A 216,930-nucleotide genomic window follows, 5' to 3' on the forward strand; every position below is an offset into this window, starting at 1 on the left:
CATTGCATTTTAATTTATATAAATGGCTTTGGGATGTGGTGGATCTCCTTTACCAACCTTGACACCTGGGAGCTGCAGCCTGGGCTGTGGCCAGTTGCTCACCCTGGGGTCTTCTCTGGAGAAATGTCCTTGGTAGACAGGGGTCCTTACCCAGAGAGGCCCGGGACCCCTCATCCCCAGGGGTTACAAAAGCCACCACCTTTGTCCCAAGGCAGGATGTCTCTCACAAGGTTTGCTCTCTGTGGATGAGGCAAGATAGGTGTGTACGAGCCCCATCTTTGCACCCCTTCTTTCCTCGCAGGCTGCCCCCAAGAGCACCCCTCACTGAACCACGGTCCCCACATCCCTGCCTCAGTCTCTGTCACCAGGAACCTCACCTAAGCCAGTCTCATATTTTCTGACTTTTCCACTAGGTTCTCCCTCTATGTTTTAAATTTATTATTATTTTTTTAGTCGTGGTCACATATCTTAAAGTTTGTCCCTTTCACCATTTTTTAGTATCAAGTTCAGTGACGTGAATTACTTTCATAATAATATTTTGCCTCCATCACTACGTTCCATTACTAAATTGTTTTCATTGCCCCACATGGAAGCTCTTTATCCATTAAGCAATAATTTTCTGTTCTCTCCCTCTCCCCACCCAGCCCTTGTTGACTTCTAATCTACTGTCTGTCTCTATGAAATTTGCTTGTTCTAGGACTTTTGTGTATGTGGAATCTTACAATATTTGTCCTGCTGTGTCTGGCTTATTTCCCTCAACCTGACGTCTTCAAGTTTCATCCATGTTGGAACATGCATCAGAACTTCATATCTTGTTATAGCTGAATAATACTCCGTTGTGTGGTCATACCACCATATTTGGATTTTGTTCATCCATTCATCCATCAATGGATGCTTGGGTTGCTTCCACCTTTTGGGTGTTGTGAATAATTCTAGGTATCTGTTTGAGCCCCTGTTTTCAATTCTGTTGAGTATATATATGCCTGGGAATGAGATGGCTGGGTCATATGGGAATTCTATGTCTGACTTTTTGAGGGACCACGAAACTGTCGTCCACAGTGGCTGCACCATTTTACATTCCACCAGCAGTGCAGGAGAGCCCCATCTCTCCAGGCCCTCACCAGCATTGGCTATTTTCCACGATGTAACAGTAGCCATCCTCGTGAGTGTGCATCAGTTCTGTGTCTCTAAGTTCCATCTAAAATGCCACCCTGCACCCAGTTCCTTGCTTCTCTCCGATTGGACTCCTCCCTGGTGGGAGGGGGCGGTGGGAGGAAGCGCCACCATTCTTCACTGTCCCCTCCCTCTGGGATGGACGCTCAGGCCACCGCCAGTATCACTCGGTCAACATCCTCAGGCAGGTCCCCTGGGGACCCGTGTGGCACTTTCCCTGAGGTAGACACTGTGCTGGTTTGAATCTGTTATGTATTCCACAAAAGCTATGTTCTTTTAATCAAGTCTTGTGGGGGAAGATCTATTATGGGTGGGACTTTTTTTTTTTTTTAATTAAATTCAGTTTTATTGAAATACATTCACACACCATACAATCATCCGTGATATACAATCCACTGTCCACAGTATGATAACATAGTTATGCGTTCATCACCACAGTCTATCTCTGAACATTTTCCTTACATCAGAAAGAACCAGAACAAGAATAAAAAATAAAAGTGAAAAAAGAACACCCAAATCATCCCCCCATCCCACCCCATTTGTCCTTTAGTTTTTATCCCCATTCCTCCACTCATCCATACACTAGCTAAAGGGGGTGTGATCCACAAGGTCTTCACAATCACACTTTCACCCCTTGTAATCTACATTATTATATAATTGTCTTCAGGAGTCCAGACTGCTGGGTTGGAGTTTGGTAGTTTCAGATATTTACTTCCAGCTATTCCAATACATTAAAGCCTAATGTTATTAGAGGTGTTATCTATATAGTGCATAAGAATGTCCACCAGAGTGACCTCTCGACTCCATTTGGAATCTCTCAGCCACTGAAACTGTTTCATCTCATTTTGCATCCCCCTTTTGGTCAAGAAGATACTCTCAGTCCCACGATGCTGGGTCCACATTCATCCCCGGGAGTCGTACTCTGCGTTGCCAGGGAGATTTACACCCCTGGGAGTCGGGTCCCACGTAGGGGGGAGGGCAGCAAGTTCACCTGTCGAGATGGCTCAGTTAGAGAGAGAGAGGGCCACATCTGAGCAACAAAGAGGCACTCGGGGAGACTCTCAGGCACCATTACATACAAGTTTAGACTCTCCTTTGTGGTAATGAGCTTCATAAGGGCAAGTCCCATGCTAGAGGGCTCAGCACATCAAACCGCCAGTCCCAATGTTTGTGACAACATATGCTAGGGGATCAGCATCTCAAAGTTTACAGATAGGCCTTACAATTCAGGGATAGAGTTAACTGCTGTAAGAGCTTGCAATCTAGGGACTATTACAATTATTGTGTCCACGTTAGGCTATGTTCTAAGATTCAATTCTGAGTTTTCACATTGTAGTTAGTCCATATTGGTGAGGCATCATCCCTCTCACCATGTTTTCTCCAACACTTTTACTCCTATATATATATTTTCCTACAATTTTAGAGAGTTATATTCACATACCATACATTTATCCACAGTGTAGAATCAGTTGTTCATGGTATCATCATAAAGTTGTACATTTATCACCACAATCAGCATTTGAACATACTGATTACTACAAGAAAAATTGTTTTTTTTTTTTTTTTTTAGCAATAAGAAAAAATGATAAAAAGAAAAATAACATGTCATACAATACAATATACTACTAAGGACAGCAAATAACACCACTACCAAGAATCCCATATTACTCCCCTATATCCCCTTCTCGTATACATTTAGCATTGGCGTATTGCCTTTGTTACATTTAATGGAGGTATATTACAATGTTACTGTTGACCGTAGACTCCAGTTTGCTTTGATTATGTTTTTTCCTGAATACCATCCCTTTTTCAAATTTCTACATGGTTGACATTCATTTGCTTTCCCACATGCAAAAACATTTTTATATTTGTATATTTAGTAACAGTCATTGGCCACTCCAGTTTTTGCCACGTTATACAGTCCCAGTCTCTATCATCTATCTTTACCTCTGGTGTCATACATTCTCCTATCCCACCTCTTTCAGCTTTACTCACAGACATCTTTGTTCAGTGTACTTACAATACCGTGCTACCATCACACAGTATTATCCTGTCTATTTCTGGATCTATGCAATCAATCCTAAACATTCTGTAGTCCTTCAGCATCAAATGGCTGATCTCTGCCCTCTTTCTATCTCCTGGTCGCCTGTGTTGTCAGCTTTTAACTCCCAAAGTTTCTTCATTAATGTCTGTTCATATTAGTGAGACCATACAGAATCTGTCCTTTTGTTTCTGGCTAACTTCACTCAACATAATGTCCTCAAGGTTCGTCCACATTATTACATGATCCATGTCTTTGTTCTGTCTTACAGCTGCGTAATATTCCATCATGTGTATATACCACAGTTTGTTTATCCACTTGTCCTTTGATGGACATTTGGGCTGTTTCCATCTCTTGGCAATTGTGAATAATGCTGCAATAAACACTGGTTTACAAATGTCTGTCTGTGTCTTAAGTTTCAGTTCCTCTGAGTATATACCCAGCAATGGAATAGCTGGGTCATATGCTAAATCTATATTTAGCTTCCTGAGGAACCTCCATACTGTCTTCCAGAGTGGTTGCACCATTCTACATTCCCACCAACAATGAATAAGTGTGCCTCTTTCTCCACATCCTCTCCAGCACTTGTCATTTTCTGTTTTTTGGATAATGGCCATTCTGGTAGGTGTGAGATGATATCTCATTGTGGTTTTGATTTGCATTTCCTTAATAGCCGGTGAAGTTGAGCATTTTTTCATATGCTTTTGAGCCATTTGTATTTCCTCTTCAGAAAAATGTCTGTTCATGTCTTTTGCCCATTTTTTAATTGGATTGTTTGTCTTTCTGTTATTGAGATGCAGGATTCCTTTATATATTCAGGATATTAAACCCTTATCTGATATGTGGTTTGCAAATATCATCTCCCATTGTGCAGGTTGCCTTTTGACTTTTCTGACAAAGTCCTTTGATGTACAAAAGTGTTTAATTTTGAGGAGATCCCATTTGTCTATTTGTTCTTTGGTTGCTCGTGCCTTGGGTGTGAGGTCTAAGAAACCACCTCCTTTCACAAGATCTTTAAGATATTGCCCTACATTTTCTTCTAAGAGTTTTATGGTCTTGGTGCTAATGTTTAGGTCTTTGATCCACTTTGAGTTAATTTTGGTATAAGGTGTGAGATGGACATCCTCTTTCATTCTTTTGGAAATGGATATCCAGTTCTCCAAACACCATTTATTGAACAGGGTGCTCTTTCCCGGTTGCTTCGGCTTCACTGCCTTATCAAAGATCAGTTGTCCATAGATGTGAGGGTCTACTTCTGAACACTCAATTGGATTCCATTGATCAGTATATCTGTCCTTATGCCAGTACCATGCTGTTTTGAGCACTGTAGCTTTGTAATATGCTTCAAAGTCAGGTAGTGTGAGACCTCCCACTTCACTCCTCTTTCTCAAGACGTTTTTGGCTATTTGGGGCACCTTACCCTTCCAAATAAATTTAGTTATTGGTTTTTCTATTTCTGTAAAGTAAGTTGTTGGGATTTGAATTGGTATTGCATTGAATCTGTAAATCAGTTTAGGTAAAATTGCCATCTTAACTATATTTAGTCTTCCAATCCATGAACATGGTATGTTCTTCCATTTTTTCAGGTCTTGTTCAATTTCTTTTAACAGTTTCTTATAGTTTTCTATGTAAAGGTCTTTTGTGTCCTTGGTTAAGTTTATTCCTAAATACTTGATTCTTTTGGTTGCTATTGTAAATAGGATTTTTTTCTTGATTTCCTCCTCTTGTTGCACATTACTTGTGTATAGGAGCACTACAGATTTTTGCGTGTTGATCTTGTAGCCTGCTACTTTGCTGTATTCATTGACTAGTTATAGTAGCTTTGCTGTAGATTTTTCTGGATTTCCTACATATAGAATCATGTCATCTGCAAATAGTGAAAGTTTTACTTCTTCCTCTCCAATTTGGATGCCTTTTATTTCTTTTTCTTGCCTAATTGCTCTAGCTAGAACTTCCAGCACAATGTTGAATAGCAATGGTGATAGTGGGCATCCCTGTCTTGTTCCTGATCTTAGAGGAAAAGCTTTCAGTCTCTCCCCATTGAGTGTGATGTTAGCTGTGGGTTTTTCATATATTGCGTTTATCATATTGAAAAAGTTCCCTTCTATTCCTATCCTTTGAAGTGTTTTCATCAGGAAAGGATGTTGAATTTTGTCAAATGCCTTTTCTGCATCAATCGAGACGATCATGTGGTTCTTCTGCTTTGATTTATTGATGTGGTGTATTACATTAATTGATTTTCTTGTGTTGAACCAGCCTTGCATACCTGGAATAAATCCCACCTGGTTGTGGTGTATAATTCTTTTAATGTGCTGCTGGATTCGATTTGCGAGTATTTTGTTGAGGATTTTTGCGTCTATATTCATTAAAGAAATTGGTCTATAATTTTCTTTTTTTGTAGTATCTTTGCCTGGTTTTGGTATTAGGGTGATGATGGCTTCATAGAAAGAGTTAGGTAGCTTTCCCTCTTCTTCAATTTTTTTGAAGAGATTGAGCAGGATTGGTACTAATTCGTTCTTGAATGCTTGGTAGAATTCACATGGGAAACCATCTGGTCCTGGGCTTTTCCTTTTTGGGAGCTTTTTGATGACTGACTCAATCTCTTTACTTGTGATTGGTTTGTTGAGGTCATCTATTTCTTCTTGAGTTAATGTTGGTTGTTTATGCTTTTCTAGGAAGTTGTCCATTTCATCTAAGTTGTCTAGTTTATTAGCATATAGTTGCTCATAGTATCTTCTCATTATCTCCTTAATTTCTGCAGGGTCGGTAGTTATATTTCCTTTCCCATTTCTGATTGCATTTATGTGCATCTGCTCTCTCTTTTTTTTTGTTAGCCTAGCCAGTGGTCCATCGATTTTATTGATTTTCTCAAAGAACCAACTTCTGGTTTTGTTGATTCTCTCTATTGTTTTCCTGTTCTCAATTGCATTTATTTCTGCTCTAATCTTTGTTATTTCTTCCCTTCTGCTTGCTTTGGGGTTAGTTTGCTGTTCTTTCTCTAATTCCTCCAGGTGAGCAGTTAACTCTTATGGGTGGGACCTTTTGATTAGATTATTTCCACAGAGATGTGACCCTGCCCATTCAAAGTGGGTCTTGATTAGTTTCCCGGCATCGTTTATGAGAGGATAAAAGGCAGGGACATTTTGCAGAGTGCTTGGAGACGCTTGGAAAGAAAATGCGCAGAGATATTTTGGAGAACCAGGAGAGAAGCTAAGAGATGAAATCCAGAGTTTGCCCCAGAGAAGCTAAAAGAGGATCCCCAGACACTGAGAGAGAAAAGCCCTGGGAGAACAAGCAAGGGCACACAGGAGCTGAGAGAGAGCAGCTAAGACAGAAACCCAGAGACATTTTGGAGAAAGCAATGGAAATGAGAAGCTAACCATGGGAAAGAAGGTTCAGCAGAGCAAGCCATGTGCTGTCCCATATGACAGAGGAACCCCAGGTGCCATCAACCTTTCAGAGAGGGTATTATCCTGTTGATGCCTTAATTGGGACATTTTCATGGCCTTAGAACTGTAAATTTGTGAACTAACAAACCCCATTGTAAAAGCCAATCCATTTCTGGTATTTTGCATTCTGGCAGCTTTAGCAAACTGGAACAAACACCCAGGGTGAAACTGTGGGCATAGGGGGAGCAAATATGGGGTTGTTCTCCAGGAAAATGGCACCTGTCGACACCCGAATAAAAGGGTATGGGTTGCTGTTTCTCCAAGCCCACGCCAGCCCTTGGCTCTCCCTTTCCCTGTGACCTTTCTAAGGCGTGAGTCTGCTCAAGCCCTTCCTGGATTTACACTCCCTTTAGATGTATCCCAGCCTCTCTAGGGGTAAGCCCAGCTCCTTGGCACGCCCAGGACCTCAGGCCTCCTTCTAACTGGGTCTTGGCTGGTCTCCCTGGCTCAGCTCCTGCCCCTCCTCCTTGGCCCTCTTGTCATGACCCTGCCACCACCGACTGGGGAGATGGCTCATTGTCCCCTGGTGGCATCCTGCTCTTTGGCCTTTGTTTTGACCATCCCCCTGCCTTTCCTCCTGCATGCTGACCAGCCACTGAATCTGAATGTCACCTCCTCCAGGAAGCCTCCCCAGCTGTCGCCTCCTCTCTCTCAGCAGGCACGACTCATCCATGGGTGCCCCATCTCAATTTCTGCTCTGTGGTGATGTGGCCGTATTGTAGGTGTTTGTGTTTGGGGTCTACCTCCTTTGAAAAACTGTGATTTGGGGGCTGGGGAGGGTGTCATCTCTGTGCACGGGGAGTGATTTAGAATGAATGGAGGACAAGACTCATCAGGCCCTGCCTTGGTTTCCCAGGGTTGCTATGACAAATCTGGCACAGTGGGTTGGCCAAGCAGCACGCATTTTCTGGCTCATGGTTTGGGAGGCTGGAAGTCCACCATCAAGGGCTCTCAGGCTTTCTCCCGGAGTCTGTGACCTTTTGGTGCTGGCTTGCCACCATCCGTGGGGCTCCTTGGCTTGCACCTCTGCCTCTGTCACATGAGCTCCTCCTGTGGGCTTTTCTCTGACTGCATCCAAATTTCCTCTCTTTCTAAGGACATCATACAGATCACGTCATATGGATTAAGATCCATCTTGACTTGGTTTGGCCCCATCTTCAGTGATAATACCTTCAAAAGGCCCTGTTTACAAATTAATTCACACCCACGGGAACGTGGACTGAGATTGAACCTGTCTTTTGTGGGGGGCGTGACTCAGTCCCCGCTAGCATCAGGAAGTGTTTGAAGAATGAATGGTGGACCAGGCTCCTTGGGTCCTTCCAGCCCATGGTCTTCTATTTGGGGAAGAGGCCTTGTTCCCTCTTTCTCCTGCCCCCTGACGCTCCCTGCCCTGGGTTCCTTTTTGGGGCAATAGCAGGTGTCTGCAAGAGGGGTAGTGAGGGAACAGTGTCCTGAGGGGGCTGTCTCCACGGTGGCATTGGGGCCTTTACAGGGGACGATCTGGAAAGCCCCACGGTGGGCTCTGCAGCTGGAAGTCTCCAAACCTCCTCCCCCCTTGCTTTGCACCTTCCGGCAGTCTGTTAGAGAGACGGCTCACTCTTCCTTCCATTTCTCTGCTGCCCCAGATGTGGGCCCCCCCTTCTTGCTCCTGACTCTCAGGCAAGTCCTTTCTCTTGGAGGCCTCGGTTTCCTCATCTGTTAGATGGGTGCAAATGGCCCTGCCCTGCCAGGTGGCTGGAAGAATCCAGAAGGTGCTCTGTAAGGCCTGTCTTGCACCTGCTCTTGGACCAGCCACCTGGCGACCCCTGCCTGTCCCCAGGGCAGGTGCTTATGGCGGAACGATGTAGTGGGTTAACAGCGTGGGCTGGGTTCCACTACCAGCTCTGTGACCTTCAACAATTCACTGCGTCTTTCTGTGTCTTGGTTGCATCATCTGCAAACGGAGGATAATCAGAGTATCTGAGAGGATCGTGGAGGGTGAATATATGCAAAGTAAAGAGCCTGTAGATGCCGGCATATGGTATGTGGTCAGTAGACTTTGACCGTCATCATCACCATCGTCATGTATTTCCCCGAGTGACCCAGGGCACTTGGGGGGAGTCGTGTTGGGTTCAGGTCCGGTGTTCTTTGCCCTTCTGCACCCAGTATACTGAGGAACTGGCCTGCTCCAGGTCTGTCTTTACTTCCACGGAAAGGGATTCCTGTTCCTGCATTTACAGCAGCAAGGGCAAAAAATGATTTTTTGCGGTCATAGAAGCTGCCCATTTCCTGCGATATAAAATGTATGGGTTTATGCAGGTTGTCCCAGAACAGACCGGGCAGCTATTTTACAAACCCAGCAAGCTCCATGGTGCGGCTTTTTAATTTTTTTTTACCCTGGTTTCTGACTGACTTTTCTAGGGCGCTGCCACTGGAGTCACACCTAACACGATTTATAGCGTCGTGTGCCATAAGTTACGGACAGAGCTGCCGTATACTTCGCGGGTACATGCTCTGGAAAGATGCATGGCAGAATTTCGGTGCGGGAGCTTCAACTCTGAATTCTTGCAGGACCCCCCCCCCCCCCCACCGTGAGAGCCCAGGAGGCCAGGGTGCGTGCAACACATGGTGGTTATGCAGGGAGGGAGAGCAGGGACGGGGGTTTAACTCTGATGGGGAGACCCAGAGGGCTTTGTATCATGTCTCAGGTCAGGATAATGGGAAACTGATGCTGAGATGGGAGGTTGTGGGGAGCAGGGCAGGGTAGAGGGATGTGATGCTCTGGAGCTGGGATGATCCTACAGAGATGTCCCTTGTCGTGGCAAGGGGACCGGCCCTTTGTACCTGCACACTGGAGCTGTCATCATTGCTTGTGGGCTGTTCCCTTCCCCAGGGGGCTGTGGCATAACCTTGAGCCAGGGCAGCTTCTGCACTCCTGGGCATGTCGGGGACCGGGGCGGGCAGCCACCACAGCAGCCACTGCACATGGGCAAGCTGACCTTTCCAGTCTGCAGGTCAGACAGCGTCCTGTCCATCCTGCAGAAGCCTTCCTTGCCCTCCTCTCCCTCTGGGCCAGGCAACTGGGCTCCTCGAGCCACAGGCAGCCTGCAGATAAGAGAATTTCAAGAGCTGAATCAGTTGCCAACATTTGCAAATCGGGAGGCTTCCCATAAAAGCTGAGATTTGCAGCTTCTCTTGAAAACGAAGGCGTGCATCCCTCTGGGAAGAGTAGGGACCAGTGTCCCTTCCCACGGGGCTCAGGCCACCTGCCCCCTCTGTCGGCTTCTCTCGAAGGGGGGCTCTGAGTTTCTGACTCCCCAGGGGCTGCGGAGTAGACTGAACTCTTTATATTATAGCTCACTTGCTCGTTCCATTCACATTTTTGGTGTTCTGGCTGTGCGTTGGTTGCCTGGGGCCCCTGCCCTCGTGGGGCTGAGACTCTAGTGGGGGGAGGGTGGAGAGTGGGTGCTGGGCAGCACGGGGAGGTGGCAGGTCATGCGGTGCATGTAGATGATGTGGTCTGGGGCAGTCTTGGGGGGAGGCAGAGTCTCGGGCAGAGACGTGCTTGGACCAAAAAATGGTCACTTGGTGAAAATCCAGGGAGAGGGTCTTGTCCTGTACAGGACAGAGATCGATGGGGCCCCCGAGGAAGCCAAGCCCGCCAGTGATCCATGCCGGGTTGTCCCCGACAGCCCACGTGGATGTGGGTTTCCGCAACCCTGCACAGGCACCCCTCTTCTGGCTTCCTGCAGAATGTCAGCTCGGGGATATATGTGGCCCTGGACCTTTCTGATTGGCTTCTGTGTAGCAGAAAATGTCAGGCCAGAGAACAGAGGTAACTAGTATTGTACAAATTCAGCCTCCTGGGTTGAGGTTTGCATCTTTTCCTCCTGTCCTCCTTCCTCCCCCATCCCCCTTCCTCCTCCCCCTCCTGCCTCCTCCTCCACTCCCCCCTCCCCCTTCTCCCTCCTCCTCCCCTTCTCACTCCTCCTCCCCTTCTCCCTCCTCCTCCCCTTCTCACTCCTCCTCCCCACTCTCCCTCCTCCTCCCCCACTCCCCGTTCTCCCCCTCTCCCTCCTCCTCCCCCTTTCCCTCCTCTCCCCTCTCCCTCCTTCTACCCTCCACCCACCTCCTTCCCCATCCCCTCCTCTTCCCCTCTCTCCCTCCTTTTCCCCCCTCCTTTCCCTCACCCCTGTTTTTGCTCTACCCCTTCTGCTATCCCCTCATTTTCCTTCCCCTCCTCCCCTTCCGATCACCCTCCTCCCCTTCTCTTCCCCTTCTTCCAGCCCTGGTAGGAACCACCCCCAGGAGTGGAGACCCACAGCTGGTTCCTGACCTCCAGCACCTGGTTCTGCCTCTGACAGGGGCGACTTCTGCTAGAACGACGAGAGCGCCTCGCAGAAGTCTCCCTGCCAGCACGACTGTTCTAATTAGTCATATTTTGAAAGCAGATCTGCTTAATTGCAAGCAGTCCTAAATATTGGTATGTAAATACAATCATTAATAAGTGCACGTGTAGAGAGACTTCTCCCACCGAGTGCCACAGCACCTGTTTCCTGCTGACCATCTCTTCGGTGGCTTAGGCAGGACAGCCGGGCCACGCTGGCCCCCGTGGTTGCAAAGAGCAGAGGCGGGGATGGGGCAATTTTGGGAACCGATGGAGTGATTCCAATGAGGCGAGTTCTTACTGGCAGGAAAACAATGTAATGGGTCTTCTGTGACCATCCAGTTAATATACACTTAGTAAAGACATTTATGGCTTGAACCCTCCATCCATCAACCTGCCTCCCAGCCCGCGGTGGGGTGGAGGTGGGGTGTCGATCATACTTCGGTGATTTAGAGATGCAGCCTTGGTGGAAATGCCGGTCACCTGCAAGACACTCTGGGGCCCCGTCCCATCCCTGCTTTCGTGGCACGGTGGAGAACACAACACTGGGCTTAGCCTAGGCCTGGAGTCCAGTTTACGAATTGCACTCACCGGCATCATGGCCCTAAACTGTGCCTCAGTTTCCCCATTTACGGGAATGCAGGTGACCACATCTCCCCAGCACGGTGTGGGCTGGTTCACAGATGTGTATTGAGCACCTGCTGGGTGCCAGGATGTTCTTGTGGGAAATGCCAGTGTGCCCGGTGCCTGTTTTGCAGACATGGTGGAAGGTGGAGCGGAGAGGTTGGCAGGGGCCATGGGAGGGGGCAGTGGCGTTAGGATTTTATTCCAGTCGCTGTGGGAAAGCATTGGGTCATGTTGAGCATGGACAATACAATCTGATTTATCGTACTGAAAGTCCTCTCTGGCTGCGGTGGGAGAACACGCTGTGGGGAGGTGAGATGGGGGCTGTGCATCGGCCGGTGAGAGATAACGGGGAGTAGCGTGGGGGTGAACAGAGCTCAGGCACATCCCCCAGGGCGAGAGGGTGATGTCGTGGAATCAAGGAGGATGCCAAGAGTGTGTCTTGAGTAAGGGGAGTGGCTGGCGGTGGCAGCTGCTACAGTGGGAAAGGCAGTTGGGGGACGGGGTTTATAATTGGGGATGGGGGACAGTGGTTCTATTTTGTCCGTGCTAAATTTGGGATGCCTGTTAAACTTCCAGGAGCTCATGGCGGGTGTGTGGGGGTGTGCTAACTGGGAACCTGGCATTCATTCATTCATCAAACAAACATCCATGGACCCACTTTGTGCCAGTTATGGGGGAGGGTAATGGAAAGGAAAGGCACAGAACCTGCCACCCTCCGTGGTCCAGTGGGTGGATAGGCATGTGCAGATAGAGGAAAGGGCTTCGGGAGCCGAGTGTTGTTTCAAACACTGAGCATTTCTGGAATGATGCTGTGATTTTTGGGGGTATGTCCACTACAGGCAGAATCAAACACTGCTTTATTTATTAAGGCAAATATTTAAGTTTTTCCATCTGCATACCAGTTGGGGATTTCAGACATCTTTTGTCTGGATTCCTGCTTGGTATCCATCCTTAGGGAAAGGGATGGGGATGGAGCGGGGAGTGTGAGATGCCTCGTTTTCCCTACTGGTGATGCTTCTCACCAGCTGGAGTTCCCTGATTCTGTCTTCTCTGGGTTCTAGATTTTTGACCCAATTGTTCAGGGACTCTGGGTTCAGAGAACTTCTAAGACTCAAGCATGCACCCTGCTCCTCTTTGCCTGTCCTTCTTGGACCAGATGGGTGGAGCAGGGACCTTTGGGTCCAGGGTGAGCCCAGGGAACACAGACACTGCAAGGATGTTGTCCCTGAGTCTCTCTGAGCTTTCCCCTGGCTCTCCAAGGCCGGGAGCAGGGCAGGTGGGAAGGGGGGGCAGGGTTAGGATTCAGCTGACGCCAGCCTGGGTTCAGCCTCTTTCACAGGCGAGTCTGAGTGCTGAACTGAGTTCAGGGGCTGTGTGGGACAGAGCACGATTAGGTGACCAACGTGTGAGACCCGTAGGGTCATGCTTCAGATGGTCTGAGAAACTGTTGCATCCTTGGGAACTGCCTGCCGTTCTGAAATTGTATGTCTTTTGGAGAATGTTCGTCTGTCTCTATATCTGTTTGTCTTTGTCTCACATATACACGCACCCAATGAGAAGGTTCTTATGGACAACTTATATGTAAATATCATGTATATGAGAATAAACATTTGGGGACATTTGTCCCTTGTCCCCAGCTGTTGTGAGATGTGCATCCAGGAGGGTTTGGCATCATGCTTCTTAGGCTTATTAAGAGCTGCCACTCTTTGAACCCTTTTTATGTGCCAGGCAGGGTGCTAAGCATTTTATATACACCATCTCATTTAACCCTCCCAGCAACACTGAGAGGCCGGCATTGAGCATCCCTGTTTTACGGATCGGAAGACTGGGCACAGAGAGGTTAGGGAACTTGCCTGAGAACACACAGCAAGTTGGCTGAGGTCTCCTGCAAAGCCCAGGGTTTAGCGCGCAGCCTGCCCTCTTGTGGAGGAGCAGGGAAGTAGCCTTGGGCCCTTGCCGCAGGGAGCCACACCCTCTCCTTCCCACCTGGCCCTGGCCTGCTCAGGGAGGCTTTCCCTGCCACCCTGCACCCCAGGGGTCCCCACCTCCGGTCTGTGCCTTGCTTTGCTCCATTGCATTTACCATCTGACAGGCCTTACGTTTTATCCTTCAGATTTTTGTTTCTGGTCCATTTTTTTGTCTCCCCACCAATGGCCTCGGCTCCCCAGCACCTGGCACAGCGTGCTACCCCATGAGCATTGGGGAGGGGGTGGTGAAATACCCTGAAGGCTGGTTTGTGAAGAGAGCCCCAGCCCTGCCCTGAGTGACAGAAGGTGCCAAGAGGCATTGCTGCAAGGAGCTCTGGCTCTGGACTGCCCAGGTTCAAACCCACCCCAGACTAACGGCACCAGGGCTGGAGGCAGATATTGTCTTCTCAGCCTCAGTTCCTCACCCTCAAAATGGGGATAAGTGGTGGGACTGACACCAGGATTATAAACCACTTAGAGCAGTGGCTGACTCATGAAAGCATTCTGCGCACTTAGATCGTTGTAATTGTATAATTGTATAGAATGTATGATTACGGGTGATGGGATTATATCGTATGTGCTATATGTTATATTATAATAGTTCTCTATTATTTTGCTTTTTTCTAGAAGTAACTTCAGCTAAGGGTCCGCGTGTTAAGACAGAGTCTCACAACCTTGGTAACTTCGACATTTGGGGCTGGATTACTGTCTGTCGTGGGGGGGCTGTCCTGTGACAGGGAGATGTTTAGCAGCATCCCTGGCCTCTACCCATTAGATGCCCGCAGTTCCTCCTCCCCAGGACAGCTAAAACTGTCTCCAGACATTGCCCAGTGTCCCCTTGGGAGGGGGTAGGAATTGCCTCTGATTGAGAACCACTGGTATGAGTTTGAAGCTAGTTGGAAGACCAGGCACCCCGTTATTTTTGGAGCAAGTCAATCATTAAAACACTGAAAATCTTTTTAAAATTTTTTAATTTTTATTTTGTTGTGGTGGTGTGTATATTACACAGAATTTCCCATTTTAGCCATTTTTAAGTACACATCAGTGGCATTAATTATTTTCGCAATGTTGTGCTACCATCACCACCTTCCATTACTAAATTGTTTTCATCACCCAAACGAGAAACTCTTTACCCATTAAGCAATAATTTCTTATTCCCTCCCACCACCACCCCCCAGCCCCTAGTAACCTCCATTCTACTTTCTGTCTCTATGAATTTGCTTATTCTAGATGTTTCATCTAAGTGGAATCTTACAATAGCTGTTCTTTTGTGTATCTGGCTTATTTCACTCAGCCTCATGTCTTCAAGGTTCATCCATGCTGTAGCATGTGCCAGAACATCATTCCTTTTTAGGGCTGAATAATATTCCATTGCACTTATATACCACAGTTTGTTGATCCATTTGTCTGTTGATGGAGTTCTTGGGTTTTTTCCACCCGAAAAGCTTTTCAATCCCCAAGAAAAGTCTGTTTTTACTACTCGGGTCCTTGTGCCCCCTGCACTTCAGTAAAACTTTCTCCAACCTCACTGGATGCTTTGGGCCTTACATTAACCGCAGACTGAACTAACTGCTTGGTGCTACTGTTTGAACTCAGGCACCCATCCTGCCTTTCCTGTAAGGCCTGGGCTTTGGGACAAACCCTTTGGGAGAACTGCTGGGTTCCCAGGACACACGGGCTGCTCCCTCCCTGCCAGGAGCCGTGGCCACACTCCCGGTGCTCCAAGAAGGAGAGACCTCTCCAGCCACCTCTGGAATCAGGGGCCATGTCTCCTGCCCCCTCACCAGGCAGATCTGTCCTTGGGACCCCTGGCGGCAGCACTGAGCCCACCGTCCTCTCTGCCTCTGGGGGAGAGCATCAGTGACCGTCCCTTCCCTTGGGCTGGGGGTGCTGGGGTGGGGGGAGAGGACTCAAGACACAGAGTTCAAGTTGCCTTTGCTTTCCTCCCACATTCAAAGCTGGGTTCTTTGGGAAAGCCCAGAAAATTAGTCTTCCCATCACTGTCATCAATTACCATGACAGTGCAAGCGTAATTAACGGCCCTGAATTATATATTTCAACGTGGGTAAGAGGAGACGTTTAGGTTGTCTATATGTATATATGTTACAGCGCACACAGGGAACCCTGATGTAAACTAGGGACTGTAGTTAATAGTGCAATTGTAATAATATTGTTTCATCAGTTGTAACAAAGGTATCACAGCTGTGCAAGGTATTCATAATGAGGGATAGGGGTGTGTATGGGAACTTGGTATTTTTTGCATGATTTTTCTGTAAACCTGCAACTTCTCTAATTAAAGAAAGAAAGAAATTTAGTCTTTAATGAAAACCAAAGGGGCTTCTAGAACCTTCCTCCTCTCACCTACTTCTGATGTGGAGGTTCAGTACAGCCTTCCAGATGTTTCTGGCTTTTAGACAAGACGTCTCCTCCCTGTGGGCCCCAGCTCTCCTACCTGTTCTGGATGATTGCGAGAGGCAGGGTGAGGGCTGTACGGATGCGGGACTTGATTAGGGCATTTGGGTTGCCAGAAGAAGGCTGTGTGATTGCATAGGGGCTGTCTGGGGTTGTGCACGGAGTTCCTAACTCAGATTCGGCTGCCCTGTACATGGGCTCTGAGGGTTCCGTCCGCGGCCTGGGGAAAATTCCAGCAGCCCCTGGGCCTCAGTTTCCCCCTCTGTAACGAGTGGGCAGGTGGGGCTTTTCCAGGATCCCCGAGCAGAACCCTTGAGACTTGCCAACTGGCGGGGCTCTGTCCTGTGATGTATAACCTACTACAAGTTAACCGTACTTTGGAGTTGGCAGGAGATGAAAGGGGAGAAAAAGGAGGAGGACTTGTCAGTGGAGCGGTTTCATCTGAAATATTTACGACCAGACTTTGTGCTTTGACTCAAACTCTAAAGCCTCTTCACTGAATTGTGGTTTGACTTTGTCTTTGCTCCCTGCCAAGAGTGTGCTTCAGTGAAAATCCCACCTTTCTATCCCTTTTTTTTTCTTTGTAGCAGCTGTACCAATTTCTTGCTAACACCTTTTTTTCAGAGTGATTTGGAATCCCCCCTCCTTTCAGACATGTCTTTTTTTTTTTAATATTTTTTTAAAATTAGGGAAGTTGTAGGTTTACAGAAAAATCATGCAGAGAATACAGAGTTCCCAACCACATCCTCTCACACACCAAGTTTTCCGTATTATTAACACTTTGCATTAGTGTGGTATCTGTTACAATTGATGAAGCCATAGTATTATAATTGTACTATTAATTATAGTTACTGGTTTACATTAGGGTTCACTGTTTGTGTTGTAAAGTCCTAAGGTTTTTTTTTTTTTTAATTTATTCTACTAACATTTGTACAACCTAGAATTTCCCCCTTTTAAACACATGCAAATATATAATTCAGTGGTGTTAATTACATTCACAGTGTTAGTTAAGCATTAATTCCCCTTTTCCTACTCTAACCCCACTATTGGTAACCCATGTTCTACCTTCTGTCTCTCTAAATTTGCTTATTCTAATTATTTCGTATCAGTGAGATCATACAGTATTTGTCCTTTTGTCCCTGGCTTATTTCGCTAGACATGATGTCTTCAGAGTTCATTCATGTTGTCACATGGATCAGAACTCCTTTCCTTTTTACAGCTGAATAATAGTCTGGATATAGCACGTTTTTTTAATCAGTTCATTAACTGATGGACACTCAGGTGGCTTCTGCCCTTTGGCACTTGCAAATAATGTTGCAATGAACATCCATGTTTCCGGCACATCTTGAAGGTCTTACTTGGGGGACACTGCCCCCTTCTCAAGCCGCTGTGAGTAGAGCAGGGAGAAGGGGTCCACGGAGGGAGCCAGCAAGGGGAGGCGGCTCCCCTGAATGCTGCCAGTTGGAGCTCCTCTGCCCATGTCCACGCTGGCCCATGAGCATCTCCTGTCCGTGGCCTTGGGGACCCCAGTTGCATCTGTGGGGCACAGCCCAGCCTACGTGGAGCAGGCTCCTGGTCATCCGTGCAAGTGCACGATTAAACCAATGCCATCATTTATTCCAGTATGAATCGAGATCTCAAAACGACTGGGAAAAACAAAAACAAGATCAAAGAGCAGCCCCAGGAGACTGGGTGGGCTGTTTTTTATTTAAGCAATAAAAAGAAATTTGACCAGTTTTTAAGAGAAAAATTCAGTGTTGTTAATTATGTTCACGATATTGAATTACCATCAACATTATCCATTACCAAACCTTTCCATCACCCCAAATAGGACCTCTGTACCCATTAAGCAAGAACACCCCATTCCCCACCCCTATTACCCCTGGTAACTGCAAATTTACTTTCTGTCTCCTTGATATTTCATATGAGTGGATCATATAGTATTTCACTCAGCCTCATGCTTTCAGGGTTCCTCCATGTTGTTGCATGCAGCAGGACTGCATTCCTTTTTATGGCTGAATAGTATTCCATTGTATGGATAGACCACATTTTGTTTATCTGTTGGTCTGTTGATGGGCACTGAGGTTGCTTCCACTTTCTGCAATTGTGAGTAACACCGTTACGAACATTGGTGTACAAGTATCTGTTGGAGTCCCTGCTTTTGGTTCTTTGGGACATCTGCCTAGGAGTGGGATTGGCTGGTCACATGGTAATTCTCTCTGGTGGGACCTTCTGCTCCCAGAAACCCTGCTCTGTCATCAGGCAATAAAGTTGAGTTGTGGACTGTAATTATATTTGGGGGATGCTAATCCGATCATCGGATTGCCTGCTGGTGGGGAAGCTTCCAAATTCCCCGGTTGGGCGTGGGTTGCTCCTTCTGTAAGTGGAGACGCAGCTTCCATTGGATTGGCTATGTTCCATGCCCTGCCAGCCAGAGCCCAGGCGTCATCCTCTGCGTCTTCATGGGGGCTGTGTGTTGGAAGATCCATTCGAAAAGGTCTCCCCGTAACAGGTCCATTCAACTTGACCGTCACTGCACTCAGAAAAGCTAGAGTGTTGGGTTGCCTTTTAGTTGAATAAATCCTGGCCTTTTAGTCCCCGCCTAATTTAGCTTGAGCCGTGCAGTGAGCTCTGGGAGCCTGCATTTCTCCCACACAACAGTAATCTCCCCGGAAAACGAGGCTATTGATACTTTAAAAATAGAGTTGCTTAAGAGTATCATTACATTTATCACCCTTGTGTGCACTTATACTTTGCATTTTAGAAACCAACCGCGAGCTGTTTCTTATCTAGTATGTTGATGGGTGCAATTTTCATGATAATTGAGTTGAATTTAGTTTTTTCCACGGCGCCAATTTAGTTTTTTCCACGGCGCCATTGAGATGGTTTGTAAAAAGGGGTTGCCGAAGCTTCATTTAACCAGCTCTTCCGATCCTTTCCCTGGTATCACTGTGTCACCCCAGTAGTCACCATCCAAGCTGAGATGGGATGGAGACTGTTCCGGTTTGCCAAAGCTGCCATTACGCAAAATACCAGAAATGGATTGGCTTTTATAAAGGGAATTTATTAGATTACAAATTTACAGTTCTAAGGCCATAAATGTATCCAAACTAATGCATCAGCAAGAGGATAACTTCACTGAAGAAAGGCTGATGGCATCTGGAAAGCCTCTGTCAGCTGGGAAGGCACCTGGCTGGTGTCTGCTGGTCCTTTGCTCCTGGGTTCTGGTTTCAAAATGGCTTTCTCCAAAACGTCTCTGGGATTCTGTCTCTCTTAGCTTCTCTCTCTCAGCTCCTGTGCATCCTTGTTTGTTCTCCCAGGGCGTTTCTCTCTAAGCATCTGGGGATCCTCTCTTAGCTTCTCCGGGGCACACTCTGGGCTTCATCTCTTAGCTCTGCATCTCCCAAGTCCTTCTGTCTGCATCTCCGAGTGTCCGGATCTGTGTGGGCTCTCAGCTCTCTTAAGGACTCCAGTGATCCAATCGAGACCCACCTTGAGTGGGTGGGAAGTATTCACACTTCCATGGAAATAATCTAATCAAAAAGTCTCGCCCACAGTTGGGTGGGTCACATCTCCATGGAAACAACCTAATCAAAAGGTCCCACCACAAAAAGTCTGCATCCAGAAGACTGGATTAAAAGAACATGGCCTTACCTGGGGTATGTAACAGTTTCAAACTGGCACATTGATGCATTTTACCATTGTCTTAGAGTGAGGGGACAACTTCTGGGAGGAATCACTGGCAAATGGGTTCCCACTCTGGGCATCACTTGTGTTCTCTGTACAGCCTGACACCCTGGGTTCACAACCTGCCTCTACTACTTATGATGTTAACTTCTGTTACCTATGTACAGAAATCTTTCAAACCTCAGTGTGCACCTCTGTAAAATGGAGGTAATACCTGCCTCATAGGGTTGTTTGGGGTTTATATGAGTTAATATATGCAAGGCACTTAAAATAGCATCTGGTACACTGTAAGCCATGGCTTTCATTTTTGCTGCCACAGCTGTCATCAGTTGAGCTGTGAGCTACATGAGGTCTGACACCATGTTTCATTGGGCTTTGGGGTCTGAGCCCTTAGTGCTGAGGAGGTGCCTCTATTGAATCTCTGGAGTTGGGGGTGCAGGTGGAATTGTGTCTCAACCCTGCTGGGCTGGCTAGGCAAGCTCAGCCCCCTTGCTTCTGGACTCTTCTTCTGTACATTTACTGTCTCATCGTAATGTTGTTGACATGACGAGAAAGGCCTTCTCCCTCGGGAGGGGCCGTTGCAGGGTGCAGTCCTTATCAGGACCTTTTCCCACCTTGGCCAGGCTCCAGCTCTGAGCTGGCATATTTTGCTTTTTTGGATACTGGTATTCAAACTCTGTATTTCCCCTCATCTTGGCTGTCTGTGATACTCGGCTTCTCTTTATCTTGCTGGCCGGGGAGTCAGCACAAACACATCATTGTCGATATCACACATTAAAAGATTTCTAGGTGCTGTCAGCAAACACCATTCATTCATTCATTCATTCAGAAATATCTCTTGAGCAGCTACTGTGTGTTCCAGGCACTGTTCCAGTTCTCTAAGCATACAGAAAAAATTCCCTCCTCATGGGCTAAAATATCGATGGGGAGAAATAGACAGAATGGCAGTAAATGTCGACAGTATTCCATGGATTAGAGAGGAAAATATGCTGAGGAGAAAATAAATAAAGCAGGGACAGGGAGAGCTGGGGGCAGGTGGGGAGGTGTTATAATTTTAGACAGAGGGGATAGGGCGGGCCTTACTGAGCAGGTGATCTATGAGCCAAGGCCTAAAGGAAGTGAGGGAGGGAACCGTGGGGAAGAGCGAGCCAGGCCCAGGGCTCAGCCAGCGCAAAGGCCCTGAGGCAGGAGTGTGCCTGGCATGTTCGAGGAGCAGTGGGGAGGCTGGCGTGGCTGGAGCAGGGTGAACGAGGGTAAGGGGGGCGGGAGGTGAGGATGGAGGTCAGGGTAGGGGGAGTTCGTGCCAGGCCCTGTAGGACTCTGGCTTTTATTCCAGGGAAGTGCAAGGCGAAACACAATCTGAGCAGAAAAGGGATGGGATTTTACCTAGCTTTTTTTTTTCTTTTTTTAATTATTTTTAGTTTTATTGTAGTAAAATATATATAACATAAAACTTCACCCTGATTTAAGTGTACCATTCAGTGGCATTAATTACTTTCACAGTGTTGTGCTACCTTCGCCACTATATTGCCAAAACTTTCCGTCACCCCCAAATAGAAACTCTGCACCCATTAAGCAATAACTCCCCATTCCCTCTCCCCCCAGTCCCTGGTAACCTGTACTCTACTATCTGTCTCTATGAATTTGCAGATTGTAGGTATTTCATATGAGTGGAATCATACAATATTTGTCTTTTTGTGTCTGGCTTCTTTATCATAGCATCATGTCTTTAGGTGAATCCATGTTGTAGCATACATCCGAATCTCATTCCTTTTCATGGCTGAATAATATTCCATTGTATGGGTATGCCACATTTTGTTTATGCATTCATCTGCTGATGAACACTTGGGTTCTTTTCAATTTTTGGTCATTGTGACTAAAGCTACTGTGAACCCTGTCCTAGGGTTTTCCCAGCCCCCTCTGGATGCTGCTTGGAGAATGGACAGAGGACGTTAAGGGTAGAGGTAGGGAGGCCTGAGAGGATGCCATTGAAATGCAGTAATACAGGTGAGCGTTGACGGTGTCTGGACCAAGGCGGGTGGCAGTAGAGGTGGGGAGCATGGGTTGGATTCTGTCCAAACTTTGAAAGTGCTGCCTACAGCATTTGCGACAACTGCCCATTAAATACCACCCACAGCATTGCAATTGATATTGCTGTCATTTGCACCCGGTTCCCACCTTTATTTTGTCCTCTCTCCTCTGCCAGTGGGTGCTTTTTCTGTATTTGGATGAGCTTCTGTTATCTTGCTTTGCCAGTCCCTTGGCTACCCCCTGAACTCATAGCATCTCCCCATGGTTGGTCCAAACCGGAGAAGCCGGCATGTCGTCTTTGAGTCAGCAGACCTTTGCCTGTTTGCCGTGTCCCGCAAAAGCTTGTGACAGACCGAAGAAAGGTCAAGAAGGAAATGTCAAACCCGTACCCTCATCGCAGCCACATGGAGCCATGCAGTAAAACAGTAACCATGGCAGCGACGAAAACGATGCTACTCGGCATCAAAAATAAAAATCTCAGCACCTCAGAGTCTGCTTTGGTTTGCTAAAGCTGCCAGAATGCAATATACCAGAAAGGGGTTGGCTTTTTCAATGGGCATTTATTAGGTTGCAAATTTACAGTCCTAAGGCAATGAAAATGTCCAAATTAAGGCATCAAAAGGTAGATACCTTCTCTGAGGAAAGGGCTGCTGGCGTCTGGAACGCCTCTGTCAGCTGGGAAGGCACGTGGCTGGCATCTGCTGGTCCTTTGCTCCTGGGTTGTGTTGCCTTCAGCTTCTGATTCCAGTGACTTTCTCTCTAAGTGTCTGTAGGTTCTCACTTAGCTTCTCCGGGGCATACTCTGGGCTTCATCTCTTAGCTTAGCATCTCCAAATATCGTTCTGTCTGCATCTCCGAGTGTCTGGGTCTCTTTCCCTGAGCTCTCTTAAGGACTCCAGTAAACTAATTAAGACCCACCATGAATGGGCGGGGTCACAGCTCCATGAAAGTAATCGAATCAAAAAGTCCCACCCACAATAGGTCTGCCCCCACAAGAGTGGATTGAAAGAGCATAACTGATTCAAACCAGCACACAGTCCCAGGAGGCCATGGAGCTGGAAGGGGGAGTTATTGTGCAGAGGGAGAAACCAAGCCCCAGAGGTTAACTTTCAGCCTGCAGGTGTACGGCTTGTCAGAGGCAACACTGGTATGGATACTCAGGGGTCTTTAATACTGCCATGTTCCTGGGATAAGAATGACAAACTCTGTTTGTGGTGCTTTCTTCGTTGTCTGGTTCTGTGCGAGTGCCCTTCCTCATTCCATCCTGATGACCGCCCTGTGACCTGGGTACTCCCATGCCAGTTTTGAGAAGCGGAAAATGAAACCCAGAGAGATGGAGTAACTTGTGTACAGTCACACAGCAAGAGCTGAATCCAAACCCAAGGCTGGCTGCCTCTCCATCACTATTCCATGTCAGTTCCTGAAGTCGTTTGAAATCAGTGAAAATGAGCTGATGAAAATGTCTGAGGAATATGAATAAAATAAACTGTCTATTGAAATTATTATGCAGCCATAAGGAAATTTCCTTCCTTTTTCCAACCGGGTACTGCAGTCACACCCTTTGGGATGTGGAGTTTGAGACCCAATAAAGAGTTTCAGTGAGGAGTGGGGGACACCCCCTGCCCCATGGTGTGAGGCAGGAGGCGAACCTTTAGTGAGGGGGAGAGAAGTCAGGAACAAAGACTCTGGGTCCAGCTTTGCGCTGACCAGCTGTGTGACCTTGGGCAAGTTACTCAATCTCTCTGTGCTTCAGCTGTCTCATCTGTAAATGGAGATAATAAAAGTACCCACCTCCTAGGTTAAATAAGGTATGTAAGTAAAATGCTTAGAACAGTGGTTGGTATGTCCTAAGAACTCAATAAATGTTAGGCATTTGACTACCAGAGTCAAGAAGGGTTTGGGGGAAGCTGGCCATCGTGTGTGGTGTGTAGCTGTTGGGAAAGGCCTACTGGAGAAAGGGATGGGCAGGACCCCAGCAGAAGAAGCAGCAGCCCTTCCATGGGGCGGCGGCGGGAGTGGGGCAGTCTGTGAGCAGGTTTTGGGGGGGTGGTCATGTGAGCTGGTTTAGAAAACAGAGGGAGCTGGTTTGCTTGGGGTTTTGGCATGGGTGGGGGAGTAGAGGGGGTGGGTGGGGGAGGGGGAGGCTGGGAGACTTGAGCGCTTGGAACCTTGAATGTCAATCAAGAAATTCCACCTGAGTTCAGCAGACAGATATAGGATGGGAATGTCTTTAAGGAAGTAAATGGGGGCAAAACCCAGGCTTCCTCCTGAATCAAAGCAGACTGTAAATTCCCAGTGGCCCTGGAACAGACAGTGCCCCACCCCCTCCCGGACAACTTAGAAAGAGAACATATTTCCAAGCCCAGAGGTTTCCTTCCAGGGGCTGAAATCTCCTGCAGCCTGAGACTTTGCAGCCCTCCAAAGGCGGATGGAGAATGGGGGAATTCCTTCCAACCCTGATGATTCCAGGGAGGGATGGCTCCCCAGTCTTGAACATGATGTGGGATAGGGGTTTCAGGAGGCCAGCCCCTTGAGGAACCTCTGAGCAGTTTGGGGCGGTGAGGGATGGGGAATAGTACAGGCCTGCAGAGTGGAGAGTGGCCAGACAGCTGTCAACAGCCCAGCGAAAACCCGGGAGCCCTGTCCAGCTCTGGAAGATGCTTCCGGGAGATTCCGGTGGAAAGCTCACTTTATCAAATTTGCACTTGACATGGAACTGGGAAGGCTGCTAATGTGAGAGAATCCAGACTGTAAGTGATTTTGACACCCCAAAGTGCTGGGTGAAAGCTAATATAGTGAAAATTATTAGAGATGAATATCTGGCCCAGCGTTAGGTTAAAAAAAGAAAAAGAAAGCAGAAAAGCCAAGTGCCCAGGGTCAGGATGTAGAGATTTGACAGCAATGGGTTCAAAGATGAGGCAAGCTCTTTATCTGCCAGGGGATTGACAGGCCTGCCTGAGAGCTCCCAGGGGGGCTGGGGCGTGCTGCCTTTGGCTGTCACTGCCGAGAATGTGGGAGGCTCAGAGGAGGGGCTGGGCCGGTAAATGAAGCAGCAGGAGGAGTGGAAGGGGATGAAAGCAAAGGGGTCCTTGCACATCTTTGGTGTGTATGTGTGTGTGTGTGTGTGTGTGTGCGCGCGCGCACGTGCACACGTGGAGGTGCCTGGGAGGTGTAGGGTACCTTCCAAAACCAACCTGGGCAGGCACATCTCATCGGTTAGTTTTGGTGGATTGTGGATTAAAAGGTGGTTGTGGGTGAGTCCAAATCGACTTCCCTCCAAACCTCATTAGCAGGTTCTAAGGAAAGCAGGTGTCGGACCAAATGTTGCGTCGTGTGTAGACAGCAGGTCTGGTTGTACAGCCAGTTAGGTAAGCTCAAGGAGGGCCTTTTGGTTGTTTGAAAACTCCTTCCATGCAAGGTGCACTTAGGCAAAAGGCTCAGTGTCCCGGGGCTCAGGAGAGCAAGAACCCTTGGACTTGCGTTGGGAATCAGGACACAGCCGGGGACCACCCACGTGGACACAGGCCACTGGGTTCACCAACGGTGTATCCCCTGTTCTTACAAGAGGCAGGGAGGCTTCCTGTAACATTCTGCTCTTACTACCACCACTTAACCAATCGGAACCCATGTGCAAAGCAGTTATGCTAATTAACGACCCACCCATTCACCTATCAAAACGTAGGTCGGAGCATGCATTATGCTAATCAGCACACATTATGCTAATTAGCAGAGCCTCCAGTGTTGACTGGAGATAAAAAAGAGAGCTGAAGTGCATGCAGTTGCTCTGTTGATTGATGCCTGCTGCCCGCTTGGGGGGATTTGGGGACTCCTGACTTAGGGTACCTCTCAAGTAACATGCTGTCGAGGTTAGGGATTTTAAAGTAAATTACGGGCATTGTAACAAGAGACATTTGAATACTACCATCACAGTTTTTGCCATACTTGTATTTCCTTTACCCTCCTATTTATTTTCCTACAAGTAGTTTTTTAAACAGATGTACATTTATTTGACAGGAATATGTTTATTTAGACAGGAATTGGCATTGTAAGCGGAAAACCCACATCTCTTGCCACAGTGGGACAGACGCAGCCTTCAGCATCAGTTTTGGAAGTCCAGATCAGCCATGATGCAGCTGTCTTAGTTTGGGATCCCCAGAAGTGTGCGGAGAAATGTGCGTTGCATGAAAAACTGAACTTCGTGGCGGGTGGTAGACGGACTGCAAAAATGGCCTCAATTCTCTCTCCTTCCCTGTATCCATGGAGTTGACATTGTGATTTTTCAGTTCCGTCCATCAGCTGTGCTGGATTTCCTTGCCCTTGAAATCTGGGCTGCCTGAGCTTTGGCCCATGGAATTTGGTGGGAGTGAGCCTTGGTCTCCAGAATTTTTACGCTCTTCCTTAGGACCCTGACGTGACCATGAGAATGAGCCTGAGTAGCCTGCTGGAGGATGAGGGGCCACGTAGAAGAGAGTCCAGTTATCTCACCTTGGCCATCCTGGGACAGCCAGCCCCCGCTGCAGAGCTGCCAGCTGACCACGGACGCATGGGCCTGCCAAGCCCAGCCCTGGGTGGTAGACCCACCCAGCCACCCCATAGACCCGTGGAAAATAACAAATGGTGGTGATTTTATGCCGCTGAGTTTGGGGTAATTTGTTTCACAGCGTTTTTGAGGCAATAGCTAACTGATACACTGTGTTTCCCATGGGTGTGGACTCTGTATGTCCCCACTAAGTAAGGGTCTAAGTTTTCTCAGTGGTGTCTTTGGGCTTTAATGTTTGGGAGTTGGTGGTGTGTTTAGATGTTTGCTGGGTGGAATCGATGGTTGAGAGGTCCAGAAAAGAGCAAAGCCCTCTGCTCATCTGTGGATAATCCTTATTCCCATTATGGGCAAGATTTGTTTCCATGCCTTAATCACCAATACCTGGAGAGATAATCACCGCTCCCTGAGTCTCAGAGGAAAACATTGTGCATGTGTATTACTATAAAGGTTTAAATCATGATGGAGACCATGTAGTGTGGTAAAAAGACTACCGAAAAGTCTGTGAAGGAATTATCTGTGCGAGTCGCTCACAAGTGCAATTGGAGGCCTGGGTCTAACGTTGCCGCAATCAATAGATTCACCGCCCGCTCCAATGGGTTCCATTATTCTGAGCCCATTGGAGTCCTCATTCAGCAACTCAGCACAGCTTTATTTGGCACCACTGTATGCCAAACCCAAGACCCAATGGAGGAAGGGCAGTGTGATGGTTTGGAGCTGTTATGTACCCCAGAAAAGGCCATGTTCTTTTAACCCATTTTTGTGGGTGCAGACCTGTTGTGGGTGGGACCTTTTGGTTAGGTTGTTTCAATTGAGACGTGACCTGCCTGATTCAAAGTGGTCTTAATCTGATGACTGGAGTCCATTACAAGAGGATCAAACACATATGAAAGTTAGGAGAAAGAAATGAAACTAAGAGAAGCTCACGGAAAAAGCCCCAGAGAATGTGAGACAAGACACAGCCACAGAAGCTGAGAGAGGAGGCCGCCAGAGCCAGAAACTGAAGCAATGAAACCCAGGACAGAAGGACCAGCAGATGTCACCATGTGCCTGGCCACGTGACAGAGGAGCCCAGATATCCAGTGGCCTCTGTTCATAAAGAAGGTATCATCCTGTTGATGCCTTAATGTGGCCATCTTCACGGCCTTGGAATTGTAAACTTGTAAGTGGTTAAATCCCCATTGTTAAAAGCCAGTCCATTTCTGGTATACTGCATTCCGGCAACTTTACCAAACCCAAACAGGCAGGCAGATTGCGTTTACAAAAATTGGCATTTGATGGTGCCTTTTCAGCTGTTTGTGCACGTTTGCAGGGGAGTGCCTTCCAAGTGTTAAAAAAGACAGACATCTTCGTGTTCAATGATCGGTTGCTGTTTCAGAAAGCAGCAGTGTGTGGGGGCGTCAGCCAGTGCTGGGGTCGGGTGGGCTGGGTTAGCTCGTGGCCCTGGTGACATAGGGAGGCCCAGCCTCAACCTGGCTCATGGCCGGGTTCCCAGTGCCTGGAACAGTGTCTGGCACAGAGCAGGTGCTCCCCAAATACTGGTTAAGCAAATGAGAGGGTGTGATTATCCTGTTTGATCTTCATCACTGGGTGCGGCCGGCTACAGGGCAGACACCACCTGCATGTCCACTTGGCAGAGGAGGCCACTCTGGCCTGGAGGGGGGCGGGATGTCCAGGGCCACACATCCAGGATGTAGAAGCAGCAGAATGGCAGCCCAGAGCTCTTAATGACGTCCCACTCTGCCAGACTGCCTCCGCCAGAAGTATAGACCTTGCCCAGAGAACCACAGCAAATCCAGAATCTTCTACAAGGGAGACCCCCCAGGACGACATGTACCCGTTCATCCTAAGACGGTGCCAAGAAAGCCCCTTGAGGCAGCACATTGGTCCACGCTGGTCAGATCTGTTATGAGAGCTTCTCCTGGGTCTTGAAGGGGCCTTCGGACGTCTGAAGATGAGGCTGCCCAGCTGTCAGCCCCCAGCACATTCCCGGCATCTGTGTGACTTCAGCGTCTATCAGGAGCGCAGAGGCGTCTGTGAGAGACGGGGGGGTGGGTGGGCCCGAGGCCAGCAGCACCTCCTTCCAGCCATCTGGAGCCAAGAACCACCCACAGGAGGCAGCTGTCCCTTCAGAGAGGTTTTTGGGAAGCCTCTCCAGAGAGGCTCTGAGTCAGCCTTGGTCAGGACCATGGACAGTGGCCTGCAGACCTCGGTGGGCCCTGGTCGTGGGCTGGTGCAGCAGCCTTTGGGGACACACTGCTTGCTAGGGTGCTTTCCTCCCCAAAGCCCAGACCCCACAGGAGATCGCGGGTCCCCTGCCCAAGGATGCTCCCTTCTTCCCTCCCTCCCTCCCTCCCTCCTTTCTTTGTTTCTTCCTTCTTCCCCCCCTCTCTTCCTCCCTCTCTCCCCCCTTCCCTCCCTCCCTTCTCTCTCTCCCCCTCCCTCCCTCCCTTCCTTCCTTTCTTCCTCCTTTATCCCTCCCTCCTGCCCTCCCTCCCTCCATTTGTCTAGTCCGGTGGCAAAATACCACATTTTCTAAATGAGCTGTTTTATTTAAGGATATCAGACAGAAGAGAGAACCAGACCCTGGGAGCAAGGTGCAAGGGGTTATCACAAAGTGAACGCACTCATGTAACCCACTCAGGTCAAAAAGGAGCCTGTGACCTGCCCTGTCTCCCAGCTTCTGGTGGTGTTGGTGGGGGACACCACGCCTGTGTATTCATACGTAGATTCAAGTCGTAATCGAGATAGCACGACGTGGAAAGACCACCAAGCGCGGAGCCAAGAGACCCACCTGTGCCTGATATTGGCTGTGTGACTCTGGGCAAGTTACTTAACCTCTCTGGGCTTGAGGGATTCACCGTATGTTCAGTTGCCTCTCAGTGGTGTGGTGTGGATCTAGGAAGCATTGCTGTTTGGAGACCTTCCTGATTACTAGGCCATTGCCTGTGTTTTGTTAAGTTGGAAGTTACATAACTCCCCCAAATCACAACTGCTAAGAACTTGGACCAGGACAGGAACCCCTGAATCTCTTGACTTATTTTCTTCCACAAGTATTTGTTGGGTGCTAAGCGTCAGGCTTGGCCCTAGGCCTGGAGCTCTTGTGGTATCAGGGAACTGTCTCTTGGCCTTGAGTGGGATGTTTCGTTTTGGACAATGGGATTCCACAGCTGCTCCTTAAAAATCTCAGAGGTAGTTATAGATTGGGTGTGTGTGTGAGAGAGAGAGAGGATCCTGCCAGCAAGGGGAGTCAGCCTCAGAGGGGCTGCCCTTCTTCTAGAGGAGCCCCATTGGCTGAAGGCAGCTGTCACCCTCTGTCCCAGCAGCCAGAGCCTTGGGGACTGCAATAGAATGTGCTGGGATCTGAGTCCTGAATCTGCTCCCAGTTTTAGCAGCTGCTCATTGTCAAGACTCATCCTGATGCCTTCCCCAAGCACTCACTGGCCTGGAGACCAGCCCCAGAGGGAGAGGCTGTGCCTTCTAGGGTTTTCCATGGTGGCTCCGGGAATAGAGTCCAAGCCAAGCAGCTGTCAGCATCATTATGAAAAAACATCAGGCCTGTCACTCTTGCTTCCGCACACTGAGAAATAATAGAAACGATAAAGCCTTTGACTTACACATTTAGCTAAAAGCTGCTTTCATTTACCAGTGTTCATCCTCTTTCCAAGGGCCAGGACTTCAAAATTTTCCGGACTCAAATGTCTGCAAGAGTCATGAAGCAAAATATTTCGTGTTCCAATACATTTTGAGAATTTTGGATCGAGCAGGTTTCTTTCCTGTGGGACTTATCAGCGCCTTTGGCGGGCTGATGGATGTGGTGAGTGTCCACAACGAGGTTGGGGTGTGCAGTTGTGTTCTGCTTTCTTCTGACCATCAAGTTCTTAGTTTGAAAGTCTTTTCACACCACGTGGTGCACTCATGCAATATGGAACACAAATTAGGAAACGCTGCTGACGTTTTCTTAGGGGAAGGAAGGTTTCTATTAAGTCTTTCTAGAACTGCTTGAGTCACTGACTCAGGGTGCCCCTTGAGTCTGCTATTCCAGAATTTCATGATCATAAAGTTCAGTCCTATACAAGGCACTCTGGGATTTATAGAAATATTTGGTCCTTGCCTCTGTCTGCTTTGACCTTGTGAGGCTGGGCCTGTGCTTGGGTCCAGGAAAGGCTGGATATCAAATAGATCATGAGGGTTGCCTCAGTCACCTGCATTTTATTCTCACCTCCTCACCGTGGCAGTGAGACCTACCCTGACAGGCCCCGAACCCCCTGTCCAGCTGACCTGTCTTTCTAAGTTCATGTCTCTCCCGAAGTGCCTGCATCTCCCTTACCCATCGGGCTCCTTCAGGCTTCTAAGCATGCAGCTCCCTCTATCCCCCCTGTTTTGAATGCCCTCCCTCTGCTCCCCTCCCTACCCTGGACAGCCTCAGGCTAAAGGCTCTGCGCGGCCGTCACCCACCCGGCTTATTAGCTCAGTGTTGCCACTGGAGGTCATGACTGGGGTAGCCTTGGAGGGTAAAGCTCGGAGAGATTCTCCTCAGTAACCAGTTGGTGCTGCATGAGGGTGGTGGGGTGGTGGTGTGGTTATTGACGGAACCTTCTGGAACCTTCTAGATTTGCCTTCTGGCCTTTGCTGCACCCCAAGGGTGGGGAGCTTTGGAGAACGCTGCCATGTGTTGCCAAGAGCGAGGGCTGGAACCTCATGGACAGGAGGACCGGGACGTTGAGGAGCTTGTCACGTGAACCCGAGGCTCTGATGCCTGGATAGAGAAGGAGCGTGAAGGGGACCCGGGGACAGTGAATGGGTGGCACACGGTTTGCCAAATATGTGCGTTCCCCTCTGCACCCATTTCTGAGAACTTAGCCAGGCAGTGGTGGTGCACCAGCCTGCTCCTGGGGCTAGGAGACTGGTTTTGGTTAGTCAGAACTGCTGTGACAATTGCCAAGGACTAGTTAGTTGGCTTGAAAAACAGGAATTCATTGTCTCATGACTCTGGAGGCTAGAAATCCAAAATCAAGGTGTTGGCATGGCCATGCTTCCTCCAAAGTCTGTAGGTTCTTGCAGATCCCTGTCTCAAGCTCTGCCTCCATCACAGGCTGTCTTCTCTGTCTCTGCATCCAAATCTTCTCTAGTCATGTTGGGTTAGAACCCACCTCCTCCAAGTTGGCCTCATCTTCACAAATCATATCTACAAGGACTCTGTTTCCAAATAAGATCACCTTTATTGGTGACACTCCAATTCATTCCATACCAAAAAATGAGGTTCAGAGAGGCCAGGCAAGTCCCCCAAGGCCACACAGCTGCTCCTGGCCCCGTGGGTGTGGCCGAGCCACTGCCAGCAACCTCCGAGCCAAACCGTCCCACAGGTGGGCAGTGGGATTTGGAGAGACGTCTGCAACTTTAAATTAGTGGAAATTTAAATTAGTGGAATCTTTAAATTAGAGGAAATCCATAAGTTGTGCCGATGCTCTTCCTTTGAGAAATTAATTTTGGCCACCTGTCTCTGCCCCAGCATGGGAGATTTGTGGGTAGCAGTGTTATCCAGAAGACCCTGTGTCCTCAGATGAAAACATAAATGAGGAAAGGGTCAGTGGGTTGGTTCGTGTCCCCACGACTGGCTCACCAAGGGCTCTTTGTAGCCCAGCCTCCCCCCTCCTGTGACAGAACTGGAGATGAGTTGGTGGGGGACACTTTACCCCCCAATCCTTTAAGAGGCTGCTGTGCCTCACTGAGACGTGTCCCTAGAGACAAGGCCACTCTTGGGGTTGGTGGGGGGGAGGGAGCGGAGTTTGGGGCTCCTTGAGAAACCCTGGGCCTCAGCCTGAGGGTGCTGGCCTGTGAGCCCCACTGGGTGGTGGGTGGCTTGTGGGGGGAGAGTATCCAACTGAACTGGACTCAGCATGGGGGTCTGTCCTTGAGGAAGACTGGCGTACACACTGGGAAACTGAGGCAGGAGCTCAGTCTTGCTCAGAGCATAAGACAAGCAGGCTCCAGATGGCAACTTAGAGTCCCCCAAATAATGAGGATATGTGTTGCCTTGATCAGCAAGCATTGAAGGAGCGCCAGCCACCTGCCAGGCCCTGCTCTTGGCAGCAGGGTGCAGCAGAGAAAGACACAGCCCTTCTAGTGAGAAGCACAGACAGTGATCAGCTAATGGGGGGCTGAGCTAGGTTGCCACTGAGGGCAGTTGAGTGCTGTGAAGATCTAAGCAGGGCACAGGTTACATTGGGGGACTGGTGTTGTTTTAAGGTACACTGGTCCCAAGGACCCTCTCTGAGGAGGTGATGTGTGAGCAGAGATGAAGGAAGTGAGGGGTGAGCCTGCGGTGTTGGAGGACGAGCAGCCCCGGCAGAGGGGACAGTGGGTGCCAGGGCCCCGGGGCAGGGGTGGGCCTGGGGCGCAGAGCAAACTGCAAGGCTACGAGGCTGATGGAGTCCAGGTCCAACATGTCAGGGCCTGTGCCCGGACTTGGGATTTCCCTGCACATGAGGCAAGGAGCTGTGAGCGTGCAGATGACAGAATAAGGGAATGAGGAAAATGAACCTACGGGGAGGTGCTGGGGTGACCGGCCGCCTTCAACCCCAACGTGGTGGTGACACTGGATTGCATGCTCATCCCAGTTGGGTTTTCTGCTGGTGAAAGTGCTCCAAGGCCCGTATGACCAGGCAATCCCACTTCCAGGTGTACACCCCAAAGAACCAAAAGCAGGGACTTGGACAGATACTTCAGCACCAGTGTTCTAGTTTGCTAATGCTGCAGAATGGAAAACACCAGAGATGGATAGGCTTTTATAAAACGGGGGTTTATTTCACTACACAGTTACAGTCTTAAGGCCACAAAGCGTCCAAGGCAACACCTCAGCAACCGGGCACCTTCACCGGAGGATGGCCAATGGCGTCTGGAAAACCTCTGTTAGCTGGGAAGGTAGCTGGCGTCTGCTCCAAAGCTCTGGCCTCAAAACGGTTTTCTCCCAGGACGTTCCTCTCTAGCAAGCTTGCTCCTCTTCAAAACATCACTCCCAGCTGCACTCAGTTTCCTCCCCCTGAGTCAGCTCATTTATATAGCTCCACCGATCAAGGCCCACCCGAATGGGTGGGGCCACGCCTCCATGGGAACATCTCATCAAAATTATCACCGACAGCTGGGTGGGGCACACTCCAAGCACCAAGCATATCCAACCAGCACCAAAACTTCTGCCCCACACAAGACCACAAAGATAATGGCATTTGGGGACACAATACACTCAAACCGGCACAACCAGTGTTCTCAGCAGCATTGTTTACAATAGCCAAAAGGCTGAAGCAACCTAAGGGTCCATCTGCAGATGACTGAATCAACAAAATGCGGTACATCCACAATATGGAATAGTACTCAGCCCTGAAAAAGGAACAAGGTCCTGATTCATGTTACCACATGGATGAACCTTGAAGATGTCATGTTGAGTGAAATAAGCCAGACAACAAAAGGACAGCTGTCGTCTGATCTTGCTTATGTGAAATACCTAGAAGAAGCAAATTCAGAGAGTCAGAAAGTAGATTAGTGGTTACCAAGGACTGGAGGGAAGGAGACTTAAGTTATTGCTTAATGGATGTTGAGTTTCTGTTTGGGGTGATAAAAAAGTTTTGGTAGTGGATGGTGGTGATGGTAGCACAACACTGTGAAAGAAATAATACGACTGAATGGTACGCTTAATCTAATGGCTAAAACGGGAAAGTTTATGTTGTATATATGTTGCCGCAATAAAAATTAAAAAAAAAAAAAAAAGAAGATGAAGAAAAGCTCTCCAAGGCCATGTGGCAGAATTCAATGGAAAAAGGACAGGATTTCAACCTGGAGGGTCCTTGGTTGGGCCCCAAATTCCTCCATGTCCTCTTCTGTAGAATGGGTTTGGGCCTTCCCTGAAGGCATTCCTTGGGAAGTGGCTCAGATTCCACTGGCAAAGCCCCTTCCATGGGGCCCGGTGGGAAGGAGGTGCATCGTGACTCTAGCTGGGCTTTTCGGAGCTCCTGGAGCTGGAAAGGGCTGAGACAGGGAAGAGGGGCCTGAGCAGGCCCCAAACCCTTTCTCCACATTTCCTCCCAGCTTCTGCAAGGGGGAGGCCCTGAGCTGTGCCTCAGTTGCTCCCATCGTGGAGTGGGGGAGACCGTGGCCTGATTCAAATCCTGGACCCTGCTCTGGGCCTTGAACATGTCGCTGGGCCTTTCCAGGCCTCCGTGGACTCTTCTGGAAAATGGGGTGTGTGAGCAGAGGCCACACATTGGGGTGCAGAGTGGGTGGGGATGGGAAGCCTGGGAGGAGGGTTCACCCAGGCCTTTGGGGGGCTGTTCACACTGGTGGGTCTCCTCTCCTTTCTCCACTGAGCTTTCCTCAGGAGGCGCTGACGTGACCTGGGTTTCCCTCCCTGACAAAGGGGGGCGAAGGTGGGACCCCCGCCTAGGGTCTGTGGGAAGGTGAAGGGGGGTGATACACGTAAAGCATGTGGTAGTTTCTTCTGGAAAAGAAAACACTATTGGGGTGACAGAGCTGGGGGTGTGAGGGCAGGTTTGGGGTGCCGTCAGGACCAGCTGGGACCACTGGTTTCTCCACTGGTGGAAACAGGACAGAGGGCCCAGGCTGTGGGAACAGCCCTGGAGCAGACTTGGTGGCCGGTTTCATTTAGAAAACTCTGGAAGGTCCAGAGCGACCTCCAAACCCACACTATGGGGCCGTGTTCTCCTCCCCACTGGGCTGCAACTGGATGAAGAACGCAGCCCGGTGGGCCCAGGTGCCCTTGGCATGGGCAGTGGAGGCTCTTGGTGAGGATTTGGAGAAGCCGCTCACAGCTGGCCAAGCCCTGAATTTGCAGCACCACCCCTGGGAGTTTGTTTCTGTCCTTGGCATCTCGCCCTCGGCCTTCTCTGCAGCGGGAGCAGAGGAAAGGCCGGCCAGGGCCCCGGTTCTCCTTCATGGTCACCTCACCCACAGCAGGGGAATGGCAGAGCCATGACTGAAATCACCGTTTTTCTGACCACAGAACCCCTGCTCTTTCTGCCAGTACATACTGTCTCTCAGATGGGCCAGTTACAGAGGAGCAAAGAACAGCCTGAACCCAGAATTTAAAAACATCACCCAAGTGATCCTAGCAGGTGCCATCATCCTCCTCCCTCCTGCCTTCCTCTCTTTCTCCTTCTCTCTCCCTGCCTCCTCTCTCCTCCCTTCTTCCTTCCCTCCCCTTCCCCTTTCTCCTTCCCTCCCTCTCTCTCCATCTCCCTCCCCTTCATCCCTCCCTCCTTCCCTCCCCCTTTCCCTCCCTCCTTTTCCTTCTCCCTTCCTACTTTCTTCCCTCCCTTCCCTTCTCTCTCCCTCCCCTTCCCCCTCCTTCCCTTCCTTCCTCCTCTCCCCCCTTCCCCTTCCTTCTTTCCACCCCTTGCTTCCTCTCCCTCCCTTTTCTGTTGTTCTCTCTCCCTTTCCATCACTCACTCCCCTTCTCTATCTTCCCCTCCCTCTCTCTCTCTTTCTCCGCCCCCCCATCACCCCTTCTCTCACTTTCTCTCTCACTGAGCCTTCTCATACCCCCAAGAAACAAACACTTTATATTAAGCCAGCAGTGGTAAAGACTTAAGAAACTTCACAAACACAAGCAGAGCCTGCTTGGGCATTTTGTTCCCACCACAAGGCTCTTTTCCCTGCACCTGCCTCGGCCGCTGGGATCCCAGGGTAATGTGAAGATTCTCAGGCTGTCACCGGCCCTGAAGCATGCCCCAGCCTCTATGGACTTCTCAGAATGGTGCTCTGGGGCCATGTCCTCTCTTCTCGCTGTCACAGACCCCAGCTAGTTCAGCCCCCCGTGACCCCTGCTACAACAGAATTCCCCGACAACAGGGATTTGGGGGAGACCATAAAAAAACAGTGCCAGGACCCCAGGGAGATTCTTCCTCAGGGGACTTCATCCAGGGATTTTATTATTGGGGGGTGGGGTGGGGTGCCACACCCACGAGCAAGGTTGTTTCCCGATGAATCCCACATCTGAGCCCAAGGGTACAGATTCCCACAGCACCCCCAGGTTCAGCACCAGCATGGTGGACAGCTCCCAGGGATCTGCCACCAGCTAGGGAAGAGAGCCGGGTTCTCACCCCGCTCAGCCTTGGGAAGGGATCTGTAGGCTGGGGGAGCAGGCGAGATGCCCCCCAGGCCCAGAACCTCTCCACTGCTGCCTTCTGACTGTGACCTCCTTTTCCAGCTCCCCTGGGTTTTGCCTCCCACAGAACAACCTTGGTTCGGGGGGAAGAGAGGGCAGATCTTCTCCAAAAAGTAACACACAATATGCATTCCCACACAACCAGCCTACCTCTTGGGACCTCCAGAGCCCCCTCCCCACACATTTATCACACCCCCTCCTACTTCCACCTTTCCCCAGAGCCTCTGCAATAATCACCCTCTCCTTGCTGACTGCGGGCCAACCCAAATCACATTTCAGAATAAACGCCATGTGCAACGATCAGGGGGAGGAGGGAGAGAGATTTATTAGCTCTCACAGGGTGAGAAACCGCGAGGACCGGAATAATAGGATACATTTCTCATTTAGTGGTACACGCCGGAAAAGAATTAAGGAACACTAGTATTTTCTGTCTTTAATCAAGCCCAACGAGAGTCGCGAGGTACAGGGCGGAGAAGGGAAAGATGGATTTTACGTTTGTGGTTTGGGTATGAAAGCACCCACTGGGCAATCTCCCTCGTTTCTCCCCATCCCTGCAAGCATGACTTGCAGTGGCTTAATTTTTTTTTTTTTTTCAAATCCTAGCCAGACCGACTCCTGGCAGCAATGATTTTGGGGGTGCAATGGTGATCCCTCTTGTCCAATTGCAAGTGTCTATTAGTGTTGGTGGTGTTGGGACAAGATAGCAGAGAGGAGGAAATCAATTTAGAGAAAATTCACAGTGTGCCATAGGAAGGGAGAAGAGACGGATTGCCTGGAGGGAAGATGAGGTCCGTGGGATGCTTCTTGGAAAGGCTTCAGTTATGTGAGCTGCTTAAATTGTGGTCTCAGCATCACTTTTCAGGGGAGCTCCTTCCTGGAGCTCGGGATGGGTGAGCAGGGCCTGAGGTGGCGTGAGACAAACGGGGTGGGGTCCAGGCCCTGACCGCCTGGACCTCTATGGGGGAAATAGGACACAGGACAGCGGTGTCTGAGTGATTGTCCTTGTAGATTCTGCTCTGCATAAGCAGGCAGGGAGCAGGGATGTGGGATGCCTGCTGGTGCATGAGGAGGGGCTATGGGAACCACAAGTCAGGGAAAGTAGAAGGTCTGGGTAGAGCAGGACTGGGAGGGCTACAGGTTCTGGGAGAACGAATTGGGCTCTCCCATGGGGGCAAGGAAAGGAACTGCAACTGGAGGGAATAGCACAAGCAAAGGCACAGAGGCTGATGGTGTGTGGTATGTAGAGGGAGTGGTACTCTGCCTGTGTGACTGGGCACAGGGCCTCTGGGGTCAGAAAGGGCAGCGGATGGGGCTGGAAGGGAAGGTGAGCTCAATCAAAAAGGGCTGGGCGGGCCATAGAGCTTTGGTTTTATCCTGCTGGGTCTCGGAGATGTCTCCCTGCCATCTGCTTTTAGATGTGCCAGCCTGCTTTTAGAAAGATCACACACTAGCATGCATACACGCACACACACACACACCCTGACACACACAGACACCCAGACACAGAAACACATAGACACACACAAACATATACAGATATATACACAGACACACATAAACACACACACACAGGCACACAGACACATACACATCTGTGCCAAAGTTTTGAAGCACAAGATTAGATAAACCTAGTATTGAGCTAGAGGAAGCTTGCATTAAAATAAAAAAATTCCATTGCAGTCCCAGAAGTGGCATTCCGAGAGCATCTGTTTCACCTTGCTAGGAATGATGACAGCAGACACTTACATGGCAACGCCCCGTGCTAGTTCCTGCCCTGCACACTGCACACTGCCTTATTTCACCCTCACAGTCGCCCTGGGCAGGGTGCCTCGGTACTAGAATTACCTCCATTTTACAGGGCGGGCACAGAGAGGCTAAGTACCTGGCCCAAGGCCACACAGCTTAGAAATGGCAGAGCTGGGACTTGAACCCAAGTTAGCCCTGTTGGCTTTGTTTCTCAAGGAGAAGGTGAGGGTTGGAATAATGAATGAATAATGAATGAAAGGCTGTAAGGAAAATCGGGCCGACAGGGAAGGGGGGAAAGGAGCTGGCTTGGAGAGGCAGAGCCTGGGCCAGTAATTCAGGTCAGGATAGACGTGGCAGGAGCTGTGGCTGGCCTCGTGGCAGGCAAATGTGATGTTCCTGCTTGTGCTAATACCTCCATGCTGGGCAGGAGCTGTTCCTGCATCCTGGTTCACACTTGAGGAACTGGTGGCCCCCCAGACCCCTCTTATGGCAGAACAAATGAAGGGACGGTGAGGCCTTGGCACTTGGTAGGGGCCTGGTCCCTGGAGGTGCTCCTTCCCTCCATACCGACCTTTTTGGATGTAGGAGTTAAGGCCAGCAGGTTGGGGTGGAAGTAGCCAGGACAGTCACATGGCTGTGGGATCTGTGGCCAAGGGGACTGGAAAGCCAAGTTCTTGAACAAGCAGCTCTAGGAGGCTGAAAACTGCCTGGGCTGTTGCAGAGGCAAGAGGGTGTGGTGGGCAGGAGCTTGGGCTCTGGGGCTGGGTTCAAATCTCTTCCCCACTGCTGTGTGACCTTGAGCGGATTACATAACCTCTCTGGGCCTCAATTCCCCCATTTTGCGGGGTTGGAGTGCTAGCGCTAAGTGAGCTATACATGCTCAGATTGGCATCTGGGATGTGGCAAGGGCTTGATAAGTGTCAGGAGGTGTTAGTGTCTCTGCCAAGCCCATGGGCTGCCAGGGACCTAAGCTGCCAGTGAGCCACTAAGGTTTTGAAAAATGCCCACTGGTTTGGAGAAGGAACAACCCTGGAAGGCAGCGTTTCTCCAAGTGTGTCTGCCTTGCAACATTCACCTGCAAATCATCTGAGCTAGTTTGTTGGAATGCAGCTTCCCAGGCTCCACCCCAGACTTGCAGACCTGGGGTCTCTAAGGGCATCTGGCCATGGAATCTGCATTTCGAGCAAGCAGTCACGGTAAGTCAGGTGACATTAAAGCTTGAGCACTTCCTCCCTCTCCATTGGTAAAAAAGGCCTGTCCTTTTTATAAACTCTCTGACTGAACCAAGCCCCCTGGGTGGTCTTACGTCTTCATCACCCCCAGCCCTCAGAGCCTGGCAGGGCAGCCTTCTCTGTAGTATAATTAGATTCAGAAGTTCAGCTCGAAGTGTCTAGGGCCTCTGAGCCAGGCTGAATTTGATGTTGGTTAATGAAGTCCTTCTTGGCGTGTCGGGGCTTCAAGGACTTGGATGTGTCTCAGTTTGATAGTGAAGGCCTCAAGTTTGGGCTCCAGGTCTGGCTGGAAGTCAATGGAGGAGAAGCACAAAGCTGAGCCTCCCTCCCCACCCTGCCCCATGGTTCTGCAGAGGGTCCCCCACCGCCGCCAGCCAAGAGGAGCTGGGCTTGTCTTCTGCTGGAGGTGATGGTGGGGACAGTGGGTGCATCTCGTGGTGGAAAGTGGCAGGGGGAGGCTGGCTGGCACAGCAGCCCTGAGGTTCCTTGCATGATAGAGCCTGGTGTCTTAGTTGGCCACGGCTGTTGGGAATTTATCATCTCGCGGTATTGGAGGGTAGAAGGTGTAGGCAAGGCCGTGCCTTCTGCAAAGCCTGTAGTCTTCTGGTGCAACAATCCTTTGTCACATGGTGATTGACTTCCGTGTCCAAATTTCCTCTCCTTGTAAAAACCCCAGTCAAGCTGGATCAAGACCCAGCCTGATTCATTTTGGCGCATCTTAATAGCATCTTTGAAGATCTGGTTTCTAAATGAAGCCACACCCACAAGTCCAGGGTTAGGACTTGAACAGAGGTCTTTGTAGGGGGATGGGATTCAACCTACCTCACCTGGGACTCCAGGTGTGCTCAGTGGGGCAGCAAGGAAGGGTTGGGAGAGCTGGGAGTTTCCTGTGTGGATTTGCGACTGTTGCCTGCTTGGGAACACGGCATGTCTTGTGGCTAAGGGGAGGGGTCTCCCTGTCTGGGGTGATCTGAGCCCAGCTGCTCCATCACCTGCATCCTGGGCATTTGCATCTGGACGCCCACATGTGGCTGAGAGTGAAGCCATTGCCCCCCAAAGCCTTCTCCATCGGGGGCCCTCTCTCCATCCCCCCACTGGCCCAAGCTGGACATGTTGGTGTTGTCGTGACCCCTCGCTCTCCCTCACCCCTTGTGCTGGTTTGGACGTATTATGCCCCCCAAATGCCATGTTCTTTGATGCAATCTTGTGGGGGCAAACGTATTAATGTTGATTAGATTGGAACCTATTGATTGAGGTTTCCATGGAGATGTGATTCAGTCAACCGTGGGCTAGACCTTTGACTGGATAATTTCCATGAAGGTGTTACCCCACCCATTCAGGGTAGGTCTTAATTAAATCACTGGAACCATATAAAAGAGCTCAGAGCTGCAGCTGAGAGACATTTTGAAGACAGCCATTGAAAGCTGACATTTTGGAGAATGCCATTTTGAAACAACCTGGGAGCAAGCAGACACCAGCCACGTGCCTTCCCAGCTAACAGAGGTTTCCAGACACCATTGGCCATCCTCCAGTGCAGGTACCCTTTGTTGATGCCTTACCGTGGACACTTTATGGCCTTAAGACTGTAACTTTGTAACCAAATAAACCCCCTTTATAAAAGCCAATCCATTTCTGGTATTTTACAAAACGGCAGCATTAGCAAACCAGATCACCCCTCATCTGCTTAGAACAGGGCTCTGGGTCCTTATCACCTCCCATGCCCTGTCCAGTAGCTGATATTCCCTGCTTTTCTTTCTCTCACCTGAATTATTGCAACAGCCTCCTTGCTCACCTGTCTCCTGGCATCCCACCTCCACTCCCTCTCTGGGGAAAGCCCCCCAGAGCAGCTGCCATTGGATGATGATGGACCCCCATTTCTCAGATGCCTGGTATGGGGCAGAACCTTTGTTCACTGGTGGCTCAGGGGCTCCCCTTGGGGTGGACTGCCCGGGTCGGGGTGTCTTTGGTTGTCCCAGAATTGGGGGGCTACTGGCATTCATGGAGGGGGGCGCAGCAATGCTGGACATACAGCAGTATGTGGGACAGACCCCCTTCTAAGCACCGACTTCTCCAGGAGCACAGCCTGTCTCTGGATCGTGGGAAGTTGTACTTTGTTTTGTTTTGAATGTGACCAGGAGCTGTTCGTGATTTCAGAAAATCACATCACATTTGCCAACACTGTGTGTGCTTTTTGTTTGTGTGTGTGTGGTGAAATATACATAACACAAACTTTCCCGTTTTAATCATTTTTAAGTATACAATTCAGTGACATTAATCACTTTCACAGTGTTGAACCATCATCACTACTGTCTATTTCCCAAAAGTTTTCATCACCCCAAACAGAAATTCTGCACCCATTAAGCAATAACTCCCCATTCTCCCTCCCTTCCCCAGCTCTGGTAACCTCGTCTAACTTTCTGTCTCTATGAATTTGCTTATTCTAGATATAAGCAAATGTCATATGAGTGGAATCATACAGTATCTGTCCTTTTATGTCTGGCTTATTTCACTCAACATGATGTCTTCAGGGTTCATCTATGTTATTGCATGTATCAGGACTTCATTCCTTTTTATGGCTGAATAATATTCCATTATATGTAGATACCACATTCTGTGCATTCATCCATCAGTGGACTTTTGGGTTGCTTCCAACTTTTGGCAATTGTGAACAATGCTGCTGTGAACATTGGTGTGCAAATACCTGTTTCAGTCCCTGTTTTCAATTCTTTGGTGTATATACCTGGAAGTGGGATTGCTGGTTCATATGGTAATTCTGTGTTCAACTTTTAAGGAATCCATGTTTGGCTTTGGAGTTGCCAACATCTGCTTGTATCTGAGTGCATTTGTAGCCTTCTGCACATGGAGATCGCACATGTAGATGCAGACAGCGCTTCTCCTTGCCTTATGCCCAGGCACTGACTTTCTGAAACCTGTATTATTTTATTGCTTCCTACTTCATATTGCAGTTAGGGGATTAATTGTTTTTTAACAATTACTCAATGGGTGTGCTTTATCAGCTATGATTTCCATTTCTGGATAATGAAGAGGGGAGTGTGTCAAAGCCTTTGCTCTGACAGATGGGTTGGTCTGATGGATCTGAGGCCCCTGCATGAGAGGAGGAAAAGGAGACCCAGAGGGTCTGAGAAAACTAGCCAGGCCACAGCTAGCAGGATGGAAAAGCTCAGGTCGGAGGGACTGCCTCCCAGCCACACCGTCCCCCTGGCTCTCCCAGTTCACGCCCTCCCCCTGCTCACGCCCTCCCCCAGCTCACACCCTCCCCCAGCTCACGCCCTCCCCCAGCTCACACCCTTCCCCTGCCTCCTCCAACTCAGCCCTCCCCCAGCTCACGCCCTCCCCCCGCTCACACCCTCCCCCACTCATGCCCTCCCCCAACTCACTCCCTCCCCTGCTTATGCCCTCCCCACCTCACACCCTCCCCCCGCTCACACCCTCCCCCGCTCATGCCCTCCCCACCTCACACCCTCCCCCATCTCACACCCTCCCCACCTCACACCCTTCGCCTGCCTCCCCCAACTCAGCCCTCCCCCAGCTCACGCCTTCCCCCGCTCACGCCCTCCCCCTGCAGGGTAGCTCACTCATGCCATCCCTGGCTCTCCCCCTCCCCCAGCTTTAGCTGCAGCTGCAGCCTCATCCTCTGGACCAGCCCTCTCCAGGCACACTCTCTGTTCAGGAGGGAGGGTGGGAGTGCAGCTGCCCCACCTTGCTCTGGACCTCACTGTCCATTCCTCCCCAGTGACCTTGGCCCCGCGGTGGGAAACGGCCTCCGGCAGGCTGGTAATGAGAAACATAACTCACAAGTGCCATCCCAGTTCTTGTGCAAGGAGGACAGGCAGTGGGGAGAGGCGAGGCCTGGAGGCTCTGCAGCACCCCTCCCATCTGCAGGCTGGGCAGCAAAGGGGGGCAGCAGGGCTGCAGATAGGCTGGGATTCAGGGGAGCAGACGCATCACCTCCAGACAAGTCACCAGGCGATCAGATCCGCCTGCTCTCATGGCCCCATGGTGGCCAGTGCTGGGAGAGAGGTGGCCGCCAAGGCGGGTCCCGGCATTGGGTACCCTGCCCGCTGCATGCATGCCCCACAGGGCCCCTGAGGAGGGCTGGTGAGGTCAAAGCACGCATGGCTGTCAGGGCGAGGGTGGAGGCCGTAGTTCCCACGGCTACTGCTCTCCATCTCCCCTATCTGATGATGACAAGTGGGGTGCCAGCCGCGTCTTTGGTGAGGAGTGCTAGAAGGCAGCCCTGCCGTCACGGGTGGGCTGGCAGGGGCGTCCCTGTAGTTTTCTTGTCTTGTGTCTTCCAAGCAGATGGCACGTGTGCCTGCCCAAGGCTGGGCAAGTTGCTTTTTTTACCAGGGTGAACAAAAAGCCTTGGATGTGGATCCCAAAAACTCAACAGTCCTCATGCAGCAGGGGAGAGACAGGTGTAAGAGGGGCAGAAGGTGTACTGGGGCTCAGTAGATTGCTAACAGGGCTGCTGCTGCCATGTCGGGATGCATTAATAGAGGTAAGGTGTGCAGAATAAAGGAGGGTGGTCCCACCCTGCAGGAGGCTGGCCAGAGCACATCTGGATGTTGTGAGCAGGTGTGTAGGGTCCATGAGGGTTATGTTACCTTTGCATAGAAATTCGAGGTTTATAGAAAATATTTACATCCATGAGTCACCTTTGATGGGGATAGCAAATAGGCATTTTCCCATTTTGTAGAGAATAATAATTATATATATAAAGAGAAAAAGGGACAACATGTACACATGGGTGTTTTTTATAGGCCAGGCACTTTTCTGTGTATTTAAACATACTCAAATTTCAAAGCAACTCCGTGACATAAGTACTCCTCTTAGTCTCATTTGACATAAAAAGAAACAGAGGCACAGAGAGGTTGAGTCACTGGCCTGAGGTCACACAGGCAGAGGCCTCCTGAGTCAGTGGCCAAGCTGGCTCAAGTGAGGCCGACCCCAAGGCTCCTGCCCTTCCTTTCCTGCACACTGCCTTTTGGGGAGTGGCTGGCTAAACCAGGCCTGGAGTTGTCCCATGAGGGTGAGGAGGAGCCAGAGAGGCTGGCTTGACTCCATCAGGAGGGGAGCAGCCCACAGCTGGCCGCCCCTGGCTCCTGTCACTGCCCCCAAGGCTCTGCAGGGAATCCTGGGCATGGCGCCAGGGGATCTGTGGCCCTTAGGGCAGAGCTGGGATCTTCTGAGGGTTTTCGGGGAGTTTGGGTCAGTGTTGGATGAGCTTCCCACATTGGGGAAAGGGACAATCCCAGGGGCAGCCTCAGTCCTCCCAGCAGCCCTACAGTGGGGGAAGGAAGCCCCAGTAGAGTGTGGGGGTCTGTCCTTGCGGGAGACTGTCATACACACTGGGAAACTGAGGCAGAAGCTCAGTTGTTTAAGAGTGTGTTCTTTAATTTCCACCTATTTGTGAGTTTTTCAGTTTGTCCTCTTCTATTGATTTCTAGCGTCATTCCATTGTGGTTAGAGAAAATACATAGTAAGACTCCAATACTTTTGAATTTATTGAGATTGTTTTGTGATATAATGTATGGTCTATTCTGGGGAATAATCCATGTGCGCTTGAGAAGGATGTGTATTCTGCTGTTGGATTCAGCAGTCTGTATATTTCTCTTAAGTGTTCTTTGTTCATAGTATTGTTTAGATTTTCTGTTTCTTTATTGATCTTCTGTCTAGATGTTCTGCCATTATCAAAAGTGGTGTATTGAAGTCTTCTACTATTAATGTAGAACTATCTATTTCTCCCTTCAAATCTGTTAATATTTGCTTCATGTATTTGGGGGCTCTACTGTTAGATGTGTGGATCTTGTTTAATTTACCACTCTTATCATTACATAGTGTTCTTCTGTGTCTGTTGTAACGGTTTTGACTTAAAGTCTATTTTATTTGACATTAATATAGCTATCCCAGCTCTCTTTTGTATATTATTGGCATGGGATATTTTTTTCTATCTTCTCATTTTCATCTTACTTGTGTCTTTGAATTTAAGGTGAGTCTGTTGTAGACAGCATATAGTTGAGTCATGCTTTTATGAGAAAAATCTATTCTGCTAATCTCTACCTTTTTACTGGAGAGTTTAATCCACTTGCATTTAAAGTCACTAATGATAATGTAGGACTTTCTTCTGTTTTGCTATTTGGCCTTTGTAACTCTTATACCTTTTTGTCCTTCAGGTCTTCCATTATTGCCTACTCTCATATTTATTTGATTTATGGTGGTGGACCATTTTGAGACGCCTCTCATTTCTTTCTGTTTACATGTTTCATGTATTTTGCTTGTGGTTACCACGGGGCTTAAATTTAACATCCTAAACCTATACCGATCACATTTGACTTGATACCAACTTAAATTCAAGAATATGTGCATTTACTGTTTTTATGCCCCTCTGTCTTCCCATCTTTTTGTTGTACTTGTTGCAAATTATATCTTTTTACATTGTATGTCCCAAACCATAGACTTCCTATTTTTTATGCATTTGCATTTTGGAACCTGTAACGAGTAGAAAGTGGACTATTGAAAAATATAGTACCATGGTACTGGTGTTTACAAGTACCGATACAGTTACCTTTACCATAGGTCTTTATTTCTCTCTGCTGCTTCAGTCGATTGACTCGTGTCTTTTCCTTTCACTCTTAAGGACTCACTTTCACATTGCTTATAGGTCATTTGTTTTGGTTTGTTAAAGCTGCTGGAATGCAATATACCAGAAATGGATTGGCTCTTACAATGAGGGTTTATTAGTTCACAAGTTACAGTTCTAAGGCTGTGAAAGTGTCCCAATTCAGACATCAACAGGACGATACCTTCTCTGACCTCCCTCAGATTTTGTCATCAAATGTCTTAATCTCACTCTTATTTTTGAAATAGGGTCTTACTGGATATAAAATTCTTGGTTGGAAATTATTTTCTTTCAGCACTTTAAATATGTCATCCCACTGCCTTCTTGCCCCCGTGGCTTCTGAAGAGAAATTGGCACTTTCCTTATTGGGACTCCCTTGTGCATGACACGTTGCTTTTCTCTTGCAGCTTTCAGAATTCTTTCTTTGTTTTTGGCCTTTGACAGTTTGATTATAATGTGTCTGAGTGTGGTTCTAGTTGAGTTAATCCTGTTTAGGATTTGTTTGGCTTCTTGAAGGAATGTATATATTTATATCTTTCAGCCATTGTTTCTTTAAATATTCTTTCTGCCCCTTTCTCTCTTTTCTTCTCCTCTGGCACTCCCATAATGCCTGTATTGGTATGCTTGATGGTGTCCCACAGGGCTCTTAGGCTCTGTTCACTTTTCTTTATTCTTTTGTCTTTCTGTTTCTCAGCCTGACTAATTTCAATTGTCTTATCTTTGAGTTACTGATTCTCTCTTCTGCCAGCTCCGATATGCTGTTCAACCCCTCTAGGGAATTTTTTATTCTAGAAAATGTGGTCTTTAACTCCAGTATTTCTGTTTGGTTCCTTTTTATAATTTCTGTCTCTTTATTGAGAGTCTCATTTTGTTCATTTATCATTTTCCTGATATTCTTTAGTTATTTTTCTGTGTTTTCCTGTAGCAGATTATGGCTCTCCCACACCCCTGCCCAAACCCCTGTGTTCTAGTTTGCTAATGCTGCCAGAATGCAAAACACCAGAAATGGATTGGCTTTTATAAAAGGGGGTTTATTTTGTTACACAGTTACAGTCCTAAGGTCATGAAGTGTCCAAGGTAACACATCAGCAGTCGGGTACCTTCACTGGAGGATGGCCAATGGTGTCCAGAAAACCTCCGTTAGCTGGGAAGGCACATGGCTGGCGTCTGCTCCAAAGTTCTGGTTTCAAAATGGCTTTCTGCCAGGACATTCCTCTCTAGGCTGCAGTTACTCAAAGATGTCACTCTCAGTTGCTCTTGGGGCGTTTGTCCTCTCTTAGCTTCTCCGGAGCAAAAGTCTGCTTGCAATGGCCATCTTCAAACTGTCTCTCATCTGCAGCTCCTCTCTCAGCTCCTGTGCTTTCTTCAGAGTGTCCCTCTTGGCTGTAGCAAGCTCACTCCTTCTGTCTCAGCTTATATACTGCTCCAGTAATCAAGGCACATGCTGAATATGTGGGGCCACGCCTTCATGGAAATTATCTTCAGAGTTATCACCTACAGTTGGTGGGGCACATCTCCATGGAAACACTCAAAGAATTCCAATCTAATCAGCACTAAAATGTCTGCCCCATAAGTTGCATCAAAGAATATGGCTTTTTCTGGGGGACATAATACATTCAAACTGGCACACCCTGTAACCAGGTCTTCTAGAATGATTGTTCTCATACTCTCTATGATAAAAGACCGCTTTTCATTTTCTCCAATCCATCACGGATTGATGCTTTTGTGAAATACAGAAGCACGTATCAGATATCATGCAATGGTGAATTGCTGCAAAGGTTTCTGAATGCTGACTCTGAGTATCTGTACGTCTCCCACCGTGGGCTTGAGCCGTGTGGACTGCCACACTTTGGGGTAGCTCTGCAGAAGGAAAGAGGGCTGGGTCAAATCCCCCTCCCCCAACATGACCCTTTCCTGGGGCTCACTGAGCTTATTAGCATTTTAACAACTCTGAGAAGTCCTGTGGGAAAAGAAAGGCATTCAGTCTTGTTTTATTTTCCAATATGTGTCTAACACATGTTTGGGGGCCTAATAAATATTTGTTTCATGAGTGACTAGAAGTGTTTCTGCCACATACGGCCTGCCAAGTAAATATATGCATGTTGAATCCTGTTTATGATGAACCTTTCATTTTCACACTGCCCATATGTTCCAAGAATAGAAAAATGGGCCCAAATCATAACAGAATCATATCTAGTGATGACTTTTCATGTCATTCATTTCTATGGAAAATGCTTCCAGTAAAATCCCATTCTTTCTTTGTATATTGAGCAAGAGCGTTTAATGTTCTCTGATGTAAAGTTACATTAGATCCCCAGGATAAAAAGATATCGTGAGGACTGTAAAACTAATTGAATAACTCTGATGAGATATTTCCATGGAGGTGTGGCCCCACCCATTCAGGGTGGGCCTTGATCAGTGGAGCCATATAAATGAGCTGACCGACAGAGGGCTCTCAGTGCATCTGTGAGTGACGTTTTGAAGAGGAGCTACAGACAAGAGGGACACTTTGAAGAAAGCACAGGAGCTGCAGATGAGAGACAGTTTGAAGATGGCTGTTAAAAGCAGACTCTTGCTCCAGAGAAGCTGAGAGAGTACAAATATTTCAAGTGCAACTAAGAGTGACTTTTTGAGGAACTGCTGCCTAGAGAGGAACATCCTGGGAGAAAGCCATTTGAAACCAGAACTTTGGAGCAGACTCCAGCCACGTGCCTTCCCAGCTAACAGAGGTTTTCCAGGCACCATTGGCCATCCTCCAGTGAAGGTACCTGATTGCTGATGTGTTACCTTGGACACTTTCTGGCCTTAAGACTGTAAGTGTGTAACCAAATAAACCCCTTTTATAAAAGCCAAAAAAAAAAAAAACAAAAAACAAAAAACAAAACTAATTGACCATAAAAAATCCACTTCATTAGGGGATAAAAGGTATTTTAGTGTCCTATTGAATAATGCAAATCCTGGTGGCCAGAAAACGTGTTAACTTCTGTATATGTCAAGGTGTTAGCCAAAGGCCCTAAGACGGAGTGTGGGGTGACATAACACTTTTTTGTGTATAAGAATTTGACCTTTGGTTAACTTTCTAGCTCAGTTTCCCTGGGAACCAGATAAAGGCAGAGTGCTAACTCTTTCGCTGGATATACTGCTTATGGTCAGATAACTGTGGTTTGTCAGTTGCACCTGTATGGGAAGTGTTCTGGTTTGCTAATGCTGCCATTATGCAAAATACCAGAGATGGATTGACTTTTATAAAGGCGGTTTATTTGGTTACAAAGCTACAGTCTTAAGGCCATAAAGGTGTCCAAGCTAAGGCGTCAACAACTGGGTACTTTCACAGAAGAATGGCCAATGGCATCTGAAACACCTCTGTTGTCTGGGAAGGCACGTGGCTGGCGTCTTCTTCCTTTGCTACCAGGTTGTATTTCAAAATGGCTTTCTCCCAGGACGTTCCTCTCTAGGCTTCTGGGGATGTTCTCTAAGTTTCTCCCAGGAAACTGGAGTAGCAAAAGTCTACTTTCTTTTTTGTTTTATTTTTTTAAATTTATTTTTTATTTTTAATTCAGTTTTATTGAGATATATTCACATGCCATACAATCATCCAAAGTGTACAATCAGTTGTTCACAGTACCATCATATAGTTGTGTGTTCATCACCCCAATCTATTTCTTGAACATTTTCCTTGTACCAGAAAAAAGTGAAAATAAGAATAAAAAATAAAAGTAAAAAAGAACACCCAAATCACCCCCCCACCCTATTTTTCACCTGGTTTTTCCCTGTTTTTTTGTATCCATCCATACATTGGATAAAGGGAGTGTGATCCACAAGGCTTTCACAATCACACAGTCACCCCTTGTAAGCTACATTGTTAAACAGTCATCTTCAAGAGTCAAGGCTACTGGGTTGGAGTTTGATAGTTTCAGGTATTTACTTCTAGCTATTCCAATACATTAAAACCTAAAAAGGGTTATCTGTATAGGGCATAAGAATGTCCACCACAGTGACCCCTCGACTCCATTTGGAATCTCTCTGCCACTGAAGCTTATTTCATTTCCTTTCACACCCCCCTTTTGGTCAAGAAGATGTTCTCCGTCCCACGATGCCAGGTCTACATTCCTCTCCGGGAGTCATATTCCACGTTGCCAGGGAGATTCACTCCCCTGGGTCTCTGATCCCACGTAGGGGGGAGGGCAGTGATTTCACCTTTCAAGTTGGCTTAGCCAGAGAGAGAGGGCCACATCTGAGCAACAAAGAGGCATTCGGGAGGAGGCTCTTAGGCACAAATATAGGGAAGCCTAGCCTCTCCTTTGCAGCAACCGTCTTCCCAAGGGTAAAACTTATGGTAGAGGGCTCAACCCATCAAACCACCAGTCCCCTATGTCTGTGGTCATGTTAGCAACCATGGAGGTGGGATAGGCGAATACCCCTGCATTCTCCACAGGCTCCTCAAGGGGGCACTAGATATTTTTTTCCCTTTTTTTTTTTAACTTTTTTTTCTTTTTTAAATCAACTGTATGAAAAAAAAAATACGATAAAAGAACATTTCAAAGAGACCATAACAAGGGAGTAAGAAAAAGACAACTAACCTAAGATAACTGCTTTACTTCCAACATGTTCCTACTTTACCCCAAGAAAGTTACCTAATATAACAACATTTCTGTGAACTTGTTCCTACTATATCCATCAGAAATTAACAGACCATAGTCATTCCTGGGCATCCCCAGAACGTCAAATAGCTTATCTGTTCTTCTTGGATTATTGTTCCCCCTTCCTTAATTGCTCTCTATTGCTAGTTCCCCTACATTCTACATTATAAGCCATTTGTTTTACATTTTTCAAAGTTCACATTAGTGGTAGCATATAATATTTCTCTTTTTGTGCCTGGCTTATTTCGCTCAGCATTATGTCTTCAAGGTTCATCCATGTTGTCATATGTTTCACGAGATCGTTCCTTCTTACTGCCGCGTAGTATTCCATCGTGTGTATATACCACATTTTATTTATCCACTCATCTGTTGAAGGACATTTGGGTTGTTTCCATCTCTTGGCAATTGTGAATAATGCTGCTATGAACATTGGCGTGCAGATATCTGTTCGTGTCACTGCTTTCCGACCTTCCGGGTATATACCGAGAAGTGCAATCGCTGGATCGAATGGTAACTCTATATCTAGTTTTCTAAGGAACTGCCAGACTGACTTCCAGAGTGGCTGAACCATTATACAGTCCCACCAACAATGAATAAGAGTTCCAATTTCTCCACATCCCCTCCAGCATTTGTCATTTCCTGTTTGTTTAATGGCAGCCACTCTAATCGGTGTTAGATGGTATCTCATTGTGGTCTTAATTTGCATCTCTCTAATAGCTAGTGAAGCTGAACATTTTTTCATGTGTTTCTTGGCCATTTGTATTTCCTCTTCAGAGAACTGTCTTTTCATATCTTTTGCCCATTTTATAATTGGGCTGACAGTACTATTGTCATTGAGTTGTAGGATTTCTTTATATATGCAAGATATCAGTCTTTTGTCAGATACATGGTTTCCAAAAATTTTTTCCCATTGAGTTGGCTGCCTCTTTACCTTTTTGAGAAATTCCTTTGAGGTGCAGAAACTTCTAAGCTTGAGGAGTTCCCATTTATCTATTTTTTCTTTTGTTGCTTGTGCTTTAGGTGTAAAGTCTAGGAAGTGGCCGCCTAATACAAGGTCTTGAAGATGTTTTCCTACATTATCTTCTAGGAGTTTTATGGTACTTTCTTTTATATTGAGATCTTTGGTCCATTTTGAGTTAATTTTTGTGTAGGGGGTGAAGTAGGGGTCCTCTTTCATTCTTTTGGATATGGATATCCAACTCTACCAGCCGCATTTGTTGAAAAGACCCTTATGACTCAGTTCAGTGACTTTGGGGGCCTTATCAAAGATCAGTCGGCCATAGATCTGAGGGTCTATCTCTGAATTCTCAATTCGATTCCATTGATCTATATGTCTATCTTTGTGCCAGTACCATGCTGTTTTGGCAACTGTGGCTTTATAATAAGCTTCAAAGTCAGGGAGTGTAAGTCCTCCCACTTCGTTTTTCTTTTTTAGAGTGTCTTTAGCAATTCGAGGCATCTTCCCTTTCCAAATAAATTTGATAACTAGCTTTTCCAAGTCTGCAAAGTAGGTTGTTGGGATTTTGATTGGGATTGCATTGAATCTGTAGATGAGTTTGGGTAGAATTGACATCTTAATGACGTTTAGCCTTCCTATCCATGAACATGGAATATTTTTCCATCTTTTAAGGTCCCCTTCTATTTCTTTTAGTAGAGTCATGTAGTTTTCTTTGTATAGGTCTTTTACATCTTTGGTTAAGTTTATTCCTAGGTACTTGATTTTTTTAGTTGCTATTGAAAATGGTATCTTTTTCTTGAGTGTCTCTTCAGTTTGTTCATTTCTAGCATATAGAAACATTACTGACTTATGTGCATTAATCTTGTATCCCGCTACTTTGCTAAATTTGTTTATTAGCTCTAGTAGCTGTATCGTCGATTTCTCAGGGTTTTCCAGATATAAGATCATATCATCTGCAAACAATGACAGTTTTACTTCTTCTTTTCCAATTTGGATGCCTTTTATTTCTTTGTCTTGCCGGATTGCCCTGGCTAGCACTTCCAGCACAATGTTGAACAACAGTGGTGACAGCGGGCATCGTTGTGTTGTTCCTGATCTTAGAGGGAAGGCTTTCAGTCTCTCACCATTGAGTACTATGCTGGCTGTGGGTTTTTCATATATGCTCTTTATCATATTGAGGAAATTTCCTTCAATTCCTACCTTTTGAAGTGTTTTTATCAAAAAGGGATGTTGGATTTTGTCAAATGCTTTTTCAGCATCTATTGAGATGATCATTTGATTTTTCCCTTTTGAATTTTTAATGTGTTGTAATACATTGATTGATTTTCTTATGTTGAACCATCCTTGCATGCCTGGAATGAACCCCACTTAGTCATGGTGTATGATTTTTTTAATGTGTCTTTGGATTCAATTTGCAGGTATTTTGTTGAGGATTTTTGCATGTATATTCATTAGGGAGATTGGCCGGTAGTTTTCTTTTTTTGTAGCATCTTTGCCTGGTTTTGGTATTAGATTGATGTTAGCTTCATAAAATGAGTTAGGTAGTGTTCCATTTTCTTCAATGTTTTGAAAGAGTTTGAGTAAGATTGGTGTCAGTTCTTTCTGGAAAGTTTGGTAGAATTCCCCTGTGAAGCCATCTGGCCCTGGACATTTATTTGTCGGAAGATTTTTGATGACTGATTGGATCTCTTTGCTTGTGATGGGTTGATTGAGGTCTTCTATTTCTTCTCTTGTCAGTCTAGGTTATTCATATGTTTCCAGGAAATTGTCCATTTCCTCCATATTATCCAGTTTGTTGCCATACAGTTGTTCATAGTATCGTCTTATAATTTTTTTAATTTCTTCAGGATCTGCAGTTATGTCACCTTTTTCATTAATTATTTTGTTTATATGGGTCTTCTCTCTTTTTGATTTTGTCAGTCTAGCTAGGGGCTTGTCAATCTTGTTGATCTTCTCAAAGAACCAACTTTTGGTGATATTTATCCTCTCTATTGTTTTTTTGTTCTCTATGTCATTTATTTCTGCTTTAATCCTTGTTATTTCTTTTCTTGTACTTGGTTTAGGATTGGTTTGCTGTTCATTTTCTAGCTTCTTCAGCTGATCCATTAGTTCTTTGATTTTGGCTCTTTCTTCCTTTTTAATATATGCGTTTAGTGCTATAAATTTACCCCTCAGTACCGCTTTTGCTGCATCCCATAGGTTTTGGTATGTTGTGTTCTCATTTTCATTCGTCTCTATATATTTAGCAATTTCTCTTGCTATTTCTTCTTTAACCCACTGATTGTTTAGGAGTATGTTGTTTAACCTCCAGGTATTTGTGAATTTTCTAAGTCTCTGATGGTTATTTACTTCTAATTGTATTCCATTGTGGTCAGAGAATGTGCTTTGAATAATTTCAATCTTTTTAAATTTATTGAGGCTTGTTTTATGTCCCAGCATATGATCTATGCTGGAGAAAGTTCCGTGAGCACTAGAAAAGTATGTGTATCCTGGTGATTTGGGATGTAATGTCCTGTAGATGTCTGTTAAATCTAATTCATTTATCAGATTGTTTAGGTTTTCGATTTCCTTATTGGTCTTCTGTCTGGTTGATCTATCTATAGGAGAGAGTGATGTGTTGAAGTCTCCCACAATTATTGTGGAAACATCAATTGCTTCCTTTAGTTTTGCCAGTGTTTCTCTCATGTATTTTGTGGCACCTTGATTGGGTGCATAGACATTTATGATTGTTATTTCTTCTTGTTGAATTGCCCCTTTTATTAGTATGCAGTGGCCTTCTTTGTCTCTCAAAACATCCCTGCATTTAAAGTCTATTTTATCTGAGATTAATATTGCTACACATGCTTTCTTTTGGCTGTAGCTTGCATGAAATATTTTTTTTCCATCCTTTCACTTTCAATTTCTTTGTGTCCCTGTGTCTTAAGATGAGTCTCTTGTATGCAACATATTGATGGTTCATTTTTTTTGATCCATTCTGCGAATCTATATCTTTTAATTGGGGAGTTTAATCCATTTACATTCAACGTTATAACCGTGAAGGCATTTCTTGAATCAGCCATCTTATCCTTTGGTTTATGTTTGTCATATATATTTTTTCCCCTCTCTCTATTAATATCCTTTGTTGTACCCATACCGAATCTCTTTAGTACTGAACCTTTCTCCAAGTCTCTCTGTCCTTTCTTTGTTTCTCTGTCTGTAGGGCTCCCTTGAGTATCTCCAGTAGGGCAGGTCTCTTGTTAGCAAATTCTCTCAGCATTTGTTTGTCTGTGAAAAATTTAAGCTCTCCCTCAAATTTGAAGGAGAGCTTTGCTGGATAAAGAATTCTTGGTTGGAAATTTTTCTCTCTCAGAATTTTAAATATATCATGCCACTGCCTTCTCGCTTCCATGGTGGCTGCTGAGTAGTCACTACTTAGTCTTATGCTGTTTCCTTTGTATGTGGTGAATTGCTTTTCTCTTGCTGCTTCCAGAACTTGCTCCTTCTCTTCCGTGTTTGACAGTGTGATCAGAATATGTCTCGGGGTGGGTTTATTTGGATTTATTCTATTTGGAGTTCGCTGAGCATTTATGATTTGTGTATTTATGTTGTTTAGAAGATTTGGGAAGTTTTCCCCAAAATTTCTTTGAATACTCTTCCTAGACCTTTACTCTTTTCTTCCCCTTCTGGAACACCAATGAGTCTTATATTCGGACGTTTTATATTATCTATCATATCCATGAGGTCCATTTCGATTTTTTCAATTTTTTTCCCCATTCTTTCTTTTATGCTTTCATTTTCCATTCTGTCATCTTCCAGGTCACTGATTCGTTGTTCAACTTCCTCTAGTCTTGTACTATGAGTGTCCAGAATCTTTTTAATTTGGTCAACAGTTTCTTTAATTTCCATAAGATCATCCATTTTTTTATTTAGTCTTGCAATGTCTTCTTTATGCTCTTCTAGGGTCTTCTTGATTTCCTTTGTCTCCCGTACTATGGTCTCATTGTTCATCTTTAGTTCTTTGAGTAGCTGCTCTAGGTGCTGTGTCTCTTCTGATCTTTTGATTTGGGTGCTTGGGCTTGGGTTATCCATATTGTCTGGTTTTTTCATATGCTTTATAATTTTCTGTTGTTTTTGGCCTCGTGGCATTTGCTGAACTTGATAGGGTTCTGTTAGGATTTGTAGACCAATTGAAGTCCTTATCTCTAATTTATCATATCTACAGCTTCGTGGAGTACACTTTCTCTAACTAACCAGCAGGTGGCGTCCACGAGCCACCTGTTCTCCACAAGCCAGTTCTCCCCTGCTTTGCCTTTGTGGTGAGTGGGGGAGTGAGTCTTGTGGGGTCCAATTGGTGTACCAAGCTTGCGTGTGTAGTTGGTGTTGCCTGCCCTGTATATGGGGCGTGTTTCTGGGCAGTCAGGGATTGGGGGTGGCTCTAACAATCAAATCTCCCTGGTGATCCTGGAGTTTTAAAGCTGCTGCAATAGTCTAATCCTTCAGTTCAGTCCTGCCACAGTTTGTCTCTGCCACTGACCCACAAGTCCTTGGTATTGGCATATGGCTCCTGAGACTCGCAAGTGGGTCCCTCTTCCAGGCCATGCACCCCCTGGTCCTCTGTTGAGGGATGACTGTGCTATGTCACAGGTGAGTGCCGTCCCCCCAGGGCGGTTCTGGGCTGCTGGGCTGTGTAGGGAGACTCCTAGTCTGCTGAAATGATGGCTGAATGGGGCTTTGTTAATTCACACTGCTCCACCTTCCCAACTCTGGGACAATCAGCTGAGGTTGCAGGGAAGGCTAATGTCCACGCCCAGTTTTGTGGTGTGTGCCTGTTATTTGAAGCTCTTCCGTCACACTGGGTTGTCTGGGGCAACTCTGGGCTATGGGGCTGGCAATGGGCAGGAGTGTTTCCTGTCCACCAGGATGATGGCTGTGAGCGGACACCCCCCTTTTCTTGGGAAGTTGTGGTGTTTAGTGAATTTTCTCAGCCACTGGATTATTGCCTTTTGTCTCAGAGGTCTCTTAGTTCTGCTCTTGTCTTGACCTGCCCAAACTGCAAGTCTTTGAAGCTTTCTGTATTGGGCTTCTTAGAGTAATTGTTTTAGAAAAAGAAAAAAGGATTAAAAAAAAAAAAAAGGGCCCTCCTCAGAGATCTAATGGGTTATTGAAATGCTAAGAGAGAAAGCAATTAGTGCCATTAAGGAAAGGTTCACAGGGCAGAGAGATCAGCTTTTCTTTGGGATTTGCATATGAACCTCAGGGCCTGAGCTCTGCCCTTCCCCTTTTTATGTTCACCAGAACTCCAAAAATTCTCCGCTTTTATTTTGGAGTTTCTCGTGCTGTTCTTTTCTATGTCTGTCTCTCTGCTGGGCTGGCTGCTCTCACATTCTCTGGTGTCTGGTCTCAGTGTATCTATGGTTGGAGTTTGGATCAGTAGAATGAGTTTCCGATAAGAGGTGCCACTGCAGTTCTCCCTTCTCCTTCCCGGAGCTGACAGCCCCTCCTCCCACGGGACTGAGCCTGGCAGGGAGGGGTGCGGGTCCCCTGGCCAGAAAAACTTACAGATTTTGCTGATCTCAGCAGTTCCACGTTTTCATGAGTGTTGTATGAAGTATGCCCAAAGTCAGATTGCTCTGTGGTGTCCAGTCCACGCAGTTCCTGGCTTTCTACCTACTTTCCTGGAGGAGTAACTAAAACATACAGCTCACCAGTCCGCCATCTTGCTCCGCCTCCCCAAAAGTCTACTTTCAATGGCCATCTTCAAAATGTCTCTCTTGGCTGCAGCAGTGAGCTCCTGTCTGAGCTCTTACTGGGCTCAAGTGATTTAATCAAGACCCGCCCTAAATGGGCAGGGCCCACATCTCCACGGAAATAATGCAATCAAACATCTCACCCACAGTTGATTGAGTCACATCTCCATGGAAATAATTAAAGGGGTCAAAGCCAATCAACTCTAATATATCTGCCCCCATAAGACTGCATCAAAGAACGTCTCTGGAAGGGACTATAAATACCTGATGGGGACTTCCCTGGATGTAGGTGTACTCTTGCAGAGGATGTAGTTTTTCAAGGGTCTGGATGCTTTGCCGAAGGAATTATTGGTAGATGTCTTGGCTCTTGTGTGGCATGAGGCTCTTTTCTTTCTTTCCATTCTTTAAGTTTTTAGTTTGAAATAAATTCAAACTTACAGGATAGTTGCAGAAATAATACAAAACTCATACAGAGAATTCCAGTGTACCCCATCAGATCCCCAGGTCCACCAGTTTTTTTTTTTATTAGAGCAGTTGTAGGTTTTCAGAATAATCATGCAGAAACTTCATAGTCCCCATAAACCCTCCTACAAACAGTTTTCCTTATTAATATTTTGCATTTGTGTGGTACGTTTCTTACAATGTTATATAATTACAGTATTAACTATACTCTATAGTTTATATTAGGGTTTGTTCTCGGTGATGTACAGTTCTGTGGTTTTTAAAAATTTTTATTCTGGCAACATATATATACACTCAAATTTCCCATTTTTCTTTTTGCCGCTTTCAAATATACAATTTACTGGCATTAATTTACTTTCACAATGTTGTGCTACCATCACCACCATCCATTACCAAAACTCTTTCATCACCCCAAATGGAATGTGTACCCATTAAGCATTAACTCTCCATTCACTATCCCACCCCAGTCCCTGGTAACTATTATTCTAGTTTCTGACTAAATTTGCATATTCTAGTTATTTCATGTCACTGAGATTGTGCAATATCTGTCCTTTTGTGTCTGGCTTATTTCACCCAAAATGATGTCTTCAGGTTTCATCTATTTGTCGCAGGTATCAGGACTTCATTCCTTTTTATGGCTGAATAATAGTCCATCTTACGTTTTGATACATTTTGTTTATCTATTTATCAGTTGATGGACACTTGGGTTCCTTCATCTTTTGGCAATTGTGAATAATGCTGCTGTGAACATTGGTGTGCAAATATCTGTTCAAGTCTCTGCTTTAATTTCTTTTGGGTATATACCTAGATGTGGGGTTGCTGGATCATATGGTAATTCTATTCTTAATTTACTGAGGAACTTCCAAACTGTCTTCTGTAGTGGCAACACCATTTAACATTCCACCAACAATGTGCAAGAGTTCCTACTCCACATTTTCTCTAAACCTGTTATTTTCCTATTTAAAAAATATATATATATGTATAGTAGCCATTCTAGTGGGTGTGAAATGGTATCTCATTGAGGTTTTGATTTCCATTTTCCTGATGGCTAATGATGTTGAGCATCTTTTCATGTGCTTATTGGCCATTTATATATATATTTTTGCAGAAGTGTCTATTCAAGACTTCTGCCCATTTTTAAATTGGGTTGTTTGTCTTTTTGTTGTAGAGTTGTAGGGTTTTGGCATATATTCTGGATATTAAACCCTTATCAGATATGTGGTTTCCAGATATTTCCTACCATTCAGCAGGTTGTCTTTTTACTTTCTGGAGAAAGTCCTTTGATACACAGAACCTTATAATTTTGATGAGGTCCCATTTATCTGTTTTTTCTTTTGTTGCTTGTGTATTGGGTGTAAAGTCCAAGAAACCATTGCCCAACGTAAGGTCATGAAGATGCTTCCCTACATTTTCTTCTAGGAGTTTTATAGTTTTGGTTCTTATATTTAGATCTTTGATCCCTTTTGAGTTAATCTCTGTATATGGAATGAGGTAGGGGTCTACCTTCATTCTTTTGCTTAGGGGTATCCAATTCTCCCAGCATCACTTGCTGAAGAGACTGTTCCCCCATTGAGTACACTTGGTGCCCCTGTCAAAAATCCATTGGCCATAGACCGCGTCCCAATCAAGATGGCAGAGTGAGTCACTCTACATATCTGTCTCCCCACAGAAGCTTTGAACAACCAGCAAGGACTAGCAGAAACATCTCAAAGGTCCAGGAAACAGTTAAAGGGCTACAGTAACAGGGAGAGTGCTGAAAAGAAAATGGCGACTTTAGAATGGTAGAATCATGGCGCACGGACTGGTCCTTCCCCTGACCTTCGCCAGTTCAGGGAGGTTAAGTCGCTTGCCCAAGGTTACCCAGTGTCTATGCAGCCCGACGAGGACTCGGCTCACGTCATCTGACTCCACAGTTAAGCTCTAAATGCCTGTACAGGTCTTGGAGGGAGCAGGGTCACCCTTGTGCACATACTGGGAGCATGTATGGCCCAATCTGTCTTGTCTCCTGAGGGTTTAAACCACAGCACTCAATGTAGGAGAATGTGCCCTGCTTGTAAAAGGTAGTTCACAGAGCTCTACTACAGAATGATGTGCAGAATAAGTTTGAAAGCATTTCAAATTAAAGTTTAAAAATCAATTGGTCATAGATATGAGGGTTTATTTCTGAACTTTCAGTTTGATTCCGTTGGTCTGTATGTCTGTCCTTGTGCCAGTAACAGGCTGTTTTGAGTACTGTAGTTTTGTAATAAGTTAAAAATTGGGAAGTTTGAGTCCCCCAACTTTGTTTCAGAGCCACCTACTTTTAACATAGTGACACATCTGCCACATCATTCTGCCTTTGTACGTATTTATGCATGCATATATGTATGTATGTATCTATCTCTCTGTCTGTTTTCTAAACATTTGAGAATAGGTTGTATTCATCATGCTCCTTTGAACACTTAAGACTGCGGTGTCCATTTCCTAAGGACAAGGATAGTCACTTATATCTTCACCTTAAGTGCAGTAATCAAGTTAAGGAAATTTAACATTGCTATAAAGCTTAGAGACCATATTCTTATTTTTAAATTTGTCCCAGTAGGGTCCTTTTGGGTCTTTATTCCTCTAATATTAGATCCAGCCCAGGATCGTGTATTGCATTTGTCTTTGTCTCTTTAGTCACTCCTTTTTTTTTTTTTTTTTTTTTTCCCAAATTCTGGAAACATACATACAGGGTGAACTTTCCAATGTCAGCCCCTCCCACACATATGCTTTAGGGGGATTCATCACATCCACCATGGATCATGAGACTTTTAAGCCGGGGTGGCTCCCACACCTGCCTGATGTGTTTGTCCTCGCATCTGAGTGTCACCTAGAGAGGAATGATGGGGGGTGGGGGTGGGGGTTTGCAAAGAAGATAGTTCCAGATGGTGGCCTAAGGGTCTCGTGAGCTTGAATGTTGAGTTGAGAACACAGTCTAGTGGGCATTGCAGACATCTGATTAAATGTTTGCCTCATACAATTTTGGCGAGTAAGGAAATAGTGGTTACTTGTAACTAGACCCAACTGTTAGACATTCAAGGGGAAAGCACTTTAGCTGAACGGGAATCACGAAGTCAAAGCTCCCATAAGTTGTGCCCAGTGCCTTTTTTCCCACTGTGTGGCTGGACAGTGGGTAGTTCCTGTGTCGGCTGAGCCCAAAGCCTTTTATCTGTCATCTCAGCGTTGACCCCTCCTTTTTTTTTTTTTTCCCAAATTCAACACATTTTTACTAAAGGAACAAGTTTACAATGTAAAAATAAATTGATATATTAACAAGCCTGGGGACTTCTGTCTCCTTCCAGATGCAGCTGGATATGAGATCAGAAGATCCCCCAAGTTTAAGTTACAGAGTATTTATAGAGCCTTTGATTTAGGATACATTCAATTAAATCATATTCTATTTTTATATTGTGACTGTGGGTGATGAACTGCAGGTAGTGAGCCACAGGTGGTGAACTACAGGTGAGTCAGAAACAAAGGAGGGTATTCACAGCATTACTAGAGATTCAAACTTGATCTTGAATGTTTGCAAAACTTTCACTGAAAATATTTCTAATTAAGCTATGGCTTTTCTAGGAGCAATATAGCTCACATCTTACATGAAAACTGAAAATTGAGAGATTACTATTGCTTATATCTAACTTATTAGTAGAGTTTTATTATTTCATTCTGTAATTAATTTACCCATTACATCATATTATGTCCCCTACTTCCTTGTTTTTTACTATAGGACTCATGGGATATGAATCATTTGTCTTAGTTATTATAGTAAGGATTGACCTCTTCTTTTTCTTCCCTGGGCAAAATCCTGCTTCTCCTAAGCAAAGTTCAAATGCCGCCTTCTCCAGGAAGCCTTCCCATCCCAAGACAGCCTGATAATGAGGTGTGGTGCCAAGGCTGGAGGGGCTCGGGGCAGGGTCTCTGGCTTCTCTGTACCCCCTGGCTTGCCTAGGCTGCGGACAGGACTTTGTGTTGGATTGGTTGGGGACCTGGAGAAGATGTTGGTTTTAACAGCCTCTCTGGTGGGCTTTCATTTGTGCTAGAGGTGGTTTAGCCTTCCTGACTTTTCCCACTTCTTCCTCCCTTCAGCCAACCAAGATAGGCATTTCTCTGAAAGTTCAGAGAGGTTAAGTAACTTGCTGAAGGTCACCCAGCAGCTATGCGGCCCAGCAAGGACTCAGCTCACTTCATCTGGCTCCACAGTCCAGCTCTGAATGGCTGCATGGGGCTGACCTCCAGTTCCCTTCCAAATCTAATTAATGTCCTGTGATTCTAAGTCAACACTGCTTAGTAGGTAGCTCCAGGCAGTGAATTTCTAGGGCACAAGCTGTCCCCTTCCTTCCCTCAATTCTGCCGAAGTCTGTCAGTTCAGAAAATGACGCGATGGGCCAGGTGTGAAGTCTGGAATGGGGCCTAAAACTTAATAAGCTTTTCCAGACACTTGAATGCCTTTGTTTTGATTTGCTTCAGGGATAGCCAGGCTCCCTTGCGTCCCCAGTATATCTCTGGTAGGCAGAAGCTTGAATTCTCAGACTTGGCCCAGCAGGCAGGGGGAAGGGTGGGGATGGGTGGGACTGGTGTGGGACAGTTTTCAGGACTTTCTGTGGGGAAGGCTGGGCTAGCCCACCTTTCACTTTCTAATCCCAGCTTCTCTCTGACTTGGAATGTCTGCCTGCTCTGAGGGATTCAGTCATAGGCAGCCCCATCTGCAGCAGGGAGAGTTCTGCCCAGTCTGTGGAAAAGCTTTTTCACTTAGCAGGCATGGAAGAGGCTGCTCCAGAAGGTAGTGAGCTCCCCGTCCCAGGAGGTAGGGAAGCACAGGCCAAAGGCCACTTGGCTGCAATGTGGAGGGGGTCCTAGTCTTTTTGCGAGGTCCCTGAGGCACACGTGAGCCTCTGTCCTGCTATGATTTCCTCCTAAACTCCATCTTTCTAACTTGGAAGAGGCCAATTGCACAGTGAAGCATTTATTTTTCCATTGAGAGGTGACATACCAGTTTACCACTTGCCTACTTATCCTGGAAAAGCCACGGGGTCTGGGGCAGGTTATGGCTCTCTCACACCCCCTGCCCAAACCCCTGTAACCAGGTCTTCTAGAACGATCATTCTTAAACTCTGTCTGATAAAAGACCCCTTTTCGTTATTTCCAGTCCATCACAGATTGATGCTTTTGTGAAATACAGAATCACGCATCGGATGTCACGGCAATGGTGAATTGCTGCAGAGGTTTCTGAATGCTGACTCTGGCTGAGTTTCGGGATACATCCTGCTGTGGGCTTGTAGCCGTGTGGACTGCCACACTTTGGGGGCAGCTCTGTAGAAAGAAAGGGGGCTGGGTCAAATCCCCCTCTTCCCACATGACCCTTTTCTGCTGCTCACTGAGCTCATTAGCATTTTAACAACTCTGAGAAGTCCTGTGGGAAAAGCAGGGCATTCAGCTGTTTTCCAAGTGTTTGACCTTGGGGTCTTTTGGACGGATCACTAGGAGAACTTATTGCCCACGGGGTCTGCTTCCAGAAACTTCTCCATGGGTGGCAGAGGGGTCTAGGACTGGATGCCTGCCCTTCTCCTCTGCCACTCCGGGGTCTCCCCTCCTCCCAGCAGGGTCTGGACCTGGCCGAGGACACTTGCTCCTGTCTTGAACACAGTCACTTGTGAGACTGGAGCTGCGCCAGTCCCCAGGTCCTCTGCAAATCTGGTCACTATGGGTGCCAAGCCTTGTTCTTCATGTCACTAGTTGCAGGCAGAACTTCCCCACTTTGTGGCAGATGCTGGTGCACCAGCAGCTCAGCAAGGAGGAGTCTCCGCCCTTTGATTCAGTCTGAGCCATATGCTTGCCTGACTTCCGCCTTAGTGAGGTGTCACGCGGGGCTGGCAGAGGCTTGGCTCCAGGTATCTGTTCCCAGAGGGTCCCTCGAGCACAGCTGGTTATAAGCCTATCGGATCCCTGAGCCCAACTTCAGATTAGGGAAGACCATCCTCAGCAAGCGGGCCTGGGGCGGAATGGCAGGGGTTTGGACTCAGGCAGGCAGGGCTTCACATCCCAGCTCTGCTATTTATAAGTGTGGGGACATCTGGACAGCCTCCCTCAGCCGGTGTTCTCATGGGCCTCCTGGGATGTTGCGAGGGCAAAGGGGGTGATCAGTGTAGCAGAAACAGGACAGGTCCTTCGTTTCCTTCCTTCCTTTGCCTTCTCTCCGGCTCCCTCCTGCAGGGTCTTGGATCTTAAGCTGGATTCTGTTGGAGAAACAGTGTCTTCTTTCTCATGGGTGAAGCCAAAGGACTTAGAAGGAATCAGGTGGGTGGCCTGGAAGCAGGGCAGGACAGGGTCCTGCTATCTATCCCCAGAGACCACTTCCAGGCTCTTTAAATGATTGATTGAGAAGATTCCCCATGTTGCTGAGAGCAAACTATTTTGTTGATTGTAGATGCAGTCAACTGACTGTAGGTGCAAATCCCGTCTTGAACTATCATCACAATAACAAGCAGGACAATGCATGACCAATCAACTCTACACCTTAACCTAGTCAGGTTGACACATGAAATTAATCATCACAGGATCCATTGTGCTTGTTTCCTCAGAGGCACCCATCTCTCTCGAGCTCCCCCGGCTTCTGTGCTTGAGGTCTTCCTGTGGTGTTTGCAGTAAAGAGTCCTTCCAATGTCTGACCTTAGAGAGTGGTTACAGCTTTGGCCTTGTAGCCAGACACAACTTGGCTCGTGGTGGCTTCCCAGCTGCCTTGAGAAATAAGTGAATTTGAATCCCTGAAGCATTTGGTGGTGTATGACTAATTACTAATAAGAGGAGCTCAGGCAGCCAAACGCCATCCTTCTGTATCTAGATGAAATGGGATGTGTGTAAAAGTAGTGGTTTGGCTGGCCAGTTAATGAGGCTAACTTAGCCAGATGTTCTAGGACTTGCCCATCCAAATGGGCACTGCCCTTCACACATGGGGATTAGGCTGGTTCTCTGCAAGGATCTAAATGCTCCCTAAAACCTTTCAAGGGGTGCTTTTTAGGGATCTGCTCCTGAGATCGTTAATAAACCAGAGGAGTAATTCATCTGTTGCTTTAAGGCCATACCTTGCTTTCGACTAGAAAATGAACTTGACCCTTAATTAATCATGTAATTCAATGAGTGCTTGTTAGGGTGTTCTCTTCCCTGGGCACCCAGAAGCCCTTTTTTGAGGTGTCCACAGTCCAGACCCACATATAAGATGACAACCAAGTGGGAAAATCCCTTTTCGAGGGGACAGACCAAGGTCTGTGGCTGCAAGGGCAAAGATCAAGAGGGAAGAAAGGGCTGGTAATGTTGGGGGAACATGGAGAGGGTAGGGTGGCTGGAGCAGAGGGCGTGGGGGCAAGTGCGGTGGAAAGGGAATCAGGGCAGTGGTGTGTTCTTTGCTGTTTGACCAGCCCTCCAGGTCTCAGGTCTCGAAACTGGTGGTTGGGTCAGAGGCCACCTCTGTCCTCTACAATATTATTTTTTTTTCCAAATTCTAATTAGAAAATATCAAAAGACCTTGCAACCCGGGGTCTGCAGCCCTACCCAGCATCACCTGTCTGGAGCTGGCCAGTGGCTAGCGGCTGCCTCTTTAGACAGGGACCTGGGCTCTCAAATTTACCCATCCCCACCCCTGCCCCTCACTTCTCTCATTCAATTGATTCCTGGCCTTAGGAGGTATTTGAATTTGCAACGCCAGCTTTAAGCACCTTGGCGCCTTTGAAGATTTTAAATTGGGTGGTTTAGAAATAACATCCAAGAGAAGAAAGTGAGATGGGTGGTGGAGACCTGAGCCTCTGTGGGCGGCTGGCTGCACTGTCCCTAGTTCCGTGAACTGGGGCTGCAAGTGACCTGAGCCCATTTTCAAATTTCCGGTGAGGAATTGCCATGCCTGAAGTGACCAGGAGAGAGAGAGCAAACCAAAGCACTGAGACCCCCCAAATCAGGTTCCTCGGATGTTTGGGGCTGCTTCGGCATTAATGAAATAAGCCACAGGGTTCTGCAGGGGTGTTTCTGGAAAGATCGGTGCTTTGCGTTTAAAGACGAGCCATCTCCCACGTGTTTAAAAGCCAGCAGCCTCCGGGGCCCAGCCCGGACCATCCCCTCCCCTGGGACTTGGTGGTCCCTTTGGCCAACCTTGGCATCACTGCCCAAGTGGAAAACCCTCTGAGCGCTTGGCAGGATCTGCTTGCCGTTGAATCATTTAACGTCTTAATGAGTCCATTTTTCACATCCTTTGCGGGTCCCCCAGGATGCTCGGGCGCTCAGTGGTAATGAATATTAATGAGGACGTGTTCCTTTTGGTGTGTGGGCTTATTGCTCCTTCCCTCCAGGTTGGGAGGCACAAGGTGGGAATCCCAACTTGGGGCCCCCGGGGGTGCAGGGCTTGAGCTAACAGGAAGCCTGAGATCTTGTCCCTCCAGGAAGGGGACTCCCAGCCCCTGTGCACAGTAGGTGTCCCGGACGCTTTAGTTGAAGAAGTTGAGTACTCAGTTCTGCAGGCTGCAGACCTCCCCTTCCCCTTGCGGTGAACTTGGCAGCGGGCATTAGGAACCCTGGTGCAGCCTTGGGGAGCACTGGGTCCTTGAGGGCTGCTGCTGGGTCCCAGGGACCAAGGGCCATCCCTGCCTGCAGGGGGCGTCGGGTCTCCTGGGGGAAGACAGAGAGAGACACATCACAGAGGTGATTTGGCAGTTGAAGCAGCACAATGGAGAACATGAGCAGGGAGGTGGGAGGGCGGTGACAAAGAAGACCTCCCCGAGGAGGTGAAAGTGAGCCCAGAATCAGGAAATGAGAAGATCTGGCAGAAAGGGCTGCAGGCATGGGGATGTGCGTTTGAGGGTGATGAAGGGGCAATGCACTTAGCAGGACACAGAAAGACGCTGGTGATAGAGTAGGGTCAGGGGGCTGGGTGGAACGGGGTCAGGGAGGATCACATGGAGTGTCCGGGCCAGTGGTTAGGAAATGGGGGGTGGTCCGTGGTGCCCATGGGGCTTGTTGAGGGTTTAAGTAGGAGCTGGGGGTCAACGTGATATGGCAGGTGTATAAAAGGCCTGTTCTGCTGCTGTGGGGTTGTGGAAGGGCCAGAGGAAGCTGCCAAGCCAGTGGGGAGGCTGGGGCAGTGGTCTGGGGGAAGGATGTTGCTGGCTTGGACCAGGGTGGCCATGGGGAGGAGTGGATGATTTTAGATACATTTTGGAGCAGCCGATTTCTGATGAATGGCACACAGTGGGTGAGGGAAAGAGTGGCTGTAAGGGTGTCAAGAGAGGGTTTTGGCCAAGTTTGGAGAAGTTGCTGGGGGTGGGCAGGGGTAGTCCCCTTGCTTCCAGTTTCCACACACACACACACACACCATTGCAAACCTACTGCCAGGAGAATCCTGCTGGAGCTTAGTCTGATCTGCTCAGCCCTTGCTCAAGAATGTTCAGTGGCTCCCCATTGCCTGCAGGACCCACCTCACACCCTCGAGGATGGCATTCAGTGGCGTCTCTTTGCAGAACCGTCTCAGGTCCAGGCTGCTGCCCCTTCTACCTCAACCTGTGCATGAAAAGGAGCAAATGGAAAACGTGAACCTCTTTTTCCAACGCCCATGCCTTTTATTTTTTTTTTTAATTTTCCCCTTCCACCATCACTAGACGTTAAAACCAATCTCCACCTCTTGGTTGAGGCGGCCCCAATGCTTGTCTTGTCCTTGTAGGGTTTCCTCATCCCTCACCCAAAGACCCCGTTCCATCGGAAACCAGCCCCTTTCTTATGGTGTGGGTAGTTTTCAACTTAAAGTTATCTTAGCCTGTCTTTTCACTCTTACCAGATGGTGAGCCGGCTCATTCATGCATGCGTAAGTCAGTCACACATCCTCCATTTTAATGAGCACCTGCTGTATGCTCAACATTGGGCCATACCCTGAGGGAAACTAATGGGAATAAGAAATGGTCCCAGCCTTCAAGGGTCTAAAAGGAGAGCAGGATCAAGTCAGTATCCTCTGCTCTCCTCCAGAGGCCACACCTCAGAGGCGCCTGGTAAATGTGGGGGGAATTTACTGGGGGGTGCTAGGGTACTCCGCTGGGCTCCCCAGTGAGGCATCTGTGAAGGTGATGAGCTTCCGTACATGGCAATCTTGGAATCCTGGAATGCCAGAGCTGGCTGGGAGGGGCTGGCCTCTGAGAGCATCTAGAACAAAGTACCTTAAAAGCAAAGGATAGACAGAAAGGAGAGTACAGATTACCGGGGGTGGGAGGGATGGTGAATGGGGAGTTAAAACATAATGGGTGTTGAGTTTCTGTTTAGGCTGAGGGGAAAGTTCTGGAAACAGAAGGTGGTGAGGGTACCACAACATAGTGAATGCGACTAATCTCAGGGAATGGTGTGCTTGGAATGCTTGAGATGGGCAAGTGTATGTTGCATATATATTTCCATATTTAAGAGAGAGAGAGAGAGAGAGTCAGTCTAAAGGGGCAATGGCAAGTAAATGAAATATATGGTCTGGCACCGAATCTAATAATGGAAGAGAACATACCGATGTTCATAGCGGCATTATTCACAGTTGCCAAAAGATGGAAGCCACCCAAGTGTCCATCAACCGATGAATGGACAAAAGCAGAATATGGTATATGCATATGATGGAGTATTATTCAGCTGTAAAAAGGAATGAAGTTCTGATACATGCAACAACATGGATGAACCTTGAGGACATCGTGTCAAGTAAAATATTGTATGATGTCACTGATTTGAAACAATCAGAATAAGCAAACTCTAAAGTCAATTTAGACATAGGTTACTAGGGGACCAGGTGGGGATACGGAATGGGAAGTTAAAGCTTAAAATGTCCGGGGCTCCTGTTTGCAATGATAGAAATGTTTTGGATGGTGGTGATGGTGGCACAACTTGGTGGACGTAATTAATAGCACTGAAATATGTATCTGAATGTGATTAAAAGGGGAAATGTTAGCTTGTATATATGGTAACAGAATACAACTTTTAAAAAAATCCATGGTACTATACTACACAGGGAAGACTAAGTTAAACCATGAACTCTAGTTAGAGTGGAATTATAAAAATGACTCATTTTTAATTCTAGTTAATAGTAGAATTATGAAATGACTTTTAACAGTTGTAACAAATATTCACATGAATGCAAGGTGGCAGTGGTGGGGTGGTGTATGGGAATCCCGTATTTTGTGCATGATTTTTCTGTAAACCTGCAACTTTTTTAATAAAGAAAAAAATAATGAAGCGGAAGAGGCTCAAAAGGACATTACTGAGACATGAAAAAACTGGAAGATACATTGTTATCTTTATAGCAGTGTTAAGTTTCTTGCTCTTGATAATATACGTAAGGTGGTTTCGTAAGTGAATATCCTGGTTCTTAGGAAATGTACATGACAGGTTTCAGTGTTCATGGAGCGTGATGGATACAAACTTACTCTTGAATATTTAGAAAATTGATCAAAAGATTGATATGTAGATGGATGGATAGATAGATGATACAGCAAGTGTGGCAAATTCTTAAAACTAGTGGACCTGGGTATCTGGGGGCGTGTGTTGGAGTTCTCTCTATGGGTTTGCATTAAAATTGCAACTGTCCTGTATGTTTGCAATTATTTAAAAATAAAAAGTTGAAAGAAATAAAAGATCAGACGATGCACTCTAAGTGTAGGTGGCGAGTGAGTGATTGTAGTGCTTCTTCAGGAGGCTCCATGTGAGATCATTCCACTTCAGTTTTTTCTAGCCTGTGCCAGTTTGAATGTATTGTGTCCCCCAAACGCCATTACCTCTGATATAGTCTTGTGGGGCAGACGTTTTGGTGCTGGAATGTGCTTGGAATGTGCCCCACCCAGCTGTGGGTCATGACTCTGATGAGATATTCCCATGGAGGTATGGCCCCACCCATTCAGGGTGGGCCTTGATCAGTGGAGCCATATAAATGAGCTGACTCAAAGAGAAGGAACTCAGTGCAGCTGTGAGTGACGTTTTGAAGAGGAGTAAGCTTGCTAAAGAGGAACATCCTGGGAGAAAGCCATTTTGAACCCAGAACTCCGGAGCAGACACCAGCCATGTGCCTTCCCAGCTAACAGAGGTTTTCCGGACGCCATTGGCCATCCTCCAGTGAAGGTACCCAATTGCTGATATGTTACCTTGGACACTTTATGGCCTTAAGACTGTAACTGTGTAGCCAAATAAACCCCTTTTTTATAAAAGCCAGTCCATCTCTGGTGTTTTGCATTCCGGTGGCATTAGCAAACTAGAACACAGCCCTTCTGGTTTTATGAAGGAGAGCAGCTCAGTATGGCTCAACATAGCTCAACACAGTTCAACATGGCTCAGTTTGACGCCGTGCTTCTCCCAGGGCCCAGGCCCTGGGTGGAACAGCAAATAGTCTTGAGCCAGCAAGTAATGCTATTGTTTTTTCTTCATGGTATTTAATTTCAGCGTTCTTTCCTCTTCTGGGCAAGGGATAATATTGTTACGTTTAAAGCGGGAATATCAATACATATGAATTTTATTTTAAAAATAAAGGCATTTAATTTAAAAAGTGAGCCACTTTTTAAAGGAAAATATTGAATTAAGAGCAGTAATAAGGCACACAAAAAATCGGGGCAGTGGGGCTGGAACAAAAGTTGGGAAGGTTTGGGGCCAGTGAGGGTTGACGTGGGTGTGGAGCCGACCCTGTTTTGACCTCTTTCTGTGGAGTGGGTCCCTCTCTGTAGCTTCTGTGTGGAAACACTCAGGAAAGTGGTTGAAAGGATAGACAAACTGTGGTCTATCCATGTAATGAATAGCAATTCAGCCGTAAAAAAGAATGAAGTTCTGATATATGTGACAGCATGGATGACCCTTGAAAACATGGTACTAAGTGAAAGAAGTCAGACACAGAAGACCATGTGTTGTATGATTCATTTATATGAAATTTCCAGAACAGGCGAGTCCATAGAGACAAAAACAGATTAGTAGTTGCCAGGGGCTGGGGGAGGAATGAAGATGAACCGTAAATGGTCATGGGGGATCTTACTGGGGAAAGAAAAATGTTTCACAACTCATTTGTGGCTATGATTGTACCGCTCAGTAAAATTACTAGGAATCACTGAATTGTAAAACAAAACAGAACGAAAAACAACAGCAACAAAAAATGGAGTCACGTTCACTCTGTTCAAACAAGGAGAAGCAATGGGAATAAATTAAAATCCTCTTTTGTTGCCACTCACAATTGTGAGAATTTCCTTCTAGACTTTTCTCCAAGCATGAATCCTTTGTCACCACAAAATAAAACTCAGGTGATCCATTAAGTTGTACAGTTTGTTCCTTTCCTCTATATAATCTTTTGTCTGACCTGCAGTATTGAATATTCAATGTCAGTGTCACCCAAAGCAACCAAGAGAAAAGGTCAATGACTTTGGGAATGGATGGAGTTAAAGTAAGTTAAGCATGAGTCTTTAATTTACTGATGAATGTGCATTTGGATTTGCCAAGAGGAACAGAGTATATTTTGGGTGACGATATGTCCGTTTTTCTCTCTGGACCTACTGTCTGCTCTCCCTCACTGTAGTCTGTTTTGATGACGTCTGTGACATTACTACCCAGTTCCAAGCCCTCTGGCTTCCCATGTGGTTCCCCACTGGGAAGGACCCACCAGAGATCAGTGGATGGGATAGAGAAAAGTCAGGGTTTTCATTCCTCTACTTCGTCCCTGTGGGGCCAGGGATGGGCTGCGGCTCTGTCCCTCTACCCACAGCCTCATACCCAGTTGGTGTCTCTCTCCTTCAGTCCTTTCTGGGTTCCAGTGATCACTCCCTCCCTACCTCCCATAGGATTGGGGACAGGTGACAGTTTCCCGCTTTCACCAACCCAGGTGCTGCCTTCAGCCTCTCTGGCTGGCTCCTGGAGCCCCGCTCACCTCTGTAAGAAGCTGTCCCTTCAGGGAGTTCACTTCAATGACCCCTTTTGAGTGCCTTCTGTCCCCTGCTGGGTGGTGTGTCCTGAACGTGTTTGAGCATGTGTTTCTTCGGGAGTTACCTGGGGAAGTCACATGGGACACCCATTTAGGAAGCATCGTTTCATAACAGCTCTTTGAGTGGCCACATAATTTCCCAAATTGTGTGTATGATTTTATGATGTCCTTAAAACCTACTGTTGAGCAGTTGGTCATTGCCAATATGTATTTTTTTTTTGTCAATTACAAATTGAACAGTGCGTCTGTGTGCAATGATTATGTCCTTTGGGTAGATTCCTAGAATGTCCGAAGGACATGCCGACTTAGCCGTATTGCCAGTAAAACTTGGATAGAGTTTCTCTCGAAGGCTTGCCCAGCCCCAGGGGTGTAGCTCTGCTACTTCAAAGGTGCAGTCCCTTGGAGGTGGTGTCAGGGACATTTAGGAATCATTAAGAAAACAAGCTTTGGCTGGGAGAACTGAAAACAGCAATTTAGTTTGGAGGCCCCGGGACTGGTTTGTTCTGGACCTTTGACGACACTCGTCATGTGATCTTAGCAGCAGGTCCTGCCAGAAATGGCCTGACCAGAAATCCCGAGATGTTTTAGAGAAACCTGTGAAACTTTTGTAGAAACAGGGTCACATCCTATCTGGGCCATGTACCTGCTGGGTGACGTCCGAGCCCTGAGCGGGGCCACGCAGCTGCTGGGTGACATCAGCCTGTCACCCCTCTGAGCTCAGAGCTGGGCCACATACCTGCTGGGTGACATTGGTCTGTCACCCCTCCAAGCCCTGAGCTGAGCTGTGTACCTGCTGGGTGACGTCCACCTGTTGCCCATCTGAACTTGGAGCTGCACAGCAATTGTGGAAAGTGGGTCCTGAATGGTGGTGTGTGTTCAATGCATCCCCCCGAAAGACATTGAAGTCCTAACCTGCAGTCCCATGAATGTGACGTTATTTGGGAATATGGTCTTTGAAGATGTTCTCAGTTGAGATGGGGCCAAACTGGAGTGGGTGTGGGACCTCCATCCATTATAACTGATGTCATTAGAAGAAGGGGAGTAGATATTGCAGACAGACCTGGGGAGCAGACGGCTGAGTGAAGATGGAGGCGGCAGAGACGGCTGCAGCTGCAGCCAGAGCACACTGAGGATGGTCAACGAATGCCAGAAGCTGGAAGAGGCAAAGAAGAATCATCTCCTACAGGTTTCAGAAGGAGCCCGGCCCTGCTGACGCCTTGATTTTGGATTTCCTGCCTTTGGAACTGAGAGAACACATTTCTGCTGTTCTAAGCTATCCACTTTGTGGTATCTTGTTACAGCAACCCTGGGAAACTGAGGCAGCAGGATTGATTAAAACAATCTGAATTTGCCTACCTCTTCATACAGCCCATAGCAGTGGGGTGAAATTTAGTTGTCAAGTCTCTGCCTTCTCTGAATTCCTTCGACAAATCATCTGTGCTGAGCACATTTTACAGTATCTTGTTTTTCTTTTAATTTCCTGTGTAAATTTGCTTCCCTCTCCTCAGTCTCCAAAGAGGCATTTTACTAATCCCCCTGATGTACAAAGTGCTCTGCTTATGGTAATTATGACTCTGCAGCCATTTGGGCTTTTTTTTTTTTTTTTTTTTTTTTTTTTTTAATAAGAATCTCATTCTCTTCCTTTATTCTTCTGTGGGAGTTTGATGATTTTTAGGATCATTGAAGCTGCCCTGGGGGGCCATCACAGTCAGGTGGGAGACTGGAAATTGGACACTGGGGCTGCCCCGGTGCCTGGCGCACAGGTCCAGCGGTGGCTATTTCTGGTTATGAGTTGATTATCTGTGGTCCTTCTTAATTTCATCAGGCTTCGAGCTTGCTGCACCCCGCGTCCTCTGGTGGGCCCGCAAGTCAGCCGATCTGCACCTTGGCTGGTGGTTTATTTCTGAATCTCTTTCATTCCCCAGGAGCAGGGCTTCCTTCCTGTTCTCTTTCCCCACGTCTTGTGCGCCGTGAGTCTGGGCCCTTCCTCTAGGACGGTCTCCCGGTGACGACGGCCACACTGTCCGCCCCGCCAGCACGAGGGGGGGGTGACGAATGTGTCAGGAGGTCCCTTCTCTCCGCCTGCCAGATGGCAAATGATGAGCTGAGTCCCCACTCCCTGCCTGCCTTTAACCTCCCCCCATGCCCACCCCCTCTTCCAGCCTCAGCCAAGCCTGCCCAGGGTTGGAAGCTTCCGGCACTCGGTAGACACTTGCTCATTCATTCTTCCAGTCTTTAAATGCATGCTAGTGTCTGCTCTTGGCCAGGTACTGGGTTCAGGGTGGGAAGATTTCATCCATTCGTTCATTGATTCATTGATTCATTCATTCATTTAGTCATTCACTCAACCAGTGTTTGCTAGACCCTGCATCAGTCAGAGTGCTTAGCTGCACATAGAATCTGCTCTTGCTAGTTTGAGCCCCAAAATAAGCAGTTATAGGATATCAGATGCTGCAGACCTCCTGGGAGTCTTGCAGGCTGCAGTCACAAACAACACTCAAAGGTGAGACCTTGAGTCCTCTACCCGGAGACCCTGCTCTACCGGATGCCAGCCTGTCTTCCACTGCCTCCTATAAAAGCCAGCATCTCTGCAGCCATGGGCTGCCCCCTTGCCGGACGGCTTCCCCGAGGTGCTGGCTTCCTCACCCCTCAGGCTTCCAAGCACCTTTCCCACACGGGCACGACCAGTTGGCAGAGATGGGCCCCATACCTCACCCCACCTGCAGTGGAGGCTGTCAGGGCGAGTTTCCTGATTGTTCTTTAGAAAGGGGAGGAACCATAAGGAGGGAAGTTCCCCAGACTCAGCCAGGGGGTCACGACCAAGTGTCCCACCACAAAGTCATGCATGCCTCCCCACACCAGCCTGTGGGGTCACCGAGATGCAGAATGGCCAGTGCCTGCCCTTGAATGGCTCCTGGACAGGTGTGCTGTGAGCAGCACAGAGGGAAGTGGGGTACAGTGTACGGTGTCCACCGTGCTCCAGTAGAGGTTTATGGAGGTTGCTTTGGGGGCCTAGAGCTGAAAATCGTCTTGTCTGAGCCTGGGGACAGCTCTCAAAGGCTTTTTAAAAGTCCCTGAAGTGAGACTAGAAAGACAAGATGGGGGCTGTCAGATCAGGGATTAGAGCTCTTTGCGGGGCGGGGGAAAAGGGCATTCTAGCACAGGAACCAGTGTAGCAAAGGCCAGGAGGGGCAAGCCAGCGTAGGGGTGAGGGGCCTGTGGGGAGGGACAGTGTAGACATAGCTGGAGTGGCAGGAAGGGGCTGCGGACTCCCACTGGGCAGTAAGATAGTGGGAAGGAACGATGTGAGAGTTTTAGGTAGGCTCCACGCGGCTCGGTAGTTCTTGGCTGGGAAGGGAGGGATTTGGGGTTCCACGACAGTGCCTGGCCCTCAGATTTGGGGACAGGCAGACGGTGGTCCATGCCCAAGGTGGGTCCAGGTGTTATTTACTTTCCATCTGGCCCCTTGCAGCCTCTTTCCTCTTTAGATTCCCACCTCCACACCCGGGCACCCGGTCATGCAGGGACTCAGGCAGCTTGTAGAGTTGCAGCCACTTTTTTTTTTTTTTTTTTTAACCATCTGGTAATTACTCAGTGTGCTGATTGATTGGATTTGATGAGGGTTAATACAATCTTTTATGGCTGGAAGCTTGGCTCGACGTGAAGGACATAACATTTAAAGGAGTCCTTGATGAAGTCTTGTCTCTGGGTTCAGATTACTCAAGGATGAGGGTGACAAGCTGATTCTGAAATTCAGGTGGAATTGCCAGGAACCCAGAAAAGCCAAAACAACCCTGAAAGAGAAGAGCACTGTTGGAGGACTCACCTTTCCCAATTGCAAAACTTAACTACAAAGTATTGGAAATTGAGACTATGGTACTGAGAGTAGACATATACATCAATGGAATGGAATTGAGGGTATAGAAGTAAACCATGTATCTGGGGTTGGCTGTTTTCAACAACGGTGCCACAACCATTCAGTGGGGAAGAATATTCTCTTCAACAAATGATGCAGAAACAACTCGATAGCCACATGCAAAAGAATGAGGTTGGACCCCTGCCTCCCACCATATACAAAATGAACTCAAAATGGATTGAGCACCTAAATGTAAGAGCTAAAGCTACAAAACTCTTAAAAGAAAACATAGAGGTTAATCTTCAGGATCTTGGATTTGACAAAGGATTCTCAGATATGGTACCATAAGTACAAGCAGTGAAATAGAGAAATTGAACCTCATCAGAATTAAAAACTCTTGTGCTTCAAAGCACACCATCAATAAAGGGACAAGACAACTGATAGAATGGGAGAAAATATATGCAAATCATATACCTGAAAAGAGACTTGTATCTAGAATATATAAGCAATTGTTAAAACTCAACAGTAAAGAAGACATGTAACCTAATTTAAAACTGGGCCAAGGATCCGAATAGGTAGTTCTCCAGAGAAGATATGCAAATGGCCAATCAGCACATGAAAAGATGCTCAACATCATTAGTCATTAGGGAAATGCAAATCAAAACCACAGTGACATACTGCTTCTCACCCACGAGGATGGCAAGACTCAAGAAGTCTGATAATAGCAAGTGTTGGTGAGGATGTGGAGTAATTGAAACCCTCCTACACTGCTGGTGGGAATGTAAATGGTGCAGCTCATTGTTGAAAATAGTTCGGCAGTTCCTCAAGCACTTAGGCATAGAATCACTATGTGACTCAGCAATCTCACTCCTAAGTATGTATCCCAAAGAACTGAAAACAGGCACTGTTTCAATTTTCTGGCTGCCAAACCAAATACCATGCAATGGGTTGGCTTACATAATGGGAATTTATTGGCTCATGGTTTTGAGGCTGGGAGAAGTCCAAAATTGAAGCTTCATAAAGGCAATGCTTTCTCTCCCAAAACTGGCATTCTGGGGCTGGCTGCTGGTGATCCTTGGTCCTTGGCTTCTCTGTCACCTGACAAGGCACATGGCAGCTTCTCCTGGCTTCTCCTTTCTCTTCTGGATTCTGTTGAATTTCTCTCTGGCTGTATTTCATTCTACTTATAAAGACTCCGGTAATAGGACTGAGACCCAACCTGATTGAGGTGGGTCACATCTTATCTCAAGTCACCTCATTAAAGGTCCTACTTACAAAGGGTTCACACCCATAGGAATGGATTAAGTTTACGAGCATGTTTTTCTGGGGTACATGCAACCCCAAACCACCACGAGGACTCAAACAGGTAGATGTACATGCATGTTTATAGCAGAATCATTCATAGTAGCCAAAAGGTGCAAACAACCCAAGTGTCCATCAGCAGGTGAATGGTGAAACAAAATGTGGAATGTCCTACAATGGAATATTATTCAGCTGTGAAAAGGAATGCAGTTCTGATGCATGCTACTTGGATGAACCTCCAAAACATTATGCTGAGTGAAAAAAGCCGGTTGCAAAGGACCACATGTGTGATTCCATTTATGTGAAATGCCTAGAATAGGGAAGTCTATAGAGACAGAAAGCCAGGGTCCGGAAGGCGCAGGGTCCCCAGAAGGGTGATAGCTAAGGGATGCTGTTGGACATGGGAGTACGCTGGGGTGGGGGCTGGGCTTGCCAGGGACTCGTACTTGGTCATTACCTCTGTGTCCCGTGCACACCGGACAGCTGCCAGGATCTGTTCTGGAACATGCCGGCACCGGCTCGTTGCCCCTGGCCCGCTGGCATTTCCACCCTGGAAACTGGTCAGCCTGAGCTGCTGCCCCAGGTCTCTCCTTAGCTGTGTGATTCACTCACATTCATTAAAATTCACCAGGTGCATGTGAAATAATACTAGTTTCATTATTATCGTTATCATTATTATTTGGAAATGGTGTTACATATTGGAACTTCATGTATGCAGGGCTCTGTTCCAGCTGTTTGGCTTACTTTATGTCATTTAATTTTCACAATAACCTTATTATTATTATCTGTTACCCCCAGATCACAGATAAGATGACCAAGGCTCAGAGAAGTTAAATAACCTGCCCTGAGGTTGCACAGCACACGTGTAGCAGAGGATCCCAATTAGGGTCTTTGTAAGGCTGACTTGGGGCAGGGAGCAGGTGGGGTCTGTGGAGGTCCCAAGAGCAAGTAGGGACCCCCTGTGAGGAATGTCTCCTTCTTCCCTTCCTAATTTGGTAAATTTGATAGAACACATTATTGGAAATGCTGGATTCAAGAACAAAAGAATGAAGAACTCACTGCTGGGAAAATTGTCTTGGTTAAGGAATAATAAGGCCTCTGCCACCAGAGGTGTGAAAGCAGGGCCTGGGTTCTCACTTCTCTGGGCTGTGTTTTTCACAGCATGCAGTGATCCGATGGACATACCCTTGTTCTCCCGCGTTTCTGGCTTGCCCACAGGCTGTGACCTCCTTGAGGGTGGAGATCACTTAGTCATTCAACAAACCTTTACTGTTTATTGATTGTGTGCCAGGCACTGTGTTGGACATTGAGGATATACCAGGGAGCAGCGCACACAAGGCCCCTACTTTCTAAGAGTTTTTGTGGTCTCTTCTGTCTTCACCATCCAGCCACAGGCCGAACCCACAGGACCTGGGGATAGAGCGATAACGTTGGTTGAGTGAATCTTAACCAGGAGCTTGTTTATAGACTCACAGCCTTCTCCTCTCCTGTCAGACCTCCCAGATAATCATCCCTTCAGTCCAAAGCAGGCCATGCTCTCCACATGGGTGGCACTTATCTAAAAGGCCTTGGGACCTGCCACCTTCCCCTCCTCCCCCAGGAGTGTTGACATCAGAGTGGAAGACAGGGAGAACACACGAGCATGTTTACTGAGGCTTCCCCAATGCCCACTCAGCTCTCTTGTAGACCTTCCACTGACACCCTCTCCTTGTTAGAAAAAAGCAGAGCAGATGGTGTCCCGGCTGTTTAAAAGGAACTGGAGTCCATGAACACATCTACCTGCAGTTTCCAGGGGCCTGGCTGTATCGGTATAAATTAGAATAATCTAGAGTTGGTGCTGGAAGTCCTCCCTAAGGCTGAACACAGTTATCCCAGGGAAGGAGCATGTGGCCCAGAAGCTTAGTGCTGCTGCAGGCTGGGTGGTCTGGAGTTTGGGGTCCCCCTTTCTCGGACACCCAGGGAGGTGCAGTCTCCTCGTCAGCTTCTTGAAACAACCTTCCCACAGTGGGTGTGTGTGTGAGACTAGATCACGAGGGGCTGCTGTGTTCCAGTCTCTTGAACCACGTGCTGCCTCATCTCATCCTCCCAGATGGGGGGTTGTTAGCATAATCCCCATTTTACAGAAGGGGAAACCGAGGGCTATAGAAGTGAAACCACTCAGCTCAAGTCACGTAACTGGCATTTGCTGGTATGCCAGACTCCCAAGTCTGTCTTCCTCCCCCAGGCTGTGCTGCCCCTCACGCGGGCCAGGGACTGGGCATCTGAGGCCCAGGGGCTGAAGTGACCTGCTCAAAGTCACACGGCGAGCAGATGACATTGCTGGGCCGTGGTGCGCTGAACCTTCTGCTGCAGGATAGTAAGTGAAGTCCGGGTCATGTCGTCCCAGCTCTATTTCAATGCCAGGAGACAGCAGGAGGGCGGAGCCTTTTTAATTTCATTTCAGTAGCCCCAAGGAGTGTGCTCTTTGAAAATAAGAACAAAAATTCCTGATGGAGCTAATACAGCAGCATCCAGAGCTCCCCCACCCTCCCAGGAAGCAGGCCGATTATTCTTGGGCAAGTTGGACTTAGGAATCACCCAGCCACCGGGTTGCTAACATTACAAATCCAAAGCCTGGGCTAATTGGAAGACCTTTCCTTGTGGTCCCCTGTGAGGGGACAAAGACAGGTGTGAGCTGCAAGGCCAGGTTCAGATTCATGTTCATGGAAAGGCAGGGAAGGCTATGAGGGGTCATCCGGGCTGCTTGGGTATAATACCTGGCTGCAAATTTCCAGGTTGAATTGGTCTAGAAGGAAGACCCAGGCGCAGCTTGCAAGAGGAGGGTGGCACATACATAGAAGCTTCAGAAAATGATTTGCCTCTGTGCACGTGCCAGGTTCCTCTTGCAAGCTGGCCATTTAATTGGACCCAGGGAAAGGAGCACATTACAGGGAATTGCACTACAGGCACATTTAATGTATGCTAATTTAATCAAACTGCTGAGAGAGAGAGAGAGAGAGAACAATGTAAGCAGTGGACACAATTTGCCTTCCATTTCTCTTAACACATCCTTGCCCACGGCAAGCAAGAGGTAGGAGATGAGAGTCTTGTTTCCACGTACCTCCTGGGCTGCAGACATCTCGACTGTGAGTGTGCATGCAGTGTCCAGTGTTGGACGACATTGAACGCAAGCTGGCGACATCATCTGGGCTCAGCCAAAGAGACCGGCCATCTCTCCTGATGACATGTGGGTCTGAAGACACCAGGCTGCTGTAGTGAACTTTCTACTTGGGATGGCTCACTCCAACTCCACAAGCTGCTACTTATGGGCACTTCACACTGTTTTCACAGGGCAGTGGTCTGGGTATGAGTTTTACCCGTCTGACTGACTTTAAACCAGCCTCCTAGCTGGGTTTGATTCCAGGGGAATCAGGATGGGTTTTAATCCTGTTACTGAAGGCCTTATAGAGAAGGTCACACAGAGAGAGAAAGCCACAGGGAGCAGCCAGACGCTGGATGTCAGAGGAGCCTGGAAGAGAAAGAAAGGAGAAGCCAGGAGAGGCTGCCATATGCATTTCCATGTGACAGAAAAGCCAAGGACCAAGGGTTGCCAGCAGCCAGCCCTAAACGCCACAGTCTTCTGGGAGGAAAGCATTGCCTCGATGACTTCCAATAAATTCCCATTGTTTAAGCCAACCCGTGGCATGGTATTTGTGTTTAGCAGCCAGGAAATTAAAAGAGCAGGCTCATAGCCTAAAGAGGTGGGCATAAGGTGGCATTGGAAGCAAGTTGAAAACCAGTATGAGATTTGTGTGGGCCACACTGGGGTGAGAGGCAGGTGGGACGTAAGTGTGGGCAGGGGTTTGGTTCAAATCAGCAGACTGGTTGACTGTGGGGAAGAGTGAAGCTACCTGCTTTACTTGTGAATCTACACATCCTTTCCCTCACTCCAAACCGTTTACGTAGCTCTGGGCCAGGCATCGCGCTGCAGGCTGGGGGTACACTGGGGAAGAAGTCACAGTCCGTGAGTCTGATCTGGGAAGTGGACATGCAAATGAATCCATGCAATGAAGTGTGAGGGACTGCTGGGGATTGAATCATGTCTACCACAGAGACACGTTCAAGTCTTGATCTGTGTTCCTATGGGTGTGACCCCATTGGTAAATTGGACCTTAAAAGATATTATTAGTTAAGGCATGGACTCATTTGAGAATGACGAGGCCAAATTGAACCAGGGTGGACCTTAACCCAGATGACTGGAGACCTTGCAGGGCAGAGGAAATTTGGATGAAGTTAGAGGCCAGAAGTCAGAGGAAGCCAGAGAGGATAGAAAGGTGGCTATGTGAGAGGATAGCCATCATCATAACGCTACTGTCCCCTGGAGAGAGCAAGGCCTTGTCATTGCCTTGACCTTGAACTTCTAGCCTTCAAAACCATGAGACATTAAATGCTCATTGTTTAAGCCAATCCACTGTGTGTTACTTGTCATAGCAGCCCTGGAAAACTCAGGGACTAAGGCAGAAGTATGTTTGAGGGGCTTAGACTCACGGGAGATCAAAGGAGGCATCTCAGAGGTGGTTCCTGTGCCTGGGTTGCAAGGGGTGGATAGGAGTTCACCAGGTGGACAAGGAATGGGTCAAGGGAACAGCATGTGCAAAGGCATGGAGGAGTGAATGGTGAGGTCAGGACCTGGGAGGCATTCTGGAGTCTGGGGTGGAGAAGATGCTGATGGCCAGACCCTAACGGGGCCTGCATGCCCTTTGGAGTTGGCCCCTTTTCCTGCAGTGGTGGGAAACCCTGAAGGGAGTGTTCAAGGGAAGTCATTTGAGTCTCTAAAACTGGAGAGAATTTATCCCTCTGAATGTTTCTGCATTTCTGCAGGCTGACCTGTTGGAGTAAGCCTCGAGGGGCTATACTGTACCCAGTTTGTATGCAACGTGTAGTCACGTTTTGATTTGCTCATACATCTGCCTGGCCGCCCACCTGGTCTTTGCTGTGTTTGAAACCACTACGTATATTTATGACCATGAATTTCAAAGTTTACTTGTTTCTTGAGTACCCACTACGTGTCAGGAATTATAGTGGGGATGCGTTAGTGAGTTAGAGTTATGATGTAGGGGGAGAAAGTGATGGAATAAACAACAAATAAGTAAGGTTAGCCCAGGAGGTAAAGAACACATCAGGGTGACGTGACAGAGTAGAACTGGACAGGGGCAAGGTGGTATGGGTTGAATTGCACTCCCCTCCAAAGATGTGTTGAAGCCCTAAACCCGAGTGCCTTGGGATGTGAACTTATTTGGAAATAGGGTCATTACAGATGGAATTAAAGTGAGGTCCTACTGGAGTAGTGTGAACCCTTGTTTTAATTTCCAGGACTGCTCAAGCCAATACCATGAAATGGGTTGGGTTAAACAATGGGATTTTTTTTTTTGGCTCATGGTTTTGAGATTAGCAAAATGTCCCAAATCAAGACATCATCAAGGTGATGCTTTCTTTCTGAAGATTGTGTGGCGTTCTGGGACTGACTGCCAGTGATCCTTGGTCCTTAGCTTGTCACACGGCAAAGCACACGGTGGCGTCTTCTGGTCTCTTCCTTCTCTTCCAGGTTCTGTTGATGTTCAGCTCTTGCTTCAGTGGCTTTTTCTCTCCCTTTGTCTAAATTTCATTCTCTTATAAAGGACTCCCATAATAGGATTAAGACCCATCCTGAATGAGATTGGCCACACCTTAAATGAAGTCACCTCATCAGAAGGTCCTATAACAATGGGTTCACACCCACAGGAATGAATTAAGTTTAAGAACATGTTTTTCTGGGGGCCACATGGCTCCAAACCACCACAGCCCTTAATCCAGTATAACTGGTGTCCTTATAAAAAGGGGAGAAGAGATACAGACTGACCTCGGGAGACTGCCACATGACAGTTGAGGCTGAGATTGAAGCCCGAGGATTGGTGACCCCCACCAGAAACCAGGAGACTGGCATGGAAGAGACCCTTCCCTACAGACGTCAGAGGAGCATAGCTCTTCTGACACCTTGATTTGGGACATCTGGCCTCCAGAACTGGAGACAAGAAGCTTCTGCTTTAGCCTCCTTGTTTATGGTAATTGTTTCAGCAGCCCTAGGACACTGAGACACAGGGGATGGTTGATATAGATATGGTGGTCTGAGAGGGCCTCCTGGGAGAGGTGTCTGAGCAGCCATGGCAGAGAGAAGCCCTGGCAAAAGTCTGGGGAGAGTCAGCAGAAGGAACAGCAGGTGCAAAGGCTCGGGGACGGGAACTCATGAGAAACAGCGAGGAGGCCGGTGCGGCCAGAGCCAGTGGCAGGTGATGGAGCCAGGTTATGTTGAGCTTTTTTGATGAGAATAAGAATTTGGAGTTTAAGTGCAAAGGGTGATCATTGGCAGGCTGGCAGTAGGCGGTGACATTTTCAGGGTGCTCTATGGAGAATGTATCACAAGACAGGTTAAGATGGTCCCCATGGAGAGGACCAGGCCAGAAACCAGGCAGAAGTGACAGGAACTTGGGCTAGGGTAGTGGCTGTGGAGGTGGGAAAAGCAGACAGATTAGTGGCCAGTGGTAGTGGTAGAGCTGTCAGGGCCTGAAAAGGCATTGGGTGTAGGGGTAAAAGTGGTGAGGGAAAGAAGCAAGGACACTTGGGCACCATGTTGACCTGAGATGTTGACCGGGGAAGGAGCATGATTTGGGGTGGGGGTGGGGTATGGTGGGCTCAAGAGTTTGGTTATGTGTGTTCAGCCTATGATGCCCACTGGGCTACCGGGTGAAGAGGTCAATGGGCGATTGGGGTAAAGTTGGGAACTCACTACTTTGTCGTAGACAAAACTGTAATTGGCATCTGTTCCGGTTTGCTAATGCTGCCATTTTGCAAAACGCCAGAAATGGGTTGGCTTTTATAAAGGGGGTTTATTTGGTAAAAAGTTACAGTCTTAAGGCCATTAAGTGTCCAGGGTAAGTCATCGACAATAGATACCGTCACTGTTGAAAGGCCATTGGCATCCGGAAAACCTCTGTTAGCTGGGAAGGCACGTGGCTGGCATCTGCTGATCCTGGGTTGTGTTCCAGCTCTTCTCTCAGCTCCTGTACTTTCTTCAAAATGTTTCTTTTTGGGCATTTGTCCTCTTTTAGCTTCTCCGGAGCAAAAGTCTGCCTTCAAAGGCTATCTCCAAAATGTCTCAGTAAGCTGCAGCAGGCAGGTGGTGAGCTCCTTCTGTCTGAGCTTTTTATATGGCTCCAGTGATTTAATTCAGACCCACCCTGAATGGCTGGGGTAACACCTCCATGAAAATTATCCAATGAAGGTCTTGTCCACAGTTGATTGAGTCACATCTCCATGGAAACAATCAATAGGTTCCAACCTAATCAACACTAATATGTCTGCTCTCACAAGATTGCATCAAAGAACATGGCATTTTGGGGGACATAATACATCCAAACCAGCACGGCATTGGTTTCCAACAGCCCTGTCCACCTCAGACAGGCTCAGAGGATGTTCTCGGCTCATGGGCTAGAGTTGGGAAATAATTAAGTCAAACTGTGATTAACCAGAAGGAAAAAGGTGCCAGGAGCTGAGGGGGGCAAGCTGTAGGAGGGCACCCCATCTGAGGCTGCTGTGCTCCTCCTGCCTCACCCAACCTAGGATGTCAGGTACATGGAATGGATTCACCAAAATTCTTGGCTTATGACATCACTCTCATGTATGGCTCTATTTCTTCATTATACCATTTCTATAAATAAAAAAATATGTGCACTCACCACCTAGCCCAACCCAAGAACTGGAATCATATCAATAAGTGCATCAATAAGGTCCTTATCAATAAGAAGCATCAACAAGTGCTCCGATTCCATCCCAGCCTGACCCCCTCCCCACAGGCGACTCCTGGCCTGAATCTTGTGTTTAACCTTCTGCTCATTTTGTATGTTTAATTCCATAATTCATGCACAATTTTTTTCAGTTTTGCCTATGATTTTTAATTTTTTATTGTGCTATAGCTTGCATATAATAAAGGGCACAAATGTTTGCTGCAAATTTACATGCAATTATGTATCCAGCACTGATATTAAGATTTGAAACATCTTCAAGGCCCCAGAAGTCTCCCTCACACGTCCTCCTGGTCATTAGCTCCTCATAGGAACTGTCATGACTTCCATGAGCATAGATTAGTTTTGTGTGTTTTGGCACTAGATGTAAATGGAATCATATATATATAGTTTTATGTTTCTGAATTCTTTCACACAACATTATGTGAGCTACACGTGTTTTTCTGTTTTTTCGTGGTTGGTTCATTTTCATTGCTGGTTAATATTCCATGTTTTTTGGGGAACACACGTATACTTAACCTGTCGGGCTGCCCCTAGGAGCGGAATTGCTGGGCCAACAGAGATGCAGATGTTCAGTTTTCATAGCAACTGTTTTCCAAATGGCTTTTTGCACTCCACCGACAAAGAATGAGAATTCCCATTGCACCACAATTTGAAGAATATTTGGTCTTGTGGGCCGTTTTAATTTTCGCCATTCAGATGGGTGTGTGATGGTATCTCATTCTGGTCTTAACTTGCATTTTCTAATGACTGATGTTGTTTAGCATCTTGTCCAAGTTTCCTCAGCCATTAGAATTTCCTCTTTTGTGAAATGTCTGTTCAAGTCTTTTGCCCATTTTTCTATTGGGTTTCCCTTTTTATTGCACTGTTGGAGGTTTTAAAAAATATGTATTATGGACACAAGAACTTGGTAAGATTTAGGTCTTGTGGATGCCTTCTCCCATTCTGAGCTTTGTTTTTTCACTCCATTCATAATATGTTTAGTGAATACAATTTCTTCATGTTCCTATAACTCAGTTTATTTCTTTGTATAATCTTGATATGTTATTTATAGGTATTGTCTCTTGCAAATATCTTTTGACTTTCCTCAAGGTGTCTTTTGATACCATCTGCTTTTTTATTTACTGCAAAACATATTTTGAATTATGTTCCAGGTATTTGTGCTAGGCACATGCTAGACCCAGCCCCTGCCTTCAAGATAGCCATGGACTAATAGGAGAAGGTAGATAATAATTCAATAATTACATTTCTGGGTGATAAGGGTGGCGATGGGGAAAACTCTTAGGACTGCTGGGGCATGGAGGATGTCTTAGGTTTCCGACCGCTATGACAAATCCCACGCAATGGGTTGGCTAAAACAACAGGAAATTTATTGTCTCACGGTTTCAGAGACTGGAAGGCTTGCTTACCCCCGAAGCAGAAGCATTCTGACTGGCTGGTACCCTTTGGGGTGCCTAGGCTTTCCCATCATGTGGTGATGTCCTCTCCTTTATCTTGTGGGTTCCCCTTAACTTCTGGCTCTTCCCCTTGACTTTCTCTTTATAAGGACTCCAATAATAAGCTTAAGACCCATCCTGATCCATTTGGCCTCACCTTAACTAAAAATAACATTTTCCAAAGGTCCTATTTGCAATGGGTTCACACCCAGAGGAATGGGATTCACATTAAGAACTTGTTTTTTTTTTCTTACCACAGAGGAGAATCCTCTAACCCAGTTTGTTAGGAGCATGGATGACTCCCTGGTGGAGGTGACATCTCAGTTGAGCTTTGAAGGATAGAAAGAGGTTAGGCAGGCAGAAAAGAGGGCGATAGTGAAAGAAGGTCTAGGGAGAAGGCATGACTCCGATAAAGGGCGGAATGTTCTGGAAGCCCCGCCTTCCAACCCCTTACCTATTTCCGTCCTCTGTATAGAGAGCTCCAGGTTGCTGTGCTGGGGATATGGTTCTCACCCCTTGTTGCTCATGGAGCAAAGCTTGGATGTTCCAAGAAGGACCACACACAGCCTCCCCTGAGTGCTTTGCCTCCTGCTGCCAACCCTTCAGGTTTTGGAACAGGGGGTGGGACCCCCAGATACTCTGCACTTACGCTGGGGCTATGGGAGAACAGCAGGTGGTCCCAGACACAGTGGAGAGAGAGCCAAGGTCCACACCCACCTCAGAGCAAACGGAGCCGCCCAAACATGTGCGAGATGAAATAAAACAGCCTGGCTATTATGCAACCACCTTGGAGGAGAAAATAAAGTGAGAGAGGAAGAGAGAAAGATAAGAGTGAAGGAACAAATTAATAAAGAACCCCACCTAGAATCGGGATTATCTAGGGGATTAATGCATGTACCTATATAGGTGTGTGTCATGATTCCTGTAACTTACTTTTTTGGCAAAAATAGACACATGTAAATATGATTTAACTGAGCACTCAGAGTATTCGATTGAAACAGGAAATTGCTATTCTTATAGGTCAAAAGTGGTCATATATTGGCAATTTCATATGATTCCACTGAAAGCTGTTTTTCAGTTTCTCTATATGTTTGAAAATTTTTGTGATGTAATGTTAGGAAAAAAAGAATCCATCTTTAAAAAAAAACTCAAGTAAAAATAACTCAAGAAGTATTCCACTTCTTTCCTTTGGAAAAAAAAAAGCTAATGAAATTTCCTCATAATTGCTTCATGCTCTAAAGCAACTTAATAAGAACTCTAATTCAAGAGCTCAAAAGTCAGAAGATTAAGAAAAAAACACACAGGATGAGATGAAAAGGGAGATTGGGGACCTAAGGAAGAAAAAAATGATGGTCAAAGCAGTATTATTGAAGAGCTAATAAGTAAATTAGGAACAGTAAGGAATAGAATAGATACTGCTGAAATCGGAGAAAATGTCAAAAAGAAAAGACTTAAGATGACCTGGGGAAAAAAAAGAGAGAGAAAAGCATTTAAGGGGAGCCCATTGCAATAGAAGGTACCACAGATAATCCACGTAAGGGCTGTTCCTAAAAGAGGGAAGGTGGCAATCAAACAGAGGATGTGTTGAGTGGTAGTACACAAGCGAATGAAGAAAGAACTCAATCGGCAGGTCCAACAAGCTCAATGTGTTCCAGAAACATTTGATCGAAATCTCAATGCCAAGACTAAAGGAAGAATTCTCCGAGCATCTACCCAGAAAGAACCCATGACCTACAGGGGCACACATATCAGGCTGGCCTCCGGCTCTGCCCATCCCCTGCCAGATAGTAATGGACAAACGTCAACAAGGTTCAGAGGGGACAAAAGAGGAGGGTGAATTCTCCAGGAATAACATACACAGCCTTGATATTGTTTATGTATAAATGCAACAGACAGACCTTCTCAAAGATAGTTGAGCTCAGGGAGCAGTGCCCCTGAGCTTTTCTTGAAACAACTGCTTAAAAGTGAAATGCATTTAGTTCGGAGACGAATTGGTTAACAAATCCAGGAACGGAGAAGCCACGATAAAGGACTGGTGGCGAACATTGAAATATAGAACGAATGGGAATTACAGTTGCAAACAGAACGTGAAGTCTTAAACTCAGATGATGTCAAAATAATAATATAACACAAAAATATGGATGGGGGGATGGAGTGCTAATATCCTCATCTTTTAAAGCAGAAAACTAATACCTGCTGTCTACAAGCCCTCACCTTCTGCCCCTGCCATCACTGACCATTACAGTTCCTTCTCTCATCACTCTCTGACATTGTCTTGTTTGTTTTGGTCTTGTTCACTGTTGGTCTCTCCATGAGCCTGTCAGCTCCACAAAAGCAGGGAGGTTTTTTTTTTTTTCCCTGTCTTGTTTGTGTCTGTATCCTTATTGCCTTCAAATGATGCTTGGCACATACAATGTCCTTAGTAATTGTGGGCTGCAGAATGAATGAATGAATGAATGAATGAATGAATGAGATATCCAGAAAGCATCTCATGTACAAACAACAGGCTCCTTTAGGCTGTTGGCAGCTGAAGTTTCATAATATTGGGGCAGGGGAGCATTTATCATCTAGCCTGGTGGCCCTGTGATGGGCAGAGCAGCTGAACTTGTCTGGTGTATCCCAGTTGGAGGTGAATTTGTGGGGCAGAACAGTCCCTAGGATTTTCGGGGGTCCAGTTTATATATAAACAATGGTATCTGCTTAATGCTATATTCTAATTGTTCAGGATGGGAGTGGCAAGTGGGTGCTGGACTGGCTCCCCACTCAGCAAGTAAGACCGAAAAGAATTTTCTTCATCAAACTTGGTGATTTGAGTGGAGTTGGGAGATTGTGTAGCCCAAAAGAGCTGGAAAAGAGACAGGGGGCTGCCCCGGTTGAGCTCCTATGATGTGCCATGGCATGGCGCTGAGGGGTTTTTTACTCCCATTCACACCATTCCATCCTCACGAAGCTCCTGAAAGCCAAACAGCACGATTCCGTTTTCCAGATCAAAAAACCAAGGCTCAACCTGAGCCCTGCCTCACCAGTTCCCTCTCCCCTTGGAGCCTCAGTTTCTTCATCTATAAAGCGAGGTCTGGAAAAGTGCCTGCCTCGGAGGATTTTGGGAGCCCGAAGTGTGACCACAGTTTTGAAAGGGTTTTGGAAATTCTAAGGCACACTGAGTTTGCCACCCTTCATTAAAATCATGACTCAATCTCAATTCTTTAGTTTTTCCTGGCTCTGAATTCCAATGGACTTGATGGGCCCAGCTGCTCATTTTAATTCCAAATTCCTTTTTGACTCAGTGGCTCTGCCACTTCGGGGTAATGACTGCAAGGCTTGAGCTGTCTGCTGTTTTATCACAGTCGCCCCTGCTCTTTTTTCCAGAGGCTTGTGGGGAGAGGCTAGGGGCTGCTCCCACACCCCGCGTGAGCTTGTATTTGGGCTTCGAATCTTCCCTGACCAGCAGGGACTTATCGCTGTGAGATATGAAGACGGAAAATGCCTCCATCCTCATTTCTGAAGACTGGACAATATGTACCCGGGAAGGCTTTTCCCGCAAGGGCAGGGTGAATGGGCGCAGGGAAGGTGGATCTGGAACTAGTCAGAAGGGAATCTGGGGACATTCTGAGCCCTGTTCCACCTTCAGCATCACCTGGAACCCTGGGGCAGGGAACAAGGGCAGGAAGGGCTAACCCGGGGTTAGGAGTATGCTTGGAGCTACCACAGACCCCTGCCTGAGCACCCTGTCTGCACAATACCTGGTGCATAGTAGGTGCTCAATAAACATGGATCAGAGGGAGGGAGAGGGAAGAATTAATTGTTGGATTTGGACCCCTGTGAATGATGTCTGTCTTCACGTGTGTCTGCGTAGGGTGTGCCTTATCGGTACTCTCAGAATCCTTTTGTTGCTTTCTTGTCATTTGCCAGCACGTGGGCTCCTCCACTTGGTTTTAAACCTGCCAGATTGCATCAGTGCATCTTACTAAAAAGCACAGCAGATGCACTTTCATGGCTGCTGCTAATGTGAGCTTAGTTTATTCCTGGAAGAACGTCAGAAAGCACTGGACGCATCCCTTATGTTTGTCGCGTGCTTCCTGGGTTCCAACCACTCTGCCAGGTGTCCCCTTCCCACTGCAGGCCTGGAGTGGGGGCATCACCGGGGTTGGAGTGGGGAGCCTGTGGGTGCCCACTCATAGGAATTTGTCCTTTGCGTGTGGGTACCAGGATCCTGGCAGGAAACAGAGGCACAGTCAGAGGGAGCCCCCTCCCCCCAAAAAAGATACGTTCAAGTTCTAACCCCATCCCACGCATGTGACCCTATTTGGAAATAGGATCTTTGAAGATGTGGCTACTTAAGATAAGGCCAAACTGGAGGAGGGAGAGCCCTGATCCACTATGACTGGTGTCCTCCTAAGGAAAGGAAATTTGGACATAGACAAGCAGAGGGAGAGACAGAGAGAGATGTGATGGAGGCAGAGATTAAATTAGGCAATGCATTGCCAGCCAGCCACAGCCAGAGCCCTGCAGACTTTGGAAACAATGTGGCATTACTGACACCTCGATTCAGACTTCCAGCCTCCAGCAGTGTGCAACAATATTCCTGTTGTTTAAGCCAACTGAGTTGTAGCAGTCCTGGTGAACGAAGACAGGGAGGTTTACAGAAATGTGAACACAGTAAAGGAGACCAGCAGGAAATGGTGCAGCACACAGGGGCTAGCAACAATGAGGAGCTGTTATCCATCCCAGCCCTGGAGGGGTGGTGTGTGTGTGTGTGTGTGTATGTGTGTGTGTGTGTGTGTGTATGTGTGTGTGTGTGCACACGTGCATGTGCATGGTGTGAGTGGAACTCAGCGAGCTCTGTAGCTTGCCAGTGGGCTGCCCGACGGAGACTGTATCTGTGGGTAAAGGGACAAAGCTCCTGCCACACTGCAGACCAGCAGGAAGAAAACGGAGGAATAAACACTCCCTCCTCACCTCTGTTTTCCCGATTTCCTGTTGGTACCTCCTGTTGGCTGAACTGTAGTAAAAGCAAAGAGCCCAGGGGAGCCGAGGCATTGCCGTCTGCAGAAGTCAACATCCCAGGAGATAGAGCAGGGCAGAAAAGAGCATCTGTAAAATGGTCATAGCAATTCTCCACATCGGGACTGCATAGAATAAATGAGGTGATGCCTTTGAAGTGCGTAGAATGAATGGCTGCTACAGTTTTTTGTATGGCCATCTTTCTGTCCCCCTCCCAATGGGCATACACACAGACTTTTCTAAGCATAGGAAGGATGAATGAATGGATGGATGGCTACAGGGTCTATTCACTAAAGCAAGACACCCGCTTGGCAGCACTTGGCTACCAGTTGGCTGGAGTGTCACTGTATATTGGAAAATAATATCACCTTTCTTTTAAAATACTCTGTGATAACTTCCCCCATATTCTTTCCCCTATTTGTCTTAACTGGCAGGATTTTAATGAAACAAAGCTATTCAGAAGGCCGAGAGTTTGTTCCACAAATGAAATGGCTCAGCAACACAAGTGTGTGGTCTTGAGACCAAATCAATGGGTGTGCTTTGCTATGGTTGTTAAAACACACCCCGTCTTATTGGAGTCCTGAAAACGGAATTGCTGCTTGCTCTAGGGATGAGGCTCTTGTCTTAAACCATCACAAGGGAAAAAAGAATTTGGTGCTTCTGTCCAGGGTGCTGGATGTTTTGGTCGTGTGTGAAATCACATGGGACTCTCTTTTGCATGTGAAATCCTCTTAAAATTGCCCTTCCCAGCTTCCCTGTCCTGGGCTCCTACCCAGTTTTGAAACAGCAGTCAAGGATGGCCCACAAAAAAGCTAGGTGCATTGGAGAGTTCAGGGACCCTGAGATTGAGTTCCAGTTACCTCCCTTGCTAGCCACGTGGCTTCGGGTGAGCTGATTTGCACTACTTTTAGGAGCTCCAGTTCCCTCTGCTATAGAATGGGAGCACTAATACTCACCTCACACATTTGTCACACCCTGTAAAGCTGAGTGGAATGTGGCTGGTTACTAAAGTTGTACAATAAGGCAGGAAACCTGGAAGATGTTCTTGACTCGATTTCCCCACCTTGCAAATACTTTTATGCTTGGTACAGCCTTCCACAGTTAACTCTGGCACTTTTACACCCTCGATCTCATTGGAGCCTCCCAAGAAATCACAATCTCTAACTTAGAGACGGGAAGCACAGAGAGGTCTAGTGACATGCCCAAAGCCACATAGCAAGGTCGTGGCTTGCTGTGAACTGCAAATGAATTGAAAACAGTACAACCTGTGAGGTGTCTATGTGTGGGTGGCCTTTGAAGCTAGGGCTCTGTATGGCGGTCTTACTCCTTGATGGACTATCTACCCTTAAAGTATTTCCCAGTCCCAGAGAGAAGAAGGGAGAAGCTCTTGTGAAATTTCTTCCTACTTCACAGGCTTGTATCACTTAGGAGTCAGAGGCACCTGGGTTTCAGTCCTCTGTGACCTTGGGTGACCTTGAGCTCACCATCTCAACTTCCTCATCTTGAGTGATGGGCTAGTGGCCCCACCCCACCGTGAACTACTATAGAAGTGCCTTTTTAAAGAGTTGTTGGTTGCAAAAGTGATGCGTGATCATTTATTTCAGATTTCAAAAGTCCAGGAAAGGATAAAGAAGAAATCAAATCTCTCAGGGCCCCAGGAAGTGCAAGCAAATGTTTTGGAGAATTTTCTTCCAGTCTTTTGTCAGTGCATAGTTTTTTTCCTCCCACAGCTGAAACATCTTGGTAAACTGCTTGTGAATGAGAAGATGTACATGGAATTTTGTTTTACCTTCAAGAGTTCTCTAGGGGTGGCTTTTATACTCAATTCCAATTACTTTGTAGGGAAGGGGATCTTCTGAGTAAGAAGGGAGTGGGGGAGGCACTGACTGTCCAGAGGGAAAGAAGACCTTCTGAAGGCTTGGTAAGCTGTGTTGACTCAGCTGGACAAGCAGCAGCCAGGTGAGGGCAGAGAGATATTGGGAGGTAGGGGATTGGCTGTTAGCCTGGAATTAGTAGGTTCCTAAAGGTAGCAGGTGGGACTCCACATGGCCACTAGAGTCTTATGACAAAGGAAGCCAGTGTTACCTGTTGACCCCAGCCCCTGAGCAAATAGTGTGGGAGCCACCCAAAGCCCAGGGCTGACCAGAAAGGAGAGCCAAAGGGGAGGGTCAGCAGGGGCTGTCCTTAGCAATGAGAAAAGGAGCCCTCGGTGCCCGCTTCTCATCAAGGATCACAACCAATGTCTTTCTCTTCTGTTTGTCTCACTCCCCCACCCTAACCCTCTGCCCCAAGCTGCGTGAGCTGCCTTTGCAACACGAATCTCATCTTGAGCTGCCTTTGCAACACGAATCTCATCTCCACTCCTCACTGTCTGTCCCCCACACCCAGTGCCTATAACCATCAGCATAAAGCATGTCACTGTTGAATGCATGAATACTTGGATGCACCATTTTTATGTCATAAATGTTTTATTATAAAAGCAAGGTTAAACATCCCAGGAAGTGAAAAATCGAGGCTAACAAATTATCCACCAGCCTTCCCAAAGCACAGCTATTACCATTTTGATGTATTCCCTTCCAGTACATTTTTTCCCCTAGCATGCTCTTTCTTGCTCAGTAGCAGAAAATTTGGGGTTCTGTTTTTTTTACTCCCAGCAGTTTTGTAACTCCCCATGCCAAAGGCATTAGCTCTTGGCCAGGCGCTGGGTTTGAGCTTTCACATACCCTGTGTCAGAATGCTTTGGGGTAGATAGCCTTAACCCTGTTTAAGACCAAGGAGTGTAGGGCTCAGATAATTGCAAGGACTCTCCCAAGGTCACACAGCAAATAACTGGGCGCAGCCAGCTGGCAGAGGAGCCGGAATTCAAAGCCAGGTGGCACTGGGTCAGGATCCCAGCTCTAAATCACCACCCCACCACACTGGCCATCCAAACGTGGCCGTTTCCCTGTGCTGCCGTAAAGCTTCATAGCAAGACTTTTGGTAGCTCCAGAATATTCCATCAGGTCAACACCCTGGAATGAACCTCAGGAAATGCCGGCTGTCAAGGTCACTTTTGCTTCTGTGTTGAGCCCCCTCCTGCCACAGCTCTGCCTTTGCTTGGCGATTTCCTCAGCCTGGATCTCTGTGGGGCCCCATATTTACTGTTCAGTCTGTTGTCTCATTATGAGCTGTACTGAGCCTCCAGGGAGAAGGCTCGCGGCCATCTCGGTCCTTGGAATTGCGGTTTAAATGTTTTATGTTTACAAGGACTCAGGGATTATACTTTTGGAGGGGAGGATAAAAGCCCATACACTGGTCATGACCCACAAGGAGAAGCAGAGGGTAAATTAACTTTTAATGTCCAGATAAGCTTGCTGACCACAGGGCTAAATTACAGAGTCCTCGATGGGGAATGGGAGGAAATTGTTCGAATTAGAGAAAATAGACAAGCTGCTTGACACTCGGCTGTTCTGGCCCGAGCTCAGCACTTCTCTGCCTGATGCTGCTTGTGTGGGGTCATGGTGGTTTCATAAGTTGCATGCTCGCTTGCCCAGGGGCCCAGGACAGACTCCTCCCAGCTGAGAGGCCGCGGAGACCTGGCACAGATGTTGCAGTTGCAAACTGCAGGCTGCAGACTCAATTCTGCCACTTCCTTTGGTGTGACTTTGGGCCAGTCACTCAGGCCCTTGGAACCTGGTTTTCTCCCACCTCTGGACTTGGGGAAGCTCTCTGAGGCTTAATGAATTCCCCCTCTGTGAAATGTGAAGCTGGTTTACAGATCGCTCAACTTCCTGAGTGCCCTTGCGAGTGGACGGGCTCAGAGAGGGCTGGTAGTAGCAGCTTGTCTAACCTTAGAAGTTGGATCTTTGTGGCCTTGACATGACTCCAGATCACCAGCAGCTGCTTGGATCTCTTTTTGCCCTTTCTGGACCTCAGTGTCCCCTCCTGTCCAAGGGGCATACAGACCCCTTCCAGGCAGATGGGTTGCTGTGTGTCGTATGCCCAGCCTCTGCTTGGCAGTTTACCTCTCTGACCCTCGGTCTCCTCCTCTAGGGAACAGCCCTCATTCTGGTGACTACCTCCTGCAGTCATGAGGTCCCCAGGGCCTGGCGGGCAAGTAGGAATACGAGAGCTTTTCCTGGTAAATGGTTCTTTAGAGCAAGCTCGGACACTGGAACCTCAGGCTGGAGTGTGTTTCCCACTTCTCTTTCTGATAGACATAAAGAACAGAAAGAGTAGCCATCTGGCTGTTCATTGAGGTGCTGCTTCGTCTGCTGAGACCCTGGTCATTCTCCAGCCAGTGGTATTTGAGGCCTGTGCGTCGCTGTGACATTATTAGTCATGTTAAGTATCTACCCTGACATTGATGCAACTGGGAGGGGTGAGGTCAAGCCCTCGCTTTCCCTCCAGCATCCCTCCAGCATCCGCAGACAAGCGCCGTCTTTCCTACCTGCCAGCCTGGAAAGCAAGGGAGGAATTCAAGCAGCAGGCTCCTTTGCCAAGCCCAGGCCCAGCAGAATAAAAATCAGCAGTCCCCTTAAACACCCCTCTGCACCTGACAAGAGACTGCAGCTTGACGAAGATGGCTTCTTGGTGTTGCCTTGGTGGCTGGTGGGTTGGAAAAGTTGATGTTTTTTTTTAAATCCCATTTGTGTGCAGGCAGCCAGTGCTTCCCATTTTAATGAAGGGAAGCTCAGGTTCATTTGCATTCCTCGGATCTTCCTTAGAGGAAACCTGTTAAGACTCCTCCAGGGTCCCTGGAGAGGGAAATAAGTCTCTAGGGTACCAGAGAAGAAGGTTGCCTTTTAAATTCTTGACATTAGCGGGTGATCGGTGATCTATCTGAGCGCCCCAGCAGACAGCTCTGAGTTGGGCTGTCCTCCAGGGACCCCTAGTTTTCCCTACCCCGGACTGCCTGAGGGAATGCCCTCTCTTCCTGGTTTCAAGCTGGGTCTGCTGCCCTGTGATGCCCCCACCCCACCCCTACATTGCAGTCAGCTCTGCCCTCTGCACCTACAGAACCGCTGGCTCCCCCTACCCTGGGGCAAGCAGATTCCCAGGAGAGTGCTCCTTTTCAGGGGTACCTGCTGCAGCTCTTCCCAGACTGGGTCTCCAGCCCCCTCCCCACCCCAGCCTTGCTTCCATGTTCCTCTTGCAGGGCAAGGCCTGGAACTGATACAAGACTCTAAAGTGGGAGATGGGAGAGGCCTTTCCTCCCCTGTTGGAGTTCCAACCAGGCTGTTGACACAAAGAGAAGAACAATGAGGTTCACACAAAGATTTACCTTCCACTCGCATGGTGTAAGGGGAGCAGAAATGTGCGGTCTTCTCATAGGGAAGGAAACTGCCCATACAGCTCTGCCAGCCTCCTGCTCACTGGGAGATGGAGCTGAGAGAAGGGCCAGATGCCAGCAGGGGAGTGGAATGTGAAATACTGCAAGGACAGAAGGGCCCCAGAAGGCAGATCCAGCCACCAGCTAGGAGGGACGAAATACTTAGCCTTTGTGCAGCAAATCTCCCTAAACCTTGGTGGCTGGAAACCACAACTTCAGTTATTATCTTCCATAATTTCCATGGGTTGGGATGGCTTGTCTCTGCTCCCAACATCTGGACATCAGCTGGAAGGTGTCAAGGTTAGGATGCCCTAGTGGCTAGGGGCTAGGATCATCTGAAGACGCTGTCACTCCTGTGTCTCACGGCTGATAGTGGTATGTGTGACATCTGTGGGTCTAACCGAGGTCGTTAGAGTGTGGCATGAGCTTCCTCACAACATGGCAGCCAGCTTCCAAGGGTGAACCTCCAAAGAGAGAGCCAGGGGGGAGCTGGATGGCCTCTTTTTGAAAAACTCTTAATTAATAATGAATGATTTAAAAGTGACCTTCTCAGTGGGTCTTGTGGTGGACTATGACTGATTAACTGTGCAAATATAAAAATATATTAAAAAGTTCTTTCATGAACTAGAACAGATTCTTACAACACTATATCTGTAATTAGCATGTGACCCCACAGTTGTACATTTGGGCATTTATCCCAGAGACATGGAAAGATTATAATCTTAGAAATACCTGAACATGAGTGTTCGTAGCATCTTTATGTATAATCCCCCAAACCTGGAAATAATTCATATGTTCTTTGATGGGTGAATGGTTAACCAACAGTGGTATATCCATGTGGTAGAATATCGCACAGAAATAAAAAGGAACGAACCACTGATGCACAACACAACTTGGATGGATCTCAAGGATGTTATGTTGAGTGAAACAGGCCAATCTCAAAAGGTCCCATACTGTACGATTCTATTTATATGACATTCTTGAAATGGCAAAATTTTAGAAACAGAGAACAGGTTGACAGGGGTTAGGGGGCAGGAGTATGACACTATTATAAGGAGTTTATAAAAATAGAGGGGCATGTGGGAAAAAATGTACCTATCACAAACTATGAACTAGAGTCTACAATAATATTTTAATAGTCTTTTATCAACAGTGTCATAGTCAGGGTTTTCTAGGAAAACAAAGCCAGCGGGAGATATCTGTAAATATGACATTTTATAAAAGAGTCTCACACAACTGGCTGGCTGAAGGAGAAATGAAAGTTCTCTCTTCTCCCTTAAATGTCTTCAGCTGGTTGGATTAAATCCAACTGACTGGATTCTCTCATTGTGGAAGACATTCCCTTAGTTGATCCTAGATGTAATCAGCCACAGATTCAGTTGATTGATGATTTAATAAACCAGCCTTCTGGTGTATTAACCAGCCATGAAATGTCCTTGCAGTAACAGTTAGGCCATTGATTCCTTGACTGTACAGCTAGGCACCATCACCTGGCCAAGTTGACACATGAACCCAACCATCACAAACGGTAACAAATGTACCACACCAAAGCTATGGGTGAACAATAGGGGGATAGGGGATAAGTGGCATGGGAGGATTTGGGTTTTCTTTTTTGTTTTTATTTCTTTTCTGGAGTAATGAAGATGTAAAATGGATCATGGGTTTGTAGGCACAACTATGTGATGATACTGTGAGCCAGTGATTGTATACTTCGGATGGTTTGTATGGTGTGTGAATATATCTCAATAAAATTGCAAAAAATAAATTAACTTTCTATTTGGAGATAATCATAGATTCACATCCAGTTTTAAGAAATAATATAGAGGGATTCCATGCTCTCTTTACCCAGTTTCCCCCACTGGTAACTTCTTGCAGAACTGCAGTACACTATCAGCCAGGAGATGGCCATTGATACAATCCACCCATCTTATTCAGATCCCTCTCTGATTTGATTTGTACTCATTTGCTTGTGTGTGTTTGGTTCTCTGCACTTTTAGCATGTGTGTGAATTTGTGCATCCACCACCATGTCAAGATACAGAGGTCCAGCGCCCCGAGGATCCCTTGTATTGTCCTTTTACAATCACACCCCCTCCCTCCTGCCCCCTAACCCCGTCAACCTCTTCTCTGTTCCTAAAATTTTGTCATTTCAAGAATGTCATATAAATAGAATCGTACAGTATGGGACCTTTTGAGATTGGCCTGTTTCGCTCAGCATAACGTCCTTGAGATCCATCCAAGCTGTGTTGTACATCAGTGGTTCATTCCTTTTTATTTCTGCGCAATATTCTACCACATGGATGTATCACAGTTGGTTAACCATTCACCCATCGAAGAACATATGAGTTATTTCCAGGTTTGGGGGATTATATGTAAAGCTGCTATAAACACTCATGTTCAGGTATTTGTAAGAATGTGACCTTTCTATGTCTCTGGGATAAATGTCCAAATGTACAACTGTGGGGTCACATGGTAATTGCAGGTATAGTGTTGTAAGAATCTGCCAAGCTGTTTTCCAGATTGGTGGCGCCATTTTACACTGGCAGTGGATGAGTGATCCTGTTTTTCTGTATTGTTGTCAGCATTCTGTGTTACCACTATTTTTTATTTTAGTCATTCTGATAGGTGGGTATGGCTATCTTGTGATTTGCACTTGCATTCCTCTAGTGACACATGAAGCTGTATGCTTTTTCATGTGCTTCTCTGCCATCTGCGTGTCTTATTAGGTGAAGTGTCTGTTCATGTTCTTTTGCCCATTTTCTAATTAGACTGTTCATTTCTTTACAGTTGAGTTTTGAGAGTTCTTGATAGATTCAAGATGCTAGTACTCTGTCAGATAACGTGGTTTGCAAATATTTTTTCCCACTTGGTAGCTTGTCTTTTCATCTTCTTCGTAGAGTCTTTTAATGGAGCCAAAGTTTTTTTGCTTTGATGAGGTCCAGCTTACTCACTTTTCCTTTTATGCCCTGCTTTTTTTTTTTCCTAGTATTCGAGAAGTTGTGGGTTTACAGAACAATCATGCATAAAATACAGTACTCCTATATACCACCCCACCACCAACACCCTGCATTGGTGTGGAACATTTGTTAAAACTGATAATAGTACATTTTTATAATTGTACTATTAATTAAAGGCTGTGGATTAACTTAGGGTTCACTGTGTAGTATACTTCCATGGATTAAAAAAAAAATTTTTATTTTGCTGCCATAAATACAATCGAACATTTCCCCTTTTAATCATATTCATATATATATATATATATTTCAGTGCTGTTAATTGCATTCACAATATAGTGCTACCGTTACCACCTCCATTACCGAAACATTTCCTTCATTCCAAATAGGAACTCTGTGCATTTAAAGCCTTTGCTTTCCATTCCCTGTTCCCGTCCTGTCCCCTGGTAACCTATAAACTAGATTCTGACTCCACGAGTTTGCTTATTCTAATTGTTTCAAATCAGTGAGATCATACACTATTTATCCTTTTGTGTTCTCAACATTCATCCATGTTTTCGCATGCATCAGGACTTCACTTCTTCTTATAGGTGAATAATATTCCATTGTGTGTGTATACCACATTATATTTATCTGTTCATCAGGTGATAGACACTTGGGTTCTTTCCATCTTTTGGCAATTGTGAATAATGCTGCCGTGAACATCGGTGTGCAAATATCTGTTCGAGCCCCTGCTTTCAATTATTTTGGGTATTTGCCTAGTAGTGGGATTGCCAGGTCATATAATTCTCTGCTTAGCTTTCTTGAGAACCGCAAAGCTGTCTTCCATAGCAGCTGCACCATTTTACATTGCCACCATTAAAGAATGAATGTTCCTATTTCTCTACATCCTCTCCAACATTTGTTATTTTCATTTTTTTAATAGCAGCCATTCTAGTAGGTGTGATATGGTATCTTATTGTGGCTTTGATTTGCATTTCCCTGGTGGCTAATGATGTCAAGTATCTTTTTATGTGCTTTTTGGCCATTTGTATATCTTCTTTGGACAGAGGTCTGTTCAAGTCTTCTGCCCATTTTTAAATTGGGTTGTTTGTCTTTTTGTTGTTAAGTTGAAAGATTTCTTTATATATACTAGAAGCTAATCCTTTATCCTTTATCAGATTTGTGGTTTCCAAATATTTTCTCCTATTGTGTAGATTGTCATTTTACTTTCATGATAATGTCCTTTGAGGGACAACAGTTTTTAATTTTGATGAGGTCTCATTTATTTTTTCTTTTGTTGCTTGTGTTTTGGGTGTAAAGTCTAAGAAAGCATTGCCTAACAAAGGGTCCAGAAGATTCTTCCCTACATTTTCTTCTAGGAGTTTGATAGTTCTGGCTCTTATATTTTGGTATTTGATCCATTTTGAGTTGTTTTTTTTTTATATTCTATGGGGTAAGGGTCCTTCTTCTTGTTTTTGCAAATGCATATCCAGTTTTCCCAGCACCATTTGTTGAAGAGACGATTCTTTACCAATTCAGTAATATTTGCTGCCTTGTCAAAAATCAGTTGGCCATAAATGTAAGAGTTGATTTCTGAGCTCTCAGTTCTATTCCATTGGTCTATATGTCTGGCCTTATGCCAGTACCATGCTGTTTTGATTACTGGGGCTTTGTAATACGTTTTAAGTTCGGGAAATGTGAGTCCTCCAACTTTATTCTTCTTTTTCACTATGGCTTTAGCTATTTGGGGCCCTTACCCTTCCATATAAATTTAATGACTGACTTTTCCATTTCTGCAAAGAAGGTTGTTGGAATTTTGTTTGGGATTGCATTGAATCTATACATTTCTTTGGGTAGTATTGACATCTTAATGATATTTTAGTCTTCCAGTCCATGAGCACAGAATATCTCCCCATTTTAGGTCTTCTTTAAATTTTCTTTTAGCAATGTTTTGTAGTTTTTTGTGCATAAGTCCTTTACATCCTTGGTTAGATTTATTCCTAGAGGAGAGAAGGAGCTGGAGGGACTGACAGGCTCGTCTGGAGTGGTCAGGGAAAGCCTCTTGGAGGAGGTGACAATTAAGCTGAGGCATCAGTGTTGAGGACTCCAACTGCCTTTTATCTCAACTTGGACCTGCTCCTCCTTTGGCCCTCCCTCTTGTGCTATCAACCTGGCATCCCAGGGCAGCACTCCTGACCTGTCCTCCCCTAAATCTCTGCCTCCCCCACTGAATCACTGGGAGCTACTGATTCTCTTTCCACATCTCTCAATTGCTTCCATGACCCTGTTCCAAGCCATTGCGATCACCACTGTGGGCCGCTGCAGTGGTCTCCACCCCTGCTCTCCTTCCCCCAGTCTCTACTCTGAAGCCAGAGTGATTTTTCCAAACCAGAATTCTGATCTTTTTACTCCTTGTTTAAAACCCACCCATGGATTTCAGCACCCCTCCACCCCTCGCCTCCAAAACAGAGCTTAAAAGACAGAATGCTCCAAAAACCAAGATAGACATCTCCACAAACCAGAAATGGCTCAGAAATGCAATGTTCACAGTGGAGCTGAAACTGTGAATCTGCTGGACTCCAGGCTCAGAGGCAGGCAGAGGGAGCTGGCAGGTGACGGGGACCAGTGGTGGCCAAGAAAAGTGGGGTTGGAGCCCGGCTCCCTGCTTCAACCCTTGCCCATTCAAAGAAGCTGAGGAAAGATGTTGCTTCCCAGTGCTGGCTTCCATAAAGCAGCCAGAGACTGAAGGAGGCACTCCCAGCCTCATGGATAGGCTTGGACCAAGCTGCCCACTGGCCAGAGATGGAATCTGTGAACGTCACTGTTGGCAGAGGCTCTGTGTGCCAGCATGAGGTCTGCACTCAGGGCTCATGGAATGGGGGCAGGGTGCTGGGCTGGAGCAGCACAGACCCTGGACCAGTAAGAAAGAGCAGAGGGACAGAGAAAATCCACTCCCACACAAGATGGGCCTGCAAACCAAAATTCCAGTACTAACAGTAAGAAGGGCTTCCACTAAACCTATAAATGGGAGACAAATTCACTCCAGATGAAATGAAAATAAAAGGTGAGTGTTTAAATGAGCTAGATGATAGGACATCTGAAATTGAACAGACAAAAGAAGAGATAGAGGAAAGAATGGAAAAAATTGAGCAGGGTCTCAGGGAATTGAATGACAACATGAAGCACATAGGTGGATTCTATCAAACATTCAGAGAAGAATAATACCAATTCTGCTCAAACCCTTCCAAAAAGTTGAAGCGGTGGTAACACTACCTAATTCAGTCTGTGAAGCCAAAATCACCCTGATACCAAAGCCGGACAAAGATACTACAAGAAAAGAAAAGTCCAGACCAATCTCTCTCTCTTTTTTTAATTTAATTTAATTTTTTTAGTTCGTTTTATTGAGATATGTTCACATACCACGCAGTCATACACAACAAATCGTACATTCGATTGTTCACAGTACCATTACATAGTTGTACATTCATCACCTAAATCAATCCCTGACACCTTCATTAGCACACACACAAAAATAACAAGAATAATAATTAGAGTGAAAAAGAGCAATTGAAGTAAAAAAGAACACTGGGTACCTTTGTCTGTTTGTTTCCTTCCCCTATTTTTCTACTCTTCCTTCCATAAACTAGACAAAGTGGAATGTGGTCCTTATGGCTTTCCCAATCCCATTGTCACCCCTCATAAGCTACATTTTTATACATCTGTCTTCGAGATTCATGGGTTCTGGGTTGTAGTTTGATAGTCTCAGGTATCCACCACCAGCTACCCCAATTCTTTAGAACCTAAAAAGGGTTGTCTATATTGTGCGTAAGAGTGCCCACCAGAGGGACCTCTCGGCTCCTTTTGGAATCTCTCTGCCACTGAAGCTTATTTCATTTCCTTTCACTTCCCCCTTTTCAGACCAATCTCTTTAATCAATATACATGCAAAAATCCCTGATAAATTACTTGCAAATCAATTCCAACAGCACATTAAAACAATGATACACCATGATGAAGTGGGTTTTATTCTGGGTATGCAAGAGTGCTTCAACTTAAGAAAATCAATTAACGTAATGCTCTGCATTAACAAATTGAAGGGGAGAAACCACATGATCATATTGATTGACACAGAAAAGGTATTTGACAAAATCTGGCATCCTTTCTTGATAAAAACACTTTTAAGGATAGGAATAGAAGGAAACTTCCTCAACATGATAAAGGGCATGTATGAAAAACCCACAGCTAACAATGTACTCAATGGTGGAAGACCGAAAGCTTTCCAATATTGAGTACAAGACATAGATGACCACTGTCACTACTGTTATTCAACATTTGCTAGAAGTTCTAGCTAGAGCAATTAGACAAGAAAATGAAAAAAAAAGGCATCCAAATCAGAAAGGAAGAAACTTCAATTATTTGCAGATTACATGATCCTATATTTAAAAAGTCCCCCAAAAATCTGAAATAAATCTACTAGAGATAATAAATGTATTCAGCAGAGGGGCAGTTTACAAGGATCAACACACTAAAATAAGTATTCTTTCTATATACTAGTAATGAGCAATTTTTAAAAATTCCATTTACAATAGCAACTAAAAGAATCATATGTCTAGGAATAAATTTAACCAAGAATGTAAAGGACCCATATTCACAAAACTACAAAAATTGCTAAAAGAAATCAAAGACCTACATAAATGGAAGGACATTCTGTTCATGGATTGGAAGAGTAAATATCATTGTCAATTCTACCTTAATTGGTTTACTGAATCAACACAATCCCAATCAAAATTCCAACGGCCTCCTTTGAAGAAATGGAAAAACCAATTATCAAATTTACTTGGAAGGGTAAGGGACCCCAAATAACCAAAAATATCTTGAAAAAGAAGAACAAAGTCAGAGGACTCACACTTCCTGACTTTAATGCATATAACAAAGCTACAGTGGTCAAAACAGCATGGTACTGGCATAAAGATAGACATATTGATAACGGAACCAAATTGAGAGTTTAGAAATATACCAGTATTTTTATGGTCAATTGATTTTTGAGAAGGCTGCCAAGTCCACTCAACTGGGACAGAACAGTCTCTTCAACAAATGTGCTGGAAGAACTGGATATCCATATCCAAAAGAATGAAAGCAGACACGTGTATCACACCTATACAAATATTAACTCAAAATGGACCAAAGACCTAAAAATAAGAGCCAAGACCATAAAACTACCAGAAGAAAATGCAGGGAAGTTTCTTCAAGATCTTTTGGTAGGTGTTGGTTTCTTAGACTTTACACCCAAAGCACAAGCAATGAAAAGAAAAATAGATAAATGGGAGCTCCTCAAAACCGAAGAGTTTAGTGTTTCAAAGGACTTTGTTAAAAAGGTGAAAAGGCAGCCTACTTAATGGGAGAAAATATTTGGAAATCACATACCCAATAAGATTTTAATATCCAGACTATATAAAGAAATCCTACAACTCAATAGTAGAAAGACAAACAACCCAATTAAAAAATGAGCAAAAGACATGAATAGACATTTTTCCAAAGAGGAAATACAAATGCCTAAAGAGCACATGAAAATATGCTGTACATCATAACTATTCAGGAAATGCAAATCAAAACTATGAGGTATCAATTCACACCTCCTTGAATGGCCACTATTAAGCAAACAGAAAACTACAAGTGATTAGAGGATGTGGAGAAATAGGCACACTTATTCTCTGCTGTTGGGAAGGTAAAATGGCACAGCTGCTATGGAAGACAGTTTGGCGGTTCCTCAGAAAGCTAAGTATAGAATTGCCATATGATCCAGCACTCCCACTACTTGGTATGTTCTCAGAAGAACTGAAAGCAGGACACAAACAGACATTTGCACACTGATATACATAGCAGACTTATTCACAATTGCCAAAAGATGGAAACAGCCAAAGTGTCTATCAACTGATGAACAGATAAACAAAATGTGGTATATACATATGATGGGCTATTATTCAGCTCTAAGAAGGAATGAAGTCCTGATACATGCGACAACATGGATGAACCTTGAGAACATTATGTTGAGTGAAGTAAGCCAGACACAAAAGGACAAATATTGCATGATGTCGTAATATGAGCTAAATATAATGAGCAAATTCATGGACTTAATATTTAGAATATAGTTACCAGAAGATAGAATGAGGGTAGAGAAGAGGGAGCTGGTGCTTAATTGGTACAGAATTTTTAATAGGTTTGATTGTAAATGTTTGGAAATGAATGGAGTTGATGGTAGCACATTATTGTGAGTGTAATAAACAGTGCTGAATTATGGGTGTAATTATGGTTGAAAGGGGAAGTTTAGGGTTGTGTATGTCACTACAAGGAAAGCCAGAGGATGAAACAAGGGACTGTATAACACAGTGAGCCTGTTGTGGACGATGACTGTGGTTAATAGTACAAATATAAGAAGGTTTTTCCATGAGCTAGAACAAATTTTTGTCATTATTACAAGATATTAATCATAGGATGGTATATAGGAAAAAATGTACCTAAGGCAAACTATGGATTACAGTTAAAAGTAATATTATAAAATTCTTCCATCAGTTGTAACAAAAGCACCACACCAATGCTAAGTTCAATAATGGGAGGGGTATAGGCATGAAGGTTTTTTCTTTTTGGAGCAATGAGAATGTTCTAAAATTGATTGTGGTGATGAAAGCACAACTCTGTGATTATGCTGAGGGCCACTGATTTATACACTTTGGATGGAATCTATGTTGTGTGACTAAAACTGCTTTAAAAAAAGAAAGAAGTTACAATATTTATGATCAGGAAAAACTGGAAATAATCTAAATATTAGGGAATAGTTTAATAACTTCTGGTACATCTATTTGTTAAGATGGTTTTTATGTAATAAAAATTGAATTTATAAAGACAAAAAATAAAGAGAGACTAAAGAGACAATGACAACTAAATGCAATATATGATCCTGGAGTGGATCTAATAATGGAGGAGAAAAGGTCAACAGGGATATTATTGGGACATATTTTTAAAATGGCATGTAGACTTCAAGCTTTATATATCAATGTTAAATTTCTTGAAATTGATAACTGAATTTAAGATGGTTAGATAAGTGAATATCCTTGTTCTTAGGAAATGTACATGTAGGTATTAGGTGTTCAAGGAGCATGATGTATATAATGTACTCTCAAGTGTTTAGAGAATATATTGGTAAATAGATGGACACATGGATAGATAGATATAGATGGATGAATGGATGGGTGAATGGATGGATGGAGGATGGATGGATGGATGATGAATGGATGGATGGATGGATGGATGATGGATAGATGATGGATGGACGATGGATGGACCAATGGATGGCTGGATGGCTGGATGATGGCTGGATAGGTACATAGAATGATATGGCAAATGTGGCAAAATGTTAAGGGTTGGTGGATCTGGGTATCTAGGTGGAGACTGTTGAAATTCTCTGTACGGGTTTTGTCAGTTTGAAAGTATTTCAAAATGATTTAAAAAAAAATAAAAGATCAAACAGTAATGACAAGGACAGAAAGAGATGAAAAAGGACCAATTAGCCATCCTGGAAATTAAAAACATCATCATTGGAATAATGATTGTAAAAACTTAATGGATGATTCTATTCATTCCCTAGGGCTGCCATAACAAATCACCACAAATGGGGTGGGTGGATACAGGAATTTGTTGTCTCACAGTTCTGGAGGCTGGAAGTCTGAAATCCAGGTGTCAGCAGCTTGAAATCATGGTGTCAGCTCATCCAGAAGCTGAGATGGAGGGAGTGGCAGAGAAATGATAGTGGAAGGGAGAATGTCTTAATATTTTTCGAGACCGAAATGATGCATGAGCCCTCCCGAGGTGAAAAGCACACGTAAAGTGCAGTGCGTAATAAATAAAACTCTTACTTGACATCCGTATGTCTCATGGTAAAATCCAAACTCATCTGCAGGGCCTGCAAGATCCTTCATTGCCTGCTCTGTGCCTGACTCGCCAGCCTTACTCTGCCCCATCCCTTCCAGGAATTCTGGGCTCCAGCCTCACTGAAGAGCTTGTCGTTCCCCTAATGTAGCCTGCTCCTCTTGCCTTCATGCCTTTGTGCAGGCTGTTCCTTATTCCTGGAGAACTGTTCCTGCTCCTCCACCTAGAAAATGTCTGCTTGTCCCATTTGGGACAGAAAAGCCACCTCCTCCAGGCAGCCCTCTCTGAACTCCCAGGCTGGATTAGGTTTTGATTTTTCTGCTCCGTATTTTGGTCCATTACACAATGTTATAGGTTGAACCATGTATCCCCTTCTTTAGAAATAGGGTCTTTGAAGATGTGATTAGTTAAGGAGGCCAAACTGGATGAGGCAGGGCCTGAAACCAGTAGGACTGGTGTCCTACTAAGAAGAGGAAACCTAGACACACAGAGTGAGATGATGGCGGATATTGAAGTAAGGATTGACAAAAAAACTGCCAGAGCCAGGAGTGAGGCAGGGAACATTCTTCCCTACAGATGTTGGAGGGAGTGTGGCCCTACCGATGCCTGGATTTCAGAACTTCTGGCCTCTAGAGCTGTAAGACGAGAAATTTCTGTTGTTTTAAGCCCACAGTTTGTGGTACTTTGTTACGGTAACCCAGGAATTGTGGGTCCACACATCACCCCCAAAGAATGGCTCCTTGTGGTTATATCTGCGTAGCGAGCTCTTGGCAAGCTCCCTCTAATTGTCTGTAGTGGCTGTGGTTTGTAAATTATTAAGTGTAACAATAAACACAAGTTACTGTTATAATAAGAGTGGTAAGAATAATTATCACTCTTATGATCTGAGGCTTTTGGTGACTGGTGGTTTGGTTACAGGGCTTGAGTTTGCCTGAAGGGCCTCTTTCCTGCCACTTAGAAATGGATGTTATTGCAGAGAATGGGTCTCAAGCCTGTGCACATTTTTGCTCTGTGTTAATCCAGAGAATGGAAGTTGGACCCTGATTAACCCATTATGGGGACGCCCTTAAGCCGTAGCTGGTCCTCGGAGATGCTTGTTATTCAGCAAACAGATCCTTGTCTCATCTGTCCATGCACGTCCCCAGGCGTGGCTGTGCCAGGCCATGGCTTCGTCTTAATGCTCCCGCCTTTATGGCAAACGTGGTTAATAGCATTGAGTGAGGTGATAGTTAAACAGCATCTTGGCAAGGGTGGACACGTGTTTGAGCATCTTCTGTGGAAAGGGTCCCGGACTGCCAGTGTCGGAGTAATGAGCTGTGCTCGGGCCATTGAGAGAGGCTAATGAAATTATTCCTGGCAGTGTCCCTGGGCCTCATACTCAGGAAATGAGAAATTCTGCAGCTCCCCGTCCCTATGGAAGGGGACAGTTGGCCTCTGGGGCTGGAGTGTGGGTAGTTCTCACCTCCAGCTGCCCAGCAGGTATCTGCACTTTGCAGAAAAGTGCGCTGGGGCCCCACCTGCTGGGCCATGGTGTGGGAGGTATGGGTGGGGCACAGAGCCCGTGTTTTGTACCCCCAGGCTGCAGGGGCTCCCCGGAATGTACAGTCGCTCGGCCAGTGCAAGCCCAGCCAGGAACCTGGGGTTCAGGGTGCCCAGCCGCACTGGAGTGGACCCGCCCCTAGATGAAAGAAACACTTGAGGGGTCATTAAAGTGACCACAGAGCTTAAAGGTTATCACCCAGAAGCTCTCTGTTAGTTTTTTTTTTTCCCTGGAAGATAATCATTGATTTTTTAAAGTTGGTGAGTCAAAAAAGATGTTGGGCCAAATGACCTCACAGGGACCTTCCAGCTCCTGGCTTCCAAGAGGCTCAGAGATTTAATATAAGGAGAAGAAATTTAATAAAAGCAAAGGAAGGGTTTGTGTTGTTTTGAAACTAGGAGAGATGATTCTGTGGCCTTCTGGTCTACCCCCGCCCTCACTCAGCGTAGCAGCTGCTCTTGAAGACCTGGTGCCCTGTGGTTGTGTGGCAGGGGTTGGGAAGGATGGACAGACACTGGTGCTAACTCCATTTAGACCCTTAGAGCTGCTGCAGAGATGTATTTCCAAGGGGTGAAACCTCCTCCCACCCTGCCCACCTCCTCTATCCCTCCCGGGGTGGCTTTGCCTTTTGCTTGCTGCTTGTTCTGCCTGTTTGCTGAGCAGACATCCTCCAGCTACTATTTCTGTGACACCGTCACGCCCTTGGCCCTGGAACACCAGCCCATCTACTTATGTTTTCTCAACAGAGGTCTTCTCCGCTAGACCTCAGATGTCTCAAAGGTAGGGACCCCGCATCTGAGTCATCTCTTCCAAAGATCTGGGATAAGGTAGTGCTCAGAAAGTGGTTACTGAATAAATGCAATTTAGGGAGTGAGCAAGGGTAGGCACTGGGGGTGTTCAAAACAGTTAACAACTGTTCCTGCTCCAGCACCAGCCACTCAGGAAGGGGCCGGCTGTGGCTTTCCATGGCAGGTGTTAATTCTGAATTGTGGAGATATTTGGAGGTCTTGGAGGAGAGGCCCCTGGAGAGCTTGAGGCTGCTGCCCTTTAGCCACTGATCTGCAGATGTTTCCAGATTTTGGACACCAGTTCTGCTGACCTGGTGCATGCAGGCTGCCCTGGGGCCCAGGACCTCTAGGGCAGTAAACAAACACATGTTCAAAAGTCCAGCAGCCGGAAACCAAGTCCAGAAACACAGCTGAAGGTGTCCCTGAGGTTCAAGCGAAGCAAAATAGGGAAATAGGATGACAAAAGTTATGGGGATGTGAAGTAGGGTGTTCCAGAACATGCCCAGCTCTCGAAAAGTTCAGTCTGCAATTTTAGAGGAATCTGAGTGTCTTAATTTCCAGGCTACTGAGACAAATACTGCACAATGGGTTGTCCTAAAACAATGGGAATTTATGGGCTCATGATTTCGGAGGTGAGAAGGTCTTAACTTCCTCCTGGGGTTGGGAACGTTCTGGCGGGCAAGCAATCCTGGGGTTCCTTGACTTCCCCGTCACGTGGCAATGTCCTCTCCTTTCTCTTCTGGGTTCCAGCTGGATTTCCACCTTCCGGCTCTCTTTTAAGGACTCCAGTAAGAGGATTAAGACCCATTCAATTGGGCCATGTGTTCTTAAAAATAACATCTTCAAAAGATCCTATTTACAATGGGCTCACAAGAATGGGATTAAAATGAAAAAGGTGTTTTATTTTCTGGGTCCATAACTCAACCTGCCACCCTGGGTACACAGAGCCACTGCAATGGGCACAAAGAAGAACTCTGGGCAGCTCTGGGGAGGCCTGAGCATGGAGCATCAGGTTAGTGATGTCAAGGTGACCTGCAGCCCCCACCTCCTTAGTGACAAATCAAGGGAGGTTCCATATCTGAGCTTTAAATATGGGGTGACTTCAGCATTTTTCACTGGCCTAGAGCTAGAAACAGGATCAGCCAGAGCAGGGCTGCTAATAGTGGCCTCTAGTTGACTTCCTTTTCTGGAGCCCCTCTCCTGGTGGTGATCTGACAGCCTCAGGCCTTCACTGGAAAGGACATCTCTTGCTCAGTCACTTGCATTTTGCCCTGAAGATTCAGTATTCTAGAGCACAAACTTTGGAGCTGTGCAGCCAGGGTTCAAATCCTGATTTTTCCACTTAAGAGCCATGGAAACTTGGACAACTCTCTTCAACTTTATGGGGCTTAGTTTACTCATTTGTGAAATGAGGATAATAATAGTATTATCTACCTTACAGGGTTTTGTTGTTCTAAGGATTGGAAGAATTAATAAGTGGAGATTCCTTAAAACAGTATCTGCATATGATAAATGTTTTCTGCCACTCTTGACTATGATTATACCTGGACCAAGTGTGGTGACTCAGGAGTGCAGGGCTCTGATTGGCTGGGCCTGGGTCACATGCCCACCTCTGAGCAAGGGGAGTGAGGAAGGGGTGGTTCCCATCAGGATACAGTTGCCAGATGATGGGCAATGGATGCTGGCCACACAGAACCAACACATGCCCATGGCAGGGCAGAGGAGGAGGGAGAGTTAAAGAGGTGAGTCCAGTTTCAGATGCTACAAAAGCTCCAAAAGGCACATCTGCAAGCCAAGATAAGTTGATCAGTTCCAAAGTCAGGATCAGGAACCCCCATGGAGCCAGAAGACAAATGCATTCATTTAGCCTGTAAGTGTTTACTGAGCACCTTCTCATGGCAGCCATCGTTCCAGGTCCTTGGGGATAGCAGTGAACAAGACAATTGCAGTCACTGTTCTCATGGAAGCTACGTTCTGGTGGTGGGGTGGTGGGAACGGACGTTAAAGAAGCTAACAAACAAATAAAATATACTGACAATTCAAAAATTCATATTTCAAAGTGTTTCCTATTAAAAATCATATTCAAAACAAGTAAAACAAATTCAGCCGACATTACTGAGGGCCTTTCCCATGCTGGGTGCTGGGTGTACGGGTTTCACCCTCTTTAGTGCCCTGCTGTTCCCTCCACATCCATCATGACAGCCACACTGTAGGTGAGATTATTTGTCTATGAGTCTGTCCACCAGGCTGCTCTGTAAGCTCCTTGAGGCGGGGGAGCTGTGCTTGATGTATCTCTGCTTAGAATAGTGCCTAGTCTATAATAGACACCCAGTAAGGGTTTGTGGGGTGGATGGATGGGTGGGTGAATGCATGGGTGGGTGGGTGGAAGGATGGGTGGGTGGATGGATAGATGAATAGATGGGTAGATGGATGGTGAGTGGATTGATGGATGGGTGGGTGGATGGATGGTGAGTGGATGGATGGATGGGTGGGTGGATGGATGGATGGGTGGGTGGGTGGATGGGTGACTGAATGGATGGATAATAGATGGAAGGGTGGATACATGAATGTGTAGTGCATTGATGATGGCTAGATGGATGGTGGTATGGCATATGGATAAGTGGGTAGATTGCTGGAAGGATGGATAACTGGTGAATGGGTAGATGGATGGGTGGATATATGGATAGTGGGTAAAAGATGGATGGGTGGATGGCTGGATAAAAGGATAAACGATGGTTGGGTGGATGAAAGAACTTGTGCAGATACTCCCATTTGCCAATGAAATTCTTCCCTTCTATATACTTAGACTTAAGAGAGAAAAGATCCAAGACACCCTGATCTGAGAGAGTTTCATAGCATCCAAGTGTGCTTAGCCCTAATCCAAGGCTTTCAAGGGCTTTGGTGCTACTCTTGGCTGCTGAATGTTTCCTTTGGAGTTTGTAGGCAGGTCCCAGGGAAGACTTGATTCCAGCTGAACCATAAATCCGCGGTGGAGCCTGGGTCTGCCAAAGGGCTCAAGTCCTTGGTTGGTGGCCCAGGTGGCTATGCCACAGATCGGGAAGCTCCATTTACTCATGTCCAGAGTAGCCAGGCCCAGCAGAGCCCTCTTGGGATCAACATATGGACCAACTGTGCTGCATGCATGGGTAATTGGAGACCTGTCAGTCCAGGGTGTCAGGATGCACTTATTAACTCAGCGTGTGAAAGCACCTGGTGACATTCTAGCTGAGCCGATAAGTGGGTGGTCCCAGTATGTTAGGAGGCCCCAAGCCCCAGCTGTAACTGCCAAGTCGGCAAGTTTTTAAAACATAAAGGAGCCCAATCTTCCAGCTCTTTCCACCCCCAAACGACTTCTTTCCAGGTGCAGAGTATGGGAGGCAGTTGTAAACACCATCTTTGTCAGACTTTTCATTTCTGGTAATGATCATATTTATACAAATTCTGTCGCTGCGCCTTCCTTGATCACAATTCATGGTCTAAGAAAAGATCTCTTCCAGAAGCAGGCTTTGGGTATTTATAGAGCTTCAGTCAGGAGGCAGGCCTGATGGTGTGATGGAGACGGAGGCAGTCCCTGCCCTCACGGCACTGTCGTTCCAGTGGAGCAGCAGGTAATCCACAAGCAGAGACACAGACAAGACATCATTTCGGGTAGTGCGTAGTGCAATGGTGGAAGAGAAGCAGGAGGAGGAGTTAGAGTTATGGGCACTAAGGGGCCTTTAGGACAGGGTAGCCAGAAGGGGATTTCTTGAGGATGTGCTGTTTAATCAGATCTAGAGGGAGGAAAGGGAGTGGGACCCGGGAAAGTCTGGCAAAGAGAATAGCAGGTGCAAAGGCCCTGTGTCGGGCAGTGCTTAGTGCATTTGAGACTCTGTGCTGGGAACAACCAATGGAGGGTTTGAAGTAGAGAGAGGCAGCCGGGAGAGCAGGAAGACAGAGAAAACATGACATAGTGGGACAAAGAGAACCTGCTGGAAAGAGTGGATTGTACATCCTCATCCAGAAACGGAGTCTAGGAAGGAAATACACAGACAAGCCCTACACATTTGGCAGTAAGAACTCTCTGTTGCAAGTGACAGGTCAATTTAAACAGAGTTAAGCAAAAAAAAAAAAAAAAAGAGAGAGAGAGAGAGAGAGAGAGAGAGAGAGAGAGAGAGAGAGAGAGAGAAGAAGGAATAAAGAGAAGAGGGGGGAGAGAAAAGTAGATTAATGCTTAGTTTATAGAACTGAGAATTCCAGGGTAATCTCGCTTCAGGCAAGGTTTGATCCAGTTCTCAAATTTGACAGGATCTGGTTTCTCATTCTCTCCTCTCTCTATTTCTCCATTACTTGACTTGCTTCTGCCTAACTGGCTTCTCTCCCAGATATACACTGTCCTTTCGATTACCTTACCATGCTCCAGGGACCATGCTTGGATCTCATGCAAAGATGTATAAGACGTGCTACGGGTATCTTAAAGCTAAACTGCAGAGCCGACTTCTGTAGTCACATTTATGTGAACACTTAGTGCCCGACAGACTCAGGTTTGAATTTGGCCCATGTCCCTAACTCGTGGTGTGGTCTGGGGCACATCTATAAAGCTCTCTGAGCCCCAGCGTCCTCACAGCCCTGCCATTCAGGGTCACCAGGAATCTTAGGATAGATGACTAGGATAGATGACATGTCTGAAAGCTCCTGGCCAGGGGCTCAGTGCAAAGTTGAAACCTCAATGAAGCTGATTTCCTTTCCTTTAAGAAGGAAGAGAGAGAAGGAGGGAGGGAGGGAGGGGATGGACTTTATCCCTTGATGCAGTGATTCACATTTAAGAAAGCAGCTCCTTCTTAAAGTCATTTAAGGACGAAATTGTAATTTTCTTGGTAAAGAACATCCATTCTCAAAACAAGTCATGATGACATTTTATTGCAGCATGAACTTCCTTCCCAGAAATCGTGCTCCTGGAGCCTCCCTCTTCCTGCTGAGGGGCGCCCTGGGGGGCTGTCCGATTTGGGGGTAGGCAAGGGCTCCAGCTCTGCTCTTGGCCGTGGGCAGTCCCCTGGAGGCCAGTCTAGTTCATGCTCTCATTATTCCCCTCTGTGCCATTTGGGACTTGGAGAACAGAGAAATAAACCCTCTCCCATTAGTGCTAACAAGACCTGCTGATGACCTTTTTTAAGTCTTGAATGTGGCAAACTCAGCTAAAGAAGTTTACAAGCAAGAACTGAGTTATCGTGGCAAAGTGCGTTGCCCATGATTTCCTGTGAAGGGTACCTCGCATGGTGCTGGGCTCACCTTGGAGCAGGAGCCCTGCAGCAGTTCCAGCCTGGAAAGGAATGAACAGAAATATGCCCAGAGGGTTGGCAGCCAGGGTGGGATCGCACCAGGGTCATCATGCCAGGGTCTTAAGGGTGCCGGAGATCCTAAGAATGCTTTCCAGTGATAAGGACGCAGTGAAACTAGCATTTAGCTCTAACGTCATGTCTGCTGTCCTGTAACCTTGGACAACCCCTTTCTTCTCTAAGCCTCAGTTTACCCAGTTGAGAGAGACCATCTAGCTATAGTAACATTCCAGCCATTATCTTTGGATTTCTCCATCTATGCAATGATTTGTCTCCACAGGTAATGATCTCCCTATTTATAGAATTAATCAAGCGGTTACTTAAACTATTCTTTGTACATTCATAATCAAGTATTTACTGAGGTGCTCCCCTATCCCAGGCAGAGTTCTAGGTGGGCACTACTTCATGTGCATCGCACAAATTAACATGTGGTGTCTTCTTTTTCATTTAATTCAAAGTATTTTCTAATTTCTTTGTGATTTCCTCTTTGACCCCTGAACTATTTAAAAGTGATTGCTTGATCTCCAAATATTTGGGAATGTTTTCCAGATAACTTTCTGTTTTTGATGTATAGTTTAATTCCATTATGGTTCCAAGAACATGCTTTGTATAATTTTAGTTCTTTTAAATTTGTTAAGGTTTTTTTTTTTTTGTTTGTTTTTTGGCTTAGAAGATGGTCTTGCTTGGTGACTGTTCCATGAACGCTTCGATCTTTTCACCTACTTATACATCTATCCACACATCTACCTACCCATCTGTTCTAGTTTGCTAATGCTGCAGAATGCAAAACACCAGAGATGGATTGGCTTTTATAAAAAGGGGGTTTGTTTGGCTACACAGTTACAGTCTTAAGGCCATAAAGTGTCCAAGGTAACACATCAGTAATCAGGCACCTTCACTGGAGGATGGCCAATGGCATCCGGAAAACCTCTGTCAGCTGGGAAGGCACGTGGCTGGCGTCTGCTCCAAAGTTCTGGTTTCAAAATGGCTTCCTCCCAGGACGTTCCTCTCTAGCAGGCTTGCTCCTCTTCAGAACGTCACTCACAGCTGCACTGAGTTCCTTCTCTTTGAGTCAGCTCATTTATATGGCTCCACTGATCAAGGCCCACCCTGAATGGGCAGGGCCACGCCTCCATGAGAACATCTCATCAGAGTCATCACCCACAGCTGGGTGGGGCACATTCCAAGCAAATCTAATCAGCACCAAAACGTCTGCCCCACAAGACTACATCAAAGATAATGGCGTTTGGGGGACACAATACATTCAAACTGGCACATTCCACCCCCTGGACCCCAAAATGACATTATCTTTCCAGATACAAAATATATTCATTCCATCACAATATCACAAAAACTTAAATCATTTCAGTAACAAAAGTTAAGTACAAGATCCTATCAAAATCAATTACAGGCATGGTGGGTCCTAAGGCATAATTTTCCTTTAGCTTTGAATCTATGGACTTAGAACAAGTTATATGCTTCCACTATACAAAGGAGGGACAAACATTCCCATTATGCCCAGCCCAAAACATTGCTATTGCCATAAGGAGAAACAGTAAGGAAAACGGTTAACAGGACCAAAACAGTTCCTAAAACCTGCAGGACAAACTCCATTAGATTTCAAAGTCTGAGAGTCATTTAGAGAACGAGGTTGCATCCTTGGGGCTTGAGAGAGCGGGAGTCTAACCCTTCCTAAGGGCCTTTGTGGCAGCCCTTTCCTCTCCAAACACCCGGGTGAGTGCTCCAACATATCCACACATTGGGGAGACCACCTTCTCGGCCTCACCCTCCTCAAACCTCGGGGCAGCTCCCGGATTCCCTTCCATCTCTGGGACACACGCTCAACCCCTTCAGAACAGTGTGGTGGCGGCCAGGCTCTCCCCAGTTCCCTGGGAATGTGCTCCACCCTCCCTGGGGCTTGGGGTGGCAGGACATTTCCTGAGCATCAAGGCGGAAGGCCCAACCCTCAGGGCAAACTCACCCTTTCCATGCATGTGGGCTGCTCCGCTCTCCCAGCCCGAGACCTCTTGATTCCAGACCTCAACCTCCATGGCTCTGTCCCTAAAGAAAATTTTCCTTCAATTTGTTCCTTGTCTGTCTCCTCCAGTCCAGACCGGCAGCATCTCTTTCCATAAAGATCTCGCAAAAATTCTGTCGGCTTCGCGTGAAGCACACAGGGGCAAGAGCTGTCAGACAACAGGACCTTCCACAAATCCTTTCTGCCCAACTCCCCCTCCAATCTTGGCCCGTACCGAAATGGCGGCTGGGCTCCATGCCTGGTTACACATTGGGCTGTAGCTTCTGGGATTCCAACCCCTGGAAGCTCGCAATTTTCCAAGCCATCAGCTTCTGGTTTCTTTGAACCCAAGAGTTCAGTTCTAAGTTTATCTCTCTCCACTCTCATTTTACTATAAACTGCTAGGAGAAGCCAGGGTACATCATCCACATGTAGTCTGGAGATCTCCTCAGCTAAGTATTCCACATTGTCGCTTTCAAATTCTTCCTTCCATCTGACACCAGGACTTAATTTTGCCAAATTCTCTGCCACTTTAAAACAAGGATCACCTTTCTTCCAGTTTACAACAACACATTCATCATTTCTGTTCAAGGCCTCATCAGAAGTATCTTTGGAATCCACATTTCCACAAACAGTCTCTTCAAAGCAGTTTAGGCCTTTTCTATCAAGCTCCTCACAATTCTTCCAGAATCTTCCCCTTATCCATTTAAAAAGCCATTCCAACATGTTTGGTAGTTACAAACTCAGCAGCAAAAGCACCCCACTTCTCTGGTACCCAAATCTGTTCTAGTTTGCTAATGCTGCAGAATGCAAAACACCAGAGATGGATTGGCTTTTATAAAAAGGGGGTTTATTTGGCTACACAGTTACAGTCTTAAGGTCATAAAGTGTCCAAGGTAACAGATCAGTAATCAGGCACCTTCACTGGAGGATGGCCAATGGCTTCCGGAAAACCTCTGTTAGCTGGGAAGGCACGTGACTGGCGTCTGCTCCAAAGTTCTGGTTTCAAAATGGCTTTCTCCCAGGACGCTCCTCTCTAGCAAGCTTGCTCCTCTTCAGAACGTCACTCACAGCTGCACTGAGTTCCTTCTCTTTGAGTCAGCACGTTTATATGGCTCCACTGATCAAGGCCCACCCTGAATGCGTGGGGCCATGCCTCCATGGGAATATCTCATCAGAGTCATCACCCACAGCTGGGTGGGGCACATTCCAAACAAATCTAATCAGCAGTAAAATGTCTGCCCCACAAGACTACATCAAAGATAATGGTGTTTGGGGGACACAATACATTCAAACTGGCACACCATCCCTTCCACCTATCCACTCATTATCCATCCACCTAGCTTTTTGTTCATCTACTCATCCATCCATCTGTCCATTCAGCTATCCATCCATCCATCCATCTGTTCATCCATCCATAAATGCATACATAAATATGTACATACATCCAGTTATCCATCCTTCTTCCCATTATCCATTCTTGAAAAGTTCTTGAAACAGTGTCTGCCACATTATAAGTGCTTCCTATTACTACTAATAATATTATCCCTGGACCAGTCATGGTGGCCCATAAATATGCAGCTCTGATTGGCTGGGACTGGGTCAGCTGCCCAGTCCTGGAGTGAAGAAGAGGCTCACCCCCACATGAACGACACAGAAGGGAATGTGGGTGGTTGGATCTCCAGAGGAAAATCGTCAGGATCCAGTTGCCAGATGATGGGGAATGGATGCTGGGCAGGCAGAACCAACACATTTCCATGATGGACAAAGGAGGAGGGAGAACTAAAGGGGAGATTCCTGTTTCAGATCCTGCAAAAGTTCTGAAAGGCACATCTGCAAAGCAAAATTTGTTGACAAATTCCAAAAAAGCACGGTTGAAAATGGAAGACAAAGTCAGAGTCAGGAATCCCAAGGAACCAGAAGACAGATGCATTCATTTAGCGTGTAAGTGCTCATTGAGGATCTTCTATGTGGCAGCATAGGCCATCCTAGGACCAGGGGGATAACAGTGAGCAAGACAGTCACAGTCACTGTTCTCATGGAAGCTGCGTTCTGGTGATAGTGGTGGTGACGGATGAACAGTACACAAGTTAACAACAGAAAATATATTCACAATTCAAAAATTCATATGCCAAAGTGTTTCCTATTAAAAATCATATGCAGAACAAGTAAAACAAATTCAGCAGACATTACTGAAGGTCTTTGCTGTGCTGGGTGCTAGGTGTGTGGGCTTCACCTCTCCTTGATGCCCTGATATTCTCTCTGCTTTTGTTGGGATCATGACACCAGCCACAGTGTAGGAGAGATTATCTGTCTATGAGTCTGTCCACCAGGCTACTCTGTAAGCTCCTTGAGGGGAGGAGCTGTGCTTGATGTATCTCTGCTTAGTACAGTGCCTAGCCTATAATACTCATCCATTAAGTGTTTGTGGGGTGGATGAATGGGTGGATGGATGGATGGGTGGGTGGGTGGGTGGATGGATGGATAGACGAATAGATGGGTGGATGGATGGATGGTGAGTGGATGGATGGATGGTGGGTGGGTGGATGGATGGTGGATGGATGAATGGATGGATGGATAAGTGGGTGGGTGGATGGATAGGTTGATGGGCAGATGGGTTATGTATATTCTGCTACCAATAGGTGAAGTGATCTGTAAATATCAGGTCGAGTTGGTTGACGGTGTTGTTCAAGTTTTCTGTATCCTTGCTGATTTTCTCTCTGCTTGCTGTTGTCAATTACTGCGAAAGGATTGCTAAAATCTCCAACTATAATTGTGGAGTTAACTTTATCTCTTTTCAGACCTACAAGTTTTTGCTTCAAGTCTTTTGAAGCTCTGTGGTAAAGTGCACAGATATTTAGGATTGTTAGATATTCTTGGAGAATTGATCCCATCATCCCTTTATCAATGTGTAATGACTATTTTTCTTGGTAATATTCCTTGTTTTAAAGTATACTTCATCTGATACCAATATAGGTACTCCAACTTTGTTTAGATTGGTATTTGCATGGTATTTGTTTTTCCATTACTTAGCTTTTATCCTACCTATCTCTTTATATTTAAAGTGGTTTCTTGTGAACAGATATTGTTGGGTCTTATTTTTTTTTTTTATTTAAAATTACTTTACTTTTTTTTTTATCCAGTCTGACAATCTGACTTTTCAAGGGTGTATAGACCATTACATTTAATGTAATTATTGATATAGTTGGGTTAAAAGCTGCCATCTTGCTATTCGCTATGTTTCCTGTGTTCTTTGTTTCTTTTTTCCTCTTTTCTGCCTTCTTTTGGATTAAATTGAATATTTTTATGCCTCCATTTAACTCCACTATTGGCTTATTATTTTTATCTATTTTTAAAATTGTTTAACGGTTGTCCTAGGATTTGTATTACGTATCTTTAATTAATCAGAGCCTACCTTTAAATAAACGTTTATGTGTTGTGTAAGGACCTTACAGCCAGTATACTTCCCATATTCCTGATTTTTCATTTTGATGCTTTGTGCTATTGTTTTCATATATTTGTTTGTACATGTACTATAACCCACAACACAGTGCTTCTATTTCTTATTTAGACATCCAGTTATATTTTTGAGTGGTTAATTATAAGGAAATGTTTTGTAGACCAGTGTTTCTGGTATAATATTCCTTCTGCCTGAAGAGCTTCCTTTAACATTTTTTGAATTCAGGTCTTCTGGCAATAAATTTTCTGTTTTTATCTGCCTAAGAAAGTTTATTTTTCCTTCTTTTCAAATGTTATTTTCATTGGTTAGAATTCTGGGTTGACAGGGATTTTTTGTTCTTGTTTTTAGCACTTTGAAGATAGCACTCCATTATCTTCTGGGTTGTATAGTTTGATGAAAAGTCTGCTATAATTCTTAACTTTGTTCTTCTTTATTTAATGTATCTTTTAACTCCGGCTGTCTTCAGTATTTTCACTTTGTCTTTGATTTCTCAGCAGTTTGAATATGATTCTCTAGGTTTTGGTTTTGTTTCTATTTTGTGTTTATCCTGCTTGGCATTCTCTGAGCTGCTTGGATCTGTGGGTTGGTGCATATTATTAATTTTGGAAAATTCTAGCCATTATTTTTTCAAATATTTGAGATTAGGAAATGCTTACGTCTGTCTCTTGAAGGTGACTGCCTTTTCTTAGATTTTGAGTTAATTGGTTGCCTTGTGACCTTAGAGCTCCGATGAGTTCCAAAGTGGTGAATTAGCATATTTTCCACAAAAGGCTCTTTCTAGCTTTCTACATCTTAAGTGGAAACCAGATGTCCTAGCTTGTCTTTTTTTTTTTTTTCTTTTTTCTTTTTTTAACTTTATGAAAAAGGTATCTTACAATATATCATCTTCTAGAACTTTCTACATTACACTTCAGTAACTACGTTGTGACACATACCTCTAGTTAACTTTCACTCTGTATTGTGCTGTTCCATAGTTTATTTATCCTTTCTCCTACTGGTGGACTTTGGGTTGTTTTTGTGTCGTTTTCAGTAACGCTACTATGAACATTCTTGTGCACTTCTGCTGTGCACTTGGGCGTGAATGTATGTCAGGTATGTTCCTGGGCATAGAGTTGCTTGGTCCTAGGATATGAGGTGTTTCAGCATTACAAGATGAGACCTAACAGTTTTTCCGAGTGGTTGACCAAAATGACTTTGTGATAAAAGTCATTGCTGCTCCACGTCCTCACCAATACTTGGAATTATCAGACCTTTTGTTTTTGCCAGTCTGATGGGTGTGCAACGGTATCTCATTGTGTGTTGATTTGTGATGCCCTGATGGCTGGTGAAGTTTGGCCTCTCGTGTTTAGTGATGCAGGGATCTCCTCTGCTTTAGATCAGAAAGCCCAGAGCCTCTCCTTGTAAGTCTGTCCTCCTGGCACCCACATGGATAATGTCCTCCCCTCTATTAAGTTTTTCCATAAACTTACATTTCCTGAAGGCCTTGCTGTTCCCTCTGCCTGGAATGGCCCTCTCTCAGATGCCTTCTAGTCTTTCGGGGCTCAGCTCAAATCCTCAGAGTGGCCTTCCTTAGGTAAGAGCTCCCTCTGGTCTCCCCCATACCACCCTGCTTCACTTCGTAGCACTTTTCAGCTTCTGAGACCACCTGTTTACTTATGAGTTCACTTGTTGATTGACTTTCGAGCCCCAGGAGGTCGGGTCCGTGGGAGCAGAGCCTTTGGGTCTGTCCATCTCCCACCACTGGCTTTGTAGCACCTGGCGCGGGAACTGGCACATAGTAGGCACGCAAATATTTGTGGAAAGAAAAGAATGAATGAACGAGTGAATGCATGAGAGACAGGGAGAGATTGGCCAGCACTCAGGTGGCCTGAAGAACCTCATTAATATCTGGTGTTGGGTTGTCCGTCCCCAGTGCCTCATGACCCATAGAGGATGTGAGGAGACTGTGGGTCACTTTACGGACATCTCGGTATGGCCAGAGGATGTCCAGCTGCCAGGGTGTGGCTGTGGCTTCCAAAGAGTGGAAAGGAAGCCAGGTGACAGGGAGATCAAAAGGGAGTACACAGGAGATCCCGGAGTCCTGGCAATATTTTATCTGCATCTGGTTTGTGCTTATACAGCTCTTTGCTTTCTCTATTAAACTATACATCTGTTTAATGTACATCTCCATAGGCTATATTTCACAATGAAGTTTAAAACAAACAGAACAAGGGAGGACTTGTACTACCAAATCTTAAACCAATGAAAGCGGTGATGATTAAAAGTGTGGAAGAAATCAGATGGCCCAGAAATAAGCCAAAAACACATAGGAATTTAGTATTTGATAAAGATAGCATTATAAATCAGTGGGGAAATGGTGGTTTATTTCATATGACAATCAACCAACTGGTCAACTATTTGTAAAAACTAAAATTAAATTTCTACCTCATACTGTATCCCCAAATAAGTTCAAGATGGATTAGAAGTTCCTTTTGAATAAAAGATAAGTGAAAAAGTAAAATAATAAAAGTCCTAGAAGAAAATAAGGATACTGACCCATTCTCAACGTAGGGAAGGTATGTTTATACATACAGGCAAAGGAAAGATCTGCTACCCTGAAACACCATAAACTGTATTAAAAAACAAATACACTAAAAAAATAATTACAACATATGACAAAGGATGAACATTCTTCATTCATAAAGAATGCATGAAACCATAAAAAAGGCAAATTCTGCAGGAGAATAATAGGGAAGATATGAACAAGCAGTTCGCAAAAATATAATTGGTCAGGAAACATGGAAAGAAAACACTCAATGCCGCTAAGTAATCAAAGAAATATGAAATTTAAATGCAGTCCTTTTCTGTGATGATTAAATCTGCAAAGTTTTTTATTAGCAATTTTCAATTCTAGGACTTTGATGTGCTGCTAATAGGAACAAGCTTTGTGATGAATAATGTAGCTCAAAATTCTCAAACACTTCCATATCCTTTCACCTAATGATTCCAATTCTGAAAATGTATCTTCTGGAAATAGTCATTTTTGTACAGATGTCCTGGTAGGATGCAGGCTTCCTCTTTTCTTACGGGGGCTCTATGTCTCCTGTTTAGTGTTGGATGGCTGGCTTTCTGCAAGAGCAGCTTTGCTGTATGCTAAGGCTCCAGACTTTTCCGGAAGGGAGGCCCAGTGGCTTGCTCTGCTCTGGCCGGTTGTGTGGTTGGCTGTGCACACTGACAGCTGCTCCGCTGGTAGGAGGGCAGGCAGTGGCTCTGCGTGGGCAGGGCAGGTTTCCTTCCTGCCCCAGCACTTCTTGTCACCGTCCCTCTTGGAAGCTCAGCTCTGAACAGGGCCTCCTGCTCGAGCCCTTTCCTTGGGAGGACCCACCTGACTGTTTGTTTTAACAGCTTCATTGAGATATAATCCACATACCATAAAATTCACCTCTTGAAAATGTACAATCCAGTGGGGTTTAGTATATTCACAGAGTTGTGCCACCATCGCCACTCTCAAATTAGAACATTTTCAGCATCCCCAAAGGAAACCCAGTACCCGCTAGTAGTTGCTCCCCGCTTCTCCCTTCCCCCAGCTCCTGCAACCACCAATCTAGTTTCTGTCTCTATGGATTTGCCTATTCTGACTGTTTCACACAAATGGAATTATGCAATATGTGTCTTTTTGGTTCTGGCTTCTATCACTCAGTGTAATGTTTTCAAGGTTCATCTGTGTTGTCTCATGGATCCTTTTTATGGCTGAATAATATTCCATTGTATGCACACATCTATGCATCATTTGATTTATTTTGCTTTTGTCTCCACTATTTTCCTTATTCCTGCAGCAGCTCAACGATGCACATAAAAAGATGGCTTAAATATAGCTCTTTGCTATTACAGGTAGGAAGTCTGCTCTGGGTTTCCAGTCTGCCCTGTGCCTTTCTCTTCGCTTTATTTTGGTCTGTCCTCTCCTGCCTTCTGGTACTTTGGGACATCAGGGGGCCTTATGCCACCCTGCTGTGAGAAGTGCCTTGACCTGGTGAAGAGCCACCCCAGGGCTTGGAACTTGTTTGGAGCTTGGTTTGCAGGAATGAGAACCTGAAAACTCTATATAGAATTTTTTTTTCCTCTACTGCTTTGTAGGCTGTTCAGAAAGAGCCCATTGAAGTTTGTTTCCAATACCCAAGTAGATCTCACAAAATGGCAGTGAGTGGGGGCCCTCAGGGGTCAGGCTGGAGGTGGGGGCTGGAGGGAGGTGGCTCTCACAGGGGTCTAGACTGTCAGAGGGGGAAGGGGGATGTCTTAGTTGTCTATTGTGGCCTTACAAAGTACCCCCAAAGCCAGTGGCTTCAAGCATTAACGAATACTTATTATACTTACAGTGTTTGCAAGTGGTTCTGGCTCAGAGTAGTTCTTAAGGCTGCAGTCAAGTTGCCTACTGATCCTGCAGTCACTTTGGGGAGGTTGGGGGGGATCTGCCTCTATGATGGGCTTCTCCACAGGCTGCCTGAGTGTCATGCTGGTTTGGAGCTATGTCCCCCCCACAAAAAACAATATTTTCTTCAACTTAACTCATTCCTGTGAGTGTGAGCCCATTGGAAGTAGGACCTTTGGATGAGATGACTTCAGTTAAGGTGTGGCCCAGCTCGATCAGGATGGGTCTTAATCCTAGTACTGGAGCCCTTTATAAGAGAATGGAATTCAGACAGAAAGAGAAAGCCATGGGATGCAAGAGCTGAAGGTCAACAGAACCCGGAAGAGAATGTACAGGCCAGGAGAGGCCGCCATGTGCATTTTTCCTTGTGATCCCAGGATCAAGGATTGCTGGCAGCCAGCTCTAGAATATCAGTCTTTGGGAAGGAATTATTGCCTTGATGATGCCTTGATTTGGATTTTTTCCTAGCCTCAAAAATGTGAGCCGATAAATTCCCATTGTTTAAGCTGCTCCATTGGATGGTATTTGCTTGAGCAGCCCAGGAAACTAAAAAGGTTTCCTTACAATAGGGCAACTGGCTTACCCCAAAGTGGGTGACTCCAGACAGCAAAGTGGACCCAGCAACATCTCTTTCCTAGAAGTCACCCTTTGTGTCTTCATGCCACCTCTGTTCATAAGAAGTGAGTCACAGTCTAGTCCATGCTCAAGAAAAGGGCACTTCAGTTCCACCTTTTGAAAGGAGTTCAAAGATCCTGTGGACACATTTTATAACCAATCACCAGGGCTAAGAGCCCTTCTGGGCTAATCCCATATTTTGCAGCTATAGCAAATGACGTGTAGAGAGGGACTTGCCCAAGGTCGCACAGAGAGTGGGGCTAGAGGTCAACTGGAGCTCGGGTCTCCAGACTTCCGCCAAGAAACTTTGCATCATGGCATATAGTAATCCTTCTAATAATAGCTAATTGAGAACTTACTAATATTCTGGGCATTTTGTGTGTATCAACTCATTTGATTGTCACAACAATCCTAGAATGAAGGTATATTTAACAAATGAGGATACAGAGGCACAGAGAGGTTGAGCGACTGGCCCAAAGTCACGCAGCTGGTAAGGGGCAGAGCCAGGATTCAAACTCTGGCATTCAAGCTCCAGAAGCCTCGTTCTGTACCACGACTCCATCCTAATTCTAATCTCAATCTCTTGGCAAACCTGTGTTGGTGTCTGCTGCATGCCCAGACACCAAGATATAAAGTTAGGCCAGATGCCAGAGCCAGCCAGCTCTTGAGGCCTCTCAGGTGAGTGGGGAAGCATCTTGCAGTGACAACCCAGGGTCAGTGTGGGAAGGTGGGGAGCATCAGCCCCAGGTGAGTCTGGGAATGCTGGGAGCAGAGTGCTCAGAAAAGGCCTCATTGAGGTGATATTTGAGGAAAGGCTTGCAGGAGGTGAGAGAGCTGGGTATCAGGAAGAGCAGGAGTTGGTTTCAATCCGGATTCCTTTGGCTGTGTGGAGAGCAGACTCTAGAGGGTGAGGGTAGAAGAGACCAACCATCCATGAGTCAACACAATGATTAGAGGGGGAGAGGGCAGTGGCTTGCACCAGGTGGTGGTGATGGAATGGAAAGAGGTAAGATTCTGGGTTGATTTTGAAGGATAAGCCACCGGGGTTTGCCGACAGATGAGATGAGGTGGTGAGAGGCAATGAGATGACAAAGACAGCTCCAGGTTTTTGGCCTGAGTGACTGGGGAGATAGGCATGCCTCCAGCAGAGAGGGGAGGGCCATGGTGGGCTCCAGCTTTGGCCAGGCTGAGTTTGAAATGTCTGTAAGATGTGCACGTGGATATGCCGAGAAGGCAGTTGGGTATGCAAGTCTGAAGTTTGGAAGAGAAATTCAGCTGATGATGGAAATTTGAGTTTCAGCCAACTTTGGTTGTTGTTGGTAGCCTTATTATTGAATCAGAAGACAGAACCTTCCTTGAGTCAGGCGGGGAAGAGGCAGCCAGCGGGGAAACCACACCCAGGCACCATGTGGCAAGGACAAGAGCAACCGGAGACCGCTTTGAGACACATTGGAGAAGGGGCTGACAGCATGGACTTGGAGACAGACAGTTGTATCGAATCATGGCCCCATACCCTTAGGGAAGCCTCAGGTTTTCCTTTTGCACAGACAGTAAGAACTCTCATTTCTTGTGCACTTATTATGTGCCTGATATTTTACATTACCTCATTTATTCCCCATGGAAACCCCTAGAAGTGAGAATGGGAAGGAATGATGGGGACAAAGCAGGTGGGCTTCTCAGTCAGGGCCAGATGGTGTCCACACTCCATAAATATGCCATCATCAGTTCTAGAGAGAGATCGTCCTGGTGAAGAGAGCCTGCTTCTTGCAAAGACTTCCAGAATCCCACCTCAGTCAGAATCCAGAACACGGGCTCTCAGACTTGAGCATTCCTTGGAGGTCTTGTGTCTCAGTTTGCCAGAGCTGCTATGACAGCACACATTTGGCTGGCTTAACAACAGGAATTTATTGGTTTATGATTTGGAAGGTTAGAAGTCCAAAAGCAAGGCATTGGCAAACCCACGCTTTCTCCCTCCCTGAAGTCTATAGAGTTCTGGCATTGGCTTGCCACAATCCAAAGATGCTTTCCATCACATGTCTGTCTGTCTGTCTGTCTGTCTCTCCTTGTGTCTCCTCTTCTGGTTTCTGCTGACTTCCAGCTTCTGGCTCCTCCTTGTAAAATCTCACCTAACAATACGGATTAAGGCCCACCCCAATTCAGTTGGGCCATACCTAAAAAGGATCTTAGAAGATCCTACTCACAATGAATCCACACCTTCACTGATAAAACACCTTCAGTTTGTTAGATTAGAGATCTGAGGTGGGAGCTGAGAATTTGCATTTCCAACAAGTTCTCAGGTGGTGCCCATGCTGCTGGTTTAGGGGCCACACTTGGAGAACCACTGCTCTAGACTAATCCCCATATTTTACAGGTGGGGAAACTGAGGCACTGCGAGACAAGACTTGCCCAAGGCCCAAATCCATGACTCCTATGCTTGTTCCCAGCAGTCGCCGTGAAGCTCTTTAAGGGGTTGGGGAGCCTCGTGGGAGAGGCAAATGGACAAGGCTTCTGGAACTTTCTAGAGCCCACCTGCATTCTCCAGGGGCCCTCCTTAGCCTTGGAGGCTGGACCACACTTTCCAGGAGTTTCTTTTCCTCCAGGAACACAAAGTCCCTCCCATCCAAGGCCACTCCTGCCGTCATGTCAGGGCTGGGTGGGGAAGGGACTGCAGGTACCCAGGAGGCTGGGCAGGGCCAAGGAACCTGCTGGAACAGCCTCTGTCTGGGGCTGGGTCTCTGGGGCAGGGGATGGTCAGTGACACAGCCGTGAAGCAGGGGCAGGGAACCAGGAGGATCTGCCCCTCTTCCTGATACTCCTAACCTCGTTGAAATACATTAAAAATTCCCAGCAGGGTGCCCATCTGAAGAGAGCATTAGATTCTGTTTCAAGGTGATTGAGTGATGCAGAACTGAAATGTAAGGTGAATCCTTCAAGTCCTTGCGAGTTTCCCAGATTTTGACAACATCAGATAATTCCTGCCAGAATTTTCTTGGGGGAAAAAGAAAACCTTCAAAATGCCAGCCAGCCAGGTTAGGACCGACCTTTCAAGGAAATCTTTTGAGGTTTTTTTTTTTTTTCCCCTTTCCTTCTGATAACAACGAGCTGTGTGAGAGTTTCCTTAAAGGTGGAGTGAAAAGAGGATAATCTTGGGGTCAGAGAGAACCACCCTGAGAGACGGGCCTCCTTCACTCCCAGTTTACAGAGAGGGAAACTGAGGCCTGGGGTGTTAAGGACCTTCCCCACAAGGTCACAGCTGGGAAGCAGTAGAGGAAGCCATCCTGGCTGACAGCCTGGGACCCCGGAGCCAGACTGCCTGGGGGGAGGGGTGTGAATCCCGGCACCACCACTTACCAGTGCTGAGACCTTGGGCAGGTCACTGTACAAGGGGATAATGGTAGTTATGTAAGCAAAGGATGAAGTAATTGTTCAGAGAGCTCAGAACATTGCCGAGCACTTAAGTCCACTCTCAATAAGCGCTAGTCATTACGATTTCGGCTGTTTGTATTCCCGTTGTGTTCTGTTTTGCACACCACTTCTAAATGGCTAAAGTAATCTTTTTGGAACACCGTTTTTAGCACGTCACTCCCCTGCTCAAGATCCCACCATGGCTCCCTATTGCTCTGCTAAGCCAAGATATAATTCCTGGACTCAGCATTCAAGGCCTTTTGCCCTCTGACTCTGCACAATCCCCTTCCCTCTGTTTTTGCTCAGCCCTCTTTGTTTTAGTGCAGCTGGCATGCCTCCCCACCCACATGTAACACTCCCATTCTCACCTCCTTCTTCCTTTAACAACTGCTTGTGGAAGACTGACTTACTGTGTCCGGCCCTGCTCCAGCACCTTCTGGCGTGGTTCCATCTGCTCTCCAGCCCCCAAGCTCCCCCACCCATCATGACAGGCTGCAGTCTTCACGGCATTTAGCCGGAGAAGGAAAGAAGAATATATCAAAAAAAATACTTTTTTTCCAGAAACGTTATTTGGATAGTAAGGATGTGTCTTACCTGCAGACACATCTTCTATAGTGGTATATCCTGTCCGTGGTAAAGGTGCCTGCGGGGCACGTGGGGTGGGGCCTGATTGGATTTGTCGCTCTGCTCTGGAAGCTTAGCCCAGGGTTCTCCAGGGAGAAAGGAAGACAGGATTTGTGCCCTCGTCCAGATGGTGGTTGCCTCTTCGGCCTCCTTCCAGAAGCTTCCTGCATTGTCTGCCTTGACTCCTTAGCCTGGGTCCCTGGCTTCCTGCTCGGGGAGCCTCACAGACGGCAGGTGCTAAGCAGGCAGCTCTCCGCTGAATCGTCTGACAGCCCTCTGGAAAGGAGGCCCCTAGTGGGAGCGACCACCCCTGGCCATCCCCATCCCAGGACCATGCATCAGGCCGGAGTTTTGATAAAATGGAAAGCACTGACAGACAAAACCGCATGTGATCTGAAGCCCCGTCACCTATGAAAGCATGGTCTGCTGGTACCTGATCTGGCAAGGAGGAGTTTTCTGGATTTGCTTTAACAGGGAAGACTATTTAAACTCTCAGCCTCCTGACATCTCCTGGATGCCCCAGGGACCTTGGTGCCAGTCCATTCTGGCCTCTCATTTAATTCCTGCATGCCCACTGTACCAACCCTGACTCTTCTATACCTCCAGGGATGGGGAGCTCGCTACTTTTCAGGCATGACCATTCAATCTGGAGACACTTCCAGTTATTCAAAAGTTTTTCGTGATTTAGTGATTGAGACCAGTAATCTCTGTCTGCCCTGGTGGGCAACTGTGCTGAGACTGGAAGGCAGCCCCCTCCCCTGCCCCTCCTTCCAGGATAGGGGTGTCTACTGCACAGGCTCAATTCTACCCTGCCCCTCCAGCCATCAGAGGCCTGGCCAAGCCGATGAGCCTTATTTTCCAGCAGGTGAGACAATTAGCTGCAGCCCAGGCTCATTTTGGTGAGTGGAAAAATGCCTTAAGGAAAGCAAGCCCCCCCAGTTCCAGATCCTGATGCCATCCCTGTTGCTTTTTTGCCGTAACTCCCTCCAGTGGGAGTTTCCAGGATTCAAGCCCCGGGATTCACTGAGGCCTGATGCCGAGTGACTCAAGAAGCGTGGGTGAAGAAATCACACTGGCTCTGAGTTTGATGGCGCCCGTTTGCATCCGTGATTCTTATTCCAAATACATCCTCCCTTTCTGAAAAATCATCCGCCCGGAAGAGTTCCTAATTCTTGCCGAGGGGACAGCAGGAGACATTTAAAGAGGTCAGGCACGTTTCACCGGTTCGTTTCTAAGGCTCCAGCTCACTGCCTCCTTCATGGTCCAAAGTCTATTGATTGTTTGGGCACAAGTCTCTTTTACGCTTGGATATTTACAGAAGGAAACAACGCGGGCTTCTCACCCTTGGAGCAGAGGCCCACTCTGACCACCTCATCACTCACGCCAGCCCCGGTGCTGTCCTTTCTATGACACCCAGACACGAGGCCTCTCTCTATGGCCGCCCATCCCATCGATCAAGGAGGACTGGCAGAGACATTTTTCAAATGCAGTGTGAAATGGAAATAACAAGAGTGTACTTCTCCCCCCTCTGGTTTTATCCTGATTCGGAATGCTCGCCGTGTCCTTTTCCCTCTTCTGGGGGAAATGGAAAGCTCTTTGGAGAAGGGTTTTTAATGAGAGCAGCAGATACCATCTGGACTTATTAAACCCAGCCTCACTACACGATATAAAAGGAGGAAAAAGGAGGTGGGAGGCTTCTCGCGCATTCATCTCCTGCTTCATTGAGAAAGCATTTGTTTTACCACCTGTTTTGTGTCAAGCCCACAAAAGGAGCTCAGCTTCTTTTCCATGTATTACCTGTCTTTGTCTAAAAGGCCCCTTCTCCTTCCTTCTCTCGTTTTTGGTATGCCCGGTTTACAGATAGGGCATCCGAAGCTCAGAGAGGGTAGGAGTTTGCCTGAAGTCACACAGCTGGAAGGGGGCAGGGCGTGGTGGTGGTGGTCCCAGGCTCCCTGTCCCTGCCCCTGCAGCAGCTCTGCCTGCTGAGGAATGAATCTTCATGGCTGAGCCCCTGGGGAGGAGATCCTCTGGACACTGCTACTGTTAGAGGTTAAATGTAACCCCCCTTTCCCCCCCAAAAATAACCATGTTGAAGCTCTAATCCCTGGTATCTCAGTATGAAACATTATTTGGAAGTAGGGTCATTGAAGATGGAATTAGGCGAGTTAAAACGAGGTCTTTCTGGAGCAGGGTGAGCCCTTAATCCAACATGATGGTATACTTCTAAGAAAAGGAGAAGACAGACAGACCACAGAAGACAGCCGTGTGTTGCTGGAGGCGGAGATCGAGTCACAAGCCAAGGAAGGCCACCGGAAGTCAGGAGAGCCGGAAGTCAGGAGAGCCGCATGGAACAGATTCTTCCTCCCTGCAGCCTTCAAGAGGGAGTGTGCCCTGCTGACACCAGAACTGTGAGACGATGTGTTTTAAGTCACCCGGTTTGTGACACTTTGTCACAGCAGCCCTCTCGGACACATACACGTGAGATGCAGAGAGGCTGCCCTTATGGCTTTCCCCCACATGGGCGTGAAGCAGAACAGAGCAAACAGCATTGTCGGGTTTCGCTTTCAAGGCAGTATTTGCCATGCTGGTTGTTGTTTGCAATCGTGGGCTCTTGGGAAGCTTCTGGCACTTTGAACCAAGGGCAGCCATAGCCGCCTTTTAACTCAGATGACAAACGTCCGGCTCGAAGTCCTTCCTGGCTCCCTGCTGGCTTCCATGGGGGTTCAGCCCCCATGAGTCCGTCCTGCTGGCCCTGCCTCCTGCCTGCCCTGTCCCCCAGCACACTGTTCCCTGCATTCCTTCACAAGTCCAACCTGGCCTTCCCGCCTTCATTCACTGAACATAAATTTATCATGCATCTATACCCAGATGCTGTGCCGGGTGTCAGGAATACAGGTTGAGTAAGGCAGGGTGCTGGAATTTACCCCGGGAGTTCCGAGGCTCACAGAATGCCCCACGGAGTAAGCTGAGGGAGACCCTCCTGTGCAAAGGCTCTGAGGTCAGGGAAGGCCTGCCAGGCTAACTTTGAGGCACTGGGAGGTTGAAGTGAGCTCAAGAAGGGGACAGGGGGCATCCTGTCCATGTCCACCTCTGAGGGCCCGGGTTAGAATCGCAGCTCTGCCACGGTGTCCAGCTGTGTGACCCTAGGCTGGTGGCTTCTGCTCTTTAAGCCTCGGTTCTTGCATCTGTAAAATGGGAGAGAGACTGTGCTCATGACAGGGCTTTGGGGAAGACAAAGTGATTGAATATGTGTAACACTGCCGCAGTCAGTACTCACTGATGAGCACTGTCATCTTTTTATTGTTGTTAGTCCTCCTTCTGTCCACAGCTGAGATGACACCCACGGGTGGAGGCCTTGCGCCTAGTGGGTGAGACCACACAGGCTTTGAGTCTGTGGGAGTTGAGTAAGGGCCAGCACCTCCATTCTCCTGCTCTGTGACTTTTGGCAAGTCACTTAACCTCTCTGGGCCTGCCCTTTCCTCAGCCACAAAATGGAGAGGATAATTGTGAGAGAGCCTTCTGGTATGTGCTTGCCTTGTCGTTTACAAGGATGAGCGTGTAAATGAGCCCGCCCCCCCTTGGTTTTGCCAGGAGAGTGGGAACGGAATGCAAAATGGAGAAGGAAAGAGAGAGCAGTGTGTGTGTGTATGTGTAGAGGGGTAAATTTCTCTTTACCTGCCTCTGTATTGTTTGGATTGTCCCAACAAGATGTCTTCCTTTTGCAATGAAAAAAAAAACAACTCTAAGTGGACAAGTTAAATGAAATAAAAATAGTATCTTTCTCCCAGGGGTATAGTGAGGATTCAATGAGTGCATGTATGCAAAGGGTTGGAACAGGGTTCAGGATGTGGGAAGTGCTGAGTGAGTGAAAGTTGTTCTAATAATAATAATTGTTGTTGTTATTGTTATCACAGATACTTTCCAAGCAGCTGTGCAGAATCATTAACGTCTGTCACGTAACTCAAAAGAAAGGGGGTTCTCAGTAAGCCTGGGGTGCACAGTGCCTGGGAGCCTGGGGATACTGGGAGGCAGCCAGTCCAAGTCAGGAGGTAGGTGAGAAGCACCGAGAGGGCTGGGGACAAGACTCAGCACCCCAGCAGCTTTCGTGGGCTTGTCTAGAGCCACCAGCTTGGGCGTTCCTCTCCCTTCAGTCCTGCAACTGAGAAGCCCTTGAAAGTCTGAGGGGATGCATCTGGGTGGAAACTGAGTCAGGACCAGGCAGTGGAGCTGTGCCTTTGACTTTCAGCCCTTCTGCACCCCTGATGGGTCAGAAACCAGGGAACAGGGGACCCCAAGAGGGTGGGAGAGAGAGGGGTTGCTTTATAGGCAAGACAGGAGCACCGGATTATCGGGAGAAGGAGAAGGACTGATTTTATTTTTAAGATGAAGAAGACCTTAAAAGACGCAAGTAAGCATTTCACAGAATGGATCTCTATAGATGTCGTTTGCATAACAAGTGTCTAAATCATCAGTAATAGGGAAGAGATTGCAAATGAGGACAAGTAGAGAAGCTCTGGAAGCTGAGGCCTTCTAGTGCCTATTTCAAGTTGATGACAACGTCCTTGAGTTGGGGGATCTTGAAAGGAAGGGAAGAAGGAAGTGGGAAAACAGCTGCGGGTTGGGGTGTATCTATGTTTGGAGGGACCTAAAGCTTTATATATACCCTATATCATTTTGGGAGGGGCTTTTAAAGAAAAACGCAAAGTTATGATCTCCAAATTATATACAGAGTCTTAAGAAGGGTCCTGTGCAAAGGAGGGGCCCTGCAGTTTAAGTTTCCAGAGGTTCCCATAAATCTGCCTCTGACTGGGCCAAGCAGAGTTTTGGTAAGACAACCTTTGTCTGTGTGTCCACCCTGCCGTGACAAGCTGTGTGACTTTGATCAGTTCCCTCACCTCTCTGTGCCTTAATTTTCCCCAGTTCACATGAGCTTTCATTATGTATAATAAAATGCCAGTGAGAACACTGAGAATTTTCTCAGGGAGATATGAATGGCATGAGGCTTTTTTAAGACTCGAAATAGTCCTACTGTACCACATTTAAATGCTGTTTTGACTCGCGCACTCATTAAGTTACTTAATGGCCGGCTAACGCGCCTCTTATTTTTATTCTTGTTTGAAAGCTAATCATGTATCACGCAAACACACCAATGTTGTGGTTAGAATCTCCTCCTTGACTACAGCAACCTTCCTCTTTCTCAGCTGCATAAATTGCTCTGACACACAGATGTGTGTGCACACGTGTGTGTGTGTGTACTTGTGTGTGTGCATGCATCCTCTTGACATTTTGCTTCCTAGAATCTTCTTCCCTTCTGAGATTGTGCCGAACACTCTGACACATGTAAGTGTTAGTGTTCAAATGACTGCTTTGCTTTAATGGCTTTGGTCTTCTCTCCACTGTACCGCACCTCTGTACAACTGGAAGTCTGCATCAGGTCTGAATTTTATTCAGATCCCCAGATGATCCCTGTGCACCAGTCATCTCTTAGCCCTCACATTTGGGGCTCCGGGGGGCTGATGTTGGATCATCAGTTTGGACTTTCTGGAATAGAGCATGGGAAGTGTATGAGAAGGAACCTCAAGGGTGTTCATGCTCTGTGATCTAACAGTTCTACTTCTTAGAGTATTACTTAAGGAAATCATCAGAGGCAGGGACAAAGAACATTATGGACATGAATGTTCATCTCAGGATTCCTTATTATTGGATTCTACTGCTTATTCCCAAAGAAGAAAGGCTGAAGTCAGTTATGGCATGTTATACGTCAAATATTATACTACTGTTTAAATATTTAAATACTACCAATATTTAAATATTACCATTTAAAATGTTGTTTTAAGAGAATTTTGCAGAGAATAGGCAGGGAAGACAGTATACATTGCCTGTCCTCTTGGAGCTGATGTTCCATTGGGGAAGACAGACAATAAACCAGTAGACAAATAAGACAATTTCAGATTGTGAGAAGTGCCCAGATGATAAAAATGGGGTAATGTGGTAGAGAATAATGGATGCCTTGGGGGGGAATACTTTAGATGGGGGGAGAGGGGTATAGGAAGACCTCTCCTAGGAAGTAGTGTTTAAATTGATTGTAGGGGACTGAATCATGTCCCCCATAAAAGGCATGTTGAGGTCTGAACCCCTGGTCCTTTGAGTGTGAATCCATTTTTCAATAGAGCTTTGAAGATGTTATTAGTTGAGGTGTGCTCAAACTGAAGAAGGGTGGGCCTTAATCCAATATGGCTAAAGTCCTTGTAAGCAAAGGAAATTGGTCATGGGAAGAGAAGGCACATGGAGCAGGTAAAAACCAGAAGTCAACAAAACTCAGAAGAGAAAAGAGAAGATACCACCATGTGCATTTCCACATGACAGAAAAGCCAAGGAACCCCAAAATTTGCCTGCCAGCCAGAAGATACCAACTCCAGGAGGAAGCAGGCCTTCTAGCCTCTGAAACTGTGAGCCGATGAATTCCTGTTGCTAAGTCAATCCATTGTATGGTACTTGTTTTAGCAGCTGGGAAACTAAGACACAGACATCTGAAAAATGAGAAGGAGCCAGGGGGAGGGTCTTTCAGACAGAAAGCAGCGATTGCCAAGATGCTAAAGTTGGGAAGCTTGACATACATGAGAAATGTAGTGGGACTTGAGTGGCTGGAGTCAAGTGAGCAAGGGGAAAATTAGAACTGGAGGAAGGTGGAGAAGTAGGTGGAGCCAAGGAGGAAGCTGGAGGTAAGGATGGGGCCGAGGAGGAAGGTGGAGATAAGGGCGGGGCCAAGGAGGAAGGTGGAGAAGGGGGTGGGGCCAAGGAGGAAGTTGGAGATAAGGGCGGGGCCGAGGAGGAAGGTGGAGAAGTGGGTGGGGCCAAGGAGGAAGCTGGAGATAAGGGCGGGGCCAAGGAGGAAGGTGGAGAAGGGGGTGGGGCCAAGGAGGAAGCTGGAGATAAGGGCGGGGCCAAGGAGGAAGGTGAAGTGGGCGGAGCCAAGGAGGAAGCTGGAGATAAGGGCGGGGCCAAGGAAGAAGGTGGAGAAGGGGGTGGGGCCAAGGAGGAAGCTGGAGATAAGGGCGGGGCCAAGGAGGAAGGTGAAGTGGGTGGGGCCAAGGAGGAAGCTGGAGATGAGGGCGGGGCCGAGGAGGGAGGTGGAGAAGTGGGTGGGGCCAAGGAGGAAGCTGGAGATGAGGGCGGGGAAAAGGAGGAAGGTGGAGAAGTGAGTGGAGCCAAGGAGGAAGCTGGGGAAATGAGTGGGGCCAAACCACTAGTTGCTCCTAAGCTGTGGTGAGAGTTTGGATTTTTTCCCTAAGGGCAGGTATTATAAGAATGGCTGAAGAGGGACCTGGCTTGATGTAGGGGGGCTTTTGCAGGCCTCATGGATGAGGTGACTAGGACACATTTACAATCCGTGTTAAGTGAGCAAGGCTTGTATAGAATTATATAAACTGGGTGATTTCAACTGTATAAAAAAGTGAAGACAAGACAAAGCCCAGAAGTAAATATACAAAGATGTTACAGCAATTACCTCCAGGTGGTGGGATTAAAGATGATTTCTACTTGTTTTCCTTATGCTTTGCTGTATTTCACTGTACAAGAAAAACAACAGATGTAGTTTTAGAATGTGAATTTGTAGCTGTCAGCATGCTCAGTTGCAGATGACAGAATCCACTCTTCCTAGTGTCATGTTTATTAATGGGTATTAGGACTGCGACTCTAGAACTACCAGGGAGCCAAGCTTGTGTGCCTCATAATCAGGAGCAACCTGGCCTGGAGGATCACCCAACCCCACCCAAGACTGTTGCCCTGGAAACCCATTGCCTCCATAGGCCTGGAGCCAGCTGCTGTGGGAAACCCAGACACCTCTGTTTCCTGTTCAAAGGGGCTAAGGCGGAACCCTTGCAGCAAGGCAGTCTGGGAAATGTAGTTTTCAGTTTTGCAGAGCCTGAAGGACGGCAAGGCATGGAAGTAGACAAGAAATTCAACATGTTGAATGAGTCTGCTGCAGGATCTGCCACAGAAGCGAAACGACAACAACAAGAATGATCACTTTACCCATGATCTTCGGAAGGCCACATTGAAGAGCTCAGTTATCCATTGTGTGATAATAATGGCCTCAGGTAAGCCCTCCCTTCCTCTAGGGGAGATGTAGCTATCATGGACCCCTGCTGGGGCTCAAGGACATCATAGCCCCTGACTCTTGCCACCTCAGTGCACACTGCCCTGACTTCCAAATGCCAGCACCTAAGGACATTCTCGTGCTGCTGGAGGCACCTTTGTCACATGTGTGGCAGGCTGAAGTGTGGAGAATTTATTGACCTAGGGAGCAGCCTTCAGCGGATACCCCAGCTGCCTCCCACGGTTCCCCCCAGTGGGGCTCAGCTCCTGTTGCCCGCAGTGGTATGTGGCTTGATAACAGCCATTATTTGCTGCCTTGTCTTCCTTTTCTCACTTCCCTACTCCCCACCCCGCCTGGCCTTCACCTCCCAAATAAACTCCGTGCACTGGAATCCTTATCGCCAATGGCTGTGACTGGAGGGCATGGTCTAAGCATGCTCACATTTAAAAGCTCACCTTGGCTTTGGAAGATCTGCTGAGGATGGTCCCCCAGGCAGTGGGTTAACAGGCCTGTGAGCTCGCCTCTGTTCATGCCAGTTTGCAAAATCAGCTTGTTCCTGCTTCTCGTCTTCATCCGCAGGAACCCAAAGGGCTTTGGGATGCTCCCAGATACCCACCTCCTATGGATGTGCAGCGACCCCCCCCCCCCCACACACACACACAGACATCATCTGCAACCACAGACATCATCTGCAACGGCTCTGACCTGCCACTCTCTGCCGCTACTTTCTGCATCCTGGCTCCCGCTCCAGGAACAGCAGTGACACGTCCTGGGGTTCAAGGATGCCGTTGGAATGTGCCCTAGTTTAAAAATGGGCCATGCTACGGGCTGCTGTTAGCATGTGAGCTTGGAGCCAGCTCGGTCATGGCTTCACTCAGCCAGTTTGTCCTGGGGCCTGCCCAGTGCCAGATGTCATGCTAGGCTCCAGCCCATGGGATTGGATTCTCTACTACAGAATTCACCTTTCCCTGCATGCACTGTGAGCAGTCTGCGGGAAGCTGAGTGGCGGGGAGCTCACATTCTCAGATTACAGCTTCATCGGTGAGAGAAGCAGCTTTACTGAGCACTGCTGTGTGCTCGTTATTTGCCTTGTCCCCTTGCAACACTCTTGGGGGCTAAGTGTCCTCACGATCCCTAATCCACCAATGAGGAAACTGAGGCTCCTAGAGGTTAAGTGACTCTCAAGGTCTCATGGAAGCCAGTAAGGGGTGGAGCTGGGACTGGGACCCAGGAGTATCTGCCTTGGGGTCTGTGCTTGTTCCCTGGTGTCCCCTACCCTTTTAGACGCAGGACATTCCAGAATGATGGCTCTCTGGACATCGCTAGGCTTTAGCCATTCAACACTGGTCAGCCTTGGCTTTGGGCCTAGCACGGGTGACCCCACAGCGAACATAGAAAATTCCCTACCTTATGGAGTTTTCATCCTGATGAGGAAGGCAGATGATAAACCAACATCCATAAAATAGCTTCAAGTGGTACTAAACGAAGGCTACAAAGCAGGGTGCTATTATAAGGAGACATTGAGGAGGAGGAGTGTATTAGGTAACTATGGCCGCGTAACAAATGATCCCAAAATTTAGTAGCTTAAGACAACAAATATTTATAATCGTGCATGGTTTCCAAGGGTCGGGAATCCAGGAGCGGCTTAGCCGGGAGGTTCTGGTTCAGGGTCTTTTTCATTAGGTTGGCATGAAGCTCTTGGCTGGGGCTGCATTATCTGTAGGGGCTGGAAAATCCACTCCTTGGCTTACCCTTCCGACTGTTGGCAGGAAGCTTCAGGTCCTCCCCACGTGGGCCTCTCCAAAGGGCTTCTCATGGGACATGGCAGGTCTGAGATTGAGATTGAGATTGAGATTGAGACAGAGATAGAGAGGGGGAGGGAGAGAGAGAACGTGGGAGCAAGCAAGATGGAGGCCACTATCTTTATACGCTAATCTCAGAAGTGACACACCCACCTTAGGGCAATATAAGAGGGTACTACACACAGGTAGAGCAATTAGGAACCCTCTTGGAGGCTGCCTTCCCCAGGTGCCACCTAGGGGAAGTGACATGTGTGATGAGATGAGAATGTGGGAGGAAGCTCTCCATGCAAAGACCTGTGTTTCCCTAGCCAGGTGCCCTTGCTACCCTCCCTGATCTTCATTTGAGGGTTCCTTGCTTCAGGATTCCTGAGCATGGCTCTGGAGGGTCTACCAGCTACCAGAGGGCTGGTCTCCACCCTGTCCCCTGTCCTTTTGGGACAAAGAGATGCTGTAGATTTCTGTGGTCATTCCAATCTTAAATAGCTGCCTCGCCTGCTGGGGTGGGACACAGTGCCACCCAAATAGGTGTGTGAGCAAGCAAGATGGAAGCCACTGTCTTTATAAACTAATCTCAGGAATGGTACACCCACCTTGGGTGATGTAAGAGGTAGCACACAGTGGGTGAAATGCTGGACAGGGAGTCCATTTTCCTTCCAGAATTAGAGATTTACATTCTGGCAACAGGAACTCACATTGCTGGGCATGATCTGGTTTTCATCACATTTGCTACTGGTGATAGCATGGAGGAAGTTTGCCAGTTTCGGGGCCAGTTAGCAGATGCTAACTAGGGAAAGCATTCTGGGAAGAAGAACGCATACGTGCAAAGGTGTGACATGGGTTTGAGGAACCATGTGGGGTAAGAGGTGAGGTGTGTTTTGATTATTGGTTGTTGCAAAGCAAACCATGCCCCCAAACACAGTGGTGTGAAGCCACCATCATCAATGGCTTACTCCTAAGTTCACTGCTGATTAAATCAAGGCTCCTGGGAATGTGTGACATCCGCTGAGGCCTCACTCACAAGATGACAGCTTGGTGCTGGCTGTCACTTGACAGTTCAGCCACAGACCTCCGTCCTCCTCCATGGGGGCTTCTCCCCATGGCTGCCTGGGCTTCCTCCCAGCATGGCAGCTTTTGGTTCTAAGCAAGAGGAAGCAAAAGCATCAGTTATGGCAGTCCTCATAAAACAACCAGTCTTTGACCTGGCCAGCGCATCATTTCTGCCATCAGAGAAGTCAGAGAGTCCAGAACTGCCTCTCAGCCACTCATTTCACAGACCTGCTGTAGTAAATGCTCCCATCGCCTCCACTGCTGTGTTTAATATTTGGTATCATCTCCTGGCCAGTATTTTCCTGCCCTTGCAGCCCACGTTGGCCAGCTCTTCCCTGCCCTCCAGACCAGCACAATCCCAAATAGTTAATACCCAGGGCTGGAGCCTACAAAAGCTGCAGAAGCTGGGGTGACTGTCTGAAATGCCACCATCTGTGATTTGGTCCTTTGTCCTAAGAGCTGTGAGTGTAGGGAGTGTACAGGAGTCCCAAGACAGGATGTGCAGTTGAGTACGTGCATTTATCTGGGATGGTATTTTAGTTTTCTAGGCTGCTCAAAGCAAATACCAGGAAATGGGAATTTATTAACTTACAGTGTTGAGGCCAGAAACAATGTACAAATCAAGGCATCTTTGAGGCAATGCTATCTCCCCAAGACGGTGGCATTCTGGGACTGGCTGCTGGGAACCCTAGGTTCTTCTCTTGTCACATGGCAAGGCACATGGTGTCGTCTCCTGTTCTCTCTCTTCTCTTGTGTGTTCTGTTTCAGCTTCTTGCTTCCTGTGACTTTCTCTCTCTGTGTATTCGTTCCATTTATAAAGGCCTCCAGTAATAGGATTCAGACCCATCCTGATGGAGATAGGTCATATCTTAAGTGAAGTCACCTCATCGAAAGGTCTTCCCTACAATGAGTTCACACCCATAGGAATGGATTAGATTAAAGAACATGTTTTTCTGGGTTACATGCAGCTTCAAACCACTGCAGTTAGGTTCTATGACTTTGATCAGATTCTCTGGATGGGCCTCTTGCCCCAAAATGGGGAGACATGCTCTGATTTACTAGTCTACTTTGACAACAAATATACCTTTGAGCCCATCTCTTTTGCCTTGGACTGTGAGAGCTGGACAGTTTATTCAGCCTCTTGGAGCCTATCTCAAAACCTCAGGGTGAGAATTAAAGAAGACACTCTTTACCATATGCCCAGCTCACCATGTGACACCCAAATCCACTCAAGACCTGCCCTGCTTTGTTTTGGCCTCATCTTCATAGGCTCTTTGAAGACCCTCTGAGGATCTCACCGTATAAATAAGGAACAGAGACTAGGCGGGCAAGAAGCATTTTGAACCCAGATTTTGCCCACTGCTTCCTATGTTTGTTTTGTTTTAACTTTTTCATGTGGAAAATTTCAAATGTATACAAAAGTAGGCAAAATAGCAGAGTGACACCATCCCCCACATACCCACCAGCCAACTTCATTGATGATAAACTCATGGCTAATCTTATATCATCTCTACCCCTTCTTCCTTCCCCTTCTAGAGTTCTTTTTGCAATTCTTTTGGAGCAGCATGCATCCTGAAAAGTGTAGGGTGAATGTTCACACAGGGAAACCACCTGGGCAGCCAGTACCTGGGTCAAGAGATAAACATCACCACCTCCCTTTAACCCCCTCCTGTTACCCCCAAAGTAATCAGTGTCCTGATTTCCAGTGCAACAGACTGAATTTTGTTTGGACACTGGCTGTTTAGGGTATGAGAGGAGTGTGGCATGATAGGAAGCAGTGATCTATTACAATGGGCAAATCTGAGTTCAAAATGTATCTTGGCCAGTATTCTCTGTTCCTTATTCATATGGTGAGATCCTTGAAGGGTCTTCAAAGACCCTGTGAAGATGAGGCTAAAGAAAAGCAAGGTGGTTCTTAATCCATTATGACCAGGGTTCTTAAAAGCAGGGGAAATTTTGACACAAAAGTAGAAGCCACAGGAGAAGGAAGGTGTTCTAGTTTGCTAATGCTGCTGGCATGCAGAACACCAGAAATGGATTGGCTTTTATAAAAGGGGGTTTATTTGCTTACAAAATTACGGTCGTAAGGCCATGAAGTGTCCATAAACAAAGGGTACCTACACTGGAGAATGGCCAATGGTGTCTGGAAAACTTCTGTTAGCTGGGAAGGCACATGGCTGGCGTCTGCTCCAAAGTTCTTGTTTCAAAATGGCTTTCTCCCAGGATATTCCTCTCTAGGCTGCAGTTCCTCAAAAATGTCACTCTTAGTTGCACTTGGGGTATTTGTCCTCTCTCAGCTTCTCCAGAGCAAGGGTCTGCTTTCAACGGCCATCTTCAAACTGCAGTTCCTCTCTCAGCTTCTGGGCATTCTTCAGAGAGTCCCTCTTGGCTATAGCTCCTCTTCAAAATGTCACTCTCAGCTGCACTGAGTTCCTTGTGTTTGCCAGGTCATTTATATGGCTCCACTGATCAAGGCCCACCCTGAATGGGTGAGACCACACCTCCATGGAAATATCTCATCAGAGTTGTCACCTACACTTGGGTGGGGCACATTTACATGCAAACAACCTAATCCAAATGTTCCAACTTAATCCCCACTAATATGTCTGCCCCACAAGATTGCATCAAATAATATGGCTTTTTCTGGGAGACATAATACATTCAAACCGGCACAGAAGGAGACAGGCTGCTGTGTGAAGAGGCAGAGATGGGTTGTGAACAAGCCACTGCCAGCATGCTACGTGTCTCAGAGAAGGCATGGCTTGTCTGTACCTTGATTTTTGGACTTCTGGCCTCCAAACTGGGAGCCAAGAAGTTCCTGTTGTTTAAGCCAACCAGTATGTGCTATTTATTATAGCAGCCCTGCTATAAACTTCAAACTAAGAGTGGAAGACTAATTGGAGTCGAGTTTGGAGACTACAGCATTTTATTCAGATACTAGATTTTGCTGCAGCTAAGAAAGCCAGAGTGGAACTATACTTCAGGATTCTAGGCATGGCAAATGAGTTTTATAGGCATATGGAGGTAGTTAGTTTGACTCCTATTGATTGGATGAAGGTTTGCCCATCCCATGGGAACAGATTTAGGGCAAGTGGGCTTTATTTTGTATTGGATCAAAGGTCATGAACTAGCAGTTTGATTGACTCTCTAGAGCAACTGCCTTGGTGGAGCTTCCAAATTACAAAAGATAAAAGAGGAAGGAAGAAGATGGTGTCATAGAGAGGAGTGGAAGTTAGTTAGTCCCCCAGGAACAACTAATAAGCAACCAGGAACAACTGGTAAATAATCTGGAATAACTGCTGGAGGACAACTGTGACTGTCTACACATCATACACCAACCTGGATTGGGAGGAATGCCCAAAATCGCAGCATAAAATCTCTAAGTAAAAACTGCGGACGCAAGCTGAGAGCCCCCTCCCCACACAGCAGCTGGAGCTGCAAAGCCTTGCAGTGCTAGAGAGCAGCACTTTCTGTACAAGTGAATATACCTCAGTCCAGCTCCAACTGGGGTTTTAATTAACAAATGTTGACTGCTCAATACAAGCTAGAAATCCTCAACAAGCAGATAGAGATTTTTGATGATGATTGACCTTGGAGAGCTGGAGGACCTCTCTGGGAGGGAGGGGGAGCCCAGAGGACCATGTGCTATCTCTGGCCGATGGGTGAAACTGAGGGTGACTGTGGACAGGCCCTGAAGGGGGCCTTTCTGTCCCTTTTTCGGCTCAGTGGAGAAACCCTCAGCCATTTTCAATTTCCCAGCACTCTGATCCAGTCAAGGGTGGAGATAGCAGAGTCAGAGAGACTACTCAAATGCAAATGATATCTCCCTAGGGGTGTATCATCCCTAAGAGGAAAGAGGTAGGGCCCAGCTCTACTACCCACCTTCCATTCAGAACCAGACCCCAGAGCCTGGGGGAAAACAGCCAGTCAGGAGTGACAGGCTGCCAGATGCCACCTGCTGGGCAGGTGAGGAAAAGCACAGCTGCTCAAGGCCTCACAGTGTGTGTCAATCTTCTAAGACCCACCCTCAGGGAAACCTGATACTATTTCCTCCCTCTGGGACCTGAGCCTGTTCTGGTCTGGGAAAACCTGATTGGGGTAATCAAGGAAACCAGATGCCTAGACTACAGAGAACTACAACCTACACTGAGAAAAATGAAGTTAAGGCCCAATCAAAGGAACAAACTAACACTTCAACAGAGATAGAGAAATTGAAACAACTAACGGTAAATCAATTCAAAAAGTTTAGGGAAGATATGACAAAAGAGATGAAGCATATTATGAAAACACTGGGCATACATAAGGTAGGAATCGAAAGTTCGAAAAAACAACTGGCAGAATCTACGGAAATGAAAGGCACAACACAAGGGATGAAAGACACAATGGAGACATACAACATCAGATCTCAAGAGGCAGAAAAAAACACTCAGGAACTGGAGAACAAGACACCTGAAAGCCTACACACAAAAGAACAGATAAAGCAAAGAATGGAAAAATATGAGCAACTCCTCTGGGAATTGAATGACAACATGAAACACATGAATGTAAGTATCATGGGTGTCCCAGAGGGAGAAGAGAAGGGAAAAGGGGCAGAAGCAATAATAGAGGAAATAATTAATGAAAATTTCCCATCTCTTATGAAAGACATAAAATTACAGATCCAAATAGCGCAGCATACTGCAAATGGAATAGATCTGAACAGGCCACCCAAGAATCCTATATCCGGCAAAACTGTCCTTCAAATATGAGGGAGAGCTTAAAATATTTTCTGATAAACAGACAATGACAGAGTTTGTGAACAAGGTACCAGGAATCACTAAAGGGAGTATTACAGACAGAAAGGAAAAGACAGGAGTGAGAGGTTTGGAACACAATTTTGGGAGATAGTAGCACAGCAATGTAAGTACATTGAACAAAGATGACTATGAGTATGGTTGAAAGAGGAAGGTTAGGAGCATGTGGGACACCAGAAGGAAAGAGGAAAGATAAAGACTGGGACTGTATAACTCAGTGAAACCTAGAGTGCTCAACAATTGTGATAAAAGGTACAGGTATATTTTTAAATGAGGAATAACAAATGAATGTCAACATTACAAGGTGTTAAAAATAGGGTGGTATTGGGGGAAAAATATAACCAATGCAAACTAGAGACTATGGTTAACAGAAACATTGTATTATGCTTCCTTTAATGTAACAAAGGCAATATACCAAAGCTAAATGTATATAAGAAGGGGACATAAGGGAGGGGTATGGGACTCTTGGCATCGGTGATGTTGTCTGACTCTTTATTCTACTTTAGGTTAGTGCTGTCTTTCCTTTTGTTGCTTCTTAGCTGTCACATTTTTTTTCTGTTTCTTTTTTCTTTTTCTTTTGTGTCTCTACCTTCTTTGATTCTTCTTCCTTCTTCATGGAAGAAATGGAGATGTCCTTATATAGCTAGTGGTGATGGTGGTGAATACATAAATATGTGACTATACAGGGAACCAACAATTGTTTACTTAGTACAGAATGTATGATGTGTGAACAAAATTGTCTTTAAAAAATGGGTTGATGAAGAAACCTTGAGAGCAGTATATTGAGTGAAATAAGACAGTCACATAAGGACAGATATTGCAGGGTCTCACTGATATGAACTAATTATAATATGTAAACTCATGGACATGAAATATAAGTTACCAGGATATAGAATGAGGCTAAAGAACGGGGTTCAGTTGCTCATTATGAGAATGCTCAACTAGGGTGAACTTAAACGTTTGGAAATGGACAGAGGTGATGGTAGCACATTGTGAGAATAACTAACAGTACTGAATCATCTGTGAATGTGGTGGAAAGGGTAAGCTCAGAGTCACGTAGGTCACCAAAAGGAAAGTTGGAGGTTTAAAGATGGGAATGTATAAAGCAGTGAATCTTATGGTGGACAATGTCCATGATTAACTATACAAATATTAGAAATCTCTCTCATGAACTACAACAAATGTATGACACTATAATTAGAAGTTAATAATTGAAGGGCACATAGGAAAAAATATATACGTATTGCAAACTATATACTTCAGTTAGTAGGTTAGTAGTATTTTACCATTCTTTCGTCAACAGTAACAAATGTACTAGACCATACTGTGAATCAACAGTGGAGGGGGCAGTGGTTAGGGGTATGGGAGAATTTGAATTTCCTTTTTTTGTCTTTATTTCTTTTCTGGAGTGATGAAAATGTTCTAAAAATTGAAAAAAATTGTGGTGATGGATGCACAGCTGTATGGTGGTACCATGGGCAATTGATTGTACACTTTGGATCTTTGGATAATTGTATGGTAGGTGAACAATCTCAATAAAAAAATAAAAAAAAGGATAATGAGGAAACTCAAGAGGGCATGGGTTTGTTATTTTTTGTTTTGGCTCTGAAAGGGCCCCAGGGCTTTCTCTGTACAATTTTATCATTAAGAGAGCTATGGACAACCTTCCAGACTGCCAACAGCTGTTGGTGTTTAACATCCTAATGACACAGAGGACTTGTCCTTCAGAAAGTCGGTAGTTTCAATGACATCCTGGAAAGCATCTGTTATTCAAATAGACATTAGAAAGGAGGGGATCAAGCTGGGTCTCCAAAATCAGGAAAAAAAAAAAAATGGTTCAATGGAAAAAAAAATCATCCCCTTGTGCTTTATGAGCTGGTGGGGCTGTGCAGCCAGGGCCCCAACTTCTGTAAAATTACTGAAAAGGCAATTTAAAAACATAAAAGTAGTCTGACTTTGGGGTTAAGTATGTTTTTATTTCTCTAGCTTTCTGGCAATAAAATCACATTTGGGACGTCCAGGGATTAGATTCCTGAATGCATCTGCTTACAACCCTTTACTCCGTAAGAACAAGGAGGCTCAGCCAGGGTTTTAGCCCTTGGCTGCGTGTGGTTTAATCCCAAATTCCCTCTCTTTGAGTTTACAGAGCAGGAAGGCAGCATTGTTGAAGCAGCTTATTTTACAGTGGCCATGAAAGTTCGAGTTCACGATACAATCTAATTGTCCATTTTCTTGACATTCAGACTTGTCGCCTTTGTAAAGTGGTGTAATTGATTTCTGGGTACCGGAGAATCGAGCTGATAGTGGGGAAATATGCTGAAAATACCAAGTAGGGGATGCAGCGAGGCCAGCTGCACCACCCCTACTCACTCCATTCATTCATTCATTCATGCATTCATTCAGTTGCTACCTGGCAGTTTGCAGAGTTCCAGAACCACTGGCCCCTCCTGTGGGGTTGCTCCCCAACTCCTGGGGGGTGGGTCACAAATCCTGGTTAAACAGTTACAATTCAAGGTGATCGGTGCCGTAATGAGACCTGTGGGCTTCCAGGAGGAGGTGATTCTCAGGGAAAGGTTCTAGGTGGAAGGAACCCTGGGGAGGGGTCTAGTGTCCTTGGGTGGATCTGCTGGAGCAGATGGAGACCTTCATTCTAAGTGTGTGTTCTCTGTTGTTGCAGGTCTGAAGGAGAAAGCTCACGGAGCATCAGGTACGTGCTTGACTAGTTTCTGCCCAGGGTCTCCGGGTCCTGGGAGCTGGGGGGTGGGAGTTGGGGTGTTTTAATGAAACCATGTGCTTTGCTTTCTCTCTGATGGGGTCTCAGCAGGTCAGAACCCTGGGTGGGGGACAAATTCTCCTCCCTGCTCTCCTTGCCCCTCCACTTGCCTTGGTCTGCTAGCTCCCAAGGACCATGAGCCTTGGTGGAAGGAGCCGTATGTGTCGACTTGGCATCGCTGAACGAGAATCCTAGTTTACTGCACAGGCTTTCCAAGTTTGGGAGGTCCCGTGGGTTGGTGGTTGCTTCTTCTTGTTGAGGGCTGGTGGGAGCCTGGTTTGCCTCGGCTGTGACAGAACCTTCTAGGATCGACACCCCTTGGGGAACGAGATATGTGGTGATGGGATAGGTCTCTGCAAGCCTCTGGCATTCATGAGTGTGTTTCCATGGTGCATGGGACAGAGAGACCCTTGCTTTCACATTGCTTCTGCTTGAGACTCCCACCCGCTCCTAGCAACCCCTTAACGGAGTGTGGCGGGTGGACTGCAGCGGGGTCTCAGCTGGGGGCACTGACTGGACCAAAGAGTGGGATTCTTTGAAGCCAGAACCCTGGCGTGTTAGTGCCCCAGCCGAGGGGGCTGCTCCAGGCAGGTCTCCAGGCCGTGGCATGGATGGACGGCAATGGGCTGGCTTCTGGATGACTAAGGTGGTAAAGATGGGGGAAGAGGAGGGAGGCAAGGCGGGCTTGCCAGAGCCACGTGGACCCCCAGGCCCCATTGGCAGCAGCTGGGCTTCCCAGGTTTTGGGGTGGTGCTCCGAGACTGCTGGCTTATATCACACCTTGGCCAGGTAAGTGTCAGGAAACCAGGCTGGGGTTCGCCTTGCCTCGACTCATCTGAGAAACTGTCAGGGGTCTTGCTAGGTCCAGCGCCTGGAGCTAGGAGTGTCAGGCTTGGGGTGGAGTCCTCCAAGCCGCTGCAGAGCAGGAGGTGGAGATGAATGTCAGCTGCATCTTACAGAGGCCCGTGGAGAGGACGAATTCTGTACTCGGTCCAAGGGGTAGGCTTTGCACTTAGGGGCAGGAAATGAAGGCAGGGATCCTGGAGCCAGGGAGACAGAATGGGATGGAGAGGAAGGTGTCGGAGCAGGTGGGAAACGGGGGGCACTAAAAAGGGGTGGCTGAGAGAGCATAATGAAGGGACCATGTATGGAGCAGAGTTAAGGAGACCAATGGGGGTGGCATGGCACACGGACGGGCTCCGGTGGGAGGCGTTACCCCTACACCAGAAGGGGGTAGGGGAAGATGTTCTGGGGGGACAGGATGGCCGGGGGCCAGGTGTTCTAGAAGGAGGAGCCCGTGGGGCATTCTGGAGACAGCCTGGGACAGTTTGGGTCCGAACAAAGGCCTAGAAAATGTGACTGGGCAGCCGATGTCATAAAGTCAGACTCAAGGACACTATGGACCACCCCCACACTGGAATGCCAAGCAGCTATATAAAGGAATGGGGGAGGCTCCCTGTGTGCCGATGTGAAAAATCCTCCAGGACGTATCATCGAGGGAACAGATTGATGCATGGGAGAGTGTTTCTTATGCTAAACATATAGTTTCTTTTTTTAAAACTTTTTATCTTGAAATCATTGCTGACTTATAGGACAGTTGCAAAAATAATGCTGATCCCATACAGAGCACCCCAGCATACCCTTACACCCCACCCTGATACCCAGGTCCACCGACTTTTTTTTATTTTACTCCCTCTCCACTGGATTTTAACGTTTTGCCACATTTCTGTATCATTCTTTCCATCTGTTTGTCTAATCTCTGTCATCTATCTATCTATCTATCTGTCATTTGTCTAGCTTTCTGTTTTCTGAATGTTTGAAAGTAGGCTGTATACACCATGCTCCTCAAACACTTAATACTTGCATGTACATTTCCCAAGAGCAATGATATTCACTTAGAGAACATATCCTCTTATTTATCCTATTTGCACCAATAAATAGTGGAAAGGGGACACAAGAAGTATTAAAATGGTTCCTTCCAGAAGTGGGGAGTGGGGCAGCCTGGGACATGTGGGGCGGTAAACTTCCTTGGGGTATATTGTGTTATATTCCTTTGAGCTTTGACCCATCTGAATATATTACCTATTCAAAACCTTAATTAAAAATAATAATCTGAGAAGAGGGTGGTTTGCCAAGGAGCCCAGGGGTTGTGCCTGGGTGTTGGGGAGGGGATTCAGCCGTGGAATATGAGGGGACTAAAATGTCAGAAAGGAGATGCCACCTTCAGGACCAGCTCTCGGGCCTCTCAGGCCCTCCCGGGGCCCTCAGACTTCCACTTTGCCCCCCTGTGGGATCTGAGCGCCCCTGCTTTCTTCCGCTGCCCCCCCCCCCAGGCCCTGTCCTTCTGTCCTTCCATCCTTGCAGCCCCTTTCTCTCTCTGTCTTCCAAGGTGTCAGCCTTGTACCTGACAGGGTCATCCTACAAAGGTGTTAATGACTGAATAATGGGATGTTTCCTTGCCGGGGGCTTGACAGAAATGTCCTGAGATGGATGTGTTTTTTCACCTGCGTTCTTAGGAAAGTTCTTACTTTGAATAGGTGCTAGTAAATGTGTGCAGAATGAATGAACCCACATGATGGTGAGATTTCCAGCCCAGAAGAGAGCTGAATGACACGACTTGTCCCTTCTCCCCCGTCCCCCTGTCCCCTGTGCCTCCCCCTCCCCTAGACCTCAGCATTCCACATGATGGGTTGTCAGGAAAACCTCTGCAAGGCCGTGATGTTGGAACTGGGTCCTGGAGGAAGAGAACAGTTCTCCGCATGGGGGAAGGGTGGGAAAGAACTTCTGATGCATGGGGGGACAGCATGCGCAAAGGCCTAAAGAGAAGTGTCGTCAGGCTGCCTGGCAAGAATGAGGAACGGCTTCCAAACGCCAGGGGGATGGTGTGCAAATTAGAACATATGTTTGCAGCTCCCAGCCAAATGGATCCCAGCAGGACTCCTGGAGACTAAAGCTAAAGACGTTCAAGCAGAGATGGCTGTATCTAGTTTTGGGGTGGGGTGGCGTTGGGGGGGCTGCTAAAGAATTCAATCCTCTAATGACTTTGATTCAACTTTGCTGTTTGGACTCATGGACTGCACCCAAGGAACCTAATGGGGGGGTCTTGGTAGAGAACTTCACCACAATTTTAGGGTGCTGCTGACAAACCGCCCGCGGCTACACCTCTGTCATGTTCCAGGTGTCTGGGTTTGCCTCCAAGAAGCTGCCAAATCGGGGTGTCAGGCCTCGGTCACACGTGGCCCTGCGAACGTGAACCCAGAGGCTCAGATACAAAGGCTCTTCCTTTTTCTGGGTTCAGATCTAATCCCTGGTGGACCCTGGTTTGACCCCTCCCAGCCCCCACTGCCTTCTGGATAACCTCCAAAGCGTCCATTCAATCTCTTTCTTAATCAAGCTCAGCCTCCCATCTGACCTTGCAATTCTCCTGAGCATCTCTGGTTCACTCACATCCCACCCATCTCACTGCCCCCCTCGCACCTTGCCCCTGCTTTCTCCCTTCTGGGATCCCCGGTTGCCTGTCACACTGCTCGCCAAGGGGCACGTGGTCCCTCTCCATGTAGCACCCTTTCCCCACCCAGCAGCCCGGCTTTCTGCTACCTTCCCACATGCACCTTATGCTCCCACCAAATGGTGCTACTCGCCGTTCTAAATGCATCCATTGATTTCCTGCCTTTGCTTGGCCTTGGATTTATTATTATAATTATTATTTATGCTGTTAACTCAGCCCCCTCCCCCAAATGAACCCTGCTCCTTTCTGCCGCATCTGCAAAGCTTTGCCGTGTCTGCAAAGCTTTTAAAAGAGCTGGAGCTGAAGTGAACTCCCACCCCACCTCCATCTGCCCTCCGGTGCTTGGCGTTGGACCCACGATGGGTTGCCATTTTGTGTTCCGGTGGCTCCACACACTTGGCTTGTCCTCTCAGGCAGAGTCAGGAGCCCGAGGACAGGGACAAACCCCTCTCTGGTTGGTCTCCAGGGTTGCCCCACACCGCGCCGGGCTCAGAGCCCGCACCCACGGGCGCCTGTGGAATGAATTCATCTTGGAATCCCTGGGAACCACGAGTGTGGTGCTTTGCCCAGGAGAGGCACAAATGGATGTTTGTTGAATCGAATCTGGGATTCATAAATATTTTCAGGACATAAACTGGAAAGATGGAGTGGACCACCCTCCCATCCTCTCCCCTCCCACAAACATTTGCAAACTGTCGCTAAAAATAGTGGGTGGAAGGAGCTGCGTGGGATGAGTCAATGAGCAGTGTCTTGATTTGATGAGCCTGGCTAAGTAACCTATTAATGCACATTGAGAAGTGATTGTCTTTGCTAAATGTTTACAAACATGAAGGGGATAAGGAGAACCTCCCGGGCCCCACTATCTGCTCCAGGGTCCTGGCCCAATGAGGTTATTTTCTTGGAGAATGGCATTATCTGACTCGCCACCTTTCTGGTTGGCTTTTTTGAACCTCCCCAGAGCAGCAGGAAGCTGTTTCTGCCAGGAAAAGCCTGTTTGCAAATTCACATGCGCTGCTTCTCCCCGAGGCGAGACATTTGCAAGATCAGATGTATTCATTTTCCACAAATGAAGTGACTCATTTTTTACCATTTTGCAAACGTAGGACTTTGCTCGTTGTTCCCGGTGAGGCGGGAGGATGTGTGTGCTTTTGAATTCATTCAGAGGGAGGCTCTGGAGGCCTCCAATTTTGAAATCTTCTGATGATTTATTTATGGGGGAAAGGGGGGACTCTGGGGAGAGAAGAGGTCTGCAGAATTTGGAATCTGCAAAGAATGGAGAGTGGAGTGGAGGGCCCAGAGAGAGTGCTGATAATGTATTTAAAATACAAGGACTTTCTGGAAGGTACAAATATCATCTTTTTTTTTTTTTTCTTTGCTGGCTCTGTGTCAATCCCTTAAAATTAACTCTGCTATGTCCAATAATAAGGATAAGCAACATTTAATGGGAGTTTATGAATTCATTGTAAGTCAGGAGCTCACCCCTCATGTGCACAGCCACCATCATTTCTTTAAGAGCGTTATTAGGCCTAATTTTTTCCAGCTCTGGGAAACTGAGGCTGGGGAATGATAAGCAGCTTGCTAGAGATAACATGGCTTTTGAGTGGAGGAACTGAGACAACTGACCTCAAAGCATTGCCTGTGGTCCTGGTTCAAATATACAGATTTCCAGTCCCCGTCTTCATAGAGTCTGGTTCGGTAGGGCCGAGGCAGTGCCTGGGAATCTGCATTTTTAATAAATTCTGCCTGACTCCAGCAGGCATCCTGAATATATTACCTCTCCAAGTGAAACAAAATGTCTCCGAGGATTTCAATATCCAGACTATGCCCATTTCGTTAGTGTGAGCTGATAGATGTTTGGAAATTTTGTTTCTGACTGGTAGAAAAAATATGGAAGGAGGTGGGTCCACACAGATCACCTCCGTGGACCGGGATTCTGAAAGGTCGACTGGCATTTTCCAAAGATGCTGGCAAGCGGCTCAGGGCCACAGGCTGCAAGTTATGTCTGAAGACTGTTTGGGGAGTCAGGGAGCTGCTTCTGTAGAAGGTGGGCTTTGGTGCAAATGTTGTCTTAATTGGAACCAAGATGTTTAAACGAAAGCAATTAGTCAAAATTGATCCATTTTTCTGCCAGCATGTGCCCTTACTCTGTGCCAAGATGAGACAGCCTTCATAATTAACTGGGCCCCTTTCCCCTGAGCCCAAGTGGGAATGCGCAGTTTATTTTGCACACAAGGAGGTATGAAAATTGTCAGAGCCAGAATGGTTGCTGAGCTGGGTAAACAGAGCTGAACTCTCTTGGCTTCCAGGACCCAGTGGGAGCCAGCTCCAAATCAGAGATGCAGGCTGTTGGCATTCTCCTGCTGCCGTGTCTGGAGATGTTGGGCTAAGGGCTGAGCCAGTGGCCCTGGAAAGTGAGCAAACATTTCTTAGCACAGTGGAATTGAAGGAGTATAGACCCTGGGTCAGACAAAAATCCTTTCTCCTTGTCTTGCTCTCTGTGTCACTGTGGACCTGACACTGAGTTCTTCCAGCCTTGGTTTCACACTCGTTCAACTATCTTTATTGAGCACCTACTGTGTACATATCTTTGTGCTAATCACCAAGGATGTGAAGGCCAATGGATAAGGTGACTCTTGGGCCCATGACAAAATGGGAGCCAAGATCCTGCCTTTTGTCCAGTGGATGGATTAAATGAGGTTGTGGATGAGATGGAATGTGACATGTGGTAGGAATTCAGTTGACATCCATTTCCTTTTTCCTTTCTTCTCCCCTCACCACAATCTCTGGAGACTCACCTCCCTTAAATTCTGAGGGATGGGGTCTGAGGCAAGCCCATGTTTGCTCCAGCAAGGCTGCTCCCCACTTCCTCCCTTCTCTCTCCTTGGGATTCTGCTTACAGTTTCTTTGATTTTCATTTCTTTCGTAGCCCCTCTTTTACTTTTCCATCTCCCTGTCTCTTTGTGCTGTATCATGGACAATTTCCTCAGGACAGTCTTCCAGTTCCCTAATGCTCTCTTCAGCTGTGTCCAGTCTTCTGGTTGACCCTTCCATTCTGGCTGTCTAAGGCTCCTGGATGGGGTGCATTTGTGTTCAACCTGGTTCCTGGAGGCAATGTGGGTCCTCTCTTTAGACAGAAGGTGAAAATACCTCAATAGGAGCCAGGATTCAAGGTCACTGGGCCAAGAACCCTTATGGATGAGAACCCATATTGAATTTACATATATTGAATCATTCAGTTTGCCCAGTCACCACCTCTGTTATCACACCTCAGTGCCTTTGCATGTGCTCTTTCCTCTTTGGGAAGGCTGTAGGCTGGGCATTCAGCCATGCTCCATTGGGCTCCCCAAAATGAAACACAGATCCCACTGAGAAGAGCTCACAGCTCAGCCGGGAAAAAGAGACAGGGCCCAAGCCACCTACAGTACAGTCATCTGTTCCCAAGTATAAAAGTAGCACGATCAGGGTGAATGCAGGGCTCCCTGCAGGAGGTCTGAGGCACAGCTTCTTGAAGGAAGTGGTCCTTTAGAAGGGCCTGATAGATGGGTCTGACCACGTGGAAATGGAGAGGAGGGCACCTCAGGCATGAGGAAGCTGGAGTGATAGGAGCATAAAGAGCAGGGTGGGGAATGAAGCCAGGAGCTGGCAGGTTGGACTGGTACACCTGTTTCCAGGACACATCCTTAGTGTTCCAGTTTGCTAATGCTGCCATTATGCAAAATACCAGAAATCGATTGGCTTTTCTAAAGGTGATTTATTAGGTTACAAAGTTACAGTACTAAGGCCGTAGACTTGTCCAAACAAGAGGTTACCTTCACTGAAGGAAGACCCATGGTGTCCGGAACACCTCTGTCAGCTCGGAAGGCATGTGGCTTGTATCTGCTGGTCCTTTGCTCCCAGGTTGTGCTTCAAAATGGCTTTCTCCAGAATGTCTCTGGGCTTCTGTCTACACTTCTCTCTCTCTCAGCTCCTGTGGCATCCTTGCTTGTTCTCCCAGGGTGTTTCTCTCTAAGTGACTGGGGGTCCTCTCTTAGCTTCTCCAGAGCAAACTCTGGGCTTCATCTCTTAGCGTAACATCTCTAGATGTCTCCAAGCATCAGCATCCGTGTTGGCTGTCAGCTTCACCTGGAAGCAAACTCTGGATTACTTAGCTTAGTTTCTCTCTAAAATGTCTCTCTCAGCTTCTCTTGGGGCATTTTTTTTTGCTCTCTGCTGAGTGAGCTCTCTTTAAAGGACTCCAGTGATCTAATTAAGATACACCCTGAATGGACAGGGCCCACACCTCTATGGAAATAATTCAGTCAGAGGTTCCACCCTAATCAACAGGCTAATCAGTCTGCCCCGAAAAGGTTGCGTGAAAGAATATGGTTTTTCTGGGAGACGTAATATATCCAAACTGGCACACCCAGGGATGGATTTTGCTCTGGGTCTCTAAATGTAAACATTCCACATCTCAGGGCTTGGAAAGCTGTCAGTACCAATGACTAAACATTCTGCCAATGCTACTTTCTTTTTTGTTCTGTGAGGTGTAAGGCCTTGGTTGACTGGACCAGTGGAGCTTCTTATCTCCCTCAGTAGTCAATGTTCAGTTCTGTAGACAGTGAAAGGTTGCAGTCGGTTTTGGTAATTTATTGGTGATTTTGTTACTGGCGTCAGGGGGTTTTGTGCATACAAAGTTGAGGCAGAAAATCCTCTTCCCAGGCAATTTTGGGAGTGGGATTTGAAAGGTCATGATCTGGGAAGGCTCAAACAACTGAGGGTCAGAGCATAGCCGATTTGGGATATTGGCTTCCCGAAGCCTGTCGGAGATGTCAGGTCTCCAAACTGTCAAGCTCCCTGTTGGTTCCTGAGAGATCTCCAAGGATGCAGAAATAGACATTTTCACAAATTCCTGAATCGTAATTATCTACTGTGAGAATACAGCGTGGGCACAGCTGGGTTGTTAGGTGGGGGCTCACCCTCTAAGGAGACCCACCTTCAACCCCTGCAGAATGCACGTACAGAGGCTACTGTTCCCCTTGCACCCTGGCTGTGCCCATCACTGACTGTGTGTCCTCAAGCAAGTCATTTAACTTCTCTGTGCCCCAAATTTCCTCGTCTGCAAAATGGTGGTAATAAACAGATCTAATAATGTCTTGTCCATAGTTTGTGTTCAACCAATGTTAACCATTACTACTACTTCTGTTCTTGGATTCTTCCTCATGTTCCCTTAAAATATACCCATATATAAAGTTTCTCAATCCAAAAGTAATGTTTGTTGCTATGAAAGAGACAGTAATGAGAGCTATTACTTCTTCCAAGGAGGGAGGCACTGTTAATAGTCTTGCTTTAGACATGTGGAAACCAAGGCACAGAGAGGTTAAGTAATTTGCCCGAGGTCACACAGCCATTTTTCTATTTGCATGCATATGCACCCACATAGAGAAAAATGCATGTGTGTGTATGCATGTGTATGTTACTTTTCAGACACTGTATTGTAAATACATAGATGTGCCATATATGTATGGTTTCAGTTGTGAGTTGTTGAGTAACAGACGACCCCAAAACTTAGTGGCCTTAAAAAACAACCACTGTTTATTGTTTGCTTGTGGGTCTACAGTTTGGGCAGGGCTTGGCACAGATAAGCCATATTCTATTAGTGAAGGCAAGTGATAGCCTTCAGTTCAATGGGAGGGGCTTAAATATGACCATGAATACTGACAGGAGGACATGGTTCAAGGGGCGGAGGGGAACCAAAGAGACAGTCTCCCGTATGTTATTATATGCACACGCCAACCTTCATTTGCAGAAGTGGGATCATCTTGTATGTGTGGTTTTGTAGCCTTCTTATCCCCTCCATTCCTTTCCATTCAACTGATATGAATGAAAAGGGGTTCAGAAAAGGTCTCGTGGACCCACCTCCTGGTTGAAGAGCTTAACTAGAAGGAGAGAAAAACAATGAAACACCCGCATCTTATGCAACCAGGTCATGCCAGAGAGTGGTGATCACTGTGAAGGAATTCAGCCACATGCTGTGCTTGGAGTCACAGGGGGTGGGCACCCAGGGTGGTTTGGGGCAGCCCTCTGAGCAGGTGACATGCAACTGAGAGATGAGCAATAAGGAGGAGTTGAGTAATGACCTGGCATCAGGGGAGCTTTACCAGTGGAGGAAATGTCAGGTGCAAAGGCTCAGAGGCAAGAAAAGGCCTAGTACATTTGAAAAACAGAAAATAGGCCAGTATGGTAAAGAAAGAGGAGAGCAGTTGGAGGTCAGTGTGTGTGATGGTTAATTTCACGTGACAACTTGGTTAGGTTACGGTGTCCAATTATTTGGTCAAGCAAGCACTGGCCTGATTACTGTGAAGGTATTTTGTGGATGAATTTGCATGTATAGCCATTTGGTTACATCTATGGCAGATTGCATCTACAGTCAACAAAACTGTTGACTTCAGCAATGAGGGGAGTTTACTCATCCATTCAGTTGAACGTCTGGAAGCCAGATCTGATGATTTCAGCAGGCAGAAAGAATAATTTCCATTTCTACCAGCTTCTCAGCCAGCCAGCTTCTCCTAGAGAATCCATCACCTTTGCAGTTCCCAACTTGTGACCTGCCCTACAGAATTCCCACTTGCCAATCCCCACAGTCACATGAGTCATAATAACTCTCTTAATATTTACATAAATTTGTGCATCCCTGTTGGTTTTGTTTCTCTGGAGAACCCTGAGTGACACATGGTGCAAGACAGGAAAGAGACAAATCACAAGAACCTTTGAAGGCCACAGGAGTGGGATTTGGATTTTGTTCTGAAGAGCAGAGGAATCTGCTAGAAGGTTCTAGCAGGAGAGAGACGTGACCTGGTTCCATTCTGACAGTCTGCTCCCGGCTGTGGTGGACAGTGGGCTCTGGGCAGGGAGAGTGGAGGCCAGGAGCACACTGGGAACTGGGCACTGGTGGGAACAGTGAGGTGGGAGAGGGCTCAGGGTGTCTTTGGAGGTAGCACCTGCAGGACTGGTTGCGGGAGAGGCTGTCAGGTGGAGGAAGAAAGGGAAGCATCAAGAAAAAGTTCTAGATTTTTTACTTAAGACCTGGAAAGGCAGTGGTACTTTTGACTGAAATAGAGGAGATGAGGAGGAAATAAATTTCAGACTGAAAATCATAAGTCCCCTTCGGGACCAATGAAGTCTAATATGCCTAAATAAAAAGCCATCGTGTTTCCACAGGATGTTAAAACCCCTTCAAAAACATTATTTTTTTAAAGTAATGTTGTATTTACTGCATAGTATATCCTGATTTTTCTTTATGGTTTCCCTGTTGAGAGGGCACTTATGTTGCTCCCAATTTTTTGCCCATTGTAAATAATGTTGCAGTGAACATTTTGTATGTAAATCTTTGTTGGTATTGCTGATTGTTTTCTTCAGATAGATTCCCAGAAGGAGAATTACTAAGACAAAGGCTATTGTGCTGGTTTGAATCTATTATGACTCCCACAAAAAGCCATGTTCTTTTAATCCAACCTTGTGGGTGCAGACTTATGGCTGGGATCTTTTGATTAGGTTGTTTCCATGGTGATATAACCCAGCCAATTGTGGGTGCAACCTTTTGATTAGATTATTTCCATGGAGATGTGACCCCACCCATTCAAGGTGGGTCTTGATTAGTTTACTGGAGTCCTTAAGAGAGCTCAAGGGCTGACACAGACCCAGACGGTTGGAGATGCAGATAGAAAAACGTTTGGAGATGCTGAGCCAAGAAATGAAGCCCAGAGTTTACCCCGGAGAAGCTAAGGGAGGACCCCCAGACACTTAGAGAGAAACACCCTGGGAGAACAAGCAAGGATGCACAGAGGCTGAGAGAGACAAGCTAAGAGAGACAGAAGCCCAGAGACATTTTGGAGAAAGCCATTTTGGAACCAGAACCTAGGAGCAAAGACCAGCAGACACCAGCCACGTGCCTTCCCAGCTGATAGAGGTGTTCTGGATACCATCAGCCATTCTTCACTGAAGGTATCCTCTTGTTGATGGTTTAGTTTGGACACTTATGGCCTTAGGACTATTAAATTGTAACCTAATGAGTCCCCTTTATAAAAGCCAATCCATTTCTGGTAGTTTGCATAACGGCAGGTTTAGCAAACCATAATGGCTATTGACATTTTAGTTTATTAATATATATTGCAAATGATGCGCCGCAAAAAGGTATTAGCTACATTTTTCCAACAGCAGCTTGTTTCGTTGTGTCCTCCCCACCTTGACTATTACAATTTTTCTGAATCCTTGCTAATGAGATGCTTTAAAAATAATATTATTTTACTTTTAAATCTGGACACAGGGCCCCACAGAAGTTCTGACTAATGCAGAATGGAGGAGAAGAAATACTTCTAAAGTTTCGAGGTGATTTCACTGAATGGTAGATGTTTTCTTCCCTGCAATATCCTCCTAGGGGGTTGAAAATAGGCCACGTGTTGGGGCCTCAGTGCTCTGCCACGGGGTCCCCCCAGGGGACCAGCTTGGGCTTCCTCCCGGCATGGCAGCCTCGGGGAAGCTGGACTTGTGCCATGGTGGCTGGCTTCCCCAGAGCAGGAAAGCAGAAGCTGTCAGGCTTCCATAAGGGCCACTTCTGCCACGTTCGGTTGGTTCCAGTCACAGCTGAACCCCGATTTAAGGGGCCATTTGTATCTGTGTTTACATACCTCCCCCTTGTGAATAGAAGCCTCTGCCTGCCTCTCCCACCCCCATTCTGTCCTTTCCTATTGTCCTCCCATCTCCCTGCCCCATCCCCTCCCACTGCCAGAGAGCCTCGGCGTTTTCCCAACAACTGCAATGAAAAGCACCCACTGGCTCGGGCTCTTTAGCTGGTTCCTGAATGGTAAGTGACATCATGCAGTGTGTCCGATGGGCACACCATAAAGCATGAACTCAGGGTAGGGAACGGAGTGGTAGGAGGGAACACTGAAAAAGAAGGGTGGTGGAGACTTCTGGTAGGCTCCCAGTACCCAGTGTCCCCTTCTCTCTTATAGCAACTGAACGCCCGACATTTAGCTAAGCACCTCCTTCTCCATGGCTAAGGCTCTCCCTATACACTGGGAAGGGATGTGATTTGTGCAGCTTTGAGGATATTTCCCAGCAGGAGCTCTGCAGCTGGAGCTCCATCCTGGCCCTGGCAGACAAGAGTTGCACCCCTGGAATGATAGAGCAACGAGGTAGAAAGGGCTTCCTGGAGCTGAGCTGCCAGAGAGGCCCTGGACTGAAGTGTGAGAGAAATGCACACTTCTATTTGTTTAAGCCACTGTCCTGCAGGGACTCTTTGTTACAGCAGCTGAACCTGTGTCTTAACCAACATAGCCATGCTCGGAGGGAAACTTTCTTTGTATTATTCTGGGTCCAGCTGCTCCGATGACCATGGATATCAGTGATTTTTTAGCCCCCCTCCTTCCCGTGCTCTCATAGCCAAGCTCTGCTCCAAGCCACTCATCTCCAGATGCTTATCTAAGAAATGTAATATGTGGAGACTGATGCACTTGATGAAGTGTATCTTAGCTAGTATCTTCCAGGGATATCTTGTTCTTTCCTTCCACATTCATGCATCCCCTCCACTCTTGCCCCAAGATGGAGCTGGTTTTGAAATGTGCTGTGTTGACTCTTTCCTGCTAATATCTGCAGATTCTAATTAAATAACTCTGGGAACAGGCCGTCTCACGCATGGTATAACCCGATTATTGCTGGAAAGATGAGTTTGGAACTGACAGGTTCCCTGCTAAGCTGACAGGTTTCAGAGCTTAATTTGAAAAACCAAACAAATTCCATTTGCATCACAAGGGAAGAGAATGGGACTTGGTCAAGCTCTGCCAGTGGGCTCTCAGTTCAGTGTGGTAGATCGTTATTTGGACTTCCCAGGTGTCTGGACTTGTCTATATCATTCCTTATATGCCCTTTACCATTAAAGAACCTGCAGTTTCCTGGGGGAAAGGAGCTCTCAGAGATGTTAAAATATTAAACCCGTCGCGAACATCGCAAAAAGATGCCTTGTTTGATTGTTCATTTGCTCATTCTTCAAAGTGCCAACTGAGTGTCTTCATGTTCAGGGCTCAGCTCAGATGTCACCTCCTCCGAGAAGCCTTCCTTGCTTATTACCTCCTACAATGTTAAGGTTTCCACGCCACATCTTCCTAACCATGAGTCACTTCCTCTCCTTCTTAGCATTCAGGTACATCTCTCCGTTGCTTGGCACCCACTGTGGTTCTCACTGCATCCAGAGCAGATGTCTCAGTCCTCACGGTGACCACAGCCCTGTAGGGTCTAGGACAACCCTACCGCCAACCCTGCAGCCTCTCTTCTCCTGCCTGCTACTAGCACACCTGACTTCCCCCCCGAGTCTGCCTTTTTCTGCATAGCACTGTCCCTTCTACCATATTCTATTCTGTCTACTGCTTGTCTCCGCTTACAATGTCAGCCCTGCAAAAGTAGCAGGGATTTTTGTTCTGTTTTGTTCACTGCTATGCATATAACCTAGATCAGCCTGGCACATACTAGGACTCCACAAACAGCAAATGAACAACACTTATCACTACTTGACACTTTCTCACTTGTGGGTTACTTATTCAGTGCGTGTCTTCACCTTCTGGAAAGTCAGGGATTCTGATGCATCATAGCTGTATTCCCCCCACTCCCTAGGTCTGACACAGAGTAGATGCCCCATAAATATTTCTGATGGAATGAGCGTGCTGGTCAGTATGCTTAACACAAGGAACCAGCAGTGATGAATGTGGTTGCTGCTTTTGAGGAGCTCACAGACTACTTTAAGATTACATTTGGCATTTAAAAGATGATTGTGGAATCAGTCTGTGGAGCAAGAATTTATTATTATCTCTGAGTGTTCTGTGGGTTGCCTGGGCTCAGCCGGGTGGTTTTTTGCTTGAGGTTTCTCATGCTGCTGCAGTCGGATTTCAGCTGGGGCTGCGGTTTAGCTGAGGGCTGGATCAGGCGGGACATCCCTGATGTCCCCCTCACAAGGCGTGCAGACTGTGCTGCTGGCTGGCTGGGAGGTCAGATTGGGCTTCAGTTTATCTGAAGCCTCAACCGGGTAGGAGATCCCTGATGGCCCCTCACATGGTAGGTGGTCCGTGCTGCTGGCTGGCTGAGAGCTCAGCTGGGTTTCTGACCTGAGAGCATATACGTGACCTGTTCGGGTGGCTTGGACTTCTCATGGCAGAGCCTGGGTTCTCCGGGAACAGCATCCTAAGAGTGAGCATTCTGAGACAGAAAAAGCAGGAGCTTCCAGTCATCTGAAAAGCTGGGCTCAGACCTGGCCCAGCACCACATCTGCTGTTCTCTGTTAGTTGAAGCATTCACAGGCCAGCCCAGGCTCAGGAGGGTGGAGGGATGGCCCCTGCCCCTCGATAGAGAGTGACACATGTGATAAGGAGGGGAGGCATTGGTGGTGACTGTCCTTGTAGACAGCTCACCACAAATATGACGTATGGTGGTGCTGGAGGCTGGGGCCCAGCAGAGTCTAGCGGGATAAGGAGATGCAGCCAAAGATGGTTAGAATGTGAAATGGTATAGCTGCTGTGGAAAACAGTCTGGCAGTTCTTCCAAAAGTTAAGCAAACGGGTACATATATATGCATGTTTATAGTGGCATTATTCACGATAGCCAAAAAGTGGGAGCCACCCAGGTGTCTGTCGACAATGAATGGATAAAAAAGTGTGGTACATCCGTACAGTGGAATATTAGTCAGCTGTAAAAAAGACCTGACATTCTGGTTCATGGTACAACATGGATGAACCTTGAAGATATCATGGTGAGTGAAATTAAGGCAGACACAAAAGGAAATACATTGTCTCATCTCACTGATATGAAATATCTAGAAAAAGCAAATTCTAGAGACAGAAAGCAGATTGGAAATTGGGTTGCCAGAGACTGGAGAGAAGGCAAAGGGGGGTGGTTATTGCTTAATGGGTGCAGAGTTTCTATTTGAGATGAAGTAAACATTTTGGTCATGGAAGGTGGCGATGGTAGCACAACATTGTGAATGTAATTAATGCCACTGAATGCTATGGAAATAAAGTTGCAAAACCAAAAGAAATTTTTTTTAAGGACAATTTTAGAGACTTCCATGAAGGAGTATTAGTATGGGACACATCATCACCACAAACATGTAGAAAACTGGACAGAATGTACGAAACAGCATTTTCAATCACTGGACAATAGGAAAGAAGGACGTTGAAGCTGGTGAGGGGGTTCAGTCAGGGACAGCTGTGAGTTCTGAGGGGGCCTTGTTGCAGAGTGCCCTGAGTGTCACCCTAGGAGCATGGGTGAGGAGTGAGGGGGCTCTGGGATGTAAGGGCAGGCGGGATGGGGCGGTGGAGGGAGGGGGGGCTTGACAGAGAGCCCTGTGAGGTCTCGGCTTTGCAGGGCCTGCCCCTTAAGGTGCAGACTGGGTGGGAAGGAGGTTACAGCAGGTGCCCTGGGGCCAAGGTTCGTGCCACTGGCTCAGGACAACAGAATTTTTCAGTGGGTGGCTTGTGGTGGATTGCAGAGCTGGAGCCATCCTCAGCATCTGACAGCTAGTTGGTGCCCCTAAATGGGAGGAATAATCAAAATCTGTCCCAGGAGGAGGTGGGAACTGAAGAGCGGGTGGGACTGGGATGGTCTGGGGGTAGAGGGGCAGGTGGTCCAAGTTGCCAGGTGCAGACTGAGGTCTTTCTGGGCTGGAAGTGTTGACAGCGCAGCTCCCACTCCCCAAGCAGAGGGCGTTGAATAGAGGTATCTGGGGGCATGATGCTTCTTAGGAGGGATTTGAAACTCCTCTGAAACCCTTGGTTCTGTCCTCTGGGTGCGTGCCAGGGCCTGTGCCTTTGGCGGCCCTGCACGCAGCAGCTCCTGCCCCCGCCATCTGATTTCGGCCCCAGGAAGTGGCTGTTTCTTATATTTAGGACTGTCCACAAATCAGGGCAGCTGCTTTCCCCAAAGGCCTAAATTTGCACTTTTGCAGAACAGCAGGTGTCCTGGTGAGCCCTTCGGTCTCTATTTGGGACAGTGTCCGATGACACTCATCGTCTCCGCTGCACTGTCAGCCTCTCCCTCACGCAGCACACATTCACTGTGTGCTGCACCCTTTGTAGGACCTGGGATGCAACAGTGAGCAAAGCAGCAGAGCTTTCCAGTCTCACGTGGGTGACAGCCAGGTGGGGAAGTCAGACAAAAAATAAATAAGAACACACTAGGCCAGGTGGTGATGTGAACCGTGGAGAAAAATAGGGAGTCTGGGGAGAAAGCAGTGCAGTGGCCAGAGCATTCCAGGCTATGAGAATAGCTAATGCAAAGGCCCTGGGGCTGCTGGGCTGTCTGTTGCAGTATCAGCCAGAAGGTCAGCAAGTCAGGCTTTGTAGTAGTTCTGCCCGGAATCAGCACTTTGCTTCTATTTGTAATCCTTTATGTTCCATCTTACGTAGCTAATTAACCTGAGCCCAGGTTGTCGATATGTTGAATCCAGCAGATTCGATTCTGGTGATGCCAAGCGGGAATGGAGGTGAATCTGTTTCCGGCTCAGCACTGGTTTATTGAGCACCGTCTCTGGGCTCAGTGCTGTCTGAGGCCGGGCAGTGAATGTGAGAGCCCCCTCTGGGATGACCCTACTTAATCAACTTCCTCATTTTCCTCAGGCCTCTTCTGTTCCCACTGCCGCGGGATTGGGTGCGGTTGGGTGGGGTGGGGCGGGGCTCTTGACCATCCTCAGCCTCCCCTCTTTTTAGCCTTTGGCTGCACACTGACCTCCTCCGTTCATAGCAGCCCCCATGAGGCAGGTACAGTTGACACATGGGGACAGCTATGCCCAGAGATGTGGCTTCTTGCCAAGGCCACCCCACCAGGTGTCATGAGAGAAAATGAGCAGCCACCCAGGGCAGAGGATGGACCAGGGCTATCACGGCGGCCAGATAGCTGTAAAGGGGACAAGGCGGGCATCACGCTGTGGCCCCCTCCTATAGCTCCATCAGTGCATCCCTCCCCACTCTTGGTGGGGCGGGTGCCATTCATTCATTCTCTCATTCACTCATTCACTCATTCACTTGTTCACTCGTTCATTCATTCACTCATTCATTCATTCACTCATTCATTCATTCATCATGTTTCTGGTTCCTATTCTGTGCCAGGCTGGCTAGGTGATGACTCATCCATGGAGACCCAGCTCGAACACCACCTCCTCCATGAAGCCCTTCTTGATCCCGCAGCCCAAGTTGAGTGTGGAGCCCCTCCCCCAGCCCCCTCTGGCCTCACCTGGGACCACCTGGTGCTGTGATCACAATTTGATTACATCTCCAAGCTGTTAGCTCTGCGAGGACACTGAGCCAGACACAGAAAGGAGGTTTAGGGAGCATGTGAGGACAAATATAATGACCGAATAGACCGAAAGGTTAAACACAGCCGTGAGCAGGTCACTTTCACCAGAGATCGGATTCTCCTCCTACCCTCCCTCCCTCTAGGACCCGGGCTCTGCCCGGCTTGTTCCCAGGAACCCAGGAACTCGAGAGTCCTTTTCTTACCCTTGACCACATCTTAAACCATTAATCATCTGGAAGCTTTGTGGGTTTTGGTTTCAATTTTTTGTGTGTTGTTTAACTTTGAAGACATTTCGTGACTGTCCCAGTTGGTAATGAGAAACTTAATTATTATCATTTCAAGGGCGGGAATCCATCTGTTGTGTCTGGGCTAACACAGGGCAAAATGGAAGCGGCGGAATGTTGACCAAGAGGAAAAGTCCGGCTCAGCGGACAGGACTTCAGGCAGCAGGAAGTCAGGAGGCAAAGAAGTGTGACATGGTCAGAGCTTCCAGGGCCTGCGCCAGGCTGGGAGTTTGGGGGGCTTCAATATGTGGGGGTGGGGGCTTCCACTCTCACCTCCTGCCACATCCTGGAATTTCCCACACTTCCTGACACCTCCAGGCCTTTGCACAAGCTGGGGCTTCTTCCAGGAGCCCCCTCTCCTCTCCTTGCCAGCCAGCAAACACTCGTACCCCTTTGTACTCAGCTCACCGTTTTGTTACTACCCAGAGATCAGCCTGTCTCCTTGGTGCATGCCCTGTTCTTTGGAGATGCCTTTAGAGGCTGGCAGCCCTAAGTTCTGAGCCTTCCGTGTGACCTTGGGTCAGTCACTCATCCCTCTGGAACCTCGTTTCTCACCGTCTGACCGTTACCACCTCAAGCGGCAAGGTGCCAGATGAGCTAGTGGAGTGCTGGGGGCCTGGCATGGGGGTCCCTGGCTGCTTGGACCTTGTGAGCTGCTGGGGTGGTTGTTGCTGCACCGTCCGGGGGGCAGTGTTCAATGAATGAGTGAATGGAGCAAGGTGGGAATGAACGGGGGAGAGTGGGCAGCTGGGGTTGCAGCATTGGAGGGCTTTCCACCAAAGACCTCCAAGTTGCAGCTTTTCCCAATTCTCTGCAGCACCCCTGGTCCCATGCCTTGCCCACCCTGCCTTTGGGCCCCCCAAAAAGGACAGAAATTAGACCGCCTTTTGGAGGAGATTTGACGAGCCCAGGGCAGCCACAGCTGTTCCTTGAAAAGCAGCAGATAATGTGATGAAAGGCAAGTAAAATCAAATAGGGTGTCCCATCCCCTGGTTCGAGGCCTTGTCTCCCATCAGTGATGGAGGCCTGGAGCAGAATCACAGCATCCCAGGAAATCTGAGCTGAGCTTTGGTGATTTGGGGAAATTCCCTGTTCCACAAAGCTCCGTTTCCAGGACATTCCAACAAGGAATAGAGCACCTGCTCGTGTCTTAGTTCCATGCCCCACCAGATCCTCAGTTGGAGGTTGGAATCTCAGGGACAGAATTTGCAAATTGCTTTGTCACTTTCGTCTGGGTTCTGCATATTCCAGAGAATGTGACAACTGCTGTCTAACTTCCAGGGATCAATGCCCACCCTCAGCCACACGCCTCCTCTTGGCCATCCTCCTAGAACAGGGGTTAGCTAGTGCTCTTTGGCCCCCAGGCCAAATAAAACTTTATTGTCACACAGCCATGCCCATTCCTTTATGTACTGCTGATGGCTGCTTTTGCACAGATTGCCAGCTACCTCTTTTCATCCTCCTGCAACCCTCAGAGGGAGAGGCTTTTAGAATCCCCACTTTGCAGATGAGAACACTGAGGCTTATATTGCTTTTAGTAATTTACCAAGTGGTGAGGCCAGCTTTGAACTTCAGGGCTCCAGTTTCGAGGTCATGCTCTCCACCCCTGCTTTCTGGATGATGGTGGCAGGGGGATGCGGGTGGGAGTTCCGGGCCCTGGGAAGCCCCTATGTCTTCCCCTGTTGCCATTTCCTTTATGCAGCCCCGACTCCAGGGCTGCCATCTCCGAGTTTGGTTGGTTGAACACATGTAATCGCCCTTGGCTGGCTGCTTGCTCTGCTGCCTAACATTTCCACGGCTGCCGGCTTGTGGATGAATCACCAAGGTCCCGCCCGCTCTGCCGTGTGGGGCCGTCCCTTCCTGGCTTCCTTGTTCTAAATCGTTAGCTCATAAATCTGCAGAATTGCAGCCGAAGAACCCTGCTGCCTGTTGCAGAGACCCCAGTGATGGGGGGAATGGAGAATTGGGGAGAAGGGGATGCTCTTATACTGAAGCCCATGCATGAAAGGAACAGAATTTATGCCCATCTTGGGACTCGGTTTAAATTTACAAACTTGATCCTTGAGAGCAATGAAAAATGAGAGGCCGGGGGGCTGCAGGGAGGTGGGGCAAGGGGTTGACTCTTGTAAATTTGTAAATTAATAAAACAACTTGCCCCCTGGATGGTGACTTGCCCTTTATGGGCCGTTTATGGCACGGTGTCCTTTCATTCCAGGATGTCTGGGCATGGGGGGGGGGGGGTGGTTTCTCTGGTGGGGGCTGGGCTGGACTGTAAGGACCTCATCCACTAACTACCACGACCATTAAGGGGGTTTTCCCCACCTGCCTGCATGTGCACGCCTGTAGAGTACGGTCCCTGTGTGTGCAGTGAGTTCCTCCTAATTGCCCTGCTGCAGAACCTGGAGCCAGGGGCAACAAGATTACCTGCTCCTCTGTGTGGATGTGATGCATGGGAGGAACCCCTGGCCCACCCGCCTCCTACCCCTCCCCCAACGCCTCCATTGGGTGGAGCAGGAGTGTGGAGCCCGTGGACATCCTGAGACCTCACAGCCCAAGGCTGCAGGTAGGAGGAGGGCTCCATTCCCAACTCCCAAAAAGCCCCAATTGCTTGTCCAGTGCCTTGGTTGAGCAAGGAGGTGTGCTACTTTGAATCTGTTATGTGCCCCATAAAAGACTATGTACTTTTAATCCACTCTTGTGGGTGCAGAGCTATTGTGGGTGGGATCTTTTGATTAGGTTGTTTCCATGGAGATGTGACCCACCAATTGTGGATGGGACCTTTTGATTAGATTATTTCCATGGAGATGTGACCCCACCCATTCAAGGTGGGTCTTAATTAGTTTACTGGAGTCCTTAAGAGAGCTCAGGGAGAGAGATCGCTTAGAACTGACACACACACAGATGTTTGGAGATGCAGACAGAAGGACATTTGGAGATGCTAATCCAAGAGATGAAGCTCAGAGTTTGCCCCAGAGAAGCTAAGTGAGAACCCAGAGACACCTAAGGAGAAAGCCACTGGAATCAGAAGCTGAAAGCAAGGCAACCCAGGAGCAAAGGACCAGCAGATGCCAGCCACGTGCCTTCCCAGTTAGCAAGTTTTCCGGACACCGATGGCCTTCTTTCACTGAAGGTAGGTTGTGTTGATGCCTTAATTTGGACATTTTCATGGCCTTAGAACTGTAAATTTGTAACCTAATAAATTCCCTTTATAAAAACCAATCCATTTCTGGTATATTGCATTTTGGCAGCTCTAGCTAACTGAAACAGGAGGCTACACACATTGAAATCCCTGGAGAGTAAAAGTGGGAAAGGCAGGACTCTGGATTCTTGACACAATGGCTTCGAATCCCAGTTCTGCCCTCACAAGCTGTATGCCTGGGGACCTTCGGGATTCCTTGTCTGCTGCAAGGATCCACACGTAGGGTCCCATGGGATGCCAGGCTACTGAGGAGGGGTTCCGGCACCTCCCACGTCTTCAGCAGTATTCCTTTCGGTCTTTCCTTATTCCTAGACCAGCAGAATGGTGGTGGATTGAGAAAGACAAAGGCTCTGGGTTCAAATCCTACCCCCGCCACTCACCAGGAAATGCCTTCCTCACTTTAAGCCTCTGTTTTCCTGTCTATAAATGGGAGCCCAAGGTCACCTTGACCCTGCTTTATCCTGAGTAAAGCACAAAGTGCCGGGTTGTTTTGGATGGTCCGGTTGTGGACAGGGCCCAGGGACAGGTGCCTTCCTCACAGATGTGACCAACCGGGTAGCTGTCTAAAAAGATTCCGATTAAGCGTGCACCTACTGGACTTGGGCTAATATCCATTAACAGGTAGTCATTAGCACATTCATTAGTTAAGGCCATGTTTATGCTTTCCTGTCAATTATAATTATTGGTTTGAACTGAGGCCTCCGGAGTTTATTAGCGACATCATTGCCTGTCCCAGAAGAGCTCTGCTTCATTTCTCGAGTTCAGGGACCTGCACACGCCTGCAGTTTCCTTCCTAGTCATGTGCTCATTCTCTTGCTCAACGTTCCCCAACAGCTCCCCTTTGCCTGTTTGTCCCAGGATAAAATGTAACAGGAGGTCCTGCCCCTTTATCCCACCTGTGTCATGTTCCCGAAATAATTAACCACCAATAACCCCGGGAGCCTCCAGGCCATCTCCCTTGCCTTTCCATGTGCCACTCGCACTGCTGTTCTGTTCCCTTGGCTTTGGAACCCTCAGCCTTTCTTATCCATTTCTTCATAGCTGGATTTGTTGGTTGCTCACACAGCAGCCTTTGTCCACCCCAATTCTTCCCATAGAAACTCAGTTTGGAGGAATCATGGTTGGCCTAAGCAACTGCTTTCCACCTTGCTCAAGATTGGTCGGGTAAGGGCTCATGACTCAGTTCTGGCCAATGAGACATTAGATGGGGTCTTCCAAGGGCTTCTGCAAGAGATTTCCCTTCCTGAAAATAAAGAATTGAGTGGGAAAGAAGGTACCCGCTTGCTTCCATCTTGAGCACTGACTGCAGATGTGATGGCCGGAGTGCAGGTAGCCACATTGCAACCACGAGGGAGTGGTTAACATTAATAGTCTATTAATGGTGGAGTAGAGAGGTGGGTGACACCTGGGTCCTCGATGACATTGTCAGGCCACCAGACCAACCTTGGTGCTGCCCACCTCTCACGTCCTCATTAAACACTCATAAAACATTAGATGCTTTTGTCATTTCAGCCACTCTTAGTCAGGGTTACTTCAGCCAAACACATTCCTAACCAACACTGCTTTCACGTCTCAGGTAAAAATTCTCTGTTCTTAAGGAGTTCCCAGCAGACTTAGGTCTCTTTCCCTTCCCCCATGAAAGCAGCCCACAAGCTCTGGTGCTGTTCATCTTGTCTTTATTGGTCTGCAAACACCTCTGGGGCAGGCCTCAGAGGCCTTTTCTCCTCTGTGCACCCAAAGCCTGCACACAGTGGGCCTTCAGGACACCTCAGGGACCTCCCTGCACTCCCCACTAGGGCCAGAAACCCAAGCACTGCTTCCAGATCTGGAGGCTTCTATAGCCTCTTCAGCAAGAAGCGTGGGCTCCCTTGTACACAGAGCTTCCCAGCTGTCAGACAGACCCCACGTCAGCGGATGTCGAAGTGCTGAGCTGCTGATTTATTGTCAACTCGCTCTCTCCTACGGCAGCTATGGGTGGGCCATTATGCTAAGACAGAAATCCATGAGCTGGGTTTTGAGGGAGGCGTGGAAAGGGCAGCGGTATATGCAGCCCGTTCCAAACCAGGTGAGGTTCTCTGCACATTCTGGTGTGGAAGTCAGGGGCAGGTTACCTCACCCCTCGCCCCGCCCCACCACCACCACCAAGGCCCACAGGAAGGAGACCTGCCAGGTATGGTGAGAGGTGAGGGCCTCCTCTGTAGCAGCCACCTCATGCAACTTTCTAGAACTTTCCAGAAACTGTTAGCTGTCTGGCGCCACTGTTGACTGGCTGTGGCCTGGTTACCTCCCTTCTTTGAACCTCAGTCTCATCAATTGTAAAATGAGAATATCAGTTGCTACTTCCAGCATTAATTCCTTGGTGATTAGTTTGGATAACATGAGTGGTCCAGCCTGTACCTTATCCATCTGCAGATACTGGTTAAATCCATTTGGCTCTCCACATTAGAGCCCTGCATTCATTTGTTTTAGGGTCTTGTGACATTATCTGGAAGTTCTTCCTTGGAGCTAGCCTGAATACATGCTTCTGCAGTTCTGAGGTCCTCTCTTTAGCCAGCTGGTGGGAATGGTCGAAATTGTTTTGATAGCGAGTGACAGAAAACCCAATTCAAAGTGGCTTAAACAAGCAAACAAACAAATAAAGCAGGGGAGAAACATTTATGTCACTAAGAAGTCTAAAGGTAGATCGGTTTCAGGCAAGGCTGTATCTGAGTGCTTGATGATGTCATAAGGAATCGCCTCCCCACCTGTCTTGGCTTTGCTTTCTTCCCTCAGGTTTGGTGTTATTCTCAGGTGGCCTTTCCCTTCAGTTGCCTCAGACTAATATTATAGATACTCTGAACCGCCACAATAGAAATAGAGCTTCTCTTCCCCCGAGCCAAGGCCTGACTCATGGCACCAGGTCATGTGCCCACCCCAACCCAATCACTGCAGGCTGATGGGATGTGGGAGGGTGCGATGTGCTGATTGGCCAGGCTGCGGTTATGTGACTTCCCCTCTCTAAAGAGCCCAGTGGTCCCCACTGCTGTTCAGCCTGTACCAGGAGCCAGAGATGGTCGTGATGCCCATGAGAGCAGAGCTAAGTGTCGAGCTGCTGCATTCCTCTGTGCTGAATTCCCTAGAATATTGCCTGCTTAAAGTCCTCTTCCCGTACCCCCATCTTCTTCTGTTTACAAAAGAATTCACAGCAGTACTCTTCCATTCCCTCAGCCCCCATCAACCATATCAAGAAAGAGAACTTCCTGTTTGAAGAGAGGGTTCGGGAGCTGGGATTCACTCCCAGCTTCAAGTCCTGTGCCTCATGTCCATAGACTCTAATGTTAGAGCCTCATAACATTATCTGGCAGTTCTTCCTCGAAGCTAGCCTAAATCCACACTGCTGCATCTCTCTTTAGCCGGCTGGTAGGAACAGTCAGAATTGTTCAAGGCCTCCTCCTTGTTCAGTGAACACCTGCTACACACTCAGCCTCTTGGTAGCAGCTGGAGATTCAAGGATCAACCAGGCTGATGAGGTTCCTGTCCTCAATAAGCTGGCATTGTAGCAAGAGAGTACATACAACAAAGGAAGATGATCTCAGACAGTAGCAAACTCCGATGAAGAAAATAAAATGGGACAGTGGGATGGAGAGTGTCCCTGGAGGTGTGTGGGCAGGTGGTCACAGAAGGCCTTTGTAAGGAGATGACATTTGGGCAGAGGCCAGAAGGAACTGAGGGAACAAGCCATGTGGAGACAGAAGGAACAGCATGTGCAAAGATCTTGAGATGGTAGGAGCAAGCTTGGGCTTCCTAGAGAAAGGGTTGGCAAACTTTTTCTGAAAAGAGCCGAATAATAAATATTTTAAGCTTCGTGGGCCATGTGGTTTCTGTCATAACTACTCAACTCTGTCATTGACAATATGTAAATGAATGGGTGTGGCCATGTTCCAGAGAAACTTTATTTGTGGACACTGGAATTTGAATTTCATACAGAGGTTGTAGTTTGCAGACCTCTGTCCTAGAGGTTTGGGAAGGAAGGTGGTGAGGAAGGATAAGTGGGGAGGGCAGCGGTCAGAGATGCAATCAGAGAGAGAAGCAGGGGGCATTGTACAGCTCTGTGGGTTCCTCCTTATTCTGCGTAGTGGGCATCTCCCAGTGAGCCTTCCACAGGAAATGAGCTTTGCCTAGCAAGCCTCTGGCAGCAGGCTTCCACTCCCAGCTCTGCTACTTGCTGTGTGGTCTTGGAGAAATCCCTTTCCCACTCTGGGCTTCTTCTTTCTCCTCTGCAAAATGAGCCCTTGGGGAAAACAAGCTCTTAGGCCCTTCTCAGCTCTGACGTACTGTGGTTCTTTGGGTCCACTGTTTGCGCACCAGTCCCCAGCTGTGCATCAGTCCTTCAGCACCACGGACAGCGACCCCTGGGTCCCTGAGAAGGTCTGGGCTAAGAGTCCAAGATCATGCAATTCTCCAGTTGAATCCTTTCCCATCGTGGGTGCTGGGGGCACCCAGGGCAGAAGAGGATTCAGGTTTTGTGGGTCTCTGGGGATCCCAGGTTCTAAGCCCCTGTGAAGTTGACTGTTTACGGCTGCTGAGCCACAGAAAGTCTCTTTTGGATTGTTTGTGAATCCGAAGCCTTCCTGTCACAGAAAGTCAAGTTCTGGGCCTCTGAAAGGGAAATGTAGAACAGCCACATGGAGGGGTGGAGAGGCTGCTGCAGATTGGCAGTGGCTCCCAGGAAGACTGAAGACCCTTGATATGTGGGTGGGGTGGGAGGGGGTCCCTCTGAGGCACGCTCAGTGGGAACACCCTTCTATTTCTTCTGCTTCAGTACAGTTTCTCTTCATTCTTTGAACATCTGGGGGATATGAATTAATTCCCCCTGGTCACTCTGCCACTCCCTTGCCAGCCCACTCAGCCACTCATCATCTTATTCATTCATTTGTTCCCTCTTTTATTCAGTGCCTGCTTTGGGTGGGGGGGGGGCAGCTCCACTCCCACCATGCAGCATATGTCATGTGGAGGGGCTGGAGAAATTGAGGAATCAACCATGAGCTCTGTCCCCAAAAGCCCACCCTCTAGTAGGGGAGACACACACTCAAGGTAGCAGCATTTTAATCCACTGTGATCATTCTAGCAGGTAATGAGCAAAATAGATGCCCGGGGAGAGAAAAGACAAAGGGAAGGTACCTGGAAGAGGGGATGTTTGAGCAGGTCTGGAAGAAGGAGCTGAAGTTCCCCAGGTGGGGAGCTGGTAGCAGGTGGGAGGGTCAGGAGGCAAAGTGCATATGTTTTCAAGGCTTGAGACAGGACTAAGCCAGAGCAGCCGGGACCAGAAGTCAATACTGGACATCTTTATGCCCGGAACACAAGCATTCTCATTTTGGTGCCTTTGCAAGCACAGAATGGTTAGTGTGTGGTGTTTGCTTCTTGGACTCTATGGTCGATGGTGATGACAAAGGCTCTCCAACCCTGGTCTGGCTCCTGGGCCACAGTGTCTCAGGGCCCTTTGTGGGTGTGAGCTGGTGGCTCTGTTGTGGGGTAAAGCAGCGGAGACACCATTGTCTCCACGCTGCTCATTGGAGACATTTCAGTGCCTTAGGTTTCCTGTCCTTGTTTTCGAAGAATCTGCCACAGTTCCTTCTAGTAAATCGTGACTTCCCAGGAACTCATTTAAAATTTGCATATGGTGAATAAAATGGGAGAGAGATGACTCACTGAAAATACCACATCACTGACTAAAATGCCTTTGATATGATCTCTAGTCAAGGAATCTGCAAGAAGCAGGAGGCAACCCTGGGTTTCCATCCCCAGCACTCCCCTGCTTTGGGGAGGGGGAGAGCGTCCCCCAGGTAAAGGAACCCCACAGAACTAGGCAGAAAACCACCCCAGCTCCTCAGGATCACCAGTTTATACCCATCTGTGCCAGTTTAGATATATTATGTCCCCCAAAAAGCCATGTTCTTTAATGCAGTCTTGTGAGGGCAGACGTACTAGTGTTGATTAGGTTGGAATCCTTTGATTGAGCGTTTCCATGGAGATGTGACTCAATCACCTATGGGTGAAACATTTGAGTAAATTATTTCCGTGGAGATATGGGCCCTGTCCATTCAGGGTGAGTCTTGATTTAATCACTGGAGTCCTATAAAAAGCTCTCAAACAGATGGACCTCAGAGCAGACATTTTGGAAACGGCCATTGAAAGCAGACTTTTGCTGATGCTTTGGAGATACTAGCCCAGAGTCTGCTCTGGAGAAGCTCAGAGAGTACAAAATGCTGCAAGAGCAACATTTTGAAGATCGCACAGGAGCTGAGAGAGGAGCTAGAACACACCCCAGGATCAGTGGACACCAGCCATGTGCCTTCCCTGTTAACAGAGGATTTCCGGATGCCATTGGCCTTCCTTTGCTGAAGTTATACTCGTGTTGATGCCTTAATTTGGATACTTTTCATGGCTTTCAGACTGTAAGTTTGTAACCAGATAAACCCCCTTTGTAAAAGCAAATCCATTTTTGGTAATTTGCATAATGGCAGCATTAGCAAACTGGAACACCAACCCCAAGCCCTTTTCTGTGTCTTTCAGAGAATAAACTGAAGACTTTTGGAAAGAGTTAGCAACCCTGGAGGAGAACTTCAGGTTATTAAATAATTAATACAATAATATAAGTGTCCAAGCAGCGTGGATGATGATGTGGGACCAGGAAGGCAGACCCTGCTCCTTCCTCACCCGTGGGATGTGATGCAAGTCCTTTAGCCTTTCCGACCCTTGATTTTCTTGTTAAAATGGGGTGAAGGGCTGTCTCACTCACTGCCTACTTTATGGGCTGTACGGCAAATGAAATAACCTGAGAGTGTTTGGGAAAGCTTACTTATTGCAATGAATTGTGAGCTGGACTCTGAGGGGCTCCCTGAACTGTGGGGCAGAGACCTAGAAAACCTGAACTGAAACCCAGCACACTTGGTCTCCGTTAGAAAGGTGAACTCTGCCTTGTGGATGCCTAGAGGACGTCCCCTGGGGACGAAGGTGGCTGAGGCAGGAACAGTCAAAGAGGATGCTTTGGAGCTGGACCCATAAGGGCAAGGAAGGGGAGGGCACCCTGAGGCCTGACTATGCAAAGCTAAAGAAAGGAATGCAAGGGTGTGTGCTAAGACCACACGGCCAGGCACCAGCATCTCTGCTCCCACATGGGAGACACTCCCTTTCAGGGTAGCTCATCCCTGCTGGCTGGGCTTCAAAACTCCTAGGTCAGGGCTGGGTAGACTCTTCAAGTCAGCAAGTGGAATTGATTTATTGCACCATCTCTGATTGACTGCTCCTGGCAGCCTTCAGTGCCCAGCTGAGAAGGATTCCAAAGCTGCCTGTTGCACTCGGTGTGCAAGAGTGCTGCAATCCATTAGCAATGCCTGCAGTGGATGAGAAAAGGGAGGCCTGTGTTACACAAGCCAACCATCTGTCATTCCTAGTATACCCCCTCATTTTGCATATGGAAAAATGGAGACCCAGGGTTTGAAACACCCTCATATGGTTTCAGGTCCTTCTGTCTCCTGGTCTGGCCACCCCAAAGACCTTTGGGTACTCACTGTGAAAACACAAAGAAAACAGCAAACTGCATGTGACAGAGAAACCATATTGGATCTGTCTGAATGCTTACCCTGTCCCTCCCCTTTTTTTTCCTTGCCTATATCTTTTTAATATTTAATGTATAATTAGGTATGTTATATTGTATGTTATAAAGCTTCATAAAATAATGAAGATCTGTGAACACACCACTCAACTCAAGAATTCAAATGTTACCAATAATTCACATCCATGTAATTGCATCACATCTGGAAATTTCTGTGTGATGGTCCATCTCTCACTTGTAGGTTTACTACCTATGTCTAAACTACCTCTTGTTTTGTTTGTTCTTGAGCTTTATAAAATGGTATACTGTATTGTAGACTTCTAAGATTTGCATTTTTTCCTTCAGCATCTTGCTGTTCCTAAGCTTTATCCATGCTGTCATGTGTAGCTGTCATTTCTTTTCTCTGGTGTCAAAAGAAATTGTGTAAATATTCCACAATTTATTTTGACCTCCTGTCAATGGAAATTGGAGTCATTTCCATTTTCCCACTATCATTTGCAATGGAATGTTCTTGTGTATGCCTTGTGGAATACTTAACAGTGGACGTGTTGGATTATAAAAAATGTGACTAGTCAACCTAACAAGAAAATGCAATGTGTTTCTTAAAGTGGTGGTACCAGTTTACACTCTGAATAGTACTTACACATTGCAGTTGATCTACTTTCTTTCAAACATTGATACTGTCAGATGTCTTAATTTTTGCCAGTCCGGTGGGTATAAAATGATATCTCATTGGGATCTTACTTTGCATTTCTCTGCTTACTGAGAAGTTGCACATCTTTTCATACATTCATTTGCTGTGCCTGTTGAGGTCCTCTGCTATGAAATGCCTGTTTGAGAGTCTTTTTGCTTATTGCCTTCCTCATTTATTTGTAGGAATTCTTTATGTATCCTACCTACTAAGTCTTTGGTGGTTGTGCATATTGCAAATATCTTCTTGCTCTTTGTAGTTTATCTTTTTACATTCCTTATGATGGCTTTTGGAAAGCAAAAATTCTCAATTTTATTATAGTCAAATCTATCAACTTTTTATATGCTTAGCAAGCTTTTTGTTTCTTGTTTAAGACATTGTTCCCAACCCCAAGTTTGGAAAGATATCCCCTTCCCCCCATTTTCTTCTAAAAGTTGTAAAATTTCTCCTTTCCTGAAAGTTAGGTCTTTAATGTGTCTGGATTTGGTTTGGAGGTATGGTGTGAGGTAGGGATCCAACTTCATTTTTTCCGTATGAATACCCAGTTGTTTCAGAACCATTTACTAAATGGGCTCCCCTTTCCTCAGTCATATACCAGTAAGCCTTTAAAAAAAAAAAATCCTAAGTGTTAAGCTCTCAGATCTTTGATAACTTACAAAGCCCCCTTTAGTTGTGCCCTTTCAGTATCTTCTGTTCCTTCGCTCTCTTTCTACCATTGCAATTTCTGGAATGTTCATACCCCTCCAGAGGCCCTGTGTGGAGGTCATAGGATGTTTAGGGGAGGACAAGAAAATTCAAGGAAGGGCTGAGTCTGTACTGACCGTGCTGAGATGGTCTTGATTTCTGAAGCAAAAACCCTGTTGTGGAATCTAGCTGGGAATTCTTGATGGCAGGGTGTGTGTTTCTTCCTCTTGGAGTCCTCAGTGCTCAGCATGGGACCTGGCACACAGTAGGGCTGGTCATTTGGGACCCGTGGGACCTGGCACACAATAGGGCTGGTTGTTTGGGATCTGTGTGACCTGGCATACAGTAGGGCCGGTAAGCTGGGACCTGTGGGACCAGACGCACAGTAGGGCCTCCAACACCCCAACCCTTAGCCAATCCCAAAGCTCTGGGTTCATGGTGGGCCTGGACCTGGCCTCAGGCCTCCCTGCCTCTCAGAGGATGCCCTCCAGTGGGAGGCAGCCAGGACTTTTCTTCGCAAAGCGTGTTCCATGGAGATGCATCAGCATTTCCAGGGAGCTTGTTGAAAATGCAGAATCTTAAGCTCCCGATGGGATCAGAATCTGCACTTTAACAAGACTCTGGGTGATTGCTGTGCACTGTACAATTTGAGAAGCACTGGCTTAGTGGATAGAAAAAGGTGGCTAGACTTGGAGGTGTCCATGAAAGGGGTAGGTAGGACATCACTGTGCGTTTGGAACAGGCCTGCATCTTTTCATGCACCCCTCACTTCCCCCCAGACAGGGAGCTGGGCTGGAATCCAGAGAGGGCAGACGAGGGCAGGAGGCTTGCAGCCCAGGGAGATGCAGAGGCAGTGATGGTCCTGGGACTGAGTGAGAGTCCATGGCTTTTTCCAGCTGCTCCTGCAGCCTTGGCATTGAGCCATGGGGCCAACTGGGCATCCCTGACCCTGGTCTTTTCAGCCTCAGAAGAGGGACACACAAGACCAGGCTTGAATCCCAGCTTCCCCACCAGCAGCCTACACTTAGCAAATCGTACCCTGTTTGGGGGCTCAGTTCCCCCATCTGTAAAATGGACACCCTTTGTCCTCCCTTCCGGTTGTCCACCAATGGGCAGGAGCCCCCAGTGACCACACAGGGCTGGATCACAGCTGGGTCACAGCAGTGCATCCTTGTGGCTCTTTCCTGGGAGAATGTCAGTAACAGCTTGGCTTTGGCCCCAGTTAAAGAATACTCTTTTGCAAGCTCTGGCAATTCTGTAAAGGGCCCTGAGTCCTGGGCCACAGCCTTCAGCTAGAGGATTTCAGGTAGCAGAGGTCCCCAAGTAGAGCCCACTTTGTGCAGCTTCCTGCCTTTCAAGAAACAGACCTCCCAAGGGCCACCCCATGTCAAGGTGTTTTGCACAGACACGCGTCACCCACATGAGGCTTATAAGCTGTAAGCCTGGACTTGTGCTGCTGAGTAAGACACTCACTCTTGGAAGTGGCTGGAAGACATCACTGCCTTGGTGGCGTTAGTGGTTGTGCGGTGGAGACAATGGAAGGCTGCTCCAGGGTACCCGGGCCGTGCCACGGACCACCCAAGGCTGACGATCTGCAGCCCTGCCACCACCCTCCCTCCGTAACCCTCGCTGGCTCCCACTGGCTGTGGGGCCAACGCTTAATCAGCAACTCGTAGGGCAGGAAGGGGCAGTTCAGTTGTCCTGGAGCTTGAAGGGGCTGAGAACGTTGTGTGGGGCATTCCTTACTCTGCAACCACTGGGTATCCAGCCTCCGGCCCCAAATGAAAAGAGGTTGGATGGGACCCCAGAGGGTTCCCCATCAACACCGTCCTTTCCCCCACCCATCCAGAGCTTGAACACCCTGGAGCAGCCGTGAATCCCCCCGACAAGTGGAGGCAGCTTCTCTGCTCACCTTTCTTCTTTCCACCTTCCGGTCTTCAAACATTCATTTGAGGTTGTAAGAGTTGTCCTCCTTTGACTGAGTGTCATCAGTGGGCCGAGGTGGGAGAGGCCCAGAGGTATCACTCAATGATAGTCACCCAGGTTTACTGTGCACAGATGGTCTTGCAGATTCTGGGGCTCCCTGGCACAAGGCAAGGACTGTGTCCTCACAGAGGCCTTGTGACATGCACCATGTCATATCAGGTTATGCTAAGGGCACTGAGAAAATAAAGCAGGATGAGGGCATAGAGAGCAACAAGTGCCATTGGAAAAGGAGTGATCTATTCAAGCCTGCAGGATAAGAGGACATTGGGGCAGAGGCCTGAGAACAGTGAGGTGAGAGCTGTGTGGGTAGGAGGGGACATACATTCTAGGCTGAGGAGGCTGCACATGGTAAGGCCCTGAGGCAGGGTCATTTTCTGTGGGTGGCAGGCAGATGTGACTGGGCTGAAATGAGGATGGGAGAAAGGTACGTCAGAGCTGGGTGCCAGAGTATGAAAGTTGTGTGGGTTGTGGCGCAGAGTTGGGACTTCTTCCCAAGTATGATAGGAGGGCTTTGAGTAGGGCCATAAGCAGGAGAAGAGGCCAGAGGGCTTAGACACAGAAACTGCTGGGAGGACTGTATCTGGGCTTGTTCTGGTTTGCTAATGCTGCCGGAATGCAAAACACCAGAAATGGATTGGCTTTTATAAAGGGGGTTTATTTCGTCACAAAGTTACAGTCTTAAGGCCATAAAGTGTCCAAGGTAAGGGGGCACCTTCTGGTTTCAAAATGACTTTCTCCCAGGACATTCTTCTGTAGGCTTCAGCTTCTCTCCAGAATGTCGCTCTCAGTTGGTCTTGGGGCGTCTGTCCTCTCTTAGCTTCTCCGGAGCAAAAGTCTGCTTTCAGAGGCCGTCTTCAAACTGTCTCTCATCTGCAGCTGCTCTCTCAGCTCCTGTGTGTTCTTCAAAGTGTCCCTCTTGGCTGTAGCAAGCTTGCTCCTTCTGTCTGAGCTTATATAGTGCTCCAGTGAACTAATCAAGGCCCATGCTGAATGGGTGGGGCCACACTTCCATGGAAATTATCAGTGAAAGATCTCGCCCACAGTTGAGTGATCACATCTCCATGGAAACATCCAATCAAAAGTCTCCAACCCAATCAACACCAATATGTTTCCTGCCCACCCAAGACTCTATCAAAGATAATGGGATTTTGGGGGACATAATACATCCAAACCAGCACAGGGCTGCACCTGTACAATTTGCAGGAGGGCAGGGCCCGGGAGTCGTGTCCTCCTGGTGATGACTAACTTGTGATCCAGGAGGGGAGAACCCAGAGGCTGGCTACTCCTGCCATCTGTGTAGTCTGAGTCAGACATGCTCAAAATCCTGGGTGCTTATATCAGTTAGTTTTGCTGCGTAACAAACTGCTCCAAAATTTCATAGCCTAAAACAACAGCTGCTTATTTCACTGGGGCGTTGGCTGGACAGAACTTTGGGTCTCAGTGGGGCTCCCTCATAGAACTGCGGTCACTGCTGGTCAGTAGGGAGGGTCTGCTCTTGAAGCCTGAATGACCCTCAGCTGGCTGTTGGCTCGGGTGACCGCGGCTGGTGGTGGCTGGGCTCCATGCCTCCCGTTTTCCTCCAGGAGGCCAGTTGGGCTTCTTTACACCGTGATGACGGGGTCCCAAGAAGGTGGGAGGGGCCTAGCCTCGGGAACTGGCAGAACGTCATTTTCCAGCACATTCCGTCATTCAGAACAGGTCATTGGGCCAGGCCAGATTCCAGGGATGGAGAACAAGTCGCCCTATCCCTATGGGAAAGTCACATTGCAGAGGGCTTGTAGAGGAGGAGGTGTGGAGACATGGGGCTTTTATGTGATCCATCACAGTGTCTCTTGTTCTTGAGAGAGGTGGCGGTGGGGACACTGGGCAGACGGGGGAGGAGCCAAGCCCGGGGAAGTGTGCGGCTGTGGCTGGGTCCCTGAGTCCTGGAGGACATCAGCCCCCCTAAAGGCTGCTTGGACCGCTTCATTACTTTTACCCTTAATGCTGCTCTGTGATATCGCCACCCAGGTAACAGAGTCAGTCCCTAAAGGCGTGTCTTTCTTGGGGATTCCCTTCCCTCAGAGCAGCAGTCAGGTGGGGTGTGATACAGCCTCTGCTCACCACCTCCAGGGAGCGTCTGGCACTCCCCCTTGCCCCCCACTTGCTTGCCCTCCTTGCAGCAGGCACACTGCATGGTCATTGTCACCTTGGACGTCTGTCTCCTCCGCTAGAGTGGCAGCTCCTTGAGGACAAGCCTGCATCTCCCGAAACTTGAATCCTTACATCAGGGAGTAGCATTGAGGAGAAGAGGCTGCAGACCGAGGCCTACTCTGGGGAATGGAGGTAATGGAGGAGGGGAGGGTGATGGTGACATGGAGGACAGCAGTGACATAATGAGCACACAGTCACGGCCCATCGAGCCCTACCTTTGTGCCAGGTGGGGCACTGAGCACGTGGGTCACCTAGGTGAAATGCATGTAATGTAAAATTAACCATTTTAAAGTGAAAAATTCCGTTGTGTTTAGTACATTCACAGTGCTGTGTAACTACCACCCCTAATTAGTTCCAGAACATTTTCATCACCCCAAAAGGAAACCCCACACCCAGTAAGCATTTGTTCCCTGTTGTCCCCTTCTCCCTACCCCTGGTGACCTGTCATCTACTTTCCGTCTCTTATGAATTTGCTTATTCTAGATATTTCATGTAAGTGGGATCATACAATATTGTCCTTTTGTGTCTGGCTTATTTCATTCAACATGATGTCTTCAAGGTTCATCCATGTTGTCACATGCATCAGAACTTCATTCCTTTTTAAGGCTGAATCATATTCCAAAAAGTAGCATATTCCTAGAGACCTTTTAGTGGTCATTGGCTAAAACCCCACACCATTGGGTAAAACCCTAGGAAGAATTCTCCAATTCTGATGGCAGGATTCTAATAATAATCAAATAATTCTAGAAATTATATTGGAGTGAAGAAATTTCATGAATTAGAGGTTTATGCTCTGTCTTGACGTAGTTCTTAGTGCTTAATAATGGTGGTGGGTTGGAGGGAGATTTGCTTTTCATTTGGCATCCTCGTATCCTGCTTCAGGACTGCTTGAAGTCTTCACCAACTGCATATGTTACTTTCACTTGTAAATAGGACCCATTGTCAGCCAGTTCTGGAGTCTCCCTCTCCTAGCACTTTATAAAACCTTGGGAAACCCTGAATTACCCTTTCCAGTTGTTGGGGAATGAATCCTGCCCCCATGAAGACGTGTTTCAGTCTTAATCTGTATTCCTGTAGGTCTCAACCCATTGGTAAGTAGGACCGTTGAAGATGCTATTGTTGGTTAAGAAGTGGACTCATTTGTGAATGAAGATCCTATTTAGATGAGGCCAAGTTGAATCAGGGTGGGCCTGAATCCAGTGGCTGAAGTCCTCATAAAGAGAGAAAATCCAGACAGAGGCACAGATGAATGAGCAGGAGGAGGAGCCATGGAACCAGGGAGCAGAGATCAAGCCAAGGAACCCCAAGGATGGCGGCAAGCCAGCTCCAGGAGGCTACAGATTCCAGGAGAAGGCACAGCCTATCGAGACCTTGATGTTGGAATTCTAGCCTCCCAAACTGTGAGACAAATCCCTGTTGTCTAGGCCCACCCACAGGTTGTATTTGTCACAGCAGCCCTGGCAAGCAGGGACACCAGTGTCCCACTGCCATCAGACAGCATGGCCCAGGGCACAGTCTTGGAGGTTTTGACCCATCACTGATCCCTGTCAGCTCCCCACCAGAGTCAAGCTTCCCGTTGACCTCTGTGGCATCTCCAGAGTCCCAAGCCCCTTCCCTTTCCAGCCGGGCAGGACTCCAGGAGACCATCTTGTCTGCTCCCACCCCCAGTCACCTCTCTGTACTGTGTGACAGGGTCAGTGGCCCCCTTTCAGGGACTGAAACGGGTGTGTTTTCCTTTTTTGGCTTTTGTCTAGGTGTGTAATTAGTGATAACTGCAGCTTGGAGTCAAACCCCATCAGCCATCTAACAGGGTGGAGGGAGGGGGGAGGTGCAGGGTGCCAGGCACCAGCTGAGCCGGGCACGGGTGCAGCTGAGAATGGGTGGGAGGCAGAGCACCAGCAGGGGTATGGTGGAACGCTGGGCAGACGGCACAGTTGGAAGAGGGGGGCAGTCAGCGGCTCCGGGCCCGGGCACCAGGAGCTTCCCCGGGGAGAGAGCCCCGGATCATTCCATTCTAGGCATTCACGGGTCGAGATTCTGTCTGATGGAAAATCAAGTGGGACATACCACTTCTTAGGAGAAGAGAAAACCTTGGCTACCCTGGGAAATGGGTAGTTTCCTATGATGGGCAGTTCTGTGGCTTGGATTCTGACTTGTCCAAAAATAAATATTATTACCACTGAAGCAAACAAAATTGGATGTGGCCACTCTGGAGGCCGCACAATTTCTACACTTCCAGCCTGCCCGACGGAAATCAGAATCATCTCATGTACAATAGAGATGGGAGGAAGGAAGGACAGACGGACGGAGGGACATTTTAAGGCGTCTTTACTAGGTCTCAAGGGCAGGCTTCCCCTGAGGTCCACGGTGGGTTAAACCAGGCCTGCTCCTTGCGCCAACCTTCCCTGCACCTCCTGGGGTGGAGAGACTACAAGTTTTTGCCAATTGGGTCATCCAGACTTTGAAGCTGTTTGCAGTTTGTGCTTGTCTATTGTTTTTAAAAATCCAAGCATCCCAGAGTCATAAATTACCTTGAACTAGTTTGCTAACCCTGCGTGACTCAGTGCCCTGACACTGCTCCATGGTTCTTCAGAAGCAGCCAGTTATGTAATGGATTCTGAAAGGGATGGCCTGTCCCTTCAGAAGGCAGGGCAGAGCCGGGCCTGGCCAGGGTGCCCCAGCAAGCCTCGGACCACAGGGGCCGATGCAGGGAAATCCTACATTTGTTCAGTTTGTGGTTTATGTCACTGACACTGACATTTCCATGGAAACTCACTTCCAACAAGCAGCCAGTGTTTACGAATTAATGAGGCTGGATTCTCAAATCCCAGAGTGTGGTCCTGGAATCCGTGCCAGGTGGAAGGGGCAGCGAGTACTATATGGTTCAGTTCCTCTCTGTGATATCCCTGCTAAGGAATCATCAGTGCCTGTTTGCATCCTTCCAGTGACAGGGAGCTCATCACCGCCTAAGACATGGCACACTGACAGGAAGTTCAGTTCCTGCTGATTGCAGCTCTCTCTTCTGGGGACACCATCTGAATCCATGCCCTCAGACAGCCAACAGTGAGAGGCAGTGACTGGACTCCCAGCCAGCCAGTCCAGCTCCTCTAGCTCTTCTTTCTTGGAAGGGGTCTCCAGTACCTTCCCCAGCACCGCAGCCTCTCTGCCCGGAACAGTGCTAATGGGGTCATCTGTTTAGCCATACACTGTATCTCTGCACTGCAGTTCATCAGAGCCATGCCAATGATGACATCCAAATTTTAATATCAAATTACCGCAAGAGAAACATGTCTCATTTTTAAAAACTCTCCAAACATAGTATCAACCACCCCCTGCCCCCTTCCTGTACTCAGATGGCGGAGATGTGACTCGTGCGTTCTGGGGTGGAAGGTGGGGTGGTGTTCCGGTTTGCTAATGCTGCCATTATTGGCTTTAATAAAGGGGGTTTATTTGGTTACAAAGTTACAGTCTGAAGGCCATGAAAATATCCAAATGAAGGCAGCAATAAAGTATTCCTTCACCAAAGGAAGGCCAGTGGCATCTGGAAAACTTGTTAGCTGGAAAGGCATGTGGCTGACGTCTGCTGATCCCAGGTTGTGTTCCAGCTCCACGCTCAGCCTCTGTGCATTCTTCAAAGTGTCTCTCTTGGCTGCAGCAGCTCCTTCTGTCTATGAACTTTTTTATAGGACTCCAGTGATTCAGTTAACACCCACCCTGAATGAGTGGGGTAACACCTCCATGGAAGTTATCCAAAGGTCTCACCCAGTTGATTGAGTCACATCTCCATGGAGACCCTCAATCAATAGGTTCCAACCTAATCAACACTAATACGTCAGCCCCCATAAGACTGCATTAAAGAACATGGCATTTTGAGGGACATAATACATCCAAACCGGCACAGGTGGGAAGGAGGTTCAGTTTGAAGGGGTCTCTCCTTGTAACATGGGCTCTCCAAGTTCCAGGATCCCCCTCAGGGTCCCCTAAAATTTGATGGAGAAACCAAATTTATTTGATATTTGAAACCAGGCTTCAAACCGAGTAGGGACCTGAAACAGCCACTCCCCCCCCAAAAAAGGACAAAACCATTTCTTTGAAACACCAGTTTTCAAGACAGTGGACACCTGGCAATGAAAGACAGTGATACCTGAGAGGTGGGAAACAGGTGAGGTGAACTGTACGATGCTTCCAGAATCCTACCTTGGGAGTGTGTCCCAGCCGTTGTACAGGGAGGGGAAACGAGGCAGAGCCCTGAGTTGAGAGTCTGGGAGAATCAGGGCAGCCAGAGTTTGCAGAAATGAGTACTGGAGAGGACAGCATTGCACAGAGTGAAAACTCAGGAGATCTGCAGAGGATCCCCTAGAGTACCTATCAGTACAGGAGTGTGAGAAAACTATCTGATATTGGGGAATTAACTGTCCCAAAGGAATTAGACATAACAGTGCCTGATGCTCTCACAGGGCCACAAAATTGCCTATTCCCATCAGCCAGACTGGAAAACCTAAGATTCAATGAGTATTGGGCAGAGTACTCAGAACAGTCTTACCTCAGCAAGGGGAAACACTTAATTGTAACTGAGCACTGCTTGGATCCCACCTAACAACGTTAAAAGCAAGGCCCTAAAGACTGTTGCTGCAAAAGAGAGGCTGGGCCTCCCTATAATTGTGCCTAAGAGCCTCCTCCCGAATGCCTCTTTGTTGCTCAGATGTGGCCCTCTCTCTCTGGCTAAGCCAACTTGAAAGGTGAAATCACTGCCCTCCCCCCTACGTGGGATCGGACACCCAGGGGAGTGAATCTCCCTGGCAACGTGGAATATGACTCCCGGGAAGGAATGTAGACCCGGCATCGTGGGACGGAGAACATCTTCTTGACCAAAAGGCAGATGTGAAAGGAAATGAAATAAGCTTCAGTGGCAGAGAGATTCCAAAAGGAGCCGAGAGGTCACTCTGGTGGGCACTCTTACGCACACTTTAGACAACCCTTTTTAGGTTCTAATGAATTGGGGTACCTGGTGGTGGATACCTGAAACTATGAAACTACAACCCAGAACCCATGAATCTCGAAGACAATTGTATAAAAATGTAGCTTATGAGGGGTGACAATGGGATTGGGAAACCCATAAGGACCACACTCCCCTTTGTCTAGTTTATGGATGGATGAGTAGAAAAATGGGGGAAGGAAACAAACAAACAAACAAACAAAGGCACCCAGTGTTCTTTTTTAGTTTAATTGCTCTTTTTCACTTTAATTGCTCGTTTTCACTTTAATTATTATTCTTGTTATTTTTGTGTGTGAGGTAATGAAGGTGTCAGGGATTGATTTTGGTGATGAATGTACAACTATATGATGGTACTGTGAACAATCGAATGTACGATTTGTTTTGTATGACTGCATGGTATGTGAATATATCTCAATAAAATGAATATTAAAAAGAAAAACGCAAGGCCCTAAAGGATCAGTTTCCCAGGAACTTAATTGTGCCCCAGAACAAAGCTTAAGAAGATTTATAGGAGTACAAAAATATTCAGCACGCAATAAGGCAAAATTCACAATGTCTGGCATCCAAAAAACATTTTCTAGGCATGAAAAGAAGCAAGAAAATATGACCCATAATAAAAAGAAAAATCAATCAATAAATAAAATAGACCCCAGATTGACACTGTTAGAATTAGCAGAAAAGATCACTGAAATAGTAATTTTAAAGGTATTCCATAGGTTCAAGAAGGTATATAGACAGATGAGAGATATTTTTAAAAATCATAACTTCTGGAAAGGAAAACTATAAAGGAATCATTAAAAAATTCAAATAATCCAAAAGAAGGCAGAAAAAAAAAAAAAGGAAAAGGGGAACAAAAAGGAAAAACAGAATAATTGGGACAGAAAGAAAACAAATACATTTAAACCTAAGCATATCAAAATTAATTTAAATGTAAATGTTCCACATACCTCATTTAAAAGGCAGTGACTGTAAGCTTGCATTAAAAAAGTAAGAACCCAACTATTTACTGCCTACAAGAAATATTCTTTAAATATAAATATACAAATACGTTACAGGTTAAAGGATGGAAAAAGATGTCATACTAATGCTAATTAGAAGAAAGCTGGAATGACTTTATTAATAAAAGACAAGGTATATAAGAGCAAAGACTATTACTAGGGATAAAGAAGGTTATTCTGCAATCATTAAGGAGTCAATTCATTAAGAGGAAATGACAATCCTAAATGATAATTATAACAGATCTTTGAAATACGTGAAGCAAAAACTAGTGGAACAGCAAGGAGAAACAGACAAATCCGTAATTATGGTGAGAGATTTCAATATCCCTCTTTCAATAACTGATAGAACAAATAGACAGATATCAGTAAGGATATAGAGGATTTGAACATCACTGTCAAGCAACTTGCTAATTGACATTCCACCGAATACCAGTATAATATACATTCTTCTCAAGTGCACATGCAATATTTACCAAGATAGACCAAATGCTATGTGATAAAGTGCATCTCAATAAATTTAAAAGGATTCAAAACATATGAAGTTATGTTATCTGAAACAGTGGAATTAAAGTAAAATTCAATAGCAGAAATTTTCTGGAAAATTCCCAAATATTTGGGGACTAACACTATTCCGATTTGCTAGAGCTGCTGTTATGCAAAATACCAGAAATGGATTGACTTTTATAAAGGGGGTTTATTAGGTTACAAATTTATAGTTTGAAGGCCATGAAAATGTCCAAATTAAGGCATCACCAAGAGGCCGATGAAAATGAAAAATGGCCGATGGCATTTGGAACACCTCTGTCAGCTGGGAAGGCACATGGCTGGCATCTGCTGGTCCTTTGCTCCTGGGTTGTGTTTCAAAATGGCTTTCTCCAGAATGTCTCTGGTCTGCTGTCTTCACTCCTTCATTGAAATGAATGAAAATGAAACACAACGTATCAAAATTTGTGGGTTATAGATAAAATAGTGCTGAGAGGGAAATTTATAGCATTAAATGCTTACACTAGAAAAGAGATCTCAAATCAATAATGTAAATTCCTACCTCAAGCGCTAGAAAAAGAACTACAACAACCACAAAAACACACACGCAAAGCAAGCAGTAATAAACAGAAGAGCAGAAATCAATGAAATGGAAAACAGGAAAACAATAAAAAAACTCAATGAAACCAAAAACATTTTTGAAAGAAATCTATAAAATTAATAAACCTCTAACAAGACTGACAAAGATAATAATAGAGAAGAAACAAACCACCAGTATCAGGAATGAAATGTGGTATCACTGCACAACCTGCAGCTGTTAAAAATGTAATAAGAAAATAGTACAAACAACTTTTTGCTCATAAATACAACAATTTAGGAGAAATTGGACTAACTCCTGTCTTAGTTTCCTGGCTGCTGTGACAAATCCTGCACAGTGGGTTGGCTTAATAACAGGAATTTACTGGCTTATGGTTTCAGAGGCTAGAAGGCTTGCTTCTTCCTGGGGTCAGTAGCATTATGGTTTGCTGGCAAACCTTAGGTTCCTTGGCTCTCCTGTCGTATGATGATGTCCTCTGCTTTGTTTCCAGCTTCTGTTGACTTCTAGTTTGTTGCTTCTCCCCATGGCTCTCTTTTATAAGGCCTCCAGTAATAGGCTTAAGACCCATTCTCATTCAGTTGGCCACAAATAAGCTAAACTAATCTAACTTAACCTTAACTAAAAATTCACACCCACAGGAATGGGATTAAGGTTAAGATCATATTTTTTTCTGGAGTACTTAATTTAACCTACCACATCCTGTACCACTACAAACTACCAAAACTCAAACAAGATGAAATAGATAGCCTTAATAGTCCCATAACCACTAGAGAAATTGAATTTGTAGTTAAAACAGCTCTCAAAAAAAAATCTCCAGGTCCAGAAAATTTCACTGGAGAATTCCAGCAAACATTTAAAGAACTAACACTAGTTTTATATAATCTCTTCCAGGAAATAAAAGAAAAGTGAACACTTCCCAAGTCCTTTTATAATTCTGATACCAAAATCAGAAAAAGACAGGGCAAAAACAAACAAAAACCTACAAACCAACATACCTCATAAACTTAGATGTGGAAACCCTCAACAAAATATTAGCAATTTAAATCTGAGAGTGGATAAAAATTTTTTTACACCATGACCAGGATTTATTCTAGGTATGAATAAGTGATATGCATCCCATAAATGGGATTTATTCTAGGTAATGCAAGGCTAGTTCAGTATTTAACAACTGATCAATGTAGTCTACTATCCCAGCAGACTAAAAAAATCAGACGATCATGTCAATTAACACAGAGAAATTCAATGCCCATTTATGATAAAAACTCTCAGAAAAGATGGGAATAGAGGGGAACTTCCTCAACTTTATAAAGAGCATCTCCAAAAATATATGGACATACTACCAATTGCATTAGTGGCTACACATAGCTGTACATGTGGCAAAATTGCATAGAACTGTATGTGCACACTAGCACATGAATGGTTGTAGAACTGGTGGGACCTGAATAAGCTCTGTGGATTGTACCAATGGCAGCTGCCTGATTTTTGTATTCTACTGTAATTATGTAAGATGTTAACATTGGGGTAAGCTTTCTCAAACACTTAGAAAAAATTGAAGAAGGCATACTTCCCAACTCATTCTATGAGATCAGCATTACTCTGATGCCAAACCCAGACAAAGAAATCACAAGAAAAGAAAATTACAGACTGATATCCCTTAAGAATATAGATGCAGAAATCCTCAACAAAATACTAGCAAACTGAATTCAACAACATGTTGAAAGGGTTATATGCCATGACCAAGTGGGATTTATCCCAGGAATATAAAGGGGGTTCAACATAAGAAAATCAATTGATAGAATACACCACATTAATAGAATGAAGGGGAAAATACAATATCATTTTGATTGATGCAGAAAAGGCATTTGACAAAATCCAGCACCCTTTCTTGATAAAAGCACAGAGGAAACTAGGAATAGAAGGGAATTTCCTCAACATAATAAAGGGCACCTATGAAAACCCACAGCATAACTAACACCAAACTCAACAGTGAAAGACTGAAAGCTTTCCCCCTAAGATCAGGAACAAGATGAGGATATCTGCTCTCACCACTGTTATCCAACATTGTACTGGAAGTGATAGCCAGAGCAATTAGACAAGAAAAAGAAATAAAGAACATCCAAATTGCAAAGAAAGAGGTAACACTATCTATTTGCAGATGACATGATTCTATATATTGAAAATCCCAAAGAATCCACAAGGGAGCTACTAGAGCTAATAAACAAATTCAGCAAAATTGTAGGGTATAAGATCATCACCCAAAAATAGGTTGTTTCTACACATCAAATCATGAACAAACTGAAAAAGAAATAAAGAAAACAATTCCATTTACAACAGTATCTAAAAGAATAACATACCTAGGAATTAGTTTAACCAAGGATGTGAAAGACTTGTATACTGAAAACTGCAAAACGTTGCTGAAAGAAATTAAGGAACATTTAAATAAATGGAAAGACATCCGTATGTATAGATTGGGAAACCTAATACTGTTAAGATGTCAGTGCTACTCAAAATGATCTACAGATTCATTGTGGTCCTGATCAAAATTCCAGCAGCTCTCTTTTTTTTTTTTGCAAAAATGGAAAAGCCAATCCTCAAATTCATATGGAATTGCAATAGGCCCCAAATAGCTAAAATTGTATTTTGAATAAGCAAAACAATGTTGGAGGACTCACACTTCCCAATTTCAAAGCTTACTACAAGCTTTAAGTAATCAAAACAGTGTGGTATGGGCACAAGGGCAGACATACAAATCAATGGAATACAAGTAGGAGTCCAAAGATAAACCCACACATTTATGGCCAACTGATTTTCGGTAAGGGTGCCAAGGCCAGTCAATAGGGAATGGATGGGTGCTGGGAAAATTGGAGATGAAGGTGGACCCCTACCTCACACCATATGCAGAGTTGACTCAAAACAGATCATCAACCTAAACGTAAAAACTAGAAACCAAATCCTTAGGGGCAACAACTTTATATTTGGCAGTGGATTCTTAGGGAAGACACCAAAATCATGAGCAACAAAAGGAAAAAAATAGATAAATTGGACTTCATCAAAATTAAGAACTTTGGGACAGCAAAGATCATTATCAAAAAAAGTGAAAAGATTGCTTACAGAATGGGAAAAAATAATTGCAAATCTTGTTTAATGTCCAGAACATATAAAGAAGAACCACTACAACTCAACAATCAAAAGACAGCACAATTTAAAAATGGGCAAAGGACTTGAATAGACATTTCTCCAAAGAAGATATGCAAATGGCCAAGAAGCACATGAAAAGATTCTCAACATCATTATTCAACAAGGAAAAGCAAATCAAAACCACAGTGAGATAGTACATCAAACCTGCTAGGATGGCAATTATTCAAAAAACAAAAAGCAAAAAAACAGAAATTAGCAAGTATTGGAGAGGTTGTTGAGAAATCAGAACCCTTGTGATCATGCTCATTAGAGAGACGTCCCGGCTGGGCTGGGCTGGGCAGTGTTGGCCCATGGTGAGCACTCAAGAGATGGCAGCTAGCAGGTCTGTCATTTTCCATGGTGGTTCTGGCCATGATCAGGGGTTCTGCTGCTGGTCCACAGAGGACATGTCGCCAGCTGATGGAGAGGTGATTCCCTGGTCTAAGCCTGGTGTGACCCTATCTTGGCCACCAAGAGGTGGGCTCTGATAATTTGAGGGATCGTGACCCTGTATGTTTGTTGGGGGAGGGGGAGAAGCTACTGTTAGATCCCTGTTTTAAGATGAGCAACTACTCATGGCCTCTGCTTTCTCATCCGTCAAAGGAAGGGCTCTGAGCCCTATGGTTTCCTATAGAGATTCCTAGGCTATCCAGATGGAATGGGGCCTCAAAAGTGCTCAGATATGATCCATCTTACAGGTGGAGAAACTGAGGCTCGTGGGTGAGGCGTGACTTTCCCTCGTTAACTGTCTGCAATCCTGGGCTTCTCTGCTTGGGGGGCACAAACAGAGTTAGTGAGTTCATTGGGGACCATCGTGAGCCCCAGGAAACTGGGTACCCCAAGTGTTTACCACCTCCTAAAGCAACTGGGGTGACCTGTTCTGTAAGATGCTGCCTCTCCCTCCAGCTCCCTGCAGGCTGCCCACCCTCACAGCCACTTGCAAACAAGACACCCACTCTGATACGAGTCTTGTCTGTGGAATGGAGGGGTTGCTAGATTGGGGTGCAAACCCATGTACCCTATGGGTTTGGATAGCGCCTGGCTGGGGTTGGCTTGGCTGTTGCCCTTGGGTCTCTGAAGGCTCCTTCCTTGGTGCTCATTCTCGCCAGGCCTGGCCAGGTCCTGGCGGCCTCCCCTTTACCCATCCACACCACCATAGGCACCCCCAGACCCTTTCTAAACTTCAGACTCCTCTGATCCCAGCTTCTGGAAAAGTGCAGTCTGCTCTGCCCCATCTCTTGCCTTTCTGTGCCCTGAACCGGTGAGCTGGCCAGGGGTTGTGTTAACCACACTCAGTGCCCAGGGGAGCTCAAAGGCCTCTGAGAGGGCCCTTATGGTGGGTATGTGCAGATCCCAGCTTTGATTAAAGCCCGTAGCCTCCACTGGGGGACCTGCTGGACAACTGCAGAGATTCCTGGTGGGATGGGGCCTTGTTAATGGTAGATGCTTCCAAGGCTGGACATGTTATTAGCCCAAGGAAGCCAGGCCACCCAGTGCTGAACAAGCTGGCCTGGGAGATGGGACACCTCCCTGCTCAGAGCCGGTGGTGCCTTAGAGCCATGCTTGGCACACGGTGAACCCTGATCCATAAGCTCTGATTCCATCCCCTGCCATCACTGTGCTGGACGTGTCACCTCGGGGTCCCTCAGCTGTGACATGGGGCAGCCGTGACAGCCCCACAGGACCAAGTGTATAAGGAACAAGTGTGCTGAGTGCCTTCATTTATTCTGCAACTTCTTCCTAAACAACTATAGGTGCTGGTACATGTCCTGGGAGCTGGGCTATGGCCGTGACACAGACGTGATCACACCAAGCTCTTATTCTAGCAAGAGACAGTTAATAATAACAAGTACATAAAAGACATAGTCATTTCAAATTAAAAAGTGCTACAAGAGAATAAAACAAAATAGTGGGACAGAATGACAAGCGGTGGAAAGGGGGACAGGGAGGGTGCTTTGGATGGGTGATGTTGGGGGTTGAGGATTGAGTTATGTGCTCCAGATAAACATGTTCTTTATTTCAATCCATTCCTGTGGGTGTGAACCAATTGTAAATAGGACCTTTTGAAGACGTTATTTTTAGTTAAGGTGTGGCCAACTGAATCAGTTTAGGCTTTATACTGGATGATCAGAGTCCTTTATAAGCAGAGTGAAATTCAAACAGAGAAAGCCAGAAGTAGCAAGAAGCTGGAAGTCCACAGAACCTGAGAAAAGAAAGGAGAAGAGGCCACGTGCTTGGCATGTGACAGAAAAGCCAAGGAAAGCCAAGGATCGCCATCAGCCAGCCCCAGAACGCCCCATCACCTTGCTGATGCCTCACTTTTGGCTTTCTAGCCTCAAGGAGCCAGTACATCCCCACTGTTTAAGCCAACCCATCATATGGTATTTGTTTTAGCAGCTGGGAAGACCTCTCCAAGGAGGTGGCATTAGAGCTGAAATCGGAATGATGGGAAGGAGCCAACCTTGAGAAGATCTAGACTGAAGAACCACAGGGAACAGAATCTAGTGGGGGCAGGGTTTGATGTTTCCCAGTTTGCTCATGGAGCTGGAGTCAGGCAGTGATGACTCCAGGCAGCTCTGGGTGAATTTTCGCCATGTTGGGAAGCTGCTGTGAAAAGAACGAGAATATTCGTGGTCAAGTGGGAAACTCTGGTTGCCTGGGTTCAAAATGGTGCTACACCAGTCCTGGCAAAGCTTTTCTATAAAGGGCTGGATAGTAAATATTTTAGACTTCGTGGCAAGAAGGCCTCTGTCATGGCTACTCAATTCTGTGTTGTCCACCAAAGCTGCCTTGAATGACACATAAATGAATGGGTATGGCTGTGTGTGCCAATAAAACTTTATTTAGGAAAACAGGCCACAGGCTGGATTTTGCTCGAGGGCCTGAGCTATACTCAGTCCTGTAATAACCTGGAGTCTAACCCCAGGCCCAGCTGGAGCTGTGGTGTGAGGGTCCAGGCAGGGCACTGGGCTGGGGGGATGGCAGAGCTCAGTTTGAGTCCCTGATCCCCACCTCCTGAGCAGCCTGCTTAGCCTCTCTGGGCCTCACTCTCCACAAGTGCAGGGGTGCAGATGTGGGCTTGCAGGGGTCACATGATCTTTTAACCAAGGAAGGCCATGTGGTGAAAACTTGGGTCTAGCTGCTTTTTAATTCCAGCCAACCATGGCCCTGTGGGTATGCTGGCCGGATTTCCCCCAATTCCATGAGAAGTCAGCAATCCCACTTTTTTTTATTATTTTTATGGTAACATAGATACAACATAAAATTTGCCATGTTAACCATTTTGAAACGTACGATTTGTCAGCAATAAAAACTTTTACAATGTTGCACTACCATCACCACCTTTCATTAATAAATCTTTTTCATCACCCAAAACAGAAACTCTGCACCCATTAAGCACTCACTCCCCATTCTTCCTCCCACCCCCAGCCCCTGGTAACCTCTTGTTCCCGTGTGCTAATGCTGCCATTATGCAAAGCACAAGAAATGGATTGGCTTGTATAAAGGGGGGTTATTTGGTTACAGAGTTACAGTCTGAAGGCCATAAAGTGTCCAAGGGAAGGCATCAACAATAGGGTACCTTCACCGAAGGCTGGCCATTGGCAGCTGGAAAACCTCTGTTAGCTAGGAAAGCACGTGGCTGGTGTCTGCTTGCTCCCAGGTTGCATTTCAAAATGGCGTTCTCCAAAGCATCAGCTTTCAACAGCAGTCTTCAAAATGTCTCTCTTAAGCTGCAGTACTGAGCTCCTTCTGTCTGAGCTCTTATATGGATCCACTGATTTAATTAAGACCCATGCTGAATGGGTGGGGCCACACCTCCATGGAAGTAATCTAATCAAAGGTATTACTCAGAGTTGGGTGGGTCACATCTCCATAGAAACAACCTAACCCAAAGATTCCAACCTGATCAACACTAATACATTTGCCCCCAAAAGATTGCTTTAAAGAACATGTTGTTTTGGGGGATGTAATACATCTGCACTGGCACACCTCTGATCTACTTTCTCTCTCTAAATGTACATTTTCTGTGTATTTCATATACATGTGAATCCTACAGTATCTGTCCTTTTGCGTCTGGCTTATTTCATTCAGCAGAATGTCTTAAAGGTTCATCCATGTTGTTGCATGCATCAGGAAGTCATTCCTTTTGATGGCTGCATAATATTCCGTTGTGTGTATAGACCACGTTTTGTTTATCCATTCACCTGCAGGTGAATGTTGGGTTGCTTCCACCTTTTGGCTATTGTCAATAGTGCCACTATGGGCACTGGAGGAATCCATATTTTGATGCGGTCCTCTCAGCTGTTGTGTGCTGGGCACTGGCTCAGCCTGGCCTAACCTGTCTGTGGGCTGACGTGGCCACCAGCCCCCACCAGGGCTGGTGGAAGTTCCTCAATCAGGGCCATCTGTGATTCCTCCCCCGCCGACACCCTGAGGTGCTGCAAATGCTCTTTTATTAGAAGATGGAGGGGGCAGACTTTCCCACAGATAATGTTTATGGGTTTGAAATAAATTGCAATGGGGGCATAAATATTAAAAACGAACTCCCTCACATCAACGTCCGCTGCATTCTTTACTGCCTGGTAATAACCTTCGAAGGCCTCCCGTGTTGAGCTGGCTCATTTCAGAATCAACCTGCGAACCCCTTCTTGGCTGGATTTTATCTTAGTCATTTTCTCCGTGGGTGTGTTATTTGACATGTAATTGTCTTCCTGGGGGGAATTAATTTTCAGGGCTTTATAGAGAGAGCGGTAAATCCAGCCCTGCCCCTGGGGTACAAGGGGGACCCAGCACCTTTCTGGCGAGGAGAATGCATAAAAACACCCCTCCCAGAGGAATAGGGTCAACCCAGCTTTGTATCCTGGGTGTTCTCCATGAATAGCGAGAGTGGGTCTTGGAGCCTCCCGTGGGTGGGATGCCGCCACCTCCTCAGGGGGATGGGGGTGTCCAGAAGCTGGGTGTTGCCATCGCAGGATGCAGATTTGAATCCTGATGTGTCCAGTGGTGGACCCATGTGACTTGGCCAGTGCATCATTGCAGCATCAGTGTCCTCTGCTGCAAAGTGAATGCCAGTGAGAGGGAACTGGCTGAGCTGCAACCTTGAGGGGTTCCAGGTGAGCACCTGGAGGTTGCAATTAGTGGGTGTCATAGTTTATGGGGCTGCTCAAGCAAATACCATGCAATGGGTCGGCTTAAACAATGGGAATGTATTAGCTTATGGTTTTGCATCTAAGAGAAAGTCCAAATCAAGGCATCATCAAGGCGATGCTTTTTCCCAGAAGACCGTGGCATTCTGGGGCTGGCTGCCAGCAACCTTTGGTCCTTAGCTTGTCACATGGCAAGGCACATGGCGGGTGGCCTCTCTGTTCTCTTCTGTGTTCCATTGATTTCAGCTTCTTGCTTCCATGGCTTGCTCTCTTGTGCTCTGAATTTCATTCTCTTATAAAGGTCTCCAGTACTAGGATTAACACCCATCCTGAATGAGGTGGGCTACACCTTAAATGAAGTCACTTCATCAAAAGGTGATGCTCAGACTCCATGCCAAGCATAGGGCCATTCCTAAAGTCATTCATTCATTCATTCTTTCATTCAGCAAATAGTCGCTGAGCAGCTGTTCTTTACCCAGCCCAACTCTGGCCTCACCTCTCCTAACCCCAGTTTTGGGGTTAGTAACCTTAGCTTCTCCAGGTGACTGTGAGTAGCAGATGATACAGGTCTAGATCAGGGATCAACAAACATTTTTGGTAAATGGCAGGATAGTAAATATTTAACTTTGCCTGTGGCACAGCCCTAGACAGTATGGAAATGAATGGGCATGGCTGTGTTCCAATAAAACTTTATTTAAAAAAAAAAAGACAGCAGACTAGATTTGGCGTGTGAGCCATTTGCTGATCCCATCTAGAATGGTCTGGCTCTGTGAGGTTGCAGAGAATGGGGCAGCTCCTGATATAACTGGGATCGATCGTGATGAAGATGAGGGTGTCACCTCCTACAAATCAGTCTCATCTCTCCCTACAGAAAACCTGCAGTCTGGGAGTTCTAGGGTGCTGGGGGCAAGCAGGCAGGAGAACTGCTCTCTGTTTATGTCTGTTGAAGCCCCACTTAATCTGGGGTTTCCTGGAGCCCTACTTAATCCCTAATACAGTGGGGCGATTCTCGGAGAGCAGAAAGCTGGGCTTCGGCTCACAAGTGAGGTTTGCCTTTTGGAAGGATGTGCTGGCCCTGCCTCTGGAGGCAGCTGGGTGTAGGCAAGAACAAGCTAGCCTCACCTCCTGCCTCAGTTGCCCCAGAGACTCCTTACCAACCCGTCCTCCCTCCCTCCCTGTTAGTGCTCCAGGAGCACTTTGTGCATTTCTCAGTTCAATCCCTTCTCACGCGGCATTACAAGTTTCCTTAATTAAATGTATGCCTCTTCCCTGAAGAGCCTGCTCCTCCTTGGGGAAGGGAAGACGAGAATTAACTTTAACTGAACGTGTGCTACAGGCCAGCCTTAGAGAGGAGCACCCGGAACCCAGAGAGGTTATGTGCCTGCCTGAGGACACACAGCTCCACCTCCCCTGTGTCTGGGGTTAGGGGTTAAGGGCTCAGGTTTTGGAATCAGAGCTACCTGCTGTATGTGTGCTCCTGTCCCACTCGGACACCTCAGACCTGTCACTTAGCTGCTCCCAGCCTCAGTTTCCTCATTCGTAGATGGGGGACCATGACAGTCACCACCTCAAAGAGTGTTGCTGAGGACCCAATGGGTGGGGGAGAGGGGAGGGCCACAGTGTCCTTGTCCTGTCCCTGAGGGGCCTGAAGGTCACCGCCACTGCAGAAATGCCCGGCTGATGTGTCCCCGAGCCAGAATGGTTGGCGGTGAGCCCGCAGTGCATCCAGCTCTGTGCAGTGTCCCCATGCCAAGGGAGGTCCTTCTAGGGAACATCCTGTGGAGGCCAAAAGCAGAGTCTTCAAAGCCTTCCCTCTCCCCCACCCCAGTCCCTGGCCACCTCCCAGGCAGAACTGCAGAGAACTGTGGAAGTTGCATGCTGTCCAGTAAGGCTGGGTGAGGAGAGCCTCCTCTCCTTACTGAGGGGCTAAGCAAAATGCCATTCTGTCCTGTTAAAAAAAAAAAAAAACCAGAGCCGGCCCCACACAACAAAAGCCCTGTGTCATCTAGGGCTCTGGATTCTTATTTAATTCTGCTGCCCCGTCATTATCTTCATCACCACCTCCCATCAGGGTCATTGCATCAGGAACTGCCTCTTACTCACTTGCATGGGGCCAGACTGTCCTAGACACTCAAGTTGCTCTCAATACACACATCCGTTGCCTCCCTTTTGCCAACCTACAGGCTGCAGACACCTCGACACTTCAGTGTGCATTTTCCAAGCTCAGGGACATGCTCCCACAGAACCACGTCTAAGGAAAAAAACACTAATTCAGTAACATCACCCACTTCGCTGGTGTGTAATAAATAAACAGCGCACGAGTACATTCTCCTTATGCTCAATTAAAGCCCTAATGAGGCTGAAATTCCTCTTGGCCCTTGTCCCCAACCTGGCCCCTCCCCATGGGCACCTGCTGTCATCTCCTTCCAGAAGTTTTTTGTGCATTTTTATGTTTAGACACTCACGCACATATGCATGCACTAAACTTGTAGTGTTTCACCCCAGTTTTATCTTCTCATGGTGAGTCTGACAGTCAACCTAGAAAGTTCTGGAATCTGCCTGGTACTCCTGGACTTCTCATCAGGTGTTCTTTGATTGGGGCATAGCGTTGGGTTCCTTAGTCCAGAAGGCACTGTAGTGTATTTTATCTGGTTCACCACCGATGGACTTCCGGTCTGCTTCCGCGGTTTAGCTATAGCCAAGCAGCTGGGGCATGCATGAATATTTCCATGCTGTGGATGCTGAGACGTGGGATTTCCGGGTCAGGGCATGTCTTCAATGGCTGCTGACCTGCTGGCACTCCCAACAGTGGTGTGGGAGGCTCGTGCACCCCTTCTGCCCAGCACCCATCACCTGGCACTGCAGCAGGTGCACCCACTTCTCAGCTACCTCGGGAGAATGTGAGCTCCCACAGGGTGGAGGTCTTTCCCCCTTTCTCCCCCACCGAACCACCTCCTATTCACCTCCATGAGTGGTGCTGAAAGCCCCTTTTATTTGCACCATTCTCCTCTGGGTGCTGCACCTGCCTTAATCCAGCATGTCCTCCTCGCAGCCCTCCGAGGTGGGGAAATGTTATGCTCGAGACAGAGAGAGATCACGACACTTGTCAGGATCACACACAGCGGGTAAGCGGTGAGCTGGCTGGCTCCAGAGTCTGTGCAAAAAACTAGCCACTGCCTCTTAAATATGGAACCTACCCCATGAAGTGAGTTCACCCCACCCCAGCCACCGGCTTAGGCTTCTGCCTTTTTGCTACTAGCCCCCGTGTCCCATCGCATCTGGGACCACACAAAGGAGCAGCAGGCCAGGGTTCAAACCCACCTCTACCACTCCCTCCTTGCTGTGTGACCTCAGCCAGTTACTTGCCTCCTCTGAGCCTCTGTTTCCTCACTGTAAGAGGAGGGGAGTAGCAGGAGCAGAAGCCCACCCCACACGGTGTCGGGAGCACGGAAGGAGCCCCAAACATGAACTTCCACTCCAGCTGACAGCAATGCCCGCACCTAGCTGCCTCTACCCTGCTAATTGATATTCAGCCACCGCAGCCGAAAGTCAGAATGCGTTTACAATGCTCTGACTGGGTTTTAATCACAGCAAGATGAGATTTGGCAGATTCAAATGCTGGTTCAGATGACATTGTCTTGTGTCTCCTTCGGCAACTCAGGCCTTGCCTCCGTGGTAACTGTGGGGTGTTTCAGCTCCTGAGGGTCCCCCCCTTTCCACCCATCATTCAGGCCTCCTCAGTCCCCTCCAGACCCACCATGCCAGGCCCCAGCAAGCTGCGGAGAGTTCAACTGGGGCTCCACGGCTAGATCTCTGCAGCCACTTAGAGTCAGGGAAGTGGAGATGCATGTGGGTGGGGTGCAATTTCCCTAAACTGTTCCGCTCAGCCCCCTCACCCTCTGTGCCCTCCAAGAAGCACACGGCTGGCATCCCCAGCTGGAGGCAGTGGGCAGCCCCCTGGCCCTCCTGCCCATTCACTTCTGCTCCGTTACCCAGCCCGCTGCTTGGGGGCATCCCATCAGAAGAAGGCTCTCCTGCTTGTATCCACTGCAGCATACAGCTGAGGCAACCAACCATTGTCACTCACTGTCACCTCCTTGGGGAAGCCCTCCCTAAACATTCTAGACTGTTCTCTTTGTTGCTCTGAGAACCAGGTCGGAGCTCTTTCTCTGCGTCGGTTTACCAGTTGGTTGTCTGTCCTGCTCACAGTTAGCGACCACCAGCACTTCCACAGCAACTCAATGCATTCTGTGTGCTGTTCCGGGCCTTTTAAATGTGTCAGCAGTGCCGTGACAGTGTTGATTCTCAGACGGGCACAGAGGAGTTGGGGAATCGCCGAGGCCACCCAGTCCCTAAGGAGCCAGGGTGGCTGGGTACTTGCAGGCCTCACTGCCCATCTGCGTTGTCCACCATGGACCTCTGGTAATGGAAACGCTTCCAGACCACATGGCAGGTTCTCATTCAGTAGGTATTTGTAGAATATAGTGAATGCTGGTCAGAGTGCTGGGGGGCCCAGGACAAGGTGGCCTCAAAAAGATGTCAAGTATAGTTTGGATGGATTGTATGGTATGTGAGTATATCCCAATAAAATTGCATTAAAAAAAAAGATGTCAGGAATGGCATCAGAGAAGGGGTGCCACTTCAACTGTGCTTTGAAGGTTGAGTAGGAGTCCGTCCATCAGGGAACTGGAGGGAAGGGTGTCATTGGCAGAGGGAACAGCATATGTGAAGACATGGCAAGTTCAGGGAACAGCAACCGGGGTGGAGAGGCTGGAGCAGGGAGACGAGATGGAGAAGGCTGCCCTGGGTATCCATTAGGGGTCTGTTCTAGTTGCTAATGCTGCCAGAATGCAAAACGCCAGAAATAGATTGGCTTTTATAAAGGGGGTTTATTTGGTTACACAGTTACAGTCTTAAGGCCATAAAGTGTCCAAGGTAACACATCAACAATTGGGTACCTTCACTGGAGGATGGCCAATGACGTCCAGAAAACCTCTGTTAGCTGGGAAGGCACGTGGCTGGCGTCCGCTCCAAAGTTCTGGTTTCAAAATGGCTTTCTCCCAGTACATTCCTCTCTAGGCTTTAGCTTCTCTCCAAAATGTCACTCTCAGTTGCTCTTGGGGCATTTGTCCTCTCTTAGCTTCTCTGGAGCAAAAGTCTGCTTTCAAAGGCCATCTCCAAAATGTCTCTGTAAACTGTAGTTCCTCTCTCAGCTCCTGTGCATTCTTCATAGTGTCCCTCTTGGCTGTAGCAAGCTCACTCCTTCTGTCTGAGCTTATATAGTGCTCTGGTAACTAATCAAGGCCAATGCTGAATGGGCAGGGCCACACCTCCATGGAAATTATCCAGTGAAAGATCCCACCCACAGCTGAGTGATCACATCTCCACAGAAACATCCAATCAAAAGTCTCCAACCCAATCAACATCAGTATGTTTCCTGCCCACGCAAGACTACATCAAAGATAATGGCATTTTGGGAGACATAATACATCCAAACCAGCACAGGGTCCATGCAGAAAACCGAAATCCCTCAGCTATTTTAAGCAGAAAGAGCTTTTGCTCAGGGGATAGGGTGCTTTCCAACATCACCGGAAGTGCTGGCGGTGCAGGCTGGAGGTGGGCCTCCAGAAATGCACCTGGAACAATCCCTGCAGAAATGGCCTGTCAGGGAAACTGCAGCCTCTGCCATGGCTGCCCTCAGTTCTCTGAAAGCTAGTGACTGGGCTCCCAGAAGCTGCTGCAGGACAAGTCAGAACTCCACTACTTGCTGACAGCCGAGGCAGTAGAAGGAGGGCCCTCAGCTCTCTCCATCTGTACAGCTCTCTCTCTCAGATGAGAAGCTGAAGGGAACATGGGTTGGGTGGATGTGGCAAGCCCTTGGGGTGGGAGGTAGGCTTGCAGGGGCTAGGAAGCCCAGATCAATCCCAAATTTGCAGCCGAAACCCTAGCTGCAGGGGAGTCTGGGAAATACAGTGTTTGGCTTCCTAGTGCAGGAAGCAACCCCAGCAGGATGTTGAGGTGGACACAGTGCAGCACTCCTTGCTTGGCACCCTAAGGTGGTGGTGGCCCCTGGTGTTCCCTTTTTGTTTTGCACCTGCTTCCTGGGCTCTGATCTTCATATGCTTCCAAACTTCTGCCTTGTTTTCCTTCTGATAGAGTGACAGCTGGACTTGGTAGTTCCCTCCAAGCCCCCAGTCCTCTCTCATCACCATCATCGGCTGTTTGCCACTGAGTTTGTCTGCTCTCAGGCAAAGAGCTCTAAGACTTGGTGCATTTGCATCATCCCTTTAATTGGTGTCCCATCTGCCCAGTGAAAATCTCCACACCCTTGGCTGTGAGCTCCCCATTTGCCTCAGATGCTGCACAGCCTAGAAAATGCTTATTACCAGGGGGTCAGGGAGGGTTTTTGGTGTTCAAAGCCTAGAAACCAACTTTGACTAAAATCAAGCCAAAGGAAATTAGATATGGGGTCAGGTTCAGGGGTGCTGGGAGCTCACAGGAGTGGGGAGAACCAAGCTGGGAGATGAAGAGTCTTGACAAGACACCCATGTTGGGATAACTCAGCTCCTACTTCTACATTTTGTTATTTTTAATTGCAAAATATTTATTTAAAACCTACAGAAGATTAAACATAATGGTCTGTGCTTCTGTGACACTTTCTGTATGCTGGGAACCATTGTAAGCACTTCATAGATACACATTTATTTATTTAACCCTCATAGCAACCCCTTTAGGTGGATACGATGTTTTCAAATAAAGAAACTGAGGCACGGAGTGGTTACCTAATTAGTCAGTGGCAGGCTGTGGATTAGAGTCCCTTACATTCACACGCCTACCACCCAGATTAACAGATATTTATATTTTGCCTTATTTTCTTCATATCTCTTTCTTTAAATAAGAAAGAAAAAGAAAGAGGTGAGGAAGAGATGGAAGTTCTGCCCAGGCTGCCCCCATCCCTCCCCAGGTGGATGGTCCCCTCCTGTGTGTGTACATTTCCCACAAAGCCTCCTTGCACGTCAGGGGCTTGGAGGAATTCTCTGTGTATTCCCCTCCATCCACCCCAGTTGAATTTTTTTCCCCAGGTTCTGGAAATCCTCTTCCCTGCCAGGTGGTGGAGGCTGCTAGAGCAGCTGCTGGGAGCTGTTTCGGGGTCTGCATCTGTGATCATGGCCCTGGGACAGGGGTGGGAGTGAGGGGCCTGTTGGCCATGAGACGTCTGAACTCAGAGGAGTCCACGCCCTGAGGCCATATTCTCTGCTTTTGTCTTGAAGAACTTTCCCAGCGTGGAAGGACTGTGCATTCCCTGCTGGTGTCATTTCCCCTCCCCACCAGCAGAGGGCTGTGTGGTTCATGGGCTATTGTTTTTTCTATGTAGGTTTATACAGATTCTGTAGATGGTACTTACCTCTTTGCAGCTTGCCCTTTTTGATTCATTGTTGGGTTTTGAAGCTTTGTCCATTTTAAAAAAAAAAAAAAAAAAAAAAAAAAAGCCCTGCATAGGAAATAAGTATGTGCAAAGTTGTCTGTGGTGGGTTTTCTATCTTGGGACCACTCGTTGCAGGATCCTGAACTTGAAGGGTTGAGTGTGTCCACCCCAGGGCTGAATAGGGAAGGGGTGTGGATTCCAGGGCACTGGCTGACGTTCCCACCAAGACTGGCTGGCAACGGTAGAGAGATGAATTTTTGCCACAACAAAAAAAAACAAGAGTAGATGCTGGGTGGCTAAATTATAGCGAAGGAGCACACTCGTTTGCAGCCAGTGGAGATGCAAACTGTTTCAAAATGTCTGGAGAATAGTTTGGCCATTTGTGTCAAGGGCCCCGAAAATGTCCGTACATTTTGACCCGTAATTCTGCCTCTTGAATGCTCCTGAAGGCATTCCCCATAGATAAGAACAAGGGGGTTCCTCACACATCACTTTATGATAGCAAAATATTAGCAAGAACATTAATACCTAAAAATAGAGGTTTGGTTTAATAATTTACATTACAGCCACCTAAGAGAGTCATTAAAAATTAGAGTTTTGTATAAGGGTTGGAGAGGATATGGAGAAGTTGGTACACTCATTCAGTGCTGGTGGGAATGTAAAATAGTATAGCCTCTGTGGAAGATGGTTTGACAGTTCCTCAGGAAGCTAAGTATGGCATTGACTTATGACGTAGCAATCCCGCTACTCAGATATACCCAGAAGATCTGAAAGAAGGGACGCAAACAGACATTTGCACACCGATGCTCATAGCAGCATTATTCACAATTGCCAAGAAATGGAAACAACACAAGTGTCCATCAACTGAGGAATGGATAAGCAAAATGTGGAATATACATATGATGGAATATTATTCATCTGTAAGAAGCAGTGAAGTCTTGGGTCATGCGACAACGTGGATGAACCTGGAGGACATTGTAGTGAGTGAAATAAGCCAGACACCAAAGGACAAATGCTGTATGATCTCACTGATGTGAACTCATTATAGTAAACCGAACTCATAGAGTTAGAATCTAGAATATAGGTTACCAAGAGATAGAATGAGGCTAGAGAATGGGGAGTGGTTGCTTAAGATGTGCAGAATTTATAACTAGGTTGAATTTAAATGTTTTGAAATGGATAGAGGTGACAGTAGCACGTTATGGTGAGTATAATTAACAGGGCTGAATGGTGTGTGAATGTGGTGGAAAGGGAAAGTTTAGAGTCATATATGTCACCAGAAGGAAAGCTAGAGGATAAAACATGGGACTGTATAACTTAGTAAATCTTGTGGTGGACAATGACTGCGATTAACACTACAAATATAAACAAGTTATTTCATGAACTAGAACAAATGTATGAAACAATTACAAGGAGTTAATAATAGATTGATATATGGGGGGGAATGCACCTATTACAAACTATGGACTATAGTCAACAGTAATATCTTAATATTCTTTAATCAGCAGTAACAAATGTACCACACCAATGCTAGGGGGGCAATAATAGGGGGGATAAGGGGTATGGGATGTTTGAGGTTTTTTTTTTTTTTTCTTTTTTGGGAGTAATGACAATATTCTAAAATTGACTGTGATGATGAGTACACAACTATGTGATGATACTGTGAGCCACTGATTGTACACTTTGGATGCGTTGTATGATGTGTGAATATATCTCAATAAAATTGCATTTAAAAATGAAGAGTTTAAAAAAAATGAGGTGGGAAGATGCTCATGAAATAGTAATGGTTAGCAGAAAAAGTATAGACAAAACCATAAACTCGAGTGTGGCATCAGTTATGTAGAAACAAATGGCTAGAAAAAAAAAGGCCGGCAGTTATGCACAAAAAATGTCTGAGTAGTTGATTCCAGGTGGTAGAGTTTCAGGTGATTTTTGTTTCCTTTGTACATTTCTGTAGTTTTCTAGAATTCAAAGAGGAGGCCGTTCAAAGGACAGGCCAGAATAGCTACATGAGGGGGTTGGTGGCCCCAGTGCCAAAGTAGCGTGAGGCCTGCTGGGATCTCGGCTCGTGCCATGGGGAGGGCACAGGTTGGTGTGAGTTCCGGAGGAGCCGGGTTCTGAGACCAGCTGGGAGCGAGGCAAGGACACCATTGCTATGTCTGTGCCCACCGAGGTGAAAGCAGCGTATCAGACCCAGCAGCCCAGGGTTTGGGCAGGGCATGGTTCTGGGGGCCCCAGGGCCAGCAGGTTTCAAGTCCCAGACCAAAATGCTGCTGACATTAGGAGAGCACAGACAGACCATCATAACTCCAGCAGAAAATCATACTAATTGCCATATTTGGGGTTCCAAACCAGGTTCCGAGGAAAGTCTCCTCTTGGACTGTGTGCTGAAAACAGCCTTGTGGTTGGACCCTGCTGTGTGACCTTGGCCAGTGACTTAACCTCTCTGAGCTGCTGTTTTCTTGTCTGTAAAATGGAGGTGACCCAAGAAAGACAGAACACGTAGGAAGTATCGAACTGTGCCTGCTATATATATATAGTAGTTGCTCAATTAATTGTAGTGGTTCCAAAGATAATGGTCACAATATCTCCTGGCTGCCTCGATTTGTCTGAATGATTTATTCTCGGTCTGTTTCTCAAGACTAATGAGGAACCTCTTTATTTTTATCTAGCCACTGCCCCCAACTGTCCCTGGCTGGGTCTTTTTTCCTGTTCCTGGGTAACCTCCTGGGCAGATCCTACAGTCCTCCAGACACCTTCAGGGAGTGGACAGAGGCTCCCAGGTCTCTGTCTCTGTTGGTCACCCAAGCTGCTGCCCACGATAAAGGCACCAAGCAATGAGAAAGGGACAGGGGTCTGCTGGCCTCATGGCATGATGCGTCACGTGTTTATTGTCACTTCTCATTGGCATGCCATTAAGATTCCAACCTTTCCATAAAACCACCGAAGTCTTTTACTGTTTTCGTCATTCCTGCGGAATTTTTGCATGGTTGAGTTAACTTTGAATGGACCATGGAGCTGGCTATTTGGCGTCTCTTCTCACATCGTCATGAAAGGATGAATTTGGGAGAAAATGTATATTTAGAATGTTAGGGTCTCGCATGCCCAGATATTATGGCTTACCAAAATGATCATCCACCCAAGATGTTTGTTTGTTCATTTATTTTGTAATCTTGTTTGGAGCGCCTTCTGAAGTCTTGGCTGCGTGTTCACCCACCAGGGTAAGAATTCAATTTCTAATTCCCAGGGGCTTGTGGTCTACAGGAGATGGGCGGTTTTTGCCCATTCATTTGTTCGTGATTTATTTCATGCATCCCACTCAAGCACTCATTCAACATCAGTACTCGTTCTACGAGAGGCAGTTCTGCCCTGTGGTCAAGGTGTCCAGCCCTTGCCCAGCAGCCTGAGTTGGAATCTCGGCCATGCCTCTTACTGGCTGTGTGATTTGGGGCCAGTTAATTGGTCTCAACTTCCACATCTGCAAATTCACATGGGGCCGTGGTCAGACTTAAATGAGATGGCACCTGTAAAAAGCTGAGAACCATGTCTGGCATACAATAAGAGCTCAAAAAATGGGGACTCAGATTGTCCCAGGCACAGTGGTGGGCTGTAGGCATAGGAGGGAAATTGGGGGAGTCCTGCACCCCCAGGAGCTGTCATTGGTGGGGTGGAGGCACAGAGACAGAGAATCACAAAGGAGAGTGGGCAGAGGAGGTATGGGGAGGTAGGTGATGAGTTTTCTCAAAGAGTGTAAGTGGCTTCATTGGGGTTTCCCAGGCAGAGATGAGGGAGAGGGTTTCAGGCAGGGGGTGGATGTTATTTACTCCCCCTCTTTAGTAAGAGGGAAGCAGCCCAAATAAGCTCTGCGGGCTTTGCTCCCCAGGATCACCCAGGAACCCCAGGTTCCCTCTAGTTTGTGGCTCTGCCCTCACCATGAGAAGGGTAGAGAGAGGAAATGGCTTCTTTTTTTTTGTAATTCAGTTTTACTGAGATATATTCACATACCATACAGTCATCTATGATGTACAATCAGCTGTTCACAGTCTTATCATATAGTTGTGCATTTATCACCCCAATCTATTTTTGAACATTTTCCTTGCACTAGAAAGAATAAAAATAAGGATAAAAAATAAAAGTATAAAAGAACACCCAAATCATCCCCCCCACACCCTATTTTTCATTTAGGTTTTGTCCCCATTTTTCTACTCATTCATCCATACACTGGATAAAGGGAGTGCGATCTATAAGGCTTTCACAATCACACTGTCACCCCTTGTAATTTATATTGTTATTTATTCATCTTCAAGAGTCAAGGCTACTGGGTTGCAGTTTGATAGTTTCAGGTATTTACTTCTAGCTATCCCAATGCATTAAAACCTAAAAAGGGTTATCTATATAGTGCATAAGAATGTCCACCAGAGTGACCTCTCGACTCCATTTGGAATCTCTCAGCCACTGAAGCTTTATTTTGTTTCATTTCACAATCCCCCTTTTTGGTCAAGAAGATGTTTTCAATCCCACGATGCTGGGTCCAGATTCATCCCCGGAAGTCATATCCTGCGTTGCCAGGGAGATTTACACCCCTGGGAGAAATGGCTTCATTTTTAAGGATGTGACCCAGAAGTTGCACACATGGCCATCCCTAACTGTGAAGGATACTGGAAAATGGAGTCTCTAACTGGTCCAGGTGTCTTGCCAAAACTTTGAGGGGACGGTGGCCATCAGGAGGCCATGAGCTGCCTCTGACACAGTGGGAGGGGACTGAGGAAGAGTGGAGGGAAGGAAAGAGCACCCAACTGTATGTGCGGATGGGGAGAGAGAGTGGGGGGGTACAGTTTTGGTTAACTGGGTAATGTTTTAAATGTTAAGTGCCAGCTTGACCACACATTTTACTGGATTTGCAATGTCCTGATATTTCTTGCCTCCAATTCCTCAGAGCCACAGGTTCTGCCCTCCTGCTGGTGGGATGGGGGTGCTGGGAAGGGGACCCTTGACTCTGCCCAGCCTTCTGGCTGCTGGCCCTCATAGAGGGCAGCAGAAGGCACTGGAGATGTGTGGTCAGGAGCCCTGGGCTTCAGGTTTGGCTCGGCCCCAGGCTGGCGATGGGACCTAGGGCAGGAGACTCTGATGTGCAGGTGAGATGGTCGTTAGGTAGGATGTGGTAGATTCCACCTGAAGGGGTGGGAACCAGGGAGGGCTTCATGGAGGAGGCGGCATCTGTGTTCATTGCAGCATCTTTCTGGGAAGAGGGGGCAGGCTCAAGACAAGGAAGCACTGTCATATCTGGAAGGTCACTATGGACATGAAGTCCTTGAATGCCAGGCCAGGAAATCTGGACTTAGCTGCCTCTGGTCAGCAGAATACACTTTTAAAATAAATAAATAAATAAATAAATAAAATTATCTATTGACGTTTAACAGATTCCATGTGAAATGCTGGGGTTTTGTCTCTTTTCAACAACTCAGAAAATCTGGCAGCCCCAGGCCTGCATTCCCTCCTGGCTCCCCACTGACTGGAGCTGGGCCGCCGCCACCCCCTTGGATAGAGCTGGTGATTTGCTGGCCCCAGCTACCATCTGCCCCCTTAACTCATTCCACTACCTGCTTGGCCCCTGCAGCCCCTGCCAGATGTAGGCCAGAGGGCCATGGAGGGCTGGAAGCCAGGGAGGGCTCAGTGGGTTGTCCAGGTTAGCATCACAGTGATAGCCAGAGAGATGAATGACCACGAAGGCTCCAGACAGCCCTTGCAGCAGTGGTCCCCGTGAGAGCAACTGAGTCCAGAGCCAGTGTGGAGGAGAGGATGGAGGGCTGAGGGGCGGGGCCTGGAGGGGAGAGGATGCAGGGCCAAGGGGCCAGGCAGTAGGGGCGCTGGTCCCTTCTCTCCCTTTCATCCCCAGCTGGAAACATTTTAGCCCAAAACATGCCCCAACAGACTGGCCAGTAAGTGGCTGTGTTTCAAAGAAACCAAGGGGCTGCAGAATTCGCTCATTTATTCACTCAACAAACACACGTATGTAGTGGAGGTGACAGCAGGCACAGGACCCAGTCCCTGTCCTTCAGAACTGACAGGCTAGGGTAGAGCAGGTAAGCAAGAGTGGGGTGATTGATGACAGGTCTAGAGCCAGGTAACCTGCTCCTCTTACTAGCTGTGTGACCTTGGACAAGTCATTTAACCTCTCTGTTCCTCCGGTTTCCCATCTACAAAATGATCATGCTAGTAGACCCTATCTCAGGAATATTTTGAAGATTAAGTAAGATCGCAGACTAAAACTCCCAGAACAATGCCTGGAATGCTGGGGGTTTCCTAAATGTTGGGAGCATAGCTGTTTATTTATATACAGCTTACTGAGCACTTACTGTATGCACTGTGGTTAGAGCAGTGATGGAGACAGACACAAACCTCTGCCCTGTGGAATGGCAGAGGGGAAGCACATGAGCGGCAGGGTGGGATTCCAAGGTGCGCCCAGACTGGCCCCCCTCCCTAGGGGTTGTGCCCCCCTACCTTGGCCTGCTCTGAAGCTGAAGTTTCTGGCCCCTCCTGGTCTCCTGCTAATCAGACCCCATTGCACGGCAGCCCCTGGAGGTCTTCTGCACATTTCCTGCTCCTAAAAGGGGCACACTTCAACCCTGGCTCTTGGCAGCTGGGGGCTCTCGACCATTTCCTTGATAGTCTCCGAGCCTCCATTTTTCCCTCTATGATGGAAAGACCCAGTCCCTGCCTTGGGGGCTGCAGAGAGGAGCAGGGAGCAGATGTGGACAGCGTCCAGGTGAAGAGGCTGGCTTTTCCAAGCACAGGGAAGTGGTGATCGTTCAGCTTTAAACACCTGCAGCTTCCCGGCAGCTCGGAGGAGCCTGGCTGCCCATGGTGCACAGAGGCAGCGGGCAGAGGGTGATCTATTGGTGCATCGGGTGTGTTGGAGGGAAGTTAATTAAAAATGTGGTCAGGAGATGGATTCTCTGGAAACACAGATTGGAAACTAGTAGAAGCTATTGATCTGCTTAATGGGAATCTGAAGGCTCTGGCTTCGGAAAAGCGGCGGGAGATCAATGCTGGCTCTTTCCTGAGCTGACCTACCCAGGGCGGGCAGGGGCTGTGGTTCAGGAATGGGCTGGGGAGGTGTCCCAGGCCTCTTGGCAGGGCACGGTGTGCTGTCTCGGGATCAGAATGCATTTCTGCTGGGAAACCGGACCACCTGGATCTGCAGCTTCCTAGCTGGCTGGGCCGGGGCAGGGTAACTAACCTCTTTGTGCCTCGGTTTCCTCGTCTGGAAACTCCTGACCTCCTAGGGTGGTTTTAAGGATTAAATAGGTGGACTGTGGCATGGTCCTAGGTGCTGGGGACACAGTAGTGAACAAAACAGCCCCAAATCCCAGCCCTCGTGGAGCTCACTTGTTAGCAGGTGAGACGTACCATAGACAAATAAGTCCGTTTACGGGAGAGCTGCGTGGTGAAGGCCTGGGAGAGTGAGGACCTGCCACTTGTAAGTGACACCTGCAGCCTATCATGTAAGGGGAATCCCACTGTGACAATTAACAATCCCCCCCCCCCCGGAATTCCCAGCCCCTTTCCACTGAGGTGCTGCACCCCGACAACAGAGCACATAGAAACATATCTATTTGTTTCCTCCTTATGGGGTACCTATGAAATACAGGTGTTTTTGTTGCCATGTTGTCTTTTTTTTTTTTATTTCTGTACTTTCTCAAATTGCTTTTTTAGTTTTGCTTTATTGTGGTAGCATATGCATAAGATTTGCCATTTTGACCGTTTTTAAGTCTACTATTCAGTGGTGTTAATTACATTCACAGAGTCATGCTACCATCACCACCAACCATCACCGAAACTTTTTCATCACCCAGGACAAGAAACTCTGCACCCATTAAGCACTAACTCCCCACTCCCTCTCCCTGCCAGCCTTGGTAACCTGTCATCTACTTTCTGTCTTGATGAATTTGCTTATTCTAGATATTTTGTATAAGTGGAATCATGCAATATCTTTCCTTTTGTGGCTGGCTTATTTCAGCTTAATGTTTTCAAGGTTCATCCGTGTTGTCGCATGAATCAGAACTTCTCTTCCTTTTTATGGCTGAATAATATTCCATTGTATGGATATACCACATTCTGCTTATCCATTCATTGGTTGATGGACACTTGGGTTGCTTCTACCTTTCATCAATTGTGAGTAATGCTGCTATGAACATCAGTGTGCAAATATCTGTGTGAGTCCCTGCCTTCAGTTTTTTGGATATCTACCTAGTAGTAAAATTGCCAAATCATATAGAAATTCTGTGTTTAGCATTTTGAGGAACTCCCCCCCGCCAAACTGAAAAACATGTTTTTATTCCCATTTTGCAGATGAGCAAACTGAAGCCACAGGCCCAAGCCCCATCCCGCTAGAAAACCAAGCCCCAAATCCGGGACCTTCTGCCTGACTGCTGGGATGGGCTTGGGCAACATTTCATTGGCTCTCCCACTGTCTCAAAGCAGAGGCGTCCGTCAACCCCAGTGTCCCACAATCCTGGACCTGCTGCCCGGGCTTTCCTGGTCTCTGGCTCAGCGGTTTCTGGAATGTGAGAGGGTAATAGCTCACAGAGCTGTCTGTTAGCAGATGCCGCCAAAGCTTCTGCTGAGTTTATTAATTGCCTGCTCGTGACTGGGCTCTTTTCTTGCTACATCCCCCTGCCCTATCTACCAAGGCCAGAGTCATTTTGAAAGCACTCGCTCGTGAAATCCTCTCCCAGGACCCGTGTTGGGGGAGGAGTCCAGGGGGAGTCTCTGTTTATTGATTCCTGTGTTTTACCACGTTTATCTCTAAGAACAATAAAACTGAAGGATGGCCCCCAACTTATCTGCAGCCTGTCCCACCTGCTCCCATCCCCAAACCCCAGGTTGGTCCATCCACCCATCTCTTCCACATCTCCACCTGCACATCCAATAGGCATCCTACTGGTCAGGGAAAAAAATAAAGCCGTGGGTTTCTCCCCAGTCCCTTTCCTCCTACAGCCTGCCCCAGCTCCAGGGGTGTGGGCCAGTCATCCAGGGGTCAGCCTGACTCCCCTTTCTCTCTCACCCCACCTGCAGGCTCTCATTAAGGTCGGAGGCTTCCTCAAAATAGATCCAAGCTTCAGCACCTCCCTGCCCAGTTACCACTTAGTCCTAGCACAGCCGTCGCTCATCTCAGTCGCCCCCGTCCCTTTCTCAGCAGCCAGAGGGAGCTTTTCAAAACAGAAATCTGATCATGTCACTGTCTGGCATCCCACCGCACTTAGTAGAAAATCCAGACTGCTTGTCACAGCCTATCAGGCCCCTCTGCCCTCCTCTTCTCCCCCAAGTCACTCCCCTCCAGCTCTGCACTGCTCTCCCTGCAGTTCTTAGAGCACATCAGGCATTCTCTGGCCTCAGGACCTTTGCACATGCCGTTCCCTCTGCTGGGACCGCTCTTGGCCCAGGCCTTCCCACGGTTGACTCCTCATTGTTGTTCAGGTCTCAGCTCAAAGAGCACCTCCTCAGGGAGGCCCTCCCTGACTGCCCCTCTTACATCTTCAGAGCACTTAGTGCCATCTCAGATTACCTTCAGTGTGTCTCTGCCTACGAGTGAGTTTACTGTCTGTCCCCCACCCCTGACCCCTGGCAGCAGGAACTGTCTTTCCTACTCACTGCTTAATCCCCAGAGCCTAGACTAGGGTTCAGTAAACGTTTGTAGAATTGATCGATGAACAAATTGTGAGGCTGTGCAAGAACCCAGCCAGGGACGCCACTTGACTTGGTTCAGAGTCCTGGGCCTGCTTTGCTGGCTGTGGCAGCACTTGGTGACGTTGTGCCAAGTCTCCTACTCCCAAACACTGACCTGAGGATCCGTGACCCCGCGGTCTCCCCAGTCCCTGGTGCTGACCTAGCGCTGGTTCTCAGAGGCGGAGCTCAAGGAGATGTTCTCGAAGCTGGTTTGTGCAGAAAGCTGCAACCCTCTGGGTGAGTGGGAGGGAAGCCCCCTACCCCAGGCTGCTGACCCCAGCAGAGAGAGTAACTCCTCCACCCAAGGGGTTAGGAACTTGAAGATGAACATAGCTAGCCATCTAGGAGAGAGGGAAAAGTGTTCTGAGCAGAGGAAACAGCATGTGCAAAGGAAGAGCGCGTTATGATGAGAGAAGGAAGAGGAACCTGGCCATGCCCCCTGCCTTAGAGGGAAGATCTTATTTAATCTATTCCCTCTTCTCAAAACCCTGGGGAAATCCCTCCCATGGCTTGTTGCACCAGCCCTGTCCCTGGTCTCCCTGCCCCTGCCCTGGCTGCCCCGCACACAAAGCCAGAGGGGTCTTTAGGAAAAAGTGAGTCCGACCACGACCTCCTCTGCTCAGAACCCCCCTAAGCTCCCATCTCCATCCTCCCAAGGCCTGCACCATCAGAGCTTGTGTCCCCCCGCTCTCCCTCTGCCCCAGCCACACCGCCCCCTCACTGTTTCTGGAACATCCTGGATGTGCTCCCACCTCAGGGCCTTTGCACACTCCGTGCCCTCTGCCTGGGACGTTGTAATACAGTTGCCTCCTTCCTTGATGGTTTTGCTTGAATGGGGAGGTGGGGCGAGTGGGGCGTGAACGGTGAATGTTGTGAGATAGAGGGGCCTTTCCTGCCACCCGAGGTGGCAGCGACCATTGGGGAAACACTGGTGGCTGTTTCCTTGGACCCCATCTGGTAAAGTCCGTTGACCTCAGCCTGGTAATTTGCATCAGCTGTGGCTTTGGCTTCTGTGGATATTGCTGTGAGCTAAGTGGGGGCTAAGCCCACGTGGGTGTCAGCTTCCATGGAGGCCACCTCTGAGCTGGATCGGAACCGTGACAGACACAGGAAGATCTGGGCAGGGGTGGCCCAGGCAAGTGCAAAGGCCCTGAGGCCATGGATTCCTGAGGTGCTCGGAGAATGCAAGGATGGCTGGGTGGCGGGAGAGGAGGGCAAGGAGGGACGGCCACGGGGGCTCCAGCTCCAGCCCTGAGCAGTGCTGCCTGCACTGTTTTTGAGCAGGGACAGGGTGATCTGTGAATCCCCAAAATGGCCCGAGCCTGAAAACCATTTGTCCTGCCACCTTTGATGTGATGCAATTCTTAGTGATTTTTAAAATGTCAAATTTTCATCAAATGTACTCCTGTATTCCTAACTCTTCATCAGCACCTCCACGCCACACCTTGCTCATGCTCTGCTGTTTTCTGGTGCCTCCAAGCAAAGTCTGATATGGGCCACACCCTGGCCTCAGTTTCCCCAAATGGCTTGCTTGCCCCTCCCTCCCCCAGTGTCGCACACAGTGTCCCAGCTGGGAGGCAAGAGACAGGCCAGTGTCAAGCTGCCACTCTGTCCCTGGATCTGTAGCTTAGCTCACATCTCTGCTCAAATGTCACCTCTTTGGGGACACCCTCCCTGACTTCCAACCACCCCCTCCCCATCCTCTTATCCCAATTCCTTTTTCTTTGTTGCATTGATCACTCCTTGACAAGTTATATAGTGTTTTTAAAATAGATTTTATTTCTTACATCAGTTTTAGATTTACAGAAAAATTGCACAGAAA

General features: G+C 47.0%; 1 protein-coding gene across 1 annotated transcript; it reads left to right on the top strand.

The window, feature by feature from the left end:
• The first annotated feature begins 11,666 nt into the window (after positions 1-11,666).
• LOC119527177 (paraneoplastic antigen Ma6E-like) lies at positions 11,667-136,859 on the top strand. Its single transcript, XM_037826934.1, has 2 exons — positions 11,667-11,694; positions 136,264-136,859. Exons 1-2 carry the CDS (start codon positions 11,667-11,669, stop codon positions 136,857-136,859), a joined length of 624 nt encoding a protein of 207 aa, XP_037682862.1.
• The last annotated feature ends 80,071 nt before the right edge of the window (positions 136,860-216,930 follow it).

Source organism: Choloepus didactylus, chromosome 1 (genome assembly GCF_015220235.1).
Source record: "Choloepus didactylus isolate mChoDid1 chromosome 1, mChoDid1.pri, whole genome shotgun sequence".
In the NCBI taxonomy this organism is placed as follows: Eukaryota; Metazoa; Chordata; class Mammalia; order Pilosa; family Megalonychidae; genus Choloepus; species Choloepus didactylus.

Coding starts and splice junctions, on each gene's coding strand:
- LOC119527177 (XM_037826934.1), top strand. CDS start 11,667: ATGCAGGTGACCACATCTCCCCAGCACG. Junction 11,695..136,263: donor GACCACATCTCCCCAGCACG/GTGTGGGCTGGT, acceptor GGGGAAAATTAG/AACTGGAGGAAGGTGGAGAA.